The 288,358-nt window shown below is 37.3% G+C and overlaps 1 long non-coding RNA gene across 1 annotated transcript; it reads right to left on the bottom strand.

Moving 5' to 3' along the window:
• Positions 1-58,719: 58,719 nt before the first annotated feature.
• Positions 58,720-59,834, bottom strand: LOC119145640. Its single transcript, XR_005103468.1, has 4 exons — positions 59,768-59,834; positions 59,399-59,499; positions 58,889-58,948; positions 58,720-58,786 (listed from the first exon to the last, which is right to left on the bottom strand). It is a non-coding gene; the product is annotated as an uncharacterized LOC119145640 (long non-coding RNA).
• Positions 59,835-288,358: the final 228,524 nt, after the last annotated feature.

Raw genomic sequence — 288,358 nt, 5'->3', positions numbered from 1 at the left:
AGAAAAGTCCTAGTCTGGAAACTCAGTCCATACTAAAATTCAGCCTTAAGGAAAAAATGTCAAAAAGGCGAATTTGGAGAGTTAGCGATGCTGTCACACTACTTGCTTGCTCATAAAGGCAATTATACATGCAAGTGGATTGTGTAGGCATTTATAACACTTCTTTCTAGACTGAAACGCTCATCAAATATTTTCAGCAAAGCCAAATATTTTCTATACTCCTGCTTCATGTTTCATAGCACAAGTTAATGAGTTGGCTGGCACTTTGATGTTCAATGTGTTAGGCTTCATTGTAGTTCAGAATCTCAGACCCTGCTCATTTATGTCATTTTTTGAATTTATCAAAGGACAGGTCTGGTGAGGCCTGCTCACGGGCTTCCTCCCCACACTCCTCTCCCCCTCCAGCATGTTTTAGAGTGCGGCTGCTGTAGTGCAGTGAAGGGCAGTAACACCGAGCTACCTTAAATTAGGCCTAGTGGTCCCAGGTACACTGTGAGTTCAGTTACTGCACTGAGGAGGGAGTGCTGAGTTGTGCCAGGGCTGGAGGAGAGGTGCTGGTACCCAAGCTCACTCCTTCCCAGCTCACTTGGATGTAAGAGCAATCAGCCAGAGTCATGCCTTCATCTGCAGTGCAGCCAGACCCCTCTCCATCCTGTCCTAAAATGAATTAACTTCTGATGGAGTACTGAGTGATGAGGGTGACAGGGAGTCACAGGGTCATACTCTTCTGCTATATCTAATGCTAGATGAGTAGTACTGCAGTGTTATGAAGATGGTATTGTATTCTAAACACATCTTTCTTGCTTTTCTACGTTCCTCTTAGAGCTTTTTACCAAGAGATTTTGCAGGCTTGTTGGTCCTGCTTAGTCCCATTTATACATGTAAATCTACTGTCCACAAATTCTTTAGTCCGAAGTACTAGGCTTTGTGATACAAAATTTATTTTGCCACATAAGACTCCTCAGGTTTACTCTATCTGTCAGAATTGTGTCCCACCAGAATATAGCTGGAGGGTTCTTCCCTATTCTCCTCAAGGTAAGCATTCTGAAATTATTTTTTTTTTTAATGTGAAACCCGGATTATTGGAAATTTGCATTCAGAATTTCTGTTTCCATTGCCTCGTGAATGTTACAGGTTGAATGGCTCTAGTATCCACTCCCAGCTGTTCCTTACTGGAAGTGTATTTTTTTGTGAGGCATTCGGTGAGGCTGGTACATCACTGGAAAAAAGGTACACATGTGGACCCCAATATATAGACAAAAATGAAGGTTTAGGGTACATTTCTGTTCATTCTCCCCCATCCTAGCCAAAATATATTTTTTTCCACATATTTCCCTTTTTTTTCCAGAGGGGAAAAAAGCAAATACTTTCAATGTAAAAGCAGGCAGTTACAGAAAATCAAGCTTTAGCCCCCTGAGTGCATACTTGGGCAGATAACCGAAACAGAGAACCTTCCAAACACAGTTGCTTGACTTCCAAGTGAATCATGCTATTTGTATTGGCAAGACCAACCCATTTTTTTTTCAATTTTTTTCTGTATACTGAATTGAGATGACTAACTTTTCTCTCTGCGTATATTAGTGAACACTATTGTCTTAGATAGAAAAAATGTAAGCAAATCTTTTGATAAAATGTTGAGTTCTATACTGCATGAAGCAAAAAGAGAAAGCTTCTTTCATTTTAAGAAATGTGCATAGTATAATGGAAAGACTCACAATCAGTCTAAATTTCCTTTCCTTTTACTAAAATTTTAGTATTTTATCTTCTAATATGAAAATGAAAATAATTCCTTTAATGCATTTTTCTTTCAAATGTAAATTATATTTGTGTCCAGTCTCAAAGGTGAAAGCCAATGGGTCTTTAAGTTTCTGCAGATTTCCTCTTGGCCTGTGTTCACTATTTTTGTCTTGACAAGCACTGTCCCCATAACTTACAGATTTTATACATAAAGGGCTGTGGGAAATGGTGTGAAAACAGGTTTGTAGATTAGAGAGTTGGTGGCAGCCTTTGGACAGGTGAAAATTATTGAAAAGGACTGAGGAACTGGACAGTGAGTTTTTGTTGCCAGATCATTCTCAATCCAGTAATGAAGTTACAGCCTAATTAAGTTCATCCCTTTTCTTTCCACATGAATGGCTGGAGCACAGAATCAGAGCAGCTTGACATGCAGTTTTTTTTAGAAAGTGACCCTCCACTATGATCGTCTTTTTACTCTCTGGCATATCTTTGGCATTGCTCTTGTGTTCTTAGTAATGGTGCAGAAAAGAGCAAAATCTCCATGTCCCTCCAGCCCAGTCTTTGCAACACTCCAGTCTGACATTAGATATAACTATAGGTGCAGAATGCTGTTTTGATTAGTGTCAAAAAAGTTTGTTTTCAAGACTTCTCTCTTGTATGGATAGGAGATTAGGTGAGGGAAACACATTGAAACAGAAAAGCGAACATCGAAAACAAGAATTAAACAAATATTTGATCCCATAAAAATTTAAACCAGCATAACTAATATTTAGGGGAATATTTACATGTTGGGAAAAAAAAAGCAAAAACTCAAAAGGCATCTATTTAAATAACCGTCCTTTCAAGAGGTTAGATCAGCATATGCTGACAAGAGGCTTGTGTTGTGGGTTTTGTAGTACTCTTAGCCTAATTAACAAATGCATTACTGGCACAAGCGAGCCTGGAACAATTGCCAGTCAGAACACTCAGAGAGAAGCCACCAGGGAACACTGGATAGCAATAAAAAGCTATGGCTGCTTATTTTTAATTCTTTGGAGGACCAATTCAAACAGCAAATGTAATTACAATTCTGTAAATAGAACACCCGAAAGCACTCCTTCTGGCATTAGTATGCATATCTTTGATATTTGTTTAACAAATGATCAAGTAGCCCTTTCCCTATGTTGCTTCTTATTTAAAGGGTTTGCAAATTTGAAAAGCAGTGCTGAAAATACCATATAACTGTGCAGGCTTTCACTTTCAAATGCATTGGAAAATCACTGATTTGCCTAGTGAAATAGCCTGAATGTTACTTTCTATTTCAGGTACAATAAGCAGAAGAGGTAGGTTTGCAAATACCTTTTGTGTTGGTATTCTTTTATTTGAAGACCAGAGCCTTATTATGTCGGAGCATGGTAAAGCCAATGTTATTTCAAAGGGAAATGATAGCATTTGAACATCTAAATGCTAAAGTAAATGATGTGTTCCTGCTCTATTTTCACTTAGCACAAAATCAAGAGTCAAAATAGAAAGAAAACTTTGTTGTCCTATAAATGTGGCATACTTTCCCATTACCTGACATAGTGAGTGTCTCAGCAGGATGTCATCCTACTTTGTAGTTTTTTGTGCAGCAGGCAGGCTTGCTGTGGTAGGTTAATTCAGAGAAAGAGCAAAACTGGCTAAGGCACAGCAAGATGTGATCATAAATTAATAATGTTCAATGGACTGTGACTGTGAGAGCTACTATTGGTGTTTCAGGTCAGGATAATCCCTAGACTCAGTTTAATTTAAAAAATGGCAGCCATATATTTCATGTGCAAGTGGAAGAACACAGAAGTCTTATGGGGGATAGAAAGCTCTTAGAGAGATGAAGGCAAGTACTAGAGGGAGAAAAAAAGGAAAAGAATAATAATATCAAAGCGAGGTAAACTATCCTACCATGTGTATATAAGTACTTGATAAACACAGTAACATTAACATGATTCCTGTATTAAAGATTCATATGATCAAAATCTCAGATCCTTGCTAGGGTACTCCTTGTTTTCCTCTGACTTTGAGAGTTAATTTGCAGCTTTTTTTCCACCAGCCAAATAGGTGTGTGAGGAATGGTATCAGCTGTAATTAATATGTAAAAAAGGGGAAAACATCTTTAAAGTTCTTTTTGTGCTCCCTCCAAATTCTCTGCCTGTCCTAGTTTCATAGTTTTGGTTGCTTTTTAGGAAACAGAAGCCACCTGTCTGGCTACCAAAACCCATATTCATCAATTCTTTTAATTTGATTATTGCTCAACAACCAGTGCTTGACATTGACTTTAAAAGACACTGCTGTATTCTCAACAGTTAAAATTATACCAAATTATTTGTGCAGCAGGCACAAATATTTGCCTTGTGTTTCTAGGGTTTTTTTAAAGTCAGTCTTGCTGCTGGAATGTATTTACATTTCTGAATTTATGACAGAGAGGAAAGCTCTGTAATTTGACTGCTTCCAGTTTGCTTTAAAGGCACCTGTTCTTTCAAAGTGGTGTGGTGGGGCAGAAGGGAGTCTGGCTGCTTGTTTATCATAGTTGATGTGTTTCACCTCTGCCCAAGTCTTCACAGGAGAAGGGAAGACTGCTCTTTCATGACAACAAACAGTCTGCTCTGTCAGGGATGCTTTGGGAATGCAGTGTGGGGCAAGGCAAGAGGGTGGCATCACAGGATATCCAGTTTTGTTACTCAGCAAGCCACCTCCAGAGCATGCACTTCCTTAGCTGCTACCCTGTGGCCATGCTGTGTATGATGGCTGTGTTCATTTTTTTTGTGTGTTGCAAATCAATACACACCAAACCAATGCAAGTTAAAAATAACCTTTAAAAAGGTTGTTTGTAACTCAGCCACTTCAGAGAGCTGGTTTACAGTGTGGCCTCCAAAACTGTTGTCCTGGCACTGTTGAATAGGCGGTGAACTGGTGTGTGTGTGAGAACAACTGCTTGGGAAAAAAAGCTTTTTAATTTGGCTTTGCTGCCAGAGTCAATATATCTTGTACTCATGTCCTCAGACAGACATCAAACAGGGTGCTTGAAGCATGAAAACCAACAGGGAGACTTCTGAGAGGAACAGGAAGTCGGGCTGCAGCAAAGTCCGAACTCCCAGCCCAAAGGCTCAAAGCTGACGGATGGCAAGAAGCTTCCCTAGGGACTGCATGGGACCACTGTAGCTGAAGAAGCCAACAGAAAGATGGAGAGAAAAGTCAATTCTCAAAAAGGCAGTGTAAAGACTTATTTTTCTAAGGCTTCATTTCACCTGTTTCTCTTTTTCCCAGCAGACCTGAATGTTCCCCATTGGAGGTATCACCTTGTTCCGCTTTTCTTTACTGATAGGCTTAAGCTTTGGAGGCTCGTGGTCCACCCATGGTGCAGGGAGCAGGGAGCAGATTGCACCTCTCCATTGTCATCAGCATGGGGTCTCCTCACAGGGGACTGCAATAGCTCATGAGGCTGAATGTGAAGAGAGCATTTAGTCTGCAACAAACCTTGACAACACAAAGTTTTTCTTCCTCTCAAGTAGGTAGGTGGTAGTAGGGAGGAACAGGATCTTTGTGGTGGAGAGGCCAGTAACTGGCTGAGCTCACTCAAGGATATTAATACAGCTATGACAGGGCAGCACTGAGTTTACAAAGGAATACTGCTTTCAGTTGTAAAGCTAACACAGCAAGGCTCTTGGGTTAAGGCTGAGCATCAGAGACAAGCCTCCAGTACACACCTCCCAGGCTCAGAAGTTTTGAAGTTAGGGGAAGTGATACCAAAAGCATCTAATCCTTTATTTAACTTCTGGATCTTGTCTTTAAACTCTAATGAAACACTATATTCCCCAACTTGTCTTGCCTGTAGAGCTGAAGCAGCTATGTGGTATTGTTGTGGTATCTTCTGAGTTTCGATCCATCACTCTAGTTTGTGTTACAGCTGGAAGTGGAGGTGGTGGTCAGAGACTGTCAATCAACTGACCAGTGGTGAAAGCTGTCACCCCATGTGTGAAAGACAGGGAGTCAATTTGGTCTTGAAAGCATTTGAGCCTACTTGTTCCAGCTCTCATATGAATGATTTAACTATCCTTAAGAGATACTCTGGAGGTTCTATTTGTTTATTTTAGTATTTCCCATCTGTTAGTATTACCCATAAGTAATAAATCCTTATTGGGTGTACTTCTACAGAGCAGTGGATGTAGCAGATAATGTGTTTCTAACTCCTGCTTCTATCACTGACATATAATGCTTCCATTGATGAGTGGATGTGTAACAGCTAAGTGCTTCCAGTATACAGATTCATCAAATATGTCCATTTAATTAGGATCTTACATAATGCAGGGGTTTGTTTAGATCTGACCATAGCACAAAGTAAATAAGCAACAGATTTTTAAGAGCTAAACCCTGGTTTTGACAGAATGCAAAGTAGGACAACAATTATTTGATAGTAACCACATATGGGAATGTAGACTACGTGGGGGAAAAAAAAAAAAAAAGAAACTACAAGAGTTACAAAAAAATCTCTCCTTCTGCCTACCATATCTTGCCAGTAAATCTCCTCTCCTTCCTGTTTGGTCTGATTTTAGCAACATTTCAATGGAGTCCTAACTTGTAACTAACTGTGCAGTTTCCTCTAGTCCTTATGAAAAGTCTTCCTATGCCTCTATCCCCTCTAAGGTCTAGGTATGCATCAGATGCTTTCTTTCTTTCTCCATTTGTCCCTCTTAACCTCTTAAAACTTCTTTTCATCCTTACACTTTCAGAAGTTTCTTTTTATGCAGATTACCACATCTATTACAAGAGCTTTCTCCTCTTTTGCATAACCATGGCCTTTCAAAGGTGCTGAAGCAACATCTCATAAGCAGCAAATATGAAACCAGCATAACCAGCTACCCTGTCTCATTGTTGCTTCTGATTTATTTTGTTATTTCAGTGAAGATCTCTTCAGAAGGTAAAACTTTTTCCCCAACATGCAGTCTGGCCACAGGTCCGGTTACGACTTTTTTCAGCCTAACTTGATTTACTGGGATCTGGTTCTCTGAATCTCTTCTCTTGTTTATCACAGTCACCACAGGAGAAAAAGTGTTAAGACCAAAGCGCCCTGTCCTGTTTGCCCTTTTCTAGCAGTACTAGGAGTGTTAGTTGGCCCTAGACCTGCTTCTGTTTCCTGTGCTCTGGATGCTCTGATGCCGCAGAGCTCACCACAAACTGCAAAAGCCAGCTTAGAAACAGCCTGTCCTAAGCTTGGTGCTACAGGTGTCTGAGTTACCTCCTTCACAACTGGGTTGTTGGTATAAATTCAGAAGCTCGGTCAATGCTCAGATTTTCCATGCTTAATTGTATAGGATAAATATTTTCCATCAATTTCCTAAAGCTTTGGTTTAGGACTTTCTCTTTCTTCTCTAGCAGATACATGTTAAAAGTTTTATCTAGTTTGAAAGGTTTGCCATTTTAAGGAAAAAATTCCAGAATTCTGACGAGGGGCTTCTCTTGAACTACAGTTTATGAAAAACAAGACAGTGCTTAACTTTTAGGTTCTTTGTTAACATTTGCTGAGTGAACATGGAAAAGTTTTCATTATTTCTGTTAAAATAAAGCATAAAATAACAAACAGCCAACTTCATATGTAAGATATGTTATCTGAGAAATAATATACGATGGTCAAAAGCTGATTGTGCCTCTGATTCATCAAAACGAGTGGGAGTGAATAAACGAACATATACAGACAGACAGAATTCTGCTCAGTTTCAGTATTTCCATTAGTTCCTATTATATGCAAAAGCACACAGTTATATTTCAAATGTTTGTGAACTATTCATAGATCCACAGTATTTTATGGTGACCTTTTACATATTTTTTTCTTTGAGGAGAAATATGACAAGTATGTGATGTCAGGTAATAAACCTGTTTTTACAGAGCAACAGCCTAATATGCAGATGTGAATCTTTTGACACTTTTGCTTAAAATCAACGGTAAGCTTTTCTTTATATGGGCTTCATGAAAGATTGCTTACTTTCTTTTTGAAATTATTCTATCAGTTTAGAACTTGGGGTTTTGGGATGACATAAACTGGAGATAAAATAAACTGCTTCAAACATAATTCTTTGGGCTCCCCAGGAAGCTCAACCTCCCCCCAAATTCTGAGTAAGTCTGCACGGTTTCCTTTTGGAGCCAGAAAACAGCAGCCTGCTATACTTTTTTTTTTTTTTTTTTAACCTTTGCAATTAAAATGTAAAACCATAACCAGGTGAAAAACACCCATGGTTTCTTATCCCTAAGACTGTGTTCCTTACTTCACTGTGGACATTTTCATCTGTGAAGTTTTGTTTGTGTCTAATGTTCTATCAAACATTTTCCCCTAAAAATATTAAATACTTTAGCTGTGTGCAGATATTGAAAATTCCCAATAATCTTTGGCTCACTGAGTCCAGCAGAATTGAATCTATGCTATTTTGTCTTATTTATTTCCTAATTTCAAGTCTGAAGTTTATATACATTTGGAGAAGCAGGAAGTTTAATTATCCCTTACAGAGAAGACAACCTATGCATCTGGAGGAAGGAGTAAAAAGACTTAGAGAGGAGGTGCATCACTCATTGGAGAGATGCCACAGCAGTGTAAAAGGACTGAAGCAGCATGATGCCTGAATTTAACTATATGGTGTGGTATAGCCACAAAAGCGTTGCGTTGGGAATGCCTGGATGTATTAATTCATGAGGATATTTCTCTACTGCAAGAAAAGGCAACCATATAAAAGAATTTCTCTACTTGCATATAAGTTCTTTCAGTGCAAAATAGTTCTTTGCAGCTCTGGTTCCACAATGCTCAGGTGTGGGGTAGGACACAGCGAAATTCACCTGCATGGTATTGCTGGCAGAGTGTTGGGAAGAAGCTCTTGGGGCTGGGGGTTGGCCCTGGCCTGCAGTGCTGCGTGGACACCTCTGCCCATTGTCAGCCGGGGTGGAGCTGCCCATGGCTGCACTGAAGCAGAGCTGACTCTAAGCTCCTTCAGCCAGACCCCAGGAGGAATGGGGTCTTTAGATCTTTAGACCTTTGGGCCAAAGGATGGGGGCACCTGCTTAAAATGCTGAGACCAGAAGGGAGAGGTGTTGCAGTCAAGGGTGCTAATCACTCCCAGGTGATCCTCCAGGAAAGCTGCAGGCTAGAGTTACTCTTGTGACAGAGGTACATCAAGGGAGCATCGCACAAACCCCCAAAGGCTGGAGCTGTTCATTTGTTATGCTTCTGGCTGTAGTAGCTGTGTTTATTCCTGTGCATGAAGAGGCAAGGTCAGATGTAAACAGAGGGCTGGTAATGGCCAGGGACCAGCCTTGCATCTTTCTGTTTTCTTCAGGAATGGCTTCTCACCCATTAGGACAGATGCTGTCCATTCTGCTGTTGTTGGGGATTATACATATTTGTGAAAGTTTATCTAGCTAATTTAATCAGATACACACAGCCTCAATGGAAGACAAGGACTGAAGTTTTTTAGGTCTTATTTAATGGCTCTCTCACATGCTTTTACACATCCTTAATATGTGCCACACTAAATGATCTGATTTTCAAAGTACTCAACACACCCTCAGGTTAATGACCAAGGCTATCTCTGAATTAGTTGTGTTGCAGAAGACAAGGTATTTTTCCCCCTTTGTTTTCTGTTTAAAACAATGAAAACCATTGGTTGGCTCTGCAAGACAGCAATTGCAAGATTGTTTTGAGGATAATGAATTTTAATGATTTTTTTACTTTTCATTTTCAGTTTTCTGTGTGTTTGAGTTTTTGAGGTTTTTTAAGCTGTCCTTTCCATGAATTCATTCCCCACCCCTCCCACCCCCACCTCCCCACCTCTTTTTTTTTATTTTCTACACAAAAGCTGTCATTTGTCACATCATCTCATGACTAGAATATCCTGGTATTCCATACAGTATCCCTTAACTATGGATTACTAAATATCATGGGATACCAAGAAATGGCAAAACTGAAGCTTTCTTTTTCCTCTGGACTGTGCTGATCCTGCATAGGCTCATCCTCATCAATGGCAGGGTTTGGAAAGACTAGAAGATTCATATAAAGAAACATTTTATTTTTCTCTTCTATATTTCTTACCATGCTTCTCTAAGCATTCTCCACAAGTATCTGATAACAAAAAGATCTCCTTTCCTACACTGACATAAGAATGTTTAAGAAAGATAAGAGAAGCAGTTGTTGCTTGAAGCATCTGACTTGGTTGTGCTCCAAAGCACAAAAGTATATATAATGATGAGTGAAGAAACACTATCGATCACAGAGTATGGTGTCAGTGTGCTCAGTGGTTGTAACCTCACGAGCTACATCAAGCAGGTGTAGAGGGACATGTTCCCTGTCTTCTGCCGAAGATTTGGAGGGGCATCAAACAAGCAGGTAGATGGTTCAAAAGATACAAGAGAAGATGTTTCTTTTGCAATGCATAGTTAAATTTGTAACTGATTGACACTACTAATGCTATTCACACATGAAATCAAGAAACAGATAGAAAAACTAATGGTAAGAAAGTCCCCTTAGATTAATTATATACAAGGTTCATCCTTCCAGCTCAGGAAACCCTCAGCCCCCAGATCTCAAGACCATCAGAAGCCTGTTACTACATGATCTGTAGAGTTTGGGAACCCCTTGTTTCTTTCCCCAAAATTGGAGGCCTTATAGTCTTACCTAGGAATACACAGTTTGATTTTGTTGGGGATGACTGGGCTGAATGGGTTTTCCATGTGACCTAGTGTGGACATTCTTATGACCTTAACAGAATGTTTATCAAACATTTCATTATCTATCCCAGGTCGAAGGAGCATGACTGATGGAGACTTTTCTTTCTGATTTTTCAGGGCCAGATTTTGCTGTCACTTTATTTTTTTCTTACTTACCTCTTAAATATAAAATGAATCCTGAAATTTCCTCTCTCATAGACTAGAAGGTGACTCCTGGTCTGTGCAAGAACAAAGCTGCCCTTAAAGAATATCTCATCACTTCTCACTCATCAAGTATATAGCTGCTCTCCTTCTGTTTTGTTGTTGCCAGATAACATGTAAGTGACACAAAAGGAACAAAGAGAGGAGGCACACACAGAAATAAACTTCTTGTGGGGCATAAGAAATTTCATTCATCCTTCCCTGATCATAGAAACAAGAAAAGAAGATGTAGAGGAGAGATTTGCATTTGGAACAATCCTTAAATCATGAATTCCACAGTTATGATTTCGACTGTGTGTGCATGCTTATTGAAAAGAAGGGAAAAATACTCTATTTAAAATAAAAAAGTAAAATTTCATGTAATATATTACTAGCCTGAGTTGCAGAATGGAAACTGTAGGGAGGAAAATTCAAAAAGAGAAAAAAAAAAGACCACATGGTAAAATTATATGAAATTATATGAAGTTCTTTTTTGTCTAACACCTATTAATCTACAGGCACTTGGCATGCTGATGCCCTAGGGTGTAACTTCCTAGTTACTCTACTACTTGGTACCACGGCCAGCTAGAAAAAATGAAAGAAAACCTAACCATAGATCAGTCTCACAGCTACAGTACTTGGATAAACACAAGGAAAATGAAGGGTTGGAAGTGTTTTTTCTTGTATGTGCTAGTTAAATTGATTTATATCTCTCTGCCACTGAAACTCTGTTTTAAAACTAATGATTGTGGCTTCACGTAGAATAGTTGATATTCTGACCCACATCCTAAGGGCCTCCTTCAGTCCTTAGCAAACAGAAATAAAAATGACCCCAGGAGCTAGCAGCTTCCACTGAGGTGGTGAATCAATGATATCTTCTTTGTCCTATCCCCCTTAAGAAAAAAAAAAAAAAAAAAAAAAGGCATTTGAGCTTTTTTTCCCTTTTTCTTCTTTTTTTTTTTTTTTAAATAATGCTTGAGGGCAAACTCTTCTACCCCTTCCCCTTTTGAATGTTGCTGATGTACCAGGTTCTTTCTAAGCTCCAATAACAGGCCACTACAATATAACTGGCTGGGCTTGGCTGCCAATCTATAATGTTCTTGGCCATGATTAATCTGATAAATAATAAATATATCAATCTAGTCTTTTAGACAAGGACAAATTCTTACCAGCGGGGAGGCACGAGGCCTCTTTTACAGCTGCCTGTAGTGCTGGAATTAATTATTTAATGCTTAATTCTTCAGGAAATGAGAAAGTTTTGATTAATGTTGTCCAGTGTCATTTCTTGCTTGTTTGATATGTGTCAGATAATTTTTCCTCAGCAGTCGCTCTGAAGAAGCCAGAGGCTACTGTCACTGGGATCAGACACTGAATTTCTAGAGATTAATTGAAGTGAAAATTTAGAGAAACGCACCATAAGTGCTTGCCCAAGATAACCTTTCACAGGCTAAATTTAGCTTCCTTTGGTAGTGTTAGCCTCCTATTGCCCTGGTGTAAAACATTTATTTTTAATGCTGTGAGAAACCTATTTTGTTTCTTTGGATTTTTCCCTTTTTTCTTAACTCCATGTATGTCAGCACGGTTAAAATATTTAGGGCTTGATTCTCCTCCCATTTACCCCACAGTAATTCTGCAGTTCCATGGAGACCAATATAATTCTTATTAGTTTACTACAGAAGGGGATGGGTAGCTAGAGTCGAGCCACAAAATTAGAACTAGGTAAGCTTGGTATCAGCACTACCTGACTACCTGCAGATTATGTTAGCTCTAGCTCTGCAACAGAGTAAGTCTGAATGCTAGAGTCTTGTTTCTCTTGTTGTTTGTGTCAAAGCAATTCAACTAGCCTCGTCAGATTTGCTGATTATATATTAGTGTGAGTTAGGTAGACATCACTCCTGCATTCACCATGTTTTGTGCAAGATGAGGTTTCCATTGAAATACCTATACATTTTGGGAAATTCTTCTAGTATCTTTGCACAGCAACACATTTCTTTTTAAATGTGGTCCTTGGCTCGTCTGAAGAATATTCCTGTGTAGGTTGAAATTGTGGCATATAAATCTTCTCCTTTAAGTTGTGTGAGTATGAAATTAAGAGACCAATGCTCTACATGAAAGTTGTATGCTTCACAAATCTTATTTCTCCTCCTTCCTCTAAATCTGTCAGTGCGATGTAGTTAGTTTTGAAGAATCTCATCAATACAGAGAACCTGATACTGTTGTGACTGCTGCCAGTACTAAGATAAAGGACACAACATGGTATATGGTACTGGATGTTCAGACCATTGTTTTCTTTGTAGCTCAGCATCCTCCAAAACACTTATGCTGTTTTCCTCAGTTTTTACTTCCATTGTTGTCTCTCTTTGTTAGTAAATAAGGGCTGTATTTTACCTTCCTGTCTATTTTACTACTCTTTAAAATCCTGCAAGTGCTTGTATTACGTCCTTTGAAGATGAAGTTATTTAAATGTTAACACATTTTATCATATTTTCCTCTCACAAAAATATAGGTACATGTAGAGTTTCTTGTCAGTAGATTTGTCTAAAGGATAACAATTTTCGGCTAGTTAGGCATGTTTGGCTGGCATCTGTATACTTATATGTATGATTATGCCCATTACATAGTGCCAGTGGTAAAATATCCTTCCCCTCTACTCAGCACTGATGAGAACATGTGTGCAGCACTGTGTCCAGTTCTGAGCTCCTCAGTACTAAAGAGACACGGACATACTGGAGAGACTTTAAGAAAGGGCTGCTAAGATGATAAAGGGACTGGATCATCTCTCCTATGAGGAGATGCTGGGAGAGCTGGGACTGTTCAGCCTGCAGAAGAGAAGACTTGGTGGGGATCTCATCAACGTATATAAATACCTGAAGGGAGAGTGCAAAAAGGACAGAGCCAGGCTCTTTTCAGTGGTGCCCAGTGACAGGACCAGAGGCAATGGGCACAAACTGAAACACAACAGGCTCTGTGTGAACATAAGGAAACATTTTTTTGCTGCGAGGGTTATTGAGCACTGACACAGGATACGCAGGAAGGTTGCGAAGTCTCCCTCCTTGGAGATACTCATAAACTGTCCAGACATGGTCCTGGGCAACTGGCTTTACATGGCCCTACTTGAGCCGGGGGTTTAGACCAAATGATCTCCAGAGGTCCCTTTCCACCTCAATCATTTTGTGAAACCATCTGTGAACTATTTTTATAACCTTTCTTCCTAGTTTGTTACAGAGCCACATTTTTGGTATGCTGTAAGAGTTTTTATTAGTGATGCTGGGGCTATTTCATGAACTCGCTTGTCCACCCAGGTGCTGCACAGTTTAGATCTAAGGCATGGGATGGAGGAGGAAAATATTTAAAATATACCTGTAAATCATCTACATGTTCTTTTCCAGGCATGAAGAAGTATCAAACTAAAATGTGTTGACCTAGGCACCTTCACAGCTTTTGGCCAAATGTGCAGAGCTCTTGTGTCTGGCCTGGCAGGGAAAGGAAATAAATAAACTTTAGAATTGTGTTACCTGTCTAGGAAAAAAAGAGAAAAAAAGTTCCAAACTGGATATTGTTGTTCCTTTTAGTCCAGAAAAAATAACTGTTGCAAGGAAATTCTAGCTTAAGAGTAAAATATTCTAAAATCTTATTGAATTTTTTTCTTTTGTTTTCAACATCAGCTGTTTGAAGCTGTGTGGGAGTTGGGAATCTTAGAATTGTAAAACATATTACTAAGCAGGTGATGGAATTGGTAAACATATGATTAATTGCATAAGATTTTGAAAAATACATTTACCAGTTCTTATAATTATTACATGGGAATCATGCACATGTGCACATTCACACAGAGACTTGCCCACATTGAGTATAAACAATTTATATGAGGATGGATCCATTAAACAGATATTTTAACCTTGTGAAGGGATATAAATCATCAGTTTATGTGAATTTTTCTAATATCTAAGCACAATTTGAGCATTTGAAAGAGAGGCAATATCAGGAAATAAACCATCATATAAAAAACTACATTTTCTGATTAGTTCTTTGAATCTCAAGGGAATCTTGACATTTTATTTCACTGGTTCTCAAAAGAAAACAAAAAATGGCTTGAACTAGTAAAAATATGAAAATGAAACACTAAAAAAAATTTGACTAATTCTTGCTCACAAAAACCCCCCAAACAACCCAAAACTTAACTAACCCAAGCTAAATGGAAGGTACAAGAGAAACGTTTTACAATGTGTGAATGCAACTTCAAAAGTTGAATATGTTTAGGGAATTTGTATTTTCTGCTTCTTTCTTCAGGAACCTATTTGCATTTTAAATAATTAAAACATTAAAACTGAAAAATTTATAAATGAGAGCTGAGAAGAGATTCCTGCTTGGCAGACAATAGAAAAGAAATTATTACCCTGCTAGGTTTGCTTTAATGTCATATCTGTCACTCTCCCTAAGGTAGGTTCATTACCATACCAAGTGCACCTCCTGCCAACCCCCCCCACCCCCCCTACTCTTTTTCTTCCACTCCCTGCCACTTAAGGACTCTGGATCTCTAGGGGACTTTGATCTCATTGTACACACTAACCCAAACAGAACCTCTGCTGTTCTCAATAATTTTTTCTTAAAAAAAAAAAAAGGGGGGGGGGAGGGGAGTGAATTTGTGTGAAGAGTGACAGAACACTTTGTCCAGCGCAGCTTTGGCTGGTTGTAACAAGCGTCAGGACATTAGATGCAACAAAAGCTGGATTGGCAGTATCATCAATCACAGGTCTGACAGTCGACTTCAGTTTGTTTGTTCCACTCTGCATAATAAGTGATTGGATCAGGTTTAATTAGATATTGGGTAATCAATCATTGCCAACAAGGCAACCCAGCTTGGGATCTAGATGCTGCAAAGGGGGGAAAAAAAGCAAATCTCATCCAGGGTGCATAAATACTCAAGCATATAAGCACATAGGGCGAAGCTTCAGAGGAAAGGTATAAAGATGTCTGCAAGATGGCACATAATAGAATCGTTCACATCTGTACTACTTGTTACCAGACATCTGCAGTTTGACATTTTACTTTCGCTGCATAATTACTTTTCAATATAATATAATATACTGACCTGAGGGAGAAAGACAAAGCAATTAAATTATGCATAAGAACCTTTCCTCCCCAACCCTTACCAAAAAGACAAAAAAAAAAGACAAAAAAAAAAAAAAAGAGAGAGAAAAAGCAAGAATAGGAATTAACATTCTTATGGCTTTTTAAAGAAAAGGACAGAAAATTCTTCCTCCTGACTGCTATGATGATGAGTTCCACTGCATAACTTGTAAAATCAGCTACTCTCAATTGAGTTTACTGTAAATGATTCTTTCTACCTTATTGTGCAGTGTGTACCTATAGATTAATGCCCATGCATTGAAGTAAAAGGAGTGATAGATGAAGCAAATTAATCCCATTATCATTAATTAATCCCATAAATTGAGAGAAGAGTTTAAAAATTCTTTTAGAAGACCCAAAGGGAAGTGTACTTGCATTTTTTATAAACACATAATGCTGATGTAAATTAACACAGGATAAGATGTATCACTCATTAACAAGGACCTCATTACCAGAGCCCACTTTAATGCACAAGGTAAGGCATATACAAGGTAGGTGGGAGCAATGCAATGCCTAACTCTGGTGTTCTGCTGTCTAACAGTGCACAGTTCGCAGGTGAATGCATTACACTTCTATACAACATGTGGGGAGAGCTCTGTAAGAAAGCATGTTTAGGGAAGCTGGTAAGCTGGTAGAGCAGCAGCAGCATGAAATGTTGAGAGTCAAACCCCATAAAATTTCACTAGAGCCAGGGTGAGTGTCCTACCCACTGGTATCTAGTGTTGTTTTCCTTCTTCTCTTCCACTGAATATTTAGGTATCTTGTAGAAATTCCAAGAGCTGCAGCAAAAGAATCTGCATCATAGGGTACAGGATCAGGAAGGATTGCTGCCTATATCCTGGATAAAAGTTTCAGCTAGGGCTGGTTTAAGTGGTTTATTTTTGGTTTATCTGGCCTGGCATTTGTATTCTGACAGCTGAGCACTCCAAAGATGTCTATGGCCTCAGTTAGGCAAGACGCTCTGCTGGGTAGATACTATCAAAGGAAACTGGTCATACTGAAAGGACCAGTCTGTTTACAGGATGTGACAGTAACTGTTGTCCTTTAGACCTTTAAACATATTTGGGGAAGAAGCCTACCAGAGACCTACTAAGACCTCATATATTGAAAACGTTGGTTTGCATTCCCTTTTCCACAGCTCTCATTGCCAGTTTTCAGCTTTGCAGTATGAGTGGAGAAAAGGTAGACAATATGGCCAGGCACGGTACCTTTTTGTTGAAGATCTGTCAATATGGAGAAAAGAATTCAAGCTTTATTAATCCAAAAAAGTGCAACCAAAAATGGGCATGTGCAAGCAGCCTAGTTGATTAAAGCAACAAGCTTGTAGATTTGTGGTATGGTCTGGAGTTTGCAGGTGTTTTCTGGTCAGCATGGAAAAAATATCTGAGCTTTTATATTACGGAACCAACTATAAAAAGGAAGGAAAAGGAAGGCTACAATAGACTTTGCTCAGCTGCGATGTGCTACATTGAACAATGTTTCATGTTTGACACACACTTTAACCTGACACCATTGTAGTGATAGCCTGAGTGTTTTGTCCACTGCAGAAAGCTTTTATCTTGATTTGTTGTGTTATGTATTGCACATTTTATGATGTATCTGGATCAGCTGCCATAATTCCCAGACCTGGGAGTAGCCATCAAATTATCAGAGTCAGCCATCGTGTCATTCTGAAGAGATAGTCTCCTCTGACTCCTCTTCAGTCTCCTCAGCTGTAAATCTGGGATGGGCCAAGCTTTTCTCAGACACCCTGAAAACCGAATGTATTTTCTTGCTGTGACTAGTGAGATTGGACTCCTGCATAATATTTACAGTGCAACTTCCTAACATCCAAGGCCCCCTTAATTTGCTTCTCTTGATTCTCTTCAAACTCACCAAGTTTGAAGCCAGAGCCAGTGGTGCTTCTAGTTGACTTTGCTATTATTGCAGGGTGTTGTTATATCTGATGCAGCTGCCCCACATTGAGTGATAGCTTCCAGCAAAGTAGACAGCTTTAACTTGATATGAAGAAATAAGAAGTTAATCATTCTGTTAATTGAGTAACTGTTCACTGGTAGCATTTACAAAAACGTGTACCTGCTTTTGTTTTATGGCCTGGATTTGGATTTCCCTGCAGAAGAGGTAACAAAAAATTCTGAAATATGCCTTTTCCCTTTGTCAGAACAAGGGCCTGTATATTTTTTAGAAGGACCATAGAATTTATTGGCCTATAGGACACAATCAAGGAAGGGAGATCTCAGTCTGCTGAACTTCGTCCCCTGCTCTGGCAAGCCATCACGTGCACTGTTGTCATGTACAGTGTGTGTATGACCTCCAGCCTTTGTAGCAAAACTCACTGGAAATGTAGATTGTTCATTCATGGGATATTAGCTAGCTGAGGATGTGTAGAGTATTATGGCCATATGAAACCTTTAACAATTACTTGTCTAAATACCTGATAATTTTCATAAAACCACTTACATTCTACCTAAAAGTAAAGGTTTATGATTTTGCATAGTACTGACATTTCTGTTTCAGCCTGAAGTCCCAAACTTCTTTAAGTATAGATGTTCATTAATTGTCCTCAGCTGCCTAATACTGTCAAAATATTAAAGTGGAACATTTCAGTAGTTCTGAAACTAAGTGAGTCTGGGTTTTTTTTCTGAAATTTCTTCTAGGCAGGGTTATATAAAGCAGGTTCTTATGCATGGATGGATTTTCATCACTGCTCATGTGCAGAGCTGCCTTTCCTAACCTGGAATCAATTTACAAAGTGTTTTACATGACTTGGAAAGATAGTAGTGACTAAGAAGAGGGAGAAACTGTGTTGAGAGGCCCAGTGCAATCTGCTTGGCAGTCCTGGAAATCTTTTGAGTATATCATGACATGAAAACGTTTGCCAAACTGTACAAGACCTGAAGATCCTGGGAATTTGGGCTGCAGATCCCCCATCAGACTGCCACTCAGGCTTCTGAGGAGTCAAATGGATAAGCAGGCATGAGACCTGACTGAATTGGGTTGTAACCTCATCTAATTCAAGCCTTCTCTGTGAAGTGCTTGTGCTGTAACCAGTCTAAGAGATCAGTCAGTCAAAAGGAAACACAGCCTTTTGAAGAGCTTTTCAAAAGCTTGTTTTATTATCACCAGCATTACTACTAGTGCAACAAGTACTATACCATTTCTGTCCCAGGGCTCAAATAAAGACCAGCGGCCCATTTTGCTAGGCTTGAGACAGATCTCCTAGGGCACATGCTGTCTCTTTCACAGTAACTTTGTCGGAGTTCATACACAGTACCACAGATAATTTGGTCTCTAATCCATCTGTTAACTGTTCAAATTCACATGACTTCATGTTATTCAGAAATTCTGCGACAAAATAATCTGTTAGCTCATCTTAGACTCCCTTTATTCCTTGACACTGTATAGAGATGGCTTCTTTTTCTCTTCTTGCTGCTCCACTGCAAGTAATCATACAGCCTGTGAAAGGAGCTCTGCCCACAGATTCCTCTGATTCTTATTCCTTTTTCCTGAAAAGGACTTTCACAGCTGTAAACACAGAAATGGCACTTTCATTGACATTTCTCTGGCAATATCTACTTCGAAAGCATGGGGAAAAACGCATTCATGCAAGGTCTCCTTGAAACTGACATTATTGTTTTAGTGAAAGAGAAAATAGATGAAACAGAGTATGGACAAAACAGTGAATGCTTGTTAGAAAACAAAAATAAAGTGGGGGAAAATATTTTCATAATTTATTTACTAATTCAGTCAAGTTAGACCTTACTGGGGACTGAATTATAGCAGCATTCTTTTCAGGGAGAAAATTGGTTTTCTGTCAACAGTGTCTCACAAGATAATTTTACAAACATCTTGCAAATAAAATTGTCATAATTTCACAGTATTTGAAAAACAAGGCAGAGGGAGGGTTAGTTGATTGTCAAGTTTTTATAACTCTGGCCTGGCTTTCTTTAGCAAAGACCTCTTTAGAACTCTGTACTTCAGTATGTTTTACAGTGAATTATTTGCGATCCCAGGTGTCTTATATTTTTGTGATCCCCTTTACCTTTTTCCTATTTGCATTTATATATATGTCTTGCCTATGTACAAATCCAGAAAAAAATAACCTGAGCTGGCAGTGTGTACACTTCCAAGAGATTCCCACTTTAAATATCTTCCCTCTGGGCCATATGGTTTAAAGATATCTCTGACTGTCCTCAGAGCTCATTTTCTTTAATCCTGGATTAGCCTTGTTGCCCTTCTTTACCTTTTCAAGTACTGCAAAATCTCTCCCCTACCTCCCCCCAATGCAGTAAGGAGAAAAGAACATAATACTCAAAACGATTTAAATTTTGACCAAAGCAATTCATAATCTCAGCATATCCTCCCTGGATTTCTAAACTTGCCTAACATTTCATTGGCCTATGCGGGAGAATGCTTTTTCTACAGTATCTTGACATTTTCAGAGAGGTGACAATTGCATCAAGGTCTTTATGGTGTCTCCAGCAATCTTGTCTGTCTTGAACGTTCTTGTATAAAAACTGACCATATATCCAGTGGCCATGTACACAAACAATAGCAGTTAATTTGTTTAAACAGATATTTACTAATTGTAATCACTGGTTACCAGCACCAAGCTGTAGATGATGTAGGTGTAACACTCAGAAGTCACTTGGGCATTTCCAAAGATGATACTGAAGCAAGATCTCTGGCAGTAGAACAAGTGTTTCTTGTTTGGGATCAAGAAAAAAAAAAATGTAGTAAAGGGTATTCAAATAGAGATGTGTTATATAATGCTTTGTGAATGCCAGATATATTAAATGGAATTTCTGAGGTTTTATACTCCTTTTTCTAATCTAGAATAGTAACGAGAGGATTAAAGATTGCTTCCATAAATCCTACTCCTTACACTGACTTTAAAAATACCTTTTAGAAAAGCATTCATCTTCTCCCTGCAAGTGCAGAATTGCTGAATGACACTCAAATATTAACAAGCAACACTTTCAAATTATGTGGCTCCAGCTTAATAATGAAGACCCTCATATCATGAAAAATCACTGGCAAAACAAAAATCATACTTTTTCAAAACCATCAAAATAACTGTCAGTCTGCAGTGGTGGTGATGGCTTGAGCAATTATTTTTAATGGAAGATTGTAAATACCTGCCAGAATCCTGCATCGCAGTGAACACACTCTCAGAAACAACTATTTCACTTTTTTAAGGAAAAAAAGAAAACACAAAAAAACAGACATAAAAAAGAGCAAAAATAGCAGCATTTAAACCAAACTGACCAGTCAGGAGAAAATTAAAAAAAATCCTATATGTAACACACAGAACATGCCTTCATGTCTGCTGTTACCTGTGCATATGAAATTACATTCAGTGTTTACAAATGTATAAATGTCTTGACATATTTAGCCTGATTTTGGTAAATATTACTTCATAAGGTGGATGGTCTCCTTGCTAACTCCCCCTCTCTTTATTGAAGTTTGCAGGAAATGATTTTGTGATGCTACAGAGGAGAGCAGGGCTCTAAGGTGTAGGTAAGTGAGCAAGAGAGATGTGAAAAAGAAGAAGCTGGGTGAGATTTTGCACTCTTGCCACCAAGCCAGCAGCCGGCGTAGATGAGACAGTGTTACAAATTTAGAACAGCTGCCAACTAATGTTTGATCAGGGATAAAATATGCCGAGGTGACAACATCTTGCTCCCCTGCATTTCAGGGACTATCATTAAAAATGCAGCAAGGCTCGTACAGGCCCAGAAGGTCCTATGTTCTCTCAAGATACAAGGGAGAGAGACAAGTTCACAAGATGTCAAGAACAATATCCATTTGTGTTTACTATGCAAACCCGCTGAGTAACCTTTCTATGCATGTTTGTACTAAGGACCATTGAGACTTTAGGGGGAAAAAAGGGCTGCTTAGAACGAGAGGAGAGGCAGCCAAGGAGGAACAAATAGGCAGAGAGACGTGTGTTTGGGAAGCAGAAAGACACCACTGCTGGGTAACTGGCTTCTCTAGGGGGAAAGAAAGGAAGAAGAAATGCAAGCTTAAAAGATGTATATATTTATACACAAACACAGCTAGAAAATCTGCAGCAGAACTACAAGGTAGTGTCCGTGGCCCCTTCCCTCCTTCCCTTTTAATAATATATTGATGTAAGCAGCTTGCGCATGCCAAACAAATTCTCTACATAAAAAGTCAACTGTCGGAAGGAGGCTCATCAATCTGGCAAAGTGCACTCAGGTAGAACGCCTCTCGGGGAGCCCACCCCAGCAGCCATGCTGCTCGAGGGAAAGGGATTGCTCCAGCTGATGGGCTCATAAATGTTCATTAAAGAGTCTTTCCGCCAGTTTACAGAAAAAGCAGCTGTTTTTCAGGAACACTGGTAATTTATTTCTCAGTGATATTATGGAAAGCTGTTGTAGATAATTTAACTGTAGGAAGTTTTTCTGTTAAAATGGCAGAGACAGCTAGCCAAGTTCACTCAATCAGCACCTTCTTACTAGTACAGCAACCATGGCAAATTCGGAGATGTTTAGTTTGGGATCCTTTGCTGCAGTTCTCTAGGAGGCATGTTATGTAGTGGTTCCCACATTTCTCACATTGTCTCATCATTTGTTCTTCTCCATAGTGGAGGGAGAAGAGGAAATGTATTTATTTTTCTGCTGCAGCTATGATTTCCCCATGGATGACAAAGAGATAAGCAGATTTAGGAGTGCTATGCAAAGTTGTCAAGCAACTACAAAAGGCACAGTTAACATAGCTGAATTAAGAAACACATGTTTTATCTTTAGCTATGATCTAAAATCACTTCTCTTACTAATTGTGGGATTGCTCTCCTTCCTCCTGAAGCTAGTGGTGAAGATTCTATTTCCTGCATAGAAGATGTCACATGAATTAACTAGATATTTTCCCTAATTGTTTAATGTTTTAGAAAATGAGGTCTGTGCTTTGTTTTAATGTTTTAACATTGTAGAGGCTGTAGTAGTAATTTATAGCAAGAACTTTGTGTGTGTGGTGGGAGAAGAGCCTTTTAGAGTAGGAACTAAAATAGTAAGATGAGATCCTACTTTCTTTTTTTGATAGACTTCTTAAAAATAACTTTTAACATTTTCATAGACTTAAAATAGAGTGGTTAGCTTAGTAAGCCAGTTAGGTAAAGATTGCAGGTTCGCATGAATGGTTTACCATCCACATTTTAGGAAAAGAAGCAAAAAAAAAGTTTACATTTGTTTTTTTAAAAAGAATAATGTCAGTGAAAGTGTTTCCACTGTAAGATGGTTACTGTAAGAAGTATGGTAAACCAGCATGAGTGCTAATAGAATTATTAGTTCTCAGGGAACTACAAAAAAACTTTAACTTGATTTAAATAGAGTTGCACCAGCTTGTGCTAGGGAGGATGATGGTCAAAGGATAAGTCCTGAGAAGACTATCTCAGAAGATTAGATTTCCAAAAAATAATAATGAATGTCACAATAAAGGTCACCTAGTTTGTTACACCATAGCAATTTTCTGCTCTGAAATCAGGGAGGACATCCCTTTGACCTCTTTCTTTACTAATGCTGAAGGATTTTGTAAATAGAAGTCTTCTAAGACTCCATCAGCAGTGTGATTTTATGTATAGGTGGGTGACTAATAAAAAGACAGTACCAATGCTTTACTTCTGCCTAACTTAGTTGTAGGGTGTTTTTTATTTTTGATATGGTTGTTTAAGAAGTTACTTGAAACCAAATATGTCTGATTTAAAATGAGTAAGAATATTCATACATGGTCTTTTCAGTTGGTTTAGCTGAATCACCTTTTAGACCAACAAAAATCCTACCTGTCAACCAAATGTAAATAGAACATTTTACTGACTGCATATGAAACTCTGAAGAACTTAATAAAGAAGCCATTTTTCACAGCTTGGTGACATTATTACACTGAGAAAGTAAAAAATCTGTGAAAGATCTAATGTAGCTGCAGTACATTAAAGAAACATCCTGGATACTGTGATGTCACATACCCCTTCCACTGTGAACCAATGTTTTATAAAGAAAAATATCTTGATAGCGGTATCAATAAAAATCATGCCTTGAAAACTCTCAGCAAGCTCTACTTGTTCTAGAGGTAAATCATAATGAATATCCTGAGAGCTTGCCTCCTATTTTGTTTGCCCCTGTTATTTTCTATCATACAGCAAAAGCAAAATTTCTGTAATTTAGCCTAAAAAAAGAACTCAGATTAAGGCAAATAATTAAGATACATATTAACAGAGAAGCTGACAATATCTGAAGTATGGGTCAGCAGTCAAGACACTTATCTTACACGGAACTTTTAAGGCACTAATCCCATTTTCTGACTTATTTAGAATAAAGGAAACAGTACCGTGTTTTAAAGTAGCCATAAAGAGGGCAGTGTAGACTGATGCAGAGCTCTGTTTCTTTGGTTTCCTTTGTCTGAGGAGAAGGGGACAGAGATCAGTCAGTCAGACAGGGAGATCAGTCATCCAGATTTAGACATTGCAGCCCCCATTTGCTTTGGGCTGATTCCAGGGTCTCAAAGGTGAAGAAATAGTAAGAAATACTAGGAAGAGCCATGTAGGTGGAGTGTAGTTGTAAAATGGTCCACTGAACAAACTGTGTCTACCAGTTCCCTAACAAGAGAATAACAATCCCAACAGCAGGAATCAGCCTTTTGATGGAGATTTTGCAAGTACTTACAGAGATGTAAGACTGTGCAAATCTAACTCTCTTATTTTTTGTTATTTTTCTGGGTATTTTAGGTATGTAATTTTACTTTTTTTCCTTTTACTGACTACTTTCTTTAATGTATGTTGATCCATAGAATATAATCTTTATGAACATCCTGTTTACTGTTTTCCATCCAAACTGGATATTTTCATGTAGCAAATTGATGAAGTCTGTGCTCTAAATGCCCAGATGGAACAACTGTGCATTTGGGTTTGTTATAATGGTGTTTCATATAGTGGTCAAACCTCTGAAACTACTTTGTGAGAGTGGTAGCCCCACAGTGTGGGAAGCCAACTGGCTTGACCAGTAATGTTGTGGAGAAAGGGAATCTCATCATCCTACCCTTACATGAATATCTAAGCCACAATCATAGTCAGGTCATTAAAGTTGCTGGATATCAAAATAAAAGAAAACACTTCCCAGAGGACTTATTCCTTTACTATAAGCATGTCTCTAAAGAACTTTGATGGTATTATTATATTTAGTGTATGAATGTGCATCTATTTTTTTTTTTTTTTAAATAGGCCTTTATTTTATTACAGGCATATGCTAACTTGAAAGATAGAGTGTGCTACTCTGAAAAGAAAGTCTAAACTTTTTATGCTAAAGTGGCACTAGCATTCTTATTCCTACAGGAACCAGGAAAAAGCCAAGTAAACTTGAAAAAAATTTAACTTTTAATGAGGAATGAGAATTTTTGCCAGGGCCTTACTTTAACTTTTTTCAAAACCAGACATCATATGAAGGTACAACTAAGTTTTAAATAAAAGCAAGAAAAAAAAAAAGATAAATTTATAAAATTACCATTACAAACCTTTCCAAGTTTTAAGACTTTGAAAGATCAACCAAGTATTGTGTGGAAAATGTAATAAATTCCTGTTACTTGTTGATCTTTTTATGTAATCCTTTCATCAAGCTTTCAGGTAAAGAAATTGTTGCAAATAGCTATCATTTTCTGCTGCACACATTCTTCCAATTACTTGAATGATGTCATGGTCCAAGATTTGAAGTTTGACTGTTACCTCTGTGATGATGAAGTTCAATAATGCTGACAACACTGTGACATCATTGTAAATAATTAACATGAGCAGTAAGTAATTATAAGGACGCTTGTATTTCCCACAGATACTCCAGTAACTGGCGCTTTATTTATGAAGCTTCAAACTTGTATGTGAAAATATAAGCATTAATCACATTGTCATGTGAATGCAAAAATAAATGTTCTCTCATGCTTGAGAGAACAAATCAGTGTTTTGGGGTTTTTTGGATTGGTTTTCATTTTGTTTACATTCAACATGCTTTGTTTCTTGCTATGATCCTCATAATTCTGCCTTTCTTCCTTTTACTGCGTCCTTTTTCTCCTTCTGTCTTCTGACATGCATTGGTAGTTTGCCAAACCAGGCCAAAAATTTGGATGCGTGCAAAGAACAAGCCTAGATATGGTATTTTTCTTGGATTAGAGGTGGAGTTAAAACATAAACATTGTCTTTCTACTGGTGAGACTGAGAACATTAGAAGCCACTAAAGCATTAAAAAATGTCTAAGGATTGTGAAATAGCAACAAGTTAGGTAAAAATTAAAGTGTTTTGTGTATAAAGGCTGTCAATTCTTGTAAGATTTTCACAAGTTTTTGCTAAAAGTCCTATCTCCTAAGCCCTGATGATACTGTTAGAATCTCAGCATCCATTCATATAAATGCAAACATTAAAAAATTTGTTCTCGTGGAGGAAAAAAAAACCTACCTGAACATGTCTTATAAAGACATCAAAGAGTTTCAAACAAATACAGAAAGGCAAACTGAAGAATGGTGTGATATAAATATACATTTTTAAACCTCATATTAACTACCCTTAGAATTTAGGATACCTTGAGTCTTAGCCTCTTTAAGTTGGATGGGGTGGCACAAAATTGTCCATTGTCTGTTATCTTAGGATCCCCCATTGCTGTTGCTGCCCCTTGCTTTCTCTCCATGTTGTTCATACTCACGGCAGTCATTCTATTTCGCCTCCATAGCACCATCTTACCCTTCTCTTGCACCACTTCTAATGATTCAACGTTGTTGAGAAAGTCTTCCTTCAGTCATGTAACAGGTGATTAGCATTTTAGCCATCAGTATCACAGTTGTCTTCACTTCAAGATGAACAGTTCTTTAACACCTAGCTTTGACCCCCCTCGCTAATGAATGCCACCTGCAGCTGGTGTCAGTGGCATGTACACAGTTCTGGCACCCACACACACAGAGGTGAAGGGGTTACATAGCAGGAGGATGTGCTCCTGGCCTCCAGTCCCTTCACTGTGGAAACCAGTTCGGCATTCAGGATGGGCCCAGCCCAGCCACATGCTGCAGCTGGCAATGGAGAGCCAGCAGGAACAAGGGTAGGACCCAAACTTTTTCCATACTCCAATTTGCAATGCATCAGAAATATCTGGAGTGCTTTAAGCTCAGGATAAAATCAGAGAACTAGTTACCTCACTGTTTTATTTTTATCAAGTGGGTTGTGATTTTAATTAGCTAGTGCTGGAGCAATGTGTTCCTGACAAACTTGGAGAACTTGGAATTTTTGAAGGGGAGCTTCCTCATCATGTGGGCTTTGCAATGCTTGCTTGTCTCTACTAATTAGACATGCTTATAAATTAATTATTATCCTGCTTTACAAACCAGTAGAAGAATAATTGTGTGGTGTGTTGGATATGATTAAGATATAAGAGCAAAGAATTTGAGAGCAAACACAGAAAGAATTTTTATTGACCAGCCTGTCTTTTAGCTTTTTTCTTCTGAAAATAATTTTCCTTTATAAGAAGACCTCCTGCTCTTTGTTCAAAAAAAGATGTAAGCTTCATTTGCAAGTCAAGCTATGACTATTTTAAAGCAACATTGCAATGAGAGCCTAAAGTATTATCTTTTTTTAAGAAAAGGAGAAAATATAATATACAAATACTTACATCCTTTACTTTCAATCCAGAGAAGCAGCAAGTAAAATCACAATTAGTATATAGCCTCAGGAAGAACTGTTGGAAACCACTGCTGTTTTACTGTAGTGGGACAGAAGGATTATATACTGTTATATAGGATTCAACACTTTTCCATCTCCATCTCAGTACTGTCTCTTTCCCAATCTGCCTTACAGCTGGAATTGCAACACCAACTTTTTGTATCATTTTATCAATTCATCTTCATTTAACCTATCTGAAGAGCAAAGCATCTAATACACACTTGAAATTATTCTTTCTATCCCCTGTTTACAACAACAGGTACTTAGAAGTCCTATCTCAGTCGTAAATAAAACCATAGTAAAGACATGAACAGAAGACAAAGATTAGAATAGTCAAGAAGAAAAATAAAACCGAACCAAAAAAAAAAAAGAATCAGGAGGCCTATTATACATGTGACCTTACTGCTGTTTGAGATTGTTTTTCATAAAGCCAGGGGTGTGGGACCAGAAAGTGCTAATGAAAACCAGCTTGTTAGGAATGGTCAGTACATTGTCACCTCTTTTTGGTTTGGTTTTTTTTTTTATTTTATTTTTTATTTTTATTGCTGTTTAAGAATGTTCAGAAGAAGGTAAAAATCAAAGAACTTGTAGTAAAAGGGAAAAATCTATGAGTTTCTGTTTCATTATGACACTCTGCCTTTCCTCAGTATGTTAAAGCATCACCATCCTCTCTGAACTAGCCTGAAAAAATGTTGACTCCCATCTGCACACCTTTTCTTTCCATGTAATGTTTTCAGTGGCTTCTCCATCTGATTCTTATCTTGTCACTTAATCTAGAGACCTTCTGTGTCAAAGGACACCAGCTCACTGACGCTACCTAAATCTGTTCTTCCTGAGCCTAAATAAACAATAACCCACCCCAGTGAAGTAAGCCAGAGTACAGAGCATCAGCTGTACCACTGACCTGCTTGGTAAAAGGCATCTGTCTTTGACTGGCTGTCTACACTGTATTCTGAGAATGTCAACAAAAATACATATTCCTGATCTCTACTCTCCTTTTTCTCTTTTGGGACTTTGTGTATTTTGTCACATTTAAAACTGAATGACAGAAATAACCTTTTCCTTCCACTAAGAAGGATAGCTTTGACACAGAAAATTGACCTGAAGTCTTCCGTCTGAAGAAGAGACTTTTTGATGAAAAAGGGATGGTTAGAAAACACTTTATGCATTTTTTATTTTTTTTTCTGCTTTTCCAAACTTTGGCATGAATTTTGAAATGTTTGACATGTTACTGATGAGCTAAACTTTAAGTTTGTTGTACAGTAACAGGTTGCATCATACACTTCTGACTCTCTGAAATGTCCTATGTGAGTCCTATGACTCACTGAAATGAAAGAAAAGCACAAATATTCTTAATTTTTGCTCACTGAGAAGATGTGAAGCATACTTATAGCACAATGCGTGCTTCTGCCACAACCCTTCCTTCTCCACAGATACACTGCAATCTACAAAGGAGTGGAAAAGCAAGACTGTAAGGGACGACCACCATTTTCAAGAGCCACCTTCTGGGGAACTCTGAGCAGATGTTCACAATCTCATGGACTGATGTGGGCTGTGTCTGGCAATGTTTCTTATGAAGCTATGATACCAGAGTACTCATTCAGGGCATTATTGAAACATGGAAGATTTTAATATTTTTTTAAATAACATTTTAGCAATAGCTGGATATTGATGGAAATGTCCACCTATCAGTGAAGGTGCTCTTCATGGGGCCTTGGCCAGTAGATACAAGAGAATCTGTAGCAATCAACATTGCTTTAATCTATATTTTCCACAGTCTCCAGTCTCGGTTCACGAGCTGACATCTCTGTCAAACATACATTCACTGAACAAGTCATGCCTATGGTAGTGTGCGGTTTTCATTATGATCTTTAGACCTTCTGAATTCTTAAGACAGCCAATTTTCTCGTTTCCACCTGTCTTTCCAGATGCCATGTGAGGTCTCAAAAAGATTTCATAGTTTCTTTTTGACTTTTCATGTTTAAGAAGAAAATGTTTGCTCTCTGGAGAAAAGGTATGGCCACAAAGTGAAAGCCGTGGCTTTTTTTCCTACCTGGACTAAATTGTGTATTAATATCACACTACTGCTGGCAATATTCATGTGTTGTATGCTTTCTTTTTTGAGTGAAAGTGGTGCTGAATTTTCCTGAACATGGTATGTACAGAACAGCACACACTGTAACAAAGGCTTCACATGCCAGTTTTAACTACGCTGCTATTGAGTACTGTTAGACATTTTGATTAACTCCCCTAAGAAATTTTGTATATTTTATTGTGGGAGTATTGTCTTTCATCTCTTAAAATGATTGTCCTATTCTGCTTTGGTTTTCTTTACAGTTTTTTTCATTGCTTCGCTTTTACTGTTTTTCTCTGTGTCTAAGTTGTATATCTCCTTCCAATTCCTCCTCAAAATCCTGATGAGTTACCCTGTTTTGTTTAAAGGATTACCTTTTCTTGCATGCGGTAACAGTGTTATTTTAATTTCTTTTCAGAGACCACAGTGGTATTTTGTCCTAATTCCTCCATGACTGTTTTAGTGTTGTTCCTGCATATTCCCTACTTCCTCATTGTTTTCACCGCTTTTCATTTTAGCAATGAACTTGAGCTGACTTAATCTGTCTCTTAGGGAAAGAATCTTCCTTGAATTTTCTTCATGCATGAACACTGTTAATGTTTTCAGAAGTGATTGGAAGAGAAAGTGGTGACTTGTAATCCTGTCACTTCACAGACTTTTTCTGTATGAGCTGAAACTAATTATCATTTTGCCATAGGTTTCTATATGAATTAGGTACTGATTGAAGTTTAATATGGACTATGTGAACTTAATATACCCTGCTTTTAATTAGGGAAGATTAATCGAATCTGTTAGTTGTTACTCTGATGATTCTTTGAACACGTTCTTCCAACACTGACTTTTTTTCTTCAGGAATGTCATGCAAACACATTGGGTTTAGACTTGAGAATTTACATTTGCCTTTTGTTTTGTGCAGTTTGTCAGGAAGATTTTTATTTGGATTTTCTTATTTTCTTGCTGTTGCTGTCATGGGAGGCAGAATATATAGATCATTTTCTTTGTCCAAGTGCTTAATTTTTGATTTCTTCTCTTTCTGAGTAATTCCAAGCATGTAGGTACAGGGATACAGTACTTGAATATATATGTCCGACAGATAAATGCATCATCTGTTATCTGTTAGGCTTACATAACAATAATTATTGACAAACATTATTAATTTTTTTCTTTGGAATTTTACTTTTAAAAAACTGTTGTGTTCTTACATATTTACCTCAGCAGAATCACAATGATGCAAAGGCCACAAGAAAAATTAAAAGATCCCAAGTATATTATAGTTTCAGTTTCAGAGTTTCATGTAGAGATGTGATAGGGATGGGTGACTTGATAATTTTGAGTATTTAGCTTTTGTAAGATTAAATGCAGCAAGCATCAGTACTAGTTGTGCTTAATGTCACTGTACATATCTACAAGTATAAATTCACAATCACTATGCTTCTGCTTGGGCATCAGACACTTTTATACACGAATTTTAAGCATAACATTCTTTCTGCGCTCCTTTCTAATTATGAAGTTCAACGGAAATGAGCAATCTTATAATTCTACTCATGATTTATAATTTCAGAAAACCCTAGGTGCAAACCTACATTCCAAATATCCTCATTTAAAAATGGACTGCTGTAATTATATGATCATTTCATTTCAAATCTGCAGGGGACAGTAACTCAACATAAAGCAAGAAAAAATTAATGAGAAGCTTAATTATAATAATATCATTAAACCCTAATAAGAGGAAAAGTCTATCTTTGCTTTATTTTGGCTTGGACACCTAATATAATTTTATTGCAGTACAGTAGTAATATTTTCTGAATTTTTAGAGAAACTAATAGTGTAAGGGCAAAGACTGGATAATTGTAAATTTTCTTCCCTTTTTTTCTTTTAACTATAAGCAAAAAAGAAAAAAAGAAAACCTCTTCACAGTGTATAGGTATGCAGACACAATCTAATACCATTTAACTAATAACAGCCAAAGATATCCCATCAATATTTAGCATTTCACATTACCAGAAAATTTTAGCAGCCTTTGCATAATTTTTCAAAAAAATGTGATTGTTTTTTCTCAAATCAGGTGCTAAATACCTTCATTCATAGTGGCTTGAGACAGGATCTTTGAGGTGCGTTACCTTCTACTTTAAAGAGCAATGTACAAATGATAACAGCCAAACTTCTGTTACCATAGCTACAGAATGGAAGTTGTATTCATGGTTTATTAATATTTAGCAGATATTTGAATTTCCCTATTTTTTCACATTTACAATCCAAATACTTTACAGAAGTTATTTATAAAGAGCACAACATTCCTGAACACACAGCCCTGCTGGTGACAAATGTTTAATGTGGAGTGCATTAGTGTGGCATCAGACATTGTCAATAATGCATGCTCACCACCATTTAATTATTTTGAAAACATCTGTTGAAGAAAAATATGTTCCAGAGAGGAATGAAGAAGGCAAGTGCATTAGTGACTGTGTTAACCACATTTCACTCTGTAACATAGAAAACCCTAAAGGGAAGACCAGGATTCAAGGACATCAGGAAAATGTTAAAATTCATCTTCACTTTTAGTCTTTGTAGCTAAGGAAGTGGTTTAGCTAAATCTTTTGTGTAGAGTGGGTTTGCCAAGAATTTTTGAAATAGGGCTAAAATATTGTATCAGAACATGTATTAGAAACCCTTTATTTTTCCCATAATATACCCGAACATATGCCGTTTGTCTTCTGAGCAATCCTAAACAGTTACTGATCTAGCATGATGCCATTCTACAAGTGAAGATTACTTTACTCTTGGGTCTAAGTGAAAGAGCTGGTAAGCTTCCTTTCTTTAGTCCTTTTGCCTTCACCTCATACAGTGTTTGGTTTCACTCCAGAAATAAATGATTTATTTCTTTTTCAGCATTTTTTTCCCTAGCTTACTCCAACTGCTAGAAACAATTTTTAAAAAAAAAAAATTCTTCCATGGTTGGTTTCAGAGCCTGATGTAAACAAGTATATGTATGACTTTTTTAAACGTATTCAGCTATTAACATTTCATCGTACCATCTTTTCCTGATTGTTTAAAGGAAGAAATGCAGGATAAAGGAAGAAATGCAGGATACTTATTGAGATGTCATCTGACATATTCCACTAGAATAATTCTCATCATACACTTTTTACGAACAACATCGACCATCGCTGTCAAATTAACTTAGTGGGTTATAATTAATGGTACAAGAAGCTAATAGACTTTTGGTCAGGGTGTGCCAATACAGATATGCCACAGGCAGTATAAGGCAACAGTCTTAAATTACGTGGTCATGAATTCAGAAATGGGCAACATATTCCTCTAACCACTGCATAGAGAGGAAGGGAGCCAAATAATGAATACAGCAGCCCAGCATGCCACACTTGGCAATTAAACTTCCCTGGAAATCCTCAAACCTTGCCAGTGAGGATACCCTGGAGCTTCCAAAGAACAATGTAGAAGGACCAAGCAAGGTACTCACTGGGGAGCTGACAGCAGCACCCAGTGGGGAACAGTCAGTGCTGACCTGAAGGGATCTGTGTGTGGCTGAAAATGCTACCAAAGTGGAAAACAAAGCTGGACTAAAAGAGCAGCAAAGGGGAGCTTTGTGAAGAACAGGTGATACTATGGTCACGGAGAGAAAATTCCAGTGTGGGAGAAAGTATGATGTTCCAGGAACGAGGAAAACTCAGACTGAAGTCAGCAAAGAAAAGGAGTACAGTAGGCTGCACCAGCGAGGCTGCAGCGTGATGTACTCCCGGGGTGCCCCGGGGTGCGGGAAGCAGAGCCCAGTCTTTTGGCAATCATTAATGAGCACAGCCCAGGGTGATCCACTGCTCCGGCTCAGGGAGAAGGCAGCTATTCTTCCAGCAGTGTTTGAGCCCACTTAGGATGTGATTAATTTTCCAAAGGGTAAGCATGTCTATCTATTGACTGTAAGGGAAATGTGGTTGATGAGATTCCTAACTGAGGCCCTGTCATTAAACGTTCAAAGTTTGGTAAGATGAATCCAGACTGGGAGTGTATGGGGTTAATGGTCCTATATCTTTATCTCAGCAGGCAGCCAGTACTAGTGTTAATAGGGGAACTCTCTCAAAGCCATTAGAGGAATTCTTGGGAGCTCTACTGCTTCATGGACCCTTTCATCAGCCTCTTTAGTATGACAAATAGCTTGAGGCTGCCTACCAGCCAGTTATTTTTAAAGGTGTGTGAGAGTGGCTGGAAACATCTGTTCAAAGCCACCATTTTGAACTGTCTTTTCAATGATGTAAGAGAACCGCTAACCTAATTTAAGCTGAATATGCACAACAACATTTTCACCAATAAGTTTTTTCCATTTCTTGATTTTTCACTTGGAAAGCTCATTTGTCCATATAAACTGGATCTTAACCAAGAAAGAACACTGAGAAAAAAAATAAGTTTTCTGTGTACATGAGTCTGGACTGCACAGGTGATAATCACCCATCTCTAATTCTAAGTTACCAATAAAAACTATCCCTTCTCTCTTTTACCAGATTTTTGAAAATATGAGAAGTTATGGCTAGGATTTTTACCTTCTCCCTAGTCCCCTCTGCAGTTAGCTGAGGACGGGTTTTCACCACAACCTTCTGACCATCATAAATGAGTCAATACTAGAGAAAATGTTTATACTGAGCAAACAAACACTCCACATAAAGATAGTGGCAGGGCCTCCAGTATGGCATGACCACAAATTGGTGCAGTGAACCAAGTCCTAGTTTGTGCTGAAAGAATGTTTCTAGGGCAAAGCTGTTGCAATATGCAATTGCAAAGCAGGCAAAGAAATTACTATCTTATTTACTTGGTTGTGAAAATGATAAAATAGTGTTAGCAATACTGCAATTCTTGAGTTCCTGGACTTGGCACTTTTCTTTTATCTTTTTCCAAATCTCAGCGCATTGTTTTCAGAAATTAAATCCATTATATTTTTGTTGTACATACTATAAATGTTGTAGTCACATACATATGATGCAGCTAGTTATTTTCAGCTGTTTGTTGGGCCTTCTTTATGTTATTCCAACTTCTGAGGTTTTTCGGTGTCATTTGAAATATGGCGGTTTAGCAATAGTTACAATAAAGAACTGGCAGCATACAGTGTTTTTTCCTACTACTTCATATTGAAAACATACTGTTTGTTATTTAGTTCCAACTTTGAGTTCTTTAAAATGAAAGTCAGAATACACAAAAGTTTCTGCCAGTGAGTTCTTTCCATATACAGTCAGTTAAAAAAAAAAAAAAAAAAAAAGAAAAAGAAAAAGAAAGGAAGTCTGCGTATTTAACATAATTTAACATCTCTACAGTCTGGGTAATTATCCTAATAGCAGGGAACCAAGGCCTACTGGTAAGTTTTATCCTCCCTTTGTCAGGCTTGTTTCTTTGATATTAGTATCTAGATGCATACCACAGGGTGAAACTAGGCTTTATTAAAGGAGGGTCAGCATTCTGTTAATCTAATTTAAAAGCATTAAGGGGAGTAGAGGAGCATTAATTGATTTGTTGGGAGGGTTCTGACTCCAGCCAACCTGATCTTGCTATTTACACTCTCTCTTCATTTAGAGTATACTGAAGAAAAACTACTTGAGCAGTAGTACAATATATACTGTGTTTTGTCTTTAATTAAAAAAAAAATCCTACAGCAAATGTTGACACACATATTACGTAGCTATATATCTTTATCAATGAGGTGACTGAAGTGATTTAAAACATCACATGCAATAATCAGCAACGAGCCAGTTTTAACATAACAGTAATAACTCTGGAAAAAAACCTAGTCTTTAGCACTAAGAAATTAAACTGGTTTAGTAGCATGAAGCAGGCTGCTTGCAGAAAGAACTACATGCCATGGCAATGTAATGTAACCAGGATAATCATGAAACAAATGAAAAAATATATTTCTGGAATTGCCTGGATATTTTTTGGATGATGAATTGAAAATCACAAGCTGATAAAATTGTTGAAAACTTCTACATTTACCAATGAAATTTTTACAGTTCAGATTCTGAAGTATACTTGGAGGACATGCTCCTTTGCTTCATAATTTGTTTTTCCTCATGGCTCCTATCTCCTCTCAACCTTCTCTTTTACATGCAATGAAAAAAAGCTAGAAGAACAAAGGGAAATTTAGTAACTAACAGCCTGGAGAAAAAACACAAGTATGGAAGAAGTTCTGTGTGCATAAAAAGAATGGCCACTCATTTTTATGGATTCATACCAAAGATTGATGAAGTTGGCATTTAAGGCGGTGCAGTCTCTGATGGAAAATGTGATTGAAGTTTTCCCACAGTGGGAGCCTTTACTGGATTCCCTTCTGTGTGGATTCTCTCCACGTGAGCCTTTTCTTCAGTGGGGACAATAATAAATGTCTACCAATGTCTATTTTGACAAGGCTTGTAGGAGTTATTCTCTCCAACAAATCTACTCCTCTGACATATTTGGGTGACTCTGGCCAATGAATGAAAAATTACTGGAGGGAAGACAACCATGCATATTCATGTGTGACAATAAAATTTATTCAGGAGAGAAGTGAAACACCCAAGTATTTCTAAAATCTAAATTTTGAAAAATAAATATACTTTATATTTTTTTAAAGAAATATTTATCCTGGTAACTTTTGACTGTATTTGCAGTGCTTCATACCAAGATCATAATAAATTATTTTTAATGACTTCTCTGCAAGGACCTGCAAATGCATAAATCTCTTTATAGACTGAAAGCAGTTTAAAAAAAAAAAAGCAAAATTATTTCACACCTATATGTGATCAGTTCAACATACTAGAGGATTTGATTAAACTCTTGATTAAACTGATATGTTGGCTGCAGTTGATTAAATGAGTGTGAACTCATCGTTCTTACACTGTATACTTTGTGTAATGACAGTAATTTGGGCGTCCAGAGAATGTGCCTTAGATTTAGCCTTGCAAAATACATCAGTTGAGAACATGTCCATGATTCTGAGAGCCTAAAGGAAGGAAATAATCCTGAAAGAACTAGAATCCTTCCTGAGAAGGCTCCAGGTCTATTAAGATGAGCGATTGTTGGCTGTGTAAAACCTAAAGGAATGGCTCCTATGCACAATATAAAACCCTCTCACTTACATTGCACTGGGTCACCAAATCTCTGAGGTACCTAAAGTTCCACATACATAGCTATAGTGGAGGAGCCCACACACCACAAGGAAGGTGAAAGGAAACACCTGTGTCACTTTAGATGCATGGCATTACTGACAAGATTTTTCCTGGTGCTTGATGTTGACTTTGTGGAGTTTTCTACTCCCCATATCCCTAGCCAAAGCAATGCAGGGTACAGAAAATTAGGCACTTGTGAGATATGATCATAATGACAGTAATTCATTCACACCATGTGCTGGCTATGGCAAAAACACCTGTCTTCCATAAAGCTTTTCAGTGGTTGGAGAGCTTGAGAACCCAAATCTCAGGCATGAGCTTTAGGCACCACCCTTCTCAGGGAGTCCTGAGGAGCTTTTGAGGTTCTTCTGGTGACTTGGGTTGGTTTGGGTTGGGATTGGGAGGAACGGAGAGAGGGTTCGCAAATATTTCTCTGGAAACCACAAACAGCTTAGGGAGAAGGTCAGATCCCACAGCTTCTGGCCCAGCAGCAACTAGACCGCTTCTTTTTGCCCATATACCGTTAAGGGCACAGTGGTCCATCCTTGTTGAGGGCAAGATGAGAGTGTCTATTAAAAACACTGTCAGCCTCTGAGGCTAGCACATCCCCTTGCTGCCTGGCTGCTCTAGGTCTCAGCTCTTTGACATCATCTCCCACCGCATGACAAAGACAATGTCCACTAGAAATGATGCCCCTTCATGGGAGATATTAATCTGCCCCTCTTGCCATGGGGTAAGAAGTTGTTTTACTTCTTTTCCAGCCCTCCCTTACAGAACTGCTTGATCTGGAATTCTGGTGACTTTAACTGGTCTCAGTAACAACTACAATTAAATAACGAAAATCTATGCTGGATAGAAGACACTTTGGGAATAAATGTGAGGATCCACTCAGGCAGGTGTCTCTTCAGAAAGTAAGTTATTTACCAGCAATTCATATCCTACAAAGATTTATTTTCATTTAATTAACAGTTTCCCAATTCTTCTCCAAGCAAAAGTGTTCTGGTAATCCCTGTTTTTTTCATCTGATCTCTAAGTAATTTGGAGAAAATTTAAACTATAGCGTGATGAATACTAAAACACAGCATTTGCAAACACCTGTTTTAATTACATCAGTTTTTCAGCTTTAAACAGGTCAGTTCTTATTTAAATGCTGAATCTTTTTATGTCTGCCTTAATATACAACATTTGCTTTTCATGTTTATGTAATGAGAATGTTACTGCCAAATAAACCGATCAAAAAAATCATACTTTTTTGATTTTGTAACCTTCAAATAATTTTAATTTCTGTTTTCTTAAATGTTTTCATAAGTAAAAGAAATCAAAAAGAAGGCAAAACTCTCAGCTCAAAACCTGCTTTCCTGCAGTAAAAGATGGAATTTGTCATGCTAAAGGCATCCTGAGGTATCAGGCACGTAACTTGGAATGGAGATGCCCCAGTTAGCTAGTGCGGTTCAAATCCTTAGATATTTTGCACAGGCCTGCTATTCCATTACTGCAAACGAAATCTGTGAAAGACACACTTAAAACCCCCAAATCCATCCCTGAAAAAGTGGTGTATTTTGGAGATCCCTCCATACCTTTTTTTTTTTTTCTTCCTCTAGAAGCCATGTTTCTTCAATAATTCAGGAGGTGCAAGAACCAGAAGATCTTACAGCATATTTGATGTGCCAGCAAACAGACTGGAGATTGTTTCATTTCAATTAGCCCCTTTGTTGCCAACAAAAGACTGACAAACACACTGAGAGAGGGACAGGCATATGGCACTTTTGCTTTCCACTTTGCTGTTTATTTGATGGTAGTCCTCTTATCACAGCCTCTTGCCAATTCCCCCACCTTGTGCCCGCTTCCTCCTTTGCCATATTTTACCTACTATTGTTCTCCTTGTATCATCTTACTTGGGATCAAGTGATTCTCTCCAACACAAAAATAAGAAGACGTATTCTTTTTCAGACTCTTCTGATCTCCCAGGCTAATTGGCTCAGGTGTAAACCAAGCCAGCAGGGCTGCCACTTTGATGTGACACTTTAGAGCGGCGCACCTGGTAACATCCCTGTTTGTGTGTCAAATACCAGCCGGCCTTGCCTGCTGCTCAAACCCAGCTAATAAAAACGCTAGTAATCACGTTGTATTACAAGGCTCAAATTCATGCTGTTACTTTATTGCAAGGTTGTCATTAATTTTGCAGGGTGAACCTGGAATCTGATCTGACCTGTTTTTAATAAGTGTGGGTCTGTGGGCAAGTATGTAAGTGAGTGACAGAAAGGTGACTGCCAGCTGTTTCTTCTTTACATATGGTGTTACCCTTCGCTTTGATCAATAATGCTGTTACACTTTAAAAAGAAACTCATTTTGTAAGGATGCAGAAGAGGGGCCTTCTTACCTCCCTTGTCCCTGTGATTTATTTGTAAAGCCTACACAATTAGGGAAAGGTCAGTCAACAGTAAGTAATATCTTACTGCTTTGCTAGAGATTGTTCACCTCTTTTGGTCTGTATTGCTGCACAGTTGTTGAACAGTTGCCTTATTACTGTTGCTTGTAATGGTATTTGGTAGAATTACAAACCTAGGTAAAGCCTGGGAAAAATAATAATAATAAAACCAAAAAAAAATAATTGCAAACCAAGGTCACATCTAAAGTGAATAAGTCAAAATTCTTCTGAGCCATAAGCACTCTTTTTAACTCCAGTGCAGTACAAATGTAATTGTACTTGCATATTATGTATATAAACATACACACATATATGTGCATATGCATCTTTGAGTTTTAAAAACCTAAATATTTTCACTTTTCTTGTGGAGAAAATGTTAAATCTTCCAAAACTCTGTGTAAATATAGCCATAAAGCAATTCAATATTTAACAAAGATGTTATCAACAATGAATTTATTGTCTGATCAGCCAGGAGCTGCTAGAATTTGTATTGGTGAGTTAGGAATGTAGGATAACAATAAGGTTTTATTTTGGGATATAGATTTTTTATCAAATGACTTTTGAACATTGCTGTTACTCCTTTTGGTCACAGAGGAGAAATATTTTTGAATGCTGATAGAGACATATCGTACAGAAGCTAAAATGCATGAGAACTTGGAATAAGGTAAGCACCTAAGTAATTAGCAAAACAGACTAATGGCCTTTTTTAAATTTAGTGAAAATTATAACTAATTTCTGGAGACACTGTCGGGAAAAATCTAAACCCCCCTGCAATGAAAGGGAAGAAAACATTGAAGGTGGAGAAAATAAGCATCAAAAGTTAATTTTCTTTCCTTTCTTTCTATCTTTCCTTCCCCTCCACCCCTAATCCATGGAACTAGATTTTAAGCTTTCAGTTTTACAGCACGTCCAGGAGTCCCTAGAAGAATACTGGAAATTAGCAGCTCAAACTGAACTCCTCAGCATCACAAAGTGAGCCATTTAGTGCTCTATCTGCACTGCAGGCACTCTGCTGTCTGTAATGACTAATAAAACCCAGTCAGATCTTCCCATAACAGAGGTGCTTTGTGCTGCCATAAATAAGTTTCTGTAAGTTAAAATTCACTATGTTTACAGGGAAAAGCTGTAAATTCACTATGCCCAAAACATGAATTATTTAAATATGAAAATAATAGTAACACATTGTTCTAGTATAAATTTTCCAGATTTTACAAACAGTAGCTTACTGTCAGGCTTAATTGTATTTAATGCTATCTTGAACAGTCTATGCAAAAGGACTGAAAAGAACATTAATGGTACGTACATATGGTGAAGCAAACTGAAAACCCCCTCAGATATTATCAGCAAAACCAGAGAGTAGGTGTGTTAAAACCACTTTACATCACCTTTATATCATTGATACACTCATGATGTAAAAAATGCAAGAGTAAAGCAATCCAGAAAAATCCAAAGTTTATTTAAATATATATCTAGTAGAAATCAGAAACCTGAAAAACATGCAATAAGGAGGCAAAAATGGTTTAGAAAATTTTTTAATTGTATGCTTAGAGGCTTTTGCTGCCTGTCCATTTCAGGTGACTTAATCTGTAACATTACATCCTTTTCTGATTACTTCATTATTAGACATAGAATGAGAAATTGGAGGTAGCTCAAAGCAATGGAAAAAAAAAACCCAACAAAAAACCCCAACCAAAACCAACCGAAAAGCCTTGTAGATAGAAATGACTGATTTGCAGGACAAATTTACATGTCAGAAGCTTCATGTCTTTATTGCAATAGAAGCTTTTAGGGTTTGCATTTTTTTTTCCTGTATTGACTTCAGTGACAATATTGATAGACTCACAAAAACAACTGTGAATGGCTGGCAGGCAAAGACCAGAAAAGTCACAATCAAACGTATTTTGAGGAATTCAGAGCAAAACATTAACTATTACTGTAGAAAGTGAGATAAAAGTTGAATACAAGGAAAGCATTTCCTTGCAGTTTGGGATTCACACTAGCAAAAGTGCCTTCACCTGCACTTTTAAACCTGCACAGAACAACACAAAGGATCCCAATGATGAAGTAAAAGTGGGACATAATTTCTGACCCACTTTCCTGACCCTGTAGAGGTCTGCGACCACTGAAATCAGTCTTACTCCTTTCTTTCCCCTTAGAAAAATTCTGTGCCCTGTCTTTAATCCCCATCCTGGAAATGGTTTAAGAAACTTTCTTATCTACCTCTCAAAGTCAGAAGTGAAGTGAGCCCTCCCTTACATAAGTAGGTTTTCAATGTTCTTTTGAAATAACAAGTGATATTGGGAATGGAAATCTGAGAAGAAATACTTAGACCACTAATAAAAAGCACTTGAAAAATCACATTACTGTTGTCTGCCGCAACAAGTTATAGCATATATGTTCTTTTGTCTTTGTTATTGTTGCTGATGGAAATGTAAAAACAAATCTTCATTGTAGTCCTGCTCCGTGTCTCTGGGCACAAGGCTGTAAGAGGCTTTTCTATCTCTTTTTTTGTGACCCAACCTTGTGGATGTGTATATTGCGCTTAAGGCAAGTTTTGAATTGGGAATTAGCCTTCATGGCAGGCAGAATCAAATTCATCAGGAAGACACTACATATTAGCTTTCTGTAGTGAAACAAATGTTACTTAGCTTAATAATGAGAAAAAATAATTTCTCAATACTTTCAAATTTTAAATTGATGATCAAAGTCAGGGTAGAGGTGGAAATCATATAGCTGAACTGTTTTTGTTCATCTGATTAATTTCTATTACTGCTTGAAGGAAAAATATCTAAAATATGACAGTTTGGCCTGCATTTTGTGCCTTCTTGTTGCCTTACGTGTTTTTTTTTCCTATTTTTTTAAAGGCATAGATACTTAAAAGTTCTAGTTTTCTCTTGGTTTTGCAAATAATCATAGTGGTTATTTGAATAAGTAATTTAGATTCTTATTGACATGGTCCTGAGCCTGCATTTTTTTCTGATGTTCTTTGAAGTATTACCCTTGTGCACCCTTGACATTTTCAGGGTGGCAATGAAATAGTGTGTCTTGGAAGAGTTTCAAAACCTGGCTTTTGGATTTTAATTATTACTGAGGGTAGGAAAGCCTGCAGAGGGAGAAACTATTTTAACTATCCACCCTTATTCCTCAAAACAATATTAATTAACAAAATGAAATTAAATGAAATCAGTTTGTCTGGTACAATAGGAGCAGTCTAAAATAATGTGTGAGACATTATAATATATACATGGTTTATTAAAATAATTATGGGCCAGATTCTATCCATTACTTAGGCACTTTATTCTGTAAAGAGGCTCCGTAACTCAAGCAAGGGCCAGACACCTGTTTAGGAAGGTTTAGTATCAGGCACTGGAGAATCCAAATTTCTGTGCAGCTGTCCCTCCTCTGCCTCCTTGCTGTAGTCTTCTATGGTGGAGTAGCTTCTTCATTATCAGTGTCTGTCTCTCTTGCATGCAACACTTCTGCATGTGTTCCCTTCTAGGAGATGCTTTCTCACACTGTGGAGCAATGCATAATCTGCATTGATAATCATGAGGATGCCAGTTTATCATTCTGCACAAAGTGAACTTCCTTAAGCAGTGGTTCATATGTATGTAAAGATTATTGTAACAAGCGTCATCACAGCTACTATTGCAGTCACTAACACCTAAGAGAGGTGGGAATCCAAGCACTTACCCCAAGCTGGAGCCCCTCTCCCTAGCACCACCAGTAGAGAATGTTTTGAAGAGCAAAGGTGAAGGTCACTGGGGTACTGCCTGTGAAATATTTTATAAAACTTTTTTTTTTTTTTTTTTTTTTTTTTTTTTTTTTTTTGTGGAGGGTGGAAAGAAGGATTCCCTTCTTACAACTCCTTTCCTTGTTCCAGCTAGGTGTATTTGAAAATCCTCACAGAACATTTCTAGTGAAACAATCAACATAGATTTTTTGGGTGTTATTAAAAATATTATTCAGTTGTTTTCTTTTTGTGATGGGCATGAAGTCTGATCAGCAAATTTGTAAAAACCATAATGATATAGATTAATTATTTAATATTTAAAAATATATTAAAATTAATTTTTTTTCAGACAGCATTTATTTCTTTCTCAACACACAACTGAGAAAGTAATGTCCTCATACAACTTTCAGCCTCTTTCAGTATATATCTTTGGATGAGGTTTCACACTGAAATTTTCAACACTTGTCAGAACAGCTGTGGGATGTGTGCCATTGAGAAGGGAATCCCAAAACAACCAACTACAGATTGCACAATATAAGCTCAGTGATGCTATACTTTTTATTTTTCTAGAGGAAGTTTCTGAGAAAAGTGTGACAAACTTTTAAGATGGTGGTTAATATACATGTGAGTGTCTACTGAAATAAATTTGAAAAAAGTTTGAGGAGTAAATATATTTTAATAATAGCTATTCTGCTACTCCAGCAAATGTTCAGTCCTACCCATTCTTTAAAAGCATGCTTTATTATATTATTTGCATTAATCCATTCTTTCTTTGTTTGTTTTAATGAAAAACCTGCCTCACTGCTCTCTCTGGAGAAAGCAGCAGAAACAAAAGAAGCCAGCCCTGCCTAATTTTTCTGGTTAACTTAGATTTGCAAGGAGAAGCTCCATTCACTCGTACAGAAAATCCTATACAAGTCAGAAGTGTACATTTGTGAAAGATTTTCTGTTTTGCTTTGCTTTCCTTGCTTGCTTACTTTTTCTTTTTTCCTAAAGGTGAGAAACTATTCTTGTCTACCTCCCCTTTTTGACCTGGTAGTACATCTTCATATTTTCTTATCTGATTTTCATCATTTTCTTTTATCTATTTTACAAAATATATGCACAATCCTTTTACCCTTAAGGCTAATACAGCAGCGATCTACCCAGTCTCCATAAATATTGTTTATTTTTGATTTCTTGGCTCTGAATGCCAGCCAGACCACTAAACAGTTAGACTGGTGATCATGACTGTGGATGTTGAATAACCACAGAAAGGTTTTACCACCATTCTGTGATGATAAGTATTTCTGCAGATTTTCTTTCCGTTTCTGTTATGCTCCTTTAAGTGAGTGGGTCAAGTGCAAACTGGAGAGGAAGGGAGAGACTGCCTCTTCCCTTAAAGAGCAAATGAGCATGTTGGGGCAGAAAGGTTTGGAGACCTCAGGGTGTGGTGGAAATAACATAAACTTGGGAGTGTGCAGCTCCTGCAGAAGGATTGAAAGACCACAGGAAAGAGTAAGGATCAAACAGGCAGGCTTCTGAGGGGATGAAAATAACATAGCAGGGCCCAGAGGGGACAAAGGCAAGCTTGCTGTAACTCAAAAAGCCTCAGAATTGCTTGCTTAGGAGAAAGACACAGTGGACAAGTAAACAGCTGATCGTAGAAATCATGTTTGTTTCCATTTTGTTTTCCCTGCTTGCTTTAAGTTCCCTTAAATAACATTTCTTACAATTATTATGAAAAGTATTATTAACAGTGTCACTAACAAAAGCTTTGGAAGCCTTTTCCTCTTTTTTGGGACCTCCTTTTCAGAAGAGATGTAGGTAGGTGCATCTCAATATTTCAATCAATACAAAACCCTGCTACTAGAACATATCAGACTATGTATGGATGGTAGAGATAAATGAGTGTCCTACCTAGGCTCAGTATTCAGATTGTTATGTTTTTATCTGTTTTGTCTTGTGCAGCTCTTAAATATTCAGATGAATCATAAGTTAGGTTACTGATCTCCCTCCCAAAATTTATGAAGAATCCTAAGAAATCAAGAAAAGGAGTAAGGTGACCTTATCTGGGGACAAGCAAAGCAGCTACTGTTAGTTTTCCTGGTAAATAACTTCTGACTTGAATGTAATCATGGTGTATTCTACATCTGGCATTACGTCTTTTAAGAAAAAAACAGGTAGTGTTAGTTGATTTCTTAGCTACTCCTTTCCTGTTTATATCCTGTTGACCAATATGGCTGTGCTTGGCTTTTTTCTTAAGAACACAGTGTTTGTTTTTTGTAACAGGATGGTTCTGTCTTTAACTTGCTAATGGAACCATCTTGTGGGGTTTTTGAACCCTTTAATGATTGTAGCAAAGCTGTGCATTGGCTAACTGTCCCATCTTGTATTATTTTATTATTCTTTCAGTTTTCAGGGCATAATTCTGCCTCTGAGACTATGAATCTCATAATACTTTTATAACTTGTTTATAATTATCAGCTGTAATACTAAGTGCATTGAATAAAGATGATGATGCTTCTTTACAGTATAAAATGTGATTAAAATCCAGGTTTCATTTTGGCATTTTTTTACTGTCATTCTTGTATAGTCTCCCATGCATCCTAACCCTCGTGCTTTAGTATTTGATGCCCAGCTAATCTGAAATTATTTCCTTCCTTCTTTTTCCTCACCTCCATTTTTATTCATCCTGGACTTGAAGTGATCTTTAGTTTTATATTCTTTGCATTTACTGTTTTCCATAGTATGTGGAAATTCACCCTATCTCTTTGAAAAAGAGATGGTTTAGCTGCTGCTTACCCAAATAGTGAATGGGGTGAAGCTGTGACACAGTACTGTTTGTCAGAGAACCTGGGAAATTTCCCAGGTCCATTGTTTTATTTTCCTTTGGTATCTTCTTCCTTTTGGGACTTTTTATTTCTTATTTTACATTCTGCTACTGTGTCTCAGTGACTTTTCTGAGGATATTTGCCCTGTTTTGTTTCTTCCTTACATTTAAGAAGTCAGTTTGCATTTCCTGCTTTAAGAATGGCCTTAATAACATATATTTCCTTCTCTACCCTAAAGAAAGCTATGACAGATCATGAAACATTTGTCCCCATCTGCTCTCCAAAGTAGTTTCTCATTTGTGGTACTATTTGAAGAAAGGATTTAAAAGTTTATAGACACATGAACACCTTAGAATCTGAGAGCATTTTTCTTTGCTTTTCATAATCATATCCTCCGTTCTCTCAGAATTCTCCAGTTTTATCCTTCCACCATCACATCTTTGATTTAAAACACAAATCTGCTGTTACTTGTTTGGTTTTAGTAAGATTTTCCTCTGTGCTAAATTCCTCTAAGTAGGCTTAAATTTTATGAAGTTTTATCTCTTTAGTGATTAACTCAGCTGTTTCTTGTCTGTAGTAAATGCTATTTCCCACTCTGATAGCTGGCTGTAGATGGCTCTGTATCCATTACAATATTCAAGTGTATTCACTCCTTTCATACTTATGCAGATTAGTTGTGGTTTTTTTAATGAAAGCTTGATCTTTTCAATAAAAGATATTTTGGTTAAAAAATGATGTTAACTTCCTATAAATCAGCCAAAGGCATTTCATGCTGTCCCTTGCAGGACGCTCAGTGATTTCTGTCCATTCTTCACCTTTACTGAAGTTTTAATTCTGTGGCTGTTTTCATTTGCAATGTATTTCTTTTTCATTTAACTTTTCCTGTAGATTAAATACTACTATTCCTGTCTTGCGGATTAGGACTTTGAAGTTCACAATGGCCTTTTTTTTTCTTCCAATTCAAGCATACTACATCTGAAGAAACAGTATGAAGCTATTTAACCCTCTAATTCTGCTACATCTTTACTTTCATGCATAGCAAGGTTGAGCATACAGCTATTGGTAAAGGCTATCTCTTCAGAGTATAGTAAAACACTGTAAGTTTTTGGTATTTTCCAATTCCATTTACATGTGTGCATTGTGTTGAGTAACAGCCATTACTGAACTCTGAGCTAAGATCTTCTTGAGCTACTCAAACTAAAATACATCTTTTCTTGTCCTGATATAATTAATTAAGAAAGCATTATCATAAGAGTAGTTACCTTTTTCTGTAATGTATATTACATTGTACTCATTAAGGCTGATTTTAATTTTCTAGTTCATTGTTCCTGATCACTTTACCAGATTAACTTGTTCCAAATATTCAAGTTCAGAGATCATTGTAAGGATAAACCTGAAATAACTTTGTGGTATCATGCTTCTCTCCTTTTCCAGATCATTAGAATACAAATGAGCAGTGCTGGTCTTCAGACAGGACACTAAGGTATCTTGATTTCACTCTTTTCCCACCATGAAACTTACTGTTTATTCCCCCTCTTCTTGTCAGTGGTGCTACTTGCTGCAACACTGTCTTTAGCAAGAAGACCTTTCCCAAAGACTTTGTGAAGGTTCTTAAATGCTGCCTTAGGGGGGTCTCCTTTATCCACTACTTTGCTGATCCTTTCAAGCAATCTTAATGCATTTTTGTACCCCTACTTGTACCTCTCCTCATACACACATGTTCTATATTAAGTCATGCCTTACTTCGCTTAGCTACTTCCTAACCCTGGTTTCATGCAATTACCTTCACAAATAGACCGTTTCAACTCTCTTTATGCAGGGCTTCTCTTTTGTTTTCACCTGGCCTTCCCTGACCTGATCTCATTGAGGTCAAGAGCTGTTCTAAAATCCCATTAAACCCAGCCAAGATTACACCACATCTGGCCATCAGTATTGGGTTAGCTGCTGTCTTCAAATACTGCATGATCGGCTGTTTCTATAAAACACCACAGAAAATCATATATATTAAGGAGTCTGGAAAAGCTAAAGAACACATAATCTAAGATACAAGTCTTTGCATAGTTCATGAATGTCAAACTTTTTATTTCCACAACTTGACTCCCTTTTTACGTTCCTCCCCTCACAAATACCTTGAGATAGCATGATTTTTGAAAACACAGCTTGAAGTGAAATAATACAGTAATCAAGATTTTTTTAACAATTTACAAAACCCATTGTGAATTCCCTAGGCTTAAAATATTTAAGGGTAAACTTAAAGAGAATTAACAAAAATCTTCAAGAATATAAACATGCAGTTTGGTCACTCAGGCTACAGTAACTCTGTCTTTTAGTGACGTCACAAGGATGTTAATTTTGAAGACATGCCAGATTATATTCCTTTTTTTTATTATTATTTTATTTTTTTCATGGGCCCTTCACTGGAACGAAAGCAGGAGTCACTCAGAAAAAATCCTGTTTCCAGTGGGAGTTAAACCAACTTGCCTCGTAATATCAGAAACAGAAAGACCATACTGAATATGTTTCTAAGAATTGAGAGAAAAAAGGCATTATGTTTCAGAATCTTTCACTAACAGGAAAAAATGCACTAAATCTACTGACATCAAGTCAGTATTTACCACAACTGGGTTTTTTTGGAGACTGTAGTATTACAGAAGTTCATTTGGATCATCTCAGTTGTCTATTAGCACCACTAGCTGCCATCTGATACTATCTGGGAGCAGCGCTTAAGAAGAGAGTAAAAGAGGACAATGTGTGCAGTAACAGTCGTCCACTTCTACTTCCAACTTCCAGAGGAAAGCTGAGCTGCTGCATTTAATAGCGCTTGATGAACCTCTTTTCCCATGAAGTTGTCTAATTGCATTTTAACTCACATAGTCTTTTGAAATGTAAAACACCTTGTAGCAGTAAGCTTCAGGTTTGTAGGGGAGAGGTGATTTCTTTTTTTAAGTTATACATGTCTTTGGAAGATATACTTGAAGGAAATGGACAAGATAGGTTTCTGAGTGGAGAGACTTTTACTCTCACAGAGAAAGACAAAGATAAACTTATCTTCAAAAGTTAAAAAGAAACTCAAAAGTCATCTTTTAGAAGCCACAGATCTGAGAGGAGAAAGAGGTTGCCACCAGGTAGACCAGGAAGTTGAGAAAAACTGTGCAAAAAACCACATCTTGATTCCTTTTTTACCCCTTTTGTTTCTTCATCAGAAAAACTGTGATAAAAACAGTCTTCTTACATTGTTACTTACCATTTGTCACACTGTGGTTGGGACAATTTATTTTTTTTTTCCAGATTCACATAACTGCATCTGGGCAGAAAACAATCAAGTCTGCTCTGCTTTGGCTTGTTTATTGTTATGGAAGTGTCATGCTCACAGAACAATTCCCTGAGTAGCCTGTTTATAATTTATTTCTCATCTGGCCTGCTCTAGTTTAAATATGGAAGTCTTTGGATTGGTGGGTGTGATGTGTTTGGGGAACCGTTTGTGTGAATCCTAAAAGATCCTATTCCCTAAAATCTTTCCCATAATCAGTAGAAGTTATAGTCTGCAAAAATGCTACCTGGCTTTGTTGCTGGAACAAGTATATTTCACAAAGGCTTGTTTCTTAACCAAATAGGAGCACCAATTAATTATTTTTTTTTCTCTCTGCTCACTGACCTTTGACTTGCCTGTCAGGCACAGCCCATACTGATGAGGAATCTCCCACTGAATTACTTTTATACTCAGTGAAATACAAGAGTTTGTACTCTGCAATGGAAAAGGATGGCAAGCCTGGATTAAAAAACAGTCACAGCCCATGCATTGTTTTGAAAAATAGGTCCTTAAATAAATGAGTTATTTGTTGGCAATGAGAAACTGCTAACTACATCATATTCTTTGCTTGTTTTTAGGAAAAAAAAATGAAGTGTCCTTCCTCACCCGCACCCCAACCCAAGAAGAAGGAAGAGGTGGAAAGGTCAGGCAGAGCACATTTACCACAGAAATTGCCCATGGCTCGCACATATTTCTAAGTGCTTTTTGCAGGTAGAGCCAGTGGCATGAGAGGTGAAGGGACCTTGACTCTGTGGCAAGACAGCAATGGAGTTAACTTGTACAGATAACCAGCTGGTAAGCATTGACACCGTTATACTTCATCAAAGGTGAAAGTTGGTCAGATGGATCAAGAAACATGAGTCCATGGCCTGTAGACCAACCCATCAAGTTAGGAATTTCTTCCTCTTCTTTCCAGCTGGACATGGGAAAACCCCGGTGTCCTATCTCCCAGTCTCATGCTGCAACCATGGCTTCTGATCTTTCAGCAGATACTCCAGACTGTCTTTGTCACTTTCCAAAGTTCTTGTAAAAGGCACCATTGCTAACCTGCTACCCATACGTACGGGCAGCTTACCCTTGACTCCTCAGGTAGGCAACAAAACACCAAGTGTTGAGAAATCAAGAGACAATACTGGCAGATGCAGAAGGAATGCTGCCTTTTTCCCTGGCATCTTTTAGTTAAGCTCTGTAGTCTCTCCCATGAAGCACTGAAGAGTCTTAATTACCACACAGTAGGTAGAAAGACATCATTTGATGGCTTGGTATTACAAAGAAACATTGTCAGATTATAAATCATCAACAGTACTTTGGAGAACGTCAAGGGACCCATCTGCCTTTTTCTCATCCCCTCAGCTGTGGACCAAATAACCTACAGCTGGCATGAAAAACCATTGGCATAAACTACCTCTGACTGAAGTAAAAAAGTAACGAGTTGTACCATTGTTTGATATGAAACTTCCTGGAACAGGATAAAGGAAAATTGAATGAAGTATATTTAGAAAGACAAAGAAGGGCGTATTGCAAGTGAAGCAAGAAAAACGACTGCCTAGCCAAGTGGATGCATTACCAAACTTGAATAAAGGACTGGAAAAAATACAACAGATGACAAAACCAAGGAACTTGTTTTTATAACTCTACAGACTTATGAACGTGCTGACCATCAAGAAGCTGAATTCACCAGAACCAGTTCCCGAGACTGAACACCGAGCTGCCAAGATCTTGTTACCAGAGTTGTGTGTGTCTCCAATAAGCTTTTCGAAGACAGACTGTCTCACTTGCTGCCTGCTTGGTTATCTGCTATCTGGACATATCACTCTAGCAACAGATTTGTTGTTTCTGAGTCATCAGCAGAACTCAATCAAACTGAGATGGGTAAGGCTTCCACAGCCTTCCAGTTCAGATGGGTAAGTGCTCACTGTCTTTTTCATGCAATAAGAACACGTTATTTTTAAACCTATCCCCTTTGCTGTATCAGAATATGTTGAATAAAAGACAGAGCAATAAAAAAAATGTATTTCTCTTTTTGTCAGGTGCAGCATTGCAGCAATTTGAGTCTTACCATATAGCATGCCAGCAGTTAGAAGGCTGGCCAGTGCCAGCCAGAAAAATGTCTAAACCTAAAGCCAAGATTAAAATAAGAGTTCCAATTCAACACATAGAGAATTTCTGGTATTCCGTTTTTTTTGTCTCATAAAACTTTTAATATATTTGACTTTATTTCAAGCAGAAAACAACCTGAAAATTTGAAAAGGGAATGCTCTGAAGGAAAGCATGTGTCAGCCTGGGAAAAAAGTAATTCTGGCTTTTCAGCCAGTTGTAGCCTTCCTTGTTCTCTTTGTCAGGTCTTTGCTGTGTCACTGGGTGATAGACACTCACTTACTCCCGTCTTGGCTGTATGAACAAGCACTCTGGCACCTAAGCCATGCTGCTCAGTGCTGAGATCCCTAAGCCACTGTCGAGTGACAGCACCAGAACTAGTGTAGTTGTATCAGCAAGGCAGGACAGTGGATCTGGTCTAGGTCTAGCACCACATTAGTGTGGCTGTTCTGATTCTGGGACCTGAGCCTACGAAGTTGGTAGTGCTGCTTGTCTTTTCTTCCTTTGTTAACAAAGAATCCTTGGTCATACTCATGTTTCTCAATTGCCTCATGTTTACTCTGACAGTTCTGGGTAATTGTGGCAGTCTTCTTGTCTCTGATTTATTAAAATAAATTCATTTTGTATTTTTATTTATGCTTTTAAATACTTGCCTTTATAATTAAGTCCTCATCATCCTAGATTTCTTTCTAAAAGTAACATGCTGTTGTTTGTTTACTGGTCTTCTACTCTTAGTACAGTTACATGTAAGTCTCAGGAAAATGTCTGCAGGTTTTAGAAATACCTTGTTCACTAAATCTGGTAATCTGGTGGGTTGATTTTTCCTGTCTTTCCTATGAAGGGCTGTTGTAATCAACTGGGACTGTAGTAATGGCATCTGCATTACAGAACTCATTTGGACAGGTGCAATGTGCCAATTAAAACATAAACAAACACAAAATGCTTAGATTCACTCCAGCAGTTTTATTTTTTTTTCTCAATCCTAAAGTCAATTTGCAATTACTTTAATACTAAAGCAGAAATGACAGATGATCTAATTGTTAATGTGGTACAAGTTTAGAAAGACATTAGAGTACCATTCTGGAGAACTGTTGCACATAATTGCTCAGGTGTTCAGAACACATTTCATTCCCCCTGCTGTGCAAGGACTTCTGTTCCTGGGTTTCCTTTCAATGGTTCCCCCAGAAGTGGGATTAAAAATAGAAACTTAATGATAATGAATTGAATTGTTCACATCTAAAGGGGGCTGATTGGCAGGATGCCGGAGAGAAAGAGATCCCTGACGATGGTTAAAAAAAACAAATGTAATTGGATTACACAAAGAAAATAAGATAAACATTCATTAAAATTACAGTAACAGACTGTGATTAATGAGCATATACAAGTGCAAGCAGTGCATATTCTTTAGGCCTGCAAGGCCCACATCCAGTGGTATAATTAATAATTTTTAATTGTTTAGTAAGTAATTGTTATGCACTTTCCAGTTCAAAAGATGTGAACTTGTTTTCCCTAATCTGATTTTATCTGTGACTACTATGGAACCATAAAAGTATTGTAATTGGTAACAATGCAGCCTGCCCTTTTTTTTACTGTGAAATTTGAGTTTATGTGGTTCTGCTTGGGGAAGTCTTCATGGAACTTGAAGAACTCACCATGAAAGAAAGTTTCACATATCTGTTCTTAACATATGAAAAAAAGTTTCATGTTTGTATGGCAGTGTCTAAAGCTGGTGAAAACAGCTATTTTTGTACCTTAGGTGGAAATTTCAGCTCTGCTGGTTACATGACCTTTTTCAGCTGGAGTCTGGTAACTGACTCAAAATATTCTGTTGGGCTAGAGACAAAATCCACCAAAAGTGTAGTTTTGAGTTTTGCTTAAGGACTAAGAACACCTGTTGTAGTTTTTTGGAAGTTCTCAAAATGCTTTGATTGCTATGGTAGCTGTAGTTCCAGGCCTAAGCCATAAACTGCATGTGAACAGCAAGCTGGCAACTTTCTGTCCTCTGATTCCAAAATCCTTAATAACATGGTTCAAGAGCTCCCAACCAAAAACAAGACAGCAGGTGTTGTCTATGTATCTACAACACAGAGAAACAGCGACCCTTTTAAGGGTCTTAAGTGCTGTATCCTTCATAAGCCTTCTGCCTGAATGACTGCTTAGCAGGCTGTTTACATGACCCCATGCTGCTGTGTTTGGATGTAAAAGAGCCCTGCAGGCTTCTGGAAGTATTTCTGAATAGATGGGTAGTGCTGGTAGGAAAGAGCAGTGAGTTTGGGGAGAATAACAATAAATGGTGCTTGCAAATTTGGAGACCCATAGGAGAAGCTCAGAAGAGGAGTATCTGCATCTCCTGGAGTCCTTGGGAAACTTTCCAAATGTGTTAGATCATGCTAATTACCGATGCACTCACTGTCCACCATGGTCTTTCTCAGCAACTGCAGCAAAAGATTGTGAAGTCTTCTAGCTGCTGGGAGTACTAGCTGCATTTCAACAGCTGCATTTTAGTATACACATTAGAGCAGGGGGAAATTTGCAAGCCCTCCTTCTAAATATTGTATCCCTGGCTGACCAAAATTAATAATGAGCATCAATGTCAACACTGTCATCATTCAATGGCATTAATATTGTTTCTTAAGGTTGCCTTTCATAGGGTTTTCATCCCTATTGCCCATGCAGAACTACTGAACTGATATTGTTACCCAGCATGTATGCCTGATGGGGATTTTGAAAGCCTGTTTGAAAACATTTGCCTTTTCTGTAATGTTCCCTTAAGAACACAACTATATTGGCAGAAAGCAATGGGTGATTCATAGGATGGTGATGGATGTTGATCTGAGTGGGTGATAAAGGATCACACGCCTACCTATTTCCTAAAAGCCTTCTCTTCCTGACTGATATGGCACACTTGAGTATGGCCAACTGGCCACAGACATGTTCTTGCCAGAAGTTACCACGACTCTATTAAAAAAACTACTCTTCTGCTATCATTTACTGTGACCTGAGAAGAAAATCTCTGATGCTTCTTTTTCAGTAAGCCTTTGCCTTAAAAATTGGTTGTGGTATCAGTGGCACCTACCCAGAGCTGTATTTGTTCAGTGCTCCCAGAGCAACCTGTAAACTTCAGTGCTCATAGTAGTACAAAATTACTGCTAAGATAGGCAAATTTTATATTGTTTTTGGTTTTTTGTTTTTTTTTTTTTTAAAACCTGAGAAACTATGGAAACTCTCCTGAAAATATAGCCACTCAAAAATGCTGCTCTCTCACTTCTGCAGAAACTTTTTACCATATTACACCATAAATTGTGTAATGAAGAGACTGATGCTCTTCCATTTTCTCTCTTCTGTAACTCAAATGGCAAGTATCAAGGAAAGATATTCAGTGTTCCTTATGTTATGGTCAGGAGGAATGAGAATAGCTCCATGAAGCTGCAAGAAGAAACATAGATCTTGAGAGGGCTGAAAAGATATGTCTCTAGGGGGCTGGAGCTGAAGAATCAGCTCAGGTTTTAGAATGAAAAACACATACATCAAGATTGTAGATGGGTTTTAGTAGAATTTGTCTTGAATTTGGAAAAGTGCATATAAATTTATTTTAAGTATTATTTGTATCTTCCTATGTATGCTACAGTGTATATAAAGCTCATGTTCCTGCCATATGCACCAGAGTACCTGTTAAGAACATAAGGTATCTAATGCATCAGACAGATTTAATTTTTTTTCCTTCTGTTGCAAAACCCATAAGCATGGCAGAATTGTTCTCCAGAGGTACTGACCTACAATGCTCTTTGGGCCACACAGGGTCTTGTAACCTGCCCGGCTGAAGAGGGGGAGAGGAGCATGATGAAGAGGGGAAAACAATCATGGCCCAGGTTTCTCTATAGTCCAGACATGCACAAGATTAGTGGTGGGCTAGAAAGCCTTTTCACAAATGCTATAAACATCCACTACTGTCTGCCAGAAAGCTAGGCATTAAGAGTGGCCCCAGGTCTGTGGAAACACAAAAGTTACTGTTGAGAGTTTCCTCTTGTTTGATCTCATGGTCCCCAGCTATAGCCCAGGTGTTGATTCCTAATATCTTCAGCATTTCCATGTCAGTGTTTTCCTTTCCAACCACAGCATGTTTTACATGCTTCCTGATGTATATATAAAGGTCCTATTGTAGCCATGGCAATCCCACAGGGATACTAAGAACAAGCAGCTAACATTATCACATCAGTGGTTTCCACAGTAAGTTTATTTTTAATTAGTTAAGTGGATCAAAGTATTTTTGAAAACTCTTAAAGATATATATGTTATTTGTCCGTCATGGATAAAGGTATTATTAACGTAGTCCTGCTGCTTTAGGAAGAAATGTTGGGGTTTTTTTTTTTAAATAAATTAGAAATATAATTTTAAGAAACTGTGTCAAGCCACACCCACAAAATTATTCCTCCACAGAGGGACAGAATTATGTAAATCAGAAAACTGAAGGATGGACCCATGAGAAATCTTTGGGGTAAAACTTGTATTTCTAGTACAGCATACTGAGGAAATGACCAGGTTTTGACATCCAAACTAGTTTCTGTTAATGGCTGTGTAAAGATTATCTGCATTTACTAACATTGTCTATGCCTATATGCTTTATGAGTCTATGGCTGTGGTTTGAAACCTTGTGATGAGTTAAGCTTTAATGACTAAATGGAACACGTGATCTTATGGTTTTTTTCATAGAATCATAGAATCATTTAGGTTGGAAAAGACCTTTAAGGTCATCAAGTCCAACCATTAACCTAGCACTGCCAAGTTCACCACTAAACCATGTCCCTAAGCACTGCATCTATGTGTTTTTTAAATACCTCCAGGGATGGTGATTCCATGGGAGCTTGTTTCAGCGCTTGACAAATCTTTCAGTGAAGAATTTTTTCCTAATATCCAATTTAACTTCCCCTGGTACAACTTGAGGCCATTTCCTCTTATCCTATCGATTGTTACTTGGGAGAAGAGACCAACAACCACCTGGTTACAACCTCCTTTCAGGTAGCTGGAGAGGGTGGTAACGTGTCCCATGAGCCTCCTTTTCTCCAAGCTAAACAACCCAAGTTCCCTCAGCTGCTCCTCGTAAAACTTGTTCTCTAGACCTTTCAACAGCTTCATTGCCCTTCTTTGGACACACTCCAGCACCTCTGTGTCCTTGTTGTAGTGAGGGGCTCAAACCTGAACACAGTATTGGAGGTGCAGCCTTACCAGTGCTAAGTACAGGGGGAAGATCACTTCCTTAGTCCTGCTGGCCACACTGTTTTGGATACAAGCCAGGGTGCTATTGGCCTTCTTGGCCACCTGGACCAACCACTGGCTCATATTACACTTGCTGTTGACCAACAGCCCCAGGTCTTTTTCCAGCTAGCAGCTTTCCAGCCACTCTTCCCCAAGCCTTTAGCATTGTGTGGGGTCGTTGTGACCCAAGTACAGGATCTGGTACTTCTTGCTGTTGAACCTCATACAACTGGCCTCAGCCCATCAGTCCAGCCTATTCAGATCCCTCTGTAGAGCCTTCCTACTCGTAAAAAGATCAACACTTCTGCCCAACTTGGTATTATCTGCAAACTTACTGAGGGTGTACTCAATCCCCTTGTCCAGGTTATTGATAAAGATAGTAAATAGAACTGTCCCCAATACAGAGCCCTTGGTGGATGTAACTCCATTCACGGTCACTCTTTGGGCCCATCCCTCCAGACAGTTTTTTACCCAGTGTAGAGTATGCCCATCCAAGACATGAACAGCCAGTTTCTCCAGGAGGATGCTGTGGAAGATGTTGTCAAAGGCTTTACTAAGGTCCAGGTAGACAACATCCACAGCCTTTTCCTCATCCACTAAGTCACTTTGTCATAGAAGGAGATCAGGTCTGTGAAGCAGGACCTGCCTTTCATAAACCCATGCTGGCTGGGCCTGGTAACCTGGTTGTTCTGTATGTACTGTGTGGTGGCATACAAGATGATCTACTCCATAACCTTCACTCACACTGAAGTCAGACTGACAGGCCTGTAGTTTCCCAGATCCTCCTTCTGGTCCTGGGCATTACATTTGCTAAATTCCAGTCAACTGAGACCTTCCCAGTTACTGGGCTTTGGCCTTTCTAATTTTCTCCCTCCATAACCTCATGTCATTCTTGTAGTCCTCCTAGGTTGCCTGCCACTTCTTCCAAAGGTCACAACCTCTCTTTTTTTCCCTGAGTTCCAGCCAAAGCTCTCTGTTCAGCCAGCCTAATCGTCTTCCCCACCTCATCTTTCAGCATATGGGGACAGCCTGCTCTTTAGCCTTTATTGCTGCTCTTTTGCTGGACATTCTTCATTCTTGAATCCTGGACTCCTTTGCCCTTCAGGACTGCTTCCCAAGGGACTCTGTCAACAAGTCTCCTAAACAAGACAAAGTCTGCCCTCCAGAAGTCCAAGGTGGCATTTCTGCTGACCCCTGCTTGAGGCAATACTACCAGGGAGCTCTTATAGTCCCACACATATAAATCAAACTCACAGCTCAGCCTAACAGCAGATGGGATATAATGTCACTCTGCACATACGCAGTAAATCCAATGTATTGTGTAGATTAACTGAGTGACATTGGATGTAGTGGGCATGAGGGTGATTTACGTAAGAATTTACTTAACTATTTTTCCAGATGCTCAAAGAGTTTGTTTGGAAAACCAGCTGGTTTCCATGAAAACCATGTTACTGACTGATTGATAGGCTTTTGGGATGCTTGAAACTGGGGACCCAAGCCCTGAGCTATATCCCTGTCGTAAAATGTCTTTAGGATGCTCAGTGTAAATTAGTTGCAACGAGACCCAGTGCAAACTGAGCACAGTGTGCTTTCCCCACTCCTAAAGCAACTATATGCTTCTTGCTTCCCTGAGGTAAATGTGGCATAGAAGGAGACTCCTGAATCATCAGCCAAGAGATATTTTACACTGGCAAGATCCCTGGCTTCCCCTGTGGGGTAACTCCCCAGCTAGTGGACCCTGTCTCATTCATTTACAACAATCAGCATGGACTTCTATGATCACACGGGGATGCAGAACAGTGATTTTATTAAATACTGAGGTGTTGATTTACCATGTGGGTTTTCTAGCATCAGAAAGAATAGTAAGCCCCTCTCATGCTGTTAAAACTGGGGGGGGATAGTGACCATGAAACTGGGGAATGAAAACTGCTGGGGGCTGCTCTTTGGCTTAAAAAAAATAACTACTATATTTACACCTTAGTCTTTTAGATAACTAAGTTTTCCTGTGCCTTGCTATTGACATCAGCTTTAGTACTGCTGAAAGCAATGGATTAAAAAAAAAATTCTTTTTCCTTCAGACTTATTTTTTCAATTAACTGATGTATTTTATTTAAAGTTCTTAGCTTAAATACCTGTTGTAAATCAAAGTCCATTAAAGCTCATCTGTCAATACTGATTTGTACCTAGAAAAGTTGGGCCTAAAGGTTTAATTTTCCATTGATTTTCAATTTGTCTGCTTATGTATTTGTTTGAAAACTAGGTCTAAATTACTACATGCTATCAGGATAAGTGAGCTAAAAATTCTGATACTCAGGCATTTTATGTGTCTTTTGTAGGCAGTGAAATGCAATGAAAAAGTGTAGTACAAAGCAGGGAAAATAATGAGATTTTTCTGGAACTCACTACAGTAATTGGGCTTTTTTATTGCTCTCACTTCTTGCAGACGCACCACCATGTTCTTCTTTCATACCTATAAGAGAAAAATGCTTTTTTAATAAGCATTTAGGTAAATTACTATATTTAACACTATTTTTCATATGCAAAACAAAAGTAAAAATTAGCTTTTGCTAACCTTTCAGGCTTCAACTCAGATAAGCCACTCCCTCTGCTGGGGATATTTCTACAGACTGCTCTGTAAATAAAAAGGACGATAAGTTTTTTTCAGGGAAGTGCTAGAAACACTTCTAAAGTCACATAAAACCTTAACAGTGTTATCACATACAAACATTTCTCAAGAATATGTGTCTCTATGCTATTTTATGCTCTTAAAATATCTACCTCATTAAAAAAAAAAAAAAAGAAACAGAAACATCAAAATGTAAAGATTTCTTAACAAACTGGGTTTAAGTATCTTTTTCTTTTCACATATTTTTAACTTGATTTGCAGCTTGCCGAAGATAACTGAGTGATAATCCATCAGAGGGAAGTTTTCCTTTTAGCTACAGATTAGGTTTAGCCTGGACAAGAGGTGTAGGACATAAGCAGCAGGTTTTTTGTCTATTAACACCCAAAACCACCTGGAGAGTAACGATTCTCAGGAAAAAAAAATCAGTTCCTTCCCAGCTTCTGTTCAGTTACTGACCTTTTGGATGAAGCTGCAGTGGATTCCAAAAAAATGCCACTGATGGGATGCCAGAAAGTGTTCCAACATATATTTATACATATATTGGTTTCTCAGTAAAGCTGAAAAAGTGTGAAAACATTTGTAATCAAAAAAACCCACAAGTATTTAAAAAGATATGTAAAATTTCCAAGATCAAGTTATTTGTCCTCTGTATTTCTGTTCTTGCCTACCTACTACAGTAATTCATTTGCCTATGTCAAGTAGGTCTGAAAGGATACATGTTACAGAAACACTGAAGAATCTAAAAGCTTTCTGAAAACTGTTATTCAGGTAGAGGAAGGAGACACAAATTAAAGCTACTGCTGAAGACAAGGGAGAATATCTCACCTATTAAACATTTTGCTTGGTAGCCAGGATTCCTATCAGGCTGCATGTGTGAGAAGATCAAAGTGCACATGGTATGACTGCAAACTAGCCACTGTACTGCTGTTGTCTTTCCAGGCAGGAGTGGCTAACGAAATGAAGGCAAACTGACGCTAGAGGGTATAGGGGACAAAGTACACAAATCTATTGGGAATAACATCACTTTAATTCTGGTTTTCACTGAACACCCTCCTTTATTTTTTAATATGTATCAATGTCAACATAAATGAAGTTTATAGCAAAAAGTGGAAAGAATTTGTTCTGAAAAGATAAAATGGAAATTGTATCCTCCCCAAAGTTTTCCTCCAGTCTGCAGAATTTTGCCTTGACTCAGAACAGTTTGGGTTCAACCTCTTAAGTTGATATTTTTTCCTTTGAGTTTTGAAGAATGAAGTGTCCAGCCCAGTAGTTAGTGTATTTGTGGTGTTTTTGTTGGTTTAGTTGCAACTTGTTCAACAGGACAGAATAAATCCACAAAATGAAGGCTGAATTCTGACAGCCTTATATTGAAAAGTACTGATTTCAATGAGACTATCTGAACAGAGTGTAGTTTTTGAACATGCATGTATAGGGCAAAAACTGGAGTGGTAATTGCACTGGGAGTAGACTGCATGGCTGACATTTACCTACTTTTGAATTTCTACAGACTCATTTTCCTTCTCATATCCATTCGTAAACAGAGGGAATCCTAATGGCCGTGGGTGTCAATGGAGAAGATGATCACACATAATGATTCACTCAATATTACTTAGCTATGACTGACTTGGATTTTTTCCTATGATCAGGGCCTCTGTACAATTCATACATAAAACATACACAAATAACAAAAGATGGAACAGAATGGGAACCAAGAAATGGGTTTGTTCCTTTAGAGCTGGAGGATCCAGCACAATTCAGAATCATGTGAGTGATTTCCAGGAAAAAAGGAAAAGAGATGAGAAAAATTATTATATACTAGTGATGAAAAAGTATTCATATTTACATATAACTTTTTAAAAGTAAGGAAAAAAAATTCAAAACCAGAGATCACTAAATGAAACAATTTCAAGCTGAAATTGTGGGACCATGTCACTGTAAAAAGGTTTAACAAATAAACTGTGAGATTTTTGGAAAATTCTTGTAGACAGAATCTTTAGGAAAATTGTGTAAGACCTGAGGGATCCACAGAAGGCAAGGAATTAACTTCAGCTTTACATAGACTTTGTATATTTAAGACTTTATTAAAATTGAAATTACTGAAGGGGAAAAATGAATCTTTACTTTTGAAACTTTTTATACTCAGCCTCTCTAAAGTATCTATTTAGTAGGTTTCAGTGCATTGAAAACTTCCCTATTTAGTTAAGTCTTTGAAATGGTAGAAACAATAGTTGATTATAGGGATGTTGTCTAATGTACATAGGACATAGGGGAGTGGCACTGGGCCATGAAGTCCAATCTCCTACTGCTGTTGGTACCACATATTTATTCAATTTAATGAAAATCTCACAAAAAGCTTTACATTATTGCTCTTAATTTGTATGCTATGAACATATGTACCTCTAATTAAGGCCCCTTTACTAGTGTTGTGGTATAGAACATGTCCTTTTCAAGCAGTTCTTGGTGGAATATGACTGTTACTTTTCCCATGTCCCCAGATAAAACTGAAGGTTGACAGAAACATAGCACTGAAGCAAGAGAAGTGTGAACCCAGCAAAGCAGTTAGGTCCACACCTGAGGTCAGATAAGCACTAAACTGAGCACTAAAAGCTACAAATGTGGGTTTACAGTATTTTGCCTTGAGGGAAAGAAGAACCACTAGGATTTTCTTCCATGGGAAAGAGAACATGCCAGTAGCTATATGATGGGCTAAGTTAAGGGTTTAATACATTCAGAAAGCATGGAACTGATAGGTGCTGAAGGTAGGGCAATGTATTCTGCCTGCTGAACATACAGCTGCTACTTTAGCAAATGCAGCGGTCATTCTTGCTCCTCTCCTGTGGCTCTTCCAGGTGTTTCAGTGAATACAACAGCTGGAGGATAGCACACAGTTTTACTTAGATCATCTATTGTTCTGTGGATTACAAATGAAGTCCTGTCAATTTAACTGTGTGCTTGCTGGAAAAGTAACATTAAATATTGGGGGGTGTGGGTGGGGGGTGTAGAAAGAAATGGTCAATAGTTTTTCTTGCTAAAGGAAACTGTCAGATTAAATTCAAAAATATAATAGCATCCTTCACCTCAGAACCTTTGCACCTCCTATGTGACCACAACCACTGCTAGTATCTTTGAGCTTGGGAGGATGTGCAGTACTGTGAAGTGGCCGTTCTGCATAGAAACAGCCCGGAGCCTGTGCCAGCTCACAGCAGGTCACAGCTTTGCTTCCATTATTTTCCCCTTTTCCTGTCTTCTCATAGTGGCTTTATCAAGTGTATAAGATGAAGCATGACTACCTGATACTGTGGTTGTTCAAGCCATGCAAAATGGTGCAAAAAATGGTCTAGAAATACGTGGATTTATTTCACAGATTTTAAGAGGATCTTGGATGTATTTAGATGCATTATGCCTACTTTTTACTGAAAGGATTAGTATCCTAACAAATATGATTTCTGATTAATAGTCTGTGATTTATGTTTCTGTATTAACAGAAATGTGATTTCTGTTTAAAAGATGTGTATCTTTAAACATGTACACATCATATAATCTAGCTATCTTATTTGATACTTGCAGATCACATTTCACAAAAGTCTTCTTACGTACACTTCTTTTAAATGAGTAAATATCAGAATCAAATTTTTATTCCCCTTGTATATTAAACATTGTGCACATGCGAATTCCAATCAGAAGTGTTAATGGAATATAAAAAATGTTTACATTTAACTGATAAATCGTTGCACTTAAATCTTTGCACCTTAGCCAGATATAAACGTTTTTCACTGAATCATGAGAAGACATGTCTGTACTGTTGGAATACTCCAGCACTATAGACTGTACTGTTGTCTTAAAGTAACAATCTCTATGACTATACCATGTGTGTCTGTGCGCGCAAGTGCATGTATATCGCATCCTGCCTCCTAGAAAAGTTTGAGCCTGGTTACCTAAATATTTTAAAAATATTTTAAGTCTGAAAAAAATATATGGAAACTACAGTCTGAGTCACAAATAAGGGAAAAGAAATTTCAGAATGAGAATATTTTGGTGTCTTTTACTAGAGTTTCAGTGATATATAAAACCTCCATTGTTCCCACTATTTTGGCAAATAAACCCCCCCCTCATTATATCTGCCAGCCCTCAGGTTGTGTAACAGAGAAAAGGAAAACCTTCTTTTCTTCTCTGCACATATAAACCATTCTGTCCTGAAGGATAAGTTTTCTGTAAACTAAATGAGTATCCTCATGTGCAGGTTTCCTTCTTCTCTGGCCCAGCTTTGCAATCTTTCATGGGATAGCAAAGTATAGTCCTAATAATGCCAAACACCTTTCCAATTCTTTTTGTCATGAAATTACCTGCAAATAAAGTGGGTACAGTCTGGAACAGTTTTAAAGGTCTTGTCGTTAAGAGTCTAAATCCCACACTAATGTGACTTTATGTACTTGAATGCATTTCCTTCTGGCCTGGTCCAGGATATTTAACATTCACTGTGGGTTACGGTTTGCATTTTAATAACAGAGTCATTTTGGGGACCTGTCCTAAAGTGACAGAGGAGGTCAGGCACAGAACTAGAAAGATAACCCAGATGTTCCTCTTTATAATGCAGAGTTGTGGCCACTTTTAATGTAATGTTGTTTCAGTGAACTAACATAGGTTGAACCTTCATGCTTTCTTTTGCTGAAAGAATGAATTATCATGTTTTTGTTGTTAAACTGATGACATATATGATCCACACAATGTATTCCTTTTATAAGTGTCAGTAATTTTTTTTAAGTCTGTTACAAAAGCAGGTGCATGGGCTTTTTTTTTTTTTTTTTTTTTTTTTTTTCATTTTGAAATGTAATAAAGTCAGTTTTGGCCTGAAGCAATACTAGGATTTAAAATAGGAACTACTTTGAAGCAACATGAAGTAGCACCCAGCCTTTAGGTTATTAAATGTGTTTTCTTCCTCTGGCTTCCTAAATGCACCTCATTGTTTAATGGAATTCTAACTGTAAGGTTTAGTTGTAGGCATTTCAGCTGGACTTTCTTTAGGCATACATAATGGTGCACCCAAGACTCCAAAACACACAAAGTGGATTACAACGGAGAAGACAAAACATTTTTTTACTTCCAGATCACAAAGAAGAATAAGTAAATTAACAGTATTTCAAGAGAAGCAATAATATGCCTGGTGGGTGGGTCATCTCAGAGATATGGGCAGGCAGAACTGGGCTTCAGCCTTCAAGGGCTTTCTTTCAAGTGCGGCTTAGTTTGTGCAATTCACAATCCAATCAACAATAGCCTGTTCTTTTAGAACACATTGTTAAATACACATTCCATTCCAGCAAGCATATCTTTCCAGTTGATGCCTGATATTCTTATAACTAGGACTGATTGATGAACTTTGGCACCTTCAAGACTGATCATCTGGATATGAAGGCAAAACAATTCTGTAATTTACAGAAACATAAGTATTACCCAGAACTTGCAATGTTACTGTTCAGTTCATATGAGTTTAAATCATATTCCCCAGGAGATATGTAGCGTACCTACAAGACTCTGGACTCTGTAGTTACATTAAACATTAAATATATTATTTTGCAAAAGCAGTTGTATACTATGGAGGCAGTATCTATAAATTCACAGTAAAGCCAACTCATATATTCCACATAATTGCCATAGGTACTGCTATAACAATATCCGCTAAAAAAAAAAAAAAAAAAAAAAAAAAAAAGAGTCAAAACGCCTAATCCAAAGAAGAGCATTACTATTTTATTTTGATGATGGCTAAAGACAGCTCATCTAGGACACTTGGAGGCATATTGAGGGGACAACAAGAAGGAGGAAGAAGAAGATGCATAGCAATTCTTTGCTTTATATTCATTCCACAAACAGAGGGTTTCAATTTCCAGAGCTGTCAGTTTACCCTTTCTTTTTTTAACTTCTATTGTATTCAATTAAAAAGGCTTTTCAAAGGTACATTTAATTACTTCAATCTTTTCTTTTTAAGAAATGTTTCAGCTTTTTTTGTTCTTGTAGGCTTGCTCCAGAATGCTAATATCTTCTCCCTCAGCTACACTCCAACCCCAAGCAAAATCATGTTAAAGCAAGTAATGCTTTCTGGACGAAAGTTTTATTTTCACACACAGCCAGAATGAGTTATATTGCACCTGCATGAATGATGTTTCCCTTATTTTATGAAACTGGAAGACAGCCAAGTTGTACAGTGTTTCTGTAGGTGCAGAGTTTTTTTCACACGCCTCTTCCCAGCACCACCTGCTTCAATGATTTGGGTGTTCCCCTCAGGTAGGTCACAATTTAAAACATGTTAGTACCCAGATTGGCCACACCCAGAGATAATACACTCTTTTTTTCTTTTTACAATGGTTGTGTTAGCCAAATATGACATAGTGATCTATGTTGGTTATTTTTTGAACTTTGCATAAGTGTGTTTGTTATTGGATGTCAGAAGTAGCTGATGCTATTATACAGAGATTTCCAGAACCATGGCATAAGATCCAATTAGATAGTAAACAAAAACATTTGGACTAAGGAAATGGAAAGCTGAATGAGGCCAGTAATCCAGGTTCATTAATTTGTCTCTAGCACTAGATGGTGAAAGGCATTGAAAAGGAAAGCACAAGAAACACTGCAGAGGACTGCAATTTTATTATCATCTCTTGCTGAAGTTCACAGGCAGAGTGGGACACGGGAATCTAGTTTGCAATGACCATGCTCTACCCCCTAAAACAGTGGACTTAATTTCCTGCTGGTCTCAACCCAACACCTTTTGCAGCAGCTTGCTCAGACAAAAATAAACTAAATCCAGCTCCACAGTGGGAGAGTCTGTCTATTTGGTGTGTAAAACAATTCAATCCCAGTAAATTTTCTGTCTATTTTTCTGCTTTAAACAGCTTTTGTTTGGTTAATTGGTGCTGTAGGCAGATAACCAATTTTCTCCTGTGGAGGGATTAGCAGAATTCCATTGTTGAGATGTTCTAATTGTTAATTTGCATGCTTGAGAAAGATTATAGTTTTGATTGTGAAACCTACTAGGGTTGATTTTTTTGGCCTGAACAAAGTAGAGGAAATATAGGGTTTTGTACTTAATTAATATCTACATGGTATCAAGCATTGGACAACATCAAACACAATTATGAAGCATATTTAAAGAACAAATGCCTCTAATTCTCCTCTTTGGGAACAGTTTATGGCCAGCTCTGTCCCCAGAGGAAGTTAGAGAAATGCTAAGGCTGAAAAGTCCTCTAAAAGCTGTTAAGCTCACAAAGGATTGTGGGAGCCCAGCAAACCTCACTCCTGCCACTGTTCTCACTTCACAGACTCTAGGATTTCTTCCCTAACTTTGCCCTTTTCTTCACAGTGAAAAATGAAATAAGGTTGTTATTAACTTGAGATGGACAATTAGAGGAAAAATCCTACCGAAGACAAGGCACTTTGAAGTTTTCATATGAATTAATAGATTGTGATAAACCTATGGGGGGGAAGGGGGTAGGGGTGAGGAACTTCATTCTTCATATATGGCTGGAAGCTCATCAGAAAGTTACTAACTATCATATCAGGTCTGGGAATTTTATCCCATCTAACTAACTTGGGCTAAAACCTCTTTCAGCATTAGGCACTGTTTCTGGAAAATGCAAGAGAATTTTCAGTTTCTTCTTTAGGAGTACATTGACCCATTTATACGGCTGCTGCTTGTGAAGAGATGTGGCACTAACATTGTCCTCAGGTGGTATCAGTCACTGTTAATTTTAATCCCTTCTTTACTTCACTGTTTGTGCTCTGTTAGTATACAAATAGTGACAGGAGATCTGGTGTTTTGAATTTCTGATGCAAAAAGTCCTGCTCCCCTGTGGTCTGTTGGAGCCTTTTACAGCTGTGATAAATGATCACAAAGTCTCTGCAAAATGTCCTCACATTAATAAGTTTCTTACTAGAGTACTGGAACTCCTTACATAAAACAATGGAAATTCAAGACCATCTTCAGCTTATGGATAAGTAAAGCTTTGTGAGTGTTACAGTCAAGTTCTGAAGATGGGTGCAGTGTACCAGGACAAGGCAAATTAAAATGGTGAAGGAAAGATGCATCAAGTGTATGGATCAACAGCTACTGTGAAAAACTATTGCTTGGAAGTCAGAAACTAAGAAATGTCTGAGAGGTGGCAGAATAGAAGGCAGCCACTGCCTTCCACTGAGTCGCAAAAAGAAAAAAATACAAATGGTATCTGGGAGGGTTGGGGGTTTTTTTGTTTGTATTCTTATTTTTTTTTCCCCCTCTTGCTCTGTTCTTTGGGAGTCTAAAATGAGAAAAAACAATTTCTGCATAGTTGTCCTCTTGTGATCAAAGGAAGGATGTGAAGAATCAAAATATCCATTGGTTTAAGTGAGGAGATCCTAAAATATCCATACATAGTTTTGATAATTATGTACTGGTGAGCACTACACAATGAAAGTATTTGGTTTTAGCTGACAAAGAGAAAGGGAAATAAGAGAAGATCAAAGCAAACCAAATAAAATTGAAAGCTTCACGCAAACATGGACAGATAAATATTTTCTGTCTTTGCTACATTTCATAACACGAGACAAATGTCTCTGTGAGCATTATAAATTTTATTGCTGATTGCATTAAGACTTTTGGGTGAGTAATCCATTCTGTATGTACTAGCTTTGCTCCCTTCCATCTAAAAAATCCAATTCTTCATAGCCATTCCAGCTAGACCTTGTTCCAATAGGATGATTAGATGACAAGTCAGTAAAAGGCTAATGTTGGGTTCATCTGTAATCATAATCTTAAATAGTATCTGTATGCTAAATATCAGCACTTTTTGTTTTTTTCAACAATAGGCAATATAGAAAGGTTACATAAGAAAAGTGCCTTGTGGGGAGGTGTTCATGATACCTGACACAGCTGGTAGAGGTCATAGAGGTTTTGAGTGCATAACGAATGTGTAGATGGACAGTTACAAAATTGTTGGGGACTCTTTTCTAGGCTGCTGAGCAACGTTATGCTGGGCTGAGACATTGCTTATATTCATTATGGCAAAAGTCAACAGTATTCTCCATGCAGAAAAAATATGAATGATCAGTTGCTGTGTTTTGGTTTGTGCTCTTTTAGGAGCCCAACATTTGGTACTGATATTGAGACTGTTCACAGGTCACCATTTGTAACCTCACTTCCATTCACTATGCATTTTTCCTAAAGACAGGACAAATATAGACCCTCCTCCCTTTAGGTGGAGGGGCTATAATAAGAGACCATTTAGATAATCCAAATCAGAAATGATAGTGAATAGCACAGGGCAAATAAAAACTTTAACATCCCCCCTTGACAGTGACAAGCAGTGACAGCCTTTAGCCACTGGGACATGGCTGAACTGGTGTGGCCCTGATTAAAATGGAAAAGCCTCAGCAACCATGAAGCTGAGGAACATTGAGGAATTGGCCATTGTAGCCAGTGGTGGAAAAGGTAAGTCCATGTCCAGACTCTGGAAAACAGCTGCTGTTTTCTCTTTGTTCATATTAATTCAAGCACTTTGCAAAATGCTTCCAGACTAGGTGGGCTATTTAGTAACAAAGTATGTCATTCAATCATTACTGTTATTAGATTGCTTGCCCTTAACAGCCCCTGAATAACCTTAAACTGTGTATGTGTTTTATTTTTAGTTTTGGCTGCTTAGCTGGATATCATTTACTGATCCTCAGTGTCCATGGAACCATCACGGCAAAACTGTTTAAGAGACAAGCAAAACAGATATTTACAGACTAGGCCAGGTGGGTTTTTTTCTAAGGTTTTTTCTACATTGACTAAATGTAGAATACCCAAGATTCTCATGTTTAGTATCCTTCATAGTCTTCTGAGAAATAAACTAAAATCTATGGACTAGGATGAAACAAGTTTTCATTCAAACTTCTCCATGATATTCAATTAAACTCTACTTTAAAGTTGTCTTGGAATGTTTAGTCTTGACTCTGTGTTTTGGTTTGAGACTTTGTACCGTAGTCCATGTAATCCCAGCAGGCTCTAGATCTGGGAGCAAGAGTTAGATGGTAACCTAACCAAAATGTTTTGATCATTGCTTTTGAAATACTATCATTTCCATCAGAGAATGTTCTCTTGTAGTTTCCAGGTCTGCAGGTTTTGATATAGGAAAGGCTGGATAAAACTTCAGATTTCTGGATGGTTATGTCGGTTAAGGTCTTGGAGGCCTGTGCATCTTCTATGCCATGGCTCCAATCTCTGTCCCACAAGGACAAATATTAAAGACTGATGTTACACGTTTTCAAGGTATTTTAGCCAAGAAAATGGAAAATTGTATTTTTTGAGTAACATATACAGGAAAAAACTGATGTTTTGAAATTCAGCTTTGATTGCTCACTGACCTAGTGATTAGTCAAGCCTAGGCAATTTTAATTATCTGTAGATCAGAAATAGCACTAGGCTGCAGAAGTCAAATTAGAGTGGGCCCAGACTACACTATATGCAATGTATTGGGTCACACCAAAAAACTTCATTGGTAGTATAACATGTCAAAATTAGTCACTTAAGAATGTAAACAGCTCCAGAAACAGAAATGAGCAGGCCTCCAGCCATCTGCTTTGTGTGATAGTCCCGCTTTTTCACTGTAGGCACTGATATTTGTTCACTCAGCCAGATGATCGTCGTCTTAGATTCAGCTGAGTGTCCCGAAGTAGCAAAGAGCTGGAGATGTCAACAGATTGTGATGCCTTCCGGTAGAGGCACAAGGCTCTGGGCTCAGCAGGCAGGAGCAACATCAACAGCTGGTACATCCCAGGACCTCTTTTCCATCTTCTCCTCTGATTTTTTGCTACAGATGTGAGAGGCAAACGATCTTGTCATTATTAGCAAAGGCACCCTGGAGTAACCCTATGCTCCTTTTTAACTCAAGCCAGCAACAAACCTTCCTCCCCCATCCTCCCTCCCCCTCTCTTTCCCTCACTCTCACCTCACTCCTCACTCTGTTCTGTGCTATTCTGACATTCTGAATTTAAATTTGATTTAGAGTATATTATTTTCATCAGAATTTATAACTTCTACCTAGTATATTTTTTTGCTGCCTGTTCTGCAGCAGCTGATTCTTATGGACCTGATTCCTCATTTTATGCAACTAGATTTATCTGGGTTAAATTGTATTGAGATAGATTTGTAAAGTACTATAAAATAACACTGAGATCTTGAATAGAAGTAATTAATGTTTTTTTTTTTTATTTTTTTGGCACCAAAAATATGGAAAGTGTACACTAGCCATGCAACCAGAAAACAAAGTCTAAAATGCATGATCAAAAGAAAACATTAGCAAGCCTCTGAACAGCAGTGGCAGCGTCAATTGCTAGTTCATATAAAAGAGTCAGTAGGGGATTAGGCAATTGCTGTACAAAGAATAAACCAATGATTTCTTGAAAATTAGTGTTCAGCTGATAGCCGTTTAATTAAACTGTTTGCTTTAGCATTTGTGATTTTTAATGGAATTTCAGGGAGAGGGTAAAGGGAGGAACTGAAGGATAAAATTTAATACAGACAGAGAAAGCTTTTATTTCTTTGCTAAATCATAGTGTTTTGATACATTGTCATTTCCATCAATAGACTGATAGATGAAATATTGAACATAGCAACAGCTTGTGGGAAAATCATCCTAAATTTAACTGAAAAGTAAATAGTTTGTAGTGTCTTCACTGCACGGCCATGCTTCAGAGATGTTAAGGACCAATGTAAGAGGAAAAGTCTTACACCAGAGATGCAAAACTCACTTTCAGAGTTAATGAGCTGCTTCAGTGATCTGTGTGGGAAAAAAAATGGCATTGGGAAATGGTGCAGTAAAAAAAGGTCATTTCAATTGCTGAAAAAAAAAAAGTGAAATGATAGACATCCTCACACCAAAATCTTTATGAAGTTAAAGAGTAATATTTCAGTATATCTACTCATCAGTGGGAGTGAGGAAGAAATATTTCCTAAGAATAAGCAGGTGAACTTACGCTACCTTTCAAGCTTCTGTCAAGTACTGGAGAAAGCATATTAAACTTAACAGGACCCTGATATGATCAATTACAGCTGTGTTACTCTGTGTGGGTCACATCACCTTTATTTCCGAACTTAAATGCTGTGCCGCTTACTTGGACAGAAATTAAGTGTATTATAAAAGAGGAAAGGCATGCATTAGGAACTGTAAGTCAGGAAAAGTTTTTCTCAGTTACATACACCAACTCTTATAACAATGTAGCCTCTCTGTCCTTACCAGAAAACCTGATTATGTGGCAAACTTTGGATGAGATTCTGTTTGCCATTGCCCTTTAATAAATGTATGGAAGGAGAAGGGGCAGGCTGGTCAATGATGCCCTTCAGCCCTCTGACAGTCCTGATTCTGAGGTCAGGTTGAGAGGACATCTAACCTACATCAATTGGGTTAATCATAAATGTCATGAACATTTTAATTAAACAGTCACAATGATATGATGAGCGTTTTTTATAAAAGAGCTTGTCGTCCTCTCACCCCCTCAATGCTCTTGTTAAAGCTCATCTCACTGTGCACGAAGGAATGAAAGATTCATGAGCTGGAAAGACAGCAAGTGAAGAGGAACATGGCTCTGTAATAGTGATGGGCAGCATACTTGGTAAGGCAGCAGTGCATCTCAATGGCTCTGGTGTTCAGTCTATACTCCTGTCTTCACAAGCTTGTATTGCCCCTCATCTCTTCTTGCCAGCTGAGCTTCTACTTAAAAGCTATTTTTGAACTTTGCCAGACCCCTTACAATTAGCAAGAATGTACCAAAACCAGAAGTTACACAATAGTCTGACCTCCCTGGCCCCTGCTATCTACCTATTAGCCTATCATAATATTTGATTTAACAGTATTACACATGGTAGTACCATGATACGTTTTTGTTATAATGAAAATTTTAGATGGTATTGTTCATGCCCATGCTGTGATTTAGTGGTCAGGCTGCTCAGGATATATAAGAGCAGAGTCTTTAATTCCTACCTTTTCTGTTCCTAATTCTATAATGAACTTGCCTGGGTAGGGTCAACACCAAGAATATTTTAACACCTCCTGATATTTAAGTAGTCTTGTGAAAAAAAGTCAGTTGGCATACCTGGTCTGAAAAATGTTTGGCTATCACAGTGACAGGGATTTAAATCACAATTGTGTTGTTCTTATAATGAAATGGACTGGAAACTTCTTGCAGTATAGTGTGTGGTGTTTATTACTGAAGAAAAAGCAAATCAATCTAACCTGGTCATAAATTTACCCCAAAAGTTTTTGTGTATAGATGCATTACAGATGCTGTGGTGGAAGGATCAAATTGTCCCTGCACAAAAATGTCAACAAATCTGGTCAAGTATAAACACAACAGGTCCTGCACACTTGCTGTCCAGTCAGTTTAGCCTATTTATCATCTATCAAAGTCCTGTCTATCTCTCAGTCTACTTCTCCAGGGAAGCACAGTAAGGATAGAAGGGTGGCATGTTTTGACTTTTGACTCAGGTAACAGAAAAACAAAGATAATAGAAAACACACATAAGTTAGGTTGTGAATTTAGTATATTCACCTTTGAAAAAAAATTGTAGAGCAGATTTCTGTAGATTTCTGTGAGTGGACTTGTGTGTAGAAGATTCTGTGTAGCAGATTTCAATAACATGGCATGGTAATCACTAATATAGGCACAAATTAAACAGACTCTCTTATTATTGTTATTAATTTGCATTGGTTTCTTTTGTACTCATAAATTTATGCTAAGACAACAAGGTAGTACTTTAAAGTGGTCATTGGGTGTGTGGAAAGGAATATGATAATCTTTAAGTTCAGACTTACTTAAAAGACAAGAAAGCTCAGTTCTTTGGAAAAAACAGATGTCTTGCACAACTTTTTAAATTTATTTATACAGAATGTTGTGTCATAAGTGCTAGCTAACAGCTATTCAGTTTATGCAAAATATCTGTATATTTTTATAAATGTAAATGAATATTGTTATATTTTGTCTACTTTCTTCTTTCAATTCATTTTCCCTTATTGTCATGCATCCTCTTCTTTGTATTTCCCACCTAGGCAGAAAGAACAGTACAGTCATCCTGATAATAAATATGCAGCAGTACTAGGTGCAAGAAGATTTGTGCAGTCTTCACTGGAAAAGACTAGTGCAGCAGATATACTAGAGTGGATCAGAATAGATTGCTGAAATCAAGTAGAAGCATGCTTCTGTCCAAAGCAAACGTGTCTCATGTGACAGCTCCATTATACTAAAAAGCAAAAAATGGGAGTTTCATGTAGTATGATGCAAATCATAGTTCTCTTTAAGGAAGACTTTGGAGTAGTAAATTATGATCTTGTTTAAACTGTGATTCATCTTGTAAGACAGAAATGATCTGGAGTACTTCAGAGGCTTAGGTTAAAGCTTTCTTCCTGTTTGAAAATTTTAAGTTTTGTTTCTTTTTTCTTTGAATAGCATAATGCTCTTATCTTAATTATAATGTGCCACTGCGACAGTTCATGTGGCTAGGAATTAAGCTTAACCCTTTGAAGAGAGGAGCCAGATGCTTCTTATTTTGGTTATCTGTAAAAACACAGCAATGTGCAGCAACCAATGTATTTAGTGTAAGATAGAGTACCCGATAACAACTTGTACACTTTACCCCGAAAGTAGGAAGAGATCAGTTTTGGCCCTCACACAAACATCACGTTTCCTTGCACAGGAGAAAACTATTCTGCTGAGCGAAGCCTGGTATTGTAAGCCCAAGGAACCTTTTATTATGTCATCTACTACTGTTATACTGTTAACTACTGTGACTTGCTCAGTCTAAACAAGAAGTGTGGCAATATGCCACGCTAGGCAAAAGTGTTGTGTGGACAAGGAACTGTATGGGGCACTAGCTGCCCCACTTCTCATGCCTCACCTTGGGCAGAGGGAGAAGTCAGGACCTGGACCCCGTGCAGGCACTTCCCTACCCATCACGTCACTCCACTTCCAACACCTCTGGGCACTGCACCTTCTCGAGTTGCCATTCCCTTTTCCCCTCAGGGAATGGTCCTTGCTTTCACTTAGGGTCAAAAATGCCTCCTGGGACCTTCATCAATATTAATGTCATTTATTCATATAGCAATTGCACTCAAAGGTCAGCAGAGAAATGAGAAACCCAGATGACTTTTCTGTTGTGGCATCGTTGTTGCACATGGGTTGTATTTATAACCTGCACTTCCTGCACAGATATCCATTCACCCCCAGCTCTGAGAAAATGAAAAGACACTTGGAGCCACAATTTTAAAAAAAAAATATGTTAGAAAAATACTTAATTTTTTAAAAATTTGATTTAAAAGGTAGAAGCAAGAAGGCTGTTACCAATAATTTTTAGCTTGTTCCTTAGTATGTTCAGCCTATAATACAGTTTAAAAGTCCCATTATTGTGCAAATGATGACTTTCCTTTCTTCACTGTGGTAAAATTGAACATAGTGAAAACAATTGTAATAATATCTCAGGTAAGTGACTGAAAGGAAGCTTAAATTCCTTGGAGAAATAGGATATATTCATAACCTTTGTTTTTCATGGCAAAATGTGTAATTTTTCTTTGTTCTGAGTTCATGGCTTCCTTTTGATAAAGAGAAGGCCCTTTTCTTGCTCTTAAATTCACTTTTTTCTCTTATTCACAAAATGCCTTGTAGCTTTTAGGAAGGCAATCTCTATTCAGGGAGGCAACAGGAATGATAAGGGTCAATTAGGTTCAGTTTTCTAATTTCTTTTCCAGAGTGGCACAAGCAACTGTCAGAAAGAGATACACAGAAGGGTGTTCAGCCCAGCAGGGCTTTCCTGCAAACATTGCTTGTGTTCCCAACTCAGCTTTGTATTTTATTTCAGTTTCAATAGAAAAGGATGGTTCTCCTCATATTTCCATCTTTGTTGATGTATGAGGATTTGCAGTGTTACCTTCAGGCTGATGCAGGCACCCTTCTGACAGGCCTGGGAAAGCACACAGAAATGCTACTCTCTGGTTATCTGGCTTTTTGTTTCAGACTTGTATTTACAGGAATTTCTTCAAAGAGGAAAACAAGTGAAAAAATTGAAAAAGGTTCCAGTAGGTAAGTATGAAAACAGATTTTTCTTCTCTTTAGGACACACTTTGTCAAGAGAGGGAGAGCTTAGAGAAGATATGACACTTTTTGTACAATTTTGGTGATATTAAGAAGTAATTTTGCCTGAGAAGCAAATACACTTGCAAGGAGTACTAAACAACTCACCTGGTCCTTTGCTTTTTAATCAGAACATTATCCTGCCATTCTTTTATTATTATTATTATTAAACTTCAACAGACCCTCATACTTTTACTGTCCTGCCTCTTTGGTTTTTTTGGTCTAAAAGCATCTTCCATGATTTGTAAAAACAAGTCTATGTTTACACATTTGAAAGACATTAAACTTACAGAAATTTCATTATCCAGTGTTTACAATTCAAGAAGCTAGGAAGCTTTTAAATTTGTATAAGCAGCATATGGGTGGACCTTCTCCCCAAGGTCTGTTTTGGTTTTTTTTTTTTGATTCATTCTGTACATAATAGGTATTTAGAATTACTGCTTTGATACATCCTATGAACTCAGTGAAAAATTACATAACCACATCTGTAAAACAATTGCAAATACTTCTAGTTATTAAAAAAAAAAGTCTGCATGGTTCGTTTTTAAGAGAAAGGAATATCACTGTAAAAATATTCACTCTTGTAATCAATAAACATAACCTTCCAGTGTGTTATTACAGACCTTCATTTGTTTTCAGGTTTTACTTGCAAACATTATTGGCCGCATGGCATGAAGGTCATTTTATGGAAAGTACACATATCAGATGTGACAAAGGTAACATGCTACCAGAGTATCTGTGTTTCCAGAAAAATGCTAGAATAAGCTACTACAGAGTAAAAATAAATAATAATTTTGAACTGCATTAGCTTTTACAAATGTCAGTTCTATGAAGATAGTGACTGAAAAGCAAGCATTATTCCTAGGTTTTGTTCTATATATGATTAATTTTGTCAGACCTGGTATTTGGCATTTCAAACACAAAATGAGAATTTTCTCTGTGCTTTCAGCTTCATAGCAAGAAAACAAACTTCTCAAGGGGAGCTGTTTGTTCTCAGATTTATCCATCCATCTCATATTTAGCCAACACCAAGGACAGTGTTTTCTGGGGAAAAGAGTTTAGTTTTTGGGTTTCTTGTAACATGGTAGTTCCTTCCAGCATTTGTAAACTAAGAAGTTTCGCTAGAAATCTGGGCACAGTATCTCAGTTGAGTGCAGCCAGTTCAGTATCAATGTCTGAAGAACTCTCTATTCAGGCCAGATGCTTGCAATGTCTCTAAAGGTTCTTTGATTAACTGAGGTGAAACCACCCTGTATAACAGGGTCAGCACACACAAGCTTTCATTATTTTCTTCATTTACATCAATTAGAATTATGGAAGGCCTGAGGCTACTACTGACTTCTAAAAACATGATCTACTCCTAGGTGATGTTTAAATAGAGCACCAGAAAGATTACATCATATTTCATTAACAAATAAAACTTTTATTTCTTTCATCAATGACAGCAAGATTTATATTAGGTGTATTGCTAAAGCAAGTCATTAACATATATCACTCAAGGTGGTCAGACTCTGAAGAACTGGAGCTTGCTGTATATCACAACAATCAATCTAAAGATAGTGAATTTCATTTTTGCACAGACTGCAGTCAAGAAAGAATGAACATCAGCTCCAGCAGATTTTGTGAATTCCAGTTTTCTTTTTATGACAGCTTATTTAAGGGGTGTGCAAACCACTGCTTTGTATTATGGCTCAACTGGAGAATGCCTTTACCAGAATGGAAAAAAAAAAAAAAAAAGAAATTAAGTTCAGGTCTTCTACCTTGAAAGCTAGATGAAAGGAGTATGTCTACCACACATGGAGGTGACATAGTATATCACATGTCAGAATTAGAGAGGTATTGCAGAAGTGAACCAAAAGAAACATGGTATTGATAATGCTGTAATTTTCTATGGTCCAGTGTGTAACAGCAGACATCTCTCCTGCGGATGTTGTGTTCAAGGTGAAATCAATGCCACATTTTCCTTTCCTCAGTGTGAGTTATTGCAAGTCACTGTAGCCTTGTTCAGCAAAGCAAAATTTGACTCACCAAGTGTTTTATCAACATGTGTAAGTCAATTAGTTGCAGCAACATTACTGCTGCAAATATAGCAAATATGTAAATTTTAATACATTTTTCTGAATGGTGGAATAACATGGTTAAATAACACTGGGTCCATGCTGTGGCTGTAATCCAACCATATAGGGCTGTAAACCTGAATATCCTTCCTTTTGTTTGGAAAGGCCTCTATCTACTCCACATTATTTTTCTGATTTCCATTCCATGCCTCTGTAACACGCCCTAGCCTGTGAGGCTAGTGACCATATTCATCCTACAGATAGAGACTGGTAATAGTAGAAATTGAGCTGGAGAATATGTATATTTTCCATTACTTTTACCTGAAGTAAGTAGTAGACAATGACTGATGTTACAAATCCAAGTGCCAGACAAGAGTGGAACAGTCTTTCTCTGGCATCAGGAAAAGACTACAGGTACAGCCTTCTGATGGAGTCCAGGTAGGCCATCAAAATTGAACCATCAGGTTGGGATTGACCAAACAGTTTATAGTTACTTTGTGATCTTAGGTCTTGGAGATCCTACAGATTTAGAAAAGGGGAGGCTTAAGAGGGTCTCACAGAATTCACAGTACATATTATCTTTTTCTCCTTCTTTTTTTTTCAACTTTTCTCCAGCACTTCACTTTCCATGGTATGAGTAGGAAAAGTAGATTTTGCAACAGCTCTGATAAACTGTCCTAACAATTTAAAAAATCTGGTCTGCCTGTGTCTATAACAATCACTTTTTAATGTGATTTTTGCACATTAATGCTAAAAATCATACAGTTTAAAACCAAGCACTGCTTTTTACCTGCCTCACATAGTACTCAGCTACTCAGCTTTTCAGTTTGCCAATAATGTAGTTGTAATGTGCTAAAACACAGGCTAGGCCACAATTCCTGGAAGAAAGCAATATTTTAGGCCTACTCTCGATTTTTAGAATGTATCAAACATTAGGAATTGGCTGTTACCATGACACCTAGACACCTGGCTGTCTCGTTGGAGCCAACTTTGGGCCTAGAGACTGGAAAAAAAAGAAAGAAGGAATTTGGTTATAATGTGATACAGAGAACAGAGTTGTATTCACTATAGTAGTAAATGTGGTTTAAAAAGATAAGAGTATACTTCTAAGTAACAAGAAGCATTGGAAAAGTATAGAGTCAAGGGTGATGATCTGTTTGATATGGTTTTATCAGTTGTTGTTCAAGGCTGCTGGTGATGGGTCCTTACCAGAGGAGTCGAAGTTACTAGAAACCCTCTCCTGTTCCTGTTAACTCAGAGGGGGTTCTGACTAGCTTTGAAATTTTGCACATCTTGCTTTTTCTGGGTACCCCTTACTGTTTTTACATTGCATAGTTCAACTGTATGGGACAACTTGAGAACATGGGCTACTTATGGTCTACTGTTTCACAGATCTTGGAGGAGAGAGCACCTGATCTCAGAAGAAGTGCTTAACAAGAATCTACTCAAATATTTCCAGTTAGATTTCTTACAATAAGCATGTCTAAGGCCATACTGAACACATAACTCAGGACTCTACCAAAGTAGTTTTTCACCAGCACAGATGAGCATTGCTGCTTTGCCTGTGCTGTACTGAGCATCTTGCAGATTACTCTGACTGAAAAACTTACTTTTAGCAGCCGCAATTAGTAAGTGCTAAGAAAGGAAAGGCTATAAACTGCCTGGAAGCTCTGTGGCTGGTAAATCCCAGGTGTTTTGCTGTTCCTAATTTCCCTTTGAGTTTGAGGTGAAATCAATGTGGAAAATACATGTTACAGTTGGTGGTTAAATGCTGCATGCCACCTAGATGGGCAGGTTTCTCATTCCACCTGCTACCACATAAAAGTTGTCCTCAGAATGCAAAACATTTTCCATATGATGTGTTATTATATGAACAGTAGGTAGCTTAAATACGGATAACATAGCAGTTAAGTACTGAGGCAGTAACAATAACCACAGAGTACATTTTTCTCAGTTCATTTAGAAAAGTTCACAAACCAAAAGTCAGCAATTCCCAGAACTTGGTGTATTTTACCTGACCTGTTCCATCATGACACTTTCTAACAGCTGTAATCAAACAATATTTAAATTTGCAAATAAATCCAAATACATTGTAGCAGGACTGTACTAGACACAACAGCACTTAAACACCTAATTCCTGGCTGGTAACGAACACAGTAGCAGTTCTTGCTACCTAGGCATAGATAACAAAGGCACAGAGTTCATTACACATATTAGATATTACAGTTGTGACTGTATAAAGTCTGGAGGAATGGGAGAGGGAAGTGAAATTTCTGCCATATGATCCACTGGTATATGAAATTAATGACAGGACCTTTGCTCTATCAGATACTCTCTGTTCAGCTCCTTTTTGTGAAGCTGGAAGGGATTTATTTTCATGCAGAACTTTGCCCTGAATTGATATTATAATGATTCTTGTAATTTTGGTCTTTCTCTCTATCTGATCTGATATGTTAGATGTTGACAGTAACTTTGAACATATGTTTCTTCTGTAGATTTTGACAGAGTGCTGTTATTTCCTGTATAATAACAGTTTCAATTTCCTGTTCACCATTTTAGTTTTTTCATACAGTGATCACAGAATAAAATCTTCAGGGAAGACTGAATATAGTTTGATCTATAAAGATGGCTGATTAATAAAATGATTAAACCCATTATTTGTCCCTAACAGATAACGTTGAAATGATTACACATTCCTCTTCCTTTCATAGAGCTAGTTTTATGACTATCAAAAATAAGAGAACCTGCTTAAAAAGCTTCTGGGTTTTTAAAAGGTTAAACACTAGCTTAATAGGGGACTGCAATGAAACAACACTACAAAAATATCAACAAATCTTTGCCCATTATGTGACTTTGAAAATGGTAGAAAGTTGATTTTTATGACTGAAATATTTTTGTAAAATTTTAGAACATTATTCATACATATATGTTTAATTAAAAAGACGTTTCTGCCAACAGTTTAGACTATAGAAACAGAATAGTTCATATTATCATCTATTATGAGCTGGAATAGATCCACTGATAGCACTGAAGCAATTTAGATGTGCTGAGCTGTATCTAAACTAAGAAATAATGCTGCACACTATGAGTGGGTCTATCAGATGCCAGTATGAACTCTGTGCATGGTCTAGATTTAATGTGGTCCTGCAACCTGAACACCTGTCAGCAACTAAAGCATGGTCAGGTTCCCTTTTGGAGCATTCCTTCTTGTTGAGTTTCATCTGAAAGTAATACTGTTTGTGCTTCTGGACACTCTTCAGTGTGAACCAAAGCACCATAAAAGATGCAATTTCACTTCAAAAACCATTCCTGATCCAAACTGCACTGACAGTGTAGATGCATCTCATAGAGTTCTAGAGAATGTCTCCCACATGATTCAGAAAAATAATTCTGTATAACTTTGGAGGTTAGGTTGTCCGTTAAATCAGCCTTGTTACCTTTTCTTTAATTCCGTGCTAGTTTATAGCTGTAGCTCAGAGGTAAATTTTACACAGTTCTTTGGACAGTCATCAGTAATATGTCAATTGTACATCTTCTGCCTTGCAACCATGACAAGGCAACTCATGGCGACTTCAAGGCAAACTTTGAAGTCTTAGTGAAGACCTGTTTTCCCCACCTGTGGGATGTGACATGTGATGATGATTCAGATATCCTCAGAGATGCACAGGCAGATAAACAGTTGGAGAGATATAGCAGTGAATGTTAATTATGTGTAATTAAGAAAAAAAAGAAATAATTACAGAGTGAAACTTACAGAAAAATGAACAGCCCTCCTTTAGGACCTTATTACTGCTCCTGTGGAAATGGAGGGCAACATTTCCACTGGGTGCATTTAGAAGTCTCCTGTTTCCAATACAAAATACCTAAGAAGATTCAGAAATTTAAAAGTATGTATAATCCCTTGAGTTTAGTCAGGCCAGTCACATTCTTCAACTTAATCACATGCCTGAGAGTTCAGCTTGATTATTAGAGACATGATGCTTTGTAGAATTTAATAAATAACTCTGAAATAATAACTTATTCAGCAAATGTAATGTGTTTTACTGTTTGCAGAACATCAGTGAGCTAGTCATGATTTCTTTGAATTTATTCATTATTTCAACTGATTTGCTGGATGTTCTTTAACTTAGTGGGCCACCTATGAGTAGTTCCCTTTCTGGGTATTTGTAATTTGATATTTTAAGTCTCCTAATATTGATTTTGTATCCTATGATTGTAAGTGGGTACGAATACAGCCAATTAGATTTATATGAACATTTACAATTTTACAGGAACAACTGTTTCTCTACCTTTATTCTCATGGATCTCCTGCTATTGTTATGAGGAGAAACAGAATGATAATCTGTTGAGAACACCTGTGATAGGGCTAGATAAACTGCTGCCATTATGAAAAAGATGCTTTTATATGTGTGGACGCAATGTGTAATCTGCTCTACACAAAGACCAAACTTCTAATTGGTCAAACTGCACTAAAATCAGGGGTGCTACAGCAAGGAGGAATCTGATCCCCAGCACTTGTGAATAATGCCGGGGATCACAGATAAAACAGCATGTACATTTGAGGCTCATCTGCCCTTTCCTTCCTTATTATATATTTTGAAATAAGTAGGGCAAGAGTTAAGTAATATGCTTGTGATTTCCTGACATAAATTCCTACGTATTTGAATTGTTCAAAGCCTTTTGACATTTGTTCTTTCATATGTTTCTCTAACCTGCTGTAACTCCAATCATCCTGGTAATAGTACTCCTAAGCTTTTTTTTTTTTTTTTTTTTTCCTTAACCCACAAGTTGAAAATTAGTCTCCTGACTGCCCACTTGCTTTGCCTTGAGGTCTTTTTCATGGAGTACCCCCCTTTAAGACCCTTTAAGGTTACAGTCAAATGGTTACAAGGTAGTCTTAATAACAGTGGATGCCGTCCATGCCTTTGAAAAGGCATACCGTGCCTCTAGCCAAAAGCAGGGACCCAGGCTGATCCTTCAGATTGGCCCAATAACAATCATATTGAAGTTTTCTAAAACCTGGGCTAAAAAGACAACTGCTCCAAACCCTCTTCACATTCTTTAAGGAAAGCATACATTTTCTGTCAGAACTTCTGGTTTAAATTCTTGCCAACTGGAGTTTTTTATGAAGCAGACATTTTTATGATATTACTAAGTGCTTTTAGGGGTCTTCTGTGCTTTAGAGTGTGACTTTACATGCTTCATTACACAATCCGGATAAGCAATGGTAAGTAGACCTTGAAAAAACACACACAAATATACCTTTATTCTGCTGAGCACAGGAATTAGCCAGCTATTTGCCTCCAGGACCAGGATATAGCCATACCTGGAAACAGCAAGGGGAACACAGAGCTGAACCTCATCGTGACCTGTGATCACAATGAGACCTCCTATTGCATGAGGCCTGGTCTTTAAGCTTTTGTTTATAAATTCTGTTTTTGCAAAACCACCCTTTGATATAAACTCATGTTTTTTATCCACCATGATAATGTTAAAAAGAGGTATTGTTACAAAAAGGTACTGTTAATTTAACTCATAGTCTTCTTTCTACACCAGGAAACCAGAAAATTCTAGCTCATTCTGATTTCAGGCCTAACGTACACACTAAGGGGTATTAATTATTATTTATTTTCATAAGTTTGCAGGTAACAGCAGCAGCAATACAGAGGTTTCCTTGGTGTACCCAGTAACACTGGGCAGTAACAAGTCTCTAAAACTCCTTTTGTGGAGGTAAACTCTGAAATTGCTGCTCTGTGTTTTATGATGCATTTCAAGAACATCACCATCCTCTGGCTTGTGCTGACTTACCTCTCTCATGCTGCAAATTGTGGGTGTTTTTTCTTTTCTTTTTAAAATTATGTTACTTACCAGGATTTAAAAAAAATTCTGGGATTTCTGTAAGCTGGAAAGTTGGCTGTACATCACTGTCACTGAATATTGAACTAATCACTTCAGTTAACTGTTGGCTATCGCTGACAAGAGGGGAACTCAATAAACCATGAATTAGTTCAGAGCTCTATTCAGCTCAATTTGTTGCTGTAAGTTACCTTTTGTGAGTTACAATATCCACTTCCCAACTGAAAAGCTCTTACTAAATCACAGCAGCAGCCAATTTCAGTCATGACCCATGCAGGGCTGCCCTTTTCTTTGTGGTATTCAGCTGTCATTCAAGTCAACCCTTTTCATTAAATACACTGTACCCCATCCTATGAAGGCTAGTTCAAGACAAAACATTGCAACTGCATACTACTATTAAAAGAAGTATGTATGCACTTTAATCCTCTGGATATTTGCTCTCACTGATAAGCAACCGGGGTGCTTATCCTTTTGAAAGATGAAAAAACCAGGAAATATACTTTGTCCTGTTGAATATCTGAACATCTGAACAATCAAATAGCATAACTGTTCATTCAAAAGCAGCTAGGTGTGCAGAGCCAGCTTCAGTATTCTGACATCTTATACAGTCTTGAATTTTTTTACCGAGAAGATTCATGAAGTTTTATTTATAAATATTTCTTCTTTGGGGAAAAAGAACTCTGTTATTAGATTTTTATATAAAGTTGTTATTCTGGTTCATAGTTCAAAAATGTTTGGAATTGTATTGCAGTAAAATAACCAAGGAGTTGCCATTTGCGTTGCAGCATGATGCAGCTCATGGGATTTGCTTCTGTGTAATACTTTGTCTAATGTGGGGTATCTTTCTGTATATACCTATACTGTCAGCCTACCATTCAATATACAGTAACAGCTTGTTCTCATTTCTGAAAAATTATGTGAAAAATAACCTAGGTTGTTGTTAAAACCAACAACTGTAATTCTTTATGATTCTCTTCATATGCTATCCAGAAATGTTCCATAAAACATGTTTTCAAAATAGCATATGTATGACATGCTTCAATAGTTTTTCACACCATGAATGGTCCTGCACCATGTTTAGGGAATTCATTCAAATATTCCTGATGACATTTTGTGTCTTCTACTCAGAGTACAGATCAGATAACCAAAATAGTCCTTGTGGGACTAATAAACTATGAATCCAGGAAGTCTTGACAGAGCTCTGCTGACCACCTAAAACAGACACACACCATGTCCTTTTCAGTTAAGTAAAAGAATGTTGTATGACAGCAAACAAGATAAACACTGCATAAGCAAAAGTGTAAGTAATATAAGCAAAGCAAGCTGAGATGCAAGAAATCTATATCAAGTAGTTCAGAATCGATTTATTAATTTTTCTTCTTTATTTTGACCTAATCTGTTAAGCCAGTTTCCTGATTATTTTATACATCTTTCCTTTTTTACACTTCAAGAATGCAAATGACAGTGTGGAGCAATCACAGACATCTATGTTTTGCAGTATTTGGTGAAGTTTGCTATTACAAAAGCATTCAGAATGTCTTTATTACAGGAAATGGTGTGCAGGAAATTCTTTTTCCAGTGCAAATTGGATGAGTCTCTCCTGAAAATTATTCTCGTATTTAGTTTTTTTTAATAGATAAATTTCTATACATACATTCTTTTTGAGCTAAAAACTCTATTTGTAAGTATACTTTCTTATTCTTAATTCCACTATTGAACTGCAGAATTAAACGCCCTTTCTATCACTGCATCTTCTTTGATTTTTCATCTGTAAACAAAATAATCTTATATGTAGTATTTAAAAAAGTGAATATTCTTAACACCTGACAGAAAAATACAAACCTGGATTTTTTTATAGTGGTCAAAACAATCATATTCAGACTGCTACATGTACAGGAGTTTTTACTAATGCTCTGTGAAGCTTCCGGTCTCAGACTGCCCACCACTGTGAAAAACACAACAGTTTTGTGCACTTTTAGTCAGCTAAAGAACTACAGTCTGTGCATACTACTCATGTTGTAGGCCATGATAGCCTTCTAGACATGGACTTACCCATGCATCCATGTTAGCAAAACTGTGCAAAAATCAAATTCCAAATGACAGTTCTGTTGATGGAGCTGTAACCTCCCTTCTATACGCTATTTTGTCCATAATTATTTTTTCTACACACTGCTGTTCAACTGTTTGCAGACGTAGTTAAAGGATCTTGCAGTACTTAAAGATCTTCCTTGGCAGCAGCCACCACTGCACAGTCACCAGCCTGCAAAGGTTTCCATGCAGCCAATCTGCAGCTGTCAGGAGAGCTCATGAGCTAGCAAATAACTTTCACTGTCTTGCTGTGAACTTTATACCAATGTAGCTAACAGGACAACACAAAACAGTGCAAATAGCTTATTCAACAATACTTATAAAAGCGAAGAGGTGGGCTAGATCTCCATCAACCTTCACCTAGCGCCTCTATTCATCATGGAGCTGTTCCAGAGCAGAAAACACCTCCAGAGGTGAGATGTTTTCACCTGATACACTTTCATTTTCCACAGATGCAATTCCCCACCTTCCAGATATGAGGTTTAGGTAGACCGTGAACAATTGACTAGGCAATTTTTGTTTTGATTGAAAAGGATGACCAGGAAAAGATAACATTGTTCCCCAGAGAAAAACTCCTGGGCAAGCTACAGGCACTTAGTGCAAATTACCAGCTCTCCCTTTTGAGCACTTAGATCCAAACAGACAACAATTAAGCACCCAGGAAAGGAAAGCATAGATCTTTTCTTCAGAGCATCCAAAGGAAAAAAGACTCAAGGTAAAGCAGTTGGTACAACTACAGGCTAGCTCACACTTTGAACAGTGCTGTGAATAGTGCTACAGGCCAGCAGAGCTATCTGGAAACTCATTGAGCTTGACTTGCCCATACAGACACTGTTGTCCTTAACACCAAGGGACTTAAAAACCAGTGATGCTGGAAGATTGCAACCTCATTGAGTTCATGCTCAGGGAGCATTACTGAGAATCTGGCTGTATGACTTATTCTTACTTGGTAAAATTAAATTGGTTGTCTTAGAAGCCCAGGCAGAGGATTAGTAAGAAAACTCTATGTTATAATACAGAGGGACAAACAAATTCTGATGTGCAGTGACATGGGTTTGTCGTCTTCTCATAGACTTCTCTTTCATAACATTAATTGACCCAGCACTCAGGTAACTGCAGTACTTGTATGCTTGTTTAAAGGTACTAGCATTTACGTTTCACTGTGTGCTCTTTTCAATCAGATTTGCTAATTAGTTGCTCGGGACTTCAGACTGATACCTGACTTTCTGTAAAGAATTCCTTTGCTACCTTTTTTCCCTTACTTTTTTTTTTTTTTTTAAGTTTCAGCAATGGTAGCAAGGGTTTGACTTCTAGTACACAAGCACTCCCCTTACTGCAGACACTTGACTCTTTCTGGAAAGATCATTAATCTGAATCAAATATGACTGAATATATAAATCACGGGTTTTTTTCAAAAGCAATCCAAGCAAACCCTTCTGGTATGTCACAAGTCTAGAAATATAAAGCTCATACTAAGTTTATCTGGATAAATAAATATCTAGAGTCCACCATAAAACCACAGCTCAACCTGTGTGCTCTAACTGTCCTACTGTGTTCACCCTCTGGTCTTTTCTTGATACTGGAAGTGCAGAGGTTCTTGAAAGTTAAGCAAACTCCTGTCCAATTAGTTGTGTGCTTGGTGTTATAAGGATCTTGTCTAAACCCCATGACTAGATCCTCTAGCAGAACCTGGAGTCTAGCTCTTTTCTCATCTTTCCCTGGTTTCTTGAGTGAAAGTACTAGCCACAAGGCTGGTGAGTTGCTTTCAACTAGCCTCCTTCCCACCAATATGTTTTTAAATGTATTACAGAAAGTAGGCATTTCAGTGTCAGAAAATATGTTTTCTTTTTCCTGCCTAGCAGTGTTTAAACAGTGCTTTTGGGAGAGGAATGACATGGTTTTGAACTGCTTCCAGCTTAGAACCACATCTAGCCATGCCATTTTTCCCTAGCCACTGACTAATTACATAAAGTTTTTCTTGCTTTACAGGGACTTCTACTTTTGCCACAATTTGGAGGAAAACTTTTGTGTAGAGGCCGAGTGATTATATGAGAATGTCTACTGCACCAAGCTCTTCAGGAGACAGGCAGCAGGACCGATGCTGACTTGCTCTTCCCAAACAGGACTCTGCATGGAAGGAAGCTGCTGAGCATGCTGAAGGCTGAGGACCATATGCCAGAGCAGTTCAAGCTCAGCAAATACCATCATGCAGGCAGATTAAGCACCAGCTATCTCTGCTTTATCCATGGAGCAAACAGGTGGGAAGGGTTTCTTTGGACCAGCCACAGGGACTCTGCCACAGACTTGGTAAATGGAGAATTATAATTCTGTGGTTTGTTTGTTTGTTTTATTGTTCTTGTTGGAGACTATAAAGAAAAAACATATTTCATGATTATGAGCTCTCACAGAAAGCCTCTGGGACTTATTATTTGTTTATTTCTCTTTCAATTTTTCCATTTTTTTCAACAAAGAAAACAGACTTGGAATAGTGTAAGACTTTGCAGGAGTCATAAGATGTGGTAGCTAAAAAGAATTTCAGCAACAATGTGCTTTAGTGCTCATCAGGACTGCACCTGCTGTGTATTTAGAGGAGCAAATGGTGGTTCTGCAGTTTACACAGTCTTTTTACTAGACTTCACCAGGTTGTCTCCCAGCTGTACATATAGCTTCCTTACTCAGCATTTTCTCAGGCAAAGGAGTTTCATCAGATTTTAAATTTTTTGGCTATGCGTGTATGGTCTGTGCAGACTCTTTTTAGTCTGTACTACATCAGATAAGGCTTGAAGGAGCCAGAGAGATCTATCGTGTCACACAAAATATATTCCCTCCATATTAATTTTGCTTTGCTTCACTGCAGGCTTTCCTTAACACCATTCTTCTATCTGTACAGCTGACAAATTAGTGAAAGCACCATGCCTATCATGATGAAATTAAAAAGAAATATAGAGGCCCAAACATTCTGGAGAATTTAAAAACAAAGCAAATTTGCAAAACCACAAAAATTGAAACCTACCTGAGTTTTTTGCTTACATGCACCTGGAAAGCATTCTGTAGGGTAAGCACAAGGTTTCACAGGGAAATAATTTCAAGCAGATTGTTTCTATTTTAATTGAAATTGGAGATGGGGCAAAGCAGGATTTAAAAAAGGAAATTGTGCTGAGCATTGGAACTGAAGGGAGATTCCTTTGGTTTCCTTGTTCAGTCATTTGAATGTGTAGAAGACTGATGAAAGCAAAGGGCAGTTGATCTTTTCTTTGGCACGCATGTACTATTTCAAGTAAATAAAGATGCTTAACAAATGGAAAGATTAGTATTTCTGCACATTTTGAACGAGTCATGGATAACAGTACCCTAATTCTTTTTATACAATCCAAGTTCACAGAAAGCATGCGTTAAACATGAGAAATGCATGGATATTTTTACATATTCAGGACTTCTTAATGGATCATCAAAACCAGAATATTTTCACAAGTATGTGACCCACTGAAAATACACTATTATGTTTTTCATAACAATAAATAATACATTTTTTTATCATCATAAGTTTCTCTTTCATGGTACTCTATCTACATTATTATTTTGGTCTAGATACAACAGGAAATTGATCATGTTGGATAGCTGTTGCTGGAATAATTAGACTAACTTACCTCTTTAGTCTTAGGCCACATATTCCTTCAATGGGTACATGTTGTTAAGAAATTTAATCCCAAAATAATCTTATCAATATAAAAAATTTAGGATTTATAATGGCTTGTACTAAGCCTGTTTCTACTGTATGTTCAAACTATAACAGATTATGTAACAAAGTTTTCTTTATATCTTCTAGAGTAAAAGCATTTATTTGGCTAAAACAATTTTACCTGTCATAAGTGCATGGACATTCCAAAATGCAGTCTTGAGACCCTCCTTTTGGTTTTTTTTCTCAGACTGGGTCTCCCAGTATTGTAATTTTGATATATTCAAGTGGTCCCCCAAACCAAGACTTCCAATACTCCCTCTGTCTTTACACCTCAAACGGTTTCCCAGTAAATCATATCTGTGCTTCATTTTAACGTTTTCCAGCAATGGGTTGAAAAGACTGAGACAGCTGTACGGCACAAATGTTGATGTTTGAAATGATTTATCTCTCGCTTAGTGCCTCTAGTGAAGTGGTTGACATGCTGTTCACTATAAGTGAATATTGGTGGGTATCTGGTTAATCTGGGGTTAACATTCTTGCAGATGTCATATTGTGAATGTTGAAAAAATACTTTTCTGTATGACTTTTGTGGCCAATATGGTTTAAAGTTGTCCCTCAATCAGTGGAATTTATGTTTGAACTAAGTAAAATCTAGTGTTGGGGACACAGAATTCTTTTCGTCAAGTTTTGCTTGAACTGGACTTGGAAAAGCCTGTTTCTGGAACCTGGCTTCCTACATGATAATATTTCTCAGATTCATGAGTAAATTTACTCTCTCCATTGCACAAGCAGGCAAACTTATAAAAAGAGGTTTACCAGTTCTCTGTAAATATGTCCCGTTACGTTCCTGTACCTAATGGCACGTTGTATCTTCAGCTTTGTTAAATCTTTTAATTAAAACATGTTAACAAAGCCTAAGAAAAATAAATGAAACTACTCACAAGGAAATTAAATTGAGAAGCTAAGCTCATTTATAATTATTGTATTTCAATTAGGCTTTGCTAGGGCTGGGTGAAGGGAGAGATAAAAAGAAACTACTTTGATGCCTGAGTTTCATAAATATTTCTAGTGCCCCGTTTGTGAAGGCCACAATATTAACGATAACAGTTTACAGTGTGCAAGCCTTTTCATGCCAATTACTGTACTGAAGAATTCAGTCATAGTATTACATCAAAACATGTCAAGGCTCAGCTCCTAGGTTTTGTAATGCAGGTTTGCTGCGTTGCACTCAGTAGAAGTACTACTCCTCACGTCTCTGATTCACAGATTCAACACACTTTAGAGATATTTTGTCAGAATTTCGGATTTGTTTAGATTATTGAATTTTACCAGGTGATTCCTACACCAAGTCCAAATCTCTTAGCTGGATTAGAATATATTTGATAGCAAAAGTGTACCTTATTTCTCACTAATATTCACCAAAATTTAGCTTCCAGTTTTCCCATGTTATCATTTTCTGCTTCTAAATTAAGGAGTCATGAAATATCAGGAATCTTCCAGTGATGCCGATACTTATTACCAGGAACTTAGTCACATCCTCACATTCTCCTACCACCATAAGATGTTTTTTTTCCCAAGCTTTAAAGTGTAAAAGTTCTAAACCTTTTTCTTTTTCATAAGTCAGTCTTAATCTTTCACTTCGTTGATTTGTTAATGAATTAAAATGTATTAAATCTGGAAAACATAATAATGCCAGACAGCTCATTACACATTATCTTCTGTTTGCAACAGCTATGCTTTCCTAAATTACAATATTTTAAAAAATAATTAGCAACAAATTACTGTACAAAGGACATAATGCCAGAAATTTTAAAACTGTATTTATTTTTCCATCCAAAGTTTCTAACTGTAAAGATCGAATAAGTTCCAAATTTTTTTGCTGATTTGCTGATTTTTCAAACCTAAGGTCATGCTTGCTACAAGTGTGATTCCTTCTTAAAGCATATGAAAATACCCATTAATTTTCATGGGGACGACCCTAGATGAGCGAAGTTAATGATGCACATATGTACTTACTGAGAACAGATTAGGTGGCTGATAGATACTGCACATTTTTCATCATACTGTTGTGATCATTAAAGAAACATTCCTTTGTTTAAAAAAAAATCTTTAATTTTATCATCAAGTCATTGATTTCTTTCCCCAGTGAGGGAAGGGCATTGAGTGATTCACTCAAGTTGTTTGGGTGAATTAGTTCTAATGGATTTCTGTATATTTGTTTTGTTAGCTCCTGTCACCACCAGGAAATGAAATCATCACTTAATCTGGAAACCCAAAAGCAACTTTCAGGCATGCTCCATGTAGGCAAGTGATTATACAACTCATCTGATCACAATAATCTGGGGAAGAAAACAATGGCATAAAGGTAGATTTTAAAGCTGAGGCCATGGTTAATTTTTTACTTTTAAAAGCCACACAATCAGACCTAAGTTGAAGTGTGAATTTATCACTTAATTTCTTCTTTCTATTGGTCTACATTCCCTGGGAATGGAGGGGAATCCCAGCATCATTTTTCAGAAAAAATTGTTAGACAGATTTACCACTTGCTAAAAAATACTACTTGACTGCCAGTGGTTTATTGGCCTCTATGACAGCCATGACACTATCCCAGACTGTTTCTTCCTCCAGCTGTACAAAACAATTTGTTTTATTCAGATATGCTCTCTGTGTCATAGTGAATCAAGCATTCACACCAAATCAACATCACTCAAGGTATCTCGTCTCCCAGTGTGTTTTGATGTGTTAAAGATAAAACAGCTTTAGAAGACTACAGAAAAGCTAAGAGCATTTCTGTAAAATGGCTGAAAAGTTATTTCTGTGAAATGACTGAAAGCTGTAATTGTTGTTGACATATTGTAAATGACACGTATTCTGTTGATGTGACTTTCTTACACTACTTTCATGGGTCAAGGAAGTTGCACAAATGTAAAGCAGAAGGGTTTTTTTGGGAGTGGTTTTTGGTTTTGGTTTTTTTTTATATAGCTCATTTCAAAAAACCCAAAGTAGAATTCTTAGGTTGGAAGAGACCTCCAGAGGTCTCCAGTTCAACTGCCTGTTCAAAGCAGGGTCAGCTATGAAATCAGACCAGGTTGCCAGGGGTTTTATCCAATCTTCTAAACCTCCAAGGAGGGAGTCTGCACAGCCTCTCAGGATAACCACTAAGCAACATCTTCCAGTGCTTGAATGTCCCCTGGTTGAAAATATTTTGCCTTGAGGTGGACACACACACCCATTTCAATTTATGACCATTGTCATTTGTTCTCCCACTATGCAAGTCAGTCAAAAGCCTGGCTTTCTCTTCTTAATAACTTCATTTGGGGCATTGAAAAGCTGCTGGTAGGTCACACCGCAAAGCCCTCTCCTCTCCAGGCTGAACAAGTCCTGTTCTCTCAGTCTTTTCACACAAGTCAAGTGTTCCAGAGCCCTAGGCACCTTGATGTCTTCTGCTGAACTTACTTCAGTTTATCAATAACTTTCTTATGTAAAAAGGACAGATGCAGTCTAACAGGTGCAATGCAAAAGGAAAGAATCACTTTCCTGGATCTACTGGCTACTAAATCAAGAATTGCTCCTGATGAGTGAAGCAGCATTGACTTGGATGTTTTTAAACCATAACTATGCTGGTAGAGCACTTTCACAGTGTAGAGACCTGTTTTGATCAGTGCTACAGAAATATGTGATACAAGCGACCATAAGCTATAGTATGATCTTCATTGTTGGGTATAATTCCAGGTGGTGGGAATAGCTTTTCAGTCCAAATAAGGATGCTGATAATGTTTAGGAAACCAGTTACCTGTGAGCCTGCCCCTCCATCCAGCTGCTGGTGGAACTCAGGGCCTTGGGAAACAAAAGTGTGAGGGGCACACTTTGAAGACTGTTTTTGAATAGTTTAAGCATAATTGTCTTCAGCTGGCTACCAAAACAGTAAATTTCCAGTGGCATTTAAAATTCCTCTATGTAGTTTTGTATGGAAATACTTGATGAGCAATGATACATCTCAACTGATGAGCAGAAACCCCTTACACTTGCCCAAACTGATCACCAATTCCATCAGACTGCTCACTTTAGTTCAGTGTACTACTTGTAACCCCTCCTTTACAGAAGAATTGAAATTACCACATCCAGAGGGTAAAAAGGATGTAAGGGAGTAAAGCAGGATCTGGTGGGGGTTTTTTTCATGCATTCCCAGAAAGTAGATAAGAATTTCTGACTCATTGCATTTATTGTTCTAATATTCATTTTGCATTAACATACAATATTATTATTTACCTATTTTGTAATCAGCTGTAGTAATCAGTGGCACAAGTAATAATGGTACATGTTGACAGAAAACTGAGAAAAGAATCTGGGTCATTCTGTGCTAAATGTATTCATTGATGGTTAATAAATACATTCTTATACAAGAATAATAACAAGCATGCCCACTCTTTAGTTATATCAAGAACATTGTTCATTTTAACATTTTTTCCCCAAGGTGTATTAAATATAACAGTAGCTATAACCACTTCTATATCATACTTTACTTCTGCAAAGTGCAAAGTATATTAAATAATTTCAAAAAATACTACTGTTCTACAGGATTAACCATATCTTTATTCCCACATTATTTATACTTTTTTCTTCAGTAAGTGGGATGAGCACTGATCGCTCGGGTGTTTAAATGCCATTTAAGCTGTGGCCTCAACACAACAGTTTCTGTTACAGACACACTTATTACAAAAGAATGGGTGAGGAAAGCTCCGCTCAGACCACATGCAGCTGATACAGCATTGATGTCACTGGAGAAAAGAAATACGGAGAAGTGCTGGTTTAACATACCAGCCATCAAGCTAGGCCCAGTTTAAATTCCCCCTCCCCCAGCTCACCCTCCTTTTCTTCTCTCTCTCTCCCTTTGTTAGATTCACACACTCTGCTTTTCCAATTGCTTTAGCCCGAAGCAGTTGACATTTACCCTAGCTAGATAATCGAGGAATAACATTTGCGTTACAGTTTAACATGACCTCTGCCTCTACAGCTCTTTTTAGATTACCTTCCCCCCCCCAAAATGGTTGCTGACACCATAGTGAGGCAGGAGGTGGGAAAAAAAGAAAAGAGAAGCTTATTATTGCAGTGGCACAGTCAATGTCATGAGAAGCTGCTCTGCCCTTTTCAGTTGTGGGTGAGCAACTATTAAGGAAAAGGTATTAAAAGGAGGAACAACTGTGATGCGAGGGACACACAGGTTAAGCTCAAAGCAAAGGTTAATGGATTGACTGTTACCTGTGTATGAGGCTTAATGTTGGTCTATACACAAGAGAATTGCTTCTAGGTTGTAGTTTTTTTCATGAAACTAAATTAAAGGGCTAATTTATTCTAGCATAAAAGAGTGAGACGCTGCTGCTGTTGTTTTAATACACAAGGACACACTTTTGATTCAAAATGTTTGCTGTTTATTTTCCGCACAGTGTGCTATAAGGTGATAATGCTTGTGAAAGGAAGAACAGAAGATGAGATATTCAGATGAAGATGCTCACTGAAATCTTAAATGGAAGCATTTTAGTGTTGGTCAAGGAAACTAGACAAAGTTTAGGGCAATAGTTTAATAGTTATATCACATTTTAAATGCAGAAAGTTTGGTTTAAAAAGAGTGCACCTCAAATAGAAATTAAAACAGTGGGATTTTCTGAAGAGCAGAAGAGAAAAATGATTCAGTATTTCCTTCAATTCAATATTTAAAATTTCTTTCTATATTATATATAAAATAGATATTAGACCTCAGTGTCTGGAAATTTTAGAAGAGTTTCAAGCAAGAAGATCAGCATATAACTGTTCTATAGAGTTAATAAAATTGGGAATAAAAATGTTATAAAAATGGGAAAGGAGTTCCTTATCTGTACATTACTCAATCAAGCTAATGTCTATACAGTAAGAGCAGATTATCTCCGCTAATTCTAGGAGAAAAAAAAATAAATCAGGCTGATATAGTTAATGTTGTGGGTTTTTTCAGTTATGCCACCCTGAACATGCAAAAATATTTGGCATTTGTAATGTTTGCATTAGTGTCACTAATACAGGCAAAATAGTATGGAATAGAAATGTAGCATTGCCTTCTCCCTTTAAGTGAATTTAAGCAACATCTTGTCCATAGAAGAAACCGTGACAGAAGACAAATGCATTTAAAATGAAAGGAAAACAACTAATATCAGGTTTAGGCCATCTGTGGATTTTGAACTTTGTAGAGGCTGTTTCATCATGATCAATTTCATTATCTAGACTTCTTCTTAAACACCACCTTCCATTTGATTAAATCATGTTTTCAGGGAAAAACTAAACACATAATATTAGTATGATAGCTAGAAGCAGAGAAAGAGGCAAATCAGCCAAATGTTCAGAAACTCACCTAAAACTTACATCCTTTTCTTATGTGCTTGTAAATTTGGGAGGGAGCATCACCAAAGGAAATACATAATAGAATTCCAAATCATAATTACTGGATTACAAGAGTAATCAGTAATATGTTAGTATATTGGAATATTAGCTTTCAAACAACTGACATTTTAAAAATGGCTTATTAACATCTTCCTGAACATATGACCTGTCATTCTTCTTCCCTGCTGATGTTGAGTCATTCTCTGTCATTCATTTTGGATATTTTGCTCAATTTTATTTGAAATTTCTCAGCATTTCTCATGGGAGACTATTCTGAAGCTTAATATATTCTACTGTCCAGAACTTCTTTCCCAGTACTCATTCTTATACCCTGTCTATTATTTCAAATTATTTTTCAGCACAAATACTGGGTTATATGCTCACACATTTATACCAGCTGCAGCTGGTAAGATTGTGTTATGAGCAATTGTTCTCCAAGAAGACTTTAATCTTTATTTATACCCAACATGAGTCTTCATTATCACTTCCTCAGCCTACTTTCTGTTATTAATAAACATAATTATTTCTTAAATATTTGCTTATTAAGCACAGAAAACTACCATATATTCTCAGATAATACTCACAGTGAAATTAATGGCTGAACTCTTCTGGTTTTTAATTTAAGTCTATGGCATTTGGCCCATGTACAGATTGTTGGATGAGACTCAAATAATGTAATATAAAAAACTGTAATATTTCCCTACTCTAAGAGGATAATGTGATAGAGTTCATAAAAAAATCAATGCCTCCAAATTTTTTCTGTATTTTTTGTAACTTGTTTACGGAATTTGTGACTCTTTATGGCCTTCAGGAGTCCAGTGAAGGGACTCTTTCCAAAGGGATCTTTTGGTCACAAAGCAGCAGAGTTTTGAATGCTCCAAACATCAAGTGAAATTTTGAAGATAACACAGGGTTTCTGAAAAGCAGCACTTCATATGGACACACAACCTACCTGATGATGCTGATGTCAGCACCAGGCATGATGAGGATGTTTCCATACAAGTGAAAAACATGGTTGATGAGTCATTACCAATACTGTCTCCACCTAGTAGAAGCAATTCCTTCCCTCTAACAAAGGAATAGAGCATAAGGAGAAGGGGAGGCTGCTCTGTGTTTAGGACCAGATACAGTGGTCTTCTCTAGCTGTGGTATGAACAGATGCACTAATGACCAGAGCTCCATTTTTGAAAGTGCTACCAGATGACTTTGTATTCAGCTCTTTTCTAAAGGGTGACAGCAGCCAGAATAATGTTAAAAGCTAAGCAGGAGAAGAGGAATAAAATTGTTAACTGATGCACCAGAAGAGCTCCTGCCTGAACAGGATTTAACAAGTTTGCTTACAATGCTGGTAGGAAGCCTGCAACAGATGGTAGCTGTTACATGGACTTCTCTGTAGCCCTGCTGCTCCAAGGTATAGAGGCATGGTGGAATCAAGCAATGACCAGCAGACTGTGGTGTGAAAGTGAAAGCTAAAGGATAAAGCTGCAGCTCCACATATTCCTGGCTCAGCTCTGACTGGGCCAAGGTAAGATGGCCATGGGAAGAAGACTTCCAAGGCCAACCCTTCACAAGCCTTCCTCCCCTGTCCCCTCCTCGACCTCCTCCTTCTCCACCCACACCTCTTCCTGCTTCTTGTCCTGTCACTTCTCTCTTTCCTCCTTCCTCTCCTCTGCCTCCTTCCTCTTGCATCACCCAAGCCACTCTCCACTGACCAGTGTCCCTCATCCTCACCCAGCCCCTCAGGCTCCCAGTGTTACTCGTCCATTCTGGCCCACCAGCCCACCACCTACATGGTGCCAAAGAGAAGCTAAGGCAGCTGGAGGCCTCTCCCAGCCACCTCAACTTGCAGCGTCGATCCTGGATCCATAATGTCCCCAGGAGGGCTACAAGCAGGGAGGGAAGACCAATTACTTTTAAACAGTTTGTTTTCCAAAGCAGTTCTTTGGTGTGTTTATAAGATAAAATTAATGACTGCAATTTCCACCAAGAACAACTACAGATGCCATTTCTATGCACAAAGACAAATTGCACCCATCCTACAGAACCCAAGAGCACTATGTAGTTCCAAGATGGTTCGTAGCACTTTACCTATAAATAGCTGTGCCTATAAACAGTGACAGAGTACAGTACCCCAAAGGCAGGCTCAGAAAAATGTTGAGCTGGTTGATGCTATGGCAAGCATGACCCCTCCAGTCATTTCTGATGTAGGTACAGGAGTAATGGTTGATCTCCAAGGAATATGGACTATGACTTGGCTTGAAATTCCCAGAGGTCAAAGGGAAAGAAAACGTGGTGGGATGCTACAGGTAGCTTTCCCATGCTCCTATGCCAGTAAACCCATCCTGACTCTCCCCTGTGATATTTGTCAGAAGATGTATGGGGTGCTGGGGTGGGGAGGGAGGAGTGGAGGTGAGATGACAATCAGTGATACTTTGTGGTTTGTCTTCTGCAGGATTAATGGTGTGTGTCCCAGAGCTCAGCAGCAAAGAGGGCACTGAACAGCTCTAAGCAATGTTTAGAAAACTAGGCATACTGTTAGAAGCTGATTATACTCAGACCACTTTTGTTAAACACTCCTTGTGTTATGTCTCTAACAGGATAAATCTATTCCTCACTTTACAGTAATGATACCACACCAAACTTCGTAGTGCATAGAAGAACCAAGTCCCATGTTAATACAGCAATTCTAGAAAGGTTTGTGTTAAAAGTGAGAGATCTGGCTTTCCCACTGTTATCTGAATAACCCTGTGAGTTGAAGCCTGCAATGGGCAATGCATAAGGATGAATGGCAGGTTAATGCCATTCAACTCCCACATGTTGAACGTGGAGGCTCACCTGCAAAGAACTGACTCCTCTAAGTCTCCTCAGGCATCCTGCCTGGAAGGCCTTGCAGTGCTGTATCCTGGGCAGGTGCCTAAACCGTAAGAACAGTGAAGTTTAAAATACTAAAATACTATAAAAAAATATGCAAGCTATAAAACATTTTCAGTTACATTTGGTTATAAGTTTCTTCATGTACTAACATTTTTTTTCATCTCCAAACTTTAATTATGTATGAGCACTATTAATTTAAAAATTATAAATGGGGAAAAAAGTTGAGCTAGTTCTAAGAAAGCAGAAGGAAAATAAACTGGGAAATTTGCTATTTAGCTGACCAATATTTGTATTTGAATTGCTGCCACACAGAAAGATGATGAAAATATTTTTTTTTTCCCCCTTCTATGTGCAGGTGAATATTGTAACAGTTGGTTTAGGCTTTAGTTTAACACCACATGGAGTCTGTATCTTTCAGCTGGATACATTTATTTCAAGGTACTTAGAAGCTGACTTTTATGAGATTATTTAGGCAGTGATTATTTTTGTTGAGAAATGCATCCTTTATCCCTCTCATTCATCCACTGCTAAGATATTTCTGTTTGTCAGAATGCCTCCATTTCTGATAAATGACTGAAGACTGACTGCTACACTTTATTAAAAAGTAATAACAATTTTTGTACGCACCCTTCACATTGTAAGGGGGGGACCATGAATCAAAGGACACTGCCTGTCTGGGCCTGATAAATGCATCGTTTACCAGCTGAGGAGTTATTTAGGACTGGCTATTAATTTAAATCACATTTATCTTCCCTGAATGGGGGGAGGTTGCTGTGATAGGACTGCGAATGACCAATAGTGCAGCTAAGTGCACATTATTTATTACTACCGCCTGCAAAGCACTGCACAATATGTTAAAAAAAAACCAGTGCCAATTACCATGGTTAATCTAGTCAGGGCAGTAACAAATTTCTTCTTAACACAAGCCAATTTCTACACTTGTACTTTTTAGTCTCTAGAAAGTCAGTGTTTTCTTAAAATTCCTGATCATTAAAACCAGGTTATTTATCCTCTCCTAAAACACAATAGGCAATACCATCACCCTTAAGTCTTTTCTTCATTATGAAAAAAAAGAAAAAAATCACGTTCTTTAGACACTCAAGAACAGAAATTTCTGGAGTGCATCAAAGTCATGCAAACTATGTTTTTTAGGAGATTTTTGAGTTTTGTTCCAAGGCATCTGAGCAAAGAGGAGCTTTGCTGAGGCTTAGGGAACAGTTATGCAAAGCTGCTCTGGGCCACAGCCATCTGCCTTTTCAGGAAATTTCATACACAGAATTAAGGTAATTCTGTTTACAAGCATCATACATAGGGCTTTGTAAAACTCAGTGTATGAAGTCAGCCTACTGCATGTGCTTATGAGATGTAGTCATCTATCCTATGTTGTTATGAGCTAAGGTAGTGGTTGCCAAGGCAAGCACCTCTGAAATTTATAAGTGCAACTAAAATAAGTGGGTTTTGAAAAAAGAGCTACTGGTTGCACAAAGTGCATCTGTGGTGGTGGATGGTCACTCCCTGAGAACTTACTGAGGATAAGTTCCTGAGGTGGACAATATGGCCTCCATTTGTGGCTCACACCCCAAGTAACTGACAGAGCACAGGGGCACACTAAGGCAGACATGGACACATGGGGAAAAGAAGGAACTGCAGACACTGAAACCACAATTCTCATCCTTCTCGCCGGGACTATCGATGACAAAGATAAGAATAAAGCATTTCTTTCTTTATCTGCAATCATTTGCATTCACACTCACTGTTCTTGTTCTATGCCTATGACAATACTAGAGTCCGTTCTGGCATTCAGCGGGAATGTTGCTTTTTCTTAGTGCTGGCTGGATGTTCATCTCCAATAAACAAAACCTAACTTTTTCCACTGGTTGTGAAAATCTAAGTAATAAACAAGTTTCTATGGAATTGCACTCAACAAGCAGCAGTGATTAGTAGTTGCTACATCTACAGAGTTTTAGCCGTACCTCACACTGTGACAAGTTTATCACTACTGTTGTCTTGCATGTCAACAATCCTATAACTGGAAGAATAGCTATCTAAGTAATGATTACTTACAATGTCTAATACTTGTTGCACCAACTCCCAGTAGCAGTTAAGCATTCATCACTAAAATACAAAGAACAAATACTGAACATCATGTTTAGAGAAGTGTTGGGTTTTCCATCCCATTAGCCTGAGAAATAAGCGGGATATTCTTGTGCAATTAATCCTAAAATAAATAAAAAAACAGAAATGTGAATAAAAATATACAGACACATTATAAAAGAAGGATTCATTCTGGCAGTGTGTTGTAAATGCAGATCCCTGGATGTCTGAAGCATTTGAATTAGACATAAGACCTTTACAATTTTTTTTTTTAAACAGTGACAGCAATTAAGTAACTGAATAACTAACCAGAGGTCATATTGATTTTTCTATCGAGAATATTTTAAGCCAAAATGGTGTTTCTTTTTTTCCCTTCAGGTATATCTGATGCTTTTTGCTTTTATTCAGATACATAATGGGAACTAATCCAGGGCTTTTGTTACAAAGAAGATTTTCATAATTATCTCCTCACTCCTAAAAGTCTATACAACTCTGGGAATCTGCATTTCTTACTGGTATAAACCTCCTGTTTATAGCTCTGAGGATTTGTGGCATACTTTTGGAATCTAGGGCTGGAAGGGGATGAGGGGACTAAGTCCAATTCCATGCTCTTGCAAGTAACCATATCATGCAATCTTTTTACACTTAGCAAACCCCACCTTAAAAGCAATTAGTTTTTGTTCCTCATCTTCTACACCCTTACTGTGCTTGGGAAGCTCTTCCAGGGAATGATTGCAGTGCTAGATAAGATCCTTTTTTCTAATTTCCAGCATAAATGTACTTACCTATTTCTTTTCATGCCAAAAGTGGCATTCATTTTAAATAATTCTCCTCTCTCCCTTGTGTTTATCTCCATATGTATTTATAGACCACAATCAAATCTCCTTTAGGCTCTGGTTTGTTAGGTTAAGCATGCCAAATAACTTTGGTGTCTTTTTGAAATTCATGTACCAAATGATCTTAATAGTGCTTCTCTGTGTTGTTTCCAGTAACAGTTCATCTTTCTTCTATTATTTCATGGTCCTCAAGTTTAGATTTTATTAGGGTGCTGCATGGTGCTACTAATGCTTTCCTATCCTTTCTGGAAATATCTCCACACTGTACCTCAAAAACACATTTGCCTTTTTTCACTGCTACAGCATATTGGCTGCTCACAGTCATACTGTGATCAACTAGAGAGTTTAGGTCATTCTCCTCTTGGTGACTTCTGACAGATGAGCTCTCAGCTTATAGCAGAGTATTTGTGTTATTAGTCCCTGAGTGACTGACCTTGTACTTTGTGCTATTGAATTTCATCTTACTTCTATTCCTGTCGATCTCAAGGCTATCTGATTCTTTCATTGCGATATCCCGATCCTCCTCTGTACTGATGATGCATCCTGGCTTTGATGTTATCAATACTTCTGTGCACTAGTAAGATCCCTAATAAAAATACAGCCACTGCCTTACTGAAATATCTCCAAACTGAGCCAGGAGAAACTACCGCCATACTCCAGAATGATAGCACACTTTTTATATGCTCTAGTCAACACTCTTTTCAGTCAGGCTTTAACCCACATTACATATCTCCTCTGACAATCTTCAGCCTCTCCAGTTTTACCAGTTTTGCTGGTCTTCTTATTTGCACCATGGTTTTGATGTTTGATATCTGACTATCTTCCATTTGTATGATGCTAGAGATGTAAGGGTGGTTTCTTGTGTTCTGTTGTAGCTGTTCCTTGACACCTGATTTCCAGATCACTGTTTTACAATAGTATGTCAGATAGCTCTTTCTAAGAATATGGATCTGTGCTAGCAGAAGCGAACAGGAATGGCATAGACTTCTGGGTAGGACTGCAGCTTTGTATGGTCTGAGACACAGCCCTGAAAGAAAACACAGGCACTGTGGTGAGGTTGAACAAAAGTCCATGACTCAAATATGTGCATTGCTTCCAAATTTTAAGCCATCGGGCATACCAATATGCCAGCCTCCTGTCAAAAGCACAGAATAGAATGAATATCTTTAGCTCAAAAGCTGCTATCATTTCATATCGTTTTTCATAACTCAGAGTTGTACAGACTGAATATTCAGGGCAGGAGGATTTGCCCTGAAAAGTATGTGTGTCAGTCATTTGTAGTGCAAAGCATGGGTATATCCATGTTCGGTCACATTTTACTTACTACAGATTCTCCAACCTAATACTTAAGCTGTTATGCTAAAAAATATTTTTGATCATGTTTGTGCTATGTTGTGACTGTAAGTGTTTTGTTTTCTACACAAACTGTAGAAAAATCCTTGACCCGGTTAATCCTCAGGCTCTGGTCTTTCTCTGAGTAAAAGATACAGAGACACCTCCGGAGCTAAACATAGAAGATCACACTACTTGTTCTATTGCTTCAATTCTTTCCTTTTTATCAAGAAACGTTTGTAGGAGCTCAGTCTGTGTAACTTCCTCTGCTTGCACTGCAGGTATTCAAAAGACAGTCAGTCCTAATTATCCCATCCCCCTTCACACATCCCCACACCCAATTAATAATGTTCAGTGATGTATGAAGCTGAGTTTACATTAATGTAATTTTTTAATACATTAAAGTGGTGCACGTCTCAGGCATTTTATAAATAAATGTCACTAATTTATAAATACTTGTGCTACCCTGGGGAGCACAGACTGTGAAGGGGAAAGGGCAACAGGGGTGCAATCCTCTCTCTTCCCACTCCCATTTGTAGCTCCTGGGGATGCTCAAAGAGATTAAAACTTGCTCTTGCCAAATCCCAGGACATGCAGCTATTACTTACTGTGTACAGTGCAATACAGTTTAGACTCAGAAAAGAGCAGCCCTGGAACTTACTCTTTGTTGCCACCGTTACAAAAATTGAGGTTTTCTCTAAATAAGGAAAGCAAAAAGGTTCAGGCACATCAGAATCAAAGTTTCTCTGTCAAACCATATTCCTGATGCCTTTGGAAAGCTTGGAGCTTTGTAGTACAGACAACAAATATGTGTTTCTGCATGTGGGGAGTTGCAGGATGGAAAGGTTTTAAATTCAGAGTCACAGTTACCGGATCAATGAAATAAAGATTATCTACCACTTTAATCATAGTTAATTTGAGTTAATGCATGAATTTAATTCCACATTGCAACTTGAGGTGAGAAGGTAAAATGGCACAGAAATGCCTAAAAAGAGAAAATATCACCAGATGAAATTTCAAAAGTAGTCACTGATGTTGTCTGGCTTGGTCTTGAGCCTTACTTGTGTAGGTATGGGGAAATCAATAAGATGCAGAACTATGCAAATGTTCTTTGGAACTTCATCTGTTTTGTGGTCATTGCTACTAAATTTCTAAGAACTGTGACTCATTTTTATTTCATTTATTATTGTAAGGCTGTACATTTCTGAAGCAGTAAATTATCACACATTTGTACCGTGTCTAGCATGTGTGTAACAATACCCATAAATACTTCTCCAAACAAGGACTGATATATTAACTGAAATATTTTTTAAATGCAATACACTTAAATATAAAGAGAAATAAAGTTATGATTCTGTTCCTGATCATTTGCATAAATAATGAATATTCCTCTATGGTAAAGGCAAGAGATAATTTTAACCTTTTTACAAAATGAGCCAAAAGATTAAATTCATTTCTTTTGCTGTCTATAGCTGACCTCTCCAATCTTCGCTTTTAGCAAGTAAAAGAGAGCCTTTTCTTTTAAATTCAAGCTCAAGGTGAAGATACTATACAGGTAATTGTATAAAAATGTGAGGAGTTTGGTTTCAGTCACTGTCTATAGCTCTTTTCTTCTCTTGCTGTGTTTCCTGTGAGTTGGTCTAAGAATATGCAGCTGCATTGTTCTTTTTGGGCTATGTTTGCAGACTATTTCTAGCCCACATCAATGCAATCCAAATCATCCTCACAAGTTGCTTCATTATTTATTAGAAAAAGCAATCTGGCATGTGGTGTGTTATCGACAGCTGAAATCCAATACTCAAAGGTCACCAAAACAAATACCAGAAAGAAAAGGTGTTAACGCAAATAAAAATACACCTTTTTAATTTTGACTGAATTGATTAAATAACAATTGAGTGGTGTCACAGGTCATAAGGCTTTGAGACATAAGGTCAGCTTAATAGAAAAGAGCCTGGGGCCATGTCACAGGGTACGCTCTGAGGCCTAGCACTGAGGCCACATCATTGTACTCGCTCCTGCCCTTACCCCATGTAGTCTGAAATGAAGAAATGCCTAAACAGAATAGAGAACAGTCTAAATAGACTAGTGCTTATCGCTGAGGGCTACCCCCTGAGTCAATGCTGTTTAGAACTGATTGCTTTATTTGAAGTGAGAGTACTGGGCATCTCTCAGTAAACATTTTATAAAATTCAGTAGGCCAAGGGAAGAAAAAAAACAAAAAAACACCAACAAAACCCAGACCAACAAAAAACCTTTCTACACCAGCAGTACTCTATAATATATGCACATCTCATTACAGTCCCACAGTTCAGCCCAGATATTTCAGGACTGATACAAAATGAGTGAACTAGAAAGTGAAACAAATACATCGAAATCAAAAGAACTTTCTATGGGATTTTGGGAAGGAAGAATTGTACAGTGGCTTATGCACACTAATACATTCACACTAACATTAATTAGTGCTACAACATTTTTGTAGTAGTGCTGGTTTTCTGTATGCTAAACTATTTTGTTCCAAAAAATAGCTAGCCCAGGGAATCTACTGCCACAGAAAAGCGTACCTTCAGATGTTGTGACTGATCTTTTTAAAATGGCTTGATAATTTTACAATTAACATTACAAATGAAAAAATGTGGTCCATATCTAGTTCAGCCAGCTACTTAAATCTGTGCCCCATCAAAGCACATGAGAAACTAACTACATTGACTTCAGCAGGATAACTGGAACACATGTGCAACTAATGTATTCAGAAGTCTGCTCCTAGATAGCCAGCATATAGGAAATTCAGTCCAGGAAGGTAAAAAGATATCTAGATTATTTAACGCTTCTGTGACTATCTGCTGTCTGCAGTGGAGACTAAGGCATATCTCCTGTTCTGTGGATGCCTCTTCCTCTAGCACACTTCTCTCCAACTTTCTCTATGTTATTCCCACCTTGGACTGGTAAGGTAAACAGTTGCCACTGAAGTGTACAACAAAATTTCTGTATTGAAGAGAGCTGATCTGGAAATAGATTGTCTTTTCTTGCACAGACATGTATAGTCTGCTTTGGTTCACTGATACTCTGGCATCCATTTAAAAATCAGCTCCTGAAGTTCCCTGTTAGTTCCCAGACTTCCCATGGCAATGGTGTTGCTAAATTTTGCTCTAGTTTTGGGCCTGATCATGCTCCCACTTAATGAATGGCTAAACTACTGCTGATTCTCAGGGAAGTGATTCTGATTTTCATTTATTATTTAAATTATAATTTTGCAGACTAATACACTGACACTACATAACTCAAGTACTGGGGAAGTTCTAGAATCTAGCTATCTATGGTTTTTCAAAATCAGTAATTTTTATGAAATATAAGATGATGCACAAGATATATTTTAATCTAGCTATACAACTATTACTAAATTATAGTTTTCAAATGCAGAAAGTATTTAAGGAAGTAAGGTGTGGGATCAGATGACAGCAATGTCTCATATAACTTCACGGTGGAAAGAATGCTTTTTACCACTGAGAATCTGACACTCCTTTTAATGTATATTCTACTTAATGACAAGTTATTACAGCAATTTTAATTGTTTGGAGTTGAAAAAAAAAACTTTTATTTTAAGATGGCTAGTCTATCTATTTTCTATACTTCTTGTCCTGGAAGGGTTTGTTTCCTTTTTGATCAGTTTATTTTAAGAAATAACCCATGACTTCAGAAGATAATGCTTTAAAATGTAGTTATATAAACAGTGAAGTTCAGGACTGACTCTGCCTACAAACATCAAAAGCAAGGATTTTAATTCACAAATGTTTTTATCAACAGTGGTAAAGCCTATAAATCACTCAATGGTACAGAAAATGTTTGGTACTCTTAAGAAAGGAGTCTGAACAGTATCAGTTATAGAGACTGTAGAAATATAATCTTTTTGTGCACACAGAAACATCTGTCCATGCAGTTTTCAGTACCTGGACACAGACAGAATGAATTCTAGGACCTATACTTGCAGGGAATAAAATATTATTTATCAAAAGGAATTTGGAGAAATTGTTTCTTTCTGTAGAAATTACTTCTCAGTTCTTTATCGCTTGTCACATAGTTAATGCTATGGTTTGTGTACGCATAGAAGGCGGCTGGATTGCAGCCCTTTAAAAAATCTTTCAGACTTATAACATTATCTAATATGATGGGTGGAAAATGTCAATGGGAAAAAAAAAAAGAGTTAATTTGCAGAAATAATGCACGAGTACTTGATGGCTGGAATGTTCTTTCCTGTGCAACCTCAACAACATCATCCCAATCAGCTGCAGTGCTCTGAGGTAAGGCAAGACTTCTTTTCACCAAATGCCACAGCCAGGGAATAGGCAAGGAGGGACTGTGGAGAGGTGCTGGCTCAGGAACAGTTGGAAGGTCTCTGATCATTCACAAAATAGGGCTAATGCAAACAATACTAGTTCCCAATAAGGCTGGAGTTTTCAATGACCTGGTGCTTTGAAGGTTTGTGCAATGACCTCATCATCATAACTCATAGCAGGACTTCTGTTAGCAATCTAGACAGAGAGTACAACCTAATGACTGATCTAATACATATACTTTCAAATCTTTCTCTTTTGGGGAAGAACTGAAACACATGAACACAAAGGCTATGCACTATGGGCTCCCTGCCCCACCTTTGCTTTCCAGTCTGGAAAGCACTGCTCTAGGCAAGTTATGACAGTTGCAGCTTTTCTGGATTCAGGCAGGACATTTATTCTCTGATCTGGGGAGATGTGAGTATTTCAGATCATTCATGACGATCCTGCAACATTTATTCTGTGCCAGAAGTCTTGGATTAGATTCTTGTATTAAATGCCTGAGTTTTAAAGGATTTGATCACTTAGGTTTACCATAAGGGTGGGCAACAGGTTCTTGTGCTTCTGGTATTGACCTGTTTGTTTAGGTGTCTGATATTAAGAGTTTTAAGTGGTTTTGATAGACCAAGATTATCGGCTCAAAGAAATGGTCATGACTAAGGTGAGTCCCCATTAGGTATCTTCAAAAGTATTGGCTTTAATCAGGATTCATTAACAGAACTTCAGACTCCTTGGTTTTCTTATTTACATTTATTAACTGCACTGTTTGATCCCTCACCTTTTTCTAAGTAATGTAGTTCAAATTCCACCTTTTATCTGATTTTGCTTTAGACTAGAATGTCTGCCTAATAGTAAGCATTTATGCTGAAATACTGGCATAAATATTCTTAACTTTGCCCTTTCTGGGTCATATTTCCCATTCCTGTTTCAAAATCTATATTAGTTCGTGTTCTTACTTGTATCTTATCTGGCATTCTTCAATTCTTCTTCATAGATTATATAAAATTGGGTAAATTCTCGGAGGTTTCATTCAGTCTTTTCTTCTCAGCAAATTAATCCAGGACACAATGTCCTGTGAGTGGATAGAGGGTTAATCAGTGTTTGCCTAACCTTTTCCTGAACTTTCCTAAGTTTTCCAATTAACTGAGGTAACAGAAACCCCCCACACACATTTTGTCGTGTACAGGGTTTCCTTTCTCTGTCAGAAAATTTGCTTTAAGTAGCCACGTATATGTCTAAAGACTAAGTAAAATTTGAAAGCTGAAATCATTGCTCACTGTGTATGAGAAACACCAACTGAGATGGATTTCAGTGGTAACTGTTACCTGGCTGCTCACAGTTCACCTTCCTATTAGTTTGTGAGCAGTAAAAAGAAACAATTTTCTTCTCTGTAGAGAGGAAGGTCTTGTTATGCAAAGGCATTTTATAAAAGCTCTCTTTCCATACCTTGTGCATTGATGGACGGTGCCATATGGCCTGAGAAGCTGTCCTTATAAAGGTGCAGGGCAGGTGGGCAGCCGCCTGTTGAACTGTACCAGTGAGGAGCCTACATAATGCAGATGCATAGCTGCCATATCACCTGCAAGCTAGGCAGTGCGAAAGTGGAAGCTGTGGTGGAATGGTCCATCTGAATGGGTACACTGACCTAAATATGTTGGCTAGGGAAAGGTATAGCTGCCCTGGACTGAAACGGTGGTTTAGCCCATCTCCTCAATACTTGAATAGGAGGTGAAAATTGACAGATATCTGCAAGGCAGGGACAAAGCTGATACTTAAGAACTGTCAGATTAATCTCAAAATCTGTGAGGAAAACAAGCCTGTCATACTTAAGAGCAACCCACTTCATCCAAAATCCTCTAATTCCAAACCCATGTCGTTAAGCATTCCAAGTCTACTTGGGAAATGAACCAGCCCTCTGGGAATGATGGTTGAAAATAATCTTTATCACAGAGGAATATGTAAAATGTACAAAATGGGGCCTACAAATTCCAATGCCTTGAATTCCTATTACCATATAAGAAAATAATAATCCTATAAAAATTCAAACAAGCATCCAAAAATGCTAATTACATTATTTTGGTAGAGACAGAGATTTTCTTTTTTGTCTCTAGCACCATCTATTTTCTCACATAGCTGCTGTGTTGCTATGTTATTTCTTATCTGTATTCTTCAGTTTAACACTTTGACTGTCTTGTATTTGAAAATAATAAGCTAAAACATAAATGAAATCAATAAACATCACATAGTTCAGGGTTTGGGTAGTTTTAGCTGCACCTGATAATATACTCAGCTAGCCGTCTCCTGCAGGAATGGTGCTGGTGTCTTCTTGCCTTCAGGTTTGTTTCCAATTATGAGGAAACTTCTGAGTTCCCCAGTCACAAATTTAACAGTGTTTCACTGTGTTGCAAACTGCCAAAGTGTGCTAAGTAACAGAGAGGCCCATCTAGGTATGTTTGTAATGTGAATAATAACAGACATTCCTATCCTCATATAGATTCACAAAATTAAAAAAAAAAAAAAAAAAAAAGGTCTTCTGTCTAACAGGCCTAGTGGAAAGCTAGAACGTGTTTGAATAAAATATTCACTATGACTCCTTTATTTGACAAAAATTCCCAGACCATGACTTCCTTTCGTAGTTCAAATGTCAAGCATCCCTTCCAGTGTCGTCAGGGTGGCATGCAGGAACAGAGGGAGACCCTAAACAGAAGTCTTTAATGATGACAAGCCTGGTTAACTCAATGACCCTCAGCATCTTTTGTCTCCCTTTCTCCCCATGTTGGCTCCTGCTGATTCAGATGGGGGAAGCCAACTAGCAGAGCAGTTGCTCATGCATAGTCTAGGAAAAATGCTTTCTTCACCCTTGTGCATAGAGTGCAAAAGGCCCTTCAATTTCCTCTGTACTGTTTTTCAGTTTTTGTCTTTTTCTCTGATTGACTAGCTTTATATTGATTGAAAAGTCATTTCCTTTGCCCAGTCTTCTGAAAAACAAAATAAATGTTTTCTGTGACCCTAACTCTTAGATTTTTCTTTCCACAGAGCTAAAGAAAAAGTTTCCTGTCAATTATATTGAAGGAAAAATTATATTGTTGTTTTGTAACACTTTTTTTCTCCCTATGTGTCAAAAGGGAGCAAATGATGCATTAAAAGCCTAAAAGCTGAAATAAAGATTAGGTGTAAAGTGCTATTGATCCCTTTATGAAAAGAAGCTAAGACAGATTCCACCCTGCTGTCAGGTTACACTTCTAGTAAGTTACACAGATGCAAGATTTGAAACTTCTACAAAGGAGTCCTTAAATTGTTGAAAGTATCAAATAAGATTAGACCAGACAGTAAAAACAACCATTAAAAAAGTGTCAGTGGTGAAGCTAAGGTACTGTCAGGCTACATTGTCCCAGTGTTTGATGTAGCCCAATCTCTGAATGTTTAAGATGTCCATATGAAGGTTCAGAACTTTTAAAACATTACTTTTTACATTCTTTGTATGTATAATCTACAGGTATGTACATACATATGTATGTATCTCCATGTCCATAATCAACAAGGTCTTAGGCACACAATGCAGTTTTCATTTGATGGAGCAGAAAAAAGCTTGTTTTCAGCTCCCTAACTCTCAAAGAATAGTCTGAATATTTTTGAGATTATTACAAGCTATACCAGTTCTAATGAGAGAACAAGCTCTTACTTTAAGTCAGTACAGTAGATTTTCTTCCAATTACTCTACTTTCTTGTTCCTGACAAACCTTTCTGCCATTCCTTTACTGCAACCAAGAAGATGGACAGCAGCTGAAAAATCATGTGACTTCTTAGCAGAGAGTATGTGGTCAAACATCATCCTTCTCTGTACTGCTATGATGTACCAAAGTTTATTAGAAACCAGCTACTCAAGGCATGTATGTTCCTTTCTGCATCAATTGATAGCCAAGTTTACCAACTGAATGAACAAAGTGCAGACAAGATCAACCATGAAATGTTTGATTGTTAGTTGAACAAGCTGGAAACACCAGAGACACATAAATCTAAAGAAGGATTAGGAAGCCGCTGATAAAATTATATAGATTAAACAGAATTCTATAAAGCTATGGCAATGCAATGAATTTCCTGATTCTCACTAGGGCATCTTTAGAAAATATCAAGACATGAATTTGGGGGCAACGGGGGTGACAGGGGGGACAGGGACCACAACCTCCCCCCAACAAATAGAAGCAAATGAACAAATGAAAGCAGATGTTGAAACTTCATTGTAATCTGATACATCTGGAAATATACCAGTGATAGAGAAGGTAGACTCCACTACTCAAGAAACACTAACAGAAAGAAATTTCTGTAGGTCAATGGATTAAAACTTTTGAAATCCTGAAACACTCATGATAGGGACATTAATTCAACAGATTTTTTTGCAGTGAACTGCTTTAAGATGATACCAGAAGTAGAAAAACGCAGAGATGAGGTTTAAGTTCAAAGTTATTGGAATGTAAAAGGAATTTCTAAGAGGCCTGTATACTTGTATTAGAAACCTGAGGAATAAAAAAATACGAATTTCTGTTTAAAAAACTGTTCCTTGAGCTTGTGAAACTAGTGAACCCTAGCTTCACACAGATTTGTGTCTTGTGTTTTCGTTCCCTTTCTGTTTGGAACCATTGTCCTTATGGGCCCTCTTATAGCACAACGCACCCAGGTCATTACGAGACACCCATATTATACCCTGAAAAAAACATGATATTTTCAGATTGTTCTGTGTCTCCTAGATACTTTTTGGCTTCTGGCTAACCAAAAGGCAGAGTGCTATCTTTAGCTAGCTCTTGGACTAGGTCTGTCTAGTCCAGAGCTCTTCTGTATTTGTAACGTAGCTAAACAACATGTGCCTGGTCCAGACTGAGGATTCATAGACCCAGCTGCAACAAAAGCAGAGGCAAGCAGCTTGGACAAGAGATTCATAGGGTTGACTGAGGTACTAATACTCTTTCCAAGTTTAGTGTAGCCTTAAGTGGTGGATGGGCAGAACCAACACTGTGTCAATGTTCTAAAGAGGTAAAAATAGCCCAGATAATTACAGACCATAGTGTCTGACACAATGCCTTGGAAGAAATATTAGAACAGCTGATGTCCACTGTTATCCATAAAAATTTCAAGGACAGAAATTCAATTTATTCTAATGAAAACGAACCTGAAATGCCTCCATTAGGCCTTTCTGTGGTGCAAAAGGAGCAGATCTTTCAAGCAAACAACTGGAGTCAGTATCAAAAATCCCCATTCTATGGATCTTAAGCTCTTACTTTGGGCTATTTCTAGTTCAATTTAATAGAATAAATGCATTTTACCAGCTGGAAAAAACTAAGTGAGCTCCTGTAATGTGCTTCCCATTCTAATTTCAGTGAAAAGGAATCTAGGTCATGTACTTCAAGACTGCTCCATGATGCAAACTGGAACATTGTAGGTTACAATGATTAAGAGATTTACTTATTATGAATTAATAAACCATGAACAAATCAATTCAGCTAGATCATATCTGCCATGATGTATCGTTTAGTTGTTGCTTACAGCAAAGCTTTTAGCTAGTGCTCGATTGTATTCTGTAATCATTGGAAGAGAGAGAGCAAGGGAATAGACTGGAGCTTGGTTTTCACTTTGGGATGAGCTGGCAGCTTGCCTACTTTGCTTGTAGAACTCAGACTGTTTTGCCTGGCAGCTGATAATCCTTGCAAGCATCCAACAACAAATTCCTGCACTGTATTTTCCTGTCTCAGACTTTCCTTCTTCTGAATTGATTTAGACCATGTGACACCAACCTTCAGGTACAGGCTATGAATGAGACCAGCCAGACATATATCCTGACAAAACAGCACATTTAATGGATAATCCAGAGATGAAAAAAGACAAAGATCAGTGAATTTTTTAGAAATCTTCTTATAGTTTTGAGATCTAACAATGCTCTTGAAGCCAGATGCTGCTTTCATTCATCTTCAAAAGTGTCTGCATTAATAGCTGTTGTTCCATTTAGATGTTACTTTTAAAAAATATTTACCTCATGGCACTATCTCTGACAGCAGCTCTGTGTAAGACTAGGGAGAGAAAACTGTGAAATACATCCTTTTTAACACACTGAGAGGAACCCATAGATAGCCTAGTGAAGGACAGTTGTGGGTGAAGTTGCTTGATTGATTGCAAGGATGATTCTCCACTTCTCTTAGGCTAGTTATGATTAACTATGTGATAAAGTTACAGCACTGTTGATGTGCAACATACCAGCAGCTGATGTGGAAAACAACACTGATTAAACAGTAGCACAAGCTTCAGCATGCATTAGCACTCATGTTGCATACCACGGGTCACTGCAAGACTTCTGCAGAAGATTCTGTAACCACTAAAACTTGTATTATGTGTATCTTTACTCCTTAGAATTAGCAGGAACATGTCATGTCATGACACCAACACATCTCCACTGTGCTTTATAGACATACCCTTGTAAAGAATAATCTGAGCAACATGCTCAAGCAATTGGTGGTTTTACAGAGCCATTGGTCTAGGAACGAAGAGTAAGTTCCATTCATATACAGAGGAAAGCAAGCAATTAATCTGAAAGGAACACAGAAATCATGAGAAACAACAGGCGTATGCTGAGTGTTCAAATATGACTGTTCTTATTGTACCACTGTTATCTACATTAGAAAGAACCAGAATTACTATTTAATTGATATACAGAACCAAATGCACACCACCAAGAGTGTTAATTTACATCAAGTATACCAAGAGTTGAGTTCTTTTAGGAACTGTATTATGAAAGCCTTTGTTGCATATCTCATCATGCCTGTGTCTTCTGTATCAGATTTTTAGATTTCATTCTTGCCCTCTGAATTTACAGAATTGCATCTCAGCAGCTCCGTATCATTTTAGAACTTGTCTCCTTTATTATACCTGTGACTTCTTCCACAGGCTGTTACACTGAAACTCTGCCTTTTAAAATATTTACAATGGCAACATATGAAGAACATGTATAGCTTGATAGCTTTTATTTAAAATACATCCATAATGTATCTTACACTGTTCACAATGTCCTATATTAATTACAGTGCTGTATACCTCTTTGATTACTATTCTTAACACAGTCTGTGCATGATATGCCTGGGAACTGGCAACATCCACTTTGTGTGGTTTTACATACATTAATCTTGAGGCTTAATAGGGATCTTTTCCAAAATGTTCTGAAAAGAGAAAAATTCTGGCCTGTACTTCAGAAAAAAGCTAAGCAGAAGTGCAGGGGAAAAAAAATGCCAATTTTAATGTTAAATTAATATTCTTTCTACTACCTTACATAAATGCATCTCTAATAAAAGGCAGAACTCTTTAGCTTATCTTTACTCTGTAAATGTCATAGATCATATATTTTGTTAAATATGCTGTGTCTGGGCAGCAAGGAGAAGATTTCTTCCTAGCACTGGTTATAGTGCCCTGTGGTAGGGCAGACTCTTTGGAGGGAGAGGTAGATTGCTTTTTCCTTGGGGAAAAAATGAGTGTACCCATTGGGAAGGAGTTTCTGGGTGAAGGAAGCAAGGTGGAGAGATGTAATGTGGTGCAAGGTCTGCCAAACTGTTGGAGCTGGAAGACTTGAAAGAATAGGTCAGGAAGAAGCAGGCAGCAGAGCTAAATCTGGGAGAGCATGACGGGAGACTGTTGAGTTGTTTGAATCCAGGAAAGCACTGAAACCACTCTGAAGAAGCAAGAGTGGAGGAAAGAGCTATCCACTATGTGAGCAGACTCCAGACAGCATGACTAGACTGATAAAACCTAGCTGGAGAGAAGCAGGATAGTTTTTTTCTGATACACTTGCTTCAAAGACAAAGTCAGGGCACTTCCACTTGCAGGCTCTGCATCGCTTCATGGCAACCACACTCACACGCTGAAGAGGAATGTACAGAAGTTCGCTTTTTAGTATTTAGGATTTTCTGCTTGTCAGGCTTTTTACATTTTGTTTGTCAAAGACCATAAAAAATATCATGCGATTTAGATAGCCCATCACACCCAGCAACTGAAGTGTTTTGTCCTGTGGGTTGCAATTTGTTGAAACAAAACAGTAGCAACAAGGTTCCTTGTCTCTAAGATAAAATACAAACAGCGAAAAATAGTTCCAGTGCGTTGCAAGTAATTTGTTAGAGATATTTTAACCAGATGAAGCAGTGAGGAATATTAATTGACTCAAGAACAAATAAAATCTATTTTTAGAATGTCTTCCTTTCTTCTAAACTCCTTATACCTTTTTATTCAAGCTGTTCCTAAAACCTTGCTTCTCTATTAGTACTCAAGACAGATGGCAAGACAGATCACACGGAAGGTAATGACCATGGGTTTCATACTGTATTTTAAAGTTATTCCTCCACTAATAATTAATGTGCTTAGTATTGTTTTAAGATATGTGTGAGGAAGAGCATACGTTTGATGAATTTATTCTTGGTCTGCATGTTGCACATCCTTAAAAAAAAGAACAAGTAGGTTGGATGATATTGGCACCGAGGTTTGATCCTGCTTATGCTTGGAACAACTTCTATTCCCAGAAGAAGAAAAGGCTGAAAGAGTCATGAGAAGCTCAGAGTGTGCAGTACAAGAAAAGACTGAGGTACCTCTGAGAGGAAAAGGGAACAAACACATTCCCAAGAGTGACAGAAAAAGAGGCTTCTTAGGGACAGAAGGAATTGCGCAGTATTTGCCACAGCTCAGAAAACCACTGAGCTGAGTGAAAGCAGACCCGGAAGCAAGAACCTGCCCTGCAAGGACACAGAGGGCAGAGCAATATTTTGTTGGAAACATTTTGCTTTCTGCTGTTTTCTCAATTTTTAAGACAGGCCTTCTGTCATTCTTCATATAAAAGACTGGTTTTGGACTTGATAGCCTTTTTGGTCTTTTTAGGGAAAGAGTCCTTTCATCCCACTGAAAACTCTGTGAGAGGAACTTTTTCTTACAGTGTCTTCAGATGGTCAGTGGTGTTTGTGGGTCACTGCTACTGCTCTGCAGTGAGCTGACTGGATCTAAGGAGAAAGGTATTCTGCTCTTGGCTGAAGGAAACAAAACAGAAGCAGAAAAAGGTACAAGGAAAATCAAAAGGCAAGAGGGATCAACTTTCTGAAAAATATTGATTGAATGGAGAGAAAATAAAAATTCTGAAAGCATTCTCTCCAAGACTTCATATTTCTAAGTAGAAACAGGGACTGCAGGAGAGTGTAAAGGGAAGCAGACTGTCCATGGGAGACTTCTGGTATTTTATATGAAAAAACAATCTCTTTATCAGTGTATTCTGTGGAAAACAATAAAAACCTTTTAGCCATCTTTTTAAAACTGGAAAAGAGTAAGAATACAAAGAAAGATGGAACTGAAGACGTTTGCAGATTTTTCCCGTATTAAGATATTCTTCTTCAGAGAAATGTGTCAGAGGGTACACTCTCTGTAACACCCAGCATTTGTTTGTTCACACTGACCTAATTTTCAGGAGGCTTTAGGTTTTCATGTGTGTAAGCAATTTATCATAAATACATACACTGGTGTTTGTCATGCATGTACAGGACACAGTTGTCAAGGAAAAAGGTTTTTCATGGAAAAGATGTATCATTAAACCATTAAAGCTTTCTTGCACACAGTTCCCTGTAAATCAGACCCAAACTATTTAAATACTAATCTGTGCTAATGCTTTTACGTGTAAAATAAGGAAGTACGTTTTTATTCCATTTTAGACAGCCAATCCTTCTTTCTTGTCCATATTTATATTTTTCTCTTACATTAAGTACATATAGTTTAACACATTTAGACAGTAATTCTTCAGCTGAGGAATCAAATACTACATCAAAGCAGACACAATATTTTCATCGTGTATTTAATGACAACATTTTGCAAGTACGTTAGAAGTAATAATTGCTCATCAAACAAAATAAAATGAAACTTGGAAAAAATGTAGAGCAGCTTTTAATAAAGTATTGGAGCTGCAAGGAAAAATATTTAAATTTGTAAGCAACACATACAAACAAATCACTTGCCAAATTTCCTAATATTGTGGTGTTAAGTATGCTAATTATCCATATTAAATATTATTAAAATAACATTTTTTCCTTTGAAGTAACACATTGGTATTAATATAACTATCAGACATGAGAAATATGAAAAACATAGACAACAAAGACACATATACAATATAAAGTACTTATACTTTCAGATGTTTGGACATTGTGGAGAAGATTGTCAGGGTGTATCAAGATGCTGCTGTTTACAACATAACACTGGAAATACAGGTGACAGAGAGATCTGACTTTCTACTTCAACACATTGAATGAATTTCAAAGATATAAATTCTGGAGTCAAAACATGAAAAAATGAATCTTTTTATATTTCTTTAGAGCTAAAATATGTGTTTCCTACATTTGCAGAGTCTACACTGATGTAAAACTGAGGAGGCACATAGAGGGATTTTTTTTTTTAAGGCAAACATACTGGAATAATATACACAGAAGTGAAAGGTGAAACTATGAAATGCACATCAAGAGTGAAAAGGATAGATTTTTACAATTAGCCATTACAAAAGTTACAGCTGAATTCTATTCCAGCTTTCAAAATTTGTAGTTAAAGTAATCAAACCACCTTAATTTTGCTAATCCACCAGAAGAATAAAAATATTACTCCACTGGATTTGCCTTAGAAAAAAATGTCTACTCACAGAAAAGTAAGCATTATGATGATTAACCATAATTCTGTGAAGTATGTCACTAAAAGTTAGCTTTAATTAATTAATTAACCTTGTTTCTCCAAACGCAAAACACAACATAAAACTTCATATATATTATATATATATTTCATGGGAAAGATGAAATGTTGGCATTCTCCTGTCTCCTTATTTGGGACAAAGAGGAACAGGAGAGAAGCATGGCATCTGAAGAAGTTGAGAGTACATTTTCTCTTCAAAACAGTCAAAGAATGTTTACATTTTTTGCATTATTACCTGATGATTCATGTATATATTCACTGTAGGTCCTCATCAGCCCAGCTGTAGCTTTATGAAAGTTAGAAAAGGCCTTCATAATTAAAAGGCATCCGCAAGTTTTAGATATTCCATATAGGTTTAGTATGATTTCACCTCTGTAGACGTCTCTCTTCCTCCCTTATTACAGACAGAGTCTAGAAAACTTGATTAGATCAAATATTTAAACTTTATCTTGTTAAACAGGGAGGACTCAACCAGACCCCATAATCCAGGGGTCAGGACAGGACAGAAAATAACTGTGAAAAAGGCATGAGATTTTAATAAATGGGAAAGAATGGTTCAAGAGGTCTGATAAACTATGTCTAGAATTGCCCATTTACAACCCATTTGGTAACCCCTCTACTGACTTTGCTTCCAAATTAGACAAACCTAGCATATTCTTTAACTGATTATACTAAACTGTCTTGGGGAAGGGCTAACAAAGAAAACGATATGAACCTGGCTTTTTCTTCTGTGAGCCTTTCACATGAGCCAGTGACTTACTACTATATCTTTTGTCATTATAATGACAATTCTGCCCTTGTTTACATCTTCACCTCTTCTTACAAGAGTTTAAAAAAAATTAGACAAAACGTGATAATTCTTCCCTAAAGTTCTGGGTGAGGAGGAGGAAAATATAAAGGTTTCAGACATATGGTGTGCATAAAAGGCAGTGAATGGGAATGAAATAATAAGTTCTTAAGACCCAATACCCAAGCTTAAGTTTACAAACTGTGTTTCACTAAGAAAGTGAGAATAACCTGAGTTTTAAAAAGCAAAAGAGAAAAAACCCTTGAGTGCTAAAGTCTGTTTAGGATCTGGTAAAAAAAATTGCCCTTTCGACCTCTTCTAGTTTACTCATATTCCCACTCAAAATTGAACAATTGCCCTTGATCACATATACTTGTTCCTGAGGATATTATGACTTTTTTTTAGAAACTTTTTCAGCTCAAGCATGAACAAAAATGCTGTGTAAATAAAAAATATTGAGAACAAACATCTCAGCGTTTCTGATTAATTTTCTCACAGCCTTTTGATCTGTCAAAAGGCTTGATTTGTTTCTCAGTTTTCTATTTTATTTTTTTGAGAAACATTATTAGAAATGTTCAGTTGCTGGAATTTCCATTGGACAGTAAAGCTATCTTTCAAGTTGTCTCTTAATGACAAGATGGAATACATTCTGCTAAAGTTAAAATACCTTTATGTTAAAATATAAATGAAAATATTTTTAAAGGTATCTTGTCTTTCAACATGTTAGTCCACAGCATCAGTTTCTGAAATCTGTATATGTCTGCTGAAGTCAGTTGAGGAATACCAATACAGACCAAGTAAGGATATTCTCTGCTATTTGAGAAAATAAAAAATCTTTGCCCAGTTAAGTTAATTCATTTAATCTTTTATACGATTATATTAAACCTAATACTTTATTTTCATGTAAATCTGTGATTAATTTATACAAATATGATCAATAAATATGAGGGCTTTTTATACCTGTGACTTCCCAACACTTCCTGTAAGAATTTAACTAGGTAAATGAGAAATAATCTTTTTTGTAACTGCTTTGCAAATTTTCCTATTCAAGTGCTTTGTTGGCAAGCACTTAACCATATTTATGTTGAAAATTAAGCATATAAATTAAACAAAAAATAAATTTGCATTGAAAGTTCATTTGTTTTTTTTTACTGTCTCGCTGACACTGCTCAGAACAGAATTCATGTCCTATAGATGCAGCATATAGAGAATTATGTCTCATTGTCATTTAAGGATTTGGCCTAATCTGGGCTGGGGCTTCAAAACTTAAGTCTTTAACTGGACCCACGTGAGGACTTCAGGCTCTTGGAGAAGTATAATATATCTCTGGGGTTTAAGGCATATAATGAGCATATACGAACTTTCAAAACTATATTTAGTGAAGGTATCATATCACTTCTAAGATGCAGAATGTAAGCATTTGTAGGCAATACATTTGACTCCTAATAGCCAGAGAGGTAATAGAATTATATTGTCATTAAAAATTGTATTTACGTGTCTCTGTAACCTCTACATCATAGTTAAGATACAGTTACGGCTGAGGGTTAACTCCGTCACTGACCTTTTATGACATTCTGCAAACTTTACTGTCAGCACTACAAGCTGCGAAGTAATGGAAACAAAATCCACAACAATTCCCAAACCCAGATTGGTTTCTAACCACATGTAAGCTCAGCCATGTTATGTGATAAAGTGATCCAGTATGTATTTTGCATTTGTAATTTTATCCCATCATTCCCTACACAGCCTTTCTAACACGTAAACTAGTCATACCCAAGTTTAAGAGGTTGTTTCTTCCTTTTTAGTTTACAATTGATACCTTCTTGACACAAACAGGCAGAGGCAATTTAATAGTCTCTCAGAATTATTTTCTCACTCAAGTTATATGAATACTTATTAAGAGAACATTTCCTCATTTTCATGTAAATCATCTATGTTATATGCCAGTGTAGGGCTCAAATGTAGATGTGCGCAATCCCTTTAGGTCACACTACCTAGTTGACTAACATGGTAAATGAATAAATCATTTTCACTTGGAACAAGCATGGTTGAAATGTTTTTCAGTGTGTCTGCGCTGGATATTTCATTTTCTAAACACTGTAAAACCAATTATGCTGACTTAAAATTCATTTAAGTATAGCTGTGTGAAAAATGTAGAAAATATTTTCAAATTCAACCTGTTTTTAAAAACGCATTTTGAATCTCTGAAAGAAAAGTGGATTGCAAAGACCCAAATAGATACAGATGCACTGCAAAATGTTTGAACTAAAATTTTTAAATTGAAAAGTGATCAGTTGCACAAGCTGACATTTTTCCACAGAAGACAGTGTTGTATGCTGCAGAAAAGGGAAGAGTCACAGGAGAAACACTGAAAGAGTAGCCAAGCTACTCCTGTAGCATGTAGTAATAAAGAACTTAGTTTTGATTTTTGTGGTGATTCAACAGGCTGCACCTGGTATGAATGGCACCTTTATATACACTGATGCAGGTGGTCTGGGGCTGAATTTCAGGGGAAGAGGGAAGTTCTGGAGAGCAGGGTTGGATTTATTAATATACTGAATTTCTCTCAACTACATGCTGATCACTGACTTCAACTGATGTTCTTGGAGTGAAGAAACATATGCTAAAGAAGAACTTGTCATGCAGGACATCTATAATTAAAGAAGATCTTCAATGAAAGCATTTCACAACACCTCCATTAAGCTTTGTCATACTGCAAAAAGAACATGAGCCTCTGTGTAAAGAAAAGTTAAACAATTGTCAGCTGAAAGCAGATGAGGGTTTTATTGAATACCTGTATTACTAATGCATGAAGAGGTACCCATGCAGAGCACAGCAGATACAATCATTGTTCTTAATTGTTGTGCAATTTTTATTACCAATGGAACTACTAAACAAAAAGAGGGAGATAGATTTCCTTTACCAGTAGCCATAGTTTTATTTCAGGAGAAATCAGTGACCTAGGTCACCAAGTTGTCGCCGATCCTAGTACCAGGAACACCTCCACATGAAGAGACAGGTAGGATTACTGTCTTGAAGACAGCACAGATTGGGACATTCAAGCCCCACTAGTCAGAGTCACGTAAAGGTTAAAGTACAGATAATCATTTCCAAATATTCCACTGGGAAGGAATAAAATTATTTGATGAGGCAGTTACAAGTAAAAAGATAACATGCATTTATATGATTTCTAAAGGAATATACAATAACAAAGAAAGAAATGTACATTTTTAAATTGGCCTGTGCTATCAATTATCAAAAAGTATTCTTGTAATTTCTGTACTCTCATTGTTTAAGTTTGCGCTAAGGCCACAGTGATTGTATCTTGAGTCATAGTCCAAACATACAGATTACTGGAAAGTACTTTTTTGAAGTTTGTGTTCAGCGTAGGCTGGGGAAAAGACACTGCTGGTTACTTTTCATCAAGAGGCTAGTATTAATTCTCAAATTTTTCAAGTAAGAAAAATAATCTGATTTTTGAAAGTCTACAAAGATCCTTGGTTGTTTTCACCTAATAATAGCTATTTCAATTCATAATAATAGTTATTTTAATTTATAAGTGTACATGACTAGAGTTCTCCAGGCATTTTAGTGGACATAGCTATAAAATATGCCAAAATGTGTGTGTGGAGGAAAAGAATCCTTTTAGAAGTCCCCAACTTTAAAACAATTAATAAAAATCCTCTCATCATTAGAAGTTTAAAGAAAAAAAAAAAATTGTTCCTGGTCCTGAAAGATAAATTTGATTATTCAGTCTGTATGAAATGAGGATCATTAACTGATCCAGATAATGACATTGTTCTACTTTTCTCAAAATTGTGACATGGAATACTCAAATGGTTCAGCTTCATGGATTTTTTTAACTGTCCTAGCAGAACATACTACTAAAAATCATGCCTTTGCTTTAAATTTGGACCTTTATCTTTTTAAATGATGGTGTTATGATAGTGAAAGGCAGCTAACAGATAGAAGTTGGTATCAATAGGAAATTTATTTAATGCCCAGTGTAAAATTATTGGTTATTTTCATTTCTTCAAGATCAGGGTCCATACCGTTGCAAGTATCACTGAACACATTAACTGCAAGGGTAGCCACAGCCAAAGGAGGAATCTAATGATTCTGGCTACTGGAGATTCCCACTTTAAGAACTTTGCTTTGCAAACCTGCATTTGAATCTTTTACTAATCTAGCAAGTTTATAAAACAACTTGTAAAATATTAGACTTGAGTGTAATCCAGAACCTGAATCTGCCCAGGCAGGCTGTCCAGTAAGAGGCTCTTTCATGAAGATATAAAGAGATCACAGCTCTTTGCTTGCAGATACTGTTGAAAAAATATCTCTTGGGAGTGAGAATGAAGAACTGAGTGCTTTGTCTCCTTTTACTTGAACCTGGAAAACTGAGATCAGAATTGAAGAACAGGCAAAGATCAAGATATATTTATTTGTTCATTCATTTGTGTCTCTGAGCCAACAGCATTGTAAAGGGCAGGAACCATACTTTCATTTGTTGCTGGTTTTAATCTCTTCTGTGGCTTTCTTACTGGCTTTTTTTCTCTGTCTTTGTTTCATTTACAGGTTTTCTCAGGTGCCTTCATTTTCAAAGGGAAACCCACCTGGTTTCTATTTGACATCCTTAAGTCCTGTGATGTCAATAGAACTCAGCTACTCCCATCCATACTACTTTGTATTTATACATTAAGCATGGCAGAACTCAGGCATGTCTCATTTTTCAGGGGCTAAATGGAAAAATTTTAAAAGGTGGTATCACATATTTTACGTAAATATTGTGAAAAGTTAACATGAAGCAAAATCACAGAAATGCTAAGTATTTCAGCTTTCTCAGGAAACATGAATTTGGCTGTTAGAAACGTGTATTTCTCTCCAGTTTTCAAATAACACACAAAAAAAAAGCCCTTCAAAAGGCCAATGATCAGGGATAAACAGAGGCAAAGAAACAAGTAAGACATAAAATAAATTCAAAACATGAAGACAGCAAAAACATGAAGGCTTTTCCTTCACATATGGGGATTTGTAAAACCAGACACAAGTGCTACAAGACTTAAAAAGTGTCCTGAAACAATTCAGAAGTTTGCCAATTTGTGCTTAAGCCAAATGATGATCCAATGAAGAGTAACAGAGGCACCTGATGACATAGCATTCCAGTTCAAGGACATAGCAGAAATATCACTCTAGTTCTCCCCAGTGACAGACAAAACTATTGATTGCACATTTACAGCTCAAATGCTTTTCTTTCCCTTTCTAGAAGAACAACGGAATTTGAAGTGTATGAAGAGCTTGTGGGTTTGGCTTCAATTCAAGGCCAAACAAAGGTCTCTGACTTTCACCACAGTCTGCAGAAGCGTTTACAAGCTCTGCATTTGGATTTGTGCAAACTTGTTGATCTTTCAAACTATCAAGCATTTTCAACAATGGGAGCACAGAATAACGCAATATTTGCTTTTGTTTTCTCACAAAAGTTTACAGGTACCAAAATCCATCTGAGAAAAGGTTAACTGGTAACTTGAATTCAGTTATATCTTGTGTATTATGAGCTGAGAACCTGAATCACTGATAATTGATCTACTGAACCCAGTCACCAAAGAGAGCAAATTAATTCAGGTTACCTGAAAGCATGTATTGTTTTTCTAGGCAGAAAAGAAGGACAAAAAGAAAAGAAAAAAAAAAGTTCACATATCTTTCAATATAATTTTGTTCACTGAATAAAGGATTTGTTGAACATGTGAAGAGAACACATTATTTTTGTTTATATTTAGCTTAAAAATAAAGATATTTTTTAAAGACCCGAAAGCTAATTACTTTGAATTTTTTATTTTATTTTATTTTCAGGTCTTTATCAAAACAGTATTTTTTCCTAATTTTAGGTAAACATTAAAAGAAATAATGTATTTTAACCACTTTCCCTTTTTTAATATTTCGTCTTATTTTCATGGTAGAAAAGTGATATAGACATACATAAAAACTGAAAGTGCTTTTCCTGCCCATATTATCTCATTTTTTTTTCTCTTTCTTCCACTTCACTTTTCCCAAAGGAGAAAAAAAAATAAGGGTGAACTACCAAACCTAGAGTGAGTGCAGAACTTTTTCTTATTTTCAAAGTCATTGTTGTTAATTTATTTATGTTTTCCATTTGTATGACTGATGTTAATACAAATGTTATGTAGTTTTTTAAAGTAAAAATCATGAGAGGCAAACATCTGTCAACCAGTTTCACTTAGAGACAAGAAAGAGCAGAGACAACATCCCATGGAGAAGCCGGTGTTTAACACAGGAACTGAGATGAAAAAAGGCTGCTAGAGAAGACAAGTGGAAGGAGTTGGACATAAGTGTCACTTCATTGCCTAGGACTGGAGCTGGAGCTCTTGTAAGAGAGGGAGACTGTGTCTGCTACATCTGGGAGTAGTACACCACAATAGGATCAGGTCTGTAGAGCTGATGAGAGCCAGTGCTGACTCTATGCTTGTTTTTTTGGGGGGGTCATTTCAGACTGGCTCTAGTTTGTTGCCACAGACTGAACCCCCACCAGCAGCTGGAGTGCATTTGGGGCATTCACAGAGTAAATTTTCCTGTTTTGTTTCATCCGAAAGCAAACCAGATTGTATACTCTGAGACAGCTATGAGATCTGAATTAACACAAGTTAATTGGAGAGAACTGGGAAACTTTCCTTAAAAGCACCTTGCTGACTCAAATTAAAATGTTAATTTATACTCAGGGAGTTCCTTCTTGAAGATGAGAAACTTGGATAGATCGAGTGATTATCTCCCATCCATAATATAGAAGTACTGGTACTAAAATGATTTCCACTTCTCCATTTCTAGCTAAGCATTAAGCATATCCTTTACATTTTCTTTTCCCTTTTTGTTCCCAAAGAATTGTGACTGTTATAGATTGCGTTGAGATGAACAAGCCCGCAGTCAGAGAGTTATGCAATCGAGAGAACTGTCTAAATGGTGGTACTTCTAAAGGCAGATTAAAAGACCTGCTGCATTTTTTCTATGATTTTTCTTTGTACCCTTCTATGATGTCAGTGCATTGGTATGTAACATGACATTAAATTTGATTTTTCTCACTGCCTAAAATGTTACCATTTGTGCAAATATTTTAACGTCTGTTATGCTGCAACTGAAATTCTTTCCTCCTTTGTCCACTGCAATGTTGATGATAATTCACAACAAAAGTACTATATATAATGCTGTATATGGAGGAATATAACAAATTTAGAGTCCCCTTAAGATTTGATCCTATATTCAAAGAAGTCAAACAAGAATGAAATCTACAGTTATTCAGTCTGTTGAACCTGCCTGTGCCCAGAATACACCTTCTGATGAGCAGAGACCATTTTATGGGTGTTCTAAGCGGAAAGAAAGCATGACACATTAAGTATAAAACCTGCATTTAAAATTCTGTTTACCACTTTGGTACAGCAGTTACAGAAACACTGGAAATGCAGCAGCAAATAGGCAAACGGTTCATAAGTTATTGAAGGTGGGTAAATTTTTTTCTAAACTCCTGACTAAAATTATAGATGACAAATTATGTTTGTTGTGTTTTTTGTTCCTTTTTGTTCATTTCTTGTCAAATTATATTACATCATCAATTCTCTCTTGGATATTTTTTGCTGTGTTGCTCAAGTTCTGTGGGAGAACAGGTTCACCTGGCCAGCCCAGACAGAATGAGGTTATTTAATGCACCAAAATAGCTAACAAAGATTAGGATGTAGTGGTTTATTTATGTTCTTGGTTTTTCTGTGTATTTTCTTCTTCTCTAGTAAAATATTGTGATGGGATTTCTTTCATTATTAATTTCTAAACTTAGAATTTGGAAAAAAGGTATTTTTTAAAAATGATTCTTCAGGGATTTTTTTAAGTTATAACTTATGTATATGCACTACAAAAACAATCTATTTTGAAAATGAATGAAAGAAAAATATTTTTAATTTTTGCACATGAAAATATTGCTAGTCACTCCACTTCTTTTCTTGCAAAACTAGCTAACTGAATCTAGGATTCAAAAAGGAACCTTGATCTGGTATATATGGACATTCTGGGTTTTGATTTTGTAACCTCAGTGCTTAAACATAGATCATTGAACTATTTGGGAACCAGGATTGTTGTTTATTTGTTCTCATATTAAATACCCACGTATTTCAGATTTCCTGTGTCGTTTGTTTTCAGCTAAAATAAGGTTCAGTTGCTAGAGTAAATCAATCACATTTCTGTTTCCAGTACTTCTGGTGAGAAATATATTATAGTTTTTCCTCTTTTTTTAAATTAGACTATAATGAACAGGTGTTCTCCATTGCTTCCTTCTTCTCTTCCTCCCTCCTTCTTTTCCCTCCATTGCCTTTTATTTAATATTCCAAGGGCAAAGACAGTGATTAACAACCATCATCTCATCTGAGCTCCCATTTTCAAACACAACAGGTCAAAAAAGCTGTTTTAGCTCTGCAGAGATATATGAAATTCTGGTCACAGGTGAGGCTCTCCAGGCCACAGAAAATGAAGCCTGAGGGGTACATAGTATTTTTTTTGTGTACTTTATGTGCCACTGATTTCTATGACCTTTTCAAGCTTACTTATTTTCTAAATTCAATAATATTTTCTCCTTATCCTAACTTCCTCCATTTCCATTCCCATCTTAAAAATCAGCAGCTTAAAAGTCTGAATTAAATAATAAAATAACAAAATCATCTTACCTTTAATACACATTTTCTAATTCTAATATAGAACAGCCTTCTTAGGAATCTCAAAATGATATTTCATCTTTTCATTTATGCATTGTATATCTCATTTTTTTTTCAACACCTATTTCCAGAATAATTTTATGGGAAACCATAAATAAAGGTGTGCCAGAACAAAATGGAGTAAAACAGAGACTGATCTCACAAAGTTTTAAATACCTATTAGCTTCTACACAAAACCATTATATTTTCTCATTATTTCACAGAAATAACTATATTAATAATGATAGCAACATTTTTTTTTCATAGCCTAAGAACTATTGCAATTTAAAAAATCCTGATTAACGTTCCCATTGTTTATCACATAGTAATACTTCTCCTTTTACACTTGGCTGGTTGCCTCCAAAACCTTAGGATTCTTCTAAGGTGAGGGACTGCTGGCTCACAAGTAGAAACACCTACTGCCATGGATGTTTTGAAAACCTCAAATATACTACAAAATAATTCTAGCAGAGATAAAATATGCTTTAAAGTTTTGGTCATTTTCTTCCTTTGGAAAATATTAATTCAGAGCTAAACATTTAATTTATTTACAATACATGACTCTGAAAAAATATATCCATAGCAAGTATGAAATGTAAAGATTAATACACCAAGCAATTCTAGGCATGCATATAAGGAGCTGAATAAAGGCAGACATCTTCTGTTTTCTTTTACTGAAATCTCTTGATCATATATTGCATAAATGACTGGTCTTAAGAATTTTGCAATGCTAATTTCTCTTCCTGGATGAGTATACTTCTGAGCAAAAAATATTGGAGCAAAAGGGTTATATTCTTGCTCCTTTACAGAGGAATAGACAACTGGCTTCAAGGCATTCAAATTTTAAGTCATCAAGAATCATTATTGCTTTCTGAAGCAGCACCTTAAAAAACAATTCTCATTTCTCACTTAGTACATGCATACAAGTACTCTGATACATTTCATTCACTGTTTCAAAAGTTACTCAGATTTTCCACGGTTACAATTAAAATAAAAAGAAGATGAAAATTTATCTGCCATGATATGAATATGAATTCTGTGCCAATAAATACTTTCACTTCATTCCTAGAGCGTCCTAAGCTGAAATACAGGGTTCTTGGAGATCTCCAATATGGTCTTAAATATATATATACAGTTTGCCTATGTCTTTTTCTAAAATCAGAAAAATGTCACAGAATGTTCTGCATTAATTTGGGACAGAGAATTTCTACAAGTACATTGAATTTTACAATGAAATCAAAAATCTTTGACGAACGAGAGCATATGTTCACAAGATCCCATGAAGATTGTAATTCCAGCTAGGAAGTCTTTCTCATTCTACTCCCAAGAACCATTTGGGCTCTGCTGAGGCAATTCCGTGTGACATTGGCTCTGTCACCATAGTGAAGTCTAATGCGTCTTGGCACAAACCTAATTTTGGATTGAAAAATCTGTAGTATGCTATGAAAGCAATTTGCCATAGGAGTTTTCAATTCAAATGCATTCCTAAATACTCATTGAGATCATCACCTGCTTAAAAAAATGTATATATTCTCCCTTTCAAGCTCTTCAAGTGTTTTGTCTGCTTTCAAGTAAGCAAACAAAAAATCCTACATTATTATATGATAATGATAATCATAAACACTATCAATGCCCAGGCATGACATGCACCTGTGCTTACACTGAGCTGTTTTTGTCAGTCTCTGGGCCCAGCACAAGGGATGATGACTCAGTTTGACAACGGAATTTATTGAACTCCAGTTATCAGTACCACCGCAGATATTTTTCTCCTGAGTTCTACAGGTTACTGTGGAGTGTACATCCACTGAAAAATATCAGAGTTTAGGAAGCCTTTCAGCTGTTGCTTAATGCCATATCTCTGGTGTATTCCATGGTTTTTCCTTAGGGAGGTTTGCCATTCTTTGTGTTTGTGGAGCACAAGATTCTGTTTTGAGATCTATTGTTTCTGATATACATCAAGTATTTTTGTGCTTCTGACAGTTCATATATTTTTCTTTTTTTTTTTTTCAAAAAAATATACTCTGCCAATGCACAATAAAGACACCAGTTACATAAGGAAGGAGTATAACAACTGAGATTTGTCTTCAAAAATGGGCAAAGAATAAGTGCAGGTGAGTGCAAAACTACTAGCAATTAGTAGTGCTACCTGAAATTATCTTACGTTGAAATACCACCCTCTGTCTAAAGTTAGAACTGAATTGAAGCAGGTGAGTAATGCTAAGGTGTCCATAACCCCACCAGTCTCTCTGTTTAGATGTATCTCACACTGGTTTCTTTCTTAGAGCCAATGCAGATACAGCTGACGACTGAGAAGAGTCAGGAGTTCCAGTAAAGTTAGCCAGCTGTGATTGAGATTGATGACTTTGATAATATTCTCAATCCATGGAAACTACTGATAATGCTCATGCTGACCACAGTTTCCAGATAGAGTTCTACATAGCCATGAACCAAAATACATCAAAAATGTTTACACCTTCATCATCAACTTTATATCTGATGTGAGTTTAATGATGAATATTTGTTGTTAACATAGAGATGGTCATGATCTCCAGCCATTCCTATTCCCAGAAAGCAGCACCAATATCATCAGAATTTCCAAAATGAAGTGGATACATATATATGCAATATACCTGTAACAGTAGCTTTTAAAATCATTCTTATTGTTCAATGACCGTAGTTGGGATGTTTTATTTATTGATGGTGGAAAGCAAGTTTGTTTGTTTCTTTGTTGTTAGCTGTTGGTTTTCAGGGGGAAAAGGGTGTTCAGTTTGTAAATCAATTTGTTTATTTGTTAGCTGAATACAGGGAGATTTTGGAATAAATCTGTGACCACAGTGGGTATTTTTCACATTTTGGGGGAAGACTCAGAATGAGAAGTGAACAAAGCATGTAGCTGCTTGTTCAAAGTGTTCATAACTGAATGTGAAATAACATGAGTGAAGATATCTTTTGGCATCTCAGTTAATAGTTCAGACTGCACTAATATGACAATGTAATACATTGTGTTTGTACAATGTAAGTCTCTGAATGTGCAACTTCTGTTAATTAGAATATCAACACGTAGAAACATGAATGGATTTAACGCAGCCTAACAGATGTAAAAAAAACCCAAGTTTTTAAGAATTAATAGTAAAATTATCAACATAAAATTAAATTTTCATACTATTATGATGTATACAATGGCTGCATGCCTATCAATAAGCAACATAAATTAATCTGTCTCTGAATTGTACTATGAATTTCATATGCGCTGGTTTCTTGGGGAAAATGCATCTTACAGTCTGTAAGTTTTTGTATGCTATGTTTTACACATAAGAAATAAATTTTCTTATGTCATCCCATCTATTTCACAAGGCAAAGATAAACCTATGCTAGGCTGTGTTAACTTTTTCCAGCTGTATGTAGTACTCACAGCATAAAATATTATTTGCAAGTGGTTGCAGGATTAATCCTGACCCAGTTTATGGCGGGATCACTGAAGTTTCTGCCACATACCTGCCTGAGTGTTTGACGCATAAACTTAACTATCCCAACTGCAAGTTGAAATATTGTTGTTAAAACATCACTGAAACATACATACAGCTGCTAAGATGTTGGGAGGTGATTTATTTCTCTCACTTAACTTGATCATTGTTCACCACGTGTATATACTCTAAGTTGTGCAGCCTCCACCAATAGCAATAAAACCAATTTCTTGCTTCTGTCTTCAGTAGTCTTTTTTTGGCAAAATACCTACTAAGTACTTTAATCACATTCTGCAATTGTTTTTATTCACCATACAATATAAAATGATAATATATATTAATATTTATGTTAAATTCTACTATATTTTTCCAGAATTCCAACTTTTGTTTTCTAAAATAAATCAAGCAAGAATAGAAAGTTGGTTTCATGATGGGACATAGACAGCACCTGCTTTGTAATATCCTGGTTTCAAAACTGTAGTTTCCCTTGCCAGGAATCAGATATTTTCGCTGCATGAGAAAAACAAAGCCAAAACATAGTCATACAAGTTTCATAGCTATGTACACCATCTATTTTCTCTAGATAATGAATACCAAGTACTGTTTAATTAATGTCTTTGAAGGGTTCCAGGGGAGAGAGTTTACTACTCTTTTGCTCTTTAATGGGACCACTTAAGCAAGCTGTTGAAAACCCAGTACAATATTGGATTGTAATGTCACAGAAGCTGAGAGGAAAGCAATGAGCAATTCACACATTTTGCTTTAGTGGTAGTATTGATTCTGTCCTATAAACCAACTTGTTCCCACATAAGGCAAACAAAAAAGTGTTTGAACTGAAATGCACAAACCTGTCCAAAGCATTTAGTTTCTGGAGGGCAAAAAGAGATCAGGGGCAGCATGGGGAGGGGAAGTGGAGAGAAAAAAACAACCTAGAAAAGCAAGGAGGGACATAGTTTTCTTTTTGTTCTGGTAATGGTTCCATCTGTGAAAACAAAGGGTGTGAAAATCTTCACAAACATCCAAGAACTTTTGCAAGGTGGACAAAGAAATATGCTTTCATTCTGATAACCTTGAACTTTCAGAAAGGCATAATAAAGAAGAAAACAGATGGTAGGGAATATGAAAATAGTAAGAGGGCATTGGATGATGTTGTGGTTTAACCCCAGCTGACAACTAAGCCACACACAGCTCTCACTTACTCCCCCCGCATCAGGATGGAGACAATCAGAAGACTAAAACTGAGAAAACTCATGGGTTGAGATACAGACAGTTTAACAGGTAAAGCAAAAACCATGCACACAAGCAAAGCAAAACAAGGAATTCATTCACCACTTCCCATGGGCCAGCAGGTGTTAATCCATCCCCAGGAAAGCCAGGCTCCATCACACCTAACAGTGACTTGGGAAAACAAAACACCATCACTCCAAATGTCCTCCACTTCCTTCTTCTTCTCACAGCTTTATATTCTGAGCCTGACATCATGTGGTACAGGATATCCCTTTGGTCAGCTGGGGTCAGCTGTCCCAGCTGTGTCCCCTCCAGCTTCTCGTGACCCCAGCCTGCTCACTGGTGGGTGGGTGAGGAACAGAAAAGCCCTTGGCTCTGTGCAAGCATGGCTCAGCAGTAACCAAAACATCCCTGAATTGACAACACCCTTTCCAGCCCAAATCCAAAACATAGCCCCATACTAGCTGCTATGAAGCAAATTAACCGTATTCCAACCAAAACCATCACGGATGGATTTGCAGGTACAGAGGTGTATGCATGAGAGATCTCTTCTGAATAAAGGTCTTATTTCTATTTTGAGTAGCACTAGAGAAAGGCCAGCCTTATTCTCAGCCATATCAACATAAACATTGTCAACAAACTTGTCAAAATTAAATAAACAAAGGTGATGTAAACCTCTGATTTCTGGAAAACAGCAAGAATAATAAAACATTTCTAAGTGCCTTAAAAATGAGAATAAGGTGAGAAGCAGCCTACACAGATTCATTAAGAACAAATCATGTCAAACTAATATGATTTCTTTGTATGAAAAGTTAACATTACTTGTGGATGAGGGGAAATATGTCAGATACTGACTTTAGTAAGGCTTTTGACATTGTTGCACATGACATTTTCATAAGTAAGCCATGGAAATATAAACTAGACTGTACCACTCTTTGGTGAGCCTAACTGGTTGGAAAACCACACAGAGAATAATTATCTGTAGCTCACTGTCAAACTGGAGAGATTTATCAAATTGGGCTCTTCAGGAGCTTGTCTTTAATTTAATATGATTCAATATTTTCATTACAATGTTGGATGATAGCACAGAGAGTAAGCCTATTAAATCTACAGATGACACCAAACCAGGACAGATGCAGACATTGGAGGACAGGATTAGAATTTGAAACGGTCTTGTCAAATTAGAGAAAAAAAAGGCACACTTAAACCAATAAGGGGAAATCCAAAACTCTATACTTAGAACAATAAAGTCAACAAATCCATAATGGGGAATATCTGGGGGAACAGCAGTATTGTCTCTGCCAGACCTATTTCTGTTTAAACAGGAAAACTGCCCCTGTCTAAGTACTGCTGCTCTTTCCCTCTTTGGTATCTATCCAATGAGACCAATCTGGCCTGCCCCAAACATCCATTGTTCATTTCCTTTTCTTTATCACACAGTGCTTTAGAACAAGTTCCATGACCCAGAGATTTTCTCATTTCTTCTTCTGTCTCATGTGCTATACTTACCGAACAAGACTGCCTTTGAATATTTGAAATTTTCCCTTGTCCCTAGAGCCTTTGACTCTCTTCTCCATTCAGTAAGTACACTGGTATTCCCACCTTCCTTCTCCTACTTCTCACCAGCTTCTAAGAGATATAAACAATCACACTTCTGCAAAGTGTTTATTCTTTCTTTTTATCTTACCTTTTCCCAGTTCTCTCCCACTTGTCTCTGGTTTCTTCATGAGTTAGTTCTGCATCATGTAGATGTTCCTTACTCCTAATCTTGCAATATAGTAGCATTAGTCAGAGACTTATGTATTAGCTTTCTGAAAAAAAAAGAGAGGGAAACCCAAAACTCCTACCTAGAAATTTTGAATCGAAAAACTGGGGTCTGTATTAACTAACTGGAATCGAGTGTTCATCTAGATAAGTAGATAGTTTCCCAAACAGAAATCCAAATCCCAAGAGATTCATGTGGTCTTCATCACCTCGAAGCAAGCACACAGTTCTTCAGAAGTTTGTTGAAGGCACATAATTGGAGCAGCTGTGTGTTTTGATACCAAGATTTGGAGGAAAGCGGAAAGCAATTATAAAGACCCATACCTCCTAAGTTCCAAATAACCCATGGGCACAATCTGGATTTCCTTTCAGCCATTCATCTCCAACCCACCTCTTCCACTACATGGAACACTTATCTTCTATTGAGTTACGTTGACCAGTTTAAGTAGTATCTTAAGTCCTAGGTTCGGCAAGAAAAATCTTATCTATTCATCACTTTTCCATCAGCTAACCATCATAGATACACAGACCATTCTGCTCCTACTTAATCATGTCCCCAGAAACATTTGGGTCAGTCGTTAGTTGTCAAGCTGCTGAGTCTGGATGTGGGTCTGCAGCAGCAAACAAGATGAAATAAAGAAACATAGGAGAAGGGTTGAGTGACAAAATTGTAGTTAAGCATCAAGGATCTGAGCTTGATGAAAATGAAAGCTGAAAATGAGCCACCAGTTTCATTTTGTAACAAAAAAATGTGAAAAAGCTTTAGTGAGATGCAAAGATTGCAGTCTTTCTTGATAAAATATGCACAAAATCTTAAAGAAGTTGTGAATCAAGAGGAGGGAGTCCAAAAGGAAGCAAGGGAAATGATTGGCGTGTAAGGAAATGTTTAGAATGATACAAGAAGGAAGTTGTTTTTTCTAATGAAGTGAAGATTGAGGAAAATTTTTTGTCTTTTATTTGACTTTCTGTCAATATCAGCATCTACTCATGAATTAGCTCATGAACCTTCATAACTGATACATACCAAGACAAATTCACTCCAAAAGGCAAGCCTTTGTGCATTTGTAAGCCTCACTGTATTGCAAAATCACTGTTGAACCTGGGTCCTATAAAGCAGGCTTCCTATCATGAAATACTTTTACTGTTTCTTCTTGTTCCAAATAATTCTAAACAGTTGTTATGTAGATTGGGGTGGGGTGAGGGGAGCGGGATTTGACTGAGAAATGTATAAATAACACATCTTCTTCCTCTCCGTCATCTGACAGTTTCAAAGCACTATACAATAACTCAAAAATCAGAAGAAGTTACACAGCCATATTTAAAACAAACTCTACTTGATTATCCACTGGTAAATGGCAAGTTTAGATGCTTCTGTGACTCATTTTAGAACAATTTTTAAGCACCTGAAGCCAAATATTATTATGAAACAACGCTTTTAATCTTTTAAGTCCTATTTCTTAGCAATCAAAAATAAAGAAATCATGCCCTTCTCCTTTCCATTGTATATACTTCCTCTTCTGGCAACAAATAAGAAAATCACCTACGTATCCTGCACTGTTGATTATAAAGTTGAGAGTATAAACCTCACTTAATACTGTAGTAGGAGAATGAATATGCCACCCCTTTGATTAAAAGGTAGTGTCAAATTAAGAAATCTATGAACAATTTCTCACAAAGTTAAGTCAGTGCTAACGCTGGCACAGGATATGACAGTCCCTGAGTCTGGTCTTATTCCCTACTTTTTCTTTTTGCACTGAAGGTAAATTTCATGTATGAGTCAAATCACAAGGACTTAGCTGAGTTAAGAAATCAAATAAAATTGAAAATACAATGAAAATACACATAATATACTAGATTTATTCAAGTAAGGGCTTCAAGATTAACACTTGTAATGACAACATTTACAGATACTGGCATTTTACAGGTCATAAGTATGAAGTCATTAAACTGTAAATTTCTTCCATTAATGTTTTTGCTCCACTGCAAACTAATGAAAAGTAAACATACTTTGCTTGTCAGTAGTTTCTACTGGATAATATAGATTCATATGTAACAAAAATTGCCTGAAATTTTTAGTTCCAAAATAATTTATAAGGTTAATTCTTGATATTTTTATTATTTTTTCATCAAACACACGTATGTCTAATTTGTATGTGAAGTTGCTAAAGGGAAAACCTCCCACATCAACATCTTTAGGAAAAGTATTCTCATTCAGATAACAGCTGGAAAGACTGAAATCTAACTGAATACCTCAACTAGCATGAACATGTTCATTTAAATCAGATACGATTTAGTATCTGTGTGTTCCTTCTATAAAATCAAAAGTGAAGTAGGATTATTACATTGCATAGGTGGAAACAAATTTGTTAAACATGAGGAGTTTTTAATGTTGAGGATAAAAAAAAAAGTATAAGACTACAAAGCATATTTATGTCAATTCTTAGTTAAATATCATTTGTTTTAGCTAGAATCTACAACTCACTGTTGTGGATATGTACCCCTTCACATTCTGTGAAACTGGTGGATATCAGCTACTAATCAAGTGTTAAAATCTGTACTTAGAACAGTTACTTAACACATTTTGAAATTCTGAGTTTTACTTCCTGATCATTTTAGGAACTGAATCAAAATTAATTGTACAAGCTATGTGTCTGATGTAGCATGCACATTAAAAAATTGAAAGCATTGACAAAACAGGTGAAAACATGTTTTAATAAACATGCCTTGAAAACGGGTAAATGGTGGGAGATCTTGCCAAATATTGAAGGTTTTCAGGGCAGCTTTTTAAGACATGAAAGTCAAATCAGCAAACCACGCATGCTTCATATAGACCTGGCTCTTATCATAAAAAAAATTTTCAGAGTTTAGGATGTTTGCTGCTAACAGACTGTTTTCATAATAAATTACATAGTGCTAAAGAAAGTAATGCATTTGAATGTTGCTGGCTTCTCAGGCTCAAAAGTAACGAAAGTAAAGCCAGATGAATACTGTGGTGTTATGAAACATAGACAACAGAAATAACCTTTCTATGGTGCCAGCCACCATGGATTCTCAAGGCTATTATGAACAACATAAATTGATAATGTTATGCACGTTTTGCTTGTTTGTTTGGGTTTTTTTAATAGATATATTACAGACAGCAGAGAGTAAGTATCCTGGAGGTAGTCCAGAATTTTGCTAGGAAATAAATAACAATGAAAGAAAAAGCATGCATTGAAATTAAGCACATTTTCTCTTTTTCTAGCTAGGCTCAAAAACATGCTTTAGAGTCAATGTCCCTACTGCCACCCCTTACTGCACAGAGCAGGCTCAGACCACACAAACTAGAATTATTTCAAATTAAACTAATTTGGAATATGCAGTCCAATAATGCACCTAATATCCTTCAGCTGCCAATAGGTGCCCAGTCCAGGAGACAGACTAGAGGCAGTCTGAAGTAACCCTCCCTTCCCAAAAACATCTATATAACATGGATCCTGGCTTCTTGGCAATAATTGTTTAATACCACAGGTCCATTCCTATTGTGGTGCACTGCTTGCTAATATAGCCCTAGGGTCACCTATCATTACTGGCAAAACTGCTTCAGGCTATGGGATTTTGAAATCCAGCTGCTAAGTTCAAGACACCACAAAGATCCTTACTAGTGTAACTCCCCTGTGCAACTGAAACCTTTGAGACTCACTCCTGGTGACTTTGTTCCCAGCGGTGAACATATGCTGACCCACATAGTCCTGGCACCATGTTCGTGGTAAAAGAGCTTCAGCGGAAGAGAACTTATCTCCAACAGTCGCTTATTTGCTGAGTAGTATACTCTACTTGTATGAGAACAACCTTGGTTCAGGTTCCTGCTTCAAATCAGGGAGATGGTTAAAAAGTAGGTCTTCCAGTACCTAGATTTATGTTTTAGGATACCCCACAAGCAATTTCTTCAGTATCAACTGTTATATTTGCTCTAGTCCACTCAACCAGTTGACTGAGGTTACTGCAATGAAATAAAATATCTTACTTAGGATTTGTAATCAGATAAGTTATATGATGGTTTCAATATTTATACTATTTGCATTATTCATTTTCTAACATCATTTTTGTCATTATTCTTGATTATCTCTAATTAGGCAGACAGGAAAAGATATATTTTAAAAAGCAAACGCATTTCAGTGAAAGACAGGGAGAAAAGCAGCTGTGGTCTTCCCTGGCTTGCTCAATGACACAGCAAATCAGTTGTGCAAGTGAGAATAAAGACCATATTTTCTGAGCCATATGCCTGCAAATTTAATCAAAAGTTATTTTTATTCTCTATTTAAGTATAATTATCATTGGCTATGGAAAAACACTTTACAAAAATAGTTTGGGGAATAATCACTAAGGAAGAAAAGAAACTTGTAGTTGGTTTATGAATTAATAAAAGGAAAAGTTTAATATATATGCTTGGAAAATATCTAGCACAGTTAAACAAGGGCCATGTGAAATATATCCAACCATCAAAAAATGAAGGCAATTAGCAGCAATTATAGAGCTTCTTTCCCAAAACTATGTATTGTAAATCCTTTTAATCAGGGAAAGCACCAATAACATTCAGCCATTGTGTGTCTGAACAGGAAGCCTGGTATGTAAGAACACTTTGCTCTTAATTAACTTTTGGATAGCACTTTCTGCAGATTGCTATCGGCAGAGGTGCTGCATAGAGGAAACTATGTATTTTAGATTCCTATTAAAGGATTAATTGTATTTTTAAGTGCAATATGTTAATGAGAAGTAATGGTTATTTGCTGGAGGTATACTGTACTTAATAGGTTCGTGGATTAAACAGTCCCTGCATTAAAAGGAATTATTGTATTTGTCATAAATACCTTTGAGGATAAATTTGCTTTCAACTGCTGGAGGAATTCTTTGATACAAAACATGAAGGATTACATGAAGGTGACAGGAGAGGTAGTCTGCATCTGTCAGGTGTGCTCCTGATCACAGGCCAAGAAAACTTACAAAGTAACCTGGGGCACATTACATTTAGAAACTGAGCCCTGTTATCAAAAATCAAAGAATCCGATGCAGTTGAATGTTTTGTATTTGGAAAGGAGAAGGGAAGAAGTAATGCATTTGGAATTTATTGTGTTTCTGTACTAGCTGCACTTTTTCTACTGCGCTCACTAACCTCTCAGGTAGAGGGCAATTCTGTTTATAACAATGTGTGCTACTGTAATGTAAAAATGAAGCTGCAAAAGTTAAGTTCTTAGCTTTTTAACACAAGCCCCAAGCCATGACCACAAAGGGCAATTTAAGGAGAAGAAAAAAAAAAAAAGGAAAAAAAGAAAAAAAAAACCCAACAAAAAAAAACCCCTGAAGTACCTATCCAGAGTGAATACTTTTCATCTGCTGCTTCAAGACTGGGTAGTTTCATTTGAATTATTTTTCATGGGAATTTTGCAATAATCTGTTGTAACCCCACCCACCCTTTCATGTTGGATACGGTTGGTAATTGTGCAAGGGCATGGGTGGGGGGAAAATTGCTATTGTGATTTTGGAGTAATTTAGTTTCTAGAGACTGAAGGCTTTCATTTTTAGCAAGTTTATAATCTAGAGTGAGCCTTTTCCTACAAAAGATGCAGACTTGATGCACTTCCTTTCAACTACACTGCACGTACTGGGAGCTGACATTGCTGTAGAGCCAAGGGGCGGGACAGTAGGGTTAAAGTGGCCCTTAGATTTGATTCGGTTGAGTGGGGAGGACTGCACAAGAGGACAACAATATTATGTGGCAAGTGTGCACACGTACCAGTATAATGCCAAAGAGAGGGAGAAGTGGATAAACAAACTTTGCAAGATCCTATAAGATGGAAGAAACCAGCAGCTTTTTATTATAAACTGTGATTAAGTTTGGAACCACAGAGAACAAAATGTAAAAGAGAATAATGCAAGGGAAAAGATGTTCAGATACTAGTAGAAGTATAAAAAATGTTATTCATAATTATATAAAGCATATACAGACTTGTGAATAAAATCGATTAACTAAATTTATGTTTGAGAATCAGTGTACTACTTGTTGTAGTGTCAAGTTTTCAAAAGAACTTTTCAGTGGTCCTCTAGATATTGAAATTAACAGAGACCCTCAGTCTCTTAAAGTGTTACGGGATGAAAAGAAATTAAGGAGGAATGTTACAGGAGAGAGTACGGATTTAAAAGAGCAACACTGATCCCACACCTTCTTCCTGAAAGAAATCCCTCCTCCATAGACCTGAGACACTTCCTTTCCTGTTTCAGGAGATCATTCAGCCCTTAAGCTTCATGACAGATGCCTTTTCCAGTAAAAAAAGTTAAGCTTCCCTTAACTATGGTTAGACTTAAAAAACATCAGGAAAGCCACAGTTCTCTTTATTTGTTTATTTACTTGATGAGGCCTTAAGGCCATTTTTATGCTGAAATTTGCTTGTTAAAGAAAGCAGACTGTGAGGCCTAAACAAAAGTTTAATAACTCTTGAAGAATGAAATTATTCCAGGTTTGTTGGTTTTTTTTTCAAAAGTTCTAGATCTCTGTTAGATGGAAAGATACAAGATCACGCAAGTAATATTTACTTGTCAGGTTCTCTGAGGATATTTCCTATGAAGTAGGGGAAAAAATTGAAGTGTAAAAATTCTATTTTGTTGCAATACTAAGTTAAAAGTACTACAGCTATTTCTCTTCAATATATACACATAAAATTCTACCATGCTCCAAGACGTAATTTATGTATTATTGTTGTCTTGCATGGAAATTACTAGAATGGTGGTTTCATAAGGTATGATGTTAATTAAAACTTAGTGTCACATATATGAAGGCCACCAAAACCAAACTCTTAAAAATTCTAATGGAAAAGAAACAAAAGTGATAACTTGTCCATCTAATATACAGTAAATGTTAAATACAAGCTTTTACTTGTATGCTTTTAAAAACGTAGGAATCAATACAATATTGATGCTGAAAGATCTAAGAAACAGAACTTGTTTTCTGAACAGTTTAGAAATAAACAATGTGCCAGGTTAAGTGTTAAGTCTGTTCCTTAGTTGATTACCATTGGTCATCTGAAAGTGTTAGCAAAGGAAAGACTGTTTAAAGTAATCAAAAGAAAAAGCCAAAATGATTTATATTGACAGTCAAGGTCAGCCTGCCAGTACAAGTCATTTTTTCCGACCTTAAGCCAGTGAGTCAAATAAAGAGAAGTGAGTCTGCTAGGGTGGTTACTCCTGAACCCAATTAAAGACAATTCTGAGGTTCTTTCAACTTATCCCATTATAACCTTCAGTAAACCACCACCTAATTTTTTTATTATAATTATTTGTGTAAATGCTAGCTCATAGACAATTAGTGTTCTCTGTAGGAACTCTAATGAAGTACTGGATTGGCTTTGTAGAAAAGCATTACAAGAAAGTTAAATGGCTTTAGGAATAAAGGAACTTTAAACAGTATGGTTTTCTGAATGAACTCAGCAAGCCATAAAATCCCAACTAGCTAGTTTTGAAAAGAGCATGTCTGGCTGGTGATTTTTAGTGGCTTGAGAGTGGAGCTAGTGGTAAATCTGATTATACTGAAAACTTATTTGCAATCTTGGAAATGAAATAATTACATTGGTCTGCAAAGTTGGGGATGCTTTGTTACAGTTTCAGCACTAAAATATATTTATCTGTTTCAAATTCTTCGTGTTCTCCCTAGTAATCACAATTCCTTCTGTGTATCAGCTAGACAGATTCAGTTCTAAGTTTTAGGACATTTGTTTTGTCCTTTGTATTCACATGGTCAATCTCAGGATTTTTTAAAGATTTTGCACTATCAGCAGAGAACACTTTCCCCTAGCCCATTGAGTTATTCACACCTCTTCTTCATTTGACATTAAACATTGTTAATTACTCATCTTCATTAGGATGGCTGACTGATTTGGAGAGAATCCCCAGAACAAGTCATAGCTGAAGTCTAGGAAAATATTTACCTTTTTTTCTTAGTTGGTCTAAAGCTTTATAGAGACAAATTGGTACAGATACCAGAGATACCAAGGAATGCCCTCCCAAAGGAGATATGGGCTTTTAGCCATCTTACCCTATATCCTGTCTCTGATGATGATAAACGAGACAAACTGAGATACTTGACTTAGTTCACCTATCCAGCAACTCATAAGCTGTGGTTTAGGGACATTTTTACTGATTGCCAGTTTGCCTGCATGGAAATCAGATGTCCATACTTACCTTTCTGCAGAATGATCAGAAGATCCCTGAATTCTCAGTAGGACCTACTTTTAAGGGCTAGCCTCAATACTGAGACCTTTTTTTCTTGTAAGTCGATTCAGTCTAAGAAATAGCTCACATCAGTAGCTTTTGTGTTTAAAATCCAAGTTCCTTTAGAACTCTTTGATTAGTTCCACTTATCCTCTAGTAATGTTTTATTATTCATGTAACCAGTTTGCTCTTAAAAATCTTTCACTAGGTCTTCATTTTGAGATTTCTGTATGTCGGGGCGGGGGGGGTGCGGAGGGATGGGGGAGTGGGAAGAGAGAGATGGATATAGGAAATTCTATTAACTCCATCTTAATGAATGTCAGTGTAGATGGCTTAACTTTTATGCTGTAGTCCTATGGTCTTAAAGAAAGTCAGAGCTCAGTCCAGTTGATTTTCTGCCTCTCCAGTTCAATAGACCTTAAGGACAGTAAAGTCAAGTCAATACAGATAACAAGCATAATCCTTGGAGTTCTTTATACTACTGGTTTCCAAACCAGTGGAAACATATTTGCCTATTAATTCTTCCATTTCATTACAGAGAGGATCATCTATTCTTGTGCATGTCCTAGAACTGTAACAAGCAGCATGAATCTGATTCAGAATATAGCATGCAGCCTACATTCCGTTTAAAATGTAAACATTTAGAATTGTGAAATTAACTTCACTTTGAATGAACTGTCTGTGGACAAGCACAGAAAATAAGTTAGGACTTGCAGTTTAACAGTGGTTCTTCAAGACGTGAAGACCACACAGATGACACAATACACTTATTAACAGGAGTCTGTTGCTGGCAGTGGTAGAGGGAGGGGACTGGTGAAGGTGGGGAGTAGACACTGTGTAGCCCTGGCTATGAGAATTACAGGTGTGGTAATTTGGTAGACTTAAAGATCAAAGTGCAGCCATACAGATTGTGCTACTCAAAGTGAATGTGATTTCTTGTTGAGAGGATTCTTGTGTATCAAGGCTGCCAAGAATGGAAGTGCCTAACTTAAGTCTTTTTCACAGCTCTTAATTTCCAGATGATGAGTTAAACACAATCCACATCTGTAAATATCAGAGCTCTAGCTGACCAATGAGGTAAAGAATAATATCAAGTAAGGGGTAGTTCTCAAGAAAAAAATGCATGCATTGAAGTAATTTTTTGAATCTGGGAACCCCTTAACAACTAAGACTGAAAGATAAAATCCAAACAAGCTATCTGTTGCAAAATACTGCTATGAACAGTGACAGTACTGACAAAACCTGAACACACACACTCTGTTCTTGTAAGAACAGCTTATGTTTATGTATTTTATGTATGATGTGTATAAACACTAGTAATAGTGCAAAAAGCTTATTATAGAAGTCCTTAAAATATGTTCTCTTTCTTCCAATGGAGACCTTTATACTGAGACCACAATTTTATAAAAAAAAAACTTTCTCTTACTCCAAAAAGCAGAGAACCTGAAAGTCTCTGGTGCTGGCACATAATTTGAAAAGGAGCTAACAAGACCCAAAGAAGTTCCAATAACCAGCTACAGAAAAAGTCACAGTAGGACACAGAGGTATGTTCTGAAACAGGTGTATATCCTGAGTTCTTGCACCCTGTTGCCTGTGCTACTTCATCTCCCTGGTGTGTAATCTGATAGTATATCTTAAAGAGTCACTGGCAAAATTTTAAAATAGTGGTTATTTAATAGCAGCTATTCAGTGTTCTGTTTTGCCCACCCATCGTTTAAGGTATACTTCTCATCATATTTACAGTTTGTAATTGAAATTAATCTTTTACTAGTGAGAGAGAGTAACATCAGCCTGGGATTGAACTTTTCTGAAGTCACTCTGAGTTTTTTTGCTTGTCCATATGGCTAAATGAGTGTGATATAGAGGACATACAGAAAGTGCATGCATCATCTAGAAGTGTCTGGCACACTAAATTCTCCCTGGAAGAATTAATGGTTGACCAGCAATCTCACAGGGTAGTACACAAGAGTGTTTGCATGGTTGGATAGTGTAATTGCTGTGTGCCAGCAACTAACAATTTTGCTGTTATAATATATAGAATCACTTTACTGTCATGGCACTGGGAACTTATCACAGCATTGGCACCTGCCATGAATGGCCATTGAAATATTTATACTGAAGTCACAGATGCACTGATCAGACATGGTTACCTAAGCCAGACATGCAACTACCTAAGCAACACAGACATTGAAATAGACTGTGAAAAGGTGAATCATGAATACTCAAAACGGTGAAGACTAAACCAGAAGATGCTGAAGTACTGGTGGTGTTGTATCTGCAAATAAAAGGTGATTTTTGTGCTTAAGCCAGAACAGCCATCTGCATGCTCACCAACCCTGATTAATCGTGCTTATGATCCAGGCTCCAGTTTATCCATACTCTTTTCACCCACAATAGCATTTCATTAATCAAGAGAGAGTGGGTGCTTAAAAATACACAAACAATTCCAAAACTTGCTTCTCCATTTTCAAAATAAACTGTCCAAAGCTGGAAGGGATGATTTCCTTAACAATACCTGTGTGCAATTTGTTAAAAATATATGAATTATTAAGGTAACAATGAAATATTTCACTTCTAGACAAATTAAATGTTTTGCTTGAGCCAAAACATATATATTACTTCCCATCTTTATGTTCCCGTGAGAAAAATGAGAGAAAATCATTTCAGGTTGGTCCAAAATTGATTTTTTCCACAATTTTTCAGGTCAGCCAATGAAGTGAAAAATCAATTCTTCACACAGCTTTAACTCAAGCCCTTCTTGAATATAGAATTATTACTTTCCTCATGAGCATTTTCCATGGTATTCCTCACCACATATATTAATTTATCTTAATTTAGCATATATTAATTAATTTATCTTCACAGTACTTTTGTAAAAGAACTGGGATTGCTATTTTGATTTCACACAAGAGAAGCTGAGGTATGGTAAGTTTAAAAATTACACTTTTGGTGCTCCCCACAACTACAGTCTAATTTAGCAAAGTAGTAGCTGTTGCATAAAATACAGAGCTCAGAGTACTGACTATCTAAATGGTCAAAGCACACTTCCTAGAAACATCAGCTTCCTCTATGCTTCCATAGTGCCTTTGTTAACAAGATTGCAGGGTTTCGACACCAAGGACAGGAAAACGGTTAGTTGTTAGCTGTGAAAAAATTTACTTTAAAGAACCATTACCCAGAAACAAGTTGAGAAACACAACAGAGCTGGATATATTTAACCATAATAAAATAAAAGAACATATTTCCCACCTACAATATTCATGCAGTGTTGGATTCTGTCATGTTCCAGTAGAAGTGAGGCTACAATACTCTACTACAACACTCTGTTACAAGCCATCAAAAGCTGATGCCAGCAGTAAAAGACTACATAATGTGGAATACAGAATGAGACCATGGATCTTTAGACCCTGAAGACTCCAATGATAAGGATCAATAACATGTTTGAAAAACCTATCTGCACCCAGTTTCGACCATGACATTCCACTGAGAGAAATGTAGGTTCAATGAAATGCCAAAAATGGCCTATATTATTCATCTTCATTCACATTTTTCAAATAATGCCGTGGCATATTACTTGACATTCAACACAGCAACCCACTTAAAATCATATGGGCAAAAATCCTGTATCTTTGTATCACACCATTAAAGTGAAACTAAACTTTATGTGTTTTCTGCGTGAACATCTTGCTTAAGTCTCATTACAGGGCAAAGTAAAATGGTTTTCATTTCTGAGATGTGATTAAACTCACATTCATGTGCTGATTGAGGTTTAGAATCTTTTATTGGGAAAAAATATAGACTTCAGAACAAACAGTCTAGTGCTACAGTATGACACTCTGTGAGACCATTAAATTTAATCCTTCCTTCAGACTCACTGCAGGGGTGATTTCAATTAAATTTGTTCAAAATTTATCAGTTTTCTGCATGTAGGCATAAATGATTCAAAAGCACTTGCATATTCACTGAGCAGAATGTATTGAAGGGTACATATTATTATTAAAACTTTTCATTTTTTTCATAAATTTACCTAATAGGAGCTTCTATTATTCAGAACTCTTGTACTTTGCATTAAATGTCCTTAGTGTTCATTTGGAAATAAAATCTATTTTTCTATGAAAATTTTCAAAATATTCCTTAGCCATCAAAACTGCCCTTTTCTTTGGCATGCTGGTACAGATATTTCCTAAAGGAAACATCATGGCATTTAGGTTATGAATGACTTGGAAAGTCATTTTCTCTCTGCTGCTATGGAACATGACATTGTTGATTTTGACGTAGTTTTCAGGAAACATGGTAGAGTCTGTGTGTGGAATTCATCATAATTTCTTTATTTTCTCAAATATCATTGTGGGAAGTGTGCTTTTACACTAAACAAATACATCACTGTTGAGAAGACAAGTAAAACGGCACAAGCATCTCAGAGATAACATTAGATAAAAGGGTAAGCACTTAGTTCACAATAAATGTGTTTGCTCTTATCTATCTACAAGAACCTATTAGACATCTTTGTGCCCCGAAGAATTTATCTGCAGGAACCTGTTGGGCAGGGTCTTTGCTTCTAAATGTATATCTATACCTGAAAGTACTGCTTGTGCACTTACCTATAGACCTGTTCAGCGATGACAGCTTCATGTATTTCATGCTTACAAATCTTTCGAAGAATGTGTGAAATTTTCCTTTAGTTTGGTAGTCTGCCGAGTGGAAAAAGCAGAAAGGAAACTAAGTACTCATTATGTACAATTTCCTGAGTAAATAGCTTCTGCAGACTTTAACTGTTCTAGCAGGAAGGGGAAAAAGAATATCAAATTGGTAGAAGATACATACTCCTTCCAAAATATATTTGAGCATCTTTGGATGTAGCCAAAGGGTCAGTTGTTAGCGAGCTGCAATGACTAAACATTACATTGTACTCATCACCTGCTGGATTCTGCAACTCTTCCTCTTACAGAACAGCAGCACTCAATGGCTGACCAACTCACTTCAATAAGACTGCTTATTAAATAAACTATCATTTAGACTGAGTAGGAGTGGCAGACTGGATTAGCATAGTAAGGATTTTGATTGAATTACCTGCTATAACTTAATCTTTTTATGCTTTTGTTCTGATTTCTTTTCATCATTACAAACTCGGGGAGAATGCAGAGCTTTTCTTAAACAGTGCTGTATAGCTTTCTTTCAAGTAAACTGTATTTTAAAGATGACATCAAATGTCACCTCCTGCTTCATCACAAAATATATGAGCCATAAATCACTATGCATAATCTACCTAGCTAAAGCTCACTTCTTGGGGACACCTTCTCTACTCCCTCCAGCAGGGAGCAGGGCAGGATAGTGGCTTCAGATACATAAGTGTTTCCTCCCTAATGGTGCCAAGACAGTCACAGAAAATTATCCTGCCTTCATCTATCAACCTACCCTGAAAGTCACAGCCACACAAAAAAACCTGAAAGAGCAACATTAATAGAAACAATAAAATTCAAGGTAGCATACACCAAGGTTAAGAAGTGAAAATTGCCACTTTGTTGTCTAGAAACTAGAACCTATGCTACACAATTCACTGTATCATTTTACTTATTTCATGTAGTAATTCCTGCAGAAGACTAATGATGTCAGTACTCTAGCTTTTAGTCTACAGAAGATACAGATACAGTTGTTTATTTTCATTAATTTGGTCTTGGCTGGCATTATAGAAAAAACACAACTATACATAATCTGTTTGTACAGTGACTAGCACCAGGGAGTACTGGCCCATGACTAGAGCTTCTAAGAATTGACAGTAATGAAGATGATTCCCAAAGGAAGGTCAGCCTGGCAACATACAGATTTAAGACAATAATTTTTTCTACCTTCTTTGGAGGTAGAAACCATAGGGAAAATTGGTGGTGCAGCTATTGGACATTTTTTATATATAGCTGAGAAGTTTCCTGGAACAAGCCCAAAGAAATATCTCGTGGCCTGATCATTACTTATAAAATAAGCTAGTGCACTAAATAAATGCTTTTTGGTCTTTACCTAAACCACGTTCTGAACCATCTGAAAATTAAACCATGATTTTTTTACATTTGTCTTGGTAACAGTGTGGATTAAAAGAGCCTTTATTATTTTTAACCCTTAGTTGTTTTCACTAGACTCTCAAATCAGGCGTCTGAGGCAGCTATCAATTTGCTTATTTGCTCATTTGCTCATTGCTCTTCATCTACTCATTAAGGCCCTAGTTTCACCATTTATGACAAAAATATCTTGATAAAAAACAAGACTTCAGAACAGAAGTATTTAACCTGAAATTGGGACGAAGTTTTGTATGTGTAGAGTATGAAAATTCCGGCATCTTAACCTTTTAATAAAATAAATTCAAAAGTGAACATTAACATTAGAAAGTAGTTTAACTGTTTTACAAAAAAAAGAGTTATTTCTAAGAACTTTTGGACAACTGTTTTTCATTAACATTTGAAATAAAATTCTAGCCATTTCTAACTTAGAAATTTTGAAGAAATTGAGTGTTTAAAGTTATAAGAAGCAGAAATTTGTTTTCAGGTCATATTTGCAAAATGCATGAGAGGTTTAAAGCCCCACAGTGTATTAACATCCAAGAGGTGCTTTGTGTTGTCACAAGCATAAGATGTAAGACTTATATGAGAGCCCTGTGTTAACTCTCCTGTGCTTCGGTGCACTGAAGCTAAACAAATTAGGTATTTCACAGGGTAGATTAGAAGAGCCCTTGATTTTAATACCTTAGTATATAAATGTTAATAATGGAACTCTTAAATAAGGTAAGCAGGAGGAGAAATAAATCTTAAAGGGAAAAACAGTTGTGTCTGCAAGCCCACAGGCAAACCCCTCTGCAATTTCAATATGTTAATTTACCCTTTTTTTCTGGTGAGGAAAATAATTCAAATGCTTTAGCAAGAAAATGATTTAAACTTATCAATCCAAGACGAAAAGAGAAAAAAACCCCAACCATAACACCAACTCTATTTTATCCTGATGCATTTATATGTGTCCATAAATGTATCTGGGTCTTCATAAAGTATTGAGAATAGGTCTTTGCCTCAGAGTTCACAGCTAACGATAACAGTTTACATTGGACATGTTGAAACACATTCGACTATAACATAACTCCATCTGGATCAGTCCTCCTTCCCAACAGCTCACATTAAAGAATCACATTTTAAGGCTGGTTGTGTTAGGACAACTTGCACAGTTCACTACGGAGTGGTTGCCTGAATGGTGTTCAATATCCAGCAAGAAATTAATATAATGTGATGAAGTACTGAGCGTCAATATTTCTCAGATATATCTCATATGTCTTTTTTCTCTCCCTATCTGTTATTTTTGTTAAAATTTTAAAAAACAAATTTGAACTGAAAATATTCTCAAAGGGAGCATATTCTGGTTGGTGCTGTACTTCCTGCAAAAGTCTGTACTGCAAAACCTGTGGCACTGAAAATTTCTTTCCAAATGCAAACAATTCTACTACCTTTAACAGGCTTCTTTTTTTTTTTCCCAAGGAGAAAAAAGCAATTTAGATTAATAATTTATCTAATAATAATAGTAAATTATAATTTACTGAAATGTACTTTAATTTAATTCACTTACCTTATTTACTTATTTTCAAATATTTAAATGTCACTATTTTTCCTTGAAGCAAAGGAAAGCATGTACTTACCACTTTAAATTGCCTCCATCTTAAATCTTCCAAAGGGCCTGACACATAACAGACGCTCGTACTCCCTCCTCTAGTGAAAATCACAGGATGCTGAAGAGGACCTTCATTTCATGTAGCCTCACAAAATAATTGCAGCAAAGATGAATGCAATAAAACAGTGCCTGATGCAGACACCAGAACACAGACCATAAGTGTTTAGCCAGAGAAAAGTGTAAAATGTGATATGCAAATTAAATAAGGTATCTTTGTTACTGTACTCATTTTCATCTTGGAAAGAAAAAGAATTTGTCTCAAGCCTTTGTAACCAGTCAATAAAATAACTTTAAACCACTTCCCCTTATCCCAGGTCTTCATAATAGGATTTAAAAAATAATTCAGTTAAATATGTAATTTGATGTGATGTCAGAAATTATGAAGTATCTAGAGAAGTTAAGAGATGGTAAAATAGGGTAAGAACTGTAAGGCAGATGGCAGTAGATTTTGGGGACAGGCAAATTATTGGATTGAATGGTGACAAGCCAAAGACTGGCCTTCTGGTTGATCTGCTCAGATGTTCTGTAAATTATATTGGTAAAAATATTGGTTTGTTACTGAAACAACTGATGATACAAATTGACAAAATATTTTCTACACAGAGGATAATCTGTCAGTCTAGCACTTGCATTGATCTGTTCCCCTGCCTGCCAAATCCAGAAGATGGAAGAGTAATGGAAAAAGGGTGAAATTTAAATGCTCATAGGTCATGAAACTCGGCCTTAGGGCCTAATAAGAATATGTGCTGCAAACAAAGGAGCTATCCAGTTCTAAGCAAGAAGGCAGACCGGTGCTTATTTACCCATCACAACAGTACTCTGATCTACCAAAGTACTGTGGGGAAAAAAAAAAGAAGAAAAATAAATAGTTGTATGCTGGGACAGGTGGACATTAATGTCTTTGTACACAGCACTGTGGAGAACTCATCTGACATGCTGTTATCTATTCATACCATGCACATCCAGGAGGATTAAATTCAAGCCAGAACACATAATGCACAATGATGAGGAGAATTAAACCCTATATTGTAGCAGGAAACCGTGAGAGCTGGGGCCATTGTCCTGAAGGAAGTGGCTCAGAGGACTGCTACCATGTAGTAGAAATTTAGGCAGGGAAAGACTGGCAGGAAAAAAAGACCAACATTAATAACTGTTCATGAAAAAAGTGTGGGCTGAAATTATCAGATGGTGCTTTGCAGTCAGAGAAGTGAGGTTCTGGAAAAATCTGACATTAGAGATGACATAAACAAACTCTGGCCAGCTTTAAGACCTGCAGATTGTAACTGCTTACACTACTGCTTTAATCATGTTAGAAGAAAGCTTTCTTCCCTCGGTGACATTAGGGACTGAAAGACAAACTTTTCTGCCTCAAAGCTACTAAAAAACTACTTGTATGAAAAATTAATGTCCTGCTTTTGCAAAACTGCTTCTAATACAGATGTTTCCCACAGGAAAGTCCAACTCCATGGCTGTACCATGACATGGAGGACTTTTGGCCAAAGTTATGGGGGCATTCGAATTACAGTTCTGCAGAAACACAGTTTTATAAAGAACAATATACTTTTCCATTGCCTTTGGCACCCAAAATACAACATCACCTCTTAAAAAAAGTATTAGTGAATTCCATATAAAGGGTCAATGGTTTCATTACAAGCGCAAATTTAGACTATGGGACCTCAAAAAATTAGACATATATTGAGTCCAAAAATTTTTCCAGTCTCACAGGTGATCAGTGAGAGTTGAGAAGTCTTCATACTCCACTGAAGATGTCTCTAACATTACTATTTTACTGGTGATGTCAAACATAGGCCCCTTTGGTTTGTTTTTCCTGTCAGTTCATGCACAGGAGCCAAACAATTTAACCACTCAGGGGACAAGCTTGGCAGATGAAGAACTCAGATGCCACTTTATATTTTTCCAGCAGTGGCACCTGCGTTGGGTTGGCCTTTGACCAATTTTTATTGCAGACTTTGTTCAAAGGTGCTATGTAGCTAGTCTCTTACAGGGGTACCTTGTCTTTCTGCAACAAGTTCCTTTAAAGCCATTTCAAAATATGAAGAATTCATATACTTTTTACATATGATTAATTTTATGCAACATGTGTTTGTTCCGCAATTGTTTTGTCCAAAAGTGGAAGATGAGAATTACTGCATACAAACTAGATATCATAAAATACAGTCATTAAAATTATATATTATTATTGCTCAAGTGGAAATAAGATGTTTGATGCCTTGTATCATACCAACTTCTGCCTATCCTATGTAACCTATTGGTTTTGGCATTCATTTAAATAGATTTGAGATTTAAAAAAAAAACACCGAAACCCAAATGTATTAATCAGTGAGCTTTTCTCCCATTAATCAGTCCTTTGCCTCCCTTCTGTCTTATATAAATCAGTAAATTTTGTGCATCTCTTATTGTTCTACTCACACAGCCACCATCTTGATGTAATATTTCTTCAAGCTGGAAACAAAATCCCCCAGCTCTCCAATTCATTAATAAAGTCTTTATTACTAATTGAGCCAACAGGGGAAATAGACTCCTGAAGAGAAGGCCTGAGAGAATACAGGCTTTATATGACTGCTTGAAATTCCTGAGCTTAAGCATGACTAGGAGCCAGTCTCCTGGATTGATCCCCCTAAGACTGAGTGTTACTGGGAGCCCAAAGAGGATGCTGACCCATTGCTGGCACTGCCTGTGTGACAAAGGCTGATCAAAACAGGTAACTACGAGCCTGGTACTACATGTTATGCTTCTAACATGCTGGAGGAGGGGCTGAAAAAATGTCCAGCCTTTCATTAATGGTATGGCTACATCCAACTGTGCATTATTAAAGAGAGCTTGGAATGGTTTCACCAGCTTACAGCTACTACCACAGGGCTGGTTTTGTGGGTTCTTTTTACAAGGTAAATCCTTTACGTGTCTAAAGCCAGGGTAAATGTATATAAATTTGGCTACATTACTAGGGTGAGGTTTTATTCTAGAGCTCTGTTTTTGTTTAACTAAAGCAGCATTTCTTTGAATCATTGCCTAAATATGTATTAGTAACTCCATTTATAGTTCTTATAGTTTTAAAAGTACAACAGTCAAACATCTTTTGTTCTTTCTACCTAAATATACTTTGAGGTATATGATTAATAGAAAAACAAATTCTCTACCTCTTCAGACACCCATACAACAGACCTTGGCAAATGAATTCTATCAGTTATAGCAGCAACACTTAGATGGTCTCTTTCCGTATAGAAATTTCAATCATGTCACAAAGACTTTAAAATAAATTTACAATAAAAACTGTTCTCCTATGTTTTTGGATACAAATATACATTAATAATCCTTTCTTCCTTTCTGAATTATAAGTATCTTTTAAAATATTTGTTTTTATTAAAATATAATCTTCTAAATCACATTCCCTTTTTCTGTTGTTATGATGTTTACTTAGGCTCATGCTTTCATCACAACCTAATCTGTGATATTTCAGCTGCTTTTTCTTGTCATTCAGACTTCTCCATTGTCCTGCCAGTATTTAGAACAACTGAAATAAAGCACCATTGACAATATCTTTTATGCTAAAGTGTTCATTTAAAATACTCGTGGCAGTATCATGCATTAAGTCTATGTATAATTGTCATACAGATTATAAAATTGCTTCAGTAACCCAAAGATTACATGGTCTATATTGACCGTTATATCCAAGTGTCTGAGAACTCACCTGAACCATTCTCAGTTTTTAAATTAAGAAGAATGCAATTCTTTTCTTATTCATTTCCTTGGTCTAAAACTTCCCACTGTGTGTTTTTAAATATATTGGGTAGCAACAAGGTGAGCAGCTCTACCAGCCCAACAACTGTAGGTCATTCTATCACTGTTGAGAATGCTGTTTAAACTCTCCATGACCTTTATAGTTTAAGGTTTTTGCAGGCATTAGTAAATTAAAGTTTGTAATGCACCAGCAATGTCTTTATTTTACAAAATTGGAAAACGAAGCACAACTAAATTAAATAACTTATTTGAGTTTGAGCAACTTTCCGTCAGGATCTGGAATATGGCTTCACACCAGTACTGTGCTTTGACTAGAATACATTTTCTGTCACAGTGTTGAATGAACGTGAACGGGGAAGAAGATGTATGACAAACACTTGCTTCATAGTTAAAAATATATAACTAGAAATTATCTATTCTGAACAGAAATAGTAAAATAATGCACCACTTCAAATAGGAATTATTCATTTAAACACACTCTAAGAGTTGGTGAACAATTAAGCATGGTATAGGTTTCCCCAATTCTTTTGGATACGGGGCATCCTGCCTGACTTGGCACGTTACAGCATAATACAGAGTAACATAAGATGAGCAGGATGAAACAATATGATTTTAAATTCCCTTACCTGCCCAAACTGCCACAGAAAGATAAATACATTGCAAATAATTTTATAATAACCATGAGACAAATATTCAAATGCAACAGTTATATTTGTTGGTACTTTGCCCTGGAAACAGATACACATCCCTAATTCCTGTTTCCTAATGGTATGTGATTGGTAGGGAACAAAATCAAAAGTGATAGAAAGTATTGGTCTTGTCTACACCGGTGAATTTCTGCCCTGTGCAAGGCTAGTTCTGCTGACTGGAAAGGGACTCAGTGACACAGCACAGCAGAGTACCTGCACGTGTAAGGCCAGTGTGATAACTGCAAAGACAGGATTAGCTATTTGTGCTAAAAGTGGTGCTCATGCTAGGTGTTCTTTAGTTTTCCCTAAAATTGTTCTTCGATCATCAAGTGCAACTCTTGGATAGCCTGCTGAGACACTGCCACGTCACAATATGTGCAATGCTCCACCTCCAACAGCTTCTCAAAGAAACAGAGAACCAAACTTACTCTAACGTAAGTAGTTTGGTTTTGTTAGTGGTTTGGGGTTCATGTTTTTTCTTGTCTAAAACCCCATATACTGCTTTGAAAATTTACTCATAAAAAGGGTTTATTACGCTCAGCCTGATAGTCTCCAGAAGCCTGTGGAGTGCTGCTATGCACTAGGACTGATTTGTGTTGCACAGAATTGCAATGAAGCAGGTGCACATGTGGGAAGTTCACGTCTACCTGTGTGAGAGATTCCCTAAGACTGCAATGAGTGCTTTGTGCTTGCCATGACGCAGAGAAGTTCCTTGACTCAAAGTTTTCTCAAAGACATGTTTTGGCCCTTCATCTAGCTTTCTTTTTCCTTCTTTCTCCTTCTGTGTTTGGTTCTGATGGACAAAAGAAAAAATGTATTTCCAGGCAACTTGCTATATTTACAATCAAGTGACATGGCAGCCAGACCATTACTTATCAACTCTCCATTAAACTTTAATAGATTAATCATCAATTATTGAGGAATTAATGTTCAGATCCAGCTGTGCTGTCCCAGTTCAGTTCACAAGTGCCAACAAAGATACTTTATGGCCTATGCTGTTGAGCATTCTGATTCTCAATCACCTCTTACTCTCACATCTCAGTTTTCTGAAGCAGAAAAAAAGAGATCTTTTTTTAAGTGAATATGAAGACAGAATGAAAGAAGCAGAAAACTGAGCTGAAGAATAAATTTCCAGTGTATGGGAATATTCTGACACTTGAGTTTTGTGAAGAAACATGTTAAAAACTAAAAAAAACAAAAACAAAAACAAAAACAAAACCAAAAACAACAAAAAAACACTTGAAGAGCAGGTTTTTGAACTAGGTATATAATGTTAAACTGAAACATATCCACAGATCCTATAACATGAACAAATGCATATCTGCCACACAGTGGCAACAAAAAGTGACAGTGACTTATTAGTATACAATAAAAGTAAAACTACCATTCTAAACATAGCTGAGCTTTGGATCTAAAGCCATACAAACTGTTATAATAGCTGACACATATTTTTAAAAACCCTTGAAACACTAGTGGGGTGCTAATAAGAGTAGCAGATGATTAGGTAGTGGACTGGTACTTTCCCCAGTAGGAATGAAAACTGAAATTCTCCACTGTATATATGTTTTGTCAGCTATAAACACTGAAGTACAGGTCAATGGATAATAAGACGTAAACTAAAGGAATTGGTACTTACACATACCTTACATTGGAGATCACTGTGCATATGTCATAAAGACAGGCTCTGTCAAGCATTCTTTCCCTTCACTTACCCCTGCCAGTATCAGTCTACCTGTCAATCCACCTACCTATTAGCATGCTGTTCAAGGTTGAAAAGAAATACCAAAGCAGTGTTTCTCGGTCAGTCTTCATTGCCACAAGGAATAAACAATGAACAGAGAAACTTCATCACTAGTTCATTATAGTCACTTGTAAACAATTTAGAAGCATAAGTAGACTTTGGGAGTAGGCAGGTAATTACTGAGATAAAAATTATATAAATCAGGGTACTGAAACTGTCATCTGCAAATCCTACAGGGGAAAGTGAAAACATATATTGATGCATAAGGAAGGGAACCAATGTGAAATGATAAGTGTATTACCAAGTCATTTTGTTAGCTGATTGCTTTCTTTGATGAGGACAGCCTGGGAGATATCAGATGGAAATAATTTTAACTTTGCCTTTTACAGAAGATTCAAGTACATGGAAGAGGAGATTGGCAAATAAAATTCAGTGCTGTAAATATAGGCCCCATATGCATTGACTGTGACTGGGGTACGAGGTTCTGTGCATGATTTATATTCATTTCATTATCATTAAGAAAACACCGGCCACGGAAATCAAATCTCTTTACCCAACAGTTCTCTAAAATCATCTTGTTCCTATATCCAGCAGTTTACTTCAGTCTGTTGTGGTAACCATCACAGCCACATGAGAGGTTATTTAGCAAAAATCTACTGTTCTCCTGAAATGACAGGTTACCATTGTGTCCAGACTCCATGAGCTGCATGCATTGCTCTCACAGATATGCTTGCACAGAGCACATACACCAATGTATTCTTGTCAGGAGAAGAGTCTGACATGCTGAAGCTGCACACTGAAGGCCAAGGTCTACCTCCCTGGGTACAGGGCAAAATTTTATTGAAGTGGGTTAGTATTTGGTATACAATTACTAATTAAGGGGGGGGGTAATGTTAATTCATTCTGTTTACCATTTGGACAGAAGATGACGACACCAAGGCCATTAGCAAAAACATTGGGATTGTGTCAGAGGGTGGTGAATAATTTGCTAGCACTGCAAATAATGTTCTGATAAATAATGGATCTCTGGATTCCTCGGAGGCTGAGAGAGGATGTAGAGTCAAGGACTTATGTCTGAAAGGAGTCTGATAACCACATCTCTAGGACTTGGACTATAGTAAATAAACTCTTCCTTTCCTCTTACCTCAGAGCTTTCCTTGTGAGAAAGGTGATTTCAAGTATCTGGCTGACAAAGGTCGTACCTCTCCTTTAGATATGGTGACACTGTAAATTTCAGGTATGGTACAACTCCCAACTACAACTCCCGGAAGACATAAGATTTTGGGATGTTCTTACACTAGGCTTCACACACTGTCTTCTTCATGAATAATGCAATGCACTACTGTGGAGGACTGGTCAGAGTACCAGTGACTACCTCTAGCTGGTGGGGCTTTGGCATGTTCACTGTTGGTGCATGCAGTAAGTTGTGAGTGCACTTCTAACAACGTCCCTAACCACACTGGTCCCTTTAAACTAAAACACCCTGGAAGAGCACGGGTGGACTTTGCTTACAGCGTAACCCTCTGATGGATATTATGAGGGAAAATGAGTAATGTTTCCTCCTGTTCATTTGGCAGTGTGTTAGAAAAGTAATACAATCTGTATTAATTCCAGTAAGAAACAAATGTATAAAAGGACATACATTAAGGCTGCCTAGATGTTTGTATTTCTGACTGTCCTGATGCTTTGAACATTTATTTTAAAGTGAGTAGAAAAGCATACCGGTCAAAAGAAACTTCACATGTGTATTAAATTAATTTTACTAACATTTAATAAAGATGGTCTCTCTTCCCATTTTGTCACTGTTGACAAGGAGAAAATGGAGATGAACAGAAGGTAAAGAAAACAAAAGGAAATTTTCTTACTTGCAAATATTTTATTTCTTTTTAGTTTTGGAATATTTTTTTCTCTTTGATACAGTCACACACACACTACAACAATGCATCTGACTAGAAATCATTTGATACATGTATTTGACATAAATTTGCTAGCAAGCCAAATACACAAGACAGTGTAAGTCTGTAGCTGTACTACCTTGGGCTTTGATCTTGTCAGATCTCATAAACTAAGCAAGATTGGGCCTGCTGTGTAATTGGGATGGAAGACCTCCAAGGAAAACCCAGCTGTTGTAGGAAGTGGTGTTGGTCACTCGGTAGGTGGTATTCTTCATTCTGGCTTCATACTGAATCAATGCTGTACTAAGATGCTGCTGGAAGTATTATCTGTGCACAATACATAAATCTAAGATGCTGACCAAGTGGGCTAATTAGATATCCCCTGGCACATTTCATAAGGGCTAAAATTGTTAACTGCAGCATCCTGGACAAAGTCCAAACTGAGTAAATACATTATGCCAACTTAAATAATCTCTACAGTTGCAACTGAGAAAAGTATTTAAATACTTTTAATTTACTGTATACTGTTTTCTATCATGTATGTATATTGTTAAACAACTGCCACATTTTACTCTAGAGGTGAAGACATTTCACTGTTGGTTGAACGAATTACTGCATGGCCTATGAAACACAGTCACAGTGAAAAGCATCTTGTACAAGTAAATATTTATACAGACCACTTTTATTGCTGTACAGCTTGTTTCTCAGAATATATCATATGCCTTAGTGAGGCCCAATTCTTTTTGTGAACAAAAATTAAAATTAAACCGATTATCATCAAATAATTCATCAAAGGTAAAATTTATCATGACTTTGTAAATCTGGGCAGATGGAGAATATTGTCCTTTACAGTAAACTAAAACTAAAACCAAACCAAAACAAAAATGTCTAGTTCTTCAGAGCTGCAAATATCTTTGAGATCAGACAGGTCTGTGCAAAAGTTTATACTGGGTATTCTTCGACATATGCAACTCTATTCCACACTGGTACGGAATTCACTGAGCTGTTAAATAAATTGCATTATTAAAATCTCAATGTTATGTGACATATTTATGATGAATTTTGGAGTACCATCCTGAATTTTTATTGCTTTGCTATAAGATTTGCAAATTGAAAATTAAAATTCCATACTCAGCTTCGGATTTTAGAGCTCTGATAGCACTATAGGTAAAATAACAGCAAGAAGTGAGATTAATGGCAATGTAATTTTCTCAGGAGAAAGAATCTCTGCTGTTAACATTCCAATTTAATTATTTAACTGTCATTTTAAAAAATTAACACATGATATAAAAAGCTATACATTGGATTACATTTGTATAATTTTGCCAAGACCGAAACCATGCAATTCAACACAATTTTATTTGGCAGTACTCATGTGAAAGGAAGAGTGTATTTAAATGTTCATTTTAATGACATCTTGTTTGAACATGCCATAATAATTAAAGATATAATAACTTTATCAGCAAAATTAGCTGTCAGATCACTCTTTTATCGTTGATGCTAGAACATGATGAAATAACTCCATAGAATATTTTTTGAGGGAGGGGTAGTGCTGAAAAAAGTGTCAATGATTCTTAATCATGTTGAGATCACAGATATTTTGGAGAAATGTGGGCCTTCAAGAGGAAACTAGCAATTCCTGTGCTATTCTATAAACTGATATATTCTGGACATACTTGAAGGAAATATTGTTCACTTGCATGGACAGCCTCAAAGGGAGTCTTTTTCACAAGGTAAATGGAGTTTTGACTACAAAGTAATTTGGGAACTGCAAATTTTTAAAGCAGGTTTTATTAACTAAAATTCTGAAATAAAATTTCTTACCAGCAATGGGTTTTTTTTTAATGATAGCACTTCATCTCACTCACGGCTTCAGGGAGATGCCTTAACTCATTTGTGAGCCAAATCCTAGAACCTTTTCTCTCAGCTAAGCAGCAGAGCTCATCTTTTTTTTTTTCAACATGTACTTCAGTGTTTTCTGGCAAATTTTATACTGAAATGTGTGTACAAAAAGAGTATACAAAAAATGTACAGGAGCAATGACTGGAAGTGATCTCCCAACCTACAGCAAATGCTCTAAACATTAAAATGCAGAGTCTAATGCTGCTGGATTTATTATTTTTCTTTCATGAACTTTCAGGAGGAAAAAAAAATCCATTTAATTCTTTATTTACTGTGGAAATCCTTAAAGAGGTTGGAAGTGGACTACAGCCTCCATATACATTATCATACAAAAACTAAACCACACATTGGTCTTTCTTCCCTTTCTCACCCCTCTTGGCTGCTGTTCAGTAGAGTGGAAATAAGTGTTTAACTAATTTCAAAATATAAGATTGAATTGAACTTGAATACCCAACCAACTAAGGGAAAGTTTAAATTACAAAAGTTGAACAAAAGATGAATGTAATACCCCATTCCATCTATTTCCTAAAAGAAAAAGAAAAAAAAGTCCATCTTTTTTGTCATTTTTACCTAGCTTTCAATTCTTCTTTTAAAAGTCAGAGGAAACAATATTTAGTCCCCCAAAAAGAATGTAGATAAAAGTGGATATTAACATTAATTTGCCTATTATTTGTTAATTCATGTACTATTTAAAAATGGGTTGAGGTAGGTGTATTGAAACATTAAACAAAGTTGTGGGAGATGGGGAAGAAAAGGGGAAATCCAAAGTTGGGGAATTTAAATTCAGACCTCAAATAAGCATGAATTATTCCTCCTGATGTTAACGGATGTTTTAAAATAGATGTGGCCACAGATTTCAGATGCCTAAAGGTAGAGTTCTAAATCCACATTTAGGCACCTAAGTAATACTGGCTTGATTTCAAAATATATGTAGAAGTGTAGCTTCCATTATTTTTGAAATAACAATTCTGACAGGTTATTTTTATTAAGTTATCTCAATGCAGAGTTGGAAGCTTGCATATATGAGCCGGAAAGTTATGCATGTTATTATTTAATTTGGCTCTTTCCAGAAGCATGGTGATACATTTGAATGTGTGGCCAAAACCTGTATTTATGGTCCTTTTCTAATTATCGTGCACGCATGGTAGAGACAGACACAAGAGAACCCCTGTTAAAATCAAAGAAAGGGCTTGGCAGAAGCCAGATGTTGATGTCTCAGGGACACACGTGCCCCATCCTTTTGAAAGAGAAATAATTCAGGTGATTAAATAAGGATTCTAGAGAGCAAATGTGGGCAATAAGGTTTTTCTTGGTTAGTCAGTAAGGGCATGTCTTACCTTGTTTTTATTGACCTGAGTGGCACATTCATTGCAAAGATATGGCCCTTATACAATTATATTAACAACTATCTCTTGCTTTCACTAATTTCTTCGGCTGTACTTTAGGTAGGACTTTGTATTAGAGCCATAGAAACGGGTACTGAGAAGAGTGGGAGATATATTTAGATGCTATGACTGCATTGTTTGGTGAATGTGTAGTGAAAGGGAGTTACAGCAAGTTACATCAGTTTAAAATCTAATCTTTTGCCTGATTTTATATCTATATATATACATACAAACATCCATTTATCCATCCATATGAATAAGACAGAACCTAAATTTATCTACAAATTCAAATTAATGATCCAAAAACAGGGAAAGAAGGAAAAAAATTATACAATTCAGCATACTTTAAACAACTATGCTAAATCTTCAGGGCTCTGTAAAAAAGTTTATAAATGAAAACCAAACTTCCTTTTAAAGGCAATTCATGTCCCTCACGTCCGCACTATCCTAAGGTGGATGAGAAGCATGAGCAGACTCATGTCCCTTCGTTTTAAATAAGTATGAAGTCAAGAGTTTAAGGGTTAACTCAAAGACATGTGTTTCACATAATACAGAGAAGAGGAAGAACAGGAAATTGGCAGCAAGGAGAACAACAAACCCTTAAGTTAATGTTGTGTTTAGAAGATAAATAATAGCAGGACAGAATAGTAGCAGGAAAGTAGTGCTTATACAACTTAAAACAAAGGTTTTAAAGGACTTGACAGCTGCTTCAGTTGCAGCAAATTCTTTTACAAAACTATACCTTTACAGGGTGGTTCCAGAAATATTTTGTTTTGAAGAACACTAAAATGTTCATGTACGGCTAATGTAGACATCCTTTGCACATCTAGCGGTATCCAGCTGTCGTGTCCATAGGAAAAACAGTCATGCACACTCTATTGCAAAACTGTAATGAGGGTGTTTTTCCTAAACCTAGACTTTTTTTTCTGTGATTGCTTTTGTAATTATCTGATTTTTAGCATTTTATATCACCCCCTAACTAAGCTCAGGACCAAACTATTTTAATATAAACCAGAAATACTGATATACGATTAATCTTACAAATAATTAATTCAACAGATACATATTTGTTTTAATTGACCATAGACTGAGGTTGCAGATTGCTTGAGTTGGAAATGTACCTCTGTAGGCTTGTTCTTGTGTCCTCACGCACAACACCCAAGATATTGCACATAGTCTAATGCTGGTACTTCCCCAAGATACTACTGTTGAAGTCTTAACCCCAAATCACTTGCAGTAAATTGTCGGTAAACAGAACAAAAATGTTTTGATGTTTATGAAAAGCTATCCTGAACTCTCTGAAGTTATGTTTTTTTCCAGATTGGTTTGGAAGTGTGTCAAATAGATCCTTTCTTGTGGGATTTCACTCTTCAGATTCCATCTCCAGACGCAAACCAGAAGTGGAGAAGATGTTTTAGAGCTTTAAAAATCATGGAAGTCAAAAGAAATTCTAGAAATCAATGCTACCAAAGAGAAGGGAGTTATGTTTTCCAAACTGATTTTTTTCACTCTAGTTTCATTCTGTCTTCCAGTCTTAATACCAACACAGAGGCAGTAATTTTTCCCCTGTCATACAGAGTTCTGAAAGAAACCGATTTCAGCATTTTAAGGCTGACCCGACTATTGGGGAACAGTCATTGGCTGAACTCTTCTCAGCTGGAGGATTGGCAGTTATAAATAGTCAAATGCTGGCTCATTTCCTTATTTTGTATGCTGTGTGGGCCCCCGCTAAATTATATACTGACTGTTTGTTGTGTATTGATTTTTTTGTTAAAATGCTCAGGAGGTTGCATGACTTCATTTCTACAGAGAAATGCTTCATGAAATCTTAATCTACATCAAAGTAGCTGCTACATTGTCAAAAAAAGAACTCACATTTCAATTCTTGCTATTCCAATTAAAATTATTTTAGTTTTCTTCTGCAATTTTTTTAATGTTAATTTTTTTTTTAATCTTTATGTTTGCAAATTTGTCAGTAAATAGCAAGTTCACTGAGAAATCATTCCATATTTTAATATAGACTGCAAACTCATTGAAAATGGTCTGCCACTGTAAGGGCTCCATTCTTGAACTAGATTAAGAGTTTGCAAAGACATTGCGTTTCACTAAAGTTGTTCACTCATTCAACACAGATTTCCCTCCAGCATGCCACATAAAAATCTGCCTACTAACAGCAACAAATTAGTCTTCCCACTCACTATTTGATGCTCACATTTCAACAATTATTTTTTATTTGAATATCAGACATTGCTTAAAAGCTAGCTATACAGAGCAGAAAATTGTTCTTTCCTGTAGTCTTCTATGATGATGAAAACTACTTTCTATGCAAGTAGCGAAGGTAGCCCCAGTGGTGGATGCATTACTGAAAAATATGCAAAATACATTTTTGGTTTTTTCTTCAGAGCTGTTAAAACATAGAATTATGGTGATGGGAGGGACTGATAGCCTCTCTATTTCCTGATTGTAGTTTGTAGTGAGAGATAAACTTAGGATACTTCTTATGGGGGTTCATGTCCCCATTGAGAAAGAAGGATTCTGAATCTGAACGTCCTACAACTCCCTTCATAAATATTACACAACAGGAACTTCCTCTTCCTTCTGAGAAAGAGCTGGTTAGGTGCCTAACTAGAGATGATCAGTCCTCTCTGCAAGCATCAGCAAAAGAGAGCCTCACTCCATGCTATAGTTAGATACTTGACACTAGATAGGACAACTCAAATGATATTGCTCACACCTACCATGAGTTTAGAGGATGCTGATGCCTTTGAAGGTGTTCTTTGCATGGTAGCAGCTGAGTGGGACAAAGCTCTAGAGCCAATACTCCCCCAGTATAGAGGAATCGCTACATTGACCATGTTGGCTTCCCCCGGAACTCCTAGGTAGGTGGGCACTCTTCATCACTCTACAGGACACAGGCACAGAACATGAATGCTACGAAGGAATTCCAGCCTATATTGTGTGGGGAATGAGGCAGGAGAAAGCAAAGGGGATGGTGGAAAATGAGGAACAAAAATATGGCCTGTAAAGATATTCAGAAAGATGAAGGGATGTGGCAGGTTTGGCAGTAAGACAAGGGATGTTCTACCAGTGATAGTAACAGCATGGCAGGGCACAGAGCCTTGACATGCTTTTCCTTCCCTGGATCCCCAGGTCAGCTCTCAGGTTTATTTTGCAGAGGGGTCTCTAGCTGACAGTAGGACTTCTCTAACACTTCAGTCCCTGTTTACCTCTTTGAAGAGTGACTGATCTACTGAGACAGCCGTAACATCTCCCGTTTGTAGGAGTACCATAAATAAAACACAAATTTCAAATTTGCAGTTTTGATTAACTTCAAAATGAAACCAAAGTTCCAGGTGTCAGAAATTCCCCATAGAACAAAACCTCTATTTTCCAACCCAGCTCAGTGAATTCATATGTTCTTATATTTTATTAAGCATAAAAGAAAGTAAGGTCTTCAAAAGTGTGGTGATGATTATTTCATTTCACTAACAATCTAAATTCTACCTCACATTCATGTTAAACTCCACCTAATAATTCAGAAATGCTCAAGCCCTCTTACATACATTTTTAATGTGAAGGAACAGACTTCTGCTCCAGACTTTCCCATTTTTGCTCTCTGTTTTAAAACAAAATGAAAATCCAGATTTTCACACTTTTCAGTCTTTGACTGCATACAGGTATTTAATCTTGGCATAGAACATGAACATTTCCTTTCTTGGGGACTACAGCTGAAGTTTCTAGTATCTTGATCTGCAATGTATTTGTGGATTCTGGTTGCCAAATTATGATATATTGTTAAATATACACACTGACAGTGGTCTTACTATTCAGTTTTTGAGATACTGATGGGTGCATGGAATTAGAACTTGCCCTTTGGCTTTATGCCTAATATTACAGCAAAAAAAAAAAATTAGATTCAAGTTAAATAGTAATTTAAATGTGTATAAATGAAACAGTAACAAATTAATTAAAAAAGAAATAGAGTAATTTTAGAAGAATATTGTTCACCAATCTGTCAAGACAAAAAAGGAAAAAGGACAATTGCGGATGCAAGGGAATGAGATGTTATTTAACTGGGAAGGAAAGGAGGGGAGAGAAAAAATTGTAATATTGTACAATCTGAGTATATATAATAAAATATTAAGCTGCTAGCAGCACTTTAAATGGAGGGCCTTAATTCTGATTTATATATATAATTACTAAGCTTCCATAGGATCTTTTTTACATTAATTGAATTTCCATTGATTATTAAAAGCCTATTTATGTAAGGTGAGCAACTACACAGATGTTCTGTTTCTATTACATAGTTGTTAAACCTCAGTAAATACCTTTTTAGGAATGATTTGGTGTTTAATTAGCATAGAATAGCTCTCCTCTTAAAACTAAATTAAATCCCTGTTTGAGGCACTTAATTTAAAGTGTTAACCAAACGTGCATACCTTCAAGGTGGTAATTTCAGATTTGTGGTAGCAGTCAAGGTCTAGTAATTCTGCAATGCTGAAGGTCAGAAAGTCTGAACTCAGTTCTCAGCTAGGTGATTTTTAACCTAATTTGCCATGTACTCACACACAAACACAAGACAAAAAGTGATTATGCTGCTGTTATTTTTCATTCTTTAATTAATTTTGAAGTATAATCACTGAAGGAATCAGTAAAAATAACGCAAAAATAGTTAGGCATTATTGGTTTTGTTGTTGTTATAATTTGAATGTGTTTCTGAATGTTTAGCCAAAACTAGTATTAGCCGAGGTTTCATTAGTGTTTGAATGACTTTTTCATCTCAAGAAAATGAAAAATTCTTCAGTATGCCCAATGGGAATTTCCTTATATACTAAGCTTCCTTCTTTACCTTACAATATACACGAAGAGTGCATCAGGTCTGCTGCTATTTTTAAGACTTTCAAGTGTTAGAAACAGAAGTAAGAGCTAGAGAAGATCAGCACAATACAGCTATGCACTTGAACTCAGAGCACATCAACCTATTTCTACCTTTATCATTAAACTTAAGGTGTAAGCTTTGATCAAGCCAGGTACTCAGGTGCAGAACTAAAGCTAAAAAGAAAAGGCTGAAGCCTCAAGTAGGTAGAGCTAAGAGAAACCCAAGACCACCCCACAGTGCTGTTGCAGATTGCTAAGTCTATAGGCACGGCATCCTCTGCTATCAGGAGACTGCCTGCCAAAAGGGACAAAACTTGCCAGAAGAGCATTCCTGGACCTAACCCGTAAACAACCATGTCAGCAGGGAAAAATCCCTACCCAGGCTTGCAACAGGTGACCCTGTACCCCCTGGATCCCTCTCTGTGGGAAAGGCTGTCACATAGCCAAAGGAGCAGGTGGTAGTGGCACTATCATACCTTTTGCAGCTCCTCCTAGGCCGCCATGGGGAGTACAGTTGAGCTATTCTCATGGAAAATTGTAGCCTTTTGGAATTTTTGTTTTCCTTCTAACTCAGAAAGTGAGAAAACACAGATTCTTAGAAGACAGAGCTTCCATTTTCCACTAAGTTTAATTCGTATATGACAAAATATGCCCTATTTTGTTGAAAAAACAGTTTATCAATCAACAAGCAAACCCAAACTATCTAGAGCTTCCACATGACATAAATTCATCTTGTGCATAATCATTCAGTCTTTTTAACCTGATCATCATCCTCCTTTGCCACTCCCACACCCACAGTTGTTTCAGGGAGGTAGGATGCAAGGCAGGAGCCTACCAGAGAAGGTACTACTGAGGACCAAGTGCTCCCAGGACTCCCAAGCTCACAAGTAGCTCATACAGCAAGCACCTGAGGTGCTGGGGATTTCCCATCACCCTCTAAAGCCACAAGAGCTTTATGGAGCCCCTTGGTCAGGCTCCTAAATGTAGTTATCCCCCTTTCTATTGCAAAGCAAAATTAGGGGCATTTTCATCTTGAACCACTTGACTTAGGTGGTGCGGGAGGTTAAAGCCCAAGTGAGACTTTCTTTCGCCCTGGTAATCCATCTGCTTAGCACCAGGGGCACAGGCCAAACCACTCAAGTGCTGATGGTCTTCTGCAGACTGAATTTACATGAGCAATGCCTTCTGGTGTCTAAAATTAAAAGAGGAAAACCTATTTTTGCTGTTAATTTTAAAATTACATGAAAGTAAGTTTGTGGGCAAGGATATTTCAGAAGTGGAACTGAGCTTGTAAAGATAAAACAAGATGAAGACTGTGCCTGACTGGCGTTTCTTAGGGTGAGGCATCACTCATAATATAGTGGGGAGAAGCTTTGGCAGAGGCCAAAAGGGAGGTAATCCCACATTTTGCAACATTAAAATGTATGTTGTACATCTGCTTATTTTAAAACATTCAAAGTAATTTTTTATTAATAATGAATGCATCAGTTTAACTTTGATTTGAGACATTGTACTAGCCAAGGTTGTGTTATTGAAAACCAAAAAGAATATCAGGTAAGTTTTCAAAAGTCCAGTGCTGTGAGGACCTGAGGAAGGCAGCAAAAAGTATCACCCATTAATTTATGAATTTTATTTCAAGTTGCAGTGACATAAGTAACACCATCTTTTATAAAGCAGCAAAAGAAACATGTCTAATTATTGAACTGCAGCCCATGATTATCATGATTTTTTAGGTCCTTCAAATCCCAAAACATCACCTGATTGATTATGAAAAGCTCACAAGATGTGTCTTATGCACATAACAAATCTTCCTGGATGACGCTTTGCAGAGTACACAAAGAGATCTTAATCCCAGATTTATTTATAAAACAGTCCTGGGATCTGGCTCCTCCAAACTAATTTTCTCAGCTACTTTACTTGGTTAAGAAATAAATAAATAAAATGGCCCAAGCATTTTACTACATAACGTTAACCAAAGGAGTTTAAATAGGTTTTAAACTAATACATGCTTGGTGTAAATATAGATATCTCTTTGTCACACTGCAGTTTGCTTTGTTGCCTGAGGCAGCTACATAAAAATATTAAGGATAAATGGGCTATTTCCTCAGCATCTGTGTGTATTTTTTAAATAAGTGACAATTATCTGGATTGGAAAATAATTCCTATAAATGTACAGACCAGGCAAAATTTTTCTTTTGAAATGGAGACTGATATTTGCTCTTCAATCATCAATCTGTATTTTCATAAAGATGGGCATAATATCTGCAGCAATGCTAAGACTGTCAGCTCTGGACTACCACCAGTACATACCTTCTCCTCCCCATTGAGGATACAGCAGAGAACACAGTAAAGGAGAACCTAAGGTTATTGTGAGGAGTGGAAGACAAGGATAAAGATGTGTCTATAGGATGTGTCTATAGGCTGCATTGGACCTTTCATTTGTGTCATCCACTTCACATGTCAGTTGTCTGAACATACAGATGTTATTAGAAAAAGAAAACTGTTTGCAATTAGCTTCTTTGTCTGTGTTCAGAACTGAAGGAGATACTTAAAAGCACTGTCAATTTTTAAGTCCCACCATTCCTGTAACTTTGTTACACCTTCCACTTAGAAAATAAAAAAAAGTTTCTGTAATAAGAAGTAAGAATGAGGGGTAAGATTAGAAATTATTTTTTTTTCCTTCTAAAATCTTGACCAGTGTTAAGCCTGGTGGAAAATTTTTCTTTTATCCTGACAGATTACTTAGAACTGAATCGTGCAAAGTTAAAAAAAAAAAATCTTATATGAGTTGTGAAAACTTCCACTCCTTATTTCCATATGTGTTTATGGTAGTAATAAAAGCCTGTAGTTTTAATCAGAAGCTATAGTAATGTTTTCAAGGCATTGCAAGCAGACCCAGTTCTTAAAGAACTACCCATGCTTTAAAGCTTAGTTATCTGCTTCAGAAATACCAGGGTGGATGACCATGTGTTTAGCTCCATGCTGCTGTGGGACCAAAGCTGCATAGGCTAGAGCCTAGGTAGGAGGGGAGATCTGGCAGTAAGGACCAAAGTCCTAGCCCAGGGGTCCTCAAACTGCGGCCCGTGGGCCGGATACGGCCCCCAGGGTCCTCAATCTGGCCCCCGGTATTTACAGACACCCCCCCGCCAGGGGATGGGGGGGAAAACCAAGCAGCTGCAGATGGCTGCCTGCCACTGCATCCACATGCCAGCCCCCTGTTTAAACAGTTTGAGGACCCCTGTCCTAGACCATGCATGAGAAACACTGGAGTAAAGTATTGCAGCACGATGGTGGGGCTTACAGGAACAGGAGACATAGCAGGGCATGGGGAATAAAGTGAGAAGACAGCCAGCAGAAGATGATCCCTAGACCTAGACATCTGTTAGCAGACCATTACGTTCTCGAGTTATCCTAGGGAACAAAAGTGCAGGTCAACTCCTTACATGCAAGGGTGCAGCAAAGTTGGCAAAACATTCAACCTTTCCAAACTAAGGGGTCTACAGCCTGGTTTGAATATGGCAGACTAGGGAGGACAGGCTACAAAATGAGAGGCCAAAACAAGTCCCAGCACAGCAGGACATATTGTTGAAAATGAAAGAAGAAAATGTGCACTTTCAGGTTCTTGGAGCTGACGGAAGGGGTGGAGGGCGTTTAGAAGCACCAGAGGCTTGGATCCTGAAAATGTGCTGAGCAAAACAGGACAGGAGAGATGGACTTAGAACACAATGCCATTTGATTTAACCAGATGTCAAACCTCTACTAAACAAACCTGATGCTCCTGTCCTTTCTTCAGTCCTGAATTTTTGTCTTTCTTCATTTCCTTCTTCTCTCTGACTTTTTTTTCCAAATTGTTCGTCTCTTTGTCTTAAGAAAAGTATTTTAGTGTGGTGATATTTTTTTTTCCAGAGAGGTAAAAAAGCAAAAACAAAGGTGTGAGAAAGTACCAGAGACAGAATTTAAAATATTTGCAATGTTTTTCTCCCACCTTTTGTGTGAATTTTCTTGTTGTGTCTTAAAGAAAAAGGAAATAAGACCTTCTAAGCCATCTCAACCAATAATTTCCTCTTCAGAACTTGCTCCTATCCTCCAAAAGGTACCATATTTTCATACAATCTAAAAAGCTATTAGAAGAAAAAAATGTCTTTATAAAGGAAAGGGAATAGAGATTAATAAGAAAATGGAGAACTCAGTAGTTTTATTTTGTTAGCACTTTTACTAATTTACTTGTTTTCTCTCTTTATGTTTAGTGAAAGGTCAAAGAAACTTTTAAGTCAGTATTTGCAATGAAAATGAGCTAGGTTAGATCTAGAACTTGGAAGCTCTCTCAACTCATCTAAGTCTTTAGTATAATGCAATTATGTTAACACCTTTAACCTGCTGAGTCAATTTGTTCTACCAAAATTAACAAACTTAACTATTAAACCTAACAAAGAAATGGCTGCATGTGAGAGGAATTAGGAAGGGAAAAGCATGTGTTTCAGTGTTTCTAACTGTGGTTCACTGCTTGCCAAGAAGTTGCTCTGCAAGAAGACTTGAATGAAGATGTCACCAGATTTTAACTTTAGAGACATTTTAAAGAAGCCTTGAAGTATATAAATAGATATACAGTGACCACCACAAGTATTAATAAAGACATTGCTGAATAAGCACTAAAGCCACATAAGTAGGTTTTAAAAACAAGGTCATCTCTTTATTTTTTTCACTGAGTGAAATAACTATTATTCCACTTTGCAGAGTTTATTCTGAGTTCTAGAAAGATCTAGAAAACTGTTATTAACACTGATATATCGATTACAAAATACTTCATCTGTTACTATCACCTGGAACAGATACAGAACAAAGTAAGCCCTGATGAATACTACATGCTCTCATTTTACAACTGATTATAAAATTTAAAAGGAAAAATGTCTATTCTTGTGACTATAGATAAAATTTCATTTCAACTACAACCAAAACATCGTTATTAATATAAGATACTTGAGTTAATCTGCTTTTTTCCACCATGACCTATCTGACACTGTGTATGTTTAATGCTATTTCCCAGTTTGTCTCTGAAACATAGCTTGGCTTAACAGCAGACTTTCTTGACTGATGGAATGAAACATGCAGTGGAAATCCTGTACTGCTGAGCCAAAAGGAGAAAAAAATTTCTTACAGCATGTTTTAGTTTGGTTTCAATCAATCAAACAGAATTGTCAATGGAACAGTTAAATTTATTTATTTCCTTCAAATATTGCCACTAATTTAAGATTTAATCAGAAACTTGAAAGCAGTTTATGTGATATATTAGCAGGATTGTAAATATCATACTGCCTATCTCAAGAAAAACAAGCAAGCCTTTTATGTTAAAGGTTTTATAAATTAATCGGGTCACTGTGGACCTAATTTATAAAATTGTTAATAAGGATGACAGAGAAATTGGTCTTTTTACTTCCATAACTCAAATTCGAAATAACTAGCAAAAAAAGGTTAATGATAAATTAATGATAAAGCCAACTCCAACTCATAAAATAGGTAAATTACTCATTAGCTTATGTAAACTGGCATCTAAGAAATGGTTTTAGGATAAAAGTAAAACACGTACAGAATTCACTCTGTATTGTCAAGTATTCTCAAACAAAATAGGTTCAATAAAATACCTTCATATCATCAGATTCCTCAATAACCATTTTTTATATCCAGATAAGTATGGATTCACCACACAAAACTCTCCAGATAGCTTTAACTGGGGACATATGGTTCTATTATTGTATTCTGAATCTGATAACAAACCTTTGTTTTATATTTTATTTTATCTTCTAACTTTTCTCTTAGATTCCCATTGAGCATAGAGAACTTGCAAATTTCTGAAATGCCATTAAGTGCTTTGCATTTACTCCATCACAGAAGTAATCAGGTGCTTAAATTATCCAGCTTCCTTTGATTTCCTTTTGCTTCCTTTCTCCAGATACTGTGAAAGCTGCATGCACCCAAATGTTTGATCAAAGTTTCTGCAGAAACTAGTGAAAAATAAGATTGTGTACACTTTTTTTCAACAGAATCCAGGGTTAGCTAACAAATAACATTTTTCACATTGTATTATTACCTTGAAAAGTTTATGAAAATCCTAGGTTTTTTCTGGCAGTTGTTTTTTCTAGTGGTGAATCCTATAGTTTAGAACAGCCTACCATTTCCATTGCAAAGTATTCTTCTGTTGCTTTTGGGATGTCAAAATTTAGCTGTTTGGATTGCATTTTCTATGGTAGGTATCTGACTCCAGATACTCTTTTAGAAAAACTCAACTCTTTCAACAAAAAAGCTTAACACTGTTCGGCTGATACAAGAAAATGCCAACATTCATATCACTGAGCTTTTCAGCATACTATAGCTTAGTTTCAGACCTGCATACATTAGGTAGAGCATCACTTCATCACTTTTTGTGTCAAGGCTATCCTCAGAACTCCAATTCAGCCAAATTAAAAGTATGCAAGCGAATGTACATACTTTCTTCAAACTAGGGAAGACCTTGAACACGCTTCGTCCAAGATGTATGGCATCTCTGGGCTTTCCCTGCTTACTAAGCTGGGTAAGCTGGTAAATAAAGCAATAAGACAAATAGTTTAGCAGAAATCAACTTGCCACTTAAGTAACCAGTGCAAGACTAGAGTGATTTGTAGTCATTACAAAACCAGTAGCTTTTAAGTAGGAGTTTAAATGAGGAAAAAATTAGCACATAGCACCAATGACCTTGAAGGAAAAATGGATAAGAGAGTGATCAAGACACTTGGTCGCAAGAATTTTACCACTGATGAGACTACTTGAGTAAGTGCTCATGGTCATGAACAAAGGATTGCAAAATTTAGCCTGAAGTTTGTAAACACGCACCAAACAAAAATTAGCAGCCTAATCCCTGCCAAAAGAAACATGAGGAAGATAAAAATATTAATTTAAAAGTTGCATTGAAACAATAAATTAATGATGATATTAAAAGATAAATATTAAAATAGAAGATAATAAAATATTTTGTTAATTACATACTAAATGTAGTCATTACTCAATTTTAAAGTCTGTAATGTGCAATGTTATGTTACAGTGGGACTATTTGTAAAGTTATTACTCAACCTTATTAAGTGAGGACGAATTGAGTCCTATAAATCATGTATAGGAAGAAAGTATATGAAAGCTTAAAGATAATATTATTGACATATAATGTATCTATTGCAATTGAATGAAAAATTGCATATTAGGAAAAAAAATCCAAACAGAACTCTTGAGTGTACATTAGATTTGCTGTAATTAAATTTTTGACTGTGGCTTATGATCTTCACAGCCAAATGTATATAATTCAGTTAGCTTTTTGAGCCCAGAGTCTGCTAGTTAATTGTTGCTTCAGAGCCAGTGAAGTGTAAAAGAGTTGTCAACATTGTTTGATTCAAGGTTTACATAGCTTAAAGAAGTATTTTGGCATATATAAATGTCAAATGGGAGCATTTTCTTTTGGATGAAGACTTGGCTTTCTTTCTTTCAGGACACAGAAAGTAAATCACCAGTGATATACAACTTAAGAAAAAGTCTCAGTGGGATGGGTGTGCAGGTCCTGCATTGATCCTATATTGTTGCCCAAATCCAAAATACAAATCTTCAAAACTGTTGGAGATGTCACCATCTCCAGAATTATTTCCATTGATATTTTCAGGTGTCTGTTACCATGAATGCCCCAACGTCATTACAAGACTTGCCTTGGCTTCACGAACCAGAATTTATGTATTGTACCCAGCAAGACAGATTAGGTCTGATTTTTCAACACACCTTCCTTGGGTCAAGTTTGTTATTAAAGACAGATGGAGTAGTTCTCTGCATTTCATTCACAGACTAATGAACTCCTTGCAGAAGCAGAAGATCAAAAATCCAATTATCACCTTTCTGAGGGCACATGAACCTAAATTTTCCCCCTTTACTCACTTCAAGGCATTATATTCCATGAGTTAACATTCAAATATGTGGGTAGCAAAGGATCTTTAAAAATTTTCCACCCTTTGATGCTCTTCTGTTTTGCATGAGATGCCTCAGTACACATCAGACTTACTAGAAGGCAGGACTCTACATGAGTTAACGTATTGGGGGTTGCAAAAGCTGGAATCCCCTCTGCTAATGAATCCTTAACATCAAATACAGAAACTCTTATTTACATGAGGATGGGAACATAATACTGCAGTCCCTGGTCCTAATATTCTCTCATGAAATGAAGTTTCTTTCTGTATAACTGGGTTTGTGTAAAACTCAGCAAGCTAATATTACACCAACAAGCAAAAGCACCTTGCTTTGCCTCAACAAAATTTCTCCACTTTTTTTTTCCACTGAAAGAAACCTGGTGAGATTTCCTGTGTTTCAGTATTAATCCAAACCCAAAAAGGGTATTAATTTTTGTCACTGAGGTACAGAACACTTCAACTGAGCTAATGCTATTATCTACAAGGAATTATTTCAGTGTTCATGGAACTGGGCAGGTGCAAAACACTAGGGTGATAGGTTTCAAACGTTTGTGCTGACAGTACCAATTAATGTATAGAAGGGTACTGACAGCAATTAAGGATAGACAACCATTATGCCAGACATCTTACATTAATAAATTTGAATAAAACTGTACAATACATAATAGGCAAAATCTACAACTGTACTCAGATTCATTTTGTGTCTTATCTATACCTTCAAACATGTTAGAAAATACAGCAAAGATTTGATTAGCTTTGAGGCATTAAAAAATATCTTCACACTAGAGTTATTTTTGACCAAGTGGAAAAAATAGTACAGAATCAGTATGAGATGTTAGCAAACAATTCCTCCAAAGAGACTGTAACATAAAAAATTATTATAGTCCTAATATAAATGAATTAAATATTTCAAAAAATATTACAAAGTAGGACGACAGTACTGTAAATTTTTCCAAACATTTAATAATTGAAAAGGCCAGATAAGAATGAGTTTATGAGCAAAATACTTTGTGACTTCAATGTAAGTCATCACTTACTTGTTGCACATGTGGAACAAATAATATTCTTTTTCTCTGATCTTTCTAGAACTGGCTCTGTAGTAGTAGCGCTCATGCAGTCCTAATGTAATGGCCCATGCAGCCATGATTGTAAAGTGATGCAGAGTACATGCCACACTAGCCTTGTCTATTGGAGAGATTAAAATCCCCTTAATGACTTTGTTAAACTGGTGTGAAGTTAGAATATGAGTTTTAGTTTCCAGCTGATCTCTGGGTATCTTGAAATGAAGCATTTCCCTAGAATGTCTATGAATAAAGAGATTAATTCAGGAAAGAATGAGCTCTAACTGGGCTTAGAGTTTAAAGGGTCATTAAAAGTCAAGAGCCACCACGTGGAACTCTAAATTACACATTGTGAAAACTAAGTTTCTCTTGAGAACTTCTGCAGGGACATTCAAGTTTTGCAGTGTCAGCACAGAATATTTTGTAGAACTTTTTAACAGAAAATGTAACTCAAATATTCAGTTACTTCTAGATTATATACAGATGTATGACATCTCAATTAATTGCATAATCAGTCCCCTACTTCCTCTTAATGCAAAGATAAGATTTAATATAGTCATAAAGGATGCTAGTTTACCCAATAAAGGCAAAGTGAAAAATGAAAAATGAGGAATATTGAACTACTTTAGAGATTCAGGAGAGAAGCTGAAATGAGCTGATACAGTCAGGGCAACAGTATGAAACCCTCCTGCAAAAATCTCCTGCATGAGGGATAAACAAATGGTCTTCAGAAAAATGTGGTAACTCACAAATTCTCAAACTCCCTTGCAACATATTGGTGATTGCAAGTATCTTGCCAAGATCCATAAATATAGGCATATTTGCAAAGGTCCACATATACCAAATATATGTCTTAGTATATATCTCTATATATGAAGATATATATAGATATGTCTATATCATACATATATATCAAGATACCAAGGACCTTGGTATCTTGCCAGGGTCCTACATTCTGTGAGGATAAGAGTCTATTGAATGGAAGTACATTTCTCTAATAATGAATTACTTTATTCAAGAATTATCTCATATTTAAACCATAGTTCTCTATACAAGGTATCATAATCACAAAGTGAATATTGATGTTCATCTAAGGTCTGTTAATGAACAGTTTTGGTTTGTTGCAGCCATCCAAAAAAAGCCTTTTAATGAAATTTAAACTGATAATAAATACCTTCATTTCTTTCAAATAAAAGTCAAAACTGACATGTGATATCCTTCAAACCTGCAAAATATCCATTCCACAAGGGAGAGAAATCTCATATAGGAGAAACAGACAATATTGAAACGACAGATTCTTATTTAGAGAATGTGTTGCATATGCCAAATTTTACTAAGATCTCTATAAAATTAATATTTTATTAGTACTTAACTGAACAAAGTTTCCCAAGAAACACCTTTATTCTGTTTTCAAGATTTCCATCTTAGTATTTGCCTTCATCAATTTTTTTTATTCATCGAAAAGATGCTGGAAGAATTGATCATGACAAGACTATTCCAATGATAGTTCCATAGTTTTTGTTCCTTTTGGCCAAGCTGTAAGTCATTTGGAATAACAACACATTTGGAAGGAGCGACTTAATCATAACATGATTTCTTATGTTTTAAAGCAGTGGAGATGACAGATTTTACAGGGGAAGGAACTACCCAGTGATGTGATTTTCCAAGAACCAGAGTTTCTTCTCATTCCTCCTGGAGAGTAGGGAACTACCTATGAGCATGTCAAATCTGGGCAATGCGTGATTGCTAAGAGAAGACATGAAGGCACTTAGAGGTATTTTCAGGTTAGAAGCTTAGGACATGCAGAATTCACTGCTAGCTAGCAGAATTTAAAAGAAAAAATACTTTTTATTGTCATATTGTTTGGTTTAAGTCTTGCTTGTGGCCTTAATTGCTTTGTAGGCTGAATTTGTATTTTATACTGGTATCTTGTCACCATTTTCTTTACATGCTAAATAGTTTAAATATTTAATTCTTTCCTTATAAATTTTTCTTTAAAAATGTTTGGGTTTTTTTTATTTTCAGGGGTCTCTAATCCTTCAACCTTTTATAGAAATGTGGATTCAATCTATATATTCTGCTGATTCGCTATCAACATCATGAATGCCTTACCCACAGTCATCATTTCCTATTATTGCTACTCTGCCGAATAATCTAAATGTCAGTTTACCCTCTTTTGATACAGCAACATACTGATGGTTTTTCTGTTATGAACCCTAAATCTTCTTTAACCTGTCCTCCTGGATGAAAACCTGTCCTCTGGCAGCAAATTCTTTTTATGGCATCATAGATGTCTGACTCTAATTTTGGCTGTGTTATAACACATTTTTGTATGAATGGACAAGTAAGCTGAATATGTCTATTTATCATCCAGTAAGCTGAATCTCTTTAAATGATTGTCTGTGATCTACAGTCTACCAATTTATGTCATATGTAAGCTTTATATACATTTTTAACTCATATTTAATTGAAGAGTCTAAAATAAAATACTGGTGAGAATTAATCCCTGAAAAGCCCCAACTGAAAAATCTCACTTTGATTTCCCTAATGACAAGTAAATTTTTTAATCCTTTGTTCCATCATGTTGCATCATTTTATGTTTGCTTTATTGGAGTTATATCATGTTATTTTTTTTCAGAATATCATGTGGTACTAATTCAAAACCTGTTCCTAATTCCACATACATTACATCTAAGCAGTCATGTTTTCTCAACCAAAATTGTTACTCCTGTTAAAATTACAACAAACCTATCTGAAATCAAACGTTCATAAGACTTATTCATAGGCTATAGAAGGTAACTCAGGTTCTTACAAGGTTATACTTGTCCAATTTATGACTCATATGAAAATAAATAAATAAATTCAACTGTATTTTTTACAGTAGACATATTTTAACAATGCAAAGCATTTGGCAATGCCCAATAAAAAGTGGAAACATGGAACAGAGGAGGGTAGCATTAAGCACTCTGCAGTATCTGTACAAAGTGAGGTAGCTCTTAAGTCTGTTTCCCTGCATTTCAACTGAGCAGGCTTTCCCCTCGGTTGATCCCTTTTCTCTCCTACAGTTCTGCCACAAATTTCCAGTTCTTTAAGTATGTGCTTGTGATGCAATATAACAAATAATTATTATGCCATAGTTTATTGATGATTTTGGTATCCTAAAATAGTATTTCTATGGTACTTCTATTTGTCCATTGTCAATAATAATGTATGAACTAACATAGATGTATCTTCTAGATGATATTAAACCAACTCATTTTTATTACAAAGCCAGATTTTTCTTAAATTTATCAATGTGGTAATGCCGCCAAGCCATAACACTAAACCATTTGACAATATAAATCAAAGTCCCTTTATCTTCCAATCCATCAGTACATTTCTTTGCTCAAAATGTATTGCCCTGGCAGTAGCAAATATGTGGGGAAAGCCAGCTACTGTAAAGATTTCCATCACTAATGTATTTTTTTTCAGGACAAGTAATACAGAAAGAAATACTCTGTGTAGGGGGTTGAGGGGTGTGTGAGAGAGAGATGCGCTAAAATAGTTACTTTTTAAAATCAGTTTACTTTTCATTCTCATTTAATTTTCATTTTCATTTTACATATTACTTTGTCTTTAAAATTAATTTTGTTCCTTTTGTTCCTTATTAAAATAAGAAATTTTTCCAGCTTTAAAATTAATGCTGAATATCAACTGCAACCAACCTTTATTTCATGTTTAGAAGGATTATTCCAGTCATAACTACCATTGCCAAATTCAGAAGAAACTCGCCAAGATACTAGCCTGAGGATCTAAGGAAGGATGGCAAAACAGGACTAGGCACTGAAGAAAGATGTAATTGCACAGCTTATGGCTATAATCTATGTCTTTTTTATAATAATTCAAAGTACAGAATTTCTCAATGCTGGGTGATCAACAAGACAATTCTTGTATCCTAATTCTAATGTTGTCCTCACTTTTTGTATCTTGGGAAAGAAATTGTTTCCTGCTCTTGGAGGGTAAGGTTCATTGTTAGATGCTTCCCATCAGTTTGTATGAGAAAAAAAACAACCCCCCAGTCTCTATTCAATTAGCTGAGGCTGAATTATTTCTACTGTAGAAGAAAATGCAGGCTTATGATTTTGCAATGTATGATTAATATCTATAGAGGTAGTATACAGGCACCGATTTTTAAGACTAATTAGATGTTGCCACACCCATCATTTCAAGGCTAAGGCAATTTAGGACTTAAAGTTGAGCAAGAAATCCTTTATGTTCCACTGAAGTTTTCAGGATTGCAAAATAATTCGGTTCAACAAACTGAGCTCATAAACTTTGCATTTTTGTGGAAAAATCAAAGACAAAACCCAAGGTCTTATCTCCATGTAACCAAACAGCCAGTATCCCACCCATATCCAAAGTTTCAAGCACTGCTTTCCTTGAATGCATCTAGAGCTCTGAAATTCGTTTTCTTTCATAGCAAGTAAGTACCCTAAATGCTAGACAGTTCAACATTCTGGGGTTAGGTTTACTTTGATATGATAATACATATTTATTTCAAACAAATCAACACTGCCTCTAGTAAATGTGGTCCTCTCTTTCACTTGTTATCTATGAATGCCTACCATATCAGTTGCCTCTGAGAACAGGGGCACCCACCACACAAATGAGCATGGTCTCAGGGGGGCTTAGGCCAGTGATGGAACATTCTGATTTTAATACGTAAAATTCACCTCAGCATGAGGAAACCTTTTTTGACAATTTCCCACTCTTTTGCAAGCGATGACCAACAAAATCTGTTTGGTAGCCAGTGTCTAGATGAATTTGTCAGTGAGCAATAGGAATGAAATTGCTCCACGGGAGAATGAGCCAGGACTTGAGGTGACACTACTGCAGGCAGGGCAGTAACTTCACCCACAGGGCACAGTCCCCCAAGATCTGAGCACAGCAGGTAGTGCAAGGTGTGGGTAAAAGGGTCCATAAACTGACAGCACTGAGTTTATTTCAACAGGGGTGGAAGTAGTGGTGATGCTCATGTTTTCATAAAGAAATAGTGATTATAACTGTAAGCAGATCAGTATGGAATGATAGTAACTTATGTTTTCACCATTTGCCCAGAGCTCAAGTCACTTTTAGAAGTCTGTCACACTACATAGACAAGTGCATACATGTTGAGAGCTTGTAATGTGTTTCTGCTTGACCTTCCATTTGTGTTCTACCGCAGCTGACAGTCTATCCAGTGATGTCTATTTATCTTGCAGTTTCGTTTAGGCTACAGCCTGTAGTTTGCAACTATTATCTGTAGAAAGAGAAAATCCACTGGGCCAGTAAATGAGACAACTGTGCAGGAACTGCCTACAAAAGCTTGGCTATTTCTACCCTGATAACCTAATGTGGTCACTGGTGGAGTGAGCTGTGCCACATGTCTACCATGATGTAATCATTCATTATTATGAGCTCCACCACTGGGATATTGTCTACAGAGATATATTTCAATCAAATGTAGAAACATCATGAAAGACAGATGCTACATCTTCTAGCATATAGTAGTAGAACAGTTATCTCATGGATGAAGACATGTTCAAATGAAAACACCTTCTGAATCCAGTTCCAGCTCAAAGGAATCTAAGTTTAACAGAGTAATCTTCTATTTCACTCCTTGTCTTAAAAGTTCCCTTAAATTTACTTGTGGAAAATGTCTATAATTAACAAGATTATTCCTACAGTGATTATTTGGCTTGTATATTTTCATTCTCTTGCTCTGATCTGAAGTGGCTTCATAACAGTAGAAAAATACTTATTGTCTTTGGGGGGGGGGGGTGTGGTGGTGATGTAGTTTACCATGGTAATTTATTTTTTCTTTATTGTATTTTACTTCCTCAATATGTTAAAAATCCATTTTTCAAAACTCTTTGCTGACCATTGCCCTGCCTAGAAAGTTTTGTTGATCATTAGAATTATCCTCATATTTACATGTTTAAATAATTTCACATGCATTTTTTTGCCCTTTCTAGACTGAAATCGAGTGGCATTTCAAGTCCCTTTTTGCAGTATGCAAAAGAACTTTCTGAAAAGAAAACTGATTGTATAATAGTCTTTAATACTTCTTCAGAGGACTTCAGCTGCTTGAGTTAAGGCTTCAAGTGGCACTGGTTTTAACTATAACATGCTTTGCAGTTAAGCAGACCACATCTTAAAACAGCTTTTTAATCCCTGTGCTTATGCCTTTCTACCAGAAAGAATTGCCATTAAACTATCTTCTGTTCCTACACATTTCACACTGCACAAATGACAGTATAACTTTCATATAAAAGAGAATGAGAACTAAAATGAAACCTCTAAAACACAGAATTTCATAGATATGTTGAACCATTTCACTGGCATATCAGAAAGTACATAGTAACAATTACACTAATCAGTGGCAAACACTTTCTATAGGGTTCTTGTGATCTCTGGCACAGAAATGAAAGGAATAACATTAATCAAATGTCAGCATTCATCCAAGCAATGTGTTGTGTATTATCCAGAGTATTCTCTCTGTGACAATTATATCCAGGTTATCTTCTGCAATTTTGTACCTCAAGGTGGTGAATGTTTAAAAGGATAATACTAAGTCTCCATATCTTTTTTTTGCCCCCCTAAGACCTTGATTTACTAGCAATACAAACTGCAATACAAATATACATATCAAGGGTCTACCAAAATCATTCGACCTCTGCAATGGTACCCCAAAATTGCCTAGACTGCTCTGAGGATAGATCATCAAGGTCATAATCAAACGTAAGGTATAATCTGCTCAGAAAAAAAATAGAGACAATGGATACATGTGTCAAAAGGCTATAATTGAAGAAGCCTGAATGGGATAAGCTTATCAGGAAGTAGGTGTTCAAGACCTTCACAACTCAGCCACCTTAGTCAGGTGCAGTTTTGTAGGTAAGAGAATAGGAGGACATTGACAAATTTGGCCAGGTGGTTTCTTTGTGGCACAGCTGTGTTTGAAGCTGTGCTGTGCTGAACTGAGCACCCAAGGGCTCGAGGCCACACAAATCCATTAGTGAGTTTGGAAAAACTTACCAGCTGTGGGCTTCAGCTTACAGCCACCTTGTACTAGAAGAGACACAGGACTTCTAAAAAAGCTGACTTGACCTTAGATATCCTTACAGCTATTCTATAGCTACATTAGCTATATTTTGAAACATGCTCACTTGAAAAATGCCACCCTCAATCATTTTTGTTTGTCTATATACTTCTGAAAACAACTTAGGACCATACTCCTGGCCTGGTTCTTATATCTTGTACAAGATATCTGGATCTTGCAGGATGCAAAAAACTGAAGTGAAAGGTCTCCAAACTTGACAAGGAATACAGTTAATCACTCCTTTTGGGTCTCTGCAGCAGAGAAACAGTCTTTTTTCTTGTTTCCTTACCTACTAACTCATGCAATTTGATGCAAACTGGTGTTTCCTGTACTTTCCTGTACTTCAGTTTATGGGTGGTAAATAAGTTCTGAAACAATTGGGTCACTGAAAATATCAGTCATTCAAGTATTAGGATATACTAGGATGCAAGTACCAAAATTTAAACACCTCCAATTTGTCTCTCAAAACGATCTACTATAATGATGACACACCAAAATCTTATCAGCAGAATATGCAACGTATTACTCCTCTCTATGCTGTGAAAGATACTTTTACTCCTGCATTATGTAGTACATTTACCTCAGATAAGAGGGGAAACTAAAAATGCCAAGGTGTTTGACTCCTTTTAGTCTTGTCCTGTTTCACTTTTTACATCACTACTATAGACCACATGCAGGTAGGACATTATAGCAACATAGCAAACTGATTTTTGAGGCTTCTGAATTCTCTGTGGTTTTCTAGCAGAACATCATAGTCCCAAATCAACTTTGAGGATTCCCTGTGGCAGGAATATTTCTCCACAGCATTGCACAAATGACAGACTTTTCCCAGTCACATACAGGCTTTCAAAGCAGGAGGAAGGAGAAACGGCCTAAGCACACCTATCTCTAGGTGATAGATATATCTGAATAACAGCTTAAAAGTGTATTACATTGGTTACAAAAGTAATACAGAGCAATAATAGACTGTATGTCTCTGTATAAGAGAGGTTCTTTTCAGATGAAATACATAATGCAATAGTAAAAACTAAATTACTGTCAGGTTGATAATAAAAGCAAGGATGAAACACTACAGAATGTTTTTTGTTATAAGAGATACCCATACACTTCATATTTGGGCAGATTCTGTGGTTCAGTTCCTTCTTAAAGAAGGAATTTATCTGGCTTCAAATTGTTCAAGATACTTCTTTTCTTACAGTAATGTTCTATACCCTTGCTAAAATGAAACTCCTCAACTCTGAGGAGCAAACCTTCAATCTATAAGAAGCTACCAGAATATTTGATTCAGTTCACATTTTCTTTGCAAAAGCAGAAGTGGGAGTTCTGACAACATACTGTTCAAACCACGTTCAGCAACCTCAGAAAAGGAGCATAGTGCTCCTCCCCTCATAATGGGGCATAGAGCCTGTAGTGTAGGAGGCCATGTTCTCCTATATCACAGGAAAATATTCCTATGTAACAGAGGCTTCCTGCTGCCTGTGTTCTTGTCCTTGTACCCTTGACACAGGGCAATAGCTTTCCTAATTCTTGCTGGGTCCCAGTGAGGGCCCAGTTCATCAGCTGTTGAACTGAAATAGTCCAGGAGAGACCTGCAGCTGGGTACCTCACAGCTGGTGGTCAGAGCACTCCCCTGGAATGCCTGAGCCTCTGCCTCCAAGCAGATAAGGGAGCCCAAATGTAGGTGTTCTCCATGTCCAAGGGCTCACTGGCTGACTTTGAGACAGGGTTTACAGACAGACATACAGTCCTGAAATTAAACTGGTCATTCTGAAATTCATTGTATATGTAGTTTTGTTCATTCAATTAGATTAATATTCTGGGGAAATATTGGTTTGGTGCTTAGGTCAAAATTATGTCTGCATGCTTGTTTGTCTCAGTGTTCTGATTTCACTAACAAAGTCACAGTGAGAGAAAATTAAAAGGATTTCAGGAACTGGTACTTGCTTACCGTTAGCTGTCAGCCAAAAAGTCAGATTTAAGTCTGTAATTTTTATCCTTTTTTTGTTAATTTTGAGTTGGTACATCTTAGCACCACTCTACTTAAGTCTTAATCCTACAGAGTTATAAACTATTTTGAACTACCACTGTATAAATGGAAATACTCTATGAAATTTGGGATTTTAGTGTCAGAGTTCTTTATTGTTTAGAAATTAGACTACAGCATATTATCTCATGTTTTCTCTACTACTAGTTCAACTCGATCAGATTGCTAATACTAGAGATAATACCAGGGGGAGTTATTCTTGGTCTGTTGCATTTCTTTTTTCTCATGCATTAGCTTTGCAAAAGATGTAAAATATGCCATAACAAGTCACCTACCAAAAAAAGGAATGAAGGAATAAAAGCAGGCTTTTATCGAAAAAAGAAAAAACTAAACCCAAAACCCTTCTGAATATGTTTCCTCACAGAATTTCAGTTTCAAAGGTAATGATTAGTACTTCTTTAGATTTTGATTAAAAGAGAGAATTGAGCACTGCATTGTTTCATTTTAGAGAGCATGTAACAACAAAAGTGCTGACACATTTTTTCCCTATTCTGTGCCTTCTCACTTCCCCAAGCTTTCTGATGTCTTTCCAGTTTGGAGCTCCTGCTTAGATAAAACAGATGACTTTCTGGGCCTGCTTCTGCTAACAGCAGGCAGGAGCAACGGTGACTGATTGGTTGAAACATGAGGATTAATGGGTATTTATATTTCATTAAATTTTATGCTCACTGGAGAATAATGTATCACTCGCAGATATTGAAACATATGTCAACCCTATCCACTTACATATAATTCAATTTGACTTAAATGCATTGATCAAATTTTATTAAAGTCCAATATATCTTCCAAAAAGGCCTGCTAACACAATATTGCTGCTTCACATTCATCAGATAAAAGGAGGCAATTGTGTTGTAATTCCATTTATACCATTTTTCGGGAAAAGGGAGATTATTGTGAAGCGAATACTCATTACAAGGTGACTGGCACTGGCTGAAGGACTTGAGACTGAGATTATTAAGCGAATTCTCAAGTGGTGCCCTTTAGTTGAAATTACCCCAGGGTGGGTCATGCCTGTTTTCATCCCCAGTGGAAAAGAGAGATCAGCATTGTTAACACTATTATCCAGGAAAGTTTGCCATGCGAGATTTTGGAGTATACTAAAAATTTATTCTTTTTTTTTTCTTTTTTTTTCCTTAAAGCTCAGTTGATGAATCATGTATAGCTGCCTTTTAAAAACTACTTTTCAGTATTTATTCCTCTCTTTTTTTCTCTACATCTCTCCCTTTTATTCATTTTTTGCAATTACTCTTGCTGTAATGACTGAGAAAAATATAAAATGCTAATTTCTTCAGTTCTGCCCAGAAAGGGAGGGTGTTTTATATAAAGGTCCTCTCTCAAAACAACCAGAGCAATAATGGGATGTTTCCCAAGTGTTTGGACTTAGACTCTTGCTTGCAGTTTGTACTGTGCAGAACAGAATTAAGAAGATGAGGTTTTAGCCCTCTTAACAAAAAGAAATAAAGACTATGTAAAGCTACGATCCAGCAGGGTTATTTTGTTCTTACTCTCAAAGTATAAGCGTTGGGGTGGTGGGGTTGGTGTAATATGTCTTAGCAAGTTCTTAATTTGTTTCTGGCTCATGCATTATCAGGGGCTAAACAGCGTGCACTCCCATATACAAGTAAGCATCTCAGCACAGGCCTTTCAAAGAAAAGGTCAATTCTAGTTTGGGAAAGAAAGAGCATTGACCAGGAATGTTCAGGATAAAATAAGGGAGTGTGAAAGTCTAGCTACTCTCAAGAAACCTATTAAAACCATGCTTACATCATGTGGGACCAAAGCGCATCACCTGGTTAAAATCACTTTAAGATCACTTGGAACCTTACTTCAATAAGTATAATTTTTCTAATGTTAATTACTCTGTAAAGCTTCCCCCAAATAAGGAGAGTCTTACCCCCAACTAATGTTTCCTCCTTTTGCCATACATTTTTATTTCCCATAGGTGTTATCCTGCTCTGCATTGACTATCAGCCTTCTCTTGTGAACACAGTAAAGATTACTGTACAGGTTTATTACAGTTTTGCCCAAAATAAAAACAATTTCAAAATCAATAGTTTTACTCAACTTATTTTAGAAGATCAGAACATTTCTATAAATAAAGAAGTACTTTATTAGAAGAAGTAAAACTTCTATGAATACTTCCCCAATAGATTTGTTTTCTGGTCAGCTTTAATAAAGTTACTGTCCTGGTTTTTACAGATCAAGCAAACTTGAAGATAACTTTTCTCCATTCTTGGAAAAAAATGCATTTGTACAAACAGGATTTCATGCTTCAGAAGAAATTTCAGGTGACATCAAAATACCGGTATCTTCCTATTAGAAAAAAAACCTGCAAAACCATTAAAAATACCTTATGCAAATCACCAGTCAGTCTCTTTTCCTGAAGCTGATGCTTCTGACAAGGCATTTAATCCTACTCTTCCAAACAGATATATTTTGCTTCTCCCCAAACAAAGTGAAGGTATTTTGTTCCCTTGTGGAGGAAAGTGATTGCTCCTTCTTTCACTCTCTAGGATGTGCTGGTCAGGTCTGCTCCAGACTTGAAACCTTATAGCAGTTTGTGTATCTGAAAATAATTTTTCCCATTTTAGATAGTGAATGAGACAATTTCTTGACAATTAGTCAGTTCCATCATCTGTATAACTTTATGTTGTTTATCATCCAGTCCAAGCATTAGGACTTTCATGGGCACACTGGCAATGGTGGCAACATAGACTCTTTTTACCCTGGTGAAATTAGCTGAACGCTTATCAAAAACACCTCCTAGAACTTCACATAGAGAATGGGTTTATGTAGGTCATATAAGCTCATGTATTTGTGAACATATACATTATCTTTAGTATGCCAAATTTTTATAAGCACTTCAGGAATAATGTGGTTTTACAAAAACAAGAGGAAAAAGACGAGTAAAATACTTTCATTTTGAGAGATCCTGAGGGGAATTACCAACAAGAAATGCAATTCACCTCTTTATGCAATTGGATCGATAGACATATGGTCCATACTTTGTTGGGGTTTTTATAGTCCAGTAACTATTTGCCAGTGCAGCTCTTCAGATACTTCCAGATCAACATATTCTTCTATGTAAATGTTGTTTGAAATATGTTTGCAATATCGCTTATATGGCCTCCAGAAGGGAACAAACCAGTGCAAGAGAATCTCCTACAACTGCTTCTGCACTATTGCTTTTGCTGGACCACAGCTTGAAGTTGAGGCAAAAAGTTAACATTAAAATTCTTCTCACAGCTTGGAATTGTGGAACAGCCAAGGTGGGAAGGGTCTGTGGGAGATTACATTGTCAAACCTCCTGCTCCAAGAAGAGTCAGCTGTGAGAACAGGTCCAGTTTCTCAGGGCTTTATCTAGTCTGGTCTTGATAATCCCCAAGAATGGAGATTCCGCAGCCTCTTTGGGCAACCTGCTTTCCACAGGCTGCTGAAAACAAGCAAGCAAACATACAGGTATATATTGATAATATGACATACCCTATCAGTCAGATATTGAGGCTTAAAGGCAACATCCAAGGCATATTGCTGTGATTTAGCCTGTTGTGCCTAATACGAAAACCACTCTGACAGCCCTGCTCCTCTGAAAGTATCAGCATTGCATCATATTGTGATTTAGTTAGAAGATGTGTGAGAAATACACCTAAATGTGAGCTGCCTCTTCCCCTATTGCTGATAATTTAGTGCTAAAATATGTAAATGAAGAGCAGCCCCAGACAGCTCTTATATAGACGTCCCTTTAAACAAGGATGGTCATTGCTTCTGCAATTCTTTGTACCATGGAGCCTATGCTGTTACTGCATCCAAGATGAGGTGCCTTTTTGGCAGAAAATAATTACATTTGCCTCTCTTTACTTTCACCCCTCCTTCCTGAATGTCCATGACTTTTTCTCCTCTCCCAGTCCCCTCTCCCCAGCGCAAACTGAGCAAAGCAATAAGTCTGACACAACTTCTGGAGAAAGGAATTTGGTCTTTCAGTTCCTCCGTCTTCCAGTTCCTATGTTTCTTTCTGTTTGGTTTCTGGTCAATGTATATACACATAAATGTCTGCAAGCAGTGAAGGTCACAGTTATGTGTTCTTATAGCCATACTACATAAAGTTCAAACTCACTTATACTAGCATTTCTGTTAGATGTGCTTTTCACTCAGTAAATCAGGAAGCCAAAACAGTAACATGTAGCTCATCTATGAGACTTTATTATGTGACATGCAAAAATACCATTTAAACAATCACATCCCCTCATCGCTTCCAGAGAATGAATATGGAAAGTTACACAGGCACGAAGAATTACGTACATTCATCACATAAATGAGAAGTTTCATTACTCTTTTTAAATAGCATATAAACATCCAAGGAAACTGATCTCCTAGATACTCCACAAAGAATGGGTAGGAAGGCTCTTTTTAAAAAAAAGATATTTCTTGTAAAGTATTCACTCAAATCTAACAATATTACAATATTAAGATGTTAATTGAGCTTTACCTGTCTATTAAATTTGGAAATATATTGTTATTACATTTATTGTCATTTTTTTGGTCTTTATTCATTGATTATTATAAGATCCATGAAAAGAAATCACTCCACTGTCTCACCAAAATGACTATAAACTTGTGCTTCACTGTAGCGCTTTCTTTGGTGCATAGCACAATGTGAAAAAACTGCTGTCATGCTTTAGGGCATTTTTTTCCCACATTTTTTGGTAAATTAGACAGATACCTAAAACATCACTGTTGCAAATTCAGTAAAGGGAGAAAATGGCCATCAACATGAAAAACAGTGGAAACTTATGAGAGGCAAGAGGCCAGGTGGTACTCTTTGACACTACAGGCCAGTGGGCAGACTATAATCAGCCAAGAGAGGAGAGGTATAAAGAATTTGACTCAGCTCCAAGTATCCAGTGTTTATCAGAAGTAATTATAAGTCATCTCAGGTTATCCTTGTGATACTTTGTTTTGTTTGTTTTCAGTTTCCTATGTAAAAAAAAAAAAAAAAAAGCAAAAAAAAACCCCCAAAAAACCATGAAAACTCATTCACTCTACAAATTGCTATTTTGAATCAACTGCCAAACTCATGCAATATATCTTACAGGGAAGTTAATTATCTGTATGAAGATACAGAAATCCTGGTGCAACATCACTGCTAGTGCCACTATACACAGAACAAAAGAATTACAACATATGATATTGTGTTGCATTATAGGATTTAAATAGCATGAGTTTGGGATGAATGCACTGCTCATCAAACATGAAGCTATGAAGTTGTTAAGCAGATCATGTCATGACTTACGAAGGACAAACTTTCCTATTTACTTTTCTTTATAAATAAAGAAAAAACATTTCATGCATCACCTTTGACTTATATGCAGACACTTTCTCCAGTAAAAACAATGCCATTCTATGCAAAATATAGCTTTATACTTAAAGTAGGAATATTTTAAATGTAAAATTTTTATTTGTACTAGAAGCTTACTATAAGTGAATGATGCGCACTCTAACAGACTTTCAGATATATTTATTTTAATACAATCTTTTATTTTTTTGTTCACTTGCATCCCTGAATCATATACTGTAAGGTTAACATAACATGGAATTTAAGCAAGAAGTTTCACTAATCTTAAAAATATAATTATTTTTATAAGAATAAGAATTATTAAAAATTTATTCCATGGAAATTTGTACTCATCTAAATCTGTAGTCCCAGACTCTAATTGTGCTGGCTTTTCCTTGGAAGACATGTAATGAAGACGGACAAAAATGGTGAAAGCTCCATCTTCCAAAAAGTATTAGCAGTGTCACCAGGTGTACATAGTTGAAGTGAAATGGAACTTCCAAAGATCTGCTATATGCAGTGAAGCAGGAGGATACTGCTCTGATAGCTGCTACAAGAATTACAATTGCCAGGTTTGGGGAATGTATATTTCCTGCTAGTGTTTTCCTCTATAAGCATGCAGAGAAAGACAGGCCTTTTCTCCCCTGATGCCTTTCTAGGGTCACCATTGTTGCTCAAGTCATCTGCTCATTCTTTCAGTCTTCTTCAGCTCTTGCAACTGAAAACGTCGTCACTATTTATGTATATATATGTATGTCACTAAAGGTAATAGGATATGTCAACAGAACAAGGTGGCTTCTTTTGTACAGTGCCCATTTTTTATGGTCATTACCCCAACAACGGTTTGGACCAAGAGGTTACACTATGTGGTGTTTATAATAAAAGCGTGACTTTTGTGGTATTTGGACGTAATTTGTAAGACAAATTACTTATTTATATGAACCCTTTTGCTTTATCTTAATATGCTCCAGCTGAGAAATAGAGCTCATTTTTCTCAAAATCTTTCTACAGACCACATTTACCAAAATAAATTCTAAATGTAACCAGGTTATTGCAGATCTTAAGACCAACTGTCAGTGAATGTTGTCTTTAGATACAGACCCCAAGCAACACTCATCACTCAAGCTTCCTTGAATTACCCTCCAGTCTTCTGTGACTTGACTAATCCACTCACAAATTCCTGTTTCCTACATTAGCTTCTGTTGGTGGGCAGTCATCTTTGTCTTGTGTTCACATCCTGGTTCTTCACAGTTATCTTTTTTCTCCAGCTTCTACCTTAATGCTGGAAACTTCTACTGTTCGTTTCTTGCCTTCTTGATGTTCAAATCACTTTTCTATTGTTAAGAAGGACTCTTACAGCACCGCATGCTCCAAATTTAACTCTGAATATTGTTGGCCTCAAAGTCACAAGGCCATATCTTTGTGGCAGTGCTTAGTTTTCCTCTTTTTATTTTTTATATATCACTGTTATTCAATAAGGTTGTTGCAGTTTTGGGGGTCATGCTGACATACAGTGAGGACAGAAAAAATACTTGTTCAGACACAGGTGCAGACAAACTTCCTTATTGTGAAGCAGCAAAGGACCTCCAGCAGGCCGTGTGCCTTTGCATTGATTCTGTAGTAGCACAATTCCAACCAAATAAGCTATCACTTGCCAGCAAAAAGACCCAGAACTCCCTCCAGTATCACTGAAGTCACCAAATCACTTAGTTCAGTCACAGATTGTTTTCAGGGGTGCAGGGATGATGAAGTCTACCTCTGTTGATATGCATAATGATTACTTACTCAGATACAGGAATGATGTGACCTGGAGACTGGATGTCTACCCACCCCTGCTTACCCCTTTTTCATCAACCCATAAAATTACATGTGGAAGCTGCTTTTTTCTTGACAGGAGGGGTCTGTGTCTCAGTTAGTGCTCTCAAGGGCTGATCTGTAAGGAAGAATTCCAGTAGCCGAAGAAGAGCTGGCAGATGGCAGCAAAGGATGGAAAACAGAGCTGACTTTTAGGCTGGTGCCAGACACACCTTGTCTCCTTTCCATTCCCAGGTTTTTACCTTTGCTGATAGACTATGCAAATGTTTCACAATATTGCTTCTCAAGCTCTTACAGGTACAAACTGTCTGGATATTTAGGTACTATGGTATCTAATAGGATGCTATCAATCTTTTATATTGAAAGAATACATAAATTATAAACAAATATGCCCTTTGGTCTAGTGGAACAGCATAATGATCAAAGACACACAATAGAAATGTATTTGCTTCTACAGTAAGCTTTATTCCCCCAGCACTCAGTCTGTAGTGATGGACAGGCAGTGAGCTGTCAGTTTTTGTTCTGTCTGTCACACTACACTTACCTCCTGTTGTTTTAAGTAATCAATATGGGGGCTGAAATCACCTACCACTACCTCTGCTACCTACTATTTTGTCCACTCATAAATTATGAATCCCTGCACAACATCAAGTCTACAATTTCGATTGCATTTGCTAATCATTGATCAATAATTCAAAAGCCTCTTCTTCTTCAAGGGTCCCTAGTTTCCTGGAACATATGGCATAAGGCTGACAGTGTTCACAAAACTATTCCCGTATCACAAAAAGGAGCCAGGGAAAACAAGTTGTTTAAAGTTGTTTCTTTCTTTCTTTCTTTTTTCCAAGGGACTGACTTTGTACCTTTTTTATTATTATTTTCTTGCCTTGCTACAAGTAATGACTGCACAAGCACTTGTATGCAGTCTCTTCCACGATTATTTTCAGCTTCATACCTTGAGAAGCCACTTATCAGCCAATCTAGGTAGTTCAGTTTTACAATAATAATGATTGCTATGCTTACTTTCACTGGGGCTGGACTATATTTCCTTTTCCAGAAGTCTTATTTTTCATATGAATGTTATCCCGTTTATTCTCTATAAAACATCATGAAAATGAGATAAAAGATAATCTTTATTATGTGTTCCTGTAAATACGTAAACATGAACACAATGAGCAATAGTCTTTCACAAATGAATCTAAAGTCCTTAGCCGTTACAAGAGAGACACAGAATGCTTGCTGCAGTGTTTCTTTCTATAAGATTGTTTTATTAGCTATTTTACTGCTAGAGTAGGACCATGAATAATAAATATCATCATACAGAACAGTTCTGATTACTTCTCCATGGAAACCTTTTAAAGGCCAGATCCTGAAAACACCTAGAAAAATTCACTTCACGAATAATCTCTGTGACTTAAAGAAGAGACAAATTCAGGCGTGCTAGTATATTTGACTCTTTTCATGACCAGCCTAAAAAAAACCCTACAATGTTCAAACTTTCTTCAGTCCTTTGTGCTATGAGTTTCATTTTAGAAGAGAAACAAAAAGGCTTATTTAGACTGTGTTGTATAAAAACCTCCTTTAATAAAATAAACTTATTTTTTTATTTGAGTCCTTATGTTGTTTTATTATATTTCATTGGTTGAGAAGTTAAATACAAGTCTGTAAATGAAACCAGTATGATAATATCATGTGATATTCTTTTAAAAAGTTGTATTCCATTATCTATTATAATGTATTGATCTATACCTCTATTTTCCATCGCTGTTTGTAGTAATTAAATAATTCTTTTTAAAAAAAGCAACCTGGGACTTGGGATTTTAAATACCTGCTTAAAAAATTATAACACATAATAAAGCTATGAACATGATCATTATGTTTTTCTAAGAAACAAGACAGTGTATGCTTAGCTTGAGATTAACTGATGTACTTCTACAGTTTGCACCTTTACTGCCTAATAAACTTTTATAAAAATAGTATTAACAATAGCCTTTTCTGTTAAAAGAAAATAAAAATCCTACATTCTTCAAAGTTTAACCCTAATTTCAAATTTTGTAACCAGCTTTTGAAACCAGTATCCCTGATATCCTGGTTTGGGATATTTTTTTTTCTTTCCAAGTTTGATTTAAATGTCCAAATTATAGTTCTTCACTGATTTTTAGTACAAACAGGATCAGCATAAGGATCAGTTTTATCTATAACTATTATATATTATACTCAGGATGCACAGAATTCATGTTGCATCATCTTACTTTGTGATTCTCACTGAGTTAAGAAGTCAAAATCAAAGTATTTTCTAGAGGGTAATATGTGTTTATTTCTGAGCCTGATGTCTTTTGGCCTGTCTGAAAAATAGTGAAAAAAAATCAGCCCTGCATGGTATATACATGCAGTTTCATCATGAATAATCCCATGAGTCAAGAGAGGGGAAGAGAACAAAAATAATAACAAGGTGATGCAGGTGCATAGGATAAGAATTTTCCTAATCCAAAAACTTTAAAGATGAACATGTGTCTTGACTAGAACAAATTATAAGAGGGGAAGAAGGTTTAACAGACATCTTGTTATGATCACTCCAGATTTTATTTTGTTTTTCCTATTCTCTTCTACATGAGAAATACATTGTTCTTAATTACAATTCATTTTTCCATTACTTTCTTCCTATAATTTTGGCAAAAATATACTTTCCAATGACAGAGCACATGTTGATATATGTAATGTAGAAGCAATTGATGTAAACTGCAGTTCTATATGTTACAAGTTTCTATGCCATCTCCTTTGCAATCAACGTTAAGATTTTCTAAAGTACAAATAATCACTTTAGCTAATGGAGATGTGGAAATAATGCTGGACCTGAAAATAAGTCTCAGAATCACCACAGATCTAGTAACTTAAGGAGTCTTCTTTTTATCCTTGTCAGTTAGGATTTTGACATTTTCAGAAGAAATAAAATGTTGGGTATTTTTTCACAGTGAAACTAAATTATATTCACAATATTCAATAAACCCTCAAATTAAAAGATGACAATAGCATTTTGACAAGGGTGTTCAAAGCAGTCTAAAATTATTTTCTGAAAATGGAGAATTAATAACACTCAAGTTATGAATCAGACCTCATATATATAAAGTTTGAAATCTCTTATGAATGGGTCTACTTTCAAGTGCAAACTTTGATCTTTGCCATATTTCACCTCCTACAGGCCCTCTTTTCAGCAGTTGTTCCTCTGCCAACTCTTTTATGTGGATCACTCATGCCAAAATCTGTTTTGTGCAATACTCATTTTGTATTTCTGGCAATAATCTCTATCCTTGTCTAACATATTTTCGATTATTTGGTATCAGTGGTGGAATGGGCTTGCCACAGAGCACAGCTGGAAGATTGGCCAGCACCTAGCAAAGCTACTACTGCCTGACAGAATTAAGTATAACAACCAGTTCTTGTTCTGTCCTGTTTGTTCCTTAACACAAGGATAAAGGTTTTTTATAGTGAGGGGAACTGGGCACTGACACAGGTTGCACAGAGAGGTTGTGGGGTGTCCATCACTAGAGATATTCAAAAGCCGCCTGGACATGGTCCTGGGCAACTGGCTGTAGGTGGCCCTGCTTGAGCAGCGGAGTTGGACCAGGTTATCTCTAGAAGTCCCTTCTGAGCCCAGCATTTAGAACATTCTAAAACCGTGTTCTTTGTGTCTGCTCAAAGATAATAAAATGCTATTATTTGAGCTGTCTATTACAGCTGTTCAGAACCAAATTTATGGCACTTTTTTATAATGGTAAACATTTTTATGAAATCCTGATTTGTTCAGATCTGTGATCATAAATTATAAAAGTTGCAACTGATTTTTTGACAGTAAATGCATCATCTAATAAAGTCATACTTTTTTTTTTTAATTATAAGCTGCCATTTCCTGGTGTGATTACAAGATATGTTGCAGTGAAATAACACTTCTGATATAACTGATATCAAGCTAATACTGATCATAACAAGTGGCATAACCTCCCTAGGTGAAATTAGCAGGAACTCACCTAACAAGCATTTTGATTTTTTTAGTCTGTTTGTTTTTCTTTTCTCTCATGGAGAAAAATATTGTAACAGCTATCACATGGAAGTACAGACAGGAAAGCTAAGCATGAAATGCAAGTTGAAATTGCATTACAGAAAAGAAGAGCCTCATGTACTAATTTAAGCCAGTGTTCAATTGATGGGAGCTAATGAACTACAAAAGCTCTAACATCTTTTGCAGCAGACAACCCAGTGTAAACTAATCAACATTAAGTCAATATAATCTAACCCTTCATTGTTCATTGATCTTTTTTACAGGCTACACACTGCCTGGCCATGTGAATGGGTCAGAAATATATATCAGGAAGAGGATAAAGCTGTTACCACAAAGGAGGACTAAATTAAAATTGGCCAGCATGAAAGGAAAATTAAAATTACCTGCTGCATCTCTTCATTCTGGTTTCATAAAATGCCTATATTTTTCATCAATGCCAGGCAAAAAGAGCCAGAGTGGTTCATCCATGCCTGTCTAACTTAGCCATTTTCCAGCTGGAGCTATGCAATTAAATCAGTAAAAAACTGAAGTAAGCAAAGGCTGAGTTTTCTCTTAAAAGGAGCTTCCCACCAAGACTTCAAGCTCACTATTTCTTTCACGAAGTTTGAAAGGGGCTTATGAAGATTTGATTTTAACCTATGTATCTCTCAATTGTTTTGAACCAACATTGGAGATATCCAGCATATCCCACAGAAGCACTGCCTTTTCATGTATCTGTGGATATGCATGGGGGCATGTCACTAGACAGATAAAGATGTTGCATCTCTTTTAAAACCATTAAGGCCTTTGTAGAAGAGTATAAAAGCCATATTTTCTCCTAAGTGTGTGGCAGACAGAAAACTGTGGAGGTTTCATTGTAGGCATGGGAACCAGGTATTTCACCTGGTGGTATGTATTTGTTTTACCAAGACAGAGAAGTTTCTTGGGTGATGAAATGATACTGTTACCCAGAGCCTAGATCAAATGTCTTTTTATGTTTGTAGAAATAAAAATAAAATATTGTTTTAAAATATAAAACAGTATTTGAAACCATTGGTAAGGATAATGTTTATTAAAATCTGGTTTTGAAAAGATTATTTTTTGTACTTATACAGATACCTTGCAAAAATCTGAAAAATTTTAAGCAATTTATTTGCAAAGCTTTTCTACAGCTCTCTGTACTACTACACCTTTCTCTTATCATGTTTGTTCTTTCTGTTTGGAAATTTCAAAGGACCCTAAAGATGCTAGAGACCAGACCTAAGCGGAGCTTGACAGCCTGTGACTTTTCCAGGTCTCAGCAAGATGATTCTTGAAACCAAAAGACTTACCAAGATGTATCCAGGATCAAATCCTGGTCGATTTGCTTACAGGGGTTGTCTCAGTACAGCTAATGGGACAGCTTGTGAGAGTATGCCAAGCAAACCTAGGTCTGCGGAGAAGAGAAATTTCATATTTCTGTGCTAGGAAACAAACAAAAATATTTTTCATGTCTCTCTGAAAAGGTAGTTTACTAGCCCTTTTACACAAACATAAACAATAGATTTCAGTGTATTCGGGCTTTCAATCATCTTTTTTTACTAGGGTATCCACACTACTTTTTAGGTCCCTTCAGGATCAAATTATGTTAGAATTTATATTTAAAATTTAACTTCTATAGCAGAATTTGAAATTGTATCTCTGCTTGCTATGACAAAATTGGGAGGGCATAGCTGAGGAGTGTGATCACATTAAGGAAATCTCCTGAATGTCCACGGAAGAGAATGTTATTAAGTCATGAAACTACTAGAACACAAGGGAAAAAAGCATGGTGTAACTTCAAACCCAGCTTTTTGGTTTATTCAAATGAAGGACCCTCAAATGGTTTAGTTAGGAATTAAGTTAATTGGGTTTGGTGTAAGGTTGGTCTACTTCCTGCTGGAAAGTTTCCCATATTTCCTCAGTATAAGTAGCGGCTGGACTCCCATGTCACCCTGTTAGCCCAGACTTTAATTAGTTCTGGCATTCGCCTCATAATGATAAATGCTGAGATGATGAATGGAAATGCAAATGAGTGTGAAGTGGCTCAGCCATCAGTGCTGAATATCATTAATACCTTCCTACTGTTAAATCGATCAATGTCATCCCAGGATCCCTCTGTTCAGCGGGTGCAGATGGCTGTCCGCCAGAATGCCTTCCATTATATTGGCAGTGAAAACTTTGTGGGTTTTTCCTCCCCATATGCTTTTATTCAGCTTTTGCTGAATATTTGTTTGGCAACTAGAACTCTAATATATTTCCAGCTGAGATGATAACTATTTAGGGTCAATAAGCGAGTAGCTAATTTAGAGCAAAATAAATATGAATATGGATCTCTTCTCATCAGGAGAGGAGTATCAAGTGCAGATTCAATAAATTGGAGAGGAATAGAATTTTTCATGATGCAAAATTTCATGTGATAGCAACGAAAGACAAAAAAATGGGATGTAAAATGTTTATTCATTTCTCAGGCATGTAGCATCTTTGTATTTTACAAGTTTCTGGGTCTGGCAGCATCTCCACAGGACTAAGTTTTGTAAGAATCAAAGGGTTGAATAATATTCAACTTGGAGTTTTAATATCTGAAACAATTGTGGATATGAAGAATAAACCTTGAAAGTACTGAGAATAATTGTTTAATCAGTTAGGTTGCATATTTGTGCAGTGGGTTTGGAGGTCATCCACAAGGGTGTGCATTAGCCTAGTGGGTTTATTCTTCATAAGGAGGCTTTCCAGTCTATGCAGACACAGATGGTTTTTTGGGGAAGCGTTTCTGCACATCTAAACTTAGGACCTAACTCTGACACTTCCTTTGGGGACGCTTCTCTGCTTAGCACAGAGTACAGGGATTAGAAGTGAAGAATAATCACTTCTCTTTATAGTTCACAACTTTCTAATAACTCAGACAGTAATGAGTCAAGAATTCTTTATTATGTTAAATCAAGAAGACATATGTTTCATCCTTAGAAAGTGCAAATAACCACCTCTTATGAAGGTGTCAAGAGGCTACCGAGAGGCTAAATTCACCACAGCGTATCAGCCTGGAGTCTATTCTCCTAATAGCTCATGTTTAGCCATATGTGATAACAGCCAAACCATATCATTTTCACATAGTAATCTGTGTAATCAAATCTCCAATTGTCTATGAATCCGCTCATCTGTGGCTTTGGAAGGACTGAGAAAAAACATTCTGTGGCATGTACACCGTGTACACTGTAATGCCTAGGTGAAAAGTGTACTGGTCCTTCCATCCCCTCTTCTTCTCATAAATAACACAGTATATGTTTTACTTCCCTTCATAAACCCTCATTCCATTCCCCCAGTAGTTGGAAACTCTCCAGTGAATTGAGAACTTACAGGAACTGGTCCAAGCATAAATCACTCATTACCAGGTTCTGTTCTTTATTTAATTTATTTTATAAATTAAACTCTTTTTTTCCTAAATGTCTATATTCCAAAATGTAATTTCTATAAATCACCTTTGCATTTACCCACTGAATTTGTTTAGTAATGTGATTATTCTCTGATCTTGGGATAAATGTTTTCTTGTATTAGTCTAATGAAAATTGAAAAATAAAATCAGACAAAATATTTTGTTACTTTGGAGTCTATTAGAGCTTTGGCATCTATGTTAGAGTAGCACCGGCCGATTTCAGTAACATCAGGAAGGCAAGGAAATAAATTTGACATTTTAATTGTGAGATTATATCACTTGGATAGGATGGGTAGGGAAAAGCCAAAACAAATTCTAATAATGAAATCATAATTTAAACAGAATATATCACACTTCTTTCTGTGTTATTTTTGCTAGGTTTTAATGTTTCAAAAGTCATAATAACACCTCATGCAATAAAGCTGCTACACTGACTTGTGAAATGAATATGAACTTTAATGATCCTTTTGCTTACAGCCAACATTTTCACAAAACTTGAGATATAAAGTTGAAAATACTGCTCACTTGGATTTGAAAAATAATAAAACCATTCTGTGGAGAAGAATGGTAATGTTTCATATCCATGTTACATACAACCACAAGCAGATTTCAGGAGTTATGTCAATCAATAGCTAGAGAGTTAACTGCAATTCACTTAGTAGCATAGACATGCATTTTTATATCATTCAGTTCTTGCTTATACTGTTAGAAAAAACATTTTATAATAGCAATCCCCTTCTCTTTTTTGAACTACTTCTATTCTTGTTATATATTAATTTTCTATAATACCATGTGTATATAGTACTTTAAAGAACAGGGGGGGCGGGGCAGGAGGAGGACTGTGCCCAAAAGACACTTAATGTAAAGTGAAATTAAATGAGGTCTGAAGCACATAGATTAATGTGAGAAGTCTGTGACAGAAATTTCATCAGCAAAGACTGTATCAATAATGTGACTTCAGAAGGGTTTTGGATTCCAGGGCACCCCTGAAGCACCACAGTCACATACAATCCTCCAGACGTCTGGTTTCACCCAGTCAAAAACATTTAATAAATATTCCTTAAAGTAGCTCTCATATGGCTTGAGCTGAAGGTGGTCCACACATAGCACAATGACCGTACTGGCTTTGCTTGCTTTACTGCCTTTTCTCACACTCATCTTCTCATAAGCCACTTCACACCTCATGTGATGAGAACCTACATTTATTAAGAGCTTGTTGTTTTGAACAGACTTCCTCTCTCTATTTCTTGGATTCTCCACTTCAACTGACAGCTCATGTTGAAATGCATCTTTGAGATCCAATTAGATATCTTCAGTTATCTCTTCCTGTGCTATTGCACAAATACGAATTAATTTCTGTAATCATATTATACTATTTAATACATATGTCTTCATTATCTACCTTTATATATGGTAACTAATTTTTACAGAGCATATCCCAACCCAGTCAAATCAGGTGGAGATTTTGCCATTAGCTTGAATGGCTAACAAAATTAGTTTCTGCAATTTTCTTTTTCATTACCATCCATACTGCAAGGCCATTATGTTGGTAGTACCCAATGGCTTGCCCTTGATATTCAGTGGAGGTATGTGCAAAGGGAGATACTATGCAGAATGTATAAACATGGAAGATCATGTCCCTGAGAAAAGATGTATCTGTTATACATCAAGTTGATAGCATTATCCTAGTCTGCACTACTTGTCATTATAAAAGGTTGCTTTTAGTTATTTACAGCTTTAGGAAATCTGAACCATTGGGTGTATGTCTACAGCTTCACATGGGCATGTGCGTTTTTACATGCACACACATGGGTAAAGCTTCACATATAAAGTCAGAAAAAAAATGTTTTCTATCGATAGCTAAAGAAAGCCATCAGGGTCACTGAAAATAAGGACAGGCATTAGGAGACTGAGTAAAAAGAAAGACTGGGGATGAATGAAAACAAAGTACTAAAAGCAGGATTAGGACTGCAGTGAAGGACAGTGAAGTAAAGCATAAGGATTGCTAAAGTCTGAGAAAGTTAGAGATGGAAGAGCTCTGTCTGGCCAGGATGAAGGAGAAGGAAGATTCCCATCAGACACTGGCAAAGAATCAGGGCTCCCAGGGCCTCAGCCACACCTTGAAGGTTAAAAACTGTTCTGCAAAAGCCCTTGAAAAACTACGGGCCTCATTTACGTCTGAGAACATCTCTTGCAAAGGAAAAAAACTTTCTACTGTTGTCACAGTTAACGGTCATTTCAGATATGATAGAGGTTTGTGCAGTTGTTTAAAAGATTTCAGTTCAGCTAATGACAGGTGTAAGATTTAAGTCTAAATTCATTACAAAGACCTAGGAATTATATCTGAAATATGTGAAACCTAGAAAAGCCAGGCATAAACAGAACCTATGCAAAGTCAAGGTCTCCATGCATGGGCAACCCTACCTGAACCCCACTTTGTGTGATACAGAGTCATTAGTAGATCAGAGAAGATTACAGGAAGTTTTGTGGTTCAAGCAGCCCTGGAGAACTGGATTAAACCTTGCCTCTTGTCATACCTGTCCTTAATGAGGCTGGTCTAGTCATTGCGACCAAACCTTTTGTACATGGTTAGTAATTATATACTTTTTGTTTTATGGGTCTCTGATTTGCAAAAATGCTGGGTACTCACATTTACATTGGTAAGAGCTGTGCTCTGACTTAATAGGGAGCTACAGAACAGCAAGCACATACACAGAAACCAGGCCATATGCATACAAACAGACAAACAAAAATCAGAGCATGGGTGTAGCCCAGGCGGACTACCAGGCTGCTGAAGCTTCCATCAGGATAAAAAGGGGTGATTTTTCATAGCTCACTGCTGCTGTCTTTTGCTGATGAGACTGGATATCCACTCTGAAGCTTCACTAACTGGGAAAGAGCTACAAACCTCAGCCTGCAAAATCCGAAGGAAAGTTCAAATTCGTGTCTCTACATCAGGTTTTGGGTAGTCTTCCAACATGTCTCTGAGAATGAACAGTCAGCCTACGCTTCTAGCATTAATATTTCTACAGCTCAGCTTTTTGTGTTAAAGATACACCAAAAAAAAAGACAATACCCAACAGAAAGAGCTATACTACACTATTCTGCACTGCTTTTTTGATGCTGTTTGCTACATGCTTTTGTATTACAATGACGAGCAGGATACATCATCAAAAAATTACCATTTCTCTCATGTGGGCAAGGTTTAGACAACATGCAGTAAACTTGTTATGAGTCTTCATTAAGTAACAAGGGTGAAAAGAAATGCTGAGGAGCTGCTGCTTTTGGTAACATCCATCCATCTCATGAGTTGAATCACAGAAAAAAAGAATGTGATCATGTAATTAAAGGCTACATCACACCCTGCAAAGAGACAACCACATCTCCAGATTTTTAATCTGTGAAAGCTTGACAACGAACTTAGTGTTCTTCTAATTGTGGCTTTCTGTACATTATGGAGGCTGGAAGGAAGAGACAGTGAGCAGCATTATGTTTTCAAGCGCTATTGATAATATGAAAGAAGATTAAATGTTCAGATAACAAAAGCTACTCTACAGGGATCAATTTGTTAATGTCAGATTTACACATTTATACTAGTATAAATCCAGCATGGCTGCACTGAGATCAAAATATCTTAATTTACATAGGTGTCATTTGTAGTTCAGTTTTGTCCTTAATCTTGCATTTCTCTTTATTCATTGTAATTTTACAGAAGTGTGTCATAACTCAGAGGGAAATTTTTAAGAATAGAATGTCATGCACTGGAATGGTGTTTGCATATACACTGGGAGGTTTAAAATACATATGAAGAACTAATTAATTTGAAACTGAGAATTTTGGCAGCATAATTAAAGTAAAAGACAACTGTGAAGGAAGACTGAAGGAAAGGACAAGGAGAAGGATGGGTTAATGCAAGATTTCACAGGCGCAGAAAGGTAGAGGCAGTTGAATTAACAAAGAAATGGGGAAAAAAACCCTAATCATATACAAAGTGAGGAATACCTATTGCGTTCTCATGGTTACAGACAGATGTCTAAGCTGACTTTCCCTGAATCAACTTTACTCAACACCTGTGAGCATGTGGTTAATTTAACCAGAGTACACAGTGTACATTTCTTTCAGTTAAAAAAAAAAAAAAAAGTTGACCTCTGGTATTGTGAAAGAAAGACAATCACCTAACCTAATAGGCCCTTTATTTGCTAATCAAACCTCTCATTAACAATTAATTGGATCAAAAGTTCGCTGGCCATTATTGCTGTGTCAGTTCGACTCTGAGGGCCTCAGAGGATGAAACTAAATGAGCTGGTCAGGTTATAAATAATTTCCAGTGGCTACTCCTCTTACCTCGAGCTGTTCAGGTGGAGGTCAACGTCCTGCCTACTGCAGGCAGAAAAGACTGTTGCTGTGACAAGCAAGAAGCATTCTTCCTTTTCTAAGACACTCATTTAGGCTTAGTAATTTAAACCTTTTTAAAAAGCCACAGTATAAAAAGCAGCTCTATACTGCAGTGTTTCTGCATGTACTTGCTTATCATGACTGAATCAAAGCAACATTTCAGATCACTTTAAAGCCTTTCAAAAATGAAAGAAGCCTGCAGTTGCTTTAATCAGGAAATCTGCTTCTTAAAGAAACCCTGCAGAGACACCTTTATGGCAATATAATTATTTGTTTCTATTCTTAACCTAATAATACAGGTAGTGACTGACAGAGTTCAAATACTACTCATCAAATAACATGAAAGGACCTGTCAGAAATGAATGAAGATACAAATGAGAATAAAGTGAACAGGGTTTGGCCCAAAATATGTGCAATGCCACATTTAACAGTTGGTTTCTCTTTAGTCATTAAAAAAGGGGGGGGTGGGGAAGGAAAAAAAAGAAAAATTCTTCTTTCTGGTTTCCCTTTAGACAAAAAGTGACAAGTGGGTACATCAACTCAACATACACGTATTACAAGTCAATTTTAAGAGTGTGGTCTGGGCAGGTCAAGTCTCAAAGATCCTGTGTGGTGAACTCCAATATGATGACAGGAATCTATGTTCATTATAATTTGACTAAAAGAGCAAAGTAAAGAAGGAAGTGGCATCCATCCAGGGCCAGCCAAAGGATCAGGCAATGAAAAAGAGTGACATAAAATGTACGCACATGGTGGCAGAAGGGAGGAAGGAATTTGGAAAAATGATGTTGAAATGCAGTGCCATGCAAGAATTCATGGGTTTCCAGACAGGGTGAGAAAGCTGCAGAAATGTGTGGCTTTTTATATTGGTTAATCAAAAAGAAGAGCTATAGTATTAAAAAGGATAGGGGTGGGGGGGAGGGAAGTGAGCTATTTAAGGGAAGAATCTTATGAAGTGGTAAGTGCTTTTAATAGGATAACAGGTTTTAATGTATACAGTAAGGTTATCCAGACCAAATAAGGGAGCTGAATATATAGAGAAGCTGAGCAGTTCTTCACAAAAGCAATACCTAATGGCTCAAGCTGTCACCTAGAATGAAGGAAAAATCTGAAAAAAGAGTGGGACGGGAAAGGACAACAGAAGAGTTATGGTCATTCACCAATTATGTGTAACTAACTCCAGATGCTGCGCAAAGATATGTGTACATAAGTTTTTTTCAGGCAAATGAAGTGATCTCCTAACTGGCCAGAAGGCATGTAGTAGTGGTTAGGTCAGCATGACATTAACATATTTATACAGCTTTGGCAAGGCTTGGGAACAAAAGCAGAGCTCTCGTCTGCTTGGAGCATGGACAGAGGGAGGTCAGAAAAGATTGATAGCTCTGAGTAGCTGAGACTTGGAAGCTTCTAGTGCATAGTAATGTTCTTAGGGACCTCTAGAAACTGGAGACTATAGTTCCGGATACAACTACTGCTATTGCATGCTCCCACTGCTGCAACAGGTTATGTCCACAGTAAATCTCTAATTCACAGCTCCTGTGTGGAGGGGAAAAAACCTATAAACAAACCTTTCTGTGCCTTCAGACCCAGGAATGCTCAGTTGCTGGCTGAACTACATACCACTTGTAACTGGCTTTAAGAAAACTGAAGTACAGGGAGAAGAGGGTGACTCAGTACCTTGAGAATGGGATCCCAAGTCTGGAGAAGAGCCAGGAGAAGGAAACATTGACCCTGGAGTCACCCCTCCTTATGAATTTTGCAGTTTAGTGAAAGATGCACTGGCCAGGCAGGATTTGGCTAACTCTGATAGAATTAAATATACATGACTCCACTTCAGTGACAGGCTGTTTGTTGTCAGGCATATGTATCAACTATGACGTAGCTGTATTTGGAGATATTTTATCCATTTAGTAATGCATATTATTATATATATACATATTTCCCTTCTGATTACTTATTTTCAATACATTAGCAAAGATGTTTCCCAAAGGGCTGGAAAGGGGGCCTGGGAACCGGATAAGACCATTCTCCAGGCTTAAATTTTTAATATTAAAATGCATTGAGATTTGCTATACACTTGCTCAAGATGTATTGCCCCAAGCAAAACAGTGTTTTATAGATGGACATGAAATTTTGTTGCTTTCAGCTGAGGGTCACATTTGTTTTAGTGGCTTTGGGATGTGTAAAATATTGAATGACAAGTATAAAGCATTCTATCTTTGAAAAAAAATTTAGAATGGAAGTCTTTTTTTATAAGTATGCATATATGCTCAAACACACATACAGACACCCTTTTATGATTAAATAGATTTTGAAGAAACATAATTCAGGTAAAAAGAAATACTATACTGTTATTTTTATTATACAAGACTGCGTCTTAGATACTCTGGGTAAATCCAGACACTTACTTTCCACTGACAAAGCACAATATTCTTAATCTAAATCATGCCAAGAGTAAACCTTAACTCTCCTGCTCTCCTGCAAAGAAGAAACATCTGTTTTAGCTGGAGCATAGCTGAAGTGAGTGTAAGAGGAAGTTACATTAGATCACTTCTGTCTTCCTAATTTTAAATGACACCGGTATTTGAACCATATTTCATTAAATATTCCTGAACACGTTCTGTCTCTACAACCCACTTTCATCAAGACATGCAGGGAAACTCATGTGAAAATCTTTCTCTTTGAATACATAATGTAAGTTTGCTAATCATGCATTAATCTCATGTATTGATTTTGCATTATTCCTAAGAGGGAAAGAAAAGTGATTCTAACAGTTCTGTTGGTTTGATAAATATTTTAGCTAAGGTTATGCTGTGATTACTGTAAAGCCAACTTAATTCGCATTAAAAGCCCATTTCATCTCATGCAACTCTGTATAAAAAAAAATCTGTTTTAGTGATGTATCAGTACATTTGCTTCAGCATGAAAATTACTTCTTTGTAGTTTGTAGGAAATTCTTTTTCCAAACTTGAGTGACTAGGGTTTTTTTTCAGTTATCGGCAGGAAAATAATGTTGAAAGGAGATGGTGGTAAAATAGTGAGAATTTAGCCAAGATGAGCATCCTAACTGCAGACAGAGTTATTCTAAATGCTAAATTAACATTTACAAAATTTTACACCACTACTTAGGAAAAGATATAATTTCTCCACCATGATAGGGAGCTAATCTATTGTATACATAAATAAGTCAAAGCAAATTCTCCTGTTTATGAGTTGTTGCCTTGAGCTGGGTTTAAGTAGATAAAGTGTGGTTACTAGAAAGGTATAAATGAAAGCATGCATCTGGAGGTGAGTTAGTTTCAGAACTAATTTGAAGCAAGAGTTAGAGCAAGTGCAGCTGCACTGTCTGACCTTTATCTAATGTTCCTGGCAAAGGCAGAATTTGGAAATTTTGTTCACTTGCCCCCTTTTCCTTGGTCATACTCATTGTTCTGGTGATCAGGTGGGATGATACTGGTTTTGCTACAGTAGCCCTACACTGCTTGAGGACATTGTCAGGCTAAGTTATCCAGCTTTAAAAGAGCACTGCATTACTGGTGTGAAAAAAAGAAGGAATGTCACAGGGTCAGAATGCTATCTGTGTGATTTGTTGTCAACTCTACAATAACAGGCTGTAGCTCTTGGCATTATACATTGAAGGGTACTTCCTCAAATTATGTAAATCAGTGATGATTTAGCAAAGGCAAGTGATCCATACTCATTTAGAACCTCTAAAAAGCTAGATGTCGATATGCAAAGTTAATATCAAGTTTCTTTTTTCCTAAAACATAGGCAAACATTTTCCAATTTAGATGAAGATTTTAGCTGTCTTAAATGTTGAGAAGCTGTAACTTGATGCTTTTCCCCAGATCTTCTGTTAAGTAGAACCTCTAGCTGAAACACATGTTGCAACCTTGATAACATTAGCATTGTTGTACATGCTATTAATTGAAGTATTCCCAGACCAAAGAAGATAACTTGAAAAATAGAGATATTTATTAAGTTTATGTGGTTATGTGTTCATTTATGGTTTTACTTCATTCAGTCTTGCCAATAATAGATACTTAACAGGAAAATACTGGTATTTACGTAAAAGTGCATTGCCATTTCCTCTGGAATGCAGAGATTTCACAAGGCATGCTCCCATATCAGCATGCACTGGTTATGTAGGTAGGTATATTCAATAGCAGGCTCCTCCCTCAATCACCATAAACATATTTCAACTTAGCTACATGTCTTTCTATCAGTTCTGTTAATAGTAAAGTGACAGTGGCTTGCTCTAAGGAAATATTTTCCCTTTAGAAGTAATGTATTAATTTATGAAGTCTATGTTAAAAACAAATAAGAAATCCTACCAAATCACTAAGACTACATAATGAGAGGTGAAATGGAATGAACTTTTCAGTCCTGTTTGGCCCTGTCATTCTAGAAATCTACAACATCTGATTAATCATTCACTAGCTGCAGAAGGGAGAAGTGCGGCAGAACTGTAATTTAGTAGGAGGGGTTTGTAATTAATTCATATTTATTTTTTATCTTGCTGTTTTTTTCTGCTTCAAATGGCAACAGAATAAAGCCTTAGAAATATAAGTGGGTCTGAAGACAAGGGATGTTGCTTTCATTTAGGTTGAGGGCCTCTTTAAGATATCTTTTCATCCATCTTCTGCCTTAGAACTGATATCATTTCATTAGTGTCTTCTCTTTTGCAGAAGTTAGAGAAGGAGAGAGACCAGGATTTCTAAGCATTTTTCAGTGCACATTAAGTAAAATTTCCTTGATATCATCAGACAGCTAGAGCATTAGGAAACCCTGTTCAAAAGGGAAAAAATGAACACATTTACAAAATTCAGGATCATATCAATGGCAAATGTTTTGGAATTCATTTCTGTGTAAAGACATTTGGGGTGCTCATGCCTAGAGGCTTCCTTAAGTTAAGAGATAAAGAAGTCTTGGATACCTGCCCAGGCAGACTGTGCCAAAATCATCTCTGGCAGTCCTTACAGCGGAGATTACAGTTAAATGTGAACTGAGTCACATTACTTTCTATTTTCCAGTTCTGACAGATGGAAACAGATACCAAAGAAGAGTCCAAATCTCTCCACATGTTGATCCATCTCACTCATCGTGCTCAACATACTGCATTCAAAGTGGAGAGCTATTCTACAGGTATCAATTTGGGAAAAATGTTATGCTAGAAAGGAAATAAAATCAAGTACACACAAGATACTGCCAGTGAGATCTGTGCTCTGTTCTTGATCTAGTGAAAGCAACAAGATGTAAATCTGCAGGTTTTTAACAAGACAACTTATTCAGACCAAGTTGAAGGAAAGTTAGATTAATACTATGGGTGCTTTGTTTGGACATGGCTGCTTTGTTGGGACATGGCCTTTGGTAGGTTTCTATAACAAAAAATCAAGTGTAACTGTCTCTATTGGGGGACTTGAAATGTAATGCTGTTGTGGAGGCTTTTTTGCTTGCATGCTGCTTCTGCGCTTTTTACATGGGGACCATTACAGAAGCATGGTTTGGAAACCTGCATGCAGAATCAGATGCAGCCAGAGCTCCACTGCTGATGGGCACTACAGGATGAAGTAGGATGAATGGAGCCTGAAATTCATGACACCTTCCAGTGTGTTGCTTGGATTCATGACACTGCTTTTTTAATTTCTTATTTCATTCTGACAATGAAGTTACTAGGGCTTGTCAGAGTCTAGAAGCTAAAGCAAGAAAAGTAGCATCAACATGACAAACATTTGTTTTCTGCAGGGGTTCTGTTAAAAAGCAACAGACAAATAAGAGGTCTCTGAAAATCTAGAAACCAGAAATAACTCACGTGTAGAAAAAAAAGGGTGAACATTAAAAACATGGGTTTTTTTCATGTTGGTTTCTTAAGAAGATAAAGCTTATGTTTGATCATTATAATCTGCCTCCCTTCCCCTGTTACCTGTTTTAGTCACTGAGAAACAGATAGGTATCTCAGAGATACTGTGTTTGGACAAGTTTCATGAAAATCTGTCACAAAACATGGGGGAAATATTCAAGGGAAGATCCTGCCAAACGAAAGGCAGAATCCTGAGTTCAGCATTACTTGTTCTTCAGCAATCCAGCAGCCAGGGTGCACGCACAGGCTGGGTAGCCAGCACACCCACAGTTTGGCACCAGCCAAACCACCAGCCACCAGCATACGCTGCCCCTTTTGCAGCTGCTGGTTATTGTCAGGGAGAGAGACCTGGGGTTTCAGTGCAGGCTTTGGTGGGAGGCAATTAGAGACATCTCAGGGAATAATGATGGGCAGCATGAGACACAAATCTGTGAAAGTGAGGTTTTACTACCTCTGTTGTTGGAGGAACAACTTACTAAATGTGTATGCAAAAGCTGTAGAAGGAATTTTATGGCAACAATACTGAAGATGGCCATTCAAAAGTCTGCAGTATTTTCCCACTATGATGGGGTAAAAGGTTCTTTCTTCCACTCTGAAAGAATCACATTTCTCTCAATAATAGGATGCAAGAGATTAGAAAGGACTGTTTGAATTACTTAAAAGTAGAGTGCACTCTTTAAGAGAGTGTTATGTAAATGCAGTTAATTTCACTTTGAAACTCAAAAGGAAGGTAGAGGTATATTTGAATGTGAGGGTGGTGCTATTCATGATCTGAATTTTAATAACATTCCCTTGAAGCTCTCAGGAATTGTTTTCCATTAGGGATGAGAAATTCAGAAATAAGGGAGTGGCTGACAAATATTTTGCTCACAAACAATGCTCTCTAATAGTGGCAGTAGTAATCATATTAAGTGTTTCAAATCCAGAGACTCAAGAGAACTGTCTAGCACAAGAGAGCTTTTCAGACTGTGAATCAGGCAGAGAATGGAGCGACCAAGAAAGATTACCATCAGTATATCAAAAACGGAAAAACCTGGCTGGAGAGATTTGGGTTGTTTAATCAACTGGTATCAAATTTTCAAAAACAGCCTAAATGATAGGAATGGAGATAAGAGAGGACACGCAGCTTGTAGTTGCTCTCCTCTAATCTGAATGCTGCACCAGTTGTGTGGATATGAACAGTACCACCAGAATATATTTATGCATAAGACTTCCATTGTGGCATAAACTGTGCTCAGAAATGACAATGGAAATTAAGCTTTTAAAAAATGAAAACTGAAACTGAAAACCTCAGTTGGAGAATGATGGATTTTTATTTTGCCTGTTTGTTTTCATATATTTGGTTTGAAGAAATGAAGAATGAAAAATACATAATTTCACATCAGGATGGAATTTATACTTCAGGGGGTTTTAAGGTCAGCTCAGTTCTCTTAAATAAATTAGAAAAACAGTTTTAACTGTTCACCTTTTTAGGTATGTCTTTTCTTTGGTCTGAAAACTTAAAAAGTAAAAATGTTGTCTTGAATTAGAAAAAAAATCATTCCATTAAAAGAGTCAAAATAAAATATCTCAGATATTTTATCTCCTTTCTTATTTTCTTAACCAGAACTACTCAGTATTTGGACTGCAATTCATGAGCATTTCAATTTCTGCCAAATTGCATTTTGTAACAGCTAATTCACTTAGGGATATTCAGACATTTTGGTATATCATAACACAGAGCTGCCCTGTCAGATTAACCCATTACTCTTTGGTTATGATAATGTTTCTAAAATTTTGTCTACCCCTAACCAGATGTCTTGTGATTTATGTCTCTCCACAAGACTATATGCAATAGGAGATAAATGGTACGCTAATGTTCCATATGTGGCTAATATAAAAATAAATAATGCAGCTGAGGGAACAGAAAGTTATGCAGATTCTGTAATACATGTAATTACTGAAGAAATGGACTGTTTAATGCAAAAAAAAGTTTGAAAATTTAAATTATGAGACACTCATGTCGTACTGAAAAATTGTAACCAAGGGGACATAGATTTTTGGAATCATGCATAAAATACAAGGCTGGATATTTGCTGCCACCATTAGTTACAACAGAAGGAAATGATTCTTTACTAACAGATGTATACTGATTTAACATGGTAAGGCTGGAGATGGAGCACAGTATACCGTGTGTTAGAGCCATTTTCTATACTAAAAATACCAAGTATAATCTCAACACATCATTGTGGCTGAGTATAATAAAAAACCTAAAAAAAATGTAAAATTATTAAGAAAAAATTTTAAGAGAGGCTTTTTGCACTCTAAAATCTCTTAGAATTCATTTAGAAGAACAGTGAGAGAACACCATAATTTCTCCAGTAGAAGCAAAGAGCATGCACTGCACCAGTTGTGTGAGTGATGATTACTGACAGATATAAGGCCACTGATCTTTCAGTTTGAAACAGATAATTACCCAAAGCTGGAAATTCCATACATATACTTTAAATCAGTAGGAATGGTAAAAGGTTTAAAATTGCCTTCTTATCGTGAACCAGTATTCAAAACAGATTGCAAAGTATTTTTATGGAGGCAAGTCTGAAAGACAACAAAAACAAGGTAACTAGTGACCTTGTTGTACTCCAAGGAAAAAATGGGTCTGTTTTTATAAATGTTTGACAGCTGCTGTTCAGATCTTACAGTTAATCCTAATTTTGAGATTTAAAAAAACATGATTTTGAACAGATGCAGTAATACAGTTATAAGAGGAGTTAAGCTGATACAGTGTTGCAATCCACCAACATCAACAGTAAAAAGTGAAAATGTACTTTAACGTTCATACACCCACTGTGTAATTGATTAAGGTTTTAAGAGACTACCCATAAACTTAATTCTGAAGAACTTCAAACCTAAAGAATTTTTCTTTTTGCCTCGTTATAAGGAGGTATGCAAGATTTAGTGACGAAGGTTGCTTTTTATACTGATTTTTTTATATTGTTTTGCTTAAGAGTTTCAAAATTGTTCACAAATGTTGACTTAAAACATAGAATTTGGGGGGTTTTTTAGTTAGTCTTTTCATATAGTTCAGACCATCCAAGACTCACTCATATGAAACACAAAATATAATTACATCGTGCAAGGTACACATACTAAATAATGAAAGAGATGAAAAAACATTAGTGCCATCCTCTTTATTTGAGAGAAAAGGAAAAAACGATGCTTTTCCTGAAGCCAATCATAGTGATCATGGTCCGAAAACAAGGAGGAAAGAGCGAAAGAGATCGTGAGTAGAAGAGAGCATGAGTCAAGAAGTCCAGCTTTTCAAGTGAAGGAGACCCCATATCTCTTAAGAAAAAGCTTGAGAATTGTTACTATTTCATCTGAGTGGCCACACATCTATCCCATGTGCAGTATTGACTTAGCTCCATGTTCTGTGAGACAAGAGACTGTGTGTCTGAATCAGATCTTAGATCTGGAGGTACAGCTACTCTTCTCTGAGCTGCAAGACCTAGGTGCACATGCCCATATTGCTGAGACTTGATAGGGGAGTTGTCAGGAAAGAAAACAGGAAGGAACAGGCCACAGCCTCACAGAATAGTTCTGGCAGCAATGTACAACCCACAGGTCACTGGCAGGCCAACCATGTTCTAAATCATTGAAAATAAGAATACTGACTACAGTAACTTCTCAACAGGTGAGCAGTATAGATGAAGGTCAACCAGCCAAAAATGACCCTCCAGCTATCTTTGGAAAAGTAGATATGAAAAGCAGCTGTGAAGAGCAGGTAAAGGCCAATACTGACAAACCCAGATCTTCAAGTTTCTCCTAAGGTGCTCCCAAGTCTCATCAGTTCAACTCTGCCTTGATATTACTTCATTTCTATTGATTTTGCTCTTCACCAGTTATTGCATGCCATGTGTTAGGATATCAGATCCAATCATGTGGAGCAATGCAATCATGTGTTCAGGTTTCAAAGAGCTGATATCCCTCTCTCTCGTTCATAGAATTGCATCATTTTTTATCATGACCAATTTTTGACAGCGCTTATGGATGTCTGTTTGCTGGTACTTTGCAGTAAAATAATTAAAACTTGTCCAGTACAAGGAGAGAGGCTGGACGATCTTCAGTATTCTGAGAATTTGTTTGCTGAGTTGCCTTACAGGAATCTAGCAAGTGGCTGAAAGGCTGCCCTTGACCTGGTTCTTTCATAGTTACCTCCTGATACCTGTAAGAGTGATACCTGCTCTGAACACACTTTCTGAAGCAGACTTAATTATTTTGTGTTATATCAGGAAGCAGTCTAACTCCTGAGGAAAAAAACTCTCTGGCCAAAAACCTGAGAAAATCCACAAGGCAAGTAAAGCACCTGACATTGTTATCTAGTGCTTGCTTTTTCAATACCCAGTCCACCATAGAAGCCCGCACTGCTTCTCAGAAGTGGATTTAACTTTCTCCATTCTGCTGTAGGATGTTGTTTTCCAAGCATTTATGCAGTAGTTTAGTAAAGAGGAAGAAAATGCGTGGCTACTCTTGCTGTTGATGAAGGGTATAGTGACAAACTGGCTTAATCAGAGGTTCATACACGTCTGAGACCAGATGTACGTTTCACCTTCACAGCTATCTCCCAGTGTCTTGGTCACTCCAACAAACAGCTCTGGCACTGCCTTTTGGCAAAGAGGAACTAAATCAGCATCATTCACCTTGGAACAGCAGCAAACACCTTGAATCTCAAGTGTTTTTTTTTCTCTGAAATTCAGGGAGCAGGTCCCCTGGCAGTAGGACACAGAATGTGATCAATAACAGTATGCCATTCCTTGTCTGTGCTTTCAGCTGCGACACAGTTGGTGCAGTAAGCAGGGTGACCTTGCGATTTGTTCCTCATCCCACACTGCAGTCATGACACAGTATTGTGATAGTTCTCCTACACAGGCTTCTTCAAACCTAGGATATCTAAGGTTGCTGTTTAGTTGATTTAGCAACTCGCCGCTGCTGAAGAGGGTAATTCACATTCCTCCTTCTCATCTCTTGCTCCCAAGTACAAGCTTTGGAATCATAACTTCTGTGAGTGCTTGCCAGATTTATTTGTTAACCAATTTAATACATTAAATTCCAGAAAACAAACTAAACAAAACATGTTATTGGACTAAGACAGCACACAGACATGTACAGTGAGCACAAGGCGGAACTTAAGTCCACACAGGTAGCAAGAAGATAGTAAGGGTGGGGAGAAGATAGCAAGAGAAAAGGGTGGGGAGAAAGGACAAGGGAAGGAAAGGACAGGAAAGGAGGAAAGGTGAAGAAATACTTTGCCCATTGAAATGGCAGGAGGTAATTTGAAACACCCAGCTGTCCCGTATCTAGGTGTGCAGGTCATAATCAAAGTTGATCTGAACTCCAGTATTGCCACTAGTCCTTTGGTAGGCAGCAGACCCAGAGACATGGGTTCAGCACAGCTGAACTGGTGCAGTAATGGGGCAGGTAGAACTCAGACAGAATCTCCACCTCCAGTGAAATCCAGTGTCTCAGAACAGTTCTCATCCTGGCTCAGGAGGAAAGTGTCACACAATTTTTTTCATGCATCTGGCAGAGACATGGCTTTTCCCCCTGAATGTCCTCACATAGGGTTGCTTGAATTGCTAGTGTAGCTGTCTATCATCCCTCTTCCACCCATACAGAGTAGGACAACAGAGGCAGGACATAGATGGGACCATCATTCCAAACCAAGCGAAGGTCAGGAATGGCTGTACTAGAAATGCTGCTGTGTCAGGGAGCAATGAAGCAAGCAGTGTGGCGCAGATGAACCTCAAATCACTGGTTGTGCATGTTGAAAAAAGGCAGCTGTATTTTCTGCTGTCTATACTTCCTTGCATGGAGATACGCTGGCATTTTCAAAGCCTTTTGGAAGCACAATGTGGAGTGGAAAGTCATGGTGGGGGGTCCACAGCGTGGCCTTGTGGAAGAGGTCTTATGGGACTCCATGGGTAGCCTCTGTGAGCCACAATGGCCTGGAGCCTGGTGGCAAGGCTGGATACTCCTGTGACATGATGCTTGGGAAGATCTCGAGAGTCTTCCCAGAGAAATAGATAGCTATTGAGCCTGTCAGCAAGGGCATCACAGGGAAAGACTGTGACTGGTCGCATATCCTCTGTGGATCCAGTGAGTTAAGCCATGTAGATCTTGCATTTTGTTCCAGATATCTTCCTCTAAATTTAGCTTTTCTGTTGTCCTTTAAACATCAATTCCATTGTACAAGAAATTTTAGAGTTCAACAACAACCTCATAAACATTATGTGGTATTAGAAACGGGCAGTATTACAGACAAAATACCTTGAAACTGAGAAATCAGGGAAGAAGGGGAAAGTAGACGGAGATTCTAAAGACTGTTGAAAAAGTCTGTGTTTCCAGAAACGTGTGAACAACTAGAAGACTGTGATTTCTTCAAGAAAGCAAGTGAAGCCATAAAGGAAAAAATTGTGTGTACATGTTAAATATATCTTCTGATCCCATTGAGGTTTACTTTCAGGTAGTACAAAAACAGAATAGTTACCAGACAATGCCACTTAAGTCAGGAGCAATTAACTCCCAGCAGTATGTGTTTTACAGGAAACAGTGAGAAGGCAAAGAAATTTTTGAAGGATATATTTGGCTACTGAGTTAAGTATGCAACTGTAAATAGATTATTTCCGTTAAATAACTACTTTAAGGCCAGACCCTGGAAGACTTCACAGAGTCAAAAATGAGAAACTGACCACAAGTGAATTAAATTTACATTTGGAAGAACTGGAAGAACAGCTAAAAACAGCTAAGTCTAAAGACCAGGTGACAAGTTTTGGTGAGTGGATGGTGACAGCAAAGAAAGCATGGAGTGGGTCTTCAAGCTGCATACAGAGACATCATGCAATGAATTTTCAAAATAGAAGTAAAATGACATTGCAAAAAAGTGAAAATACTCACAGCACATAAACACAAGCTTTTGGACATGGCCAGCATCACTTGCAAGAAATAAATTCTTTTTAAAAAGCATTCCAACAATGATAAAAAGTACCTGTGGAGAAATAAAGCATAGACATTCTTAACAAAGAACATGACACCACTAATGTTCCACACAGAAATGAAATTGTCCAGAATAAAGAGGATTTCAGCAGAGAGGATTTCATCTACTGTAAAAAAAAAAGAAGAAATAACACAAATGAAGGGGACTTGTTTATGGGATCTGCTCAAGAGAAACCATGTCTGGTTTCTACATTACAACTGGAATACTACATTAAACAGAAAAGAAACATGTTTAATATAAATTGGACATGGCTGCACAAATGAATTTGAGATCTGAAAGTATAGCAAATGGTTTGAAGAGAAAAATCTAGTGACACAGAACATAGACAGCAAATTTTATCTCTCATTCTGGAAAGGTAATTCCTAACAGGAGTATACATGAACTATATATAAAGATAAAACAAAAAATCCTGACAGGTTAATTATTGGAATTATGTCATAAACAGGATATCTATATTGAAATGAAAACATAACAGATTGCAAGTTCCAGTGAAAGAATTGATACTGTAGAACAGTGAAACATGAAAATGGAACTGGAAAGAAAAAAACATATAAAAAGAAAACAGATGTGTAGAAGTGGCAAAGGAACATCCAAATCATAATAAGCATCAAAATGCTATGAAGAAAATTATAAGTGAAATAATATGGATACTTTTAATAATGTGGGTATTTAAAAATAAATAGATGACAGAAAGAAATATGCTACAACATATGAAACGAAAAAAGAATGTGTACAGGAGTCTGGTGACATGCATACAAATATACATAGATTATTTTCTTATGCCAGGAAAATGTGTATATTGTTTACTGAAATTATCCAGAAAGGGCACTATTAGAAATTATGACTGCAAAGTCTGAAATTAAACATGCAAAATTTATATTTACTAGACATTGGACAATGACAGTGGCAGACAATGAACAACAATGTCATTACCACAAGTTAAAAATTATATTAATGGAAACCAATGCTACAATTGTGAAAAAAGAAGTTACAATATCACTGACCAAATGAAGAGAAAGCATCCACATAAGTAATAAAAAATGAAGTCAGATGAATATTCAACCCTAATCCGAAACTGTATATAAAGCCAAAAGCCTCCAACTAATCTGCCAGAGCTATGCTAATCCACACTGTCAGTGCTGGGGTGATAACCATCTGCTAAAGAACCCAGCACTAAATGCAGTGAAGAGTCATCCTGAGTCAACCTTCTTCACAGACACTGCACACATGTAAGGTGCCTTCTCAGATCATGCAGATCTCTTTCACCTGTACCAGTCAAGTAATAATGTACTAATATTTCCAAAGTTTAAAGGTCATGCCTCAGGTGACATCTGTAATTGACTTTAGACCATTAATCCAGCTTCTGCTCTCTCTGGCTTATGGGACACAGTCCTGGACAGCCATACACACTCACATCCAGAATGGCCAGCATTTAATTCAGAGAACAAAAGGTTTCTCCTTCACACATGTTGCAAGAAATACATGAGCGATGTACCCACCGTTTATCATCAACCCTTCCATTCCTGACTAAATTTATGGTGGAGCCAGGAAAAAAAAACATCTACATGGTCACTTGGGTGATGCAGAAACTGTATATTTGAGACTACACAGACTTAGGTCATCTCACTGAGTAGAAGCAGCTTTAGTGTTTTGTTAGATGATTGCTGCTTGTCAGTGCTTAGGTGTAAGATATCCATTCTCATCATCTGGAGTGACTGGCTTCACCAGCAGCAGATAATGGGGCATTTCCTTGCAGAGGTTCTGGAGGCAAGCTGAATGGATTAGGATTTACATCCTTCCTGGCAGGACATACCCAATACAGGTATGGGAAAACACTCCTCTGTGACTCAGTCCCTCATTTATCAGTCCCACATTCTTCCTCCAAATCTATTTGGTGGCTGTTTGCAGCAGCAAGAAATACTCAGACAACACAGGTCACAGAGGCAGCAGTATTTACATGATACAAACTTTGCCTTCCCCTTCAATGCCTAGGATGGCCTAGTGTTTGGAGAAAGTCAGGTCATGAATGACAGTTTACTGAAGCTGAATCTAGATGAAGTAGAGATAATGTTGATGGCCAGGGGAAAATCACTTTGAGAACTGGTGTTTGTCACACAGTTTCCTTTGGCTGAATGTGTGTGTGTGTGTGTATATATGTATATATATATAATATAATATATTCTTCCTCAGATCATTTTGTAACTTTGTCCATGCTGAGTTCCATGTTACCATAACTCTGTCGGTAGTTCTTAAAAAAACATTATGTAGCTGTACATAACATTTTTTATAGTCAGCAGAGCAGCTCCTATAGAAGTATGGACCAGCATAAATGCCATCTTTCATCCCTGATGCAAGGTGAGTTTCTCTTAAATTATATTGGACATGACAAGTACCAAGGCATGGATATCTTTCCAAAACAAACTGAAACAAATAAAAATCCAGTCAAAAGAAAACGTTATATACCATGTGCCACAGGAGGAACAAACGAGACATGATGGATGTTAGTCATATGCTAGAAAGTTCTCAGTATAACAACAGCAACTGAATAGAATCTGACACTTGAAATCCACTGAAAACTGCAAAATGCTTTTGGCTTCATGTAAATGAAATACCTTCTTTCTGCTTCCAGTCCAGCCCTTCAATAGAAGAAATGATGGAAATCGTTACTTATATTGCAATAGAGTAAAGAATCAGGCCCTTAACCCTACTGCTCAAAACGGTAGGTATTCATATTTTCTGCACATATCTCAAGACTGTGAAAAGGCAAGTTTTTATTTCTTTCTCTGCATACATAAAAATGGATTTTATTTCTATATGACTTAATAAACTTGTGTATAAAAAGTTTACATGCCTTTTTATTGCTTAATGTTTTACTTTCCAGATTATTTGGCCAGTGGTTAATAGCAGACTTATATACAGAGCTACTAAATGAGCTGTTTAGTAAGGTTTAAGAAGTTTATTAGTCTCCTCAGTATTAAAACTTTTGCTTAAATTTCAAGGTATGATGACTTCCAACATTTAAGTAACAAGTAAGGTGTCCAGTCTTTCTAGACAAGCAATGTGGTAGCTCTGTAATCCACTGAAACACATATATCATTGCTAGGCAAACAATATTGAAAAGAAAAAGTAGCAAATAAGCTTTTTGCATGCGGAAGTTAATATTTAATAGCGTTATCTTTGCTAAAAGAAAATTAACAACCAACATAGAAAAATGTAGTAAGAATTTCCTGATGTATACAATTGTATAATATTCACCTTATTCTTTTTATCTTATGCAGAACAGTAGCTAACCATATCTTAGCCTTGGCATATATTATTTCTATTAATGTAATTAAAAAAATATAATAAAAATAGCCATAATGTTTCACTCTCTCTTTTTCATGTATTCCCTACAATGCACCACTGGTGGGCAGCAGCCAAGTGCAATGTGGGTGACAGGGACTGCAAGATCAAAATGAAACTTTACCAATCAGTACAAAAACTTACATAAAACAGAGAGATCACATTGTAGGGTAAGGGAGTTCCTGCTCTCATGTTCTGCTTCAAAAATTCGTCGTAGTACTGTCTAAATGCCAGGCTGGCCACTGAAGTAATTCAGAAATTAATATCACAAACATCAGGAAAAGACACTGAAGCAATAAAATTCAGACTAAAATAGCAATTATTTTAGTCACTTCAGATGGCACATTGCTTTCCATTTTTAAAGGTATATTCACAAAAAAAGTAGGTCCCATGCGTTGGCACCAAATTATTGCAACAGTGGTCTGAACTTGCTGTCAAGTCTTAAAAAATTTAGATGTGCAGGAGAAATCAGAAAAGGAAAAGTATTTTAAAGTTGTATGAATTCAAGGAAAAATGGTAAGAGGAAAAATGCACTGGCATACCAGGCATTGCTCTCAAAAAAGGTGAGGAAAACTCATTTTGCCACTGATGTATGACATCAGAGAGCATTCATACTGCATATTTAAATTGAAATCTCCCTGGAACCCTGAGAGCTTTTACTTGCTCAGCACAGAGGGATCCTGTACTTGAAAGGGACTGAAAGGCACCACAGTAATGTCCAAAACTGACAGTAGAAACTACATTATCTACCTCATATTATAATTTTTACTTATTACTATAAGTAATTCTTTTTAACTCATAGTTACTCTTTTTATTTTTGCTACTTATTTGGGTAGAATTGTACTTGGAGGGAAAGAAGCTTTATTCCTTTCATCCTCTTGCATTCTTGCTCTTCAGTTTAGTCACTGAAGCTGATGTTCACATGTTATATTTGCCAGCTTCTCCTACTACAGCCGATTTTAGCAAACAATTAAAGCCTTGAACCACATGCAGCAGAATGTAACAGAGACGTCATGCACCATATGACTGTCTTTTAAATCTGAATAACTCTTGATGTGGATATGCTGACTCTGACCATTTTTTCTTTAAAAGAATAAAAATCCATCTCTACGATCTACCAGTATCATTTGGATGTTAGGAAAAATTTCTTCACCAAAAGGGTTGTCAAGCACTGGAAGAGGCTGCCCAGGGAAGTGGTTGAGGCACCCTCCCTGGAGGTAGCTGAAAGACATGTAGATGTGACACTTAGGGACATGGTTTAGTGGTGGACTCAGCTGTGCTAGGTTATTGGTTGGACTCCATGATCTTAAAGGTCTTTCCCAACCTAAATGATTTGATGGTTCTATGATTCTATGATTAGCAATGCTTTTAAAACATATTCATTTCTCAAAGATAACAAAAATCTGTTATAACTGTGTGATAACAGTCCCTTCTGCAGCTATCTTGTTATGCAGTTATCTTTCATTCTCGATCGTCTGTCCTTAGATCACATGCAAAGGAGATTGTCCTCTCCACCTCATTTTACACATAAAGCTATTCCTGATGTCCTTCTCCCCCCTTGCAGTGGCTGTGAATGGAATTTCCTCCTTTTGTCTTACGCATGTGAAGGTACATTCTCAAGTCTCAGTAAGCCTGCTTGGAGCAGTCCAAGACTTATGAAGGCTTTCTGCTTAAGGATTGGGTTGCGTTGATTGACATTAGTATCTGCAAGTTACTGTTAGCTTCAGCTGATGCTTTTTCTCTGTGTCTCTGGACAAGGGAGAATTAACATAACACCTTCTTTCACTGTCTGGGTATTCAATAGTATCTCTGTCTTCTGATCTCATGAAGCTTAGAGGAAGTCAGACACATTTGGTTAAAATCAGCAGAAGAATTCAAAATTTGTGGAGATAGAGGGGAGATAAATAGGCAGACAGACACATATCAAATCACCTAGGAAACTCATAAAGCTTGAAAACATGTGTGTACCAAGAAAATTTCATAGTGCAGTGATGAATGCTTCCATTGTGGAAACTGAAGACATGGGAAGGTCCTGCTAAATGCACTTTCTGGAGACTATTCCTTCTTGGCTCTCTCTCTGGTTCCTACAAAGCTAGATCAAATTCCAGGTCTAGTTCTTGCACTCATACAGGAAGGTTTTCTGGTTTTTAAGAGCAGTTGAAAGAATTCGAACCATCTCTCATTCCACTGGGAAATCTGGCCGTGTAGTACTTTAAAAATCATAGGAGAGTATACAGTGAGCAAACCTCTGAAGCTATGTGCTAGATCTGGAGATTACAGTGCAGAAAGATTCTTTTTCTTCTGCCACATCTGCTCTATGTTCTGATGCTTCTGATGTTCCCAGTACAACACACTGATGCCTTTTTGATAGCAGCATTAGCCTCAGCATGTTGAGTGACCGTGCCAAACTGCCAACATTTTCCTGCAAGTGCACAAGTGAGAAAAATTTCAGTACCTGCCTCCGCCAAAAACTGCAAGTAAGATTTCATGGGGAAAAGGGTTTTCTTAGCCCTTGAAGGATTTCTGCTAAATCTAGTAAAATCCTGTGAAAATAATGGAGGGATGAAAACTGCTTGAGGAAAAAGAAAAGCCAGGGCATCGTTTCAAGAAAAAAGACAGGAAATCTAAAGTAGAAGTGTTATTGCTATTCTCTCCCATAAACAGGAATTTAAGAAGACCACGTGTTTGAAGCAGACATACATGAATACTTTTTGGGGGAGCAGTATAATTTATAAACTTTCCCACCACCTGCTCCCCATTTTTAGCTCATAACACACATGCCTGTTATTCAGGTTGTTCTTCCAGACATGGAATTATTAGATCTCTTATACGACCAGGGAGCTTTGGCTCAGTTGTATTTGCCTCTTCTGGGTTCTTCAAGATGGGGCATTTCTATGTCACTTTTTACAAAGGTCACTTTTTACAGCTGAAATGAGTATGTGTTCCTTTGTTCCCCCTATTTATCTTAATAACAGTGTGGGTTATGGCCTGCTTATTCCTAATGGACAGCTATACCTCTTTAACCCTCCATATTAGCATTTTCTTGTCTGGTATAAGTTATGTCAGACTGGTCTGACACTGGGAATGGCTTTCAGATACAGATAAAGAAAGAAACAAAACAAAAAAAAATTACAAAAAAACAGCAACAACAATCCAAACAAACAAAAAAACCACCTAAACTTGAATACATACACAAAATAAGGCCTATTATAAAACAAACAAAAACAAACCACAAAAAAAAAAAACCCACACACAGAGGAAAATAACCACCCAAGCCATAGCCATTTCTTCTGACTAGAAGCTTCCACACTTCCAGGTTTTGTCTGTGCCCATAGCTGACACATCACAGGATCAAAACACTGAGGACACCTCAGCAGACTCAGAGTGCCTCAGTTTCTCCAGGAAACAAAATGTGCCCACCCAAGGCTAACAGTTCACAGTGGCATGGCCTGTGGGCTCACACCATCCCCTCCACATCATCTCAGTAGATGCTTTTTGCCTACACTGGGGCACAAGGAGGGACCTGCTGACTCATGTGCATAGGACCAAACACTAAACAAAGCTGAAAGAAGTTCATTAAAGAGGGAGTTATAGCTCTGCCAGGTGTGCTACACTAGCTCATCCCTGCTGTATATCTGAGATGTTCTTTCTTGAGTTTATAATCAATGTAATTCCTCTATTAAGGGATTCGATGTCTGCTTAGCAATTTCACAAGTTTTTGCCACTGAAACTCTTGATTATATCCACTACAAATAAACTACTGGAATTTCACATTATTTTTTTGCCTTGTGTCAGCATTAGGTATAATAGATGCATTAAATGTGATTTCCCACAAACAAGGATAAAAATTACAATAGTTAATGTTGAACTGTAGTGAGCCAAAAGTTAATCGTGAGCGACTCTGCCAAAACTGAGAGAGTATGTGAGTTATTACTACTCAGTAACAGCGATTTCTTTTGTTAAGAAATCCCTTTTACTTAAATAGAATGGTTAAAATAATCTCCACATTGCAAGGATAAATTCATACTGCAATTACTAATTCTCCATTAAAATAAATCTGTACCCTTCACTTTGCATGGAAAAAGACAGCTACCTCCATTTTGTTACTACAAAACACAGGTAAACTACATCTGAAATAGTTACAATGGGTGAAGTTTCCCGTTTCATACATCATAACATATATCTGCCATTTAGGTTTTCACAGACTTTTGTAGTATGGGAGCCAAATTAAAGCAAATAACATGATTTAATCCTTTGGCCGTGTAGAAAGAAATATGTTAATAAAATGCTTACCACCATAGACTTATATATTAAAATGTATATAAAATAATATTTTTAAACCCCTACAGGAATAATAATAGTTTACAGTTGTACAGTGGTATGGTATTCTTCATTCTAAAGATATCAAAACCACCATTACAATCAACATGTGAAAAGCAATGAAATGAAACTACTTGTAGGTTTCAGGATGCTACTTCAGCATATACAGCAGTATTTACAATACACTTGCAATGACAAGAACAGAAAGAATGAAAGGAAAGGTTTGAGAAAAAAAAGCGGCAAGGGGGGACAAAAATACTTAGTGAAGATAAATGTAGAGATGTAATTAAGAAAAGTTAATGACTAAGTGATAACCTTCCTCATATCCCCCTAAAAAAAGAAAACCCAAGAATTTGATAAGAACAAGAAATTAAAGAGTAATAATAGTTTCATGCAAAACGTTGAATTAAAATGAGTCATTTTCACACTTAGCAATGTATATATACATACATATATATATATATATACAACCCCAACAAATTTTCACTGTAAACAGACAAGACAAATGTTGGATGCAATTGATACAAGTGGAATTTAAAACACGATGGTCTCCAGTTGCAGTTTTGCAAAAGCTGGATATAAAGGAGTTATGCTATTCACAGCAAAAGAAGGAATGCTGTACAAATCTGTATTTGCTGCTGTCTCCATAGATCACAAGGCTGCTATCCAGATAGACTTCTTGGGTGTCAGAAACCAGCATCCTTTAAGCAGCACAGATCAATGACCCATCTAGGCTTGGGCGGACCTCTGACCTTGTTTCTGAAGTGCAGTATTCTTTATTTACTGCTTATGATCATCTGAGCTATCTAATGCTACTTCTGCTCCTGGACTGAAATCCCTCACAAACTTAATAAGAGATGCAATGATCCATGGTACAAATGCTTCTAAAATGTGATGTCAATTAATTTGAGCTATTAGCTTCAAGTATTAGAAATCACAGCTCCATATATGCAATAATACACAAAATTGTATTTTTACTAAATAGGAGCATGGCATATAGCAGATATCCTGTGAGGCAGATGTAAGTAGGTTCCATTAATTATTTTAATATAATTAAGAAGAACATTTAAAATAAAACTATGATGCTTTAGGACCTTGAGTTACCTTCTTTGAGTCTTTACTATTAGACTTTGAGTCTAATATTACTGTTTCAAGTACCTTGGTATGATTAAAATGGCAACATTGTTACAATTGTAAAACTACCTGTGCTGAAAGTACAGAAAAGGAAGAGAACAGATCATGTTATGAAGGGCTCATATTATGTGTGGTGCTCAGCCTGGTGCCATTTGTGGATGATGCTCAGAAGAATGTCAGCACCTGTTCCATCTCCTGATCCCTAGGAAAAAGCTAGAGGAAGGAAAAGCCACAGGGAATACTTTGCAGAGCTCACTGGTGTATTTATGCATGTACAATTTTTCCCCAGATCAGCATTTTGCAAGTGACATTCAGACTCAGAAAGCAGTCATTACTGAATCATTTTTTATCATTTCTTTACAGTAAGCTTGGAAATGGTCTCCTTGGCAAATTTCACAGGGCTCTGAGCCCAGAGACCTTAAGCATCTGTGTGCTTTACCCATATACTGGACCGTACCTGTTGTGTGGGAGCAGGCCTCAGGAGCCTGGCAAAGCACATACCATCATATTTCTAACATCAGTAACTAGTGACATCTCAAATAGCTGGAGTTTAGTTTGTGGGCAAAAGCTGGGATGATACCACTGCTTTCATCATCTCACCTCAGACTCCAGCCCTCATGAGCATATGGCCTGGAGAACAGCTTTGGCTTTCTCTCCCAGAGTAGCTCTATGAGTCAGGAGTGCTTTTCATATAGAAGAGAGAGATAAACTGTGCTTCAAGCAGAAAAAAACCCAAAAAACAAAAAAAAACACCCAAACTTTTTCCTCTTCCTTGTTTTTGGGTTTTCTGTTGTTGATGTTTTTGATGGGGGTGGGGGGGTGGGGTGTTAAATGGAAAAAAAGGTGAGGTAAAGTACTCACCTAGCTCACTGGGTTATGTTTTGCATCAGCATTTTGCTGTGGCTGCAAGATCAAGATTAAGAAATTGTGCATGTAGTTAAATTTGGCACCAGCTGATAAAATCCCACTTAGCTGTGAACGTATGTTTTTTCTATTCCGTTTGGTCAATAAATGCCAGCTGTGTAGAGCACAATGGACCAAACTGAGATTATGACATCATGAGTACAAAATATAGAAATACTAACTTCTGTACCTCCATTTAGGTAAAGTGCATTTTCTAACAAATTAACTTGGATATAAATAATTTATTCAGGTAAAATAAACTGAAATTTTCTCACATTTAATGCAAATATTCTGTAATGATGTACAATTTAATAGTAAGCCACTTCCACCCGAATCATCCTCTTCTCTCTAAAGATGCCATTTTTAACTCACTTAACACCTAACTAAATAATATGGCCTAGCTTGACAAAAGACTAATGCAAAGAATATTTTGCAAGAGATCTCTTATGGTAATGAGATCTGGAAGTGAATAATTTAGAGACATACATAAACATTTCCAGCTTATCACAAACTATCATGCTACTGTATACAGATTAAGAAAATTATAGCAAATTTGCATTACAAGTGCAATCCTGTATATCGTAGCTGTTACCGTTGAGTTTTTCTGGGGTGTGAAAGAAGAGATACTACAACCTTTTTCTTGCCAGTATCTGGCTAGACATTTATCTATACTCCTACTAACACATTTGTTACACTATATTAAACCAAATCAGTGAAATATCTGAACTGGAATAATTCAACTTCCTCATCAAGTCAGATTTCCATGTTAATACAGAAAGAAAAGACATATTTGCCTTTTTTCAGAGATTACATTTTGTTTGCATATTATGAATTTATTTTGTACATGGATAACAATGATGCAAAAAATCTTGTACAGTCTGATGAATCACAAAGTTAAAAATGCTGTTGCAACACTGAATGCTGTGTACTTTTTACATCTAGTACTATTATTTTCCAAGCTGCATACAAAGGAAACACCTCATCTTGGGAATTAACTTATTCTCTAGTTTCCATCTCAGCTAGAGCCTTATGTGTCGTAATTATCTAAGGCTCACCCACGTTAGGTGCAGATCTGCTGAACAAAAGAATCTGTGCTGAAGACACGACCTACATGCTGTGTCCTACATACATTTTGTGGTCATTTCTTTAGATAAGGTCTATGACTGCTGAACGACTCATTGAGTATTAGTGGTTGCAGCTCCTGAGATACACTCCTGGAGGACCTTCTGGTTTAGTTTTATCCAATATCTAGAGTCCATGTGTTTTGAGATATGTGTCAAAGCATGGTAAGTGATTATGATGTTAAGATTCACTTCAGATCTACAGTAAAAGTTTAGTTTGATATAACTTAAGTCATAAAAAGCCTTAAGGAACAGTAAAGATGAGTGTAAAACACCTATCCATAAAAAGACGTGTATCCTTTTCTCATTTTATCACAAGTAAGATATTTTTTGTGGGAAATCAAGAATACAAATAAATATATATTATATATATTATTCAAGTACTTGTAATGATCACATGATTGGCTATTTGTTACTGACCTGAGGTCTGTGTTCTTCAAAAGTAATATTTAAATAAATATTTGCTCCTTAGAAAGAAAAATTGAGTTAATCTGAAGACATTTCATTAAGTATTCTAAGCTTAACAATACATATATTTACTCCTAAAAAATCACCAGATGTTAGGAAAATTCAGCCAGCTGAATCCTTACCGTATGCCTGCTCAGTACTGCTAGAAGTCTTCATTAAGGAAAAAATATACTGTTAAGAGTTGTTAACTGAGTATTTAAACCTGGCAGTGATGACCTGTTAAACTGTAGCTTATATATGCATCTGTTAAGCAAAGTAATTCTTACACTTCACCTATGATCTATGCTGAAGAATTAATGTATAAAAAATCACAAATTCTCCTGTCTATTATGTTTGTGTGCATGTTTCCCCTCCCTGAGGAGCACAATGTCTCAAACTAGGCTTCTATAATGACTTTTCTTGCATCCTGTGCTAACAAGGAAACACTTAGCAATGTGACAAGGAAAATATTGCTAAAAGCACCTAGCAGCCTAGTAAATGAGGAATACCATTCTGAAGATCTTAAGATGTCATGATGCTTTCAGAATCACTACCACTGCTCTGTTTCTGCTGATAGCTACAGAAACTTCCACGGGGAGAGGCCTCTGTAAGTCCCCAGCACTGCCTCCCACTCAAAATGTGATGAACAACCAACAGAGCAGATCAGCCATAGCTTTGTATAGCTATGTCTTGCAAACTTCTTAGGAGGGAACCTCTACGGTTGCTCAGGATGCCCTGTCCCAGAGCTACGCTAGTCTCCCAGTGTCTAAAGACAGTAATTTTTTCTGTGCCCACCCTCCACACCATCCCAATAACATCCTGTGGATGATGTGATGGCATCTTTGTCAGTGCTTGGCAAGGCTTGCTCTGACTGCTTTCGCCTATCCGTACAGTATCTTCAGCTGTATTGATTACACCTTAGTCCTTCACCTCCCTGCCTTTATCATTTCTGGTACTGCATTGCCTATTACATTGTTGCTTCTCTAAAGTTAGTGCTCTGTCTCTTACCTGAAAGGTGGTGAGGGAAACTCATTTAATTTCCACCACCTTTTATTAGAATATGAGCTTTTATGCAGTTGGATCTACTACTGCAATTACTGAATCGTGGCCAGGGTTCTGGTGTTACCAGAAACTGTAACCAGGAAAACTCTCCAAATCAAATGGTAATTTAAGAAGCCAACATTGGTTTATTGCAGCACTGGGTGCATGGGGGATCTTTCCTCCTAACATGCACACCAAGTTACTCAAGGGTACACATTATATACAGTAGAGTACTTGCATATTCATAGTACATTACAAATTCATTTTCATTCACATACAGGATTAGTTACAAGTTTCTTGCTTTTAGTGTAAATAAATGCGTATCTTCAGTTAGCACTACTGAAGTTTTTTTACAAACTTCACATGCTCCCGAAGTGGGTGTTTGCCCTTTTAAGGGGGGTGGGCTATTTGAGTTGGAGGTCGTGATCTCCCATTACCACAATTACCTTTGTCCTACTTTCAACCAAGTTTCTGTGGGTTGCAACAGCTTGTCACATCTTGTGACCAGGACTTTCTCATTTGGAGGCTTCTTGCATAATTTACATAACAGTGTTCTTATAATGTTCTGTTCTGTTTCCCAAGGTTGACTCCTTTGATTAGATGTCCTTTCATTCATCAGTTTTGCCGACTTGAGAGAGTGGGTCAGCTTGACCTAAACTTTGTACACATACTTGTTTAACATATAGTTAATTTGGGAGTTTAAACAACACTGGGAGCACGCTTTAGAGACTTTAAGTAATTGAGTACTGCCACAGATTGAGAAGGGCTCCTCAGACAATTAATTACCTTTACTATAAAAAAAAAGGACTTCTAATTCTAACTTCAATTTGTCTAGTTTCAGCTTCTAATGACTATGACTTGTTACACATTTTTCACACAGAATTGAAACAGAAAGAACTGAAAATCTTTCCTGTATACATGTCCCGAGGTTACTTCCCATCTCCATCTTTGGAAGAACACAATAGACTGAGATTTCAGGTCTTGAGTCATTCTCCTTCATGTATAAGGGCTGTCCCTTGCAAGGCAACTGCATATTCTAACATTCCTCTCACTATCCTTGTTGAAAGCAAAAAGTTAGTGGTAGCCAACATTCCTATGGCTAGTCTCAACACCCAAAAGGCATTAGAATAATCAAAAGTCTTTGTAAAGACTTTACAAAAAGGTTTATAAAATACATTCCTGCTAGAAAAACAAAGGTGTCTCCTCCTTTCTTCAGCAGTACAGGCACGTTTTCCATGAAGTGACTGGCAGAGGGATTTAAGCAGAGCTATCCAAGTATTGGTTTCTGGCCTGAATGGTGTACTAGTAAGTTTTGGAAGAGTCTTAAGAGAAGCTTGGCTACAGAACGCTTAGGAATCACAGGGGCCTTTTGGCTTTACATCTATGAATTACAAAAGTACATAAAATCAACTGTGAAAGACATTCCATTTCTGTGATATAAATGAAATAGGAAGAAGGAAAATAATAAAACTTCTTCCTTTCCCACAAAAACTATAAGGCTTAATGCCAAAAGGCTATAAGGATTTTATTGCTTAAATACTAAATGGCTGCAGGGAGTCTGCAACATGTTTATTTTGATGCAAAGCCAACAACTTTTTTTCTGAAAAACTAGGAGAAACTCATCTTTCTCCTGTTGAAGCAGTTAACTATCCTCTGCCTAGAATGGTCATTAAATGGTAATTAACACAAGGCCATGAGAAAGCAGAAGAGCAGAGCCCTGTGGGCTTCCATATCACACCAATGAGAACAATCCAGTCTCTTCCCTAAACCAAGCAGCCTCATCCCTAAATGTCACTTAGGCGTGATTTGTTCCAACACATGCATGAGGTTTGTGGATTTGATCCTGACTGCATCCTTGCTAACGTGTTTGCAGTCTCAAGAAAATGTTTGCATTTACATCCTTAACATCAAAGTATGAGGTTTATAAACAATTTTTAAATGGAAACTTAAACATCATCCAAGATTCTGGAGGTAGTGTCTTAGGTATAAGTTTTTGCCTTCACCTAGCCAAACTCCAGAGTAAACCCAAAAACTTCCATAAAGGATGATGCCAATCAAGCAGATACCGCTGGCATTTTGTCAAGGTTGTATGGTCATATTTTAAGCAGCCATACAGTCTCGCCCACAAAACCTGTTCTGTATGTCAGGTCACTTCAGCTTTTCAAGCAGCTGCACCTCAGCTTGTAGATGGAATTTGGCACAGTGCCCTTACCTATTTTCTTTCAATAAAAATCCCACAGGGAGGAAAACCTGATCCAGGAGAAAACAGGCATAGAGGGACCTTATTACTGATGCACTTTTCTGAATAGAATTCCGCAGGCTGGCAACATTCAAAGTTAAGCAAACACCCTTTCAAGTCAGGTTGTGTTTGACTGCTTCTGGCTTTGGATGCCAGTCACAATCCACCTTTAGCTCCTGTTTGTGCAGGGAATGTCTTTTAGCCCACAAGATACTCATCAAAGTAAGTGACCTGGAGATCTCTACACTCTGAGGTGGTTCTACTGGTTGAAACTTAAAGCCACTGTCTGGTCATACTGTTGTTTCTGAAAAAGCTAAGCAGTCATTTATCTGTCCTAAACTGCTCCTGCCATGAAAGACCGAGTCTTTGAAGTCATAGCTCAAGCATTTCCACTATCCCGTGTTGTTATCTATATATCTATACATCTTTATCCCGGGTTACAGTAAAGGACTATAGCCAGAAGGCCAAGGGCCATTTTTCCTCTTCACTCAGCAATTATTTGTACCATCTAGAATACTCTAGTCCGGTTTTGGGCTCAGAAAATAAAAATGTTGATCAAATGAAGCAGGTACAACATGAGGACCAGCAAGAGGGTCAGAAGTTGGAGCACTTGCCCTTTAAGGAGAGGGTGAGGCAAGAGACTTTCTTTAGTTGAGGGAAGAGACAGCTTTAAGAAGACTCAATACCAACCTTGAGCTCCAGCACCTAAGAGGAGATTTTTGAGGAGATAAAGCCAGACTCTTCTCAGCAGTGCATGGTGGGAGGATGAGAGCCAAAGTCATGAGCTGTGAGAGGTTCAGTCAAGTAAAAGCTGTACAAGTCTAATCCTTGAGCATTTCAAGGTTTTCAAGACCAGATAAAGCTCTGAGCAACTAAGTCTGACCTCATAGCTGACCCTGCTTTGAGCAGTAGATTGGAGTAGAGCCCTTCAGAGGTCTCTTCCTACCTGCATTATCCTACGGGTCCACATCCTGTGTTGTGATTCAGCTGTAACTTTCACAGCTTCATCTTAATACCTCTTATCTGGATATAAATGGAATAATTACATGTGACACTGTAGTCTGATCCATAATTGTTACAGCTACTTGTTCACAAAGGGTTTCTTCGTCAGACTAAATTTAGTTTCTGGGGAAAAAAAAATCCAGTGGTTAAAGATGTAAGATGCTATATTCTGTTTAATATTCAGACTTAATTCCAGCTTTGACCAACTTTTCTATTACCAGACATAACTGAATTCCTGTTTTACATGTCAAGAGTTGCACAGAAAACTCAAACATCACCACAGATGGTGGATATCTTTCTGTGACCATTTGTAATTTGATAGTTTGTGGGTCACTCCACAATAAATGGGCATCTGGAATGGCCGTTAAGGTTTGTCAAAATTATTGCGCATCTTCAAATGGTGGTGGGGATGGGTGGGTTAGATCTTGGCCTCAGTAATAAGATCCATCCATAATTAGCAGACTGTAACAGTACCCAAGCTGCGTCAAACCAAGAGCAAGGATATTCTACAGTGCCAAAAGAAAACAAGCTTGCTGAGGATCTGCTCTCAGAGGAGGAAGCCCTGAATCAGGCAGGATGTGAAGGAAACTGAGTAGCTTTAGCAGAATAAAAACATCTTTTCACAGGTAATATCTGGCTAAGAGACATGACAGAGAAAGTAGGCATATATGGTCAGTTTTCAACATGGAGACAAGTGATCTGTTTAGTTCAAAAGGGTCAGTACTGGGACTATGCTGATCAGTCCGTTCAGATTTGACCTAGAACAGAGGGTAAGCCCTGAAGTGACTGGTGGTTTGCTGGTGCCTGCTGTCTCACGGGAAGCAGGTGACAGTAGCCCTTCTCCCCCTCCTGGCCACTGCCAGAAGACAAGATTCTGGCACCAATGCTCCGGTCTTATCCAATAAGGCTCTTTTGAAATATCACATAAATGTACAAACCATAGGAGACAAAAACAATCTTAAACTCATGCAGACCCAGACTAGAAGAGCAATAAAATGGAAAAGATGGTCAGGTGGGCATGCTTCTGCACAGTAGTATTTTACTACATGCTTCTTCACACTATCAGGCAATCTTTCTATATCAGCTACGCAAAATGGCTTCTGCTGGCAGTAAGTACAAAATAATAGAATCCCAGAACACAACAACCATTGAAAAAATATAATTAAAAAAAAAAAACCAACAAAACCTCAAAGAACCAGAATTGTAATCAAACACCATCAAGTTAACAGACAGATTGCAGAAGATAGTTGCTTACTGTGAAGACTAGATAGGTGTCTCCATCTTCTGATATGCTTGGGACAGCAAAGAGAAAAACGAGATAAAGGTGGTAGCAAAGGAGGTTGCAAATAACATTCTAAGGGGTGAAAAGTACCATCAAGTTGGTGTTGAGACACAAGAGAAGAATTCCTGTCAGCGCTGTTATGCCATTTCCTTGAATTTCTTAAGTGAAGCCATCCAAACCTCCCTTAGAGCAATACTGTGTCCTCACAGTGCTGGGTTTTAGTGTTTTCCAACACAATGAGGTCAGCAAGAAGGTGCGAATTTTTCAGACTCTGAACAAACATGGCTATGTCAGGAGAACTAGTGTAATCCTGACCCTAGAGATTTCATAGGCAATCGACAGGTTTTTGTCTCAGCAGCCACTCGAGCTAGATTATGCCTTTTCTACACATGTGGGGAAAAAAAGAGGTCACCAGCTTATTACATGTTATTAATGTTAAATAGCAACAATAAAAAAACAACACTTCATTTGTTAATATGATGTCTTTTGTACACCTGTCACAATGCTGGGAAACTGAAGGGCTTAATCTTTGATATTACATATTTACAAGCCTTGCAGATCAAACTCAAATGGTATTTCAACTATACTTTACCTAAAGCAAGAAATGTCTAGGCAGATAGCCCAGAGCATATTTAGAGCTGCCCTGCAGTCAGTGGGAAACATGAAGTCAGTATACAATGTCAAAGTACTGTAAAAATAAGTCAGCTAGAGTATAATTGGCTTGGATCATAGGTCTACAGGGCTAAGGCACTCAAGCCATTGGTAAATTACACAGCCATTTTTACTTGGTTTCCTGTTTCTTCGACTCTGAAGTGATAATTCTGTTGGAGATGATAAAGACTGTTGAGGAAATTTTATTTAATGCAGATGGACATGTTAATGCAGAGTGATCTACCCATCCCTCCAATTAGCCTACTAGGTGCAGCTTGATATAAAGCAGAGACTGGAGCCCTGAGGACATAAAGCAAGACAGGGAGAGCAACATAGCTCAGCATGTTTTCAGGAAATCCAATTATTTGTCTGAAGCTTTGAATTCAAAAGTGGATTCAGAAACTCCTAAAGCAATTATGATTTGCACTGAAAGAGACTGGCTAAAGCCAGCAGCTAAGCATTTGTATTGTTTTTGGCTTGTGTGCTCCATTTATACAGTAAGACCCTTTAGCACAATCACTTCAGCATGTAACTGAAATGAGTTTAGTTTTCAATAGGATTCTTCTTTCAAACAAGTTGATAAGAAACACACCAGTTTTCTTATTTTTAGTACAGACAGAAGGGATCAGAAACAATTCTGGATTTCAAAAATTATTTGAATACTTTTATAAACTTTAAAGACAGTGTTGTGTTAAATAACTTGCACAAGATGATAACGCTAAAACATTTGCCTGGGTGTGTACCATTTAGTTGGTCTACTATCTCTCTTTATATGCTAACATGTATGTGCCATGCCATCAGAATCTAAGGCAGGAAAGATACAAAAAAGGTCTGTAAGTACTTTTTTTGCTTGATATGGTTGCTAGTTTGGTGAAAAAAAACCCAAAATATTTGTAACGGTATTTGCTGCATATTTTAATATTGTTATCACCATCAAGTGCCCTGTATCTCTAAAAGTCTAGCTAGTAATTTGGATACTTAAATATGCATATTTATGCATGTTATATAAATAGTACACATATATACAACCTTAAACCACTTTATTAATAGCAGCAGGAGATACCTGAAATCATTCTAAAGCAATAGATATGCAAATTACCTTTTGAAATTTTAGACATTTATCTCTTGAAGAGACATCAACCCTAAACATATTTAAGTAAAATTACTTTATATTTTTATGTGTGCACGAATGTATTTTTTCACTTTACATTTTGGTAACAAACACTATGTCTATAATTTGCTTTCAAAAGTCACCAGATACAGCAAATGAAGTTCTGTGAGGTATCTCTATCACTACAAACTTTTTTTATATATATATATATATATATATATATATATATATAAAATTTTATATTCCTAAAAAGTCAGTTGTAAGTTAATTTGTTTCAATTTCAGAGCCTCTTTAAAGATTACAGTGAAAGAGCAATTTGCATTTTTAATAACATTCTTCTAATTTTAAATAGTTTATGTGGCTCTTCTTGAACATAAAAATCTATTCTATTAAAAAAAACACTCTCCTTAGCTGTAGCTGTTAGATTTTTTTTCCATTTTTTCAAATAGCAGTAAAAATACCTCATAAGCAAAGCTGGCCCAAAACTGGGATTCCAAATTCACTGGAAGTTTCTTTTTAATTTAGTTTTGATCTAACCTGTAGTGGCTGTTTCCAATGTACGTAGCCCAGGCAGACTCTGCAGGAATCCAGGCAGGGTTCTCTTTGAACTCTGCCTTGAGTTTGCTAAAACCTCATTGAGCCCAAGATGTTTTAAATGAAAGACTTCAGACTGGATGAAGTAGCATTTTTTGACAAAACTTTGTTTCCTTTGATAATTTCTGAACACTTCTATTTACAACATGCTTTGATTGAAGACAGACTCTGATGATAAAATGATAGACGTTTCATAATTATTCCCCGCCAAAGTCTTTTGGATGCTAACCTCATCATAATCCAAAAATGGGTCAGTGTACTTCTGTTTGCCTTGGCGGTTTCAGTCACTTAATAAGAACTAATATCTACCCAAATAATCAGCTTTAATATACCTCTAAAACAAAATGACAAGGATAACCTTGTGACTGCTTTCCAGGGTTAGTTATTAGAAAAATTGAATCCTGTTCAGTTTTGCTGCAAATACTGTGTCACAATTTTTGTCCTGCCACAAAAAAACTGTAAGAATGTCTATATTAGCTTTTGTGATGCATCCTGAGGCTGCTTTCTGCCTTAGATTTCCAGTCCCAAGCAAGAATAATGCAAGAATAATCCTTTTCTAGCATTCCATCAATTTCCTTGTCTTTTCCGATTATTACTTAGGCCTGTTGTTCATTGATATAAAGTTTGGGTTTTGTCAACATTGAATATCTGACATGTAACCATGCCACTATGCCAGGATGGTTACCCAGCCCTGTCCCAAGTTGTTCTGATCATTACTGGGAAAAAACAATGCTGCTAATCCTCTGCCTTGTATGTGAATAGCTAACAACTAATGAAACAGAAACTGAGTTGGAAAGTGCTCCAGGCGCATCACCCCTCTGATTTAGCATCTCTGGGCAGCTGACCAGACTGGCTGAAGGATGGGATGCTCCTGCTGTTACTTAATTGTGCATACATAGAAATTTAGAATCAGACTGTCAAGCTGCATAACTGCAATTAAGAACCCAGTCTCCATATTCTGCAGTACTCATGTGGGCTTTCTGATTTACTAAACACTCTTGCTAGTTACTTTACTTTCTGAAGTGCTTGTAGGAGGCAAACATATATGTCAAGAGCTATACTTTCTTATGTATATACCCATATAGATGTACCCAGGCAAAAGTGTAAATATTTGTACATAAAGGATACATAAAGTTTTGGTCATGTTTTTTAAGTGTATAGAAAAGCAATAATTCCAATAGATGCAGGGTGCTTTGCAGATGAATGCTTCTACAATTATTTAAATGTTTGAGAAATTCTCTATCCACTCTGCATTTTTGCTGTCCATGAGTTGTGCCAAGTTATTTCTTACAGTAAATCTTTTCGTCTCCCTCTGGTGGGTACCTACAGAAAACAGGCTGAACCTCCCTTGTTAGGGAGGTGACGTTCAAGCAGAACTCAAGTATAGAAAAAAGGCCAGGTTCCATTTTTATGGATAACCCTAGTATCACAAGCAAAGCAAATTTTTTTCCATACCACCCTAGTTAAAAAAAACTTCCATTTTTAAGAAAGGAAGGAAAAAACCCACAGATTTCAGAAATAATGATAATAGAATAGTAACAAATGTACAAAATACACAATACATAATGCACTGTTAGCTTAGCTTGTATCAAAAGGTAGATTTTGTTCATAAAACCAATACATCTTATTCTGCTTCTTTCCTTTTAAACTTTAAATATATTCATACACACACACACACACATATACATGTATACATGCAAGATGTTTTTTCGGAAAACAATTTCAAAAAGTCAAAATATTCCTAAAAATCATTACAAATACTTACACATCAGAAAGAAACTTCATATCTGCTTTAAAAATGAAATGTTCCTAGCCCTCCAGAAGTATCGATTTTCAGACTGTGACATCAGAGGAGCAGAAGAGTTACTGGTGCAGAAATTAGTCTTCCCCAGTTGGGACCACAAGTAAAGTTTGTTTTGAAGAAACCTGTGATCGATACCCCTATTTTGCATGCATCTTTTTATAAGGTTGCACCTTAATAATATTCAATGTGATGAAATTGCTGCTCTCTCTTTCTGAAAAGAGGATGCAAACGGTGAGAATAGTGCAGAAATCTGTACCAGTTGTTGTTCAGTTCCCTGGTGGAGTTTAAGACATGGCTGACTTATGAAATCCTAAGCAGCTTGGTTTGGGCTACCTAAGTGCTTCTCTCTGTACAATACATTACATTAGATTTGTTCTTTGAAGGCATTTGAGGTAGAATTCTCTTTGGAAACAAGACAAAGAATTACTAGGTGTTCTTCATAAACAGTTGTCTTGATCTGCAGGTTTGCTTCATTACGCATTAATGGGTTTGTATTATGGTCTTTATAGATCTCTGGAGTACACTGCAAAGCTAATTTTTTTTTCTCCCATATACCTTTCTAAAAGAGGCATACTCTTAACAGTAAGAAAGGTTTTAAGGTTTATGGTACAATGATGCTTTGGTAAGACCAATCTGTGTTGGAAAGCAGTTTTTGACTACAGTTACTAAGAAATACAGGCATGAGAGTCCTTTTTAGAAATCAAACAGTCCCTCAGCTTTTTAAGAATTAGAATAAACTTCATCTTGAATACTTTTTATTTATCTTTTTATTATTCTGAATATTAAGTGCACACTTTGGGTAACAGCATTGTAAAATTACCTATGAATTATTGTGAATAAATCTCTTGTGGAAGTTTTGGCCAAATGGTGGTGGTGTTGGACTGACTTCTTTGTGACCATATGGACAAAACAGAACAAGTGTATATTTACAGGTAGGCATAACCCCACTGTTTACACTAAAAGGAATTTAAACCTTTACAAACCACAGTTTAATGTTTGCCTCACATTAGGTTTAAAATAGTAAAACCTACATTTTATTCACTTCCATCATCTACACATGGTGCCAAGATTCAGACTCTTACCCTTTTGAACATTTAAAAGGCAAGCCATAGAAAAGTACTCGTGGCTTTATATTCCTGGGGAGGGGGCAGGGCAACACCTGCTTTGTGGAGCCTTATGGAGAAGCTTGTGTGGAAGTCTGTGCCCTGTGATTCCTTTTGGTTTCCCTTCTTCAATCATTGCCATTGCTCACTGCTTCCCTGCCCCTCACCTCCATGCCTAGCGCCTTGAATCTCACCTTGATTTTTAATTTTTCTGTCATTAATTCTTCTTGTACACCATTTTCAAAGTGGTTTCTTCTTTCTTTTTTTTTTTGAAAGCTCCCTTTGTCATTGTAAGGATTATTGTTGATCACACTAAAGGAAAGTACCTCAAGAAAGCAGTCTGTGCATAAAAAAGACTGTTTCATTAAAAGGCTATTACATTTCTCATAGCTTACTGCTTTAGAAGTTAGGTATGTCTACTGGATGTGACTGTTACAGGAGCTATTCCAAGCTCCACGACCTTGGGAATTGCTCTGAGGGGCACATTGGGCTAGAATGATAAGGAGTCTACATATCATGGCACCAGGGATTCCTAATATGCAGCTACTTGACAGGCTTGTGAAATCCAGCTCCTTGAGTTCCTGATCCGGTTAAAGATGGAGAAATAGGTGCCTAAGAACAAGATCCCAAGTGCTAGCATGTTATCTGAGGAGCTGCTGAAACTAGCTACTTACAGGCACCAAGGCAAGAGAGGAGTCTGGAGCACTTGGCCAAATTACAGCTGAACACATTTGGAAGGAAGAATGCAGGATATACTTTGGGGACAAGATTAGTCTTGGGGCCTGAGTAGATTTATAATGGCTTTTCTCTGCTTTACCTATGGGGCCAGGAAACTATTTCTCTCCTTAATAGAATTTGGTTTCCAAGGATGAGAGTTATTAATGGAAATTTCTTTCCACCTTCCCCTGCATCAGAAGCTGGTTACACTAGATACTGAATAGAGAACCTGTAAGGCAGGACATTAGACTATAAATGAGTGATAACCCACTCTTCTCTGGGGTTTGATATATCAGAAATCACTGCCCAGAATCTTCCTGTACACTTAGACATATCAGAGAGCTCATTCACACAACATTTTACAGGTGTAGAAGTGGTAGTCATATTCCACTATGCAATAGGACAAGTCAGCTCATTGGCAAGTTTTTATTGACAGCCTCTGCCTAAGCATTTTTCAGCTCACAATACAGATTTTTCAAGGGAAAGCCATAATTATTGGTGTATAGGGTTTGCTGGGGTAAATGTTCTGTCATCATGCTAGTGGAAGCTATGTTTGCAGAGACAAATCAATATTAGTTGGGCTGGAGGAAAAAATGAATGACTTTAACCTACTGGATAAAACACTTATGTGGAAAGTGGACAATCGAGTTCTCATTCCTGATCCTAGTAATCTGGAAATACATATACTATGCCCTGCAGCTTGAAGTTAGCCAGCCCCAGGGGCAGTTAAATGGGACTCAGGCTCCAAAGCCCTGCAGATCCCTTGCACTGCCCTCCGGACAAAGAGTAGTCCTTTGCTAGTCCTTTGACTTGTACTACCTGCCCTGTTCCCTGTGGCAGACTATGTGGCAAGGAGGAACCATCTGGGTAGGGCTCTGCCTTCCCTCTTTTTAGGGGAACTGTACCTAAAACAGCAAGTAGTGAAAATGAATAGACTTATTGAAAGAGATTGCCAACTTTCGTAACACTTTGAATCAGAATGCATAAAACCTTTTTTCAACTGAACCCCCTCTTGGTTTTTGTTCCTCTGTTTTCTTTCTTTTTTTTCCCAAAGAAAGAGCATTCTCATTTGATGATTTGTCCCTCAAAACTCACGGTTTCTTCACCAAATATGACTTTCATACAAAATATAACATTTATTTGCTTAACTGTCAATTAAATTTTGTTTGTGTTGTTATATAGCTTGAAATATATTTTTATTCTGAATTTTTGCGTTATTGTATTAAGGATGAAGAATGGCCCATTTTTTTGTGATTAGATGATTGTTTCTTCTCCCTCCCTCCCAGGATTTATAGTAAGCAACTTTTAGATGAAAACCAGCACTGAATTAAAAGTGCACAAATATAGCATTACTGCATTGTTTTGTTAGCTAAGTTGTACTCTATTGTATGTGCTGGGGAAAAAAAAAAAAGAAAAATAATTTTATTAAAACATTGGTATATTTTAAAAATGGAATTATTTACTGCAGTTTACAGTTTCTTTACATGTTTCTGGCTTCCACGGATGAAATTCCAAAAAGTAAACAAGTGCCTTATGGGAATTTCAGAAGCACTTACTCCTCCTTTCCCTCTTCATGGTATAAGTGGGTACTGGGAGTCAACCTCTTTAAGTACCTCTGAAATCCTACCTCATTCTTAAACCTCTGAAAATGCAAACAAGCTATTGTAGCTACAGTAGGGATAGATACACTGGTAGTCATCTCTTCTAACACAGCTGCAGTGGTGACATGCCCCAGGAATTCTGGCTTGGGCTGTGATTCTCTGAGCACCTCCCCTGAGCGGATGTGGTTCAGGAATTCATTGCCTGCCCCAATGCATGTCACAACTGCCTGATGGCAAAACTCACCATTAGAATGATGGTGTACACAAATCCTAAGTTTTCTAATATTTTTAAATGTCTTCAAGAGGACATGATAATTGGTGTGGAAAAGTGCTCTTTGCTACAGCCTGATGTGCTGCATGAATACACATTAATACTTACCTCTGATTCCGTAAAGTATTAATGCCAATAACAAGTGAATTCAGAGCAGGGCTTTGCCTGTCCTATAAGCTTTTTTTTATTATTATTTCAGAGTGTTAGTGAGGAGTGAGAAGGATTTACTTTATTTATCAAGACAGCCAGTTCCAAACCACAAGTCCCAGGAGACCAAAGTAAGGTGCCCAAATCAATTGTTTTGCTGCCTGCTAAGTTATAACTGGACTTTCCCATCAGCAGGCTGAGGCACTCTGCCTCTACATATTCCACACATGCTTTCATTCCCGCTTTGTTGAACTCATCAGAGATGCCTAACTCCACTTTCACATAGCAAAGACAAACTTTATATGATCTGAGAAACCCAAGCTGCTTTCCATATTGCAGTTTTGCAAGTTTAGGGCGAAAACACCCTGCAGACCATGCCCTTCTAAGTATGCTAGAGACCCATAGTCTCAAGGATGGTTGGCATGTCAGCCACATACACCTGGCAGGCTCACACAGACACTCCACACAGGAGTAAGGTGCACAGAAGGTAAATAAGAAGAGGAAAAAAAAAGTCCTCTCTTTCAGTAGTGTGAAATCCCAAAAGTGTTACTCAAGGCTGTGTATTCCATTTATTGGCCAGACTTGCTTTGGAGACAAAATTATTTTTCTGGATCTGGGCCACACTCCCAAACAATATTTGCTTGTTACCAATTTAAATAGCTGATTGTATGAAATATCTTTCTTCAATTTTTGGCTTTTTTTTGCTGAGAAATAAACATTTTAACTTATTTTAACTAACTTTAAATGTAAAGTGCATTAAAAATACCAGTCGTTTCAACATGTGGCTCCATCATCAATGTACTATTGCATTTCTTTCTCTTATAGCACCTCTGATACTGAGATACTTTGTAACACATATGATGCTTGGCTTTGCTTTACGGCTTGCGCATCTAATGGAGATTACAAATTTATAGTGGAGAAATATTCAATTCTACAACATCTGAATCAAGTTTTCTAGCTTAACAGTTAAAAACAATATAATTTTATCTGGTATATGTGTATTATACCTTGTGTTTGTGATCAGTGGTTTACAACATCTCAGAAAAGCCATGCTTGGATTGTGTGGTCTAATAGATCTTTCCTATGGCTACATCTTGAGATTCTAAAATCCCCTTAATCCTGGTAGAAATTAAGCTACCAAAAAATTCTTTATATTCTGGTATAAAGGACAGAAACCATGAGTTCTATATACCTCTTACTTAAAACATAGTGTCCTATCCATGGTGAGATAGTACCCAGTGCAAATACAGATTGTCCATTTAGTCCCACATAAACAGTGTACACTTTGAAATGTACAATCCTTTTTATTGGATGGTTTTAGAAGGTCAGCTGCTTACTCGTTACAAGGCATTGCTAGCTCACAGGTTATTTGTAAGAAGCATCAAGCTAAAATTGCAGTTTCTTGTAGAAATGCTAGCAATGGCAAAAAAAAAACACCCTCAGATTTTGACCTCTCCATGTGACATGCTAAAGGACCATCAAGACTGAACAATACGAACAAGCAAGGTTATATTAAACCAAACAGACTTTTTCATCTACTTCCAATTTACTCATTTAATTTAGCTTTTAATAAAATGCATTGCTGTTAACCATCACTTCACCCTATTGTCTGTACAGCTTCAAATGACTGCCTTTTAGAGCTATAAATAGCCAAAGTAAAAATCTATAGTTAACATTAGTTGCACGTTATTGGTCAATAAGTGTTCATTAAACACTACACTTATTCTTTTCAATTTACAGTGTTATTTGTTTTCTTATTTCATTGGCTTTGATAGGCTTTTAAGACTTATTTTACAAAAATATCAGTGCCTCTGATAGTAGAACATAGCCTAGCTATAACTACATGCAGTTATAACTCTCAATCCCTACTCACTCTCCTGAAACTTATGGTGATTGTTTGCTCAAAATATATGCAGATAAAAATAAATTCAAAGATGAGGAGAATTTTGGTACTTGATTTATTTTAACCAGGATCAGTGAGGTTTTTCTATGTCAGTGGATTACAGAAAAGCCAGATCACAGCATGTAAACTTTTATGGTGGGGAAAAAGTAATACACACAAGTGTTAAGCTTAAATGCAGTATTTTGACCTTTTAACTTTGATTCATGGTTTCTTTGTCCTTTTTTTTTTTAAACTCAGCAATCTAATCCAGTGTCTAACTGAATTCACAGCAATTGGTTTAAAGTTTATAGTAATTAACAATATGAAAAGTATAGAAGTCTAGTTTTGGTAAATTTCACACACTTCCCAAAGACAGTGACTTTACCAAAACTGAAGGAGTTTTAGTTTTAATTGTGGTTAAAACAAATTGAGAAAGTGTAAAACAATGAAAACCAAAAATCCACAGTAAAATTTAAGCTTGGGGGCATGTTAAGGTACGGGGAACTAAGTTATCTTCAAAGGGAAAGGGTTTTAGTCTGGTGTAAGAAAATAAAGGTGTTTCAGAGCTGCACATATCTAATTCTTATACTGGATGTATTAGGAAGCTTGCTGGTTTCCTGAAACTAAACATAATTAGTTACATATTTTGGATGCTTTCTTCTGTTGCTGACAGTAAATGCATCTTAGTGTATTCAGACTGATGACAACAACATGTTTGTCTAGAATACAAAGAATTTGTGATTTTCCGCCCGGGAAACTGGACTGTCATCCTACCAAAGAAGGAAGAAAATTAAAAAAAAAAAAAAAAAAGGGGGGGGGGGGAGGGGAAAGGGGGAATATAGGTACCAAGTAGCCATGGAACTACAGAAGAAACATGCAAACATATCTGTTTGAAATTGCAAATGGATCATCAGAACAATATAATGAAAAGCTGTCAAGCATTTTAACTGTTACAGTAGCAGTCTTGATCTGTCACAGCAAGGTGCTCATCAGTTAAAGCAAACATTTCTATATTAAACCAGCTCTGCATTCATGACTGGGAAGACCTACTGTTATACTTTACCTAGAATGTATTGGATTTTTTATGACTGCTGAAACAAAATTTTGTACTGCATTGCACCTTTGTAAGTGGGGTCCTGGTCCAAGGACTGATACCGATTAACAAAAATAGGGAAAAAAATTGATGGAGTAGTCTTATAGAAGTCTTCAAATGTCATTCCTATTCTGATAATCTTACTGAAAGTAAATAAGAAGATTGGGAAATTCCATGCAGAAAAATTGCTTTGAGCAAGTGGACATATCAGCTGATGACCTAAAATCTACTTCAATTAATAGTTTTTACACTTTGGGGTTTTTTTATATCTTTTTTGCATATTTTGATTTTATTTTCATGTAATGATTTCTTATTGAGTCAATGCAACTACAGGAATGAAAAAGAATGTGCCAGATTCACCAGGTCAGTTCATGAATGTATGATAACTTTTGTATGATAAATGCTGTGCAGGATCACCTCTATTCCAAATGTTGGTTTTTTTTCCCAGATTTGTGTAAGATCAGTTATTTACAAAAGTAACAATAAATTTCCCTTCCAGCCTCATTCTGTCCATCCTACTCATTCCTTCCCAACTGTATGCATGCTCTGTCCTTGTGGATTTAACCAGACTGCTTCCCAAGGTAGACTGAGCTGTGTGTTTTTTATGTCTTTTCTTCTCTGCCACTTCTTCCAGTACCAGCTTTAACAGACCAGTTAATAAGAGGTTAACTTTCTTTAAGAATAAGTATTTCTGTTCAATAAATAAGGAAGATTTTTTTACAACCCACTAAATCTTATGTTTGAAGAGTGTGTTCAATGGCAAAACCATCAATTTTTAAAGCTAACTGGTAAAATTCCATGGTTTTGCCACAGCCACGTGGCTATGTTGTAGGAACTAGCCTGGGAAAGGTCAGGAGGAAGTTTGTTCTTCCAGGAGCTGTCCACGGTCCATGGCTAAACCTACTGCCAGAAAAATGTGATTAGCTGAAGGACATTTGTTCGTAATTAATGTGAACTCTTCCCAGACCATTATGGTGAACTATTAGTGTCATGAGTCTTTCTTTGCTGAGCAATAGTCACATTCCATTAAGATAAAATCTCAGAAGTGCTGGGGCAAAACCAAGTGAAGTCTTCATTCATTTTAATTTATTTTGTAACTGCTACAGTGAGTAATAGTTCATCGAGGTCAATCTATGAGATAAGTGTTTAAGAAAATTATCTTACACTCTTCTCAGCCATCTGTTAGGAAAGTCTTCTCATTTTGTTTCAAGTCCTATGTATTTTCATTCTGTGAAATATTTCTTTTTTTTATATATTCCTGATTCTGGTTTCCACAATTTTGAGAATTCTTTCAACAGTGTAATTTCAACTGTTCTCAAAATTGTTATCGAATGTTTCCAAGTTATCAAGTGATCCTTGTGTCTATGTCAGCTAACAGGTGATGGCTCAAGCTACCACTGAAGAGGATTAGTTCTTAGAGACACTTCAGTCCTAGAACACAAAAATGTGTTACTTTATTACCCAAGCACAAGACCGTATGCTCTCAAGAAAGGCCAAAAATAAAATACAAAGGCTTCACTTAGCCATAACATAAATCTTTCTACATGGTAGAATGTCTGCCCTACAATGTTACTAAGTAATTAAATTCATCAGAAAAGGTGTTCTTAACGTTATTCATTTCTACTAGTAAGAAAGTAGAACATGTGATATAAAACAAATAAAAAGATGTAAAGTTACAGAAAAAAAACTTCTTGAAAGGACATTATTTAAGGTGTGAGTGGAGGAAACAGTCTTTAAAGGCACATTATGAATCCCTTTGAGATAGCTAAACTACGACTGGACCTCCTCCCTCCCCTCCCTTCTTCCATATTCTTCAATTTACCTTTCATTTTTTCCTGGTTTACAACTTAACTAAAGGAGTTCTATATATTCTGCATTCATAGTCGCCCAGATAATTTTCTTGTTTCAGCCCATCCTTTACAAAGACTGTCAATGGTGGGCTATGGTAGATCTTACATTATTTTTCTTTCTTTTTTTTTTTTTTTTTTCCCCCTCAAGACCAGTTTGTCTTCTGTGTGAGGCTTGGATCTAAAAAAAGAAAGCAAATTTTACTTATGTGTGTGATAATGGCTTGCAGTCTTTCCAGTAAGCCAGATTTTTAAAAGCCAGGATAGGACCAAAATATTTGCTGTAAATTTCCCTTTAGCATCCAGGCAATTAGCTCATTTTTCTTTTATCTTCCACAAGCTCAGTACTCTTTGATGTTTTCAAAACTGTCAGGGAAGTGGCCTTTGATGTCTTCAAATCAAAACTAGATATCCATCTGGAAGATATGCTTTAGTCAAATACACATTATTCAGCCTAGCTCAGGGATAACCAGGTGAAATTCTACAGCCCATGTTTCAAAGGTAGTCAACCAGATTAGCTAATGGAGTTTTTACCATTACATTTTATGAAGCTGTAAAAATGAAGCACGAGTATCTTTATGCAGACTCTCAGAAAGAGATCATAAAAAGAAGTATGAGAGAAAGCAGACATGGTTAGAGAACAATGAGTTTTAGACCATGATAGCACATAGAACAGCGGGGGGAAATCAGAAAGATCAGAGATAGACAAGGTTTGATGCAAACATGTCCACTGCAAGAGAGAGTTGTAGAGCTTCCATTATGAAGTTACTCTTTGCTGAGAGTAGCAATATAAAGGTAGAATAACAGATACCCAAAAGAACCATAGCTATCCAACAATCACATCTGACAGTCACAGCACTCTCCAAACCAGCCAGTTGCAACAAGGTCTTTTACCACCACATACCAACATACTCTTCATGCCAGTCCATCTACTGCCTTCTGATCTCTCCTCACCCAGGGCACACACACACTCACACTCTCTCTTCTTTCTGCTTCTTCCTTCTCTCTCTTCCTCAGCTGCTCCCTCTTCATTGGCTGCCCAACCCCTTAACAGAACCAGCCACAGCTGCACCTTGTCTACATCGGCCAACGCACCATCCCTGAAGCCAGCCCACAGTTGTATATTATCAGTGATAATTAACCCAGCTTCATTCCTCTACACTTCCCCCTTTTTTCTTTTTAACATTTCATACCTTATGTTTTTAACACTCATTACAACCTTTTTACAATCTTTTTTTCATACATATAATTCCTCTACAAATCCCCCCTTTTTTTTTCTTTTTTCTTTTCTTTTTTCTTTTCCTTTCTAACATTTCATACCTTAGTTATTCAACAATCGTCATAACCTTTTTACAAATAAACTTTTCATACAGTCCAGACAATTTGTCCCTGAACTCATACTCATATTCCTTCTTCACCTTTATCTTGGGCTTTTCATCTTCTGCAGGTTGATCACCTTTCTTCTTATCTGCTTTCTTAGCATATGGGATTTTGATTTCTTCAGAGGGGGGTTCTGATGAATTGATAGTGCCTTGTCCTTTCACCTCTTGGGTCACACTGAACAGTAACCTGAGTGAGCTTGCAGCAGCAGCAGATCTAGAATACAGCACTAACACATAATTCTGTGTCCTGAAAAACTTCTTAACATCCTTGCGGTCACCCATTTCTTCTACAAGTGGAGACACCTTCAACAAGCACATAAATTCCAGCAGGAATACCACCAGGCCGAGCAGCAGCAGCAACGGCGGGAGCCACCCATGGCACAACGCTACTCCCATGCCTTCCCCTGGCACAGCCATCACTGCTGTCTAACTGGACCGGCTCTGGACCCACCACCACTGCAGGCTGCTGCCACGTCTGGCCGTGTACTCCACCACTATTGCCCGTTACCCTCAGGCTCTTAACTCCACAGCAGTCAAGCTTCCTTCTATTTGATCCCAATCAGGCTTCCTTCTCTTTGATCCCAACGGCTCACCTTTACCGGTGTCTGATCCAGATCCCCAGGCTCTTCCCGCCTATCTCAACGTGATCTGGATCACAGGCTGTCCCCACCTGTCTCTGCTCTGTTGGGCACCGCCGTCACTGTTCGAAACTTCAAACATCCCCCGGTACAGCCATCACCACTGTCACCACTCATTACACTCAGTTTCATAATCTGAAGGGCCTCACACGAGGCACCAATTGTCACAGCACTCTCCAAACTATCAAGCTGCAACAAGGTCTTTTACCATCTCATACCAACATACTCTTCATGCCAGTCCCTCTGCTGCCTTCTGGTCTCTCCTCACCCAGGGTGCGCTCTCAGATAACAGTGAAGAAGGAATTCAGGGACAAGTTGTCCAAACTTGTTTAGACAAGTTTATTTGAAAAGTTTATTTGTAAAAAGTTTGTAATGATTGGTAAAAACATGAGGTATGAAATGTTAAGAATTAAAAAAGAGTTCAGGGACAAGTGAGAGCATGCCTTGGGTGAGGAGAGACAAGAAGAAGGCAGCAGAGGGACTGGCATGGAGAGTATGTTGGTATGAGATGGTAAAAGACCTTGTTACATCCGACTAGTTGGGAAAGTGCTGTGACATCTGACCATGGCAGAGTTAAGTTGACCTTTACTGCTGCCTATAATCTTGTCTGGGCAAGTTACTAAATTCCATAATCACTCACCTAAAATGTCTTCAGCAGCACTTTAACAAATCTGAAACTATCAACATAAAACTTGCATTAGATAACAGTAATGTACCTCATTGACTGGAACATGATTTTGAAATTTGTTCTTAGAGCTCTTTTTTATACAACCTGTGCATTGTCAATAGTCCCATTTTTAGAGGTAAAAAACCTCCAACCCCTGAGAGTCAACATCAACCCACTTCATCACATCATGTCACAGATGTTCATGCTAAATATTTATCCATTGCTGCTCCCAAATCTTCTGAAAATAGTTTGTCAACTATGTAAATTTTTTTATCCTTTTCCCGAAGATGGATGGATTGCATTTGAAAAAGTGTGTTGAATAGGTCCATGTAATCTAGTGATTTACATCACTTAATGAGACTTCTTTCATTCCTTGACCAAGGTGCAAGTTCTTGGGGCATGTTGATATTTCATCCTGTCTTCCCCACTGTTTTCCTTCCCTCTTTTTCTTGTCATTAATGGTTTTCTGATGTTTCTTTCTGAGCTCTTTTCCTGCACTATAGCATATTCTGTGTAAATATGCAAATTTAGGTTTTTGGTGCATTACTTTGCTGAGAAAAAGAGACTGCTTCCCCTGGTCTATCTAAACTAGATTGAGTTTCCTAAAGGCTGAATCAAAGAAGAAACATAGTTCATAAGCAAATAATATACTAACTGTACTAAATTCCTTTTTGCACTTCCTTATTGTTCTCAACATTCTTTTGAGCCAAATAAAAGGACTGAAGTTATATTAAACAGCTTTATTTTCTTCCTGGGTTCTTCCTAGCCAGAACCCTATTTAAGAATCACAGAATCAGAATCACAGAATGGTCAGGGTTTGGAGGAACCTCTGGAGATCATCTACTCCCGTCCCCCCTGGTAACGCAGATTCATCTGGAGCACGTTGCACATCATTGTGTCCAAGTAGGTTTTGAATATCTCCAGAGAAGGAGATGCCACAGCCTGCCTGGGCAGCCTGTACCAGTGCTGTGTCACCCTCAAGGTAAAGAAGTGTTTCCTCATATTCAGGTGGAACTTCCTGTGTTGCAGTTTGTGCCCGTTACCCCTTGTCCTGTCACTGGGCACCACTAATAAGAGTCTGGCCCCAACCTCTCAACACTCACCCTTAAGGTATTTGTAGATTTTGATAAGATCCCCTCTCAGTCTTCTCTTTTCCATGCTAAACAGGCCCAGCTCTCTCAGCCTTTCCTCATAAGGCAGATGCTCCAGTCCCCTCATCATCTTTGTGGACCTCTGCTGGACTCTCTCCAGTAGTTCCCTGTCCTCTGGAACTGGAGAGCCCAGAACTGGACACAGTACTCCAGAGGCAGCCTCACCAGGGCAGAGCAGAGGGGGAGGATCACCTCCCTCCAGCTGCTGGCCTCACTCCTCCTAATGCCCCCCAGGATACCATCGGCCTCCTTGGCCACCAGGACACCCTGCTGGCTCATGGGCAACGTGCTGCCCACCAGCACTCCCAGGTCCCTCTCCTCAGAGCTGCCTCCCAGCAGGCCAGGCTCCAGCCTGTGCTGGTGTGTGGGGTTGCTCCTCCCCAGGTGCAGGATCCTACACTTTGTTGAACTTCATGAGGTCCCTCTCACCGCAGCTCTCCAGCCTGCCCAGGTCTGCCTGAATGGCAGCACAGCCTGCTGGTGTGTCAGCCACTTCTCCCAGTTCTGCATCATCGGCAAACTTGCCGAGGGTACACTTGTCCCTTCATCCAGGTCATCGCTGAAGAAGTTAAACAGGACTGGACACAGTACCGACCCCTAGGAACACCGCTAGCTACAGGCCTCCAGCTAGAGTCTGTGCAGCTACTCAGAACCCTCAGAGCTCTGCCATTCAGCCAGTTCTCAATCCACCTTACTGTCCTCTCACTTAACCCACACTGCCTGAGCTTACCTATGAGGATGTTATGGGAGATGGTGTCAAAAATCTTGCTGAAGTCAAGGTAGACCGCATCCACTGCCCTCCCCTCATCTATGCAGCCAGTCATTCCACCACAGAAGGCTATTAGATTGGTTAGACATGATTTTCCCTTGGTGAATCTATGTTGACTACCCTTGATAACCTTCTTTTCCTCCACATGCTTTGAGATGAATGGGTTATACATTCTTGGAGAAAAGCTTAATTTGCAAACTCTCTTCTAATTATACAGAAAAACCATTTTTTTCCCACTTAGATGCTCAGGCATGCAGACATTTAGAAGACCTTTCCTGGTGTCTCTCAGTATGCCTGGTAACTCTGGTATAGTCTTACAAAAAAGAGAGAAAAGAAACTTCTAAATGTGTGTGCATTGGCATACACATGTCCTTGTGCCAATGTATATATTCCGCCACCTAGCTCATGTGAAAAATTGGACCAAGCAGCTGGTATAAAACATACTTGTCTAACAACAAGATTTAATTATTTTCTTTTATATATATTCATTCACCTGGCATTATTCTGGAATTACTGTAACTAAGCAGAATTTAGTTGTCTTCACAAGGGGAATAGACACTGGCCACTGCATTAAAATTCCAGAGAAAAATTAGTTAGAACATTATCATAAATGCAAATATTTTGAAGTTTGCACACAAAAACATATGCAAAACACTTGGTGACTGCACACAAGCTGTAAATGCATACTAATGAAAATATGCCTTTTGAATAATGTTTTTAAATGTGTGCCCAACATATATAGAATGCCTCTTCTTAAATCTTCAAATCTTCATATTCTTTTTTTAAAGGGGTTTTAAATTACTAAAATTCATCTCTAAGAATAAAACAGGGGCAACCCCACTCAGTATTTGTACTGGCATTTTGATCTCTTCTAACACATATACCAGCAACTGTGAAGCCCTGTCTCTATATAACTTCATTCCAATTCTGACTTTTAGCTATGTAATCAGAGAAGAAACTTTTATTTTTAGGGGAGTTCTTATGTAATCCACTGGATCAAAATAATGGCCAGCAAAGTAGGTTTTATTAATGCCGAGATATGAAAAACCCCTTTGTAAGAAGCGTTCTGACACTCGCAAGCCTCTCTGAAAGAGGCTGCTGAATACATCCCTTTTGAAACTTTTCTCTTAGTTTTTTCCCTCGTTTCCCCTGAGTTAAGCCACCATATCTCAGGTCATAGCAAAGGCAGCAGCAGGCCAGAGCAAAGGCTGCTCATGCTGATGCACATTGAAGAGAGAGTGTTGACCGCTGTGAGAATCATAAACCTCTCAGTTTGATGATCAACTGAGCAGTAAATTAATTAATCATCATTTTATGCCTCATCAAGCACTTTGCTGAGACTCTCAACAGGGGCCAGCTCAATTAGCCAATGGGAAGCAGACTGTTTTGTTTAGCTGGGTGAGTCTTCCATAAACAGAGGAAGCTTTGACAAGCTAATAATATGTCCATCTGTCTGTGTCACTAGCTGCAATGTGGCTCCACCTGTAAAGTTGTGGGATTCTGCTCGGTGTGGTGGATAGCAACTTGAAAGAATGAGACTGAGGTATCCTAACTACTTCTTGAACAAAGCAGTTCTCATAGCTTATCAGGATCCTTATTCAGTGAAATCGGGCTTGATTGTTAGGAATCAGATATTTATTTTTGATTACCAAACCAGATATTTATATCGTTTTAAAAAAGATTCTTGTGTTAGGCATAGTAAAACCACTCAGGTGCATTTATAATTTTAAAATGCTCCTTTCCTTCTTTTTTCTTCCCTAGAGGAAAAGAAAATGCCCACTCCTTACAATAAATGCATGTGGTAAAATGTTTCTCAAGGTAAAAGCTTTTGATTAAGTGGCAATAATGCTTCTGTCAAAACAGACAGTTTTGAAAAGTCCTTGCATCAAATCCTGCGGTTCCACTGAAGTTACCAGGGTTGCATCAGTCTAACTGCAACCAGAATTCAGCTCCTGTCACATTAGAAGTTTCATCATTCAGAATGGAAAACAGAAATCTGTATTTAGACATATCAGCCTTGAACTAAATCACTGACTGTTGCAAATTTGTGCCATTGACTTTCATGTACCTTTACAGCCATAAGGGCCCATTATGAGTTTCTAATCTGATTTTCTGCATAACACTGCCCATAACCTCTGGCTGAAAAAGAGATAATCACTAACATATCCAATTGTTGCTGAAAGATTTCAGGTGGTGGAAAATCTAGCACATCCTTTGATAAGCAACTCTTATAATTAATTATCATCACTGGTAAAAATGTGCATCTTATTTCAGACTTTATTTTACCTGGCTTCAAATTCCAAATATTTCATTTTCATAAATCTTGTTTCAGGGGAAGGGGTCCCAAATTTCTTGTAAAACAGATGTCAACAGAAACAGTTTCTCCCAAGTTTTTTACACTCTTTTTTATAAACAGTGTTCTTGGGAGACTGAATGACATGTCATTCATTCAGCATCCCACAGCCTTGTGCGTAACACTAATGTGTTGCCAGAGTTAGAAGGAACCACCTTGTCTCTCCTTGTTCCTGGCCATACACACTCAAGCTCTAAAGAGATACATGTTACTTTTCTACAGTTTTGTGAGGTTTATGCTACCCTCTTCGTTTTTGGACTGCTGAGGCTGACCACAGTGATAAGATGCTAACACATTGGTGATGAGAGGCAGAAGGGATGAAAGGAATAGTTGTTAGCAAATGTGTCTACAGAGCTGTTATATGACTAAAGGGTCAGGGCACAGTCCAATAACTCAGTCCAATGTAGAAAGTGCTTTGGTTTCCCAAAAAAAAGGTGGAGAAACATCAGCAACATTTAGAAGTAGTAATTCCAGGGTCTTCTCAAGTGTCCATGCAGGCTAGAATGACAACTCACTGTGCTCACTGCTCCATCCAGTAGGAATGGTAGCAGCTCAACTGGAAACAAGAGCTCAAATGTTGGAAATCAGTTTATAAGTCACAGCCAGCCTTCAAACTTCCTCCTAGAGTTAGATCATCATGTGAAGGAGTGCAGGAGATACTTACATGTGACTCAACTTAGTCACAGAGGATTCTGTCAGTCCTGTTCTCCCACCTTAAAATGTCTGTTTTATTCCGGCATGCAGTTTACCAAAATGTCTAGATTCCTCCCTGTATGAGCATATGTGTGTATATATATATATTCATATGTATAGCTCCATCAGTCTTTGTACCATGTACAAATTTTATTAGAAAAGGTTTTATATAGTCCTTCCAAGCCATTGCAAATGATAAAGTGTAACAGAAATCTCGTGTTCCCTTGTAAATGACTGCACACAGTAATGACTCCTTTTAGCTGTTCTATTTTAAACTCAGTCAGTCTGGTTTTAATCCATTTACTTCTCTGCAATGATTTCACACAGGACTAACTTTTGGCTATGTGAAGAGACATGTGTTAGAGACTTCCAACTGTAAAAAGAAAAAAAAAAAACCAACAACAACAAAAAACAAAACACAGCAAAACTGTGAGCCCAAACAAGCTCTTCACCTCAGTAGAGGTTAATACGTTGACATCCTGAATGATGCCCTTTCCCAGACAAAGGAAAAGGAAACAATGGAAATTGGAGAATGGTGAAAACAAGGGGAATAAAAAACTGTCATTTATGCTGCTTCAAGGATTGTGAGGACCTTCTGGAAAAGAGGAAGGAGTAACAGGACTATTGGGAGCATATGAGGAACAGTGAGACAGGGAAGTGGCACACAGTGACTTTCCACAAAAGACCTGGCAGTATAATGTATCTGACCTAGAGAAGCAAGAATTGATCCTAACACTTATGAGGATGGTGAGCCCTACATACATCTGTACCAGATACATGCACAGAGGCCTCTCTGCAAGCAAATTTCTAATTCCACTGAAAAGCAGTACCAATTGTATTTGACCAGCCTACTTCTCACAGATCAGACTGATCAACACTGAGTTTCCAATACCTGGAGATGCAGTTCCATGCTTAGTTTTGAAAAAAGTTTCTCATGGAATTCATGCATGGAAATTAATCATTTTGTTACCATATATGTGCATGAGAAGGAATATTTGTGTTTCTTCACACTTCTTGGTATATTCCTGTAAGCAAATGCAAGTGTACATGCAATCTTCAAAATTTTGCTCCTTTTGCCTAGGTAAATGAGTCTCACTCTATTACCCTATTTCTCACAAAATATTTTACAATATGTAATTATTGCAAGGGGTGGGAGGGTGCCAAAAAATACAGCAATAAATTTCATAAATTAAAAATAATGAGTTTGTTTTGCTGATATTAATGAAACTATCTTTTTTTCCTGGCTATTCAGATCAATGGCTGATATTTCTTCTAAACTCAGCAATTTTGCCTCGCAAGGGTCGGTGTGAACACTGATTTCTGCTTCAGGTCATGTGGGTTCAAAGCGCTAGAGTTTCACTTTGAATTTGATGATTGCTTACTGAGAACTATTTGTCTTCACTTGCATAAATCAACCTGTATTCAGCAAGAACAGGCCATGGTTTCTTCCGTGCTTCAAAAAAGAGGGAGTGAGCTTCTAGCATGTTTTTGGTGGTTATAGATCTCATAGTGAAAAATTTGCAGAGTCTTTCAAATAAATTCTTTGGAAAATACATATGTTTCTTGTCCGCATATCTCTTACACTTGTTTTTCAATGTCTTGTGAAAACAACAGAGACTTTTTTTCCTGGGATTTAAAAAGAAACCCAACCTGAAATGGGCTTCTAGTGCACTCACATGGGCCCTGATCCGGTTCTCATTAGAGTCTGTTCAGAGGCTTTCAGCAACCTCAGGGAACGCTGGACTGTAGGGCATTAGTAGCAAGATGTTATTACAAAATGAAGTAGAGATAAATAACAAAAAGGAAGAACTTTCCCCTGTTTTACCTTTACTTTCCTCTTCTGGAAATCTCTGTATACCACTAGTCTTAAACCAGGAGCAAATCTGAATGACTTTAGCTCATTTTTCCACTCTGCTTTTGTGGATAATTTTCAGTGATAATTTTTCTTTGTTCACAATGTGAAATTCACTCTGCCTTGTTCTATTTTACAATAACCATTCTTAAAGATACTTTGAAGTGAAGAACTCAGAATAATCATAAATCTCACTGTCATACAGACATATGTGAACTTTCTTTTGAAAGCTTCATCGTTACTCATATATTCTGTCTGGGATTACCCCAACCCCACACTTTTCATCCTTTATCCCTTTTATGAAGGACAGAAACTATAAATATTTGAAAAACTCTAATCTCAACTCAATTTCAGTTTAACTAATTACATCACATTAATTGTACCCCTTTTGTTTTTGTCCAAGATTAATACTGGAATGTCTCAGATGAGTTTATAGGCAGTCCCTTTATGCATCCAAAGTGTAATGCTGAAATGAAGCACAAAGAAGCTTCACTTGAGAGCACTGGGAATATGACTATGCTGGTGATTAAACAAGATCATCTAATCTGGTTTCAGGCCTACAGCTGAAAATCATCTTTCGTAGAAGTGTGCCTGCCAAGGTTATTGTAAAATTATCCCAGGCACCAAAGTGATGAATGGTCCCAGCATTTGCTGTGATATGGATGCCATCCCTGTGGGGCTTCACCAAGCGGGATTTTTCATGTGGACAGACTCACATGGAGGACAGATGGGAAAGAAAACAAAATTAGTTGATCTGCACTAGAGCAAAAATCCATCTTTCCTTTGCTACCCAGATTGTGCACTTGCTTTTTTGCAGACACGGAAATGTGTTCTTAAATTATATGACTCTTCCTTTTTTTCCTTTGTGGAGTGATCTGAATGTTTTATGCTGACCTTGGGTTTAGTGCTGATTTGCATTCCTGAACTTTCATGCCAGCCTAATTTTAGACATGTTAAGCAGCAAGCCTAATATCTAAGTTAGCACAAAAATACTGTGTCTCCAGTTGCATTAATAACAGCTTTAGTCCCATTTTGAAGACAGGCAGTTCTTAACAGTAAAATGTTGAAAATGGAAACGGTCACTCAAGCTTAGCTTTGTCAAAGTCCAGCTAATGAGCTAGTCAAAGAGCAACAGTTTCATTTATCAGGCAGGCATGCTTCCTAGGCCCCAGTCCTAGGATGATATGAGCCATCCCACAAGGCACTGTAACCAGTGCCTTGCAGAATTGGGGCCAGTCATGGTTTGGGCAGCACATCTGAGAAAAATCAGCTTTTAGATTTTAAATGCTTGATGGCAAAAATAAGTCTCTTTGATAGTTACATCAATATGTGCTTGTGACAGAGAAGGAGAGGAGGTAAAACTATCTCTCCATTGCATCTGTAAGTGGTGCAGTTTGATTCTGAACAGAAAAGTTGCAAACCTTATAATGAATTTACCTAAAAAGCACATTTTGGATAAATCGCTATTAGACTACTTCTAATTGTCCACATAATTCTAAAGGTACTGTTAACTACACATCATTGCATTTTGGATGTGGAAAGTATTATACCGACAACTGTTCCAGAGGGGAAAGAAATGCAACAAATACTTGGTGTATTTTTTCATCTACATTTCTCTCTTAATCAGGTTTCCCAGGGTGAGAGATTAAATTTAGAAAGCCAGCAGAGAAGTTAGGATTATTTAACTGCAATACAACCAACACCTTAAGGACTGATTTGTCAGAATGAATTGCAGTCCAGAGTGCTCCGAGTTTTCAGACTAAATTTGTTCTTAAGATAAAAGGTACTTTTTAAAGAATCACAATTCTTGTTCTAACCATTCCCCCACCCTCGCCTCCAAGGCATTTCTTATAACTCTGATAAAATCACAGACCAGGTGTTCCAAGACTTTCAAAATAATAAATTCCAATCTGTCACTAAAAAATAAAAGGTTAAACAAGTTTATAGAGGGAGTTCTGTTCCAGGTGTTATTTTGAAAGTATATGCCTAATTTATCATTTTTCAGTAATAGTTACAAGTGATAAAGATCATGTAAATACTCTGTATTAGAAATAAGCTTTCATTTTGTCATGCAGATAGTACTAATGACTAAACAGACTTTAATCAGGAGATCTCCACCTACTAACGTTAGGACTTCTTAAGGGTAATACTATAAACAGATTTTCTCTAAAATAAAATGCTTATGCTGCAGAAACAAAACCAAAATGAAACTCAAACATTGGTTATATACCAGTTTTTATAAGAACCAGAAGCATGAAAACTTTTCACAAATCACCTACTTTGGAATGGACCTTGTATAGGTTCAGTGGGTACGTCTACCAAGTGGAACAAGGTAATGGAAACTGCTAACATCTTCCATATGTGACAGCTTTTAAATTATAATATCATTTTAGGTACGGTGAACAGACTGTTCTAAAACAGCAGTATGTCAGACGGGTGGCTGGGTTTCCCTGTAGTTCCTTTTTCACTGTTTTCAGTCAGTGTTATAGAGTTCTAATTCTGCTATCTTGTCCATTATTTATTAAAGTGTATAGCTAAAAAAATAGCATAAGTTTTATCCAAGCAGTCTGAAATGGTTATAGTTTTCAGCCATTTTGAAGCCAGGAGAAAAATCCAGGCCTCAGTTAAACAAAGTGCACAGGTACATTCTTGAGTCCCACTCAATTCCGTGTTTTTTCCTGATGTGCAGAATGGGTTGTTTCATCTCCGTCAGATTCTATGGTTTATAAATCAAGTATGGCAGCATTTGGGGTGACATTATGCTGCAAGCAGGTAATAAGAGCTACGGACAGGCTTCCTCACGTCTATATATTTCATAGGCTCTATAAATAAAGAGAGGCTGCCTCAACAAGGAACAAAATTTCTCTTCCATTACTTGCCTCTATGCTACTCTAAAATCTCTTTCTTGTTTCCCCAGATTTCAAAACTATTTTTGTAATTGTTCTTTCTCTTTAGCCCCTTCCCTCCCTGATCCCATAAAAATACAGTGGCAGAAGTTGACTGCCCTGAAAATTTCCTGTTGAACTAATTTTCAGAAAAGTAATAAACAGAGCTCACTTTAAGTTTAGCTTGTATAAACTGCAGAGATGGACTTACAAACTCTTCAAATACAGTTAACATATCAACTCAGGGCACTTTCCTGTATAAAACTAATAAAAATTATAAAAATAAAAAGGGTAAAAATTCAGATTGAAAACTGAGTTTCCTAATGTATGGTTAAAGACTATTCTTTAAAAGGAAAAGAAGCTATTCCCCACAAAATCTTCTATTACATTTTCAAACTCTAGAGAAGATTTATACCAACTTCCTTCAGGAAGCAAAAAATAAGATGAATTACTGTAGCTATGCTATGTAGCTGTACTCTCAATGTGGAAGTAAGCTTCTACTGCTAACACAAAAGTAAGCTGAAGTACCCATTGCTTACTCATAAGATTAAAAGGCAAGTTTCACAATGCATACAAGGGTGAAGGTCTGCAGTGTTGTGGCTGGTTCTGTGTGTTTAACTGATGAGTTTTAATATGTAGTGATTACCCTTAAATGTGGTGTATTTTAGCAAGACAAGTAAATTATTCTAAATTAATACTTTTATTTTTTTAGGAACAGTGAAAGAATCATTCTCCAAGTAATTTGTGGTAGTTCTTATTAAACAGTAAGCAGCTGAGTTATTTAGTACGAATTGAACTGAGATAAATGAACTGGTAATTTCTTGAAACTAAAACCAATTATTCAATCTAGTATGTAAAAATAACACTTAGAAAAGTTACTACTAATTAATACTGTTAGTTCTCACTTAGACGCCATGACTAGCTGTGCTTTTTTATGTATTCCTGCAAAATGTGTAAGATGCTTTGCATTACTGCAAAATGGACATTTCTTTCACCCCTTCAAGGTAGAAAGTTTTGAGTATTCTGTGTTCATATTGCATTTATTTCCTTTAGGCAGGCATTTAAATCTTTTTTTTTTTAAGATGATAAATATTTGGGCACACCAAAATTATTTTGTCATAGTACATTACTCCTGATAGATAATGAAAATAATTAATAATTGAGTTTCACAAAACCTTTATTTTACAGCTAGAGAGAGCTGGGAGGAAATGGTGGTACTGAGCTTCAGCACCAGAGAGCAGCACCATCTAAGAATTGTGATTCCAAATCCCTCCCTTGAACCCCAATCCTGTTCCAGATGAAACAGACATGCCCTCACTTCTTTGGGGGTAGGGACTATGTAATTCTCCTTTCGGATAATTTTCCCAGCTGATACATGTGAAGAGGGACCCATACCAATGCTCACGTGTTCTTTACCATTTGGATACATGCCCAACACATTCGTTTGTGGAATAGCACTTGTAAGTAGCCCAAGTTTTCACACCAGAGCACATGATTAGTCTAGATCTAACATGATCAGGAAGAAGACCTGTCAACCATAAGACCAGCTTCGTACCCCAAACAGGTATTTGGGTTAGCCCCAAAATTTGAGGGTTAAACAGGATTTGGCTTAGCAATATCTAGCCCTTTATTTTATTTTGTTTAGGATTTATAAATAACAATAATGTCAAAGTGACTAGTAGACATTACTGTTCTCCTTGGGAACAGTTCAGCAATGCCCTCTGGCAGTTTTTGCACTGAGCATGGGAGCGCAAAGAAAGTCTAAAAAGCATGCAATTACCCCCAGGAAACAATTACAATGCAAAAAGCACTGGATGGTACAAGTGACATTCCAGTAAACAAGGTGAACTTGTATCATCGCCCTGCTTTGCCTCAGGGATATTCCCGCCAAAGGAATATCATTCAGTTCCAAGAACAGCCAAGGACAGAGGTGGGGCTGTTCATCAGCCATTCCAGGTCCGAGCCTCAGGGAGCCAGAAGTTGTGGGCAAAGGGAACTCCTGCTAAGCCAGGCACTGACATTGCAACTCCCAAAAGCAAGGGGAGCAAAGCTTGCTGGAGGTAAATTTTAACCACCAGGTTGGAAACCAAACCACACCCAGAGCAGCCTTGCTTGTATGTGAGACTTTCTTATTCCAAAACTTAACGATTAAGAGAAATATGGGAAACAAAGTATTTTTTATGCCTAGTTCTGTTCACACTCACTCTCATGGGAGCAGGATCAAACTCTTTCTCTTCTTGGACTATGTTAAACTTCAAAGTTTAACCAAATGCCAGATTTCTTTCAATTCTAACCTTATTTCAGTCTCTGTTGAAGAAGTCTATCTGCAACAGGTAGAAACAATACTCAAACCACACAGCAGAAACAATGGCTGGAAAAGCAAACAAGCTGAACGTGGCCCAGTTTTATCCAGCAACTTTTCTCACTCACTGTAACCTTTTAAACCAACTCAGCTAGCCTCACACATATGCACAAAAAGCCTGTATTTACCTAGATAGATTTTCTTACCTAGCTGTTTCCAGAGGCACACAGAACAGCGGTATTTGGTATATGGTACTATTATTCTCTTTATATACTTTCAAAATATCTTCAAATATTGCATATTGACCATGTCAGAACTGGAATCATCTCTTCCCCATTTTCTAGATGCCTTCTGGGTATATACAAAATCAGGCTGATGGGAAAAGAAATTAATGCACTTACATACCTCTTTTCTGTCTCTGGATTACCACTATCATAAAAATGAAATTTGACTTGGAAATCTACAGTGTCTGAATACACTTTCAGCACCCTCAGGTGATCCATACTATACAGTTCTGCACTACAGTGCCAAGCTCTAGACACTCGGTCAAACCAAACCTCTCTTCTGAGCCTTCCAAGGTATGCCATTAGTAATGCTCAGAGATGGGCCTGCCAAAACCATCAGATTATCTGCTCTCCAAATAAAACAAGTAAATATACAAAAATCCTTAAGTTGAAGTTGCCTCAGGCTCTTTTACCTCACATAACGAGCACTTTTGGAAAGGTCCTGTTGACCTTGGCAATATATTCAAACATGGCTGAACAGTTCTTGAGCAATTTTTCCAATGAATTAGGCACAAACAGGCATGTGTCATTGGGCACACATGCAGCTTTTTCTGTCTCCTCTTTCCCCTTAAAAATTAATAATTTCTCAAAACTGCCATGCAAAGAAAGTCACAGCAAGGAGTATGTCCTAGCCTATTACTGGCTTACGTTTGGTAGAACTTACTTAGGTAATTGCTTTATAAACACCACAGAGTACTGACCAGTTAGAGACCAGTTAGTCAAATGCATTTATTTTTTCTGACATTCATCTTAATCACAGAATTACTGTAAACTGGACATGTGAACTGACTGTTCATAACTTCATTACCAAAGAGGGAAAACTTAGGAATTTGGAGGCAATGACACCATGTATTAAACTCAGTCATCAACTTTTCACAGATGTAAAAGCTACACCAGTGAAAGCAGAGAACAGTGATAAATGTTTTACATGCTGTGCATGAAGTCTACCTATTCACTAGTTTTAAAATGCTTTAGGAAAGCATAAAAAAAAATATCCCACTGCTACAGTTGCAATCTTGCAGAAGTCTTCAGCTCTTTTTTTATTGCCAGGTGATTCTACAGATCTGCTCATTTTTTCTGTCAATTGGTTGTCAGACATCATTACCCCAGCACTATCAGTGCTTTGACCTGGGCAGGGTATCTATGTTACATTGATGTTGCTGCACTGATGAATGACTCCTACTTGTCTGCCTTTCTCTCTTTCCTCACCTGTCCCATCAAGTGCCATTCTTCATTTGTCTCCATTCTGCCCATCAATCATTCTTTTCTGCACCCATACCTTAACTTGCAGGTTGGCCTTCCTTCTTTCATGAACTTCATAATTCCATTACATTTCTTTCCTCCTCTCACACTTCTATTTCTTCCTTTCTTCCTATGGGTCATATGAAAAAGATTCTGAAAACTTGGGAGGAGAGAAAGAGAAAATGAAATATTTTGTGTTGTAAGACAGCATCTCAACTAGAAAAATTATGACCTATCTGTAGCATTCAGCACACAACTTTTTTATACATTACTCTTACTGGCACCAAACATAAACATTCGTTACCATGAGAATCTCCACTCACCATTCTGCTTTATTCCTTCACACTTTCCCACATTGATAACATGTTCCAAGAGCTTTCTTTCTTTAACATGACGTATTATGGGAACACCTTTGGGCTGCTATGAAACATTCATCCCAGCTCAATCAAAACAACACAAGCCCTAGCTCTGTATTTTCACCTGCAGATGTCAGGACAGAATACAAAGTTCAGTGATGTTATCCCACTTCACAAAGGGAAAGACCAAGAAAAATAAACTGATTAACCCAAAAAAAAACAGTAGCATAGCCACAAATGTAGGCCATGTCTTTCAAATCTTTTAGCTGTCCCCTGGTCAGTGCCACACAAAGAAAGCAAGCAAGCCATCTACAGCCTGATTAGCAGTCCAGTCCTCTCATTGCTACAGTCTCAGCTCAAACTTCAGCTACACAAAGAATGTGGAGCTAGATTCATAATGGGCATTTAATGATGTTCTCTTACTTTCTTACAATGTTTAAAATTGAAATGCCTATGTAAGACTGTTCTCTTACAGTTTAGAAAACATGTAACAAAACCTAGGAGTAATTATAGATCAATATTACTTTTAAAGACTAGCTAGACACATGGAGGATTGTATGGAATTATTAAAATAGAATTATGCCATTTTCCTCAGTGGCATGCTAAGTCAACTAATATGATCCCACAGTTTCTTTCAAAAATGTATTTGCAACATATGTTTGTTTTAATTTATAATGGGGCAGTAAGTTAATAAACTGCACTATTCCAAACTCTACTATTCATTAGCACAAGTACAGGCAATTAACTATCTTGGAACTTTTATTTAGCATTAACAGAGGAGGGAAACGTGAGAGCACTTGAAAGTAAGATTTCTCAGGAAAAAAACCCAAAGCTATTTAATGTTCATTTCAATTTGGTTTGATGTTTATTTGTTTTTTCAGTTTGTAGTAAGCGCCTTGTTATGATCATGTGAAAAGTTATTAGAGAAAAGAAAGTTTTGAAGGGTTTATTTGTTCAAACAAAAGCTAGGGGAATTAAATAAAAACAAACTGAACATAAAATATGTAAAGATAGTACAGGTTGCAAATTAATAGCTTATTTTTAAAAAGGAAATTTAATAAAGCAATGCTGTTATCTATTTGAAAACTGGAAAAATGATACTTAAACATGCCAGGAATGTTGGCAAGTTTTCCTACCTGAGCTGGAGTACAAATAACTAGTTATTATACTTATTGTATTTGCAATCAGAATTAACTAGATGACAATATTGTTCAAATATGCAACTGGAAATATCATTGGTTTTCCAAAACATCACATGGTGCAAATAATGTGTATTCTCACTGTAGGATTTTAAAACCAAGGTGTTCTCTCATGTTCACTGTGTCTGTAACTCGATCACATAAACCTAAACTACTACAGTTCACTGTCAGTGAACTCTGATAGAATTTTGAATCCCAAAACTAATTTTTGCTGTTGTAATATACTGAAGAAATTAAAATCAAAATGATACTGCAGAGAAAAATGTTCTTCTCCACAATATGTAAATCAATATTTGAAAGAATGTAAAACCAACCTATTGTCACAATCTCAATGTAAGTAATATTAATGATCACACAAATGCTTGATTTTTAGGTGTCTGCACTGATAAGATACATTTGATGTGACAGTTACCATGGCAACTACTCAGTTTCAGTGCATATTAGAGCATATAGTTGTGTAAAAGCTGTTGATGCATGAGACCTCACTGTGACAGCCTCACAATGTATATTTCTATATAATTGTTTTATTTCTTTCTTAAATGGAAAAAAATTTCAAGTGAGCAACATTTAGCTGTCCTACAACTTCATGTTGGTTTACAAGTGGTGGTAGGATCTTTTATAGCACTGTAGAAAGAATAATCACCCAGAGAACCAACAACAAAGGGGAAAAAGTTTTCACTTCATTGTATTTTCACAATTAGCATTTCTCTAGATTCTTGGCTGACCAAGCAAATTTGTGGTTTGAAATAATTGTTCATTTCTTGCTCATTACCACTTAGAGATATAGGGGATTTTTTGCTCCAGCAAGCTTTTGCATTGGACTTTCCAATCTGACTATATGCATAATTCAAATATTTCAGGAAAAAAACTTTTATAAATTTAAAAAATACTGGTCATTTGACCTGTCTTGTATATATCATACAAAGTCTACAATAACTTTGCATCTAGCAGGAGAGTTGTGTTCTACAGGAGGGGAAAAGCAAGATTAATGAAAAAGCAAGACAGGCCAGGGAATCTCAGAAAATACCCAGAAATTTATAAAGGTCTAGCATGGATGCATCTGAAACATGAACTAGTTCTGCAAAATAAAACCTTTGTTTTAGAAAGGAAACTATCAAGAAAGAGAATGGATACAAGGTCTTAATGAAAAGTACTTCTGGGAGGTGTTAACTGGACTTCATGAATCTTTTCCTGAGAACCTAAGTGACAAATTTCAAAAACCCAAAATCTTGTTTCTTGTTAATTACTAAAACTCATCAGGGGAGCATTGAGGCTACACCAGAGATGATGCACTTAGACTTTCTTGTCTTGCTGTGGCAAAGTGATATTTATTAGCTCAATTTAGAAGCTGCTAGCAGCTAAACAGCTGACATCCCATGTCACGGGATGCAGAGAGGCTTACAGAACTTGGTAGACTCAAAAACAGTGTTCTGAAGTTTGGGTCTTCACTGCAGAGGTGGGTGACACAAGTTTTCCAAGATGGAGGAGGGTCGTAAGAGCCTTCTCCTCTACTTATGTAAAGAGCTTCCTCATAGCCAGACTGAGAGGTGGGGCCCAACTAGAATGAAACAGCTTTCTCCTGGCTGACATGCCTGTCTCTTTCCTACCTTGTTTTTTTGGGGTGATAGGGAGGGGCAGGAGGACAGGAGCAGGAGGAAGGGGAAAACTCACCCCCATCTTTTCTTACCCAGGAATAGCCTGGGAACACACCGACATCAGACAGCTCTGAATTAGTCTAGGCATAGCCAGCCATTCAAGTCACGTTGCCTCCAGCTCTCCTTCCCTGCTGCCTGAAGCCAGATCTCTTCATGGTTATGTGGTCTACCTCAAGTTTAGTTCACCCCAGCTGTGTGTACCAGAACTCTGGAAAGAGGGAAGTGCTGTCAGAGGTCTGGAGAGCAGAGAGACAACCCCAAGCTATGTTCCAGAGAAAGCAGCAGTCTCAGGTGCTGCTCCAAGGCAAAGATGGCTGTCTACTGCCCCCAGCTTCTTCTCCCAAGGGGCATGTTGGGTAGGGATGGTTTAACAGGTTTCAAAATGTGGGGTGATGAAAGGAAGGCAGAGAATATAATGTAGGCCTGCAAGAAAAGCTTTTCAGATCTTCTTTTAGTTCTTATTGCTGCCCCTCTGGTAATCTCTGAAGCTCCTAAACTTCACAGAAGGCCATGGTACATTTGAATGCTTTGATATATTAGATATCCATTTGTGGGTTCAGTTCTAAGATCTTCAAATTTTTATCATTTTCTAAAGTTAAATTTATGATCATTTGTTTTCACAAATTTTGTGTTGGACTTAATAGTTCTTATTAATTTCTTCACTCATGTGTGTTTAGAAAATGAAACTTCATTTTGAAATATGTGCCAGACATGGGTCCTTGTTCAGGCAGGGCCTGTCCTTTCCTCTGCTGGTAGCCCTATCTCTGTTGTTCCTTCCACCTGGATGGTGGAGGCAAAAGAGAATGAAGCAGAAAGCAGACCTAGGCTTCATTAGGCCTGATGGAGAGCAGATAAAATATTTATGTTCCTAAAGGGGGGACTACTACTGAGGGTCTGAAGATAGCCACTCAGATGCCCTTCCTTTCCATTGTGCTTCCTTGCCTCTATTCAGTAAAGTCAAACTAGGGCAGTGACAAAGGTCACTCATGCACACAGACTGAAAAGAGTACTCCTTTCCAAGAAATAGCTAATATAAACCTTTTCTCGCTGTGGATTTAGAGGAAAAACTTCTCCCACCTCTAACAGTGGGAAAGCAGATTCTGACACTTCTTGGTTGTGCTTCAGCCACTTGCTCAAAGCTCACAGGAATTGCCATCAGAATTGCATGGACATGATAGCAGTTATCCTAATACATGAGCTGCACTCACATGCCTGCAATACACGAACAAGGTAAGAGAGAGAGTTACCAGACAAGAGTTCTACAGAAAACATAACATTCCTTCTTCAGGGCCTCCAAAGGCTGCTCTGCAGGCTGATGCAAAACAGCTTATGGGGAAATCTATTTCTTCTCCCTCTTTCCCCACCCCCCTCCACCCAAAATACCCAGACTGTATATCCAGGATATCCACCTGCTGTTCAAGATTCACTTTTCAGTAGTAATATTCAACTTGTACTGTCTATCAAACGCCTTTCTTTAGGGATTATTAACGTCTTTTGCTGTTAAAGATTCTCCACAGTTGCAAGATCCAAATCTGTTTTCTCATGAATGACTGCAAACAGATACAATCACTAGGACTACCATGTTGGCCACATGGGTGTATGACTCATGGCCAACAAGCTGTGAAGAGAAAACTGATAGATTGTTCTTGCAAAAATCAGAGGGGATTTACCTGAAGAGATGCTCCTGGCTGCACCCAAGAGACACAACATTTAAATATATATACAAATATAAACAATGTTTAGCCCTCTTGTAGCAAAAGAGCCTGAATCTTTCACTTAACGTCTTATACCTGGGAAGACTGGCTACCATGCCAGACTTTCCACCACCTTTGTGGTGAACTCCCATTTTGACCAACAAGTCATAGCCTCTGGGAGGCTTTGTGAACAATTGTTAGTGCTGTTGGGATTGATAGCCTACTTTAGATCTCTGATTCTCTTCTTTTCATTTATGCTATTCTAAGGATAAAACATCCTTTCATCTGTCAGTCCTGGATTGGATACAGCTATAATACACAGTGGCCTACAGGGCACAGAGTTAGAGGCCTCATGGACACACAACTCAACCTGAGGGCAAGGTTATGATTAAAAGTTTGAGGCTTCTTTATTTCAGAGGGTTTTGATTGAATAATCTTTGAAAATTATGTCACCAATTATGTTGCTTGTCTCTATTACTGGGAGAACTATTAGTAAAAATTTATTATCATTGTGAAAAAATATTTGCTACAATGAGAAGTGAGCAATCCAACTGAGAAATCACTTCAATTTGAAGTCACATATCTTTTCCCATTTTTCTGAAAGCAAAGAATAGCTGACAATTAAATAGTACAATGAGAGGCATAGTTGTGATCCAATACACCCACACCTGGGGCCCTAGGCTTGAAACTATGGAAGAAGGGTGTAACAGAAAGGTGTACCAGTCATTGCTAAGACTGTTAAATGTAAGCATGCTGCAGAACAGGCCTACTTATGTGGTCATATAAATAAATCACATCCCTGTTGGAACCTTTACGCTTGCTGCTCTTGAGTTTGACGGCAACTGTGTTGGAACACAGAAAAAAGTTGTGATGGTTTTGTGATATGTGAAGTTTACTTTATCATGCCTCTACACCAATGAACTTTAGTCAAAAATTGCAGCACACTTCTTACACAAAGTTTTGTAGCTGCAGCTACGTGAATGACTGTTGTTTAGTGACATTCAGATGTATGTAACACTAACATTCAGATGTAGCACTAACTCAGTGTATGGAAGCAATTGCTTTATCCAGCATAAACCACAGCAGGTTACTGAAAAATTCCTTAAAAGTGTCAGGTTGGGCAAGTTCCCAAGGAAACATAAAATGCTTTAAAAGCTTAAAAGACTTCCAGTCTAGTACTCTACAAAGTTATTGCATTGATACTTCAATGAATAAAACAAGGCAAAACAGTTCAGTGGTTTATCTCAAGTGAGTATACTTCAGTGCAGCTTCTTTCAACATCCAGAACTCTACTCACTGATAAACCTTAATGCTGTCCTTTTCTCATGGGCAAGTGGTCTGTGAAGAGCTGATGAGGTCAGCAGAGGAAGTGTACACCTGGATATACTCGTGGCAGCCAGCTCAAGACAACAGTGAAATTGTTCTTGTAAGCAATGAAAATATGACCAATAAAACCACTCATTAGAGAGTAGATGTCCTCCTGTTAGCATAAGTCTCAGTCATGTAGGCATCCTTCCTCTTTCCCCTCCTCTCATTTTATAAACAAGTTTAATTTTGTAGCTAAGACTTAGCAAATACTGGACAGGTATGCCAGACTTGTATTAGCCCAGTGGTTGATTCTGCATACAGTACATACACGTCTTCAAATGTGACTGTGCAGCCTGTAAAGTCGTATTGTATCTCCTAGATTATTTCTCCTTCCCACCAAGGCCTACAGCCCTAGATACTTGGAAACCAACTTCCTCCTACTCTATGCAGTAGAATACAAAGTATTAACTAGGAAGAAAATAAGGTATGTGACTTCCAAGCATCCATACTAGCCACAGGATCATATATTGTCTCTCTGCTGGCAAGACAGTATATACATCCCAGATGATATTTTATTGCTGATCCTTATGTGTAGTGAAATGTTTAACATCCTTTTATGCAGCTAGGTCTGCATGAAGGCCAACAGAAACTCAGCTGTGGGCATTCTGAAGTAGGGTACATAAAGTTTACATTCTAAAACCAACCTCATTGGTGATACTTATGGCTGCCTACTATAAAATTACAGCCTGTTTTTTTCCTTCTTTTAAAGGCTGGTGACATTCACATGATGCAGAACTCTCTTACAAGCTTTATAATGGAAAAGCCTTTACAATCTTTCAGCTATGGCCTGCCACAAAAGAAAACACAGTTGTTATACATTCTGAGAACTTAGAGTACACTGTGATTGTGTCATATTTTGGCAGGCTTGAAAGTTCAAATATATAATTGCAAATTTTAAGAAAGAGGTCTGCCATTTCCCTGAGGCAGCCTGTAACTTGAATGTCATTGAAAAAACAAGAGTCAGTGGCCAGTCAGACCAATACTGATGCTGCAACTGCCTGAACATAAGTATTTCCATTGTTCTGATTGGCTAAAATATTGTGAGTTGTTGGAAATAGTGGCCATTTTGGTAAAACAGTTATTGAAATAACATTGGAAAAAATAAGCAAAAGGCAGTAAATTTTATAGCCACAATTTCATTTCTTGCAATGTATATATGAAAATTAGTGATACAGTAACAATCAGATTTTTGGAGAAGCCAAAAGGTTATACAGGAGCCATTTATCAGTAGAAGAGTTTGAAAAAGTTCATATTATTTCTAACATGAGATTTTCAGGAATTTTGCCTTCAGATTTGAACTCCTAAGATTTGCGGATATGCAGTAAATTATTCATATAAAATAGAAGTTACAAAGAGAATTAAATGGGAAATTAAATCAAACCTTAAGTCAGAAGCATTACAGTAATGAGATCATATTTTTCCCTTTACTTCCTTCTGCTTTATCTCCTTCCTGAAGTTCTTAAAGGAAGCAAATAAAAAACATGTTCTAGTGAACTTCTGTGGTTTTAGATACAGGGATGTTCAGTTAGTTGACCTCTTCTATGCATTCATACCACAGATGTACTGTATTATTCCTCTTTTGTGTTAGTCCAAAAGCACTCTTGTAAACCACCAGTACACAGAATATTATGACACCATCACACTGGGACAGCAAAATGGCTGTGGCCTGGGCTGGCCTCAAGAACGAAGTACCTTACCTCTTTGTTCCTTCAAGTCAGGAATATAGCACAGTAGAGAGGTGGTACATCAATCTTCCAGTCTCCTTTGCACTGAAAAGAGACATTTCTCTTCCAGGATCGGTTGCATAGCCATGTATAATAATCAAGTATATTTCTAATCAGAAATATATACATACTGTCTCCATAAAGTGACGTTCACACATGCAGCTCTTCTTAACATAAACGGGGTGGGTTTTTTGTTTTACTCATAGTATTTGCAGAGCCAAGGATGGCTCTACAAGCATTAGAAAAGCTAGTAAATTCTGGTCTACCTTTTATAATGAGAGCGATTTTTACTATAAACCTAAGTTCAAGTGTCTTCTGACAGTAAGCCAGATTTTCAATTTTTTTAGTTTTAATAGTAGAAATAAATTAAATAATACAACAAAGTCTAATACAGGAAGGGGACCCTTATTAAAACAAAATGGAACTTCATGTGTTTCTGACTGTTTGAGCCTGAGGCTTCTCCCAGGTGCTAGTAATATATTGGCAGCCAAAGTCAGGCAAAAGTTCAAGGAAACACTTCTCTGCTTTTAAAAATCTGACAAGCAAAACTTCCAGTTACTGTTTTGAATAAATGATTTATAGCCAACTTTCTTAGGAACAGTTATCTGTCAAGGATATTTTGCTGTGAGTCCACCTCTTGAAAAATCTGTTAATTAACTGCTCTACCCAGATAGTGAACAATTTAGTGAAATATTGCTCTCCCTTCCATTTATGGCATAGAGCTTTTTTGCATGATCTTAATCACAAAGAAAAAGTAGTCACTCAGTCTTGGGAAAAAACTTAACTTCTGCACTTTAATGCATCCACAATCCACTTTTTCTTTCCTTTGACTTTTACTGCTGTGCTTTCTATTACGTTCTATTATGCTGTAGTACAGCAAGAAGACTGGCTGAGCTACCGCTCTCCAGCCTTCACAAGTAGCCACAGCTTTGTCTGTGAGATTTTTTAATGTACTATTCAGAATAGTTCAGTTCTCTCTTTAAGATTAAAAAAAGGGTGTTGGTTTGTTTTTACAAAAATTTTTAATAAAAAGTGTAGAATGCATTGTTACAAATTATAAATGCTTTCTTGTGTGCGTAGCAAAAGTTAGTAACTTAAAGCAAGCTTATACTTGATTCATTTTAAGGCTACTTTATTCTTTTAAAATAATATGCAGAGGTCTTAATTTAACTGAGAATACACATACTCATATTATTTAAGGATAAGATTGTTTTAATGCATAACACTGTGCCAAATCCAGTATCTTATAATCATCACAGGACACAGGAGCTAGTAGAACAAAAAATGACGCATAAAATAATGAACACTTGAAAATGCATTTAGTTTACTGATACATGTAACCTCTACTTTCAAAACTTAATAATTGCAGTATTAAACTTACCTGATTTGAAGTTGGATTTTCACTGGAACAGCTATTTTAGTAAAATGAGTAGTTAAAAAGAAAATCAAAACACCTGTGAAGTTGTTTTCTCATGCAGAGATGAAGTTGTGTTCTAAACATTTGCTATATAAGAAACAGGCTCCTAAGTTCCCAAGAATGTTTTTTGCGTTTTGATCACACTTCAAAAATGGAGAAGAGACAACATACCCATTCACTGTATCGAACTGCATTCTGTGCATGAAGAATGTGTGTATGAAGCAGCATCCTGAAACTCTAAACAGAGTATCCATGGTACATTTTCAAGAAAAAGTCAATATAGTTGTCGATTTTTAGTCATTCCTCTTCCTTATTCAGCTACTGCCATCTGCACTAATGCTTGCTTGTTGCAGTTCAGAAATTAAGATCCCAGTTAATCAAAATCTTTCATGAGTTACCTCTGTTTTGCACTTAGAACCTCAGGATGAAGTCATGGATAACTTATGTGTTAAGTTCACACTGACTTATACACCTAAGCCACAGCATTTGCAACATTTTTCATCATTTTCAATATTTAGCAAACGTAGTCATTCTTTATTCTCCTGATTGGGTTAGATTTTTTTTTTTTTTTTTGGGGGGGGGGTGGGGAGTAGGGGGACGACCCTGTATAGCTCCTGTTAAATGACAGAGGTTTGCTGGAGATTTTAATTTTTTTATGGCTTTTTGTTTGCATTTTAAATGGAGGCACTGTTTTACAATCAACATCCCGTAACCCCTCTCAAAAGATGTGTGGCATGGTACAAGTTTGTGAGAAGTGATTTCTTAAATACCAGTATGACTAAAAATGGCATTAATGTTTGGCTTCTCTGGAACAGAAGACTTACCACTACAAAAGTAAAAGTGAGAAGGGCAGTAGGTAAATAATAACAAATTAAAAAGGGAAAAAATCTAAACTTAAGTGGGAAAGTACTAGGGAATATTTCACATTCTGCTTAAATGAAGACCAGAATTGAAGTATGATGATCTAATTTGCAGCTATCATCTTCCCCCCCCTTTTTTTTTTCGTTGAAAAGGGAGTGTTAGAGATCTCAGTGAGGAATGAGATAAAATAATAAATATAACAGTGTAAAACAAACTTGGTCTTTCACATTTGTACATTATTGGGTTGATATGCTCTCTATGTGTGTCTTCACCCATTCTTCAATCCGCAATAAAATATTTTTCTAGAGGTATTTACAAAATGTAGAATATATCCTAGGAGGGGTGGACTACACTGTGATAAAGTTCTAAGGAGATATTACTAAGTATTACCATATTTATCACTGGGCACTACTTTTGAGACTTCACAGAGGCAATCAACTAAGTGAAGAACTTCCTTTCAAATTCTATCCACAGACAAAGCAAATGATTCAACTAAAACATGCTTCTGAGTTCTTGGATTTATTCCCAGTTTAACTGGCAATTATTTAACTCTTTCTTGGTGGGATAATTTCTCCTAGTCTGGATAAAGTATTGAAATGCATTTTCAGATTTACAAAGGTGGATATTAAATTTACTTGGTCCTACAGAGTTCACAAATACTATTTTAACAATTTACAAAACATTGTTTTTAATCAAGGCCTAATTCTTTTTTATGTACAGTTGATGAGAACCACACCAGCAGCATGAAAAAGTACATATAGCCCATTTAAAATGCTCATAGTCTGATAAAGTTATATTTGTAATAGGAATTACCGTATTTGCAATTCCAATTTTCTTCCTTTGTTTTCTTACCTGAAAATTTGGAGGATTTTTTTTTTTTTTAATCAAATAGGTCATCTTCTGACCACATGAATGAGAAATGGACTTTAGCTAGTCAGTTAATTCTGGATACAACTTTCCTTCCCCTACTTTTTGTAAAACTTGTTAAAGAAGAGGGTTTGCCTGAATAACCACAGACACATTAAACTACACTCATACCACTATGTCCAATGCAAAAATCACATAAAGGGATTCTAGTGCTTAAAACTCCTTCAGTACATGACTCAAGAGGTGCCTGGGTGAGCCAGCTTTCCTTGACTTATCTCCACTGACAACCCAATCAATGGATGGGGAACCCTTCTATCCCACAAAAATCCTGGAAGAAGTCATCTCCTTGCGCAGAGCAACTGAATTTCACTGTTAATACATTCTCATACCCTATTGTTGAGATCCACTTCATTAGATCCACAAGTGGATGAAATTAGAAAAACTCCAGTATTTGTTTTTTGAGCTAACTTTAACATTGCTTACTAAAACCCACATTAAACATTGTGCTTTCCTGACATGAGTTAACCATCTTGGACAGATAGGAAAAACCTCCGCCTTGGAAGGGAAGAAACATGGCAGAGTGAATGATGTTTCTTCAAGTGGAATCATAGATAAGGCTTCTGAAACGTCTTGGGAAAGATCACTCTAAAATCCAGTAGACTAACAGAACTAGAGGATGTTTCAGAAGTTTCCCAACTAATGAGCTTGGATTTAATCATTCCCTAATGAGTGTCCTCACAAATTAAAAAAAAAATATATTTTTAAATATGAGATAAATATGTTTGTGGAATATTTAAAAATTGAGAAATCTTGAAATTTTTACACCATCCTTCATTTGGTTGTTGGTTTCTGTTATAGCTATTCAAACTGCTGGACTTCTGCACTATAACCATAAGTACTTTGGAACTAGGAACACACCCATTGCCAATGAAACATGAAAAGAATGGTAAAAATAAATAGTTAAGAGAAATCCTAGCTAAAATAAAGAGGGAATAATGACCACAAAACAAAATGTTAAACTCCCAAAATAAATTTGAACAAAACAATAAGAAAAAAAAAAACCAAACACTACTTTTTTCCCGGCTTTTCATGCTCAGAAAGAAGAACACCAAGATAATTTTTTATGAAATCAGTTGAATAAATCTTTTCCCTTCTCTCTTCTCAGGAAAGGAAATAAGATTTTAAATAAAAGCTTTTAAAATTAAAAAAAGATGTAATTTAAAACTAAATAGTACTGACCAAATAACGATGAAAGTGCAAGTGAGAAAAACCTGATTTTTTTAAATTATGAAAAAATTACATTAGCAATAAAACTAGAAAAGAGAAAATATTTCCTTCCTACAATGTAGTTCACCGCCAAATACATCAGCAAGTGGAGGTGGAAGGGTGGGGGGATTGTAACACTCTGATTCTTTGTAGTTTGCTGTATATGATGATTCTTCAGAAAAGCTGCAGCTAAGCAGCCAGGGCATACCCGCATCTGTGATTTGTCCTGGGTCTGCATCCTGCGTCTGAGGGAAGCTTGTGGCTGGAGGGGAGATTGCTCTTCTCCAGAGTCACATCAAACGCACACAGCTGGGCCCTGCTTTTGGAGCACCTGGTAAAACTGGCAATGGGGCAGAAACATAGCAAGCAGCACACCTGCAGCAAGGGTGCAGTGTAAGAGACGTGCTGTGAGGAGCACGAGGAGCTGAGCATCAGTAGTAACAGATAGAAGGTGACTTTCTAGCAGACCCCAGGGAATATTTGGTGTTTTCCCAATCAAAGATGCGGGGGATTGTTGCTGGATGGGACCCACAGCAGCTGGGCAGGACCTCCTTTTGCACCTTTTAAAAAGTTAACTTCTAGGTTATTCTTTTCTGTTGTTGTAAAACTCCACTTGAGACGCTGGACACCTTCTGCTGTGCTCACTCCAAAGGAAAGGAGGCAAATGACAAAACACTTGGTATTGAAGCATTTCTCAACAGCAGCCGTCTCACACCTGGAAAGCACAAAATCTCATAACAGTCTAGAGAAAACAGTTATGATTACAGATTTTCTTTGGGTTTGTTTTACTGAAGATCATGCCTTGAAACTTTCCTAGATCTTTGTATGTACCTTCTGTTACAAACATATGATGATTCATGCCAACATTAACCCAGTGTTTACTATATATAAATATATATAACCTATGTATTTATTTATACATATTAAAAATTGTGCATTGTGTATAAACACATACATATATTTATATATATAGCTTTCTATATTGAAATTAATATTCAGCAATAAAACATAGATTCACTAGAATACAGTTTTACTGTATGTCCAGTTTGTGATGTCTTTTGGCATTGAGAATTTGTCTATTTGATACATAAGGATTAAAAGCTTTACTGGAACAGAATCCTGTCTGATAGCTTTAAGAGGCTTCTCAGGCTGTGGTTTGGAAACCACTGAAATGAATGCCATGAAGCAAGTCAGGCAATTTTAAAATAAAATTAAGTGTCGTGTCTATTTCATTTACATTAGATATATTTGTTGTTTAGAGGTATAGTCCCCTGGAAGAGTTATGTTTTAATAAGAACCATGGTTCACCATGCAGTTTTATCAGGATTTAAACTTTGGAAATATCCCTGTGGTTAAAGAAGAAAGCCAGAACCTCGCATCCTTCAAGCAGAGCCCTCAAGATAAGATTTAGGCCTTTGGCAGTCAGGATTGTTCTGGTTAGTAAATGATATAAGTACCTGAGCTTACTGATTATTACTAATACAGAAGCTGTTCTCTAGTTAAGTAGAGCTATTACAGCTTCTTTTTCAGTTGTGCAAATATTTTAACTGTCTGTGCAAGTCTGGCAGTTAGATGCTTGTGCAGGACACAATCTCGTAGAAATGTGTTTGAATTCTTTTTTCCCCTTTTTGATTCCAAAAGCTTTGAATTCAGAGCTGCCAAATGGATTCTCTTTTTTCTGGAAAGGAGAATTCAGAGCCCTTTATAATCCTGCAGGCCTTCCTGACCTATGAGTCTACTTGGAAGAAAGTGGCATTATGTGAAGTAATATGCGTATTATTTTTACTGACCACTTACTTATCTCCCTATTGGTTTATGATGGTTACCCATCACAGATGTAAGCAGATAATATACATTTGAAGCAAGCAGGCTAGCAATAGGTCAATTCACTATTTCCAAAGGAACAGATTATCCCTCTTCCTGTCAAAACATTTTGCCTTCACATTTACTACTGGAGAAGGACAAAGTCCAAGATGAAGAAATTTGTTCTGCAATGTCAATGCAAAGTTGCAGAAATAAAATTTTTCATCAGTAGACAACTAAAAGTATGGTAATGTTCACAGCTGTTACTTATGGTTTTCTCCAAGGACATCACTAAGTCACTCAGGCTGAGGAACTTCTAGCAAGTGTTTCCCCCATTAGTTTTTAATCTTGGAGCACTGGTGATTGCCTTTGGTAACAGGCTATTTCTACTGCTTTTTAAATCTTGGGATGCAGGAGCAGCTCTTTGGATCTGGTTGCTCGTGTTTCCTTGAAGCTTCCTTGAAGGAACTGAAATGAAATGGGTGCCTTTCCTTCTGTTTGTGTGATACAAGTTCTACAGGCTACACATATAAACGGCATAGTAAACACTGCTCCTACTTAAAACAAAACTATACATAAGAATGGCCCAATTAATATATTAAGGAGCTACAGTGTCTACAGGAAATCATCTGGATTCAAAAAACACAAAAACAGAGAAAAAAGGTGACTTCAAACAAGTGATTCAAGACTATATTTTAAAATACAGATGAGGACATTCAGTTTCATTAATCTATGTTTAGAGATTAATAACCCCATATCTGTTAATCCACATTTAAAAAGCTCAGTAATCTAATCAGTCTCAATAGTTCTAATTAGCAGCTTCTCTCATTACCATCCAGAACGGAAATAAATACAGATGCTGAACTTAAGCACCTCTTAAAATACTAGCATTAGTTTTTTAACTTCTGCAGGAAGGCACTTTGAGCTTTTGTCTTTTTAGGAACAACTTTATCTTCAGCAATATGTAATTATCCACAACATTGTAGTGTATGAGCATAGATGCGAATGTTTTCCTACAGCAGAAATAGCTCAGGGGAGAAACAATGAACTAAGTATTTGCTGTAACTCTGTCTCCTATTAACACACTCCTTTGGGATCTTAGAGATGTGGATTTAGATTCATCTGAAGAGTGGTATGAAGCCTCATTTCCACACTAGGTGACTATTCTGTGTTTGCAGAAGGAGTGGATCTGAACTCTGCAGATCCACTGTGCCAAAGAGAAGAAGCCAGAATAATTTGGACAGGATGTGGATTAGTGTTTACACTGATGTGTGTAATTTCTGTGGCTCAGCCCATCTCAATTGTGCCATTGGCATGAGATGTCCAAGTGGCAACAAATGCATATGGACTTGGCAGCCGTCCTCATGCCTAAACTGTCAGACATTTAGATTAATCCTGCCCTCACTATGTTGGAGTGTAAACAGCAGACAAGAAATCTGTAACGAAGGCAGCAACAGTCTGCACCAGTAACTGACCAGTATAGACTCTGCTCTTCTGCAGATCCTGAGAGCTGGGCTAATGACAGTGTATGATTGATAATTACATCTGTTCTTTCTCTTCTGTCTGCCTGTTCAGCAGAAAGTGCCTTGGCTCACTGCAAAGACAGGGAGAGCTTACTTTTTACATGCAGCCACACATGTTTTCAAAGGTATCATTTCTCCTACTGGAAGGGTATAACTTTCTGATGAAGTCATTGACATACAACTTGAAATATGATACCATATGGAATCTGTTCTTTAGATTTCACGCACTTGTCACAAGAATGACTTGTGGCTTTTTGTTAACTTCTGTTTCCAGACTTGTCAGTCTTAAAATAAAACACCTTTTCTTATATATATCACAGTGGCTTCACTACTCTTAACTGATTTAAAATGTCTCTATATCGTGTCATTTAAATTATCTATTAGAAACAAAACACTTGCTTGGTCAAGTATGTTCAGATCCTTCTGTTTTACAGTGTAACACTGCAGGCTGATAGGCATTTATCACTTCAGAAGAATCTCTTGTAAATCAGACTGAGACCAGCCACCTAATTTATCATTATGTACAATCAAAAATTACAGTTTATCTAATACCAAGAGCAAAGCTGCTTTTCTATAGGTTTTTTTCATAGCTCTCTTAAATTAAAAGAGGCTTCCTTCACTTTGATAATATGTAAATAATAAATAAAAGTGTCTGCTTATACTTTTCTTACTAGCTTCTGTAACCACCCTATGGTGATGAAAACAACTATCATCTGCTAACTTGTGTAACTGGCATGGTTTTAAGAACTCTGAAGCCCTGCTTCAAGGCATGACTAAATGTCAACAGAAAGGCATATTTCCCACCTACACAAGTAGGCTCGTAAATTGCAATTCAATTGGAGGAATACTTGGAGTATATTTGTTCTCATTAACAAGAATTTCACAGCCTATTTCTATGAAAAGATAGAAAAAAAAGTCTAAAAGTTTTAGATACCTAAAGCAGGACTTAGCAAGAGACTACTATGTCTTTGTGGATGAATTTGTCACCACCTGAAGACTTCTTTCAGGTGCCATTAAGACCAATATTTACTGTAACGGGTGACCTTAAAGGTTGTAAGTTACCTAATTACCTAGTTATTCCGTATATGAATAGAAGTGTGATACCACTAATATGAGGTTGGCTACTGCTCAGGGACCTTGAGCAGGCTCAGCCACCCTTGATATGCCTGATCCTGTTGGTTATTTGGAGCACATGTTCCTGAAGCATATTATTCCCAGCAAAACACAGGAGTTACCGTTGCCGTCTCTGCAAACAGAAAGGCATGAAGTAGTGGTACTGCTGCTTTGTTTTCCATAGTTATGGTCACCTACAACATGCAAAGCAGGTTTCACCACTTCTTTTCAGATGAATTCAAACCTGTATCTTTCATATCCCAAAGAAGCGTACTAACACTTAAGCTTACAGGCAGTCAGGCTGGAGAAAGGAAAATTGGACATGTTCTTTCTCCCTTGCCTTACGGAAGATAAAAGATTAAGGAGAGAAAAACCCTAGGCTGCATAAAGACAGCACGAGAAGGAATATGAATCAGCAACTAAGACATCAACAGGCAAGAGACAGGTTTAACATTTTATTGATGACCATAAATTTTAAGCTTCTAAACCCATCTTCCTTTAGAAGAGACTTCTGAGCTCAAAACTCTATAGGACAAAGGTTATTTCCTCCGTACTGATGTGGGAATTTGATACAGGCTGACTGCACAATCACTGCAGTCTTTTTGTGGTTGCCAGGCCTAGAAATCCAAATGTTCCATTTGATATGTGGTTGTTTCAGCTCCTATATCATCCTACATGCCATACAAAAAAAACAACAGCTAAAAAGCTCCCTTTGTTTATGTATCTGAATTCAGCAGACGAACGGCCTAAAATGTAGGCATCTAATCCTTATCACTTAACACTTTAATGAATCAGATCATAAATGACTTGCTCAAGATCACACAGGAAGCTTATGCCAGTAACTGAAACGCTGTTTTCTCATGCTTGGTCAGGTGCTTTACCCGACACTGAATTTACTTACTAAAAGCACCAGAGAGTTCACTTATACTGATACAGCTATGCAAAACAGAGATGTATCACATTAGATTTATATGCACAAGGAAGACTGCAACCATCCTTGTACTGTATCACTAAGATATGTGACCATGAAGGATGACTTCCTGAAGAGAAAAGAATACCCACTACTTTCCCCATGAACCCTGCTGAGAATCACAATTAATGTGGAGTTTGTGATGAGAATTCCTGACTACAGAAACTGGAATAAACACCCAGCCAGTTTCATGAGACAACTAAAGTATTCTTCGCACTCCCCACATCTGCCAGATTTCTCTATCCTGGATCTTCAAATTCACTGCTGTTAGCCAGCCAGCAAAGGTAATTTTTTTCTGAAGCTTGAATTCTTTAATAACAATGTAAGAATAAGCGCTGGCAAGACCAACACAATAATAATGTTCCAGTAGCCAGAATAAACGCAAATGAACGAAAGAGCCTCCACCTGAAACGCTCCATGTCACATGAAGCTAGCAGTGTGAGAAACTTCTGCTTTTTGTTTTAGCCAATTCCAAAAACCTATGGCTTCCTCAGATGATTCAACAAAAAAGTACTAAAGAAGGCAGGGAGGAATATGAGATAAATGTTGTGAATCACACCTAAAATTTCCTCCTTTTCAGCACATGACACAGGCATATTTGAGGGAAACCTAAACTGAATGAATGGTGGTTTGCCTGTACTGCTCCAAATGCACAGTGAACTTGTTTCTATCTTCTCATTTAGTTTATAGGAAATCTAGGTGTGGGTTCTGCCTTTGCCAGCAGGATTTCCTGTAAGACTGTTCTAAATAACAAGTTCAAAGCTTTTCCACAGTGGTTGGGTGCAAGGCATTTTTCTTTACACTGCTTTTAGAGCTTTTTCTCTTTTTATGTCACAATTAAATAGTGACTGAAATGGAATAAGACTCCCCAGTTCAGGATTTGACCAGTGAGTTCCATTTGCTGCTCCATCAAATACGTAAAACTAAAGCTGTTGCATACCCCTCCTTACGGAGTTGTTTTGAACACTGTGCTTGATACACTGGGTCTCTTTCCTTCCTCTCATTCCCCGAACACTGTTCCATAAACGTTCATCTGTCCATTCACACAAAATGCAAGAACTGCAGGGCAAAGCTATGAAGTCAGTGAATTTTCTGTGGCCTGACTGTTAGGGTACTGCCTGGCCACGTACACACTTGACTCTCATGTAGAAGGGGGCTTTGGGGACTGTTCCCAAAATGCCAACTATAATTCAGCTTAATCAGAAATTCCTGACTCACGCACAGCATTGGGAGTCCAGGCCTCCCTTGAAAGCTGCAGTGCTCAGCTACTGTGAAACTCCTTGGTGCACCCTGATGAATCTACTCTGGATAAATATTCTGTCATGCATCAGTAATTGAAATTCACAAATACTGCTCATCACCTAATAAGTGATGAACATTTTGACTAGCAAATGACAATTATTTTACATTTTAGCATAATACTTTTCCGTCCTTTGGAGTATCAAAGCACCTACTTCTTTTAGTATCCATGTACTGAAAGCTTCAGATGGGCCTATCTCTTACTGAAGAATTGTTATTGCACAGTGTTAGAGTGGCAAAGGATAAAGGAAAATTCTGAAGTAATTGCTCCACTTGTTTTCTTTCCCGCTTGCCTAACTCCAGCCTTTTCTACCAAAATAAGCGATAAAACCTTGTTCATTAATCTTCAGACTCAGTGTTTGGCACAGAGAAGTTATACTAGAAACGTTTGAGTTTAGAAGCTGTGTATTTAGTCTTACCTGGGAGTTGCTCTGTGTGTTATTACTCACATATACAGGCCCAAGAACAGCATTTAATTTTAGCCTGTAATAAGAAAATAAACCTCCTGTTTACTTTTGTTCACCACTAATTAGATATAATACTTTCCTCAACATCTGGCAAATTATAATTACATAAAATTAAGGAAATTGAGAGAACGTTCATAAGGAAGGCAAACACACAATTCAGTCTTTCCTCTGTCAGGTAAATAAATTCCATCCATCTACACACCCAAACCAAATTCTCTCAAAATCAATGGAAAGGCTCCCACTGGCCTCAGTGGCTTCTGGATCAGACCCAGCCTATTCCCTTTTAAGTCAGATCAGGACTTGAGTTAGATCATGATGTAACTGAATTAATTAGCATTAAATTATGAGAAACTACTCTCCATTACTACAAATTACTTGTAAAATAGCCAAGCTTTACCAGTATTAATGATTTCAGCAGTGCTAGATGAGAGTTTCTTTCCATGAATATAAGGACCAAATTCAGGCTTTCAGATTCCCATTGCCGTTTTACAGTAACAGGTATACAAAAGCATGGGTGACTCCTCATTGCATTAGTTACCACCAGTTTGAGCTGGGCAGAATCAAATCCATCATCATGACTCTTCTCCTGGACTATGCACTTTATTGTGTTGGATCATCACAAAGATCCTATTCCTTAGGAATTTTGCACAGCCTGAAAGTCCTCTGCTGTGAACTTTTAGGCTGTTTGGATTTGGTGATCTGTTTTAATATATATTTATGAGAGCTTCAAGCTGGGAATTTGATTCTAGGTCTGTACTTCTGGCTCAAGCCCAGCTGTCTACATTTGGAAATGTATGTGATTTTGGAACACACTTTTCTGGAAGAGAATGTCAAGAAGATACATAATCAAGAGGGCATCATAGATAACGAGCTACAAAAACCTGTTTGTCACCCTCCTCCCACAATGGCGAAGAGCCTTCTACAGCTGCTAATTAGAAAATTAGAACACCTCAAATGGATTATATTTTACTGGCAGCATAGCGTCTTCCCCCCAGTGTTTTAAAGTACTTTTTGAGTTGTTTGCTGTCAGCAAAACAAGTGCGCTACCTGCGATCCTATAGACAACAAAGCCCGGCAGCAGGATTTCAGTCGGGTGATGTCACCCAGGTAAAATTGTACTGACAAGCTTTTAATTAAAGTTTTCCCACACATCTTTCTGCTGGTCCCCAGGAGCTATTATTCATTATGTGCCGACTGTCAGCCAATTGTGAGTCGGGAGGGAAGTGTTTTATTTTCAAAGCCCTTGCTGACAGCTAGAGAACACTTTGTTATACAATCTGTTTACTTTTTTCACACACACAATCTTGCTAAAGGGGAAATGGTCATGCAGTAGTGTTTACAGTTTATGGCAATAATTAAATGCATCTGGCAGAGCAGTAGCTGAAAGGAGGTCGGTGTGGGTGTGGGTGAAAAGCCATAAAATTCCTCCTATAAACAGTTACTCTCACCGTGCAGAGCCCCTAGCGTTTTAAGACGAAGTTTCTTTGGGAAAGGGCAGGTCCAAACAGGTGCACAGATTCTGAAATGGGAATATTTGGATCTAGCCATGTGGCACTTGATGCTAAGAAACACTGTCCAGGAATCAGGGTAACACTCTTCTTATCTGTGACTAGAACAGTTTGAAGTGGTTATAAAACAGCTGTTTGTCCTTTGCATTGTTAAATCCCAAAGTACTTACCTCTATGAGAAGAAATGTACAATGAGAAACAACTTACCACCAGACGAAAGCAGAAGGCAGTGTGGTGTCCTGTTTCAGTAAAGGGCCAGTATTTGGTGCTTAATACTTTCAGAGAAACAGTCCTCTCAAAATTTTTAATGGCTTAGAATAAAATCCTTTTTATCAGTTGACAGGTGATGATAAATATTTATTGAGAGATTGAGAACAACTTTTTAATCATGGTAAAAAGGTGTAAGCAACAATCACTGCTTTGACTTAAGTATTAAATACTTCTATTTATTAATAATAGAAAGTCAACAAATATTCTTATAATGTTATTAGATGAATTAATACTGATGCAATATTCACATACAGAGGCAAAAAAACCTCTGCATGCCACTTGCTGCAAGGCCATTGGTAATTCTGTGGAAATCACTTCCACTACAAAGCAAAAAGACTGGAAAATAAATTAATTTATGAATATTTAGATACCATATCTTGCTGATATTATTATAAATTACTATGGAAATTATAGAAGGGATACACAGTTCCATTGTTAATGAATGAAAATTTTTCACTGCTTTTAAATGCCTTTGAATAACTACATTCTTATGAAATGGGTTCTTTAAAATGGGCTGTTTCTGTGGTTATTGAGCATTAAACAGTGGGCCTTAGCTGGGCAGGCATAGGAGGCAGTTGCTACAGATAATTTAGTGTGCCCACCTTAAAAGGCCTTTTCTGTTCGGATAGCATAAAAGGTCTTTATCCCACCAGCATGTGAACATATCAGTGCAGGTTTCATTAATGGAAAGAAAAATACTAAAAATTCTAATTGCAAATTTCACTCATAATTGTTACTTTGCAGATTGTGCTTTCCCACTGTTACAGGGTTTTTTTCCTCATTAATGAAAGATTTTTATTATTTTTTAATTTTATGGGATGCTAGGAGCAAGATGATATTTTTACTTTTTTTTTTTTCTCAGTCACAGACAGCAAATAGATACTAGGATACTACACAGTTACATTCAAATGAACATATTTGTGATCATACCATTTTCATCTCCCCAAGCTTAACAAAACCAACATACTATGAATAATGTAAGCAGTTTATGTTAATTTTTACTTTAAGATCAACATTGTAAGGGAGTATTACTACTTTAGGATCAGCATTATAAGCACCAACAGCAAGATTTATCAGAGATTTCTGAAATCAAAGTACAGAGATTAGGTAACCTGCTAGAGATTTATGGGGTAGAAAAGGTGAGAAAGCTCTTGCTTCAAAGTTCAAAGTTTCCCATGCATTTTAGTCAGACTACTGCATCCAAAATGCATGGAGCAATAAGCACAATCCTAGGTTCCTTGCTGATAAGCGAGCAAAGGACCCAGTCATGACTCCCTTCTCTCCCACATGCTTTCTACCAGAAAGCTTGGGGAAGCTGCAAGGCAAAAGAGCCAAATATCTTCAGAGACAGCAGGTACTTGAATCCAGCAGGGATCATTCCCTCAGGCACAACACTGTGCTAATGTGATTGCACACCTTCGTCCTGGAGCTAGTCCATATCTAGCTGTCTGAATTGATAGGAAGCAACTGTCTGCAACTGGCTTCCCAGCTCCCTCCCTAGGAATGTGTCTTCCTTTGTGGTCCTGGACTCAAGACTCTGATCTGATAAACACAAGGACAAGAGTACCACTGGCTCAACTCCCATCAACTTTCACATGCAAAAAGAAACTATCAGTAAAACAAAAACCAACCCTGTAACAGTTGAGATGGGGGTGCTCTCAAATTGATAAATTTTGAAGTTACCAGGAAGTTGTAAAGAATTCATTTTATAAAAAAAAAACCAGTATTTTTTTCATAAATCTGATGAGGATTCCTTAGAAAAATTCAGATTTCTCTACTAAGGTTTGACTGTATTGTGTATACATGTGTGTTTGGACTTTAATCGGACACTGGACGGTAGGTAAGGTAAAACAACACAACACCACCTGATACTCAGCACACATGTACTGGTGAACTGATTTTGAAGCAGGTACCACAACCTCTTCATTGCTACTGATATGTGGCTCAGTTAAAGCAGCAAGGACTAGTGCTACAAAAATGCAAACATGCTAAGTAGCGTATGAGACACAGATAACAAAGTATTACCAACTATTGTAGTTTAACCTCAGCCAGAAACTAAGCCCCACACAGCCACTCGCTCACTCCCCCTGCATCAGGATGGGGGAGAGAATCAGAGGAGTAAAAGTGAGAAAACTCATGGGTTGAGATAAACACAATTTAATAAGTAAAGCAAAAGCTGCACACACAAGCAAAGCAAAGCAAAGCAAAGCATTCATTCACCACTTCCCACGGGCAGGCAGGTGTTCAGCCATCCCCAGGAAAGCCGGGCTCCATCATGTTACTTGGGAAGACAAAACACCATCACTCCAAACATTCCCCCCTTCCTTCTTCTTCTCACAGCTTCTTATGCTGAGCCTGACACCACGTGGTACAGGATATCCCTTTGGTCAGCTGGGGTCAGCTGTCCCGGCTGTGTCCCCTCCAGCTTCTCGTGCCCCCCCAGCCTGCTCGCTGGTGGGTGGGTGAGGAGCAGAAAAGCCCTTGGCTCTGAGAGCTGCTCAGCAGTAATCAAAACATCCCCGAATTGGCAGCACCATTTCCCGCACAAATCCAAACACAGCCCATACTAGCTACCATGAAGAAAATTAACCCTATTCCAGACAAAACCAGCACATTCTTCACCCCTTATTCCATACCATTTACATAATGCTCAGGTCCTACACTATCCAATATATCATCTTTAACCCTATCCGCCTTCCCACCCTTTGATATAATAAACAGATGTCTTTCCCATAGTCTATGGACCACCCCTGTAAAATGCCTGTAAAATGTCCACAAATGTCTACAAAATGTCCACAAGGTTCATTTAGTCCATGGCTTTGTGCTACGTCTGTTATGGTGGTCACTCAGGACAGAAGAGGTGGTGTGTTTCATGGAGCTACTGGACACCAAAGCCAGCTCAGGTTGGTCATTGCGGCACTTGCACTGCTTCTTGTAAGTCTTGCCCTGCATTGGCTCAGGTGTTTCCTGTTATAGCAATTCCTATAATATGCAACTGAAATAATGGGTTACAACATTTTAAAGGTATTTCCATTATAAACTCCTCCTCTGTTCCCTTTGGACCAGACCATAGGATTTAACATTGCAATGAACTCCTTCCCCTTGCCCCTGCTCCAGCTTGGACTTACCCACAGACTGCAGTTGCTTAGGGTTGTACCCGCTCCAAGTGGAGCCTCAGCTATGAGCCACAGTCTCTTCAGGACCTGCAGGTACTGGTTGACAGCCGGCTGGACATGAGCCAGCAGTGGACCCAGGTGGCCAAGAAGGCCAATAGCATCCTGGCTTGTATCTGAAATACTGTGGCCAGCAGGACACGGGGAGTGATCATCTTCCTATACTCAGCACTGGTGAGGCCACACCTCAAGTCCTTGGTTCAGTTTCGGGCCCCTCACTTCAAGAGAAACATAGAGGTGCTGGAGTATATCCAGAGAAGGGCAATGAAGCTGGTGGAGGGTCTAGAGAGCAAGTCTTATGAGGAACAGCTGAGGGAACTGGGGTTGTTGAGCCGAGAGAGGACGAGACTCAGGGGGGACCTTATTGTTCTCTACAACTGCCAGAAAGGAGGTTGTAGGCAGGTGGGGGTAGGTCTCTTCTCCCAGACAGCAAGTGACAGAACAAGAGGAAAGGGCCTCAAGTTGCACCAGGGCAGGTTTAGATTGGATATTAGGAAAATTTTCTTTACTGAAAGGGTGGTCAAGCATTGGAACAGGCTGCCCAGGGAGGTGGTGGAATCACTGTCCCTGGAGGTGTTTAAAAAAAACTTAGATGTTGAGCCTAGGGACATGGTTTAGTGGTGGACTTGGTAGTCCTGGGTTAATGGTTGGACTTGATGATCTTAAAGGTCTTTTCCAACCTAAATGATTCTATGATTCTGTGATTCAGGGATATACCTGCTGTGGCATAGACCTATCCAGAGCCACAGTAGCTTTGAGGTAAACTTGTTCCAGACTGGCCTTCTCCATGGGCCACAATGTCTTCAGAGATATAACTTCTCCAGCATGCTGTTACCTACAGCCACAGACCCTTCAGAAGTAAACCTGCTTCGACATGGCCTTACTCATAGCTGCATTCCCTTTGGGGTGTACCTGCTCTGTGGGGGGCTTCTCCATGTCCATACACTTGGAGGTGCTCCAGGAAGACTTCATGCACAGCCACTAATGCTTCAAGGTGTACCTGCTGCAGTACACGCTTATCCACAGCCACAGATGCTTCAAAGTGTAACCTCCAGCATGGACTTACCCTCAGGCCACAACCCCTTCAGAGGTATACCTGCTGCAGCACAGACATAGGAACGGCCACAGGTGCTTCCAGATATATGTGCCCTGGCATTGGCTTAACCAAGGCCACAGACACTTCAGGGTGTCCTGTCCCACATGGACTTATCTACAGGTCACAGTCCCATCGACTCAAGTTCACAGAGAAGTTCCATCCTGTCCAGTACAGCAGCACAGAAGCAGCAGCAATACCCTGGCCATCTGCCAGCCCAGGCACATTGCCATTGCTGTTATCAGAATGTTCGCAGGCACAGTGGAGTAAGATGATAATCAGTACAGCAAGCAGTGAAAGCAAAAAGCAGCCACTAATGAGCACAAGACTCTAATTTACAGTAAGGCAAGCAAGCCCCATGGCAAGTACAGGAGTCTGCCAATTAATAGCTAAACAGCAATAACAGCTATAAATTCAATCTAGCACATTCCTATCAAACTTGTCATTATCTCAAACCCTTCAAGCCCCACACTGGGCGCCAAAAAGGACTGTCATGGTTTAACCCCAGCCAGCAACCAAGCTGCTCACTCACTCCCCCTGCATCAGGATGGGGGAGAGAATCAGAGGAGCAAAAGTGAGAAAACTCATGGGTTGAGATAAACACAATTTAATAAGTAAAGCAAAAGCTGCACACACAAGCAAAGCAAAGCAAAGCAAAGCATTCATTCACCACTTCCCACGGGCAGGCAGGTGTTCAGCCATCCCCAGGAAAGCCGGGCTCCATCATGTGTAATGGGTACTTGGGAAGACAAAACACCATCACTCCAAACATTCCCCCCTTCCTTCTTCTTCCCCCAGCTTTATATGCTGAGCGTGACACCATGTGGTACGGGATATCCCTTTGGTCAGCTGGGGTCAGCTGTCCCAGCTGTGTCCCCTCCAGCTTCTCGTGCCCCCCAGCCTGCTCGCTGGTGGGTGGGTGAGGAGCAGAAAAGCCCTTGGCTCTGTGTGAGCTGCTCAGCAGGGACCAAAACATCCCTGAACTGGGAACACTGTTTCCAGCACAAATCCAAAACATAGACCCACACTACTATGAAGAAAATTAACCCTATCCCAGCAAAAACCAGCACAGAAATATTCCACATTAATGCAAAAATTTTAAACTGTGTATAAACAAGTTCAAATGGGTAGTCACCATTTAAATATACTATTTTTAGTAGTGTGCCAAAAGGATCTATTTTTTGCCCAACACAATTTGATATTATCATCAAAGGTCTAAAAGGAAAC

The sequence above is a fragment of the Falco rusticolus genome, chromosome 3 (assembly GCF_015220075.1).
Source record: "Falco rusticolus isolate bFalRus1 chromosome 3, bFalRus1.pri, whole genome shotgun sequence".
Classification (NCBI taxonomy): Eukaryota; Metazoa; Chordata; class Aves; order Falconiformes; family Falconidae; genus Falco; species Falco rusticolus.
This window is presented reverse-complemented; position numbering and strand designations above follow the sequence as displayed.